The sequence below is a fragment of the Rhincodon typus genome, chromosome 14 (assembly GCF_021869965.1).
Source record: "Rhincodon typus isolate 14 chromosome 14, sRhiTyp1.1, whole genome shotgun sequence".
Lineage (NCBI taxonomy): Eukaryota > Metazoa > Chordata > Chondrichthyes > Orectolobiformes > Rhincodontidae > Rhincodon > Rhincodon typus.
Genome location: NC_063345.1, coordinates 30,157,251 through 30,419,968, shown reverse-complemented (window position 1 = coordinate 30,419,968; position 262,718 = coordinate 30,157,251). Strand labels below are relative to the sequence as shown.

The following is a 262,718-nucleotide window of genomic DNA, read 5'->3' as shown; positions in this document are numbered from 1 at the left end:
AGGCCCGAAACGTCAGCCTTCCTGCTCCTCTGATGCTGCTTGGCCTGCTGTGTTCATCCAGCTCTACACCTTGTTATCTCAGATTCTCCAGCATCTGCAGTTCCTACCATCTCTGAAAGAATAACTTGGCAAGTATGTTTATGGCGCATCTTCCAGGTTTCAATTAGCCTCATCAAATGTTATAGAATAACTGAGAGATAGGATTTACATGCATTTGGAGAGGCATGGCTTTGTGTCTGGGAAATCATGTCAAACAAACTTGATTGAGTATCTTGAGGACATAACTGAAAAGATTGATGAGGGTAGAGTGGTAAATGTTGTCTAGCTGGACTTTATTAAAGTCTTTGACAAGGTTCTGCATGGTAGATAGATTAGTAAGGTTAGATCACAAGGGATTCAGGATGAGCTTGCTAATTGGATACAAAATTGGCTTTGAAGTAAGAAGTAGATGGTGTTGCGGGTTGTTTTTTGGACTGGAAACCTGTGACCAACATTCTTCCGCAGGGATCGGTGCTGGGTCTACTTTTGTTTGTCATTTATATAAATGATTTGGATGACAATTTAGGAGGCATGGTTAGTAAGTTTGCAGATGACACCAAGACTGCTGGTATAGTCAACAGGGAAGAAGGTTATCTAAGATGACAAAGAAGTCTTGATCAATTGAGCCAATGAGCTGAGGAATAGCAGATGCCATTTAATTTAAATAGATGTGAGGTATTGCATTTTGGTAAAACAAGCAAGAGCAGGACTTATGCAGTTAATGGTAGGGCTTGGGTTGTATTGCCAAACAGAGAGACCTAGGGGCTCAGGTACATAGTTCTTTGAAATTTGCATCTCAGGTAGACAGGGTGGTTAAGAAGGCATTTAGCAAGTTTATCTTCGTTTCTCAGATCATTGAGTAGAGAAGTTGGTACATCATGTTGAGTTTGTACAGGATGTTGGTGACACCACTTTTGGAGTACTGTGTACAGTTCTGGTTGCTCTGCTATCGGAAGGGCATTATTAAATTGAAGAGGGTTCAGATAATATTTACCAGGAAGGCTGCCAGGACTAAAGGGTTTGAGTTAGAAAGAGAGGCTGGATAGGCTGGCACTTTTTTCACTGGAGTGTAGGAGGTTGAGAGGTAATCTTACAGAGATTTATAAAATCATGAGGGGCATGGGTAAGGTGAATAGCAAAGGTCTTTTCCTTAGGGTGAGATATTTCAAACTAGGGGGCATTTTTTTAAGGTAAGAGAGAAAGATTTCAAAGGCACCTGAGGGGTAACTTTGTCACACAGAGGGTGGTTCATATGTGGAATGAAATGCCAGAGGAAGTGCAGATGCAGGTACAGCTACGATATTTAAAAGACATTTGGATAGGTACTTGTATAGGAATGGTATAGAGGGATATGGACCAAATGCAGGCAAGTGGAACTAGTGTAGTCTGGGAGACTTGGTCAGCATGGCTGAGGTGGACTAAAGGGTCTGTTTCTGTGCTATGTGACTCTATGAGTCTATGAGTCTACAGATGGATAGTGACCAATTAAATCCACCAAAAAAGGAGAATGCAAGATAGCAAATTTACTTTGGAAAAATTAGAAATATCAACCATTTGATTGTCCATTAAACATTAACTGAGCTGATGAACTAGCCTGGCCATCAGTACCCTTAAAAAAAGTTATTTTTGTTGTGTTAGCGTTGAAATTGCTGGATTTACTTCAAAATAATTTTTAGAACATTTTGCATAAGCAGTAAGTGTTGATGAGTAATGAGCTTGACTGTATGAGGAATCCAAATTACCACATCGTGTTGAAACGACAAGATATGTTGAAGCATCATGAGTAAATGACAGCCTCTATTGATGTTGACTGGACTCTTTTACTGTGTGTAAGCTCATTGCCAGCCCTAAATAATTTAATTTCATGTACATACATCAAATATTGGATATTTTAGATCTGCATTTTTTTTTGTCATTTGGCAGACAATACTTTTTGTAATACAATACTGTTAACTATAATCTTACCGTTAATTTTAAATGTCATAGAAATGTCTATAATATATCATGTTTAACAGTACCCAAGGAGTCATGTTCCTTTTGCATGATAATTAGGAGGATGCCTGTCTTCAATAATAACAACAGAAAATACTGGAAATGTTGAGCAGATCTGAAGTATCTCTGGAAAGAGAAAGCGAGTTTCAGGTCTGTGACCTTTCATCAGCACTCAGTAGAAGATTGTGTGCTCCTGAAATTAACAATGACTAAATTAAATGATATCTTTTCAACCAACACATCCCAATGATTTTGCTAATGAGCTATTAATTGCCCAGAAAAAAATAACAATTTCCTTTCATTACACAGAAGTTCAGACCATAATTTTTAATTGTATTAATTTGTTTAGCTACAAATGACTCGGTGGTAAATGGTGGTAAATTAATGTTTATGAAAAGGCCAGAAATAGGTTAACACATCACAGAATGTCCTGCCCTCTGAAACAAGTGAAATATCCAATTCATATAATATCTAAAATATGTTTACATTTTGAAACCCCTTTCGCAGTCATCTTTGGGATATAAATATATTTAAGTGCAGATTTTTTTTACGTGCCTCCTTTTGCAGATTTTAACATTCCATTCCAAAAATATAGGCAAAACTATTAAAAGACACTTGGGAGTAAACAACTAGGAAAGGCACTTAGCAAAGGCGCATGACTAAGTGTGCCCTGCAAGATATAACATATAAAATGAATTAGGATGAGTGAATCCCCAACATGCACAATTAGATTTTGCTAGAAAGCATATTTTGTACATAGGCACATGTTTACTGATCTTTACATCCCTATTTAGGACATGAGTCTTGGGATGAAGAAGTTTGGCTAAAAAGTGTCTTTTCCCTTTGCCAGTTTCTTTTTTCTCTATTGAAGGTATTGATCATTTTTTATTTCATAGATGTTGGCCATCTTTTGGTAATGAAGTCAAGTTATTACTTTTCATATCTGCACCTGAACAGCAGGTTTTGGAAAGCTATTTGGAATGGAAATGGGGATGGAAAGTAAAACAACTTCAATCCACTTTCAAGCCACACTCACCGGAATGCATTAATGCGGAGAAACCCTGTTTAGTTTTCCAATTTCCAATGAGAGATTCTGTCTTTACAACCAGCTAGTTGAGAACCTTTAGAATTTCAAAGATTCTGCTCTTTATAGATCAGCTAGACTCTGTCCAACTGATGAAGGGAGTCAATACAACTTCTTGACTTGCAGCCTTTATTGTTTCACCATGGAAAATAAGAGAATTAATTACAGCTTGATTTTGTGTCAACAGCCCAAGACATAAGGAGAAGTAAGACCTTCAAACCTTCAAGCCTGCTCCACCATTCATACAATCACCGTTGATCTTTTACGACAATTCCATCTTCCTGAGCAATTCCCATATTCCTTAATACCTTTGGTATCTGACGTACTGTCAAACTTTGTCTCGTACTCAATGACTGAGCATGCACATCTCTCTGGGACTGAAATTCCAAATGATTCACAACCCTCTGACTGAAGATACTCTTTATATCAGTCCTCAAAGTTTGACTGCTAATTCTGAGACTGTATATCCTAGATTCACAGAAAGGGAAAGCATCTTACGAGCATTTATCCATTTTAAGAATTTTATATGACTTATTGAAATTAGTTTTCCTTCTTATAAATTTCAGGGAAGATAGACCCAATATGCATGACCACTCCTCAGAGGACAATCCCTTCATCCCAAGTATCAGTACAGTGAGCTTTTGCTGCATTCATTCCAAGGCCAATATCCCCTTCCTTGGACAAGGTGCCCAAAATTCTACACAGTATTTAGATGCGGTCTCATCATGGGCTTTTACAAATGCAGTAAAACATCCTCACTTTTATATTCCGATCCCTTTGAAATAAAGACTAACACACTATCTGTTCTCTAATTGTCTGCTCCATGTTAAGTGTAATTGACCTACTTGGCTACCGAGGTTCCTTTGAATACAAATGCTTCCCCACTAATGGTCACTTGCCATGTAAAATATATACTGCTTTTCTATTTTTCCTTGCAATGCGGATAACTTTTCATTTCCCCGCATTATATTCTATCAGCTATGTTCGTGCCGTTCACTGCTTTGAATTGATTCATGTGATGTGGGCATTGCTGGCTGAGCCAGCATGTATTAAAGGTCGATAATGAGTGGCCATAATTTTAAGGTGAAGGGCAGGGGGTTAAGAAACTATTCAAAGAAAGGCCAATCACCTCAGTACCACAATATTTCTGCAGGAATGCCTCAGGATAATGTCCAAAGGTCAAAACACCTTCAGTGGCTTCATCTTCCCTCGACCATTAGGTCAGAGGTTGGACTGTTTGCTGATGATGACATAGTGTTCGGTACCAGTTATAATTATTCAATACCAAAGCAGTCATAACTATATTCCCTGCGACTGAGATCTTGGAGGTTACCTTTACCAGAAAATGAACCAGATTAGCCACAAGAATATTGTGGCTACAAGAGAAGGTCATAGGTTAGGAATTCTGCAAAACCTGTTCATATTCTACAAGGTTCAAGTCAAGAGTATGATGGAATGCTCTCCACCTACTTGGATGAATGTGGCTCCTAAAACATTCAAGATGCTTAATATCATCCAGGTCAAAGTATCCCATTCACCATTTCAACATTTACTCCCTCCAACATGCAATGGTAGCAGTGAGCACCATATATTAGATGCATTGTGGTAATTCACCAAGCTTACCTTGGCAAAACTTTTCAAACTGGCAACTTCAACAACCCAGAAAGGCGAGAGTATTATATGCATGGGAACACTATAACCTGCAAGTTTCCCTTCAATTGACACATCATTCTGACTTGGAGCTATATTGCCATTCCTATTGTTCCCAGTTTTCTTGTTGTTTCCATTTTTGAACAGCAGGATTGCACATGGTACCTTCTAATCCATGTGAATGATTCCAGAATCTGAGAATTACAGGAAGATCAAAGTCAATGCATCACTATTGTAGTGATCTCTTTTCATAACCTAACATACTGGCCATCTTCTCCAGGGCATTTGTCAAAATTAAGTTCCATTCATTTCTGTAATGCTATTTCTTTACCAATAATAAAGATCTCGAAGATCCTTATTTCCATTGGATTTCTTGTTCCCCAGTACAGGGGTCCCTGATTTACAAATGTCTGACTTACGAATGCTCTTACTTACAAACACAATCTTGTACAGTGGTGTAATTTTAAAGACCTGACATTTCCTGTACTTACGAATGGCTGCTTTATGTTGTCCTGCATTGTATTTGCCTACAAAATGACTTGCAAATGAACAGAACCCATTTACAACCTGGGGCTGCCTGTATTTCTCCATTAATTTTTGGTGCAGGAACTTGGTTTCTAATTTAAAACTAGTACACTGGATGAAATATTTTAAAATGCATTCATTTTAAAAGTTAGTGTAGATGAAAGTAATGAATCTTTAATTTTGGCAATACTTTAAAAATTCATCTCATTTATATAATTTCTAAGTGGAGAAACAAAATGACTAAAGTCAGTTGGGCAGAGAACCAGCTATATTAAAAGAATGAAAATGATGAGTTAAATCAGGTACTATTCTGTCCACATCCATACTTGCAAAAGGTTTTCTAGTACCTCTCCTGTGCACCTTGTACAAGATACCAAAAGGCTGGCATACAACTGTGTCTGAGCCAACTGCTTCAGGAGACGAGGGAAGAACATATAAAAGAAAAAATAGAGCAATTCACCAAAGCTTTTAATGTTTATAACAAAAGAAAGAGGAGAAAGAATAATTATTTGTTTAGTTTAACCAGCACGTCACAAAGTTTATGTGTCCTTTACTGTAACTTTTCTAAACATCCTGTCTAAGTCACTGTGACTCAGTCCCCAGTGTCCAGTGGACACTCAAATCTTGTCACTATCCAATAGGGGAACATCACATGAAGGCAAGCAATCAGAAAATTTCAAATATGAATGTTTATTGACAGCCAGCAAATGTGAATGCAAATAAGATGAATGGAGGCTGTAGTTCATCTCCACAATGCAAACCAATCATCTCATCATGAAAAATGACGATTTGACAGTCTCTGATGGTGTCCTGAATCAGCTTACCTCTACACAAATCAAGTGTTAATCAATTCCTGTCAGGCTTGTAGCACCCCCCACAACATCTACAGACCCCCTTGCACCCTCCTTAATGATCAATGGACAGACCACCCATGTCTGTATTTTCATCTGACCTTGGGCCAACTTTGGCAAGTAGCCTCTAGCCATGACTGACCACACCCTAACCCCTACTTTTGTAGCTGTTCTGTTGATAATAGATTCCACTGACTGCTGGTGCTTGCTCTAGAGGAATGACCATTGCCCACCACCAGACTTCAGTCAGGCATATAACCTGACTATGAGCATCCCATGCAGACAAGTGACCACAGTCAAGTCCTGGGACTGTCAATGGACTGGGCTCCTGACTGATGGTACAATGACCGACGACCAATTATGCCACACCTCCCTTGACTGAACTGAGGTCTGCTCTCCATTCACTTTCTGACATGATCATTCGGTGGAATTAACGTGCACTGTGTTTTTGTGTAGGCAGCCGATAACTTGGTATGCTGTACAACAAGATGTTCTACCCTTAACTGGAAAAATTTTATTGAGAAGGCATGACACACAAACTGTCTGTCTGTCTGTGCAAAAAGCATGTCAATATGGCAGTACTGATAGCCTGAGGGTCTGGTTGAAACCAGTGTACTTCCAGGCAATGCAGAGCTTGGCAAAGCAAGATGGATGCTGCAAGCATAGAGGTAGGTGCTAAGGGAGTGAGCACTAAGAGAGCAAGTGAAATGCCTTGAGATAATCTGATCCATGGGCTGGGTGCCCGTCCGTGCACACAGACTGTCCCTGCTGCAGCCTTGCAGTGCTCAATGCTGGTGCACCCCACAATGCAGTTGTGTGGTTTCTAAGGGACCTACAAGTGGATTGGAGTTGTGCCACGATGATCATGAGGTGTTGAGAAATGTCTGTTGCCAAATGACCAGTGTCCATGGATGAGTGTTTCATGTGCCTGGTGTAGGATCGTGCCCTGAGTTGTTGCTTTGTGCTGAGCAACATAGAGGCTCCTCATAGCCAGACATGATCTGAAGTCGCCAGGGACTGGTTTGACTTACATGTTGAGCATTCTCGATATCTGATTTGTTCAGCATGTTTGGTAGGATAGGAAGTGGAATATTAATTATTCGAGTTGCAGCATGAATAAGGCATTTAAACAGCTATGATCCCCCTTAACTAGTTACTCACCACTTTCGAGTGAGAAACTCATCTTGCTGCCAGCAAATACACAAAAGATGCAACAGGTTGTTCTTGAAATTGAAGTAGGCTTTACCAGTTAACGCAGTGTCTGATTCTCAGACTCCAGGTCATCAACTCTGACTTGAAGTTGCTCAGGTTGCAGACACTTACTGCAACTCCCAACGACTACATCAATAGCACTTTACATGCCCTGCCATATTTTTTGTATTATGTGTAACTAATTAGGGTTTCAAGGTTAGAAATATTAATTAATAATTAGTAATTACTTAGTAATTATAATAAGTCATTTAACAAATTAAGCTATAAATTTGATACAGTATTAATATCTCTCTAGAACAACTTGGAATCATGAAATTTAATAAATCACTTACTTCTTACCTAATTACTGCATCTTGATTTCAGTGCTCAGATCTCACTGTTTCTCTCAGCCCACACCTTGTTCTGTCCAAGACCAGAGTACCACCTCTTCCCTCACAGTGCTAAATTCCTTCTATTACCAAATTCCCAAATGCAGTACTCTGCGGTTGTTCTAACTGCAATTCCAAATAAAAACCTGAATTAGGCTCTTCTGACTATGGAATTGGTTCTAATGAGCCACCCAACTAATCATGCAGCCATTATTAGATTGTTCACCGCAATGTAAGACTGGGACATACCGCAAATCAATGGTAACGTTAAATCAGATTCTAAATACAACACTTGACCCAATTTCAAAAAGAGATCAACACTTAGAAATCATATAATTCCTTCTTTGCCAAATATCCTAGTGTTCCTGTGGTACTCCATTGAGCTGGGCTCTGTGTTACTTGCTGTAGTGAGCAAACAGCTCCCTTATTTACAAGAACAAAAACAAAAATTGCTGGAAAATCTCAGCGGGTTTGGCAGCATCTGTGAAGAGAAATCAAGGCTAAAGTTTCAGGTCCAAAGACCCTTCCTCAGAACCTTTAGCTCCTTTATTTCTATTAGATGGAAATGCAAAAAGACCTTAGGCTGGACAGACTAGGGAACAAGTTCTAAATTGCTACCAAATTAACTAATAGCTTCCCCTTCCAGGCAGGAAGCCTGGCTAAATTTAATAAAATCTTCTTGAAGTACTAAATGCTGTTGTAACACAAGGGATCTCTTTGATAATATTTGGAGCAATACTTTTCCATAATAGAAGGCTGAACATTAATGTTTTAAATGTAGATGTCTTGGAATACTTCAATAGCACTGAACAATTAAAATATATTAAACTTCAATTGAGAGAACTACAATGTGGGAATTCAGATACAATTATCAAATATATGAAACAGGACACACAGTACAAATTATATGTTTAGATATACTGGGATTAAAGATTGGTATCATTAAAGATGAATTACTGGTGCAGTATTAAAGCAGGACTGTTCTAGAAAAGCATTTCAAAGTTAATTGTTTAGAATACCAATTCAAGAAGTACAGGGCTTCTTTAGGTTGTGAGTGATGCCCAGACAAAATATACATTGAGTACTGCTGAATTTAGGTCTAGGAGTGAAAGATACCTAAAAATGGTTGTCAAATTGAATCACATAAACTAATTTGACTTAAATTAAGATCATATTCCAAATCCTTGTTAAAAACCCACAAACTACGGAGTGAGCAAGTCAACTTTTTCTGCCAACTCAGTAAAGAGGTAATCAGATCACAAGTGCTGACTGCAAAATCACACCTTAAAGTTAAACTTTGAATAAGCAAATAAATAAATCAATTACAATAAGTTGAAGAAGGGTCGACCAATTTTCCTCTTTTCCCACTCCCTTTTTGACCGCAAAAGACTTCTGGATTTTTAAAAGGTTGTGAACTGCCAATTCAATGTGAACTTAACTATGTAGCTCTGTGTAAAGAAATAAGCCAGCTAGGTTCCTTGAAATAAAAAGTAAGGAATTAGTTTTATTGATAAAACTCACTTAGGTAAAGAAATGTAGAACATTATTTAAAGCTAAAAATATATCACAACTTCCAACATACACAAACACGTGCAAAAAATATAAGCTGCAGGGTTGTGGCAGATAAACTGATAAATGTTAAAGTTCAGTGGGGTGACATGGTGGCTCAGTGGTTAGCACCGCTGCCTCCCAGCGCCAGGGACCTGTGTTCAATTCCAACCTTGGGCAACTGTCTGTGTGGAGTTTGCACATTCATGTCCCACTCATGTCTGCATGGGTTTCTGCTGGCTGCTCTCATTTCCTCCCACAGTCCAAAGATGTGTGGGTTAGGTGGATTGGCCATGCTAAATTGCCTGTAGTGTCAAAGGGTGTGTAGTTTAAGTGGATTAGCCATGGGAAATGTAGGAATACGGGGAAAAGGTAGGGGAATGGTTCTGAGTGAGATGCTCTTTGGAGGGGAGGTGTGGACTTGTTGTGCTAAATAGCCTGTTTCCACACTGTAGGGATTCTACAATTCATTACTAAAATAAATACCTGATGTTCCTTTAATGATCTCTTGTACCAGTTTAAAGGTGTGTTTCTTTCAATTGTGTTCTCCTGGAGACAGTGTGCAACCTTTGAGAGAGGAGAAGGAATGATAAGGCTTGCTACCCCTTTTGTGTTATTGTCTCATGATGTTTGATGATAGCTCAAGAACAAAAGTTGTGATGATTCTGCCTCGTAGCAGCCAGTCCTGCTTTTAATTATCATCACTGAATTTCAAATTGTGAAATCACAGTTCTGAAAAGGTATTATAATAATTCCCTCTCCTATTGCTAGAAGGCAATGGTTACACCCTACAAATAATGGTCAATTAATCTCTGGTATCTTGTTAGCCATTCCTAGTCAAGGTGATTGAACATCAATATCTCATCTATTAACTCCTTGAATAGACCATTCTTCCATTTGGTTAGAAGGATATTGGCATCTCCAACAAATGCCATTATCTGACTGAGTTCAGAATTTTGGACTCCAAGGAGTGAAATGTGGCCTTCACAAATTCAAATTAGTAGTGATTTTTCATAGAAAGGTGGTGTCTTTATTTCAAGCAACTCAAATTTCCTTCTGTTAGAAACTGTTACAGTATGTGACAGCTAGCCAATGAAGTTCTGTATCTACTTTCCAGTAGATATAAATAGGTTTTTCCAATAGATTGAACAGCAATGTATAATAGATGGATACAGTTAATTAACAAAATGTGTAGAAGAAGTTAAATAGGCAATTCAGAGTATAGCTGTAGAATAGAATTTATAGATTCTGAATTATAGTTATAGCGTAATCAGAGTCTGTGAACGCTTTAGGGTTAAAGTCCGTAGCCAGTTGACAAGATAGCAGCATTAGAAAGCATGTCTACCAAATATCTCAAAGTCTATATGCAAGTTTAACAACATTCCATAACTTATATAATATTCCCACATGAGAAACATGGTGCATTAATTTTCTTTTTCTAGACATAGCTTTTAACCAACGTAGCAGGTTGATGAGCCCCTTAGTGGAGTAGCTATATGCTCAACTTTGATTTTCAGTTCAGCTGAATTCACCTTGTACATGAGTGACATTTTCTCTGTGAGTTTTTTCTCCCTCTTCTTTATCTGTTGCTATTCTCAATTAATCAATTCATGTATTACTGTTTTTCATTCACTGTCATAGATATATCATTTGCATAAAGTCTCTCTGTCGTTAATGTATTGTATCTTTGTCCAAGACTACGGATCAGATCCCTGACGCACTGTTGATATTTTTAATTTGTAATTCCACAACCTGTTTTTAAAATGGGCTGATACAGTCAACAATGGTTGTTTCTGTGAAATAAGTGGTTTTCTGGAGAGACAGAGATAGAGAGAGAGAGAGGCATGGAATGTCACAGATATGGATACAAAGGGAATTTCAAACAACAGCCCTTCAAAGTGGGGAAGGGGCAAATCAAAACAGACTGGACTATGATCTCTGGTGACTACAAACATCATGAGTTGTTAACACCCCTTTCTCAATAGCAAGCTACCCCCGCAGATTATGTCTCAAACTGCAGATACATTTTATGTTTCTCCCTTTAAGGAATACAGAAGCTAATAAGGACAGGGCTTAAAAAGCCAACTTCAATCTACTGGTGTGTGCTAGTGCAACTGAATGCTCTCAGGTGTACCAGCTGTGTTTGTGCATTAGCGTGCAGTGAAGATCACAGTCAAAGAACTATCCCTAGTCTTCCATGTTTTTCTTTTTATTCGCTATTCACTCATGGGATGTAAATATCTCTAGCTGGGCCAACATTTATTGCCTAGTTTCCCTTCAGAAGGTGAGCTGCATTCTTGAACTACTGCAGTCCATTTGTTGTGGATGTACCCACAATGCCATAAGAGAGGGATAGCCAGGATTTTGACCCAGTGACACTAAAAGAATGGCAATATATTTCCAAGTCAGGATAGTGAGTGGCTTGAAGGGGTATTTGCAAATGGTTATGAGCTCATGTACCTGCTTCCCTTGTCTTTCTAGATGGGAGTGGTTGTGGGTTTGGAAGGTGCTGCCTAAACAGCGTCGGTGTATATCGGCAGTGCATAATGGAGACAATACACAAATGCTGCTATTGACTGTTGATGTTGAAGGAATTAAATGTTTGTGGATGTGGTGGCAATCAGGTGGGGTACTTTGTCACAGAATCAGAGTTATAGAGTCCTACAATATGGAAACAGACTCTTCGGTCCAACTTGTCCACACCGACCAGACATCCCAGTCTGACCTAGTCCCATTTGCCAGCATTTGGCCCATATCCCTCTAAATCTTTCCTACTCATGTACCCATCCAGATGTTTTTGTCCTGAATGATGTCAAAATTGTTGAGTGTAGTTGGAGCTGTACCCATCCAGGCAAGTGGAGTGTATTCCATCATACTCCTCAATTGTTCCTTGTCGATGGTAGACAGCCTTTGTGGAGTCAGGAGATGAGTTACTTGCTGCAATGTTCTTGGCTTCTGACCTGCTCCTGTAGCCACAGTATTTAAATGGCTAGTGCAGTTCAGTTTCTGGTCAGCGGTAATGTTTAAGAATGTTTTAAAATTCCAGATTCATTGATCGTAGTGCTATTGAATGTCAAGGTTGATGGTTAGATTCTCTCTTCTCAGAGAGGGTCATTGCTTGGCATTGGTGTGGCAATAATGTCGCTTACCACTTGTCAGCCCAAACCTCAATATTATCTAGGTTTTTCTGCATTGTAACATGGACTGCTACAATATCTGTAGAGCCATGAATAGTGCTAAACATTGTGCAGTTAAGCATCCCCACTTCTGACCATATGATGATCATTGATGAAATAGCTGAAGATGGTTATGTTACGGACAATACCCTGAGGAACTCCTTCAGATAGGTTCTGGAGCTGAGATTACTGACCTCCAACAACCAGATTTCTTTATGCTACTTATGACTCCAACCAGTGGAGAAGTTACCACTGATTTCCATCGGCTCTTGTTTTAATAGGGCTCCTTGATGCCGCATTCAATCAAATTTGGACTTAATATCAAGGTCATTCACTCTTGCTACACCTCTGCTGGGTCTGACCTTCTGCTGTTGCAATTAAAGACTATCTGTTACTCTGAAAGCAAGTTAACTGCAAGCTAACATTTAGACAAAAGGAAATTGGATAATAAAAAAATTCTCTCTCACCCTGAATGCTGGAATTCAGTCATGGTCAAAAGGAATCAGAACTAAAAAAAATAAGAACATAACAACTAGGAAGTGGAGTAGACCAATCAGTCCATCACAGCTGTAAGGTGGGACAAAAATCCCCAACAGTTTCTGGACATACCCTGGACCTAAAACCCTTGGAAGGTAGAAGTTGTGGAAATTACAATGCATTAAATTCACTGATCTTTTGGGACTCTAGAAACCACGTCTGCAACTGAGCCAGGAAAAGGCTGGTTGGAATAGACTGGGAAATATACAAGCCCAGGGGCAGATGTCTGGAACAGGGTTAGCTTGCAGAAACTAAAGGAAGACCCCCATTCATGCCCCAGCTTAAACAACAGAAGCCAGTCTGCAGGAAACAAACAACTTCAACTACTTCAGACCTTCTGGATCCTACAGAGGTACAAAGCCATACAATTTTCCAGACAGTGCTCAGGCACAGAAATACTGCACATTCCACACCATTGTGCTACATGCAAACCTGTTCCACATATGGATGTAAAGATATTCACAACATTATTCAAACCTGAACAAATACCCATCCAAGGGAAATACTGGACATTCCAAAACCATCAAAACCATTCACCTCAATCGAAAAACCATTCACACCTATTCCAGTGATCAGGAAGCTCATTCAGCCCCGAGAGGAGGAACAATAGCTCAACAGATTTGATGGTGATAAGGGGGCCTGCAGTTGGGTACAACTTGAGACCCCGAGCCCAGCATGGCAGTGAAGGAAGAGAGAGAGAAGGAGAAAGAGAGTGATACCAGCCCTGTGATACCAGCACTGCGATACCAGCAAAGTGCTTCAATTCCCATACGGTGTGTGCTCGGAGGTGGGCTCCCCAAAGAGAGTCCGAGTGAGAAACAGTCCCCACTCGTGAAGGAAAACAGTTCACGCAACCACTGAACACCAGCAACTAACCACAAACCTCTACTCAATGTCCAAAGGCAACCAAAGGCATCCAGAGACACAAGACATCAACGGGGCCATGCCAGCAACATCCACCACCATCCAAGATAACAACCTGCTCGCAAAGGCCACCAGAAAAGAAAGAAAACCCAAGGTACTAATCAGTCTGGTCCCATGTGTCTAACCGCATCAGCGGACACCACTAGACTGACTGTAAGCAGTACTTGCCACCCTTCGCAGAGTCTCAGCTACGGCAAGAGACCACGGACAAGAGCCAGTCAAAATCGTGTTTTCACACCGGGGTGAGCCTAAGATCATCGAGACCCTCCAATCCAGCTTGGCTAGTCTTAGACAGGGGAAGGTGGAGCTTGGGAGGGCTAACGCTGTAGGGCACCCCTCAGGAAGGGAAGTGGAATAGTACTCTGGGTCAGCAGGTATTCTCTCTCTCTCTGTCTTCCCCCTGTTAGCATAAATAACAGCCACCCACTATGTCTATTCACCCACTGTATCAGGTCTGGGGTGCAAGGTTTAACTGGGGTTCAAGCTAACTAGGAGACAGGTCTCAATCAGAGATAGGCCAGTTTTTGATTTTGATATTCACTTCCTTGTTTTCTGTGAATATATTAAATTTTGCTTATTTGTTCAATAAAATTGTTTTCTTTGTCTCTGAAGCATTTGCCTCCTTTGTTTACTACTACACCACATTCCACTACATAAGCCCAGTGTCAGAACTAGGAAGCTGGTGAACAATAAGCCAGGCAGCACTCCCTTCAAGGTGCAGGGCTGGATGAACACAGCAGGCCAAGCAGCATCGTAGGAGCAGGAAGGCTGATGTTTCGGGCCTAGACCCTTCATCAGAAATGGGGGAGGGGAAGGGGGTTCTGAAATAAATAGGGAGAGAGGGGGAGGCGGATAGAAGATGGATAGAGGAGAAGATAGGTGGAGAGGAAACAGACGGGTCAAAGAGGCGGGGATGGACTCCCTTCAAGGCTGCTGTGTCATTTATTATGATATGGCTGATCCCAACTCAGCCTCAATTCCATTTTCCTGCCCAGTTCCATGACCCTGTAACCCATTACTAATTAAAAATTGGACGATCTCCTTAAATGTAATCAGTGTCCCACGTCCAACGCACTCTGGGGTTGTGATTTCCACAACAGAAGTAATTCTTCTTCAACTCTGTTTTAAGTCTTCCACCCCTTAGCCTAAAACGAAGACCTTTAGTTACAGATTGCCTCATAAAGAGAAACATCCACTCCGTGTCTACTTTGTCAATCTCCATTAGTATCTTATATACCTCAATGAGATCTCCTCTTATTCTTTGAAACTCTGGCTAGTAAAACCCTAAACTACTCATTTTCTCCTTATAAAACAAGCCCTTCACCCTGGAATTATACCAGTCGACCTTCTCTGAAGTGCCTCCAATGCAATTGCATCCTTTCTCAAGTAAGGGAACCAAAACTCTAAATGCAATTATGTAAGTTCAACCAACTTGTGAAGCTAAGAAGAGTGAATCAACTGTTGAACTACCAACTTCAGCAATACTGTATACCTTCACTGCAGTGGGCACAATATTCAGCTGTCTCTCTTCATGAATAGTCTAGAGATTGATCAGTATACATTTTTTTAAAACCTTTACCTTATTGGACTCACTTCTTATTTCTCATTTGGTGTATGTGTGCTGTGTTACTAATTGTTCTTGTGGTCAGTAATTAATAAACTCTCTTATTAATTCAGGAAAGGCTAGTTAATTTGACTTCTTTTAAAACATAAGCTCATTTGGATTTGGGAGAAAGGCATCTACAAGGGAATGGATCTATTTTTAAAGTTAATCTTGTTTCAACTACTGAGCAGGCAGGTAAATAATGACAGAGTTCATCCTTCTTTACCCAAAACTTAATGATTTGGAGTATCCTCTCTGGAACCATATAAAAGTAAATATCCTTGTCTGGGATCTGGTCATAACATTTTGTAACAACCGTCTGCATCAGCTACGTGAGAGTTGTTCCAGAATAAGACTAGATGAAACAACCCGGGATAATTGCTGATGAATGGAGAGTTCAAGAAAATAAGAGAAGACAAGAAAAGTTTACTTTAGAACGAAGCTATAATTTGACTTATCAAAAAATATAGATGTTCTTTACTCATCTAAGGAAAAAGTTTCAAAATTTGCAAATGCAAATAATTAAAACTTCAGTCTGATTATTTATCCTCACAGTTCCTTTAATGAAACCTGACATGTTGCTATTTAAAGTTGATACTTTATGTGCTCCCAGCAGCACCAAAACAATTCTACTTCATTGAATGTTTGATCATCCCTGTTGTTTATAATTTCATGTTGATATGATTGTTCTTCTTGGCCTCTATGACTATTTATTATTAAATAAACGCACAGTCGAGAAGTTCTCTGGATGCAATTCAGTTTATTACAATTGGCGTTCTAAGATTTGTATTTGCAAGGCTCACTAGAGAGTTTTTGTGAGTGCAAAGATATAAAAATAAATTAATATGCTTAAGTTACGCCTTTTATCCTTTCATCTCAGATTTGGATTTCATTGATGGAACTGTGCTTTTTGTAAAAATTCTCCTTTTGGCCAGGCTGAATCTAGATATTAGCTGGCATAAATATTAAAGTATTTCTGATTGGCATTAATTTATTGCTAATTTGGCAATCTTTTGCAGATATTCTGCATATTTGATCATATTAATACTTGTTCATTCTGCTTATTTGAAATCGTGGTCAACCACAATGTAGAACATAGAAGGAAAATTTTAACTCTATATTATGCCTGATTTACAAACACCTGATTATCTGCAGTAGAAACTGTTCCATTCTCCAGCACTAGCTTCAGTAACTTTCGTAAGTTGTACAGTTACACAATATTGAAAAAGTCTTACATTTGTGTTAAGTTTGTGTTGACAAAATCGCTTAGTTTCCATTTTCACCATGCTTAAGACAACCTTTTGCTTATTATTTATTCAGTAGTTATAATACCATTTACAGTCTGATGCCTGTGATGGTGCTGTAGTATCTATTTTTTATCTTGACCATCTGGCAGCTCCTCAGCTGGTGTGACAGAAAAAGCTCTTATGTTCAAATTAAATCTCTTTGTCAAATTGCTGTAAATATACCAACAAAAATTGTTAAATAGAAGCATTATAAAAATGAGGGGATGGATTCTAATGTTGATTTGAATACAGCTTCCATGCAGGGCAAGGAAACACTGGATGTCCGAATATGTTAGAATCAGCGTTGAAATTGAAACGATTAATTTTGACTTCTGTGCCTTCAAGCCACACTGTGAGCAGAGCCACATAATGTAATCTCAGCTGTATTAAAAATGGAAATTGCCTATTCAGAATGGATGGTATGCACAAAGGAATAGGAGCACCAGATTCATCAGTTCATCACTGGAGTTATACTGGATGTAGCCAGGAGCCTTCAAATTGTTAAAAGGTGACAAGAAGTTCAGCGTGTTCATCTGGCACTCACTAGAACTAGTTCACAAGAAACAAACTTAAAGAAGAACACCACTTTATGCAGAATGAGAAGTGGGTACTGACTGGTTGGGTCATCATCGGAGTGGAGATTCAGCCAGAACACTTAACAGTCAATCTTAATTCTCAAACCAGACAGGTTGATTCTGATTGGACAAAGCATTACACCATGGGATACGTCAGAGTTTGGCTACTTCCATTACTTCTTGCCTTGAAGTAGGTGCAATATATTTATAAATTCCTTTTGCCTACATAAGATAGAGTCTTGTGTGTTTATATATTGATTCTCGCATAAATTTGCTTCTTTTAAACATTTTTCTTGTGTTCTAGTTCTGATGAGTGCAAGATGAAAAGCCTCAACTTCTTGACCCCTTTTAGCAATGTTTATGTTCTGTACAACCAAGTGTTAATTAATATAAAAGGCACACATTTTCCTGACAATGGGAGGAAACCATCAGTGGTTTGACTAACAATATCTGAGCAGGTCAGCAGTAGGAGTGTTGTGTTCATGTCCTGGATGTAGGAGGTGATATAATGACCTAGCTAGGGCAAGACTAGTGTCATTTGCTGATTCAAATGTTTCCAGTGTTTCAAGCCTCCCCAACACCTCTCCAGCTTCAATATTCTATTTGACTAAATATTCTCCAGCACATCATTCCTCACACCCACTCAACTTTCAGCGGCACACAGCCATCATTTGCTGTGCACTTCATCACGTCCCCATATAACCATACTTCAAATCTTCTGTAATGCAATGTGTGTCTTATAATTGCACTCACAGAATGCACTGCATTTATTGTGTGAATTCCTGACTTCACTCACTCACAGTTCTAAAATTTTGGCTCTTTGAGATGAAAAAATGGGTCAAAATAACGTAGAAAATATAATACAGAAACAGGCTGTTAGGCTAAACCACTCTGTGCTAACATTCGTACTCCATTAAGCCTCTTAACGCAGAGTACAAATGTTCTCTCTGACTCAAATTACACTCCCAACTCAGGAACACAGAACCAGGAAAATTTCTGATTCCCAAACTCCTTAATCAGGAAAGGGGAGTACGAGTGCTAACTGGAGTTGGACTGCCTGCAGACACAATTCAGATGTAGTCACAGGGCTTCCAAGTCCTGAGACAGGCAGTTTAAAAAGCCAGCCACTGTGCTATAGGACTGAGGACAACAGAAATCAATAAAACCAGAAACAACACACTGGGTCTCACGCATAACATCTTACCCCCACACACACCCCAAACCAACCTAAGCCACTTTCCCACTCACTGGATCCTTAGACACTCCATGCCAACATATATCCTCCTCCATACTCTCATGACCCCTCGTAACCCACATGCCAACCCATGGCACACCGCAAATCTCGAAGGTCCTTGTAGCTCCTATATCAAATTCATTCCAAAGCATAAAGTTTTTAATGCTCTATAAAAACAATCATTTCCTTCAAGTACTTAATTCCAAAAAAAGAAACAAACATTTGAATTTTTTTCTCCATTTCAAAGGCAACTGATCCATTTATAACTTCTCTGAGACATCAAACAGTCAATGTACAGGACCCTAGTATGATAATTCTAGGTTGTAGATGCAGTAAAGCAGCACTAACCTTATAATAATAGAGGCTTATGTCAACAAATAGCTATTCAAACTGAGCGTTGAAAATTGTTGTTAAGCATCAGTGAGAACTGTGAGGTAGGCAAGGCCTTTGAGTGCAGTTGCTTATCTGCTAGAGCAGATGGAATAGCCTGGTTGGAACTTGACAGTGACCATTGGTTGCTCAGACTTTGCAACGCTAAAATTTCAGTACATGACCTCATGTGGGGTCCCAGTTCCCCTCTGGGAATTTTTGGTGTAGACTATTTTTTCAAATATCTGAAGCTTACAAGTCAGCATTCAGAAATCTGAGTGATGAAAATTGCTTCCATTTGAAGGCAACTGCACTTTCAAATGTGCTGCTCCCTCTGTGAACCCCAATTGTGTGAAATATCTCCTGTCCTTACTCCCTCTGGGCAGAAGTAGGAGATGTCAAGATCAGGTTTGCTATTTCTGGAATCTGAGCTCCAGTGCCCTTTTAGCTAAGGCTCATATTATTGCTAACTTTATGAAAACTCAGGCCTCTTTGAATATTTTAACAAAATCTTTCATTATTTAAAAGTTCTTAAAAGATCACCTGTAGGCCTTCTCTTTTCAGGAGGCTCAAGATCTAACCTGTTCAGTTTTCCCTGAACTAATCCTGTATTTCTGATACCAACCTTCCAATTATTTTTGTACACTCTCTTTAAAGAGTCTACCTCTTCAAATATAACAATCCAAACTGCACACAAATATTCCAAATGTGGTCTAACAGAATTCAAAGTAAGTTTCAAGTAATTTCACTTCTATCCTTCTAGAAAGAAGTATTGATGTTTGATTTGCATTACGGTCCTGAGTAATTTGAGTTGCTCCTTTCAGTGATTTGTGCATTTGGATTCCTAAATCCATTTACTCCTCTACCTCATTTAAATTAGTATTTTCCAAGTAAAATGCAATCTCCTTATTTTCTTGCCACCTTGTACACCTCAAATTGTGAGCATTTTGGGCCCCATGCCTCAGGAAGGATGTACTGGTCCTGGAGCGGGTCCAGGGCAGGTTCATGAGAACGATCCCAGGAATGAAAGGCTTAACATATGAGGAACGTTTGAGGACTCTGGGTCAATACTTGCTGGAGTTTAGAAGGATGAGAGGGATCTAATTGAAACTTGCAGAATACTGAATGCTGCAATAGATAAATTAAATATACTGCATGACCCTTATCTACTGTCTGCCTAAAATGGGCTGATAAGTGGCAAGTAACAATCATGCCACACAAATGCCAGGTAATGATCATCTTGAACATCATCTCCCTTGACAGTCAGTAGCAATACCATTTCTGAATGTCCCATTATTAGCATCCTTAGCATTACCATTGACCAGAAACTGAAATGGACTGGTCAGATAGATACTGTAAGAGCATTTCAGAGATTGGGAATCCAATAGGGAGTTTCTCACCACTTGAGTCTCCACACACCTGACTAGGAACTATATTTCTGTTCATTCGCTGTCACGACATTCCCTTCTCAGCAGTGCTGTGGGTCTATCTGAAACTAGATTCACTCAAAAGGCTCACCACTGCAAAGAAAATAAAGATAGGCAAGAAATGCTGGCATTACTACTGACAACCATATCACATGAAAGAATCAAAAAAGTGAGAGGATGGGAGGTGAACTATCACAAAAAAATTTAGCAGATATATGCCCCGGAGACAAGTCAGTGATGACAAGACAGGGCACTCACAGATAGCTTGTGACAACGTTGCTAATATCTCTGATAAGCATGTTAGAGATGGGAGAGAGGAAGTGGAATTCTTCATGACATCAGTGAACTACAGAAGTTTCTTATCCAATATTTGGACATAACGTGCAGCAATGTAAGTGGTTGGTTTGGTGATGGGTACACCTTCTTACTGCTTCTCCATGTCTCCTCGTTCAAAGATGAGTGATGAGCCCCTGCACCTCCCTCCACCTGCAATCATCTCTACAGCACTGTGTTGTACAGTCACAGTGTGCCATTAGCATACTCGAGATCTTCACTGGAGAAGGCTGGAGGACATTTCTAGGGCACTATTAGATACCTGAAGTGCATTGCCACATCTAATGCTTCGCTCAATGGAGTTCAGGTGAATCTTCATCCAGTGCTCCTTCTCCTCATTGCTGGGAGCATCTGTCTTGTGGCATAGAGGTAGTGTCCCTACCTCTGGACCAGGAGGCTTGGGTTCAAGTCCCAACTGTTGCAGAGGTGTGTAATAACATCTCTGAACAGGTTGATCAGAAAATGTCCTCATTGGTGGAACTCCTCACAGGTGTCATGAGCTATGTTTGAAATGGAAATCCTTTGTCTTTTACAAACCAACCATTAAATCTGCTTTATCTGGATTATTGGACTCCTGTGGTATGAAGGCATCATGGAAGCTCCTAGGGAAAATCTGCTTGAATTTCTTCTTGAGATTGTATACCAGCTGTCCTATACAATCCTGCAAACATTTCTTGCAGTTTATAAGATTTCTTATTGCTGTGGCAGCGCTTAAGTTGCTGCATGTGTGTGAAGTCGATAGCATCTTGTATCTAAGGGAGTGCTGGCTTAGCCAGTGACACCGAGATCCCGTGATGAATAAAAAAGAAATCCAACAAGGAAGACAACTCAAAGTGTTAGCTCATGCTAGTTAACATTGCCACAGGAAATTTACATAATTGTCAACCTTGGCTAACAATCTGTCAGCTTTATCTACTAATGTGCAGTATTTGATATCTCTCAGGGAGTACCCTGGGAGAAGCCAGAGGTAAAACATTGAGGGGGGTCAAAGCTGGTGTACTGCCTGTTCGCCACCTGATAGCACAACCTCAGCTCCTTGAGAGATTGAGGGGTCTGCGCTTCAGTTTGTAAAGCCTGTGATGCAGGCAGTGCCGCCTGGTCTCTTTCCTGTATACCTCTGTCCAGCGCACTTGCTGATCCCAACACAGCATGTCATCACTGCTGTGACTAGCCATAGGGTCTCCTCCTGATGTGCTGTCAACATAGCACCTCTTATATTGAGGTAGTCATTGTGAGCGTCTCCAAGTCTTAAAAGAACTGTCCGCACACAAGAATTCAAGCCAAGTCTGTGCCAGACATCAGATGCAATAAGTATTTTTTAATTCTGATAGGGTAATCAGAAATCTAAAGACTCAGTTGAAATGTTATACAAACTTGCCTCTGTTTCCCTGGTCAAATGCTGCACAAGATACATTTTAAGTATACAATTTGCAAATGCTTCATTAGCAGGTCTTAATCACGTTCGCTGCATTAAGTACATGATCAATTGCAATAAAGTAAAGCTTTGACTTCGCCAAGTGAGTTCTACACAGGCTTCCAAGTAAGCTTTCGCTAAAACCAGAAGTAAGTCAGTGCATTAGACCTGTGTTGCACTCAGATAGTTTCTCTCTTCTTTTAAATATACCTCAGTCACTCTTGATTATCAAAACTGTCTCATTATATTGTACCAGAGATAGTAGGAACTGCAGATGCTGGAGAATCCGAGACAACAAGGTGCAGGGCTGGATGAACACAGCCGGCCAAGCAGCATCATAGGAGCAGAGAGGCTGACGTTTCGGGCCTAGACACTTTTCTGATGATCCAGCCCTGCACCTTGTTGTCTCTCATTATATTGCACGCCTTGTTTCAAATACTTTCAAAGTTCTGAAGAAGGGTCACTGGCACAAAATGTTAACGCTGATTTCTCTATTCACAGATGCTGCCAGACCTGCTGAGCTTTTCCAGCAACTTCTATTTTTGTTGTTGGTTCAAATACCTCCTGCTGTGAAAGACTACAGCTGGTCTTGACTGCAATGGCCTGTGCAACATCACAGAAGATTGATTACTAATTCTATAATAACTTTACTTATGTGTGGACTTCTGTTTGCTGCAATTTAAGCAGCTATTACGCGTCAAACACAACACATATAGCTCCACACTGTGTTATCTCTAATCCAAATTATTGTGTTACCATTAAAAAAACTGTGTAAAATGAGCACTTGACTGACCATTGCAATGTATAAAAACCATGTAGGCACACCCAATACTGAGGTCATTTATTTAATCCCAATGGATTTGTAACAGGGCAATCTCTGCAGATACAGATTTGTCCCAATCCTAAAAGTAAAGACAATTCAAGTGGTGGCCAAGTTTATTTTAAAAGGTGCAAACTGAAAGTGGGAAAATGAAAAACAGTGGCTGACTCATCTCTGAGTTTCTTTGTGAGGAAAAGATATATATAGTTCCCTCATTAAAGGATTAACATGATTCCTAAAACAAAAGAATGCTGAAGTCCTTAGGTCATCAGGCAAACTCTGTGGAGAGAAACAGAATCAATGGGCTGAATTTTCCCATTTTTAGTGGTGTTTGTTCAAGGTAGATTCATGGTGGCTGGTCAGCTATGACCCATGCTGACTTTTCTCATGCAATCTTCCACTCTTCAGCTCATTAATTATGCAACTGGCCTCTTTGGTACCGATATTGGGGAATGGGATAGATCTAATTCTGAGTGTAAAGTTAGCTGATAATAATTACAGAAGTGCTATGACTGTTAAACTGGCCCTGCTTCTCTGATTTACAACAGGAAAAATGTCAATCAGATACTTTTTTCTTAATGTAGTGAGTGAGCTGTTATGATCTGACACATGAAAACTTGCAAAAGAGAAGCAGATAAACTTGAAAATGAGTTATTTGCTAGGTACGATGCCATGACCGCATCTGGCTGCATGTCCACAGGCAAGGTGGCTATTGCAATGGAAGTCCAGACCCAACAAACTCACCATCTGCTACATATGTGCGTGACCTGCACTCCATCACTCTGACAATGGATGCTCAGCATCAGTGCAAGACAAGGACCTCATTCCATGAGATAGTTAGAATTGCCAATGCTGGAGTCAGAGATAACACAGTGTGGAGCTGGAGGAACACAGCAGGCCAGGCAGCATCAGAGAAGCAGGAAAGTTGACATTTCGGGTCGGGACCCTTCTTCAGAAGAAGGGTCCTGACCCAAAATGTCAACTTTCTGACCTCATTCCATGTGCCATTTCTTCTCAGGGAGACAGAATGGTGCCTGCAGACACCCAGAGGGAGGAGAAGTCACACACATAACCCTAGAAGCTTCCTCTCCAGAGTGCCCATTCTCTCTACCTCCCCTTGTCTGTGAGCACAAAGCTGCAAATGTTCATGTCAAGGGGTGTGATCCTGGGCAGACCATTCTGAGCAGACTTGGGCCCTCTAGGCTTAAGCATTGCTGAGATGACAAGACATGTCTTTCAGGCAAATTACTGAGCGGGCTTCCTGTATTCCAGCTGCAGATGTCAGGACTATTTTTAGACATAGTGGAAGGGAAAGGAAAAGAAATGTGTACTGAGGCATGGCTGATACATCATTACAAATAAACTTGCTATTTTGTAAACAAGTACTCGGCTACTGTCACAAAATCTCTGTTCTGCTGTCTTTATTGCTGTTGGATCTGATGAAGGCTTCATCCATTTGAGAGATGATCAGCCTCTTCAGACATTTCAAGGATGAAAGAAGTTGTAAAGACCAATCATTGCTCGCTTCGATCAGCAAATGACTCATTGGCTGCACAAAGTATTTGAGAATATGGATTCTTGTATCATGATGTTGGTGACTGTAGCCAAGATGTTGCACTTTAATGTTGACAACACTGAAGCAGCAGGCAATGTGCAGGGATGCTGACAGAGCCTGCACTGCACAAATCATCCACCCTGTGAGTGAGAGCACAGAATCAATGATTCCACACATCTCTGGAGGCAAGGTCTCATTCTACCTATCAGCTTTTCAAGGGAGTTCCTTGCCGTTCAAGGCTGAGTCATGTAGAATGGATACTTCATATGTCCACTCTTCCTCATAGCTCAGTGGCAGGCTGAGAAAAAACTGCACAAAACATTGCTTCTCTCAGGTCGAACAATGTCCTATAGGATGCAAAAGGATTTCAAATCAATTTAGTTGTCAACATGAACTGTGAAACATTGATGTGCTAACTGATGGTGGGAGGATGAAAAGGAACTGCCTCAGGATTGTTCCAAATCCACTGTCTATCATGAGTGTCTGGTCTGCACAACATTCAGATATCATATACTGACTGAAGATTTAAAAAGTAACTAAACTTAAATGCCGTGCAATGTCAGTTCTGTTTCACTGATTTTTGCTTTCTTCTCAACAGGCAATAGGACCTGTCCTGTGTAAGTACTTGAAAGTGGAGTTATTCCACCTGGGAAGGTAGTGGAATAGTGATCTAGTAATACTAGTCCCTGGACCATTAATATAAAGATTCAGGCTAATGTTCTGGGGATATTGGTTCAAGTCCTACCATGGCAAATGTAGAATTTGAATCATGAAATGCTAGCCTAATGGTGACAATGCAATCATGGTTGGTTATTGTCAAATATCTATCTGGTTCGTGAAATGTACTTTAGGGAAGGAAATCTGCTGCATTTGCATGGTCTGGTCTAAATGTGATTCTTGATCCACATTCATAAATTACCTTAGCAAACTGTTTAGTTCAAGCAGCAATTGTGGTGGGCACCAGCAACATCTACATCTGATGATTTTTAAAAAAAAATATTCAGTGACCAAGCATAAAATCATTTAGATTTAAATACATTTATTAAGCAACCGAGAGGTTCAAGGACTGAATGTGTATTTTGGACTGACCAGATGCTGCTTAACATATAACTAAGAGAAAGTTAGATAATAAAAGCAAGTCCAAATCCAGTTCATTATTCCTGGAAATGGGTTTCAATTAAATCCTCTTTGACTTCACACTCTCGACGGTGCCTAACTCTACAATGCTTTATTTGATGTGCCTCTCAGTCAATGTCCTGATGCTCATCCTCATCTTAAGAAAGTTGGTGTCAATCTTCTATTTCCTCTGCATCTATGACTTCCAACCATTATTGGCCATTTGTGAAGGGCACAATATGCCTCAGTGATATGGCACATCATTCTGGGCTTTCCTGCAATGCCCAACCAGAATAGTCCAGGCATCAAAACTCATCCTAGGAGGTCCTAGGTGTCTATTCCACTATGGCCCTTGTGGAAACATGGACAGTATTGTATCTCTGTTGTGCATTAGTCTAACAATTTCATGAAGGTATCATGGGCCTTTCCTGTATGACCCGAATACCTTGGAAGGAGGCAGAGACCTGTCTGCTCTCCAGTAGGTACACATCATGGCCGATTCTAGGATAGCTTCTGGCACTCATCGCCAAGATCTGTCATCTGCATTCACAGTTAAACTGAATTTTGATGGAGTGGAAGCCTTGTTTTTGACAGGCTGTGCAGGTTGGTTACTCTCAAAGCAACATAGGTGCAGTCTATTGTGACCTGTACCTGGAGGAAGCCTGAGATGTTAGAGAATCCTATTGTCCAGCCTGCTTAACTCTCCAAATGATGGAAAAGAATATAAACTGCTGTAATCTGAAGAAAATGGTGTCAATGATATCCTGGACACTTTTGTAGGTTGCAGATTGGGAGATCCCACACAGATACCCAATACACCTTGGAATGAGCTTCTAGTTTAAAAATTCAGGGCAGATGTAACTTTGATTGCCATTGGAATGGGATAGTCACCAAGTCCTTCTGAGTACATCCAATTCTAGCAAATTATGCAGTTTGGTGATGATGGCCTATGATATCCTTAGTCTTTGCCTGCATCGGTCTTCTAAAAGCTGTAGAAAATGACAGTGAGGTCTGAATACTCTCCATCAATACTCTCCATCTCCTTGGAGGTTCTTCACCTACTGCTTCTCCTTCTGTGCAGAGGGAGACTGTTCTGGAGATCGTTGGTCATGCTGGGCTTGCTGTTTGCTTCTGCACCAAGGCCTTAAGGAAAGTACCAGCTGTGAGGTCCATCTCAGTATGAACTGTTACTGTGCAGAAAATGTTGAAAATAGAACAGCATATTGGTAACAGCTCTTCTGAGTCCTCAGATCAATCACTGTGAAATGTCATGCTATGTCCTGACTGGCATGAAAATTTTGCAAGGTGGTCAATGTCATGCCTCAATAAGTATGTAAACTTATCCAAATGAATGCTGCAGAACTAAAGTGCTAATGCTACGCTGGCGAGTGAAATACAGGTATTTATCCTCCCAAAAAAGGCACCTTTGATCATCACAAACCATGTCCTTGCATACTTATAGTTCAGTATGCAAATATGGCAGCTCCAAAGCATTGTGTTCTCATGTGAGGTATGAAATGGCATAACCAGGTGAGACCTTTTGGTTGGCATCTGCTTTTCTGACATGACAAGGAGGCAATTTATGCAAATTATGTAATGGTTATGTCTGATTAAGGCAATTTGATACCAGATGGTTGGCATCATTGAATCAGGGGATGCATGATTAATGCAATTGCCCCAAAAGGGCTTCAATTTCAAAGAATTATATTCTGCCGCTGAAGAGAAACACAGTAACTTTCTCCACCCACTCTGCATGCAGAGGCAGCATTTTGTCTTGTTATTGCCAGTTGAGCTTGGATTGAAGATGGCAATGTTTCAGCTTTATGTGCTTGTGAGTGATTTGCAAGCTCCACCTGAGAGGCACAATGAACCCTCCAGCCTTCATGTTCCATTTTGTGTTGCTGTTCCTGTGTTCTTAATGACCTTTCATTCTCCCATCCTACCCCCATTTCAATTCATTTTCCTTCTATAAATGTTAATATCCCGAATTTACCACCTGAGACAATGGTTTTATGAATTGCCTTCCCTTGGTGGCCATCCATTCTTTCTATTTGAAGCCAGAGAAATATGACTTGTGATATCCCTTCCAGAGCTCCCTATCTCACTTTTGCTGAAAGAAATCCCATTTCTACTCATTCTCTCAGCAACCCCATCCAATTAACTCATTCCAAGATTTAAAGTTCCCACCTTCCCCATGACTCCTCAGAAAATCTTTGATAAGCACCTGACCATCAATGCCCAGACTCCTAGGACTGACCATAACCTACTCCCCGCCAAGAGTGACTTGGCAGACCAGTCCTGTTTGAGCATTGCCCAGTCCCCAGACTGATGTCCCACAATACCCCAACTGACATACCTCTACTCCACTTGACCTGTGGCATAGACTACGGTCCAATCCCAAGAAGGACACGGATCCCTGGACTCTGGTAAGACAAAGTGATTGATTGATTGTGGCCAACATCCTGGACTGGAGTCAGACAGACAAATACTCTTGACTTAATGTGGCAATAACCCCTGACTGACTGTGGTTCCCTTGACTCCACTAAAGATTCGTCCCCATTGAGCTTTGAAGCATTTGGTTGAAGCATGTACAATGTATTTATTGCATATGTTGCTGGCACATGCTTTAAGTGTGACATTGATGTAGCAAGGTGCCGTACAGCAACATGCCCATTCCCTTGATAAAAAGGTGTAGAGCTGGATGAACACAACCAGCCAGGCAGCATCAGAGGAGCAGGAAAGCTGATGTTTCAGGTCTGTGGGCCCATTTTCTGAAGAAGGGTCCAGACCCGAAATGTCAGCTTTCCTGCTCCTCTGATGCTGCCTGGCCTGCTGTGCTCATCCAGCTCTACACCTTGTTATCTCAGACTCCAGCATCGGCAGTTCCTACTATCTCTGATGCCCATTCCCTTGACTGTTCAGTGCTCTAAACTATGATAAGCTGTCTGTGTCTCCCTCTGTGCTGAACAGTAATCCACGCCAGAGAAACTGGTAGCCTCAAAGTAAATGCACAGTGATTGAGCACTCAGAATGTAAATTAAGATATAAGATGTATCTTTTCTGTAGATCCATGAGATGCATTCATGTCCCTGTGGCCAAACAACCTGGCAGAAAGATGCAAGCCCTATGTATCCCTGAGCTCCAAAACAAAGTCCTGAAGGTTTGAAATAGTGCATGAGTTGGTCTGAGTCTTTATTCCTTTTTTTTCTTTTTCTCATTCACGGGATGAGGGCGTCGCTGACCAGGCAGTATTTATTGCCCATCCCTAATTGCCCAGAGGGCAGTTAAGAGTCACCCACATTGCTGTGGGTCTGGAGTCACATGTAGGCCACACCAGGTAAGGATGACAGTTTCCTTCCTTAAAGGACATTAATGAACCAGATGGGTTTTTACGACAATCGACAATGGATTAATGGTCATCATTAGATTCTTAATTCCAGATATTTATTGAATTCAAATTCCACCATCTGCCATGGCGGGATTTGAACCCTGATCCTCGGAACATTATCTGGGTCTCTGGATAAACAGTCCAGTGATAATACCCTAGGCCATGATGATATAATGAGACTGGTGGGTTTGGACAAAGGCTGGAAGATAACAATGACCATGGAGCATGCAGAAAAATGGTGATGAAGGAGAAGTTGTCTAAGGCCTGGAGAAGCAATTTGCAAGTGACTGCTGCCAAGTTACTGCTCCACACCTCAACATCGAATATTCTGATTTTTCCATTCTTGTTGATTCCCAATTTTCTCACCATTGTGGACACCTCTCAAAGCAATGAAAAGTTCTGACCAAAATTCTAGTTTGAGATAATCTTTAATCAGAACATATTTCACCAATTCTGATCATCCAGATTTGAATTATTAACTCTGTTTATCTCCATAGATGCTGTCTTACCTGCTGGGTTTTCCTTTATTGACAAAATACAATATTGTTGTTTGGCCTTACAGTGACATACTCAGTGTTCACAGATGAGCCCACCTCTGGAGCTTCTAATTGCTTTGAATTACATGCCTGTCTGCTCATACATCAGATGCCAATCTGTGGTTATCCTAACATCTTCATTGGGTAATTTAGCCAAGGTTTATAGAACTGAGCAGATGACATATTCAGTATTTACACAAGCTAAATAGCTGTTTAATTGCATGAGGAGTGTGAATAGAGTTTAGTGGCACAGTGATAGGCAGGTATTCTTTTCATTTTTTTTTCTGAATGAATTTGGTTTGGAAGGAAACCTCAGCAACAAAACCACATGAAGGAAGTGACTTCATTTGGATTTTTTTTGCTATAACAAGATAATAAAACATTTTGTGGAGTAAATGTCTATACTTTGTAAATAGTCACTTTATTTTGAGAGGGCATTGCAACTTTGCTTCATCACTTTTATTTGCTTGGAAATTACAGCAATTTTTATTTAAACTGATACGCTTTCCCAATATGTATTCCAAGCATGGGAGATCTCAGTGCTGCATATTAAGCTTTTTGAATGCACATAGGAGTATACATTACTCGAATTGCAGAAGATAACAGCAAATAGGCGACAATTATTTTGGACTTGAGACGAGTAGCTGCAGAATGGAAAGTGTAATCTGCTACATGTAACTTGCATTTTCCCATTGCAATTTGCACGCTGGCCACCAGGAGAGAGCTCCTGCATATGTCTTTAAATGATGAGCTAATAAATTTTTAATATTTTCAATACTTTCAAATACTTTTAATACTTAATGCTCAGAACATTAGAAAGGGACATCTTAAACTTTGTCAATGCCCAGGAGGTTCTGAACACGAGTATTTTGTAAGCTTGGTTTCACACAGGAGTTGTGCTGTAGAATATGTCACTCTCAGGCAAAGCTTCTTGGAGGAAATTTAACACTGCTGCACTCTTAAAATCAGAGGAAGGCTTTACTCCTGAGTTGTATAATATTGCTGCGATGCAGAAACTACCATGACAGAAAATGGCATACTGCATCCTCAAATAGCTGTACATGTATTTTGCAAAAGGATCATAGTTAAGTTGAATGCTTAAAAAATGCATGTGGAGAAAATATTTTACCATTTCATATTTCTATTTTTTTTTAACTTGGCCCTTAAAATCTGCATATTCTATGTTCAGAATACCACCTAAAGTACATCTTCGCTGGGTGGTGTCACATGTACTGCATTGTCTAGCAGTGAAAATTAAATCTGTAGGAGTTACCACTTGTGCTGCAGAGTACGTCTGTAAAGATGACTCATTACCATACAGATAATGCATATAAAGACTGATCTCACCAATGAACAATTTTCCCAACCCACTCGCTTCAATTTTTGTTGCTTTCATTAAGTGGATCTATTTCTTTAGGATTTTTTTTCTGAAAATAATAAAACAATTGGATTGTTTTGCAAGACAATGCTGCCTATTGTTTTGTGAGATTTTTTAATGAAACCTAGAGGATGACATGAATCACATGATCTATCTTGGATTATGTTTACAACACTGAAGTAGTGCTCAATTCTTCAGTAATATTCTATACAGCTTTTCTTTTCCCAACCCATTTATTTTCTCCAAGTTCCCGTCTTTATTTTCTCATAACTTAGCGACTCACAACCTCCTTCTGTTATAATGGATGAAAAATGTTGAAGCCTCCTTTTTATGATATTTGACCTGCTCATCTCTACCACACTTAATAGTAGAATTGGAAAGACATGAGAACCAAGAGTCAGGCACAGTCCTGTTCAATGAGCTTTTTTTGATGTTCAATGACATATTTCAGAAGGAAAACCATCCTTACTGATAAATTCTCCATTTTCTGTGCAAATTGTGTGTAACACTTGTACTTTCCACCTACTACATGTTGTCTAAGGATGTAACGGTCTGAAAGAGTTAATGCTGAGGAGTGCATTAGGCACCCATCCAATATGATGATGTTATATGAACTTGGGCGAGGGAACAGCTTTGGATTTTAAATGTCAAAAACCTAACATCTAGGTGTTCCTTATAATCTCCATAACAATTTCTATTATATCAATTTAGTTTGTAGCGAATTGCCACCATGCAACTTCATCTTGTTTCAGCCAAGCACTTCCTCTAGAAAGGCAGATAGCTGCTTTTCCTCGACCTCACTAGACCTAGCAGGCTCTGTAAATTCCGACTAGGAAAGAGGATGGTGATAGCAGACCTACCAGATGGAGCCGTGAGCTGTGGTAAAGATTTATCTCACAACTCCAACCCTTTTTAAAATCCCTTACTTGAAATTTCCTTTGCAGTTTTCCTGATTTGCCCACTGTACCTTTGGAAGAAACTTTACATATGTTATCATGTTTCTGACTAATTTCTGGCTACAGTGACTGCTAGGAAAACCTTTGTGGAAATTCCAATTTTATTCTTTTTCCCTTATTCCCTTTCAAATAAAGATTCAGAAATAGATTTTCTGTTGTAAATTTGAGAAGCATAATTCAGGAAACTAGGTGGAGATCTGCTGCACTGAGGGTTGCTTTTTCACTAAGGAGGTGGGAAACAGTCTAACTGGGATTTTAATTGGAGTGCCATTTGATTGGCATGGAGACAGGCTCCCTATCTATTTAAAGGCAGTGGCTGACTCTCAAGCTGGTGGGCTAATCAGAATTTTTTCAGTTCAGAGTAGAACCTGGCTATAATGAGTTGTGAGTAATTAAGGTAGCATGTCAACATTGAATATTCACCTCCAGACAACTGAATCACACCTATCAGGTTAGGAAACTGTAGGATGACTGGAGAATCCAGTTGGCGTTCTTTCCCTGTGTTAACAACTCCCTGTGTTGCCTTGTGGAGACAGGTAGCCCTGCAGGCTCCAAATCTGCCTCAGCAAAAGTGGGCAGTGCTAGGAGTGAGGTCAGGAAACTGCCACACTAATGGCACTAGTATTTTTGGGCCTCAGGCGTCTCTGTTCTCTCTCTTAGTGAAGCTTGAAAATTCAGCCCTGAAAGTCTGCCTACATTGTGTAATGTATATATTTTTGTAAGTGAGGAAAACTGGGGACTGGGAGCATCTGCCTGAAATTGGATCAATTCTCCTCCCTTTAATAATCATAAGATACATTCAACAGATGCTTCCTGCTAATTCTGTCATGGATCCTTCCTGTTACCAATTATCACAGCATACCTTTTCCAGCCCCCACAATAAGTCATAGTGCACAACATTTTTACAACCTTACCTTTTTTACTAATGTGCTGAGCTCCCTCACCATTGAGAGTGGGGATATTTGTTGATCCTCCTCTTTTAGTGAGTAGCTTAATTCTCCATCACCATTCTCCACTGGATTTGACAGGACTAAGACCTGATCTGTTGGATGTGGAATTTTTAAATTCTGGTTATCACTTGCAACTTACGCTGTTTGGTATGCAAGTAGCTGTGCTGTAGCCTCACCATGTTGATAACTTATTCTCAGGTATGCCTAGTGCTACTCCCAGCATATCCTCTCGTACTCTTATGGGAACCGGGGTAGATCCACTTGTTTGTTGATAATGGTAGAGTAAGAGATAAGCCAGACCATGAGCTTACAGATTGTGGTTATATATAACTCTGCTACTGATGGCCCACAACAAATCATGGATATATAGTCTTGAGTTGTTAGATCTACTTGAAATCATCCCACAAAGCATAGTGCAATGCCATATGAAAAGATGACCCAAAAGTGAAAACAGAACTTCATTTCCTCAGGGGCTGTGCAATGCTTGTTCCTATTGATAATGACATGGGCACATGCATCTGCTACAGATAGATTGGTGAGGACAAAGTCAAGTATGTTTTACTCTGTTGTTTATTCCTGCAGCATTTGCCGCAGACCTTGTCCTTTAGGACAAGACCAGTTGTTCAGTAGTGGTGCTGCCAAATTATCCTTGGGCATGGTCATTGAAGTCCTCCACTTCAAGAACAGTCTATGTCTTTACCACCCATAGTTTGAATTCCAACTCATGTTCAACGTGGAGAACCAATTCATCAGATGAGCTTGGCTTTGTGGTGGGGTAAGGAATAAATTAGGTGGAAATCAGCAGGAATTTTCTGTATCGTTATTTGATCCACTAATGCAATGAATTCATGGAGTCTGGTGTCAATGTGGAGGACTCCCAAGATAACCAAGTTTCAAATGTATATAACTATGCAAGTGGGAAAAGAAATACCCAGAGATGGTGCTGTTAGCATCTGTGACATTGACCGTAAGACCTGATTCTGTGCGAATGATTTTGGCAGGCTGTTTCTTGGCTAGTCTGTGGGAAAGCTCTCCAATTTTGACACGAGCCCTCAGACATTAGTAAGCAGGACCGTGTGTGCCATGTCCACCTGCCATTCTTTAGTCAGATTTTGTGGCAGTTAAATATAACTGAATGTCTCGCTGAGCTATTTCAGAGGACATTGAAGTGTGAATCATATTGCTGTGGATCTGAAGATATGTGTAGACTAGATCAGATGAGAGTTTCACATTTTCCTTCATTAGCAAACCAGATCGGCTTTTGTGACAAGCATTTATGGTGTAATTGCCATTATTAGACTAAGCTTTAACTTTATATTTATTCATTTAATTTCACAACCTGCTATTATTCAAACCCATTCCCCAGAACATTACCCTCAGTCTCTAGATTACTAGTCCAACGACAATACCACTGTGCCACTGTTTCCCCTAATTATTATAATGATTGCAGATAACCTACATAATGCTATAATTTATCCGAACAAATCAAAAGCTTGGTATCAGTTCTCCCCATCAGAGAACAAAGTTACAGAGTTAATGGCAGATATAAGGGGTTGCACGGTGGCTCAGTGGCTAGCACTGCCCCTCACAGTGCCAGGAACCCAGAGTTGATTCCACCCTCAGGCGACTGTCTGTGTGGAATTTGCACATTCTCCTCGTGTCTGTGTGGGTTTCCTTCAGGTGTTCTGGTTTCCTCTTACAGTCCAAAGATGTGCAGGCTAAGGGGATTGGCCATGCTAAAGTGCCCGTGGTGTTCAGGGATGTGTAGATTAGGTGCGTTATAGGGGGATAGGTTTGGGTGGGATGCTCTGATGGTCGATGTGGAGTTGTTGGGCCGAAGGGCCTGTTTCCACAGTGTAGGGGTTCTATGATATAAGATGGATGGATCCAGCTCCAACAGCAGTGAAGCAGCTTGACACTATTCAGGCAAAGTTGATTGCTGGATTAGCACCATATGTACAAACATCCACTCACTCCACCACCAATGTTCAGTATCAGCAGTCTGTACTATCTGCAAGATGCACTGCAGAAATTCACCAAGATCTTTAGACAGCACCTTCGAAATCCTCGACCATTGTCATCTGGAAGGACAAGGGCAGTAGTTACATGAGAACATCAACCACTTGCAAGTTCCCCTTTGAGCCACTCACCATCCTGACTTGGAAACGTATCACTATTCCTTCATTGTTGTTCGGTCAAAATCCTGGAATTCTCTCCCAAAAGCCAATGTGGGTCAACCTTCAGCAAGTGGACTTGCAGTTCAAGAAGGCAGCTCACCACCACCTTCTCAAGGGCAGCTAGGGATGTGCAATAAATGCTGGCCATTCAGCCGTTTTCCATGCTAGAGAAACTCTATGACTCTATGATATCTGGAAAAAACACATTAGGCAAGATGTTCTTGGACTCAGAGATCAGGAATATTTACAAGGTCTGATCCCATTCCTGGGTTGAGGTGGTGGGGGGTAACTAGTGCCAATTTCCATTCAGGCAATCCTTTAATTGATTGAGATGAGTTTACCATCTAATTAAGTACATCACCGGCAGACTCTCGAACAGGACAGTGAATCAGAGACCTTCCAGCTTGAAAAGACCTCTTTGTTACTATTTGGATTAAAACAATTAGGGAAGAAGGCAATTTGAAATGGAGACATGCTCTCTTCAACATTTTTTATAGTGAGATTGAAAAAACTGGATCTTGCAGCCAACTATTGTTGGAAAGGGAATTCTGAACTCTGCAGGCAGGCCAGTAGATAAGGTCACTAGTGGGTTTGGTTCCCTGGTCTGGCACTGTGAGACCACTTCCAGGCAATTACGTTGGCTTCTGCTGCCTAAAGGAACCTGGGGACTGACCGTGAATACCCAGTCAGCTTATTTTAGTTGGCCTCAGCAGGCTGTTAATGCCACTTCCAAACAGGTAGCCTTGCTGTACCTCCAATCCATCTCCACAAAAAGACTGACGGACAGTTTGGAGCCAAAGAATTGGCATGTAGGCCGGCAAAGCTATTTTCAATATGTGCTTACCTCCAATAAGAGTCCCCAGGATGGTTGAAACTCTAGCCATTGTGAAGAAGAGAACAATGGCTGAAATTCACCTTTAAGGTATTTGTAATGTTGAAAATATGCACTTACTTGATACTCCATAATTCATGTCAGTACTAGTTATTTTAATATCTCACATCTTGTATAGAATATATGTTTAAGAGACATGCTCCTTTATCATTGCTATATCATGGCATGCAATCCGCTGAACAATGATCTCAACCTCCATCTTACAAGGATCACTTGGAGCATGACATGCTGAAGGGAAAAAGCAATAGTTAGGTGAATTATTCAGCCCTAGCCTTGACATGGTGATGTCTGTGTTTGTAATATATTTAGATAACAGGAGCTGTTGAAAAAGTTCATTGAATTGTTCAAATTGGATATGGGCTGACATCTATAATCAGGTGTAAATGTGTTTTGATTAAGTGGAATGTCCACTATTTCTGCAGATGAATATTAATTGAAGTTGAATGCCTTGGTACCTCTGAAGAGTCCAAGATGTCTGGAGTTGTCGTCTTAGGTTTGGTTCATTGTTCCTTTAGGGCTGAGGCATGAATAGGATTTCTAACTGAACCATGATTCCAGACAGCTATCACCGTGATCGTGTATTCCAGAGCATAGCCCAGCTGCCTTTTATTTTGTTTTAAAAGTTCTGTTAAAAATCTGGGGATTTTGGTCCAGTATTCTAAATGACAGGGATTTTTGCTCTCTCCTACACCATCCACAACTCCTTAGATAATGAAGCAGTCCATGTCCAAAAGCAGCAAGATCTGGACAACATTTGGGCTTGGGTGCAAAAGTGGCAAGCCACATTCATGCCACAAAGAGTGCCAGGCAATGATCAGTTCCAACAAAGGAGAATCCAGTCATCACCTCATGACATTCAGTAGCATTACCATCTCTGAATCACCCACTATCAATATCTTGTGATTACTATTGATCAGAACAGACAGGATGCAGAGCTGGGCAAAGAAATGGCACATGGAATTCAACCCAGAAAAGTGTGAAGTGATTCATTTTGAAAGGTCAAATTTGAATGCAGAATACAGGGTTAATGGCAGGATTCTCGGTAGTGTGGAAGAACAGAGGGATCTTGGGGTCCACGTCCATAGATCCCTCAAAGTTGCTACCCAAGTTGATCAGGTTGTAAAGAAGGCGTATGGTGTGTTGGCTTTCATTGGCAGGGGGATTGAGTTTAAGAGCTGTAAGGTTATGCTGCAGATCTATAAAACACTGGTTAGACCACTCTTGGAATATTGTGTTCAGTTCTGGTCACCTCATTATAGGAAGGATGTGGAAGCTTTAGAGAAGGTGCAGAGGAGATTTACCAGGATGCTGCCTGGACTGGAGGGCAGGTCTTATGAGGAAAGGTTGAGGGAGCTAGGGCTTTTTTCATTGGAGTGAAGAAGGATGAGAGGTAGCTTGACAGAGGTGTACAAGATGATGAGAGGCATAGATAGAGTGGATAGTCAGAGACTTTTTCCCAGGGCAGAAATGACTATTACAAGGGGGCATAATTTTAAGGTGATTAGAGGAAGGTATAGGGGAGATGTCAGAGGTAGGTTCTTCACACAGAGAATGGTGGGTGTGTGGAATGTGCTGCCGGCAGTGGTAGTGGAGTCAGACACATTAGAGACTTTTAAGTGACTCTTGGATAGGCACATGGAGGATAGTAAAATGTAGGGTATGCAGGGTAGATTGATCTAAGTAGGATAATAGGTCGGCACAACATCTAAGCAGAACTGGATTAGCCATATAAATACCGAGGCTCAAGAGCAGGTCAGAGGTTGTGTAACGTACAGCAAGTAATTCACCTCCTGATTCATTGAGTCAGAGTCAAACAGCGCAGAAGAGGCTGTTTGGCCCACAGGTCTGCACTAACCTATGTACACTAATCCTACTTTTCAGCACTTGACCAATAGCCTTGAATGTTATGACAATTTTAAACCTCCTCAAAACCTGTTCATCAGCTGCAAGGTGCCAGTCGGGAGTGGGATGGAATATTCTTCACTTGCCTCAATGACTGCAGCTGTAACAACACACAACAAGCTCAACACCATTCAGGACAAAGCAGACTACTTGGATGGAATCCCATCTAACACCTTCATCATTTATTCCCTCCACCAACAACATACAGTGACAGCAGAGAATACCATCTACAAAATACACCGCAACAATTGCCAAGTCTCTTTTAGTAGCACCCTCCAACATATGACCTCCAACACTTCAAAGGACAAAGGCAGCAGATGCATCGGAACAGTACCACCCTCAAGCACCACTCCAAGCCAGTTACCAGCCTTAGAAATATATCACTGCTCCGTCACTGTCACTTAATTAAAATTCTGGAACTCTCTTGCTAACAGCATAGTGGGTGCATCTATTGCATACGGACTGCAATGGTTCAAGAAGTCAATTCACTACCACCTTCTCGAGGACATCAAATAATGGACAAAAAATGGTGGCCTAACCAGCAACATCTACGTCCTATGAATGGGTTTTTGGCAAAAAAAAAACAATGTTGACATTTATGTGCTGACTGGTGCAGTGGCACCTCTTGGATTCTGACTGCCCTAAGAAACAATAAACTGCATCACATCTTTTGCTGTCTAAAACCCCTTATAAAGTGTTCAGCATAATTAGTCTTTTAATGCTATCGGTTCTGTGAAGCAGAATGGTAGCTTAAACAGAATGGCAAATCCTTTTGGGTTGTTTATGTTGGTGCTTCTAAGTATAAAATCCATAACAAGTACTCTAAATCTTACAATGCTGGTCTCCAATCTTTAACTCGCTGTAAACTCTAAGTTGTTCAGACATTTATTATTTAGTTGCTGTCCATCATTGCATTTCAGTCTTCAAATTTTAAAATCCTATAATTGTTTTCACATTGCTCCATAATCTTTACACTCATTTTTTTCTTCACTTTCCTGCATATTTTACTCCTCTAACACTTGCTTTCCCCTCTCATCAGACTAACCAATTCATATGTTCATGGTAGAGCCTAGAACCACATCAGCCCAACTGCATGGAAACCCATTCCAGAAAACTTCAGCCTCCTTTAAAAGTCTTCTCCAAAATTAGATTTTATGTCAAAATTTCAGTTGCTGCCACAAACTCTTCCATCTTGGTATGACTTGTTTTCTTGTCTCATTTTTATCAATTTTGGTTGCTGCTGGTCAAAGAAATTGTGCTGCCAACAAGCTTCAATTAACTGTCACAACATCATTCACCTACACTTGCTCCTTGACACTCAATGGCATTACCATTGCTTGATCCCCCACTGTCAACATTCACTAGAAACTGAACTGGACCAGCCATATAAATACTATGGTTACAAGAGAAAGTCAGAGTCTAGGAATCCTGCAGTGAATAACTCCCCTCCTGACTCCCCAAAGCCTGTCTACCATCTACAAAACACGTGTCAGGAGTGTGAAGAAATCCTTTCCACTTGCCTGGATGGATGCAGTTCGAACAGCACTCCAGAAACCTGACCCCATCCAAGACAAAGAAGCCTCTTGATTGGCATCACATCCACAAACATTCACTCCTTTAGCCACCAAAGGTCAGTAGCAGCTTTGTGTACCAAGTACAGGATGTACTGCAGAAATTCACCAAGGATCCTCAGACAGAATGTCCCAAGCCTATTACCGCTAACATTTAGAAGGATAAGGTTGCGGATTTATGGGAAAACCCCACTTTCAAGATTCCCTCCAGTCACTCATCATCCTGATTCGGAAATATATTGCTGTTCCTTCAATGTTACTAGGTCAGTATCTTGGAACTCCCTTCCTAATGGCGTTATGGGCCTATCTATAGCAAATGGATGGCAATGGTTTAAGAATGTAGTTTGCCACCTCGTTCTCAAGATCAACTAAAAATGGGCAATAAGTGCCGGTTGGTCAAGTGTCACTAAGTCACACAAGTGATAGAAAAAAAAAGTACTATCAATTTGAGGGGACGCGATGGCCTAGTGATATTATCGCTAGACTATTTATTCAGAGACCCAGATAATGTTCTGGGGACCAGGGTTCGAATCCTGTCATAGCAGATGGTGGAATTTGAATTCAATAAAATATCTGGAATTCAGAATCTAATGATAAGCATGAATCCATTGCCAATTGTCGGAAAAACACATCTGGTTCACTAATGTCCTTTAGGGAAGGAAACTGCCATCCTTACCTGGTTTGGCCTACATGTGACTCCAGACCCACAGCAATGTGATTGACTCTTAACTGCCCTCTGGGCCATTGGGGTAATAAATGCTGCCTAGCCAGCGATGCCCTCATCCCATGGTTAAAGTAGCATGCATGCCTGATAGCATCATTGTTTGAGTGTGGCTGTGAGTATTAGCAGTCCCTTAGAACCTTATCAAAATACCAACTTTTCAGATATTAACTTAAACAGGGAGTATCATCTTCAGAAAACAATTAATCATGGGATGGGGAGGAGCGCAGGTGGGAGGTGATGCAGCAAACAATTGTGCTTTTTTACCCAACATCTTGGAACTACATTTTCAGTGAATACCAATTGAAAACAATCATGAATCCCGGCTATCGTGTTTTCTTGTCTGACATCAATTACAGTAACTATTGCCCAAGATAGATCAAAATAACTTTCAAATTGAACGTGAAATCTTTTTGTTTGATCGCAGTAGCATTATGGGAATCAGTGCCTTCATACACTATCTTACTATTTAGAAATGAAATATGAAATTTGTATGACCCACTTTAAGCATTAGATGTAGATGAGACATGTATCAATGTTTAGCATCAGCAGTATTTACAAAATAAATGTCATCCTTTAACCTCAGATATTCAAACCACATTGCGAATAGACAAGGTTTGTTTTAGATTTTTGCCTCAAAAGGCAATCTGAATAGAAATGAAAAAAAAGTGTTTCTGTTGATCTAAAAATAGACAGCTACTAAAACTCAACAGGGGTCTTCCTTGTGCAGCCTGTGCTGCGACACTCATTTCTATTGATGTGCACATTTGTGACGCAGCCTTGTTGCCGAATCCAATAAGAACTGTTAGGTATTTTTGAAGAATGGTATGTCTTACAATAAAACTCGATGTGTTTAACATGAACAGTTCTTATATCAGCTGCAAGAATCAAATCACAAATTCATTTTCTTTCATTTCTAACATTTGTACAACAGAATGGTGGCCACATCAATTTGTGAAAAAGCAATTAAAATTGGAAAACATTTTCCCTTTCTGAATCTGTGGATTCAGATGGAATGTGCTAACCTAATTGCTGTGACGTTTTCATGGGTGTTTTAAGTTTCCCTCTACATAATATGACTTAAATGCCAATAACTTGGATTGGTAATAATGTCGTAAAATTACAACAGTTAGATTTTCTTTTCCTGCTATATGTGCTGCAGAGAGTTTCTGCACAAATGGCTGGCTTGTACTCTCCCTTTCAACATTTTCCTTTAGAACGGAGCATTTAAAAACCAGCTGAATGTTGTAATGGGGAAGCTATGGGTTCTTTCTGGATGAATGAATTGCTACTAGCCACATAGTCTGTCATTCTTATTTATGCATTGATTTTGTTTTAAAATATTGAATATTGTTGAACAGAGAGACAGGCTGCTGAAACTTCAGTGCCATCACAATATACACCCCAATGACTGGTTTAACAAATAAATCAGCAAGTTCTTTAGTTGTTCAAATTAGGCAGAGTTCAGACCATACTCAAGCAGCCTACAGGTGCAAAACCCAAAATAAAATGTCTGCTGTCATATGTGCTACTGTGAGTGGGCAGCAATTGCTGAACAATTATCATAGCTACACAGACAACCACTTTAAGATAAACAATCAAGCTCATAAAATGGTTCATTTCCACTTACTGGATGTGACATATACTCATATTCAGGAGTCCATTCTCTGCAAACAAACTAATATTTTTGAAGCCTTGAATATTTTTGAATCATCCCAGAGCTTGGAGAGCCTATGGTTCTCGAACGCTTTCTCTGTGGCAATGCCTGGCCCAACTATTTTAGAATAAAATAGAACAGAATAGAATAGAGTAGAATAGAATAGACTAAAATAGAATTGAACAGAATAGAAATTTATTATCAAATGTACTTTTACATGAAAAATACAGTGAAAAACTTTATAAGATACCCTTTCACAGTGACTACATCAATCTCAGAAGTCGCTCATAGTAATAAAAGGAAAGTAAAATGAAGACAAAGTTCGTCACAGTTCAGTTAATGGCTCCTAGGCTAAGGGAAAACTGATTAAGATGCGAGTACCATTTTGTGTTGAGAATGCCATACCGGAACACACTGGGACGAGACTGCCATGCCAGGCTGCTGGAATACTGGGCCTGGAGCCTCCCCTGGAGAAGACTGCCACACCAGGCTGCTGGAATACTGGGCCTGGAGCATCCCTTGACAAAGACTGCCATGCCGGGCTGCTGGAATACTAGGCCTGGAACCTCCCCTGGAGAAGACCGCCACACCGGGCTGCTGGAATTCTGGGCATGAAGCCTCCCCTGGAGAAGATCGCCACACCAGATTGAGACCTCCATACAAGGCTGCTAGAAGCCATTCCATTTGCTGGGCTGGGAGAGGCCTCCTGTTCCCCATCTGACACTCCTCCAAACACTAACACTGATCCGCCCTCTGTCCCTCTTTTCTGATGCTTCTGCTCCTTCCGTTGCCCGGGCCTAGCTGTGGACTTGGAGCCTCGGCCCAGCCTGCGAGTCCAGGCTGGGAGTCACAGCCCAAGAACTGCTCCTCGTGCAATAGGAGGCCCCGGGCTGGGGTGGGGCTGTGTCTTGATTGTCCTGGCTGTGCTGGAGGCCTCCTCTTTCCCCCACCACTCTCCAGGCTTTAAAGAAAAGAAAATGTAGAAAAAAAAATAAAAAGGAAAAGAACAAAAGTAAAAAAAAGAAGAAAGAGAAAGAAAGCCGACGGGATTGGATGAGCCCTGGCCTCAGTTCCCCCACTTTGCTGCCATCTTGGAAGGTCTATAAAGTTGGCTTACTAAGTCAGAACTCTTTCCTCCTAAGTATAAATATAGTAGTGATTGTTTCAAGCTTAGTGTTCCTGTATTTCTCCTGAGCACAAGGTGAAAGATTTTAGCAATATATCTTTCTTTTCATGCATATTCGAAAGTTCTGTACTATAGAGCAACTGTATGTTAAGCAACTCTGTATGTCCAAATTTGAATTTATGCTGAAAGGTAAAACATCAGTGAATCACTAATTTGTTTTGTGCCTATTTTCACCAATTGGAATATTGTGATCTTCATTTCATTAATTCAGATGTATTTTTTATTAACACATTTTCTTTCTCCCCTCAGCCCTCTACCAACACCATTTATTTTATTTTGGCTTCACCTGTTTTCTTCAATGTCATTCAATGCAACTACTTTTCCAATCATAGTCCCACCAACTCCATGTCAATCCATTCTAAATTATGGACTACCCATTTGCCCATGCTGACTCCCATGTTAGCTGATATTGGTAATAGTTCTCCATCTCTAAGTATCACATTTTTCTTCTTTAAATTTTCTGTCACCACTTCTCTCCTTTACAAAAAATATTCTACTCTCCCTAAATTTGAGGCTGTTCAAACTTTGCTGCCTCTGTCTCAAGATTGCACTGGATACAGGCTGGAAAAGCAAGAAGTTAAAGAAATGCTTACAGCTTATATTAAGTATCAATACATTGCAAGCAGGCAGCATGAGGCATGGCTTTAAAAAGTAAGGGGTCACAGAAGAAATATTAATCTAGGTTACAGACCGTGGGACATCACAAAACATTAACTAACGTGGTAATGTGGAGAAAATTAAAAACCGAAACAGACCTGGTGTAATAGGGACAGAAAGTTCCAGAAACTTTATTCCAAGACAGGAATAATTTACTAAAACTGTGAGGAATGCAAATCATTCAGTATAATGGTGATTAAAGTGGGAATGATTCTTTAAAGCTGCAGATTTTGGGAGTCATTTGGGAGTCATTTGATTAAATTAGGAATCATTTATTAAAATTGCAACAGTACAATTCATACAGTAAAGCTCTGAAAAAGGCAGAAGGAACTCACCTGACTCCTGACTACCTAAAGTATTTCCAACATCTGTAAGACACCAATCAGGAGTGCGATGAGTGCAGCTCCAAGACCAATTATGAATCTCGACACCATCCAGGACAAATCAGCTCTCTTGATTACCCCATCCATAGACATTCATTCCCTCAGCCATCATTGTTGAGTAGCAGCAGTATGTGCTTTTAAAGGCTGGACTGCAGAAATTCTCCAAGGCTCCTTTTATAGCACCTTCTGAACAAATGACCACTTCCATCTAGAAGGTCAAGGGCAGCAAATCTATGGGAACACCACCACCTACAAGTTCTCCTCCAAGTCACTCACCATCCTGACTTGGAAATATATCACCATTTCTTCAGAGTCATTGGGTCAACATCCTGGAACACCCTCCCTAACAGTATCACACATGTGCCTAAACAAAATGAATTGCGATAGTTCAAGAAAGCAGGTCACCATTAACTTTTCAAGAGCAACTAGGGATGGTCAATAAATATTGGGCCAGCCTACATCTCCTGAATTAATAAAAAAAAAATCAATTTTGATGGTGAAGAATGAGAATCTTCAAGTTTAACTCAGGAAATCCTTCCAAAATGTCCTCAGAGAGCAACTGAACTGCACCGCTGCAAAATAAAATTATTTTAAGCAACCAAAATATATAATTACACTTTGAAGACATGGAATCAGAAATAATATTGCCAGGAAGAAACAATTTCAGAGATGGTCCATATAGGACAGAGGATTTAACATTTTGGAGAAACTAATTTCTGAGATACAGACTAGCTTCTAAATTTGATACTAAATCAAAAGATGAAAAGTACATACAATTCTATTTTGAATTGCAAATATGGCTGATGACATTATAGCTTGCCAAGGTATAATTGAAGCAACAGATGCTTTTGAGGTGCTACTGAAAACCTTTGACAATTATTTAAAACTCAAAACTAATAACATTCTTGCAAGACTAAAGTTTAGTTGAATAGTTCAGGATTCAGGGGAACCACAGATGAATTCATAAAAGACAGAAATGGGGCAAGAACTACTAATGGATTTGGTGAGCTTTATTACAGGCCAAAGAAGATCTGACTCTAGAGAAAATAATTTTGATAGCTAGTGAAGCAGAAGTCAGGAAGAAGCACAGATCAATCCTAAAAGATGTGGATCAGCCTTGGCACAGGTGATCAGCAGGGCCCATTCAATTCTTTTATTAAAAAATCTTAAGCATCAAACATGAGAAATACAGAGAGTAGGTCAGGCATGAGACACTGAAAGTCCTTATTAGCATTATGGAGCAAATAAATATCATAAGCAGTGTCTAGCAATACAAGTGAAAATTTTGTCTGTTAAAAAACAGCTTACTTTCAGAAAATATGCAGAGGTGGACTAAGTTTCAGAAAAGCAAGAAATGAAAATGTTACCCACACAAAGATGTTAATGAGATAAAACAGTTGTAATGGGTTACAACAAAAGAGAAATCTAAATTGTTCTTAGGGTAAGAAGTATAGAAAATAAAACTAGGAGTAATCCATTCGGCCCTTTAAGCCTGCTCTGCCATTCAATACGATCACGGCTAATCATCTAACTCCATGCCTTGTCCCCGTTTTCTCCTCATACCTTTTGATCCCATCAGCCCTAAGAAATATTCAATATTCAACTGCTTTCTATGGCAGAGAATTTCATAGGCTCACCATTCTAAGAAATTTCTCCTCATCTCAATCCTGAATGGCCTACCCATATCCTTAAATCATGACCCCTGGTTCTGCACTCCCCATTCATTGGGAAAATCCTTCCTACATTTACCCTGTCTAGTGCTGTTTGAATTTCATAGGTTTCTTTGGGATTCCCCCACTTTCTTCTAAACTCCAGTGAGTACAGTCCTAGCCAATCCAATGTCTCCTCATGCATCAGTACTGGCATCCTAGGAATCAGTCTGGTAAACATTTGTTGCACCCCCTCTATTGCAGGAACATCCTTCCTCTGACAAAGAGACCAAAACTGCACACAATACTCTAAGTGTGGTCTCAGCAAGGCCCTATACAATAGCAGCAAGACATCCCTGATGTACCCTTCCTTCCTCCAGCCTGGCCTATAACTATACTGGATTGGCACAAGTGGTTTCCACAGCTGTCCACATTGAAAAGTTTTCAGACTGCAAGAGCCACCAAGATTTGTGAAGAAATTCCAGCAATATGACAGCAAATTAAAAATGGACCCCTCTTGAGACAATTGACAGATCTCTAACTGGCACAACTTTGCATGATGGTTTTTTGAACAAGTAGCTATGACAGATTCAAGTTGCTAGATGCTGAGGTGACTCAACAGAGACAAGATCAAGCAAAGTATTTGACATCTTTATCTTCCAAGGAAGAATCCCCAGTAACTGTGACAGAAATCACAGAAGCAATTTTGCCAAGTCAGAAGCAATCTCAAATAACACAACTGGGGAAGACCTGTACATCTATCAACTTGGTCTACTGTGTCCGTTGCTCCTGATATGGCCTCCTCTACATTGGTGAGACCAAGTATAGACTCGGAGACAGTTTTGTAGAGCATCTGAGCTCTGCACGCAACAAATGACAACACCTTCCAGTCACCAACCATTTTAACTCTCCCTCCCACTACCTGGGTGACATGACATGTCCATCCTGGGCCTCCTCCAGTGTCACAATAACACCACCCGCAATCTGGAGGAGCAACACCTCATATTCCACCTCAGGAGCCTACAGCCCAATAGCCTAAACTTGGAATTCACCAGTTTTAAAATCTCCCCACCCCTGACCTCATCCCATGTCAACCCTCTCTCTCATCCCCGCCGCCTTGACCTGACACAACCTGTCCATCTTCTCTCCCACCTATCCACCCCACCCAACCCACTGACCAATCCCCACCACTCCCTACCTGCATTCACCTATCATCATCCCACCTACCTACCCCAGCCCCACCCCTCCTCTCTCTATTTATTTTGGAGCTCCCTTCACCCTCCCCATTTCTGAAGAAGGGTCCCAACCCAAAATGTCAACTTTCCTGCTCCTCTGATGCTGCCTGGCCTGTTGTGGGCCTCCAGCTCCAAACTGTGTTGCCTCTAACTCCACCATCTGCAGTTCTTGCTATCTCTGAGGAAGCGAATGTGTTGTTTTCACCAATACTGCAAACACTGAGGGCAACTGAAACAGTCCAAGCCATTCAACATACTGAAGTAAAAAATTCACATGCTTCAGCATAAATCTACAGAGTGATTAAAAATACAAATCTGCTAACACAGATTGAAGATGTTGTGTATAAAACTCCATGAAAGCCAACACTGAAAAAGAATGGCCAATGCTCAATGATACAAGTTACTGCAAAGAGCATTTTCCTGTTTCAGCAGGATCCAAGTCCTCTGTAAATGAAATCCAAAGGATTACATGTCCCCCAGATAATCTAAAGAAGGAACTTCCTGTTTCAGCAGGGAAGATATCCTCAGTAAAGTCCAAACCATTAAGGACTTTCCAGTTTAAAAAGGCCCACAGACCTCAAACTGTCAAAAACAGAATCGAAGTCAAGATCTCCTATCCAGCAAACTATCATTCTTCAGAGTCCAAAGTAAACACATTTTGGAAGAAGAGTGAAACCTCTAGAATTCATGAATTTCCTAAATTCAGAGACTTAGATAAGAGTGGAACTGGTAAATGTAATTATCTACATAATTGCATTATATTAATAAATAAAGAAACATGGGTGGAGGGGAGATGTTGTGTATGGGGTCCGAAAGCATTAACACTGTAGAGTGACATAAGCACCACTTATTATGATGATTTCATATGAACTTGTGGATGGAAGAGTTTGAGTTTTTGAAGGTATGAGACAGAATAAAATCTCTGAAACAATGTCTATCCTTTAACAATTTGCTAGATCTTGTTCACCGCAACTAACTCTTCTAGTTTGACCCAGAAGTGGGTTTCTGCTAACAAGCTAGTTTCTTGCAACCGAAGGTGTATGACAATGTTAATATAATGTTATCATTACCTATTCAATTACGATCTGTCCTTCCTTTAATCAAAGAATACTATTTAAAATATAACCATGTTATTAAGGTTGACATTTGCAATACAGCACTATCTAAAATTAAAAATAGCTACTTCAGGAACACATTGGAGGGTGCTCGTGCCTGTCAAATTGTAATCTCAGTAAGATTCAATGATTTTATCAATAAAAGTAAAGAAAATTGCAGTCAATTGGCAAAATAAAATGTCCATAAATGTTTTTTACAACTATGGTATTGCATTTTCATACTAACTACGTACTGTCCAAGGAAATACTTCGATGTTACAATACAGAAAACTATACATTCCGGGTGCATTTTTCAGAAGGTACCTGCAGCATACTAGTGATGTCAGCATTAGTAATCTGATAGTCTGCACCTCTTATAAAGTATATTTCCCCTAAGAATTAAAAGCTGTTGCTTTTCCGACACAAATCTACCCTTTGCAATTCTGATGGAGGGAATTTTCTACAGTCTGAACGCCCAAAATAACTGTTGAGGTCACTTTAAATGCATACAGAAAGCTCAAAGAAAGAAACATCTCTATTAGCTAATGTTTTTAAAAGTTGACTCCTTGAGGTGCCATTATTACTGTTATGAAAGCAAACATCTCAGCCTGCTTTATATGTTCACAATTCTGGCTTGTGTCTTGAACTTTAAGGCATAATTCTTATCAACAAAGGTAGCAATTATCTTATGTATCTTACGTCGATACACGCGTTAACCTTAGTATCTATAATATACTAACAAGTCTTATGCTGCTTTTAATTTGTGTCAGCAGCACATCCTATTGTTATTTTACTGGAATATTTTAATCTCTTTCAATCAGAAATGCCTAAATTCATACTTACTATGCACTTTCCTATTAAAATTTATCTGATTGTGTAATTTTATTACAGAGTTCCTGCAATTTTTGCAAAGAAAATTCTGAATGTTCTCATTGCCATCTTTCCCCAAGTAGCTGAAATTTCTAGGCATTGAAATTAGTGATAGTGAAAAATGTGTGAAAGATAAATCCATAGTTCATGATATACCCTGTTTAAAATTCAAAATAAGAACCCAAGCCACCATTTGTGATGACCCGCTCCTGTGTAAGATTTCCCAATTTGCTGTGGTTCCAGACAGGATACCCAAAATTTTTCAAGTCCCTGGTGAGAATAGATGATCTGACTCAACTTCTTTATTTATCCACCCCCTTAGTTGGTTCCATGGTGCTTGTCTTTGTCACAAACCAAATTAATGTTCTAAAAGGAACCAATGTAACCAGGCTTTCATGAATTAACAGTTGAGTGAATTTATTAGTTACGAATTGCAAGATGAAATAATGGTAGGTAAAGGTAGATAAATCCCCGGGACGAGCCTTATGTCAATGATGGGTAAGTTGTTGGAGGGGATTTCTGAGGGACAGGATTTACATGCATTTGGAAAGGCAAGGAATAATCAGAGATTGACAGCATGGCTTTGTGATTGGGAAATTGTGTCTCTCAAACTTGATTGAGTTTTTTGGTGAGGTGGCAAAGACTATTGATGAAGGCAGAGAAGTAAACATGGTCCATATGGGCTTCAGTAAAACATTCAACAAGGTTCCTCATGGGAGACTGTTCAATATGGTTAGATTATATGGGATCCAGGGGAGCTAGCCAATTTGATAAATTAACTTGAAGGTAGGAAACAGAGGATGGTAGTGGAGGGATGTTTTTGGGACTGAAGGCCTGTGACCATTGATGTGCCCCAAGGATTAGTATTAGATTCACTGTTTTTCATCATTTATGTAAATGATTTGGATGTGAATATAGGAGGTATCGTTAGTAAGTTTGCAGATGACACCAAAATATATGGTGTAGTTGACAGTGAAGAAGATAACCTTAGAGTACAATGGGACCTTGATCAGATGGACTAATGGGCTGAGGAGTGACAAGTGGAGTTTAACTTAGATAGATGTGAGGTGTTGCATTTTGGTAAGGCAAACCAAGGGGGACTTATACAGTAAATGGTAGGGTCCTGAGGAGTGTTGCTGAACAAAGAGACCTAGGGATGCAGGTGCAAAGTTCCTTGAAAGTGGAGTCACAGGTAGGCAGATTGGTGAAGAAAGCATTTGACACACTTGCCTTCATATATAGGAGTTGCGAGATCGTGTTGCAGCTGTACAGGATATTGGTGAGGCCACTTTTAGAATACTGTGTACAATTCTGGTCACCCTTCTAAAGGAAGGATGTTGTTAAACTTGAGAGGGTGCAGAAAAGATTTACCAGGATGTTAACAGGGTTGGAGGGTTTCAGCTATAGGGAGAGGCTGAATAGGACTAATTTTCCTAGCACATCGGAGGCACAGGGGTGACCTTATAAAGGTTAATATAATCACGAGGGGCCTGGATAGAGTAAATAGCCAAGGTCTTTTTTCCAAAATGGGGAGTCCAAAACTGGAGGGCATAGGTCTAAGGTAAGAGGGGAAAGATTTCAAAAGGATCTGAGGAGTAACTTTTACATGTAGAGCGTGGTATACATTTGGCACGAGCTGCCAGAGGAAGTGGTTGAGGCGGGTACAAGTACAACATTAAAAGGCATCTGGATGGGTATATGAACAGGAAGGGTTTAGAGCGAGGTGGGCCAAATGCTGGCAAATGGGATTAGGTCAGGTTGGGATGTCTGGTTGGTGTGGATAAGTTGAACTGAAGCTGTTTCCATACTATATGACTCTGTGACTCTATAATGAAGAAGTAACACACATGCACACAGTTTAGAGATAACACAGTGTGGAGCTGGAGGAACACAGCAGACCAGGTAGCATCAGAGCAGGAAAGCTGACGTTTTGGGTTAGGACCCTTCCACACTGTGTTATCTCCGACCCCAGTATCGGCAGCATCTGACTATCTTTGCACACAGTTTATAAATGAGTGGTGAGTTCAAAAATGATAAAAGTTGAAAATGAAAATGATCAGTCCCTGAGTTCTGTGCAAAGTGGACAATGGGACTTTGTGGCTGATACTTTGGGTAATGCTGGTAGCAGTGAAGTTGATGGATGGGTGGTTGATTTCTAGATGCTTGCCTTGGCAGAGCAGCTGAAAGGCTTTTGTCCTGTTGACTGTGATTTCACTTGCTTCCTGGCATCCAGAAAAGAAAGAGACTTCCTTCATCTTTACCAACAGCACAAGGATGACTAAGGCTTTTCTGCCCTGACCCTCATAGCATACACCTTTGCCAACTAGCATATACAGACTAGAGTTGGAATGGCTTTAAAACCCTGTTCTTATATATTCTTAAAAGGGAAAATCATAAACATGTCTCTCGTGCAGCCTGCTTTTTTTGTTCTTCCATCATGTATACAGTCTTGGGGAGATTACAGTTTAATTTACAGTGCTTTATTCCATTTTCAAGTCCTTCTCTTTGAAGGTTCCTTTAGACATTGCAGGGTCCCCCTTGAGACTGAAGATAACCCCATTAAGGCCTTACAGATAACCACTGAATCACATTTATCAGAATTTATATTCTCAGTTGTTTTTCAGCTCTATATCACTAAAAATACACATGCATTGCAATTAATAGGTGATCCAGTATTATGATCCATCAACATGCCACATTTATAGAAAATATGAGTTCTTCCTGCATTCCACAATCAACTTATTAAAAAGAAAACAGGTTATCTGAATCTTAAATCTAATTTTAATTTGTGCATAAAATGCTTGCTGTATGTCAACAGTAGACACTTGACTTTAAGATATAATGATGATATGTGTCAATTTGAATTCAAGCTAATTGGTATGACAGAAACCAAGGCACCTTTCCTTGTGGATACGATATCTTATCTTCACAGATCTTTTCACAGATCCCAATTGTTCCCACTTCATATCTACCCAGTCAATAAAATAACCAATTAACCCTAATCACTTGTTTAATTACTTGCTATATAAATAATATGAAAACAAACTTATGATCGTAAGTCATTTGTGATTATCACATATGCCTGATCAACAATATGCTTCTACAAATTGAGATTGTGTTCTGAAGGTAGAATTTATCTGCACCAGCAGAAAAGCTATCTCAAGTGGTTGGAAATTGAAGGAATGTGTGCGTAGGGATCACTTAGATCTTACCTTGGTATGAGCAAATGATGGTGCAGCACGCACTTAGTTTTTTTTAAAAAGAGGCTTTTGTACTAGATTAGTTACTATCATGGAGGTCCTTGACAAGCTATCACAAAAGGTGTCAGGTATTTGTTTTAAAAAATTAAAGCTGCTTCACTGTTGCCTTCAGGATAATGAACCCTGCTACTCCTAAACAGCCTGATTTATAAATATTTTCTACCCAACCTGTTCAGAGATATTGTCACACATCTGAACATGTAGACTTGAACCCATGTCTCTTGATCCAGAAGCAGGAATGTTACCACTGTGCCACAACAGCCCTCAGCCTGATTTATATGCCTATACATAGTCCTATACAGTTGCCTTTCGATGCTACTTAAAAAGTTGGGATGGCTAACTGTAGCTGCCATTGTGACGTAAGGTATGTGAGTTATATATATTAACATCATTTATTTTAAAGATTTGTTTTGAACTCGTGGCCTTCAGGTGTTTGTCTCTATGCATGAGAGATTTAATAACTAACTTGTCAGTCTTTCTCGATATGTGATTTTTTAAAAAAACTATGATGAGAAAGAGACTGTTCCTGGACTGATAATGGAAATTTGTTTACATTGTTAGAGTCCTATGATTGAAGAAAGCAAATATTGAAAAGCATTAGCTTACTTTCAGTTCAGACGATTCAGAAATTAATGTTCCTTTTCATAGGGGAAATTCCCATATGAAAGCATTTGGGGGCAGTGAGCAGAAGTCCTGGTTGAAATTAGATATAAGAACAGTTTCTCCTGGAGAAAAGAGTTAGTTCAGAGCAGTTCAGAAATATACTACCTCAAAATAAGGATTTCAAACATTAAGTATTTGGTTAGAAGTCTGAAGGGCTAAGTTGAAGCTAAGAAAGTTTGAATGAAAGTGCAGAGAGAATGTGTTTCCTTAGAATGTGTTATGAAGGGAAGGATGGCTTAGAACAATAATAAAAAATATTTTAAAAATATTGATCAGGTGAATCAGGCCGCTGGAAGTCCTGAGTATTTTATCTGAAAAAGGGAGGTATTTCCTTATGCTTCAAATCAAGGAGAAAATGAATGTATGTATTAAGAGACACTGGAGCAAGGCAATCACTGATTCTGTCTTTATCATTCAGAGGGGTTAATGAAAGAGAAAATGTTAATTTTAGGTATACATGGAGGTAACAAACCATTCCCATTGTACAGAATTGGATTAAAAAGTGACCTAAAATTAAGAAGTTGAACTGGCATATAATGGGACAAATTCCTTGAGAAGGGTCTGACAAAGCGTCACTGGATTCAAAGCACTGATTCTGCTTCTCTCAATACAGATGCTGCCAGATCTACTGAGTTTCTCCAACACTTACTGATTGTGTTCCTAAAAAAGGAATTTACTACTATTTCAGTAAATGACCTGTCAGGTTCAAGAATATTAATCTCACGAACTTGTGGATAATTAGTGGAAATAAAATGAACTGGAACGTTACAGTAGAAATATCCTGGATTGTTTGCTGACTGTGTTGTCACTGGATCTCAGGCTCATAGATATAGTCTGGAAGGAAAGGAATATATGAAACAGAGAGATGATTGGGAAATTCTGGACTATACTATACTATAAAAAACTGAATATAATTCTCAAAATTTAACAATAAAGGTTGAAGACAAAGAAAATGAGGTTGATATATTTATCTCATCTTCTTTAATAGAAATATAATAAATTAATTTGGAATTAAAATTTATTCTAGAAATTGAGTCAGAAACAATATTTGAATGTTATTACTTGAAAAATAAAGTAAACAAATCAATAAAATGTTAATATTACCACCTCAGTTACCAGTTGGTTAATTCTTTCTCTTAATGGGCAGCATGGTGGCTCAGTGGTTAGCACTGCTGCCTCAGAGCACCAGGAGCCCAGGTTTGATTCCATCCTTGATTGACTGTGTGGAGTTTGCAGATTCTCCCTGCGTCTGCATGGTCTTCCAGCAGGTGCTCCAATTTCCTCCCACACTCCAAAGATGTGTAGGTTAGGTGGAGTGGCCATGCTAAATTGCCCATAGTGTTCAGGGTTGTGTAAGTTGGTGGATTAGCCGTGGGAAAAGCAGGGCTACAGGGAAAGGGTTGGGTCTGAGTGGGATGATTTTCAGAGGGTCAATGTGGACTTGTTGAGCTGAATGGCCTGTTCCCACAGTGTAGGAATTCTATGACTAAGTTCATAATGGACAATGACGTTATTCAATCAAGATTGTAACTGAGCTGACCTATCATGATAGAGCCAAAACTGGATGGGTCACGAAGATTCTGTATGAATTATTGCAAAACCAACATGGTACTAAAAGTTGACTTATATCCCATTCACCACCAAAATTGATTTGCTAGAAGGGTATTGGCAGACAGAAATAAGAAATGTCAGCAATTGGTATAATTTAAACTAAGGGTTGCACAATAAAGACAGAGCTGAGTAAGAATGTCTTCTTTCAGACGATTGTGAATTTGTGGAATTCTTTACCACAGGAGTGTTGTCAAGGCTGGGTCATTACGTACATTCAAGACTGAGATGAACAAATGTCAAATTAGTAACGGAATCAGAGGTAATGGGGAAAAGGTAGGAAAATGGAGTCAAGCATTGTCAGATCAGCCATAATTATACTGAATGGCAGTACACACTTGATTTTGGGCTGATTGGCCTGTTCCTGCTCCTCTGTCATATCATCATCCCTACAGTGTGGAAACAGGCCCTTTGGCCCAACAAGTCCACACTGACACTCACAACATCTCACCCAGACCCATCCCCTATAACCCACCTTATCTACACATCCCTGAACACTACAGGCAATTTAGCATGGCCAATCCACCTAACTTGCACATCTTTGGACTGCGGGAGGAAACCCACACAGACACAGGGAGAATGTGCACACTCCACACAGACAGTCATCCAAGGGTGGAATTGAACATGGATCCCTAGCACTGTGAGGTCGTAGTGCTAACCACTGAGCCACCATGGCGTCCCTACTTTATTTATGCAAAATTATGCCATTTGGAATTAAAAATGCACCAGCAGCATTCCTACAATTAACAGACAAAACAACTGAAACTATGTAGAGATAGTGGGGACTGCCGATGCTGGAGAATCTGAGATAAGAAGGTGTAGAGCTGAATGAACACAGCAGGCCAAGCAGCATCAGACGAGCAGGAAAGCTGACATTTCGGGTCTAGATCCTTCTTCAGAAAAGGGTCTAGACCCGAAACATCAGCTTTCCTGCTCCTCTGATGCTGCTTGGCCTGCTGTGTTCATCCAGATCTACACCTTGTTATCTCTGAAACTATGCAGAAATGTGCTTTGCATTGATAATTTGGTTGTTTCGCATTACTTGACTGAACCGTTTGATCAGCTACAAAAAGCAAATCTCGTTACAAATTTGCCAAAACAGAAGTGACTTATTTGGGGGAAACACTACGGATGAGATCAAGTGGCACCTAGAGAATTGAAAGTAAGGGCTATTTTGGATTTTCCCATGCCTAGGATAAAATGTGAAACTTTGCATTAAGTTGGTATGAATGGATTTTATCACAACTGCCTTCAAACTTGCGCAATGTCATTGCACCTTTGAGAAATCTGTTGAAGAAAGACAGAAATTTAACTGGACACAGGAGTGTCAAAGTGCTTTGAAAAATGTAAAAGCTGTGTTGACAACCAGGCCAGCTTTAGCTGTGCTGAACTATGAGAAACAGTCAAACTGGCGACTGATGCCAGCAACATTGGCGTGGGGGCTGATGATGAGATGGGGATCCATTGGCCCATCAATTGTTTTTCAATGAAACTGATTACATGTCAGCAAAAATTTTCAATGATTGAGGTGAAGACATTGACTCTTGTGTTTTGAAATGTACATAGCCAACATGTGGATAATACTGTTATTTATATGAATCACAATTCTTTGATTTTCTCAGGAAAGTTTTAGGACAGGAATTTATAATTGTTTCAGTAAGCATCATTCTCCAACGTATAATTCTAAATCGTTTGTGTACCTGGAAAAGAAGTTTTTATATTGGCCACTTTATTGAAAGTTCTTTAGAAGAACACTGAATGCTGTGGTGCCCATGGACTTACATAGATTATCATTGTCATGTAACTCATTGCATGTTTAATTCAATATGTTACTACCATTTATGTAACATGGAAGTAATGGTCAGATAATTTCCAATGGGGAATTAAAGGAGACATTTTAATTCTTTAATGGGAAGTTTGATGCGATGTTTGTCATTCATTTATATAGAATCCTTACAGCAGAAAAGAAAGCCATTTGGCCCATCGAGTCCACACTGACTCTCTGAAGAGTATCCCACCCAGGCCCCTCCCATGCCTTATCCTTATAATCCTGCATTTCCCATAGCTAAGGCACCTAACCTACACATCCCTGGGCACTATGGAGCAATTTAGTTTGGCCAATCCACCTGACTAGCACATCTTTGGACTGTGGGAGGAAACCGGAGCACCCAGAGGAGACCCATGGAGATACAGGGAGAATGTGCAAACTCCACACAGTTGCTCAAGGGTGGAATCGAACCCTAGCACTGTGCAGCAGCAGTGCCAACCACTGAGCCACCATGCCACCCCAATATATATATTATTTATATATATATATATATAAAGTATAATTTACTTCATTGTTTGAACTAGAATGTATGCTTTGATCTGTGTATATGAAGATATTTAATAATTAACTTGGCAGTGTTTCTGTAACTATGATTTTTTTATTAAACTATCATGAGAGACAAAGTCTCTGGAATGACAATAGGAATTATTTTGCACTGTTGAGTCTTACGATCAGGGAAGGCAAATATTGAAAAGTATTGGCTTACTTTTGCTGCAGAAGAATTTCTTAGGAAAAAAGTCTATAGGTGGAAAATATTTTGAAGCAGTTCACAGATGTTTTGGTTGGAGTTAAATGTAACAGTTTCACCAGGGGAAAAGAGTTAGTTCGGAACAGTCAGGAAATCTGTCGTCTTTGTGCAGGGTTTTAGTTTGAAAGTTCCGTGGCAGAACAGTTTAATTAAAACCCTGAAGTTGTTGTTTGAAGCTAAGAAAATTTGAGCTCAGTTATATAACTGATTAGGAAAAGGCAATCAAATTCTCAAGACTGGGAATTGAAAGAAATTATTAAGTCAAACCTATATATATGAAAGAACTGGGAACTCTATCTGGTATTGCAGTACTGTAAAGTGATGGTATGCGATAATGCAATTGTTTTTAACCATGTCCTTGAAAGCTTTCAAATTGTATAACATGTAAATTGCTTGGTTCATTTATATTTTATCTATTTTATCTTAATTTCTTTTGCTTGTTTTAGTAAAACTCGTTTTAGCATTGGTATCCCTCAGTCATTATCTTCAAAACAGTTTATATGAGCATATAATGTTTCTGGGTAACTAATCTCATTCCCAGTCTGATTTGAGAGATGCTGCATGGTTTATGGAACCTAACTGTTTGCAAGATAGCTGATTCTTACATAACAACAATCTCTACACTCCATAATACGTTATTGGGAATTTCTGAGGTTGGAAAAGTTACTACATCTTGTTTTGCTTTCTCATGCTAGTGTCACTCATATATTGAGAACAATTCTTTCTAAATATTAACTCATACAGCATTGAAATGAGGAGCTTTATTCTTCTACTTTGTGTCTTAACAGTCTGTTCTCTTGAAGTATGGATATTGGTAAGATGCAAAGAATGCAGTCTAAGTTTGGGTGTGGACTTGGCCTTTGTGTGCAATATATGAGAAAAGAGACAACTCAGCTTAAACAAACTTTGGGCTGCCAGTTAGATAGATTGCACTGTTGGTAATATTTAGATTCTTTAAATGCACCATTTGAAGTATCCATTTCCCAGACCTGTCTGTAGGGTTTGCAGCATTGATTCTGCTTACGAACTGTTGCCAGGAATGATGAACTGACGTGAACTGGAGAGCATGAATAAGATGTGACAAATATCTGAAATTGATTTTGGCTCATGATAAAGGCAGATATAAATATTCGTCTCCATAAGGCAGGCACTTATCTTTAAATGTCCAGAACTCTTTAATTTAGATCAACCAGCCAGCATTTCTCCTAAAAGGATTATTCCCAGCAGCAGGGTAAGGTGTATTGGCACTTATGAATAATTATTTAAATCAACAGAAACAGAAAACTTGGCATAGCCACCTCCCTACTCCTCTGGTAGATAGTGGCATAGTAATTTGGCACATAAGCTGTAAATACATTAAAGTAGAATTTTGGTCTCTTGGTTCTTCAAAATGCATATAGGTGTTTGGACACTTTTAGATGAGGTGATTTGTGACGGGAGTGAAAAGAGCTTTGCATTTAGCTGGAAGGAAAAATCATTAATCTTTAAGAGGAGGGGATTTGACAAGTTCGGTCTTACCCATTAAGAGTTTGTTCTCACAATTCAGTTAGTAAAGGCAGCTGATAGCCAAGTGACACACATTAAGTGATCAGGATCAGTTAAGGCGTGTAGTGAATAAGCTGCTGTCGGCTAGACTAGCAGTCAGTGCATTACAGTTGTCCTCCCCACCTTTCAGCAGGGAAGGGAAAAGCTTGGTATTGAATATTGCATGATGACCTGTTGCTGGAATTCTCAAGGATTTTCAGGGTAAGTGTGGAAAGGAGAGGAGAGAACTCTGTTGCAGTGTTTTTTGAATAAATTGATGACATTTTCTGTTGACTACTGTGACCATGACTATTTGAGGAGGATACTGGAGAATGTCTGGTAGTTGAAGAAATTACTTAAGGTCAGAACCATCAGTGAAGAAAAAGGGAGGAAAATGAAGGAGGGACATCATGCTTTTTTAAAAAATGCCTGAAAAATGAAATAGAATTTCCTATGTTCACCAGGGAATTGGATTCATTGTACCTTCTAAGCCTCTAAGGAACTTAAGTATATATACACTATTTAAGGGCATGGATAATTGGTGGTATCTCATCTACAAATCACTGCACAATAAGATAATATAACATCCATAAAATCACAGAAGTGTGTGCTTTTGCAAATTCTGGAGCAATTTAGATACATTGAGCCACCAGGAAACAATTGGTTGGTGGCATTTGATATCATCTCTGGTCTAATGAATGATGTATTTGCAGTCTTGACTGAAGAGCTTTACAAGATGGGGGTAACCTAGGCAACTAAAAGGACAGCTTAGCAAATCATTGTGCTAAATTTTAATTTACAAAGACACTGTCCAGGTACTTAATTTCATACCAGTGCTATGAACATCGAAAGATTCATTTCTTGAGCCTGATTTTACCACATCATTAAGGTAGAATATGCATTAGCTCTTTGGGGAATAGGAACCAGCAACACTATAAACATTCACCTCAAACAGGTAAAGATCTATTTTAATATTCATTTGGAAGTAGAAAATCTACAATATTGTCTAGCATTCAGTTGAGGTAGGAAATTGGGGATGATTTTCTTTGGGAACTCAACCTCTCCTCATCACTATAACACTGGATGATCAGTGACAGAAATCCATGATAAATAGGGTATTCGCACCTTTTTAAAAATAATTTCCACAGTTTTCAGGAGGAGCTAAAGGAGATGCAAAAGGATGTAGATCAGTTGTCATTGGACAAGACTTTGGCTGATGGAGTATAATGTAGGGAATGTGTCATTATCCATTTTGGTAGGACGCTTAGAAAAAACATGTTTTACACAGTGACAGATTCATAAATGTTGGTATTCAAGGGTGTTGGGAATCCTTGACATGTAGCACAAAAAGCTAACATGTAGGTCCAACAAACAATCAGAAAGAAATTATGTCTTTGTCTTTATTGTTGTAATATTGGAATTGAACGGGTGAGGAATTTTTTCTGCAATTATTTAAAGCTTTGATGAGACCACATCTGGAGTACTGTTTTCAGTTTTGATCTCCTTACCTGTAAAAGGATTAACTTGCCTTAGATGTGGTGCTACAATGGTTGATTAGATTCATTCATGGGATTAGAGATTTCTGAAGTGAGGTTAATTTGAATGGGAGATAACAAGGCGTAGAGCTGGATGAAGACAATAGGCCAAGCAGCATCAGAGGAGCAGGAAAGCTGACGTTTCGGGCCTAGACCCTTCATCAGAAAAGGGGGAGGGGAAGGGGGTTCTGAAATAAATAGGGAGAGAGGGGAAGGCGGATAGAAGATGGATTGAGGAGAAGATAGGTGGAGAGGAGACAGACAGGTCAAAGAGGCGGGGATGGAGCCAGTAAAGGTGAGTGTAGGTGGGGAGTTAGGGAAGGGATAGGTCAGTCCAGGGAGGACGGACAGGTCAAGGGGGCGGGATGAGGCTAGTAGGTAGGAGATGGGAGTGGGGCTTGAGGTGGGAGGAGGGGATAGGTGGGAGGAAGGACAGGTTAGGGAGGCGGGGACAAGCTGGGCTGGTTTTGGGATGCGGTAGGGGGAGGGGAGATTTTGAAGCTCGTGAAGCCCACATTGATACCATTGGGCTGCAGGGTTCCCAAGCGAAATATGAAGTGCTGTTCGTGCAACCTTCGGGTGGCATCATTGTGGCACTGCAGGAGGCCCAGGATGGACATGTCGTCTGAGGAATGGGAGGGGGAGTCTGCAGTTCCCACTATCTTTGAATTAATTTGAATGGGACTGTGTTTTCTGGAGTTGAGGAGAATAAAAGATTTCACTGAACATATAGTCTTCTTAGGAGGCTTCATGGGGTAAACGGTGAGAGATTAATTCTCCTGGCTGAAGCAACTATCTCAGGATAAGTAATTGACTGTTTAAGACTGAAATGAGGAGAAATGCTGTGAATTTATGGAATTCTGTACCACAGCCTGTTGTAGTTGCTCAACTGATGAATATGCTTGAGATTGAATTCAATAGATTTTTGGGCCCTAAGGAGATTAGCCAAGATATCATTGAAGGAGGTGAAGGAGACTCGATGGGCCACACAGCTTATTCTTGCTCCTATTTCCAAGGTTCTTATGCTTTCTTAATTACACCTTTACACATTTATGAGCAGGAAAGCCTATGTGGAATCCTTCTATTCAAGTGTAAGTTTAAAGGATTTTGAAGTAACCCACTTAGTTCATGCTCTAAGGTTGGAATCATATAGGGGCCTGAGCGACATGGGCTATGGTGAGATGTGGGGTGCAAAATGTCTGATGAGGTCTGTTTCTGTGTCAAAACCATCTTGCTGCATCTTTTATGCATGTGCTGAATGAGTTGGTGAGTTTCTTCCTAGCAGTTGCAAATTGTCAATTAAAGGGGACGGCAGCTTGTTATAAATACCACAACTCATCTTAATTTTAAGTTTCCTATATTATAAAAGTGTTGAAAAAGGTAGATGTTGGGAATTCTTGGCATAGTAGTCAGAGTGTGTACATGCCAATTTCAGCTCACTGGTGGCTGTGTCCTGCATCTGTGTTACTCAGCACCAAATAGAATCTCAGGGAGCTGATGGCCACTAGTCACATAAAACCCTTAGCCATGGACTCTACCATCCGAGATTTGCCAACACCTCATGACCATCAAGATAATTCTCTGACCTATTTGCTTAGTGCAGAGTTGCATTTCAGAGCACATCAGCAATGAGCATCGAAAGGCTGCAGCAAGGACACTTTACACTCAGAGACTCATCTCACTAAATGGATCAGGCTGTATCTTACTTCCTTAGTGCTCGCTCAACTAGAAGCTCACAGCATCTCTGCCTTGTCTTGCTGTGCCACTTAGCATAGTCACACCACCAGGCAGCTTGCCTTGTTGGCAGCAGTCAACAGTCAAGGGGCAGAGACAGTAGGAACTGCAGATGCTGGAGAATCCGAGACAACAAGGTGCGGGGCTGGATGAACACAGCAGGCCAAGCAGCATCATAGGAGCAGAGAGGCTGACGTTTCGGGCCTAGACCCTTCATCAGAAAAGGGGGAGGGGAAGGGGGTTCCGAAATAAATAGGGAGAGAGTGGGAGGCGGATAGAAGAGGGATAGAGGAGAGGATAGGTGGAGGGGAAACAAACAGAGACAGCCTCTCTGCTCCTATGATGCTGCTTGGCCTGCTGTGTTCATCCAGCCCTGCACCTTGTAGTCAAGGGGCAGAACATTTTGCTGTATGGCAGTACATTTTGCTGTTTGGCAGTATGCTGCATCAATCTCACACCTGCATCAGGTACCAGCAGCTTACACAGTAAATACACTACACATGCAACAAGCAGGCAGCTAGATCTCAATGTCTTAAGAGAAAAGTCTTCATTGAAGTTCATGTAGGCAACAGTGGGATAACCATGTAAGTTCCTGCAACAGTAAATCAAGGGTAGTTTCTTGTACCGGAACAGGGGATTGGTCCTGACCTGGTGTCTGATTGAGATGATCTTGGCTGGGGCGTCCATGCTTCTGCAGTCCAGGGAATGGGACAGGGTCAGTCATTGTGCCTCCGTAAAAACCAAGCAGTCAGGGATATGCACAAGCTTTAATCACTTCTCAGATGTCCAGTTAGGTCACTGAAGGGGATGGTCCATGGTCAGTCCGGTAAAAGAAACTAAGGAGGAAAGGGATTGGAGGGTGACAAGGGGCCACTGCCGTGGGAAGGAGACTTGGACATCTATCTTTTGGGATTGGGGATACAGGCCAGGGTTATGGGGTTGACAATTATGAAGGGGGAGGAACAATATTTATATGGAGGAGATATGGATGGGGAGTGGGTCATGTAGGAGGAGGATTTGCTCATGGTCGGGAGTACCATGGCTTCAAAAGTGGACAGTGTTTGACCACACTTGGTGTGGTCACCTCAAATGCCAGGGTTTGGGGACAAAGGAGGGCATCTAAAGATGGATTTGGTGGATATCTGGAGAGGTGAAAGGACTATGGAGTTCATGTGAAGGACTACTAGGAAAGAGATCTGGTTGTTTGGAGTCTCACTGCTACGTGATGGTTGAGGCTGGAAGCTAATGGCCAAAGGGTGGCACGGTGGCTCAGTGGTTAGCACTGCTGCCTCACAGCACCAGGAACCTGGGTTTGATTCCATCCATGGTGACTGTCTGTGTGGAGTTTGCATGTTCTCCTCATGTCTGCGTGGGTTTCCTTCGGGTGCTCCAGGTTCCTCCCACAGTCCAAAGATGTGCAGGCTAGGTGGATTGGCCATGCTAAATTGCCCATGGTGTTCAGGGATGTGTAGATTAGGGGGATGGGTCTGGATGGGATGTTCTGAGGGTCGGTGTGGACTTGTTGGGTGGAGGTGCCTGTTTCCACACTGCAGGGATTCTATGAAAGAGCGCTTGCTGTTGCTTTCCATTGTACTGGAATTCAAAAGTACGCAATGAGAAGGGAAGTTGCTGTGACAACATCTGGAGCAGACAGAGTGAGTGTCTCAAACTGTGTAAGGAGGGTATTGTAGAATTCACTGACTTGAGGTCCTTCAAAGAGAAACAACGTGTTAAACAGACCCCTACACTGTATTGGACATTGACTGTGGGGTTCCTAATTCCTGGTAAGCCAAGTGCATTGGCTCCCTGTGTCCTGTACATCTCCATGACCCTGACATCAGCTGACCACTCATTCACATCAACGTTTTTGGACACAGAGGCCAGGGAAAGACTAGGGACATTTTACGATGAGGAGCAAAGGTGTCAGTGGAATATATTGCCATGTACATGTCTTGTCCACCTTGTTTCTAAATGCTGCAGCAGAAGAATTTCATATTGGGTCAGATGCTAGATTATTGAATCAATGGCGTGCAATCTTGTCACTGTAGTTTTGGTTTTGCTTATCCATCAACCTTCTCTGTTAATTTTAGCTCCTTTCCTGTACACATTGGTAATGGATTAGGTTGCCTTCTGTGCTCTGTAGAGGTATGGAATTCATGTACTTCCGTAACTTTTCCCATTTGATCAATATCAAGCTGCACTGCGCAGAGTGTATCACCAACGTCATAAGAAATTCAATCATCTTGCTTGGAGGATGAAGCCGTGAATCATTTAGTCATTTAGTGACCCATTTAGATTGGTGGCAAAACTAAAAAACTGGGCTTGTTCTCCTTTGAGCACAAAGAACAAAACAAAGAACAATGCAGCACAGGAACAAGCCCTTTGGCCCTCCGAGCCTGTGCTGACACATTTTGGCCTTCCATACTAAAACTGTCTTCACTTACAGGATCTGAATCCCTCTATTCCCTTCCTATTCATGTATTCATCCAAGTGCTTCTTGAATGCTGCTATTGTGTTTGTTTCTATCACCTCCTCTGGCAGCGTGGTCCAGGCACTCACCACCCTTTGTGAAAAACTTGCCTCACACATATCTTTTAAACATCCCCGCTTGCACCTTAAACCCATCCTTTCATAATTGACTCCTCCACCTGGGAAAAAGCAGAGAAGGTTTAAGAAGAAACAGAAAGTGCTGGAGAAACTCTGTAGGTCTGGCAGCATATGTGGGGAGCGAAAAACAGAATTAATGTTTTGAGTCCAGTATGAATCTTTTTCAGAAACTCTGATCTTTGACAGATTCATTGGAAGAGGGACTGAAAGAAACGGAACCAGTTTGCACTCCACTAGTTACAGGTTGCTGTCCTGAAAATACCTTCTAACTCTCTGTCTTAGCAAATCATCTATCTACGTTCATATACTCTCACAATACCATGGGCTCTTATCTTATTAAGTAGTCAAATGTGTAGCACCTTAACAAATGCCTTTTGGAAATTCCAGTACATTACTGGTTCCCCTTTATCTATCCTTCCTTTGGTCTTTGCATTTCTTTTAATGGTTTTGCTTGTTTTTCTTTCTACGTTTCCTTTTTAACCTTATTTTTCCCTTTATTTACGTTTATTGCTTCCCATTTACTTAACTTTGTCTCTAAACCTGTTGTTTTTAGAACTGCAGGGCTGTTGTTTCAGGTTTCTGCCTGTAGGTGGCATTGATGCCAATGAGGTCGTCACGCTGTCATGTGGGCTTCCCTCTACTTTTTCACTAGTTGAAAACAAATGAACTGATTGAGGTCTGGTCACAGATAAAGCTTTTTAATGTAGAAAATGGCCTTTAAAAATAATTTCTTTTAGGAGCACTTGGAGCTGTGCTGTCGGGAAAATTTACCTGCCATTTTAAAAAAAGACCTGCTCGTGCTCAGGACTTTCTCTTTTCTTTTAAAGAGAGCAAGAAAGAGGGCTCTTGTGGTGCAGTGGTAGTATCCCTACCCCTGGACTGAGAGGCCTGGGTTCAAGTTCCACCTGCTTCCAGAGATGTAAAATGATATCTCTGAATGGTTGATGATGAAAAATAGGTTAAAATATAGAGGGGATAGATTGCAGTTTTTCTTCCATCTGTAACTTCAGCCTTTTTATTAGTAAGTAAAGGGACACTTAGAAATTTGTTGTATCTTGAAAAAATGTAGATTTTAATCAAAAAAGAAATAAGCTCTGTCTTCTGGCTATCTACAGATCTGTATGGTTGTTTGTACTCATAGAGACTGATGCTGCAGGTTGTCTGAATTCAGTTACGTCCCGAGATTTTATCCAGTTATTCTTCAATTAGATTTCCAAATTTCTACCACCAAGAAAATGGTTGCTTCTTTATAGATGGTCACTGCTGCTAACCATGATGTGGTTTATTCCTCCAGCAGTGTACGTTGATATGACAATGCTTGATATCCCTTGTAACATAAGAAACTAGGTGTGGATAATGTGATATTGCAGAATCCAGCAGACATTTGCTATAGTTGGCTACTGTATACAATTATTACATTTATAGGCACGAGTATCTAGGCCAACATTAAGATATTACATTGTGCAGATGAGCATGCTTATTGTACTGTGCCATGCCTCAAGTGATCCCTGGGGTTAGATGGAGTAATAGATATTTACACCCTCAGGTCTCACGCTATGGTATTGTGATGATATTGTGAACATGTCTCTTAAGGTTATACTGACAAGTAAAATTGTGCATGGGCAAAAAAAAGATACATGCCTTTTTAGTTTCTTTGTACATGTTTGTACTTCTCTAACCCTGATCTTTTATGTATTCCCAATTTGACTTCCTCCACCATTGGTGGCCATGACTTTAGTCGCCCAGATCTTAGACTCTGGAATTTGCTCTCTACAAGGATGCTCCAAGGGTCGGTGTGGGCTTGTTGGGCCGAAGGGCCTGTTTCCACACTGTAGGGATTCTATGATTCTATGATTCTATGAACTCTCTAATTTTCTACCTCACTTTCCTACTTTAAGACATTCCTTAAAACCCACCTATTTGACTGAGCATTTGGTCACTTTGCCACCATATTTCTTTTTTTGGCTAGGTGTCATACTTCATCGTAGAATGTTCCTATTAATTGCTTTGGAACATTTTACATGAAAGGCACTGTTTCAAATATGCTGTTGTACAATTCAGTAGCCAGATGATAGCATGCTGCAGTTTTAAGTTTACACTTTATCGCTAGACAGAGAACACTTTATAAAATCTCCAAAAATATAAATGGCTTGGTTGGACCTATCAGATTTTAGATATAGGCTGTATCTCTTGATCCAATAATAAATGTGTACTGTGACTAACACATGAATGGTCCCACAGCTGTGCAAGTATAAATCTTATTAGTTTCATAAAACTTACTACAAAAATAACTTTATAAATGAACAGAATGAGAAAACAATACTTTTGCTGGTTTTGTGATTAGATTCACTAGAGAGCAATTCCTGCAGCTTCAGTATTCCGCCCATGCTGATGGAGATGATTTGTTCCAAAGCATAATTTGACATGTGGACTTTAATAGTACTATCCTAGGGATAGGAAGTATCTGCCATGGTTTCTGATCATTGCCCAATAAACTTCCAGAAAATGCAACTGTGTAGATGTCAGGGAACATGTTGACTTGTTGTAATGCTTCACAAGCTGATATAGTTTGTTCCTGTAAATGAGAGGTTAAACAATGTATGTTTGTTCCCTGTCTTTGTATATTTTCTTTTGTGTGTCTGAATGAACGTGCAATATTACTTTTAAAAATAGAATGGTAGTTAAGAAAAATCCTTTTTCTATGCTTAAGTTAGAGTTCAGTCTGAGGGTAATTAGAGCAGTATTGAAACAAAAGTTATATGAGTCCATAATTAATTTTCTTCATTTGATTTTTTTTGCCATGTTTTCTTCTTCTCTGAAAGCACTATCATTGAGCCATATTTGTTTGGGTGCCAGTTGTACCATTACCACTTCAGGCCTCAGTGAGAACACAGAGTCAGGGTTTGAAATTAGTGCAAAGAGGCATCAGCATCAATCCCATTCCTATCCCCACCAGGTGTTCACACATAGAACACAGGTACAACCTCATACACACACAGACAGACAAGCAGACACAGACACACACAGACCAGACACACACGTTCCTGGAGGAGTTATGGATAGGAATCAGGTGTATGAAGTCTGTATGAATTTTCACAGCCTGAGGGGCTGAAACCAATTATATTTTTATGACTGCTGTCCCAGCTGAGTTCAGAAGAATTAGTTCAGCGCCTGTCTCAAACTTGGGACTTTCTGGACTCAGAAACCTTAACTAATTAAGTTATCACAGGAGCTTTTTCAAGCTTGTATAGCAAGCAAAAACAGCTATGCTGATGGTTTGTCAAACATATTTCGGCTAGCAGAGGAGTAATGTTACGACAGTACACTTCTACACAAGCTCACAGCATTCAAACTGTTAACATGGTGATGATTGTTGGCATCCAGAAAACAAGCAAGCATACTGAAATTTCCAGCGACATTTATCTGTACCTTTCAGAAGACACTTTGCATTTTTCCAATTGCTCACGCTATAAAATATTGTCATCATCCCCTTCCTATATCCCCTCCCCTTTATGTTATTTGATAGATGACGACTAAATGTTCATGATATTAGCATTTCATGTATGATTGGCAGCTGCAACCCAGCTTGCTTGATCACTTGAGTGATTAACATGCGACGCCCGCTTCAGCTGTTGCCTCACACTGTGAGATCCTGCTCACGGGGCTGTTATTCAGAAACTGGCACTCTCTTTCTTATCTACATACAGAGTGACGTGTCATCTCTGCCGAATGGGTTTCTGCAAGGAATTTAGTGCAAGTGAAGCACTTGAGACTGATGCTGCAATCAGCTGGAATGGAATGAATTAGAAGGGGAAGAAGAAATCTCATCTGGCATGGTGGATTTGCTGGACAATTTTAGTTCAGAGCCCAGGTTGACTTCACAGAGCCTGCCAGATCCGCATCTTGAGTACTACAGTCTCCTGCATTGCACCATGACCTTGGATATACAGACCATTGTTGTATTTGCCATTATCGTAGTGTTGGTACTGGTGAATGTAATTTTAATGTTCCTGCTCGGCACACGTTAATGGATGACTCTTGAAGTATTGAGTGACACAGCGCTTCAGAGGGACAGCTACAGTATGGCCCTGCAGTGATATGAATGACGTTGGTATATTATCTACCTAATCTTTTGTCGTGTCTTGTCTTTAATATGCCTGTAAGTCTAGTTATTTGTTGGCTAGATCTTGTTTAATTTAACATACGAAAAACAGAAAAAAGCTCTTTTGTGGCATATTTTCTAGCATTGGAAGCTGTCCTCTGTAGAAATTTCTAGCAAGCAATTATTGTTGCTTTGTGTATTACTGAAAGCTTGTGCGAATGTGTGCAGTTCCTGAGCAGTTGTGGCTGGAGGAGTATTAATTTTGGTAATTACGTATTAAATAAACAAACTATAGGTCATTCCCAAAACAGATCTTTCTTAAAACTGACTGCTGTTTACAGCAATGAATTTTCTGCTGGATTGTTGGCCTTTTAAAAAGAGTGTGTTAAAACTGTGGGGTTTAGTATGTTTTTGCTTAGATTTTTAAAACATTGTTATCTGCGACAGAAATAATCCTTTAGACTTTGTTTGAACAACATGGCAGATTTGTTTCTGCTGTGAGTCAGGGTATACTCTGAAATTAAAAATGCTGGCCTTGTCTCTTTTGCTGAATGGGTGTAGAGCTAATGGTTCAGACCTGAGAGAGTTAATAATAAACCTATTGCAGACTAAGTCAAACCCTCAGGCAAACCTCTTATCGCAGTGTTAATCAAAATGTTTTTGATTGTTGCTATTTCTGTGAAACAGCATGACACAGCTTTGTTAATCTTGTGTTAGTGATTTTTGAAGATAAAAGAAACCCCTTCCCCCCAAAAAAATCAGACCATGTTTGTGCCAATTCCTGTGTATTTTGACATTTTTTTCCAGTAGAATGCATAATGATCTGCTTTTTCTTCAGCCATTTTTAATGTTGGGGCTACAAATTTGTTAAGATTGTACCCATACAAAATTACAGTGCCATTGGCCATCTCATAATCTGCCACCCCTCTAACTATTTAAACATTATGTGCAGGCTGTTTGTAACCCAGCTGGATGCACCTGAATTTCCGTCAAAATTAGTGAATATCACAAAACACAATCAATCTTCAGGGCTATTACTGGGGTCTCGAGTGAAGGGATCTGAGAAGTGTTTAAAAATACCAGCTAGTCAGAGCAAAGAGGATCAATTGTGATTCATGGGAGCTGTAAAAGAAACTACAAGAAGCGAAAGGCAGGCCCTTTGCCCTACTATCATCCAACTAAGATGAAAGATAACAGCTTTGAGTTTGGACACATGAATAGGATGAGCCATGTAGTGTTGCCAATAGAAGGATATTTTAGTCGACAAAATCTCACCCAATCTTGATGTAGTTGCCTGCAGAGTTTTCTCTTGTATTATAATGGGAATTTTTATCACTCTGAATTATGGATCAATATCAATAGAATTGCTGTCCATCCTGAACTTGTTGTAATGCAATGCCTGTTAATACAAAAGCTGATTTATTTCTTAAGGAAGCAGTAGAAGATATTTCTTCATTTTTATTCCTTTTCCATTACCACTTTTCTCCCATTGGACAGAAGCATTTCGCCCCCACTCATCCTTTTACCGATCCTACCAATCGTTAACCGAGCTGCAAATTTCCCCACAGGCGTTTTTAAATGAATTTTTGTCAGCCGATCCTAAGGCTGACTTGAACAGAATAGTGCCCATTTAGTCCTCTTCCTTAGATAGGACCTATTTTATTTCCTTGAATTGTTCTTTCCAGCAAATATGTAATTGACAGAATTCACCTTAAAAAGGTAACCAACTTTAGAACACAAACTCATAGCTTTCCTGTTATTCAAGGTTTAACCTTTGCTGGACTTAAAAAAAAGTTAAAAATACATGGAAGTAGAGACTTCTCCTGGTGGTGTGATTATATAAATACTTAATTCACTGATACCAAATTTCTCTGTTTACTGTTTTAGTGCAATTATTAGCCATTTATTTTGAATGATCTAGGAATTCCAATTCAATAGATAGAAGAATCTGATGGAGAAATGCAGTATTTGCATTAATAATGAATGCAAAATTGTAAATGGGAAATAAAATGTTTTCAATTTTTTTTCTGACAATTTCCTAGCCAACGCTCTTTCCATTCCTAATGGTGCTATCTGTTGCTAGGCTACAGCTCAACGATCTTAATCATCTGCAAGATTCTCATGCTACTATCTTTTCTGTATATACTCATCTACATATGAGGGTAGGCTCCTTTTTTTATGTGGTGGTGCTAATCGGCTTTCCCTTATAGAAAGTATCTAATTTATTTTCCATTGATTTCAATGGACATGAAAATCAGGCCTTTGTGCAATAGCTTTCCGATCTGTAATGCCGGCTTTATGTCCAAACACTGTTGAAAACCTACTCCGTTGATCCTTTGGCAGACACTTGGACCACAAAGATGCTATTTGCATGTATTTATTTTAGTTGGATGACTGAAAAGTGATTGAGGACCCAGGCTTACTCTTTTAACATAAGTGTGCTGATGACATTTGTAGCACTCCATTACGGCTTCAGCTGATACTCTGTGTTAAGATCTCTGTGCTCCTCTCATTATGGCCTTTTGTGCATTCCTGATTTTAATTGCCCTCCCATTGGTGGCCATGCCTTCAGGTGCCAAAATCCCAAGCTCTGGCATTTTCTTCCTAAACATCTCTGTCCCTCCCTCTTCCTTTAAATCACTTCTTAAAACCTGCCTTTGGTCACTTGCCCTAATATCTCTTCATATGGGTTGGTGTCAAATAGTGTTTGATAATATGCCAATTAAACATCTTGGGAAGTTTTACTACATCAAAGGTGCTATATAACTACAAGAGATTATTAGTATTTAATGAGGACAGGGGGGAAGAACTTACTGACCTGGAGAGCTTTGCTATTCATGGTCTTAACAAACTGAATATTTGAAGAATTCATTTTTAATGTTTTATCGTAATAGAATTGGTCAACGTTATCTAAAACCATAAACTATCAGCAAGAATTTATTGTTAAAGTGACGTCATTTTCGAGAAAATCTATAGATTCGTAAGCTATCATTTAAGGTTTGATTTGTGCCTCAACATCTTCTCATTGAATACTACAATCATTACATTTCCTAAAGCCAGGGGAGGCGATGGCCTAGTGATGTTATTGCTAGACCCTTCATCGAGACAACCAGGTAATATTATGGGAATCTGGTTTCAAATCCTGCCATGGTGATTGGTGGAATTTGAATTCAGCAAAAAAAATCTGAAATTAAGAGTCTAATGATGATCATAAAACTATTGCCATTTGTTAGGGAAAGTCCCATCTGGTTTACTCATGTTCTTTACGGAAGGAAACTGCTCTCTTTATCTGGTCTGGATGACATGTGACTCTAGACCCACAGCAAGCTGGTTGGCTCTTAACTCCCTCTGGGCAATAAATGCTGGCCTAGCCAGTGATGCACACATCTTGTGAATGAATAAAAAAAACGTTGCTTTGTAATTGTAGCCAATTAGGTATATGTGATAACCTTTGAGGTTATTTGATCTTTGGACCCCTGTATTGAAGACAAATCATCTCAGAAAAATGTAAATGATTGTGACAACGCTATTCAGCTGTAATGTCCCCTTTTTAGTTTTCCAGCTAAGTTTCCAGAATTTTAAAGATCTACAACCTGAGGAAAAGTCCATGTAAAAACAGTCCAATTTATTTAATGTTACTTTATATAATTTACATAATGTTTGTAGGCCCTATTGGCTTCAGACTTGGCCCAAACATACATAAGAAAGCCAAATTCCACAGGTAACTTGAGTGACTATACTTGACATCATGGCATATTTGACAGAATATGTTGTCAAAGACCTTGAGTAAATTTGAAACCAATATGAATTAGTTGGAAATCTTTTGATTGAATTCTTCATCATGTCCTTCCTTCTATCATAAGATCAAAAGTAGAGATATCTGCTAATAATTGCAACTTTCAGTTGCATATCGCATCTTGGGTAAACATTTTAGGTTGATGACCTTTCATTAGAATGGACTTGGAAATATATTAGCATTTCTCCACTGCTGCTGGGTCAAAATGCAGGAACTCATTGTCTAATAGCACAAAGGGAGTACCTTCAGTATACAGATTGTACTAGTTCAAAAAGGTGGCTCACCTTTGTTTTCACGAGGACATTCAGCTATGGGCAATAAATACTGGCCTTACCAGTGATGCTTTTACAACATTCCTTGTCTTCATTTTGTATGGACCTGTCTAGCCATTCATGGTAGAGGATACATCATGTAGATTATTTACAGAGTAGGCACTTAGAAAACAAGATTTAGTGCATGATACCAACAGGAACAACTGCTGGTCGAGCATAATTACTGGCATTTTAAGGAGCTAATGTAGACACATCTTACAATGACCAGACCCTGGGTGAGTTTTCCCAAGTTATTACAGCTTCAGAAGGATACCCCAAATAACTAAGCCCACCCCTTTCTTTATTCACAACCATCTCTGTTGGTTTTAACAAAGCTAACATAAAAAAGGAATTCTTTGGTATGCATGTCTTTCTCACAGACCAAATTAATTTGTTTTAAAAAGGAAACAATTTAACCAAGCTTTCTTCAATTAACAAAAGAATGAGTTTGTTCATTACTAAATCAGAAAGTCAATAATAACATATTTGACATCAATTAGAAATATAAAGTGAATCTGAAAAAGATGTTAAAAGATCACTCTCTTGGTGGTTTGTGAAAAGTAGATGGTGAAATGTTGATAACTGAACTGTGAATTTAAGGATTCTTGGCCTCTTGTAGTTAATTGAAAATCTTTTGTCTTATTTTCTTTGGTGGTTAGCTGCCAGAACTCAGAGTAAGATTTCCCTTTACCTGCAGCGCAGGGGTAACCAGTAGATGGTTCTTCGACTGTGGCCTTTACAACATCCTAGTGCTTGAACCCGGCATAGTACATGTAAGCCTAAGTTCATTCGAATATCTTCTTCCATTAGCACACACAAACCAGAGTTGTGATTGGCTTTTTAACCTTTCTGTATATCACTGGAGGGTAAAGCATACATGTCTGCAAAAGGTAGATAGCCAGGTCATTATTTCATCCTCTATGTCTCGATCTGTTTAAAATTTCCTAGAAATTCTAAAGATGCGACATTCTATTGGCAAGTGCTAACCAAGTCAGAGTATGAGGATTGGCATCTAACGTTGTTACATTATTCCCCTGTTGGGCCCTCAGTCTTCAGTTTGGAGGGAGCACATGCCAGCTGATCACATGCCTGGCTACAACCATCGACACCTGCTTGTTTGGAGGTCTCCTTCTCATTTTCCTGACCTTGGAAGAGCTCACCTCATGTAGTCCCTAAGCTGACTCTTCAGATAGAAGTGAGACAGCCAAAGGTCTGCCTGTCTTTCTGGTCTACTCACTTTTTTTACATATTGTAACCAGGAAAATCCAAATGTTGATGAGATTTTCAAACATGCCTTGGTCACTTAGCAAGGTTGAGCCTAGGATTTTAATGTAATGATGGATGAACCGTCATTATCTTGCCATTAAATCAAACCTGTCATTCATGAAGAAATTGAACCGTTGTAGCATGATCCTGGTGACCTCACTTCAGCCTTGTGCTACATGTCACATCACCTATGATTTAATGTCCTCAGCTGAAATGGTCATGTCTGGACTGCGGATGATGCAGAGTTCATGCCTCACTTGATACTATTTGTAACCATAAAACCGTCAATATGTGAATAATGAGCAAGACCTCATAGGGCCACCAGTACCTTCTCTATCAATAGTCATTATTTTAAAGATCAAAGTGGAGAGAATTTGAAAAAGATAGCAGGTACAACTTAAGGAAGAACAAGGAGTAGCATTCAAATTAACAGATTTATGCTACATATACTGGTACATACTGTATAATGGAATGCCAAGTTTAGCCCTTTCAAACAACAGTTATAAGATTAGCATTTGTCATGGTTAGAATCTGACCATCAATCTTACATTTCTATGTGTGAAGTATGTAAATATCTACTTCAATGGACATTATACATTGATTGCTAATGTGGAGTACTACCAAAGTTGTCAACCCATGGCAATTTAAGAGGTGAGGTGAACAATGAAAAGCAATCAGGCAGCTCACAAACCCTTTTAAAAACACAGTTTTAAAGACTGTCAGCATCTACTCATCACCCTATCTGAACAGCCTATGCTCACCTTCAGCTATTGCTTTCTTGAATCCCTCACAGTTACCCTCTATAAATGATGTCCTTCCCTACTTTGAAAAGTAGCTGTTACCATCACTCAAAGCTCCCTACTTCCTTGCAGAAGAGATCAAGTCAACTGGGGAGAGGTGGGTTGTGGGTGAGGATCTAGTGACGGAGTCTTGCATGCCCACATAGCCCACTAGGAAGGAAGTCTTGTTCTGTACGTTTGCAGGTGTCAGCAGTGCCCGCTGTGAGAACTTCAGCCTCCTGGGGCACTGAATGCTCATACGTATGTAAAGAAATCTGGGAGAAAAATTTGTTCATATAACACTGCTGAACAAATGTCTTTCCTTTAAATGTTTGAACAAAAATGAATGTATCTCATTCTAACCATAAGTGACTTGACAGGCCTTGCAGCAGCACTTTAAAACAGATGTATAAGTGAGAAAGATAAGTATGATTTCTTAAAAATCATTTTTGTGCAATAACTTCAAAAAATCATGCATTAGAACCATTTGCTCCTGAAGCATTACAGCATTGGTCCAAAAATGGAGAAGAGCCTGAAATTGAGAGGTGAGACAAGAGTAACTGCCTTTGATGTCAAGGTCACACCAAGTATGATATCTTTAAAGCTTGAGAGAAACTGGATTCAATAGGAATCATGTGGAAAATCAACCACTGGTTGGATTCAAACCTGACACAGAGAAAGATGTTTGTGATTGTTGGAGGTCAACCACCTTAGCACCCATGACATGATTGCAGAAGTGCCTCAGGATAGATATTTTCAAATCAGCTTGCTTAGAGATGTTATTATACATCTCCGGAGCAGATGGGGCTTGAATCCAGGCCTCCTAGCTCAGAGGTAGTGCACCAGGGTCCTAGGCCCAATCATCTACAGCTGCTTCATCAACCTTCCCTCCATCATTAGGTCATAAATGGGAATGTTTGCTGATGATTGCACAAGGTTCAGCACCATCTGCAACCCCTCAGATAATGAAGCAGTCTATGCCCATATGCAGCAAGACCTGACAACATCCAGGTTTGAGCTGATAAGTAGCAAGTAGCAACATTCATACCCCACAAATGCCATACAGTGACAATCTTCAACAAAAAGTAATCTGTCTCTCTTTGACATTCAACGACTTGGCATCACTGAACTCCCCTCTATCTCTTGGGGGTTACCACTGACCAGAAACTGAACTGGACTGGTCATTATAAACACTGTAGCTACAAGACTAAGTCAGAGAGTAGAAATACTGCAGTGAATAACTCACTTCTTCTCTCCAAAATGCTTGTCCATCATCTACAAGGACACATCAGGCATATGATGGAATAGCCCCTATAGCTCAAACTCACTTCCTAATGGTACGGTGGGTGTCACTCCTCTCCAAGGACTGTAGCAGCTAAAGAAGACACCTCACCAATGCGTTCTCTAGGGTGGTTAGAGCCACTTAAAGTTCATAATTCCTAAATCCTCCAGGATTTAGTAGTAGCTCCTTAATTTTCTGGAAATTGGCCAGGGTTTCCCGTGCTGCCTGAGGTTTGCCCAGCAAATTCTGTTAGAATGGTCAGCAGCCTCTCATGGAGGTCCCTTCTTCAAAGATACTTTGTGCCTTCTTCAAAGATACTGCTTTAAAAAGAGGTTGGGTGGACGGTGTCCATGGAAAGTCAACCCCAGTCCTCTAAGTGAACCCTTTTGCACAATTCCCAACCGGTCCCACTCATTTCCCACCATCCAATGACATCTAGTGAGTGCCTCACTGTGACACCAAGATCAGCCACTGGGTTGGTGTCAGTTCGAGACTGGAATGCTGCTCGCCTCCGATTGGCTGGTAGCTCTCAGTGGGTGGAATTCTGCTGCCAGAGTCCTAAATCCCTGGGAAGTACCTACACTGGCCACTGACCAACCTGACAGATGTGTAATTTGGTCCCGCCTTCCCCACTGAAATGATACAGATGCACTGCTTCTCCAACCAGTGGCTGGATCCACATCAGGAACATAAAATCCAACTCAGTTTCAACTAATCAATAAATAAATATCCACACTTATGCACTGAAATAGTAGTATTGTGAAGATATTTCTGCATGTTATTTAAAGATAGCCTGGACATTTGACCACAAATCTGTTTTCTTTGGACACTAACCAATCATCTCAGCCTCCAGTATGGCAGTCAAAAATACATGGTTACTATTGGTGCATCACCCTTGATATTATTATAAGCCAAAATAAAGCAATGTTCAGGGCCCAAACTTGAAATAATGGCTAGGTTCATTGCATATTTGAATGATGCACTTAACACCAATTTGAATTTATCTCAACCATACTGGATTCAGTGTCTGGAGCCCACACCAAGTCTACAAGCAACCTCACATCCTGCTCCTTTTCTGGAGTATTCACTTTTAATCTACACTAGCATTTATGGTCTATCCTTAGTTGCCCTTCAGTAGGTGGTGATGAGATGTCTTCTTGAGCTGCAAGAGACCGTTTGGTGTAGGTAGGGAGGGAGATGTAGGATTTTCACCCAGCAATAGTGAATGAATGGCACTATATTTCTGAGACAGGATGATGAGGAAAACCTGCAGGCTTCTACTCTTCCCTGTAACAACTACCCATTTGCCTAAGGCCTAATAACATATGTGCCCTGGGCTTTCCATTTAGAGGTAGGATTGTTCCAAGTATTTTGAATTTTTTTCAGAAGACATTCAATTGCACCAGACATTTTCAACTTTTTGATGTTTCGTCAATTGATGTGAGAGATGTGAGCATCAATGGCTAAGCCAGCGTTTATTAACCATCCCTAACTGTGCTTGAAAAGGTGTTTCTAGAACCACTGCAGTCTTTGTGGGATTGGGGGTGAGTGGTGTAATTGCACCCACAGTGCTGTAAGGAAGGGATTCTCAGATTTTGAGCCAACTTATTCAACTTTTTATCATTCATTCATGGGATGAGGGCATCACTGGCTAGGCCAGCATTATTGCCCAACCCTAATTACCCAGAGGGCAGTTCAGAGTCAACCACATTGCTGTGGGTCTGGAGTCACATGTAGACTAACCAGGTAAGGATGGCAGTTTCCTTCCCTAAAGGACATTAGTGAACCAGAGATAGTAGGAACTGCAGATGCTGGAGAATCCGAGACAACAAGGTACAGAGCTGGATGAACACAGCAGGCCAAGCAGCATCGTAGGAGCAGACCAGGTTGGTTTTTCCAACAAACAACAATGGATCATCATTAGACTCTTAATTCCAGATATTTTATTGAATTCAAATTCCACCATCTACCATGGCAGGAGTCAAACCCAGGTCCCCAGAATGTTACCTGGGTCTCTGGATTAACAGTCCAGTGATAATACCGCTAGGCCATTGCCTCCCCACGAGAGATAAGATCTGAAATCTTATCTTTCTCCAGAAACACATCCATCAAACATAGCAAACTATTTTACAGCTCCAAAATTCAGCATCACTGTGAACTAGTTGAACTTTGCAATCACAGATGTCCCACTTCAAATTAATATCTATCTTGTTCACTATTTCATTTTATTAATTCACTCACTACATTTTACTGATAGAATATCTGATTAACACCCATTAGACAGAATCGATGTTTCATTTGCGTTTTGTGTATTACTTGTTTTTGAATTATAATTGTGTAACGATTGTGAAGATGGCCTGTTGGATCTCATTTACTATGCGATCCTTGATTGGGACTGTTAACCTGGGCCAATCAGGGAGCTCTGTCTGACAGAAATAAACAGGAGATTCAGAGAGTCTCCTCATTCGAGGGACTGGCTCTCAGCTTGCTGGTCAGAGCCCATGTACTATGCACACGTAAATAAAGGGTGACTTGGTGACAGGATACTGGCTTCTGTGTCATTATTTCAAAGTGCACTTAAAAATGTCCATTAACTTTTCACCATATGGATTCAATGTTCTAAATTCAACACCATTTCTATATTGAAGTATTCTGGCAAGAATAAGACACTTACGGATAAGCTCCAGCATAGTTCACCCATCCATTTAGATTCCTATCACAGCATCTAACTGCTTCTTAAGTAATGCCGAGATGGTGATTACTCAACTATTTTCATGAAAAATTCTCTCCATGTTTTCATCATTTATTGTTTAAATAACTTTATGATATTGGTCCCTGAGTTTATTATTTACTACTTTCAATCCATATCATTTTTGATTCATAATCATTTAAGTTAAAGCAGTAGTCCATTTGTACCTTTTACTTTCAAGTAAATGACAATTAAGAACTAGGAACAAAAGTAAGCAATTTACGCCCTCGAGCTTACTTAGCCCTTCGAGTCTAGTTGTACTGCTCACTTCTTAGTCACTGTTTTGAAGGTGGGTTTCCTCAGTCTTTCAGTCATCTGGGATCAGGCTTCAGGTTTCAAGGTTTGGCAATGTGAATTTATCGTCTGGTTCTGGTTGTAAATTCCTTGTGGAGACAAAGAAAGCTATAAGGTTTTAATGTGAGAACTGCTGCACTTTGGCCTGGTACTCATGGTGCAGGCTGTTATTAGAAATTATGATAAAAACTCATATTGAAAAAAAGTCTGTGTTTGTATCAGGAGGGGCTAACTCATTGAAAGACACCATCAGACCTTTTTTCTGACTCTCCGCTCTCAACAGATAGTACCCCTCTCCCTGTGACCCATCCCTCCCTCACCTGAGATTTTGACTTTGGACTCTGAATTCTTGCTGAAAGCATGGGAGAGCTGCATCATCTTCGACAACTTGTCACATGTCTCACTTCAAGTGGGAATGCTGACCTCTTGATACCGCACCTACCTTGGTGTCTGCTTCCTTCTACCATCTGAAAACTCTTCAGATCAAAATTTGATGACAGCTTGTCACTTCTTCCTGATTTCTCTCATCTTTTAAAGCCTGAAATTACCTCTAGAGATGTTATTGTACGAATATTCAATGTGCTTGAATCAAATGTTTTACTTACATTTTAATGGAGACATTAATATATTTATTTTAAATAGGTTAACAGGTCTGATAAAATAACAGAAAAGAAACAATCTGGGAAAAATATCACTAAATGCTCACTTAAATTGTTGCCAGCAAAAGTCCCATTCTTTAGTCTTTATAATGGCTTTGGCCTTTCACCTTGGTTTCTCAAGTAACATTTTTTAAAATCGTGAAAAATGAAACTTAAATTCACGTTTCAAAATAAATTAAAAGTTGATATCATCAATCTAGACTATTCGTCTTCAAATAAAACAGACAACAGGCATTTCCAAAGAATACAAAAGAAATGGTAATCACAACCAGAATGTGAGATACATTCTTTGCATTGTGGTTAAACTGTCAGCATATTATTCTAAACCTTATTGTTATCTAATGACACATTACCTAGAACAGGTGCAAATGTGGAACAATAGCACTTGCACAACAGAAAAAATACAACATGTAGCATTGTTTTCGTAAAACCAGAATGTTTGAGACCAGGAAGTCTACCAGAATACTTAGTTTTACAAGTTTGTCTCCTGTTCACAGTCCATCTGCATTTTGTTTTCCTTTTTCATTATAATTGTCAATCACCTTTTTTCAGAAGAACATATTTCAGGATTTATTTTACATCTTTGAAGCTTGGAAAGCTTATTGCAATAAGGGTAAAATCAAAGGACACTTAATGAAACAGTTGAATGCCTGTTTCAATAGTGATATTGAAATGATCTTTCAAAAATTCTGAATCCTTTATTTCTGTATTTTTATTGAATCTCCAATAAAATCTCCAATAGTTTGCACCCTTCTGAAAATTGGTGATCTTGTCACCTGCTATGTAGACCCTATATGACGGAATTCCTCCCTTAAACATTTCTGCCTCTGTCCTTCCTAAGATGTTCCTTAAAGCTTACTGCTTTGAAATTTGTGGCCCTTCCTAATGACTTCTCTGACTTGGAGTCTATTTCTCTCTGATTATATACCTTTTGAAGTGCCTTGTGTTGTTTAAAAATTGCAATCTAAATTTTGCAGTTGTTACATCAACCACTGTAAACACTTTCCCGATTTGACAATAATGTTTATGGTCCAATTCCTTTGTGGCCTGATGATCTACACAGATAACAACTGTTAAATATAAAGAGAATTCCAAAGTACAGGACCTGGCAACAAAAGGCAATGCTGCCAATGCTGAATTAAAGTTGCGGAAATGTGCAAAATGCTGGGGACAGAGAAACTGAGTCTGCAGGGATAGTAATTACAGGGATGAAGGAGAAAGCAGAGATAAGGAAGAATAAGGCCATGAAGTAAATGAAGCATATGGCTGGGAATTTTATGTTTAAAGCCTTGGGGGATTGGGAGCTATTATAGATCAGCAAAAGTAAGATTGAATGCTGAACAGAAGCTGGTGTTGAATGGCTGTGGGCTTTAGTGATTTAGATTATTTGAAGCTTATGACAAGTGAATATTGGGATGTGATCTGATGAACATTGGACCAGTTATACATGGAGATGACAAAGGCAAGGATGAGTGTTTAAATAAGATACGGTCTAAGGCAAAGGTGCAAATGGGCAATATTGACGATTTGGAAGTGACAACAGCAGTTTTTGTGATGCAGATTGTATGAAATTGAAAGCTGACGCCAAGATAGCTGATTCAACCTTAGACAGTGAACAGGGTGAGGGATGGGATGGTGCCAAGGGTTTGGAGTTTGTAGCAGGGGCTGAAAATTATTGCTTCTTCTTCTGAAGGAAATTGTGGCCATAAAAGGTCCAATTTCAAGAGGGTTTGATAGAGCTGGGTCTAGTCAGCTTACAGGTAGAAGGTAACGTTAGGTTTGGCGATTAATGTCTTCCAGGTGGAGCATGTAAATGTGGAAAGGAGTGTTGGTGTATCGGGGACAACACAGATCCTTTTGGGTATCCCCAGGTAATGGTTTGTGAGATTGAAAAGAAGGTATTGCTTAAGATGCTTTACCAATGTCAGCATAAGCAAAATTGAATAAAGCAAGATCAATCCAACTGTGCAAGACATGTGGGAGAAAGGTTAGAGAAGGATGGGAGAGTTGAATATGGCAAAGGCTGCACAGAAAGCAATGAGGAGGGATAAGGCACTATGGCCACAGGGCCATACAAATTTAATTATTAGTAATGGTTATATATGCTCTAAAGTTATGTGTTTCTTTGGGTCACTAGCATTGCTAGCAGACTGTTCTCTAGATCACCAAAATGAGAAGAAAGGCAGATTTCATGACTCTGGTTGCAGGAAACACCTTTAGGTGATATTTCCATTATGTTGTATGGTGGCTTTGTGGTTGAGTCCATATCAGATTGTATAAGTGACTAGATGGACAAGATACATTACATGATAAATAGATGAGAGTTTCAGATGACCTCTACAACCTCTTTCAGCCTCTTCGAAGGAGAAGTAATGACTGAACAGTTTTGAAATAGCAACAATAAGTGCTGGAGAAATTCAGTAGGTCTGGCAGCATCAGTGGAGGGAAAAAGAGAAATTAAAAGGTCCTTAGAAGAGTCATCGTAGACATTAAACGTTAACTTTCTTTCTCTTCACAGATGCTGCTAGATCTTCAGAGTTTCTCCAGCACTTTGTTTTCGTTGTAGATTTCTGTCATTGATGGTGTTTTGCTTTTGCTTAATTGTTCACTTGCTGCATGTTCCTTTTTGTGATGCGGAAGTTTGAAGAGGACGTGCAATTATCCAATTTCTGCTGGTGGTGGGGAGCATTTGTCAGCTAGTTGTAGCCCAATAACTAGCTCATATTCCTCTAGAGAACAGCTTCCCTACAGTGTGCACAGGAATGTGGAATTAATCCTGCAGAATTACATAACTATTGTGGCCCATCAGTGTGACAATAAAGGAGTCTCCAGCTAAGTTGTATTGGCAAGAAGGTTCTAACATTTCACTGCAAGAACAATTTATTTTGTAAGTTACATTTTGTATTTGTGACCTGCTGCTGTATAAAAGGCTGTAAGTTATCTTAATGCCTTAAATTAAGGTACAAAAACAGATCATGAAGCATGCACGTTTGAGACCATTAGTTGACAAAGATTCGTCATTTCATCTTAGCCAAACAATTTTGTTTAGCTCTCATTTTCTATTACAAACAATCTTCTGTGTTTTCACTATATCAATTATCTGCTCCCAAACTTGTTATACCATTCTTTATTGTTGATCCAGCCTTTAATATCCAAGTGGACAGCCTCCTCTTTGTATAGTGTGAGTTAATGTGCACTCGTAGTGACTTTAGTGATGCATAGACAACATGCCATTTGTGCAGGGATTTGCTGCTTGAACCTTATGCTGCAGGCAGAAGCATGGTGATATAAATTATTTTCAGCTGTGATCTTAGTGCAAACCTTCTTTTACTGTGCTGATGGGAATCAGCAGAGAACAAATAACATGAACGAATGGTCATGTTAATGTGGCCAACGGAAGATTTGTTTTGCATTATTTGCCTTGTTTGAGCATAATCTGGATTTTCCATTATCTAATTACCTTTCAACTCCACTGTCACTGCTCTCTTCAATGGTGTAACTTTTTAACTTGCGACCTGCCTGGATTCGTTGGTATTCAGTTTGAGGAGTTGAAAAAATGGGTCCAAGACTGGAATTTTAAATTGAAATAAGGGCAGTTATGATGAAATGAAAACAAAGGTGAACTGGCAAATTAAGTTATGGTATAGGTCAACAGAGATAGAATAGCAGACACTTAAGGGGATGTTTCAAAAAGCAGAATAAACACATTTCAACGCGCAAAATGATTTCCAAGGGGAGGACACATCATTTGTGATTAATTAAAAACATTAAGTATTGTATTTAAACTTAAAGAAAAGCATATAATTACACAAATATGGACAGCAGGCAGAAGACTGAACAGAATATATTTTTTTAAAATGGCAAAGAATTATTAAAATATTGATAAGGAGAGGAAAAATTGAGTACGAGAGATAGCTAGCTCGAATAAAAAAAGATAGCAACAGGAGATATTTTAAGCAAGAAAACAGAGTTAACAAAGTGACGACTGATGTTATAGAAAGTGAACTCGGAATTAAGAATAGAAAATAAGGAGATGGCAGATGAATTTAACAAGTATTTTGCATTGGTCTTTGCCATAGAGGATACAAGTAACATCCTAGAAATAACTGTAAATCAGAAAATGGAAGGGAGGGAGGAATGTAAGAAGATTACAATCACCAGAGAAGTGGTACTTGGCAGATTGTTGGAGCTGCAGACTAACATGTTCCTGAGACCTGATGGACTTCTTACTAGGGTCATAAACAAAGTGGTTAGTGAGCTAGTTATCATTGGTTTCAATTTTCTAAATTTCCCAAGATTCTCATTAGATTGGACAATAGCAAATATATCTCCCTTATTCAAAAAATGAAGCACTCAGAAAGCAGGTAAAGATAGGCCAGTCAACTTCGCATTTATCATAGGGAAGATATTACGTGCTATTGTTAAAGATATCATAGCTGGACACTTAAAAAGTTCCAGGGTAATCAGACAAAATCAACAAGGTTTTGTGAAAGGGAAGTCATGTTTAACCAATTTATTGGAGTACTTTGTGGAAGGGGAAGTGATTGCTGGGCCCCCAGTGTATCATTGATAGCCACAGATGAGGTGCAAGAAGACTGGAGGTTGGCTAACGTGGTGCCACTATTTAAGAAAGGTGGTAAGGAAAAGCCAGGGAACTATAGACCAGTAAGCCTGACATTGGTGGTGGGCATGCTATTGGAAGGAATCCTGAGGGAAAGGATTTACATGTATTTGGAAAGGGAAGGACTGTTTAGGGATAGTCAACAGGACTTTGTGCGTGGGAAATGGTGTGTTACTAACTTGATTGAGTTTTTTGAAGAATTAATGAAGAGGATTAATGAGGGTAGAACAGTGGGCATGATCTATATGGATTTCAGCAAGGCATTTGACAAGGTCCTTCATGGTAGACTGATTAGCAAGGTTAGATTACATGGAATACAGGGAAAACTTGCCATTTGGATACAGAACTGGCTTGAAGATAGAAGACAGAGGGTAGCAGTAGAGGGTTGCTTTTCAGACTGGAGGCCTGTGACCAGTGGTGTGCCACAAGGATCGGCACTGAGTTCACTGCTTCTCATCATGTATATAAATGACTTGGAGATGAACATAGGAGGTATGGTTTGTAAGTTTGCAGATGACACCAAAATTAGAAGTGTAGTGGACATTGAAGAAGATCACCTCAGAGTAGAGTGAGTCCTTGATCAGATGGGCCAATGGGCTGAGGAGTGACAGATGGAGTTTAATTTATATAAATGTGAGGTGCATTTTGGATAGGCAAATCAGGGCAGGACTTTTACACTTAATGGTAAGGTCCTGGGGAGTGTTGCTGAACAAAGAGGCCTCAGAGTGCAGGTTCGTAGTTCTTTGAAAGTGGAGTCGCAGGTAGACAGGATAGTGAAGAAGGCATTTGGTATGCTCACCTTTATTGGTCAGTGCATTGAGTATTGAAATTGGGAGGTAATGTTACGGCTATACAGGACATTGGTTAGGCCACTTTTGGAATACTGTGTGCAGTTCTGGTCTCCCTGCTATAGGAAAGATTTTGTGAAATTTGAAAGGGTTCAGAAAAGAATAACAAGGATGTTGCCAGGGTTGGAGTATTTGAGCTATAGGGAGAGGCTGAATAGGCTGGGGTAATTTTCCTGGAGCGTCGGAGGCTGAGCAGTGACCTTGTAGAGGTTAATAAAATCATGAAAAGCATGGATAGGGTGAATAGCCAAAGTCTTTTCCTCAGGGTGAGGGAGTCCAAAACTAGAGGGCATAGGGATAAGGTGAGAAGAGAAATATTTAAAAGGGACCTAAGGGGCAACTTTTTCATGCAGAGGGTGGTGCGTGTATGGAATGAGCTGCCAGAGGAAGTGGCTGAGGTTCATACAATAACAACATTTAAAAGGCATTTGCATGGGTATATGCCACAGACTGAGGATTCGGGGTAGACCATTTAGGACAGAGATGAGGAGACATCTCTTCACCCAAAGAGTGGTGAGCCTGTGGAATTCATTACCACCGGAAGTAGCTGATGCCAAAACATTGAATGTATTCAAGACGCGGCTAGATATAGCATTCAGGGTGAATGGGATCAAAGGTTATGGGGAGAAAGCAGGATTAGGCTATTGAGTTGGATGATCAGCCATGATTGTGAAAAATGGCGGAGCAGGCTCAAAGAGCCAAATAGCCTCCTCCTGCTCCTATCTTCTATGTTTCTGTGAATAGGTAGGGTTCAGACGGATATGGGCCAAATGTTGGCAAATGGTACCAGATTAATTTGGGATACCTAGTTGGCATGGATGAATTGGATAGAGTCTGTTTCTGTGCTGTTCAACTCTATGCCTCTATGATAAGTAACACTTGTGGCAGAGATGTTGTGTTATTACAGAAAAGAAAAACTCATGGTTTAAAGAGTGACATATTGGCATGGATATACAATTGGCTAGCTAATAGGAAACAGAACAGCAACAAGTTTGTCATTTTCTTGTTGGCAAGTTGTAACAACTGGTGTGCTAAATGGCCTCAACATGTTTCAATTTATAGAAATGACTTGGATGAAGGGACAGAAGGTATTGCTGATGATACAAAAAGAAGTGGGAAAATTAGTTATGAAGAGGAAAGACGGAGGCCATAAAGGGATATAGATATGTTAAATAAGGAGGCAAATGTCTGGCAAGTGGAGTGTAATGTGGGAAAATTTGAAATATCCATTTTGCAAGAAGAATTAATAAAAGCTAATATCTAAATTGTGAGATGTCGCAGAGCTCTGAGGTGCAAAGGGATCTGGGTGCCCTCATGCATGAATCTCAAAAGATGAGCGTACAAATACAGGAAGTAATTCAGAAAGTTACAGAATGCTGGTGAAGTTATGCTCAATTATTTAGTGCATTGGTGAGATCACATCTCGAATTTCCATAAGGTATTTGTCTTCTTGTTTAAGGACCAATACAAATGCATTGGAAGCAGTTTAAAGAAAGTTTACTAATCTCATATGTGAAATAGGTAGGTTTTCATAAGAAGAATGGGTGGGCAGGTTAAACACGTATCCATCCACTAGACTTTAGAAGAGTAAGAGATGAATTGATTGAAACACGCAGGATCCTGAGCAGTCTTTTCAGTGAATGTGGAAGGAATATTTCTTCTTGTAAGAGAATTAGAACTATGGTCACCCATTTAAGAGAGAGATGAGGATAATTTTTTCTCACACGGTATCATTATTTTTTGGTGGCCTCAAATGGTGACAAAAGAGGTATTTAAATCAAAAGTAAATAACTTGTTGATAAGCAAGGGAGGAAAGGTTATTTGGGGATTTGGGATCAGTGCAAATGTGAAGAAATGAGATCATCCATAGTCTTATTGATTGGTGGAGCATTCTCAAGGGGTTGAATGGCCTTGTGCTCTTATTTCATATGTTCATATGTACATTCACATTAGTGAGTACCATTCACTTGAATTCTATTCTTATTCAAGTTTCCTCATGAGCAGCTTTTAACACCAATAATAACATAATATTTGTCTGTATCTTTTGTTATTATTTCTCATTAAAAATTCATCAGTAAGGGGACTCTTGTAGCACAGTATTAGTGTCTGTATATCTGAATGAGAAGGCCTGGGCTCAAGTCTGCCTGCTCCAGAAAGTTACGTAACACGTTTGAACAGGTTCATTGAAAATATCTAAGCTCCAGCAGCTTTAATGAATTATCCTCATCTCTTTTGTTCTGATAATAAATTCAGGTCAGCTCCCATAATCTTTCCTCTGAACTTCAGTATTTGAGACTGGAGTTTTTGATAAAGGTGGAGGGCAGAATCCCAGACTGAATTATTTTTAGGTTCAACATGTTGAAGAACTTTGTTATTTGTAATGGCTTGCCTTGTTAATATTTAAGTATCAAATTGAACTCATCCAAATTATAAAGCTCCAGGCACTAAAAGAATCTCATCCAACTAAAGTTGGCTGTTCTTTTCCAGTTTTTCTCCTTGAGCTGGGATTGATGATGCTCAGGAATTGTTCTTTAGCCCCAATTGCTATGTCCAACTCCTTCCTGAAATTATATAATGTTTTGGCCTCGACTGTTTTCTAAGGCAGTGAATCCATAGGGTCACCACTCTAGGTGAAGAAATTTCTCCTCAACTCAGTCTTAAATGTTCTTTGCTGTATCCTTTGACTGTGACTCCTGGCTCTGGACCCTCCCTGTCATCAGGAACATCCTGCCTGCGTTTACCCTGTGTAGAACTTTTGGAACTTTACAGGTTTTTCATTCTTCTGAACTCCAGTGAACATAATCGGAACTAATTCAACCTGTCCTCGTATGTCAGTCCTGCCATCCCAGGAATCAATCTGTTAAACATTGACTGCAGTCCCTTTAGAACAAGAGCATCCTTCCTACAGATAAAGAGATCAAAACCACACATAATATCGCAGGTGTGGTCGCACCAAGGCCCTAATATAATTGCAGCAAGACATCCTTCGTGAGATAGTAGGAACTGCCGATGCTGGAAAATCTGAGATAACAAGGTGTAGAGCTGGAGGAACACAGCAGGCCAAGCAGCATCAGAGGAGCAGGAAAGCTGACGTTTCGGGTCGAGACCCTTCTTCAGAAAAAAATCCTTCCTCATGTACTCAAATCCTCTAGCAATGAAGGCCAACATATCATTTGCCTTGACCAGCTGCTGCACCTACATGCTTAACTTCAGTGACTGGTGTATAAGGGCATCCAGGCCTTGTTACACATTCCCTTCTCTCAATTTACAGTCATTCATGTAATAATCCACCTTCCTATTTTTGCTCCCAAAATGGATAACCTCACATTCAGTCACATTGTAATGCATCTGCTGTGCATTTGCCCACTTACTCAGCTAGTCCAAGTCATAATGAAGGATCTCTGCATCCTCCTCACTGCCCACACTCCCTCCCAGCCTTGTGTCATCTGCAAATTTGGAAATATCATATTTAATTCCCTTATTAGTATCATTAATATGTATTGTGAATAGCTGGGGTCTTGTTTATCCCTACCCTTTGCTCCCTGTCTGTCAACCAATTTTCTATCCATTTCAATACTCTACTTCCAATCCCATGCACTTTATTTTATGCGCAACTCTTTTATGTGGAACTTGTTGAAATAAAGTCCAAATAAATCACATCCAGTTGCGGTCTTTCATGAGCTCTGTGAGTAACATCCTCAAAGGATTCCAGTAGGTGTATCAAACATGATTTCCATTTCATAAAACCAATCTGACCCTGTCCAATCTTCCCACTGTTTTCCAATTGTCATCGAGAAATAGCATCGAAACAGGCCCTTCAGGACACCATGACTATGTCAACCAGCAAGCACAAACTTCATTCATCTCAACTGAACTCATGCTCAGCTACTAAATAATTAATAATGCACACAAGCATTTTCCCCACTGCCAACGTTAGGCTGATGTTTATCACAATTTGGTTGATCACAATAACTTTAATTTTAAAAGAATCTCTTTCCTTAAAGGAGCCAATGCAACCAGGTTTTCTTAAATTAACACAAAAGGTGAGTTTATTAAACACTAAACTCAAGAACAAATACTAATGCAACACACTCAAATAGGTGAGAAGTTAGAGGTGAGTCCATCAGGTAAAAGTTTTTTAAAAAAAATCAGGCTCTGAATTATTCATGAGGAACAAATAGTTGAATGTTGCACTCATTTTAGTGAAGGTTACCAGTAGTCTTATCAGGGTTGGTTAGCTCAGTTGGCTGGATGGCTGGTTTGTAGTGCAAAGGGATGCAAACGGTGTGGTTTCAATTTCCACACTGATTGAGGTAACCATGAAAGACTCTCCTCCCAACCTCTTCCCTTGCCTGAGCATGGTGACCCTCAGGTTAGCCACCACCAGTTGTCTCTCCCTAATGAGAGAGTAGCCTTACGGTCTGGTAAAACAATGGTGACTTTACCTCTTCTTTACCAGTAGTCTTGATGCTATAGTTGAATGATTAATTTCAACATTTTGGCTTCTTCGGTTGATTAAAATTCTTATGTCCTGATTGCTTTTGGCAGTGGCTGATTGGCATCACTCAGGGACAGAATGAGTCTTTCTGTTTTCTTCAGTTGCAGCATGGGTGTGTATAAATTGTTCTGAAGAAGGGTCACTGGACCTAAAACGTTAACTTGGCTTTCTCTCCATAGACGCTACCTCACCTGCTGAGATTTTCCTGCAATTTTTGATTTTGTTTCTGATTTTCAGCATCCGCAGTTCTTTTTTTTGTATAAATGGACTGTCCTCAGAGCTGTGATCCTTACAGTGCTCCAATCAACACACTAAAATGTAAGGATGACTAAAATACAGATAGGATCAAAGTTCAATTTTAACTTTTGTCCCTTTGTACTGTTGAATGGGAGAAAGTGCAAATATGCTTCTTGCCCAGACTACTGTCTTTGTTTTTAAACATCCTGTTCACAATGATGCTACTAAGAGATTACAAGTTTAGTTTGCAGTGTAATTTTTCGCTTTGAAGCTTCTTTGACAGTTTGTTGGGTGGGACATTCCAGTGTCCCTCACTTCAGGCAGTTGTTAAATTTATATCTGCAGTCAGCATTTGACTGTGTTCTTTTCTTAAAAATAAAAGCAGTAAAGTGCAGTATTTCCGCAGGTGTTATGATTTGTGGTTATGGCGATATTTGGATTCATGAACACATTTCTCATTTTCATCGAACAAGGTTGTGCCAGTGAATGTAATTCCAGTAGACTGGGTTTGAATGCATGTTCATGGAAAGCTAATGAATGCAAAACAGGCTTATCACCACAAATGTCAGGAAAGCTGCCCTTCTGAAATGTTCAAAGGATTGAATATCAAAGCTTTAACCTGTCGTCAGGCAACAAAATCATTGTCTCCCACCCAACTGAATTTACCATTCAGGCAAGCGCAGAAAATTTCACCCAACTGTTCTGAAACATACAAGAAGTATCAGTAAATGAGACAAAGAGCTGGCAAATAGTAAAGGATGAATTAGTAGACAATCTTAGGAAGTCAACTGTTTGGACAAAGTCAAAAATCACACGACACAAGGTTATAGTCCAACAGGTTTATTTGAAGACACAAGCTTTTGGAATCTTACATACCTGAAGAAGGAGCGAGACTCCGAAAACTTACGTCTTCAAATAAACCTGTTGGACTATAATCTGGTGTTGTGTGATTTTTGATCTTGTCCACCCCAGTCCAACACCAGCACCTCCACATCACCTGTTTGGGCTTAAGGACAGAAATTTCATTCTGTATTCATAACCATTAAATGGATGCAAGGTAATTAATACCTGGCTGTACTAAGCATAGAGTATCAGCCTCAGAGGTTTGGATGCATAGGACAACTGAACCAGGTAAGTCTACTGCAGTGCTTTAAGCAAAAGTACATGGCAGTTTAGGCATTACCTTAAATTAATCACTCTTTACTTGAGAGCACTGGAGATTATTTCTGTTTTCTAATTCTCGGAGATTGACGTGGATTGTCTTTCAGAGTAAAGCTTTTTTCCTATACCTGCAAGCTAGCTAAACCTTCATGGGATTTATGCACTGAAATGTGTCTGTAAAATGCTTACTGTTGTTACTAGATAAAGAAGAGACAACACACTGCTATCCACCACTCCCAAGAGTAAAGAGTAGTGTTCGGTGTTAAGTGCCCTTGTAATTATCTGTTTGCAATGGTCAACTCGCAAAGGTTTAGTCTATTCTCATTATGCTGCAATAACCATAGCTTTGTATTCCCACCGGTAAAGGGATTCAATCAAACTTTCTTCGAAATGTGTTTTTGGGTCGATGCTTTCCTTGACTTTTATATGGTACTGTTTAATGAAGGGTGATGAAACTAGAGGGTCAATTTTAACCCAGCCTGTCTGATGAAAATCAAGCAGACAAGCACTTAAAATCAACTAGAACGTTTATCCATCAGCTTCTTACTCCTCTTCTGTAGTATTCAATTGTAATTCACTTCAGTGCATTTATGGGATGTGGGAATTTCTTTGTAGAGCGGTATTTATTCCTCATCCTTAATTGCCCTGGAGAATTTCTGCAGTGTGTCTTGTAAATGGTACACACTGCTACTATTGAGCATTGATGGTGGAGGGAGTGAATATTTGTTGATGTGGTGCCAATGAAAGTGGGTTGCCTTTTCCTGAATGGTGTCAAGCTTCTTGAGTGTTGCTGGGGCTGCACCCATCCAGGTAAGTGGGGAATATTCCAACACACTCCTGACTCGTGCCTTGTAGATGGTAGACAGGTTCTGGGGAGTCTTGTGTTGAGTTACTCACTGCTGGATTCAAGCCTTAGATCTACTCTTGTAGCTATTGTATTTATATGGCTAGTCAAGTTCAGTTTCTGATCAACCCCCAGGATGTAGGCAGTGGAGGGTTCATGATGATAATGCCATGGAAATTAAGGAGTGAAGGTTAGGTTCACTTGCTGGAGGTGGTCATTGCCTGGCATTTGTGTGGAGCACATGTTACTTAGGTTTAGTCTTATTGTTAATTGTTGTTTCTACTCAGATATTTTTCCTCATTTTCACTTCTGTGATCGTCACTGCTTGATTAAAAACAAACTTCTATTAAACTCTCTGTGCTTGCTAATGACGAACCCCCTCCACAAAATCCATGAATGTATTGTTATCGCCCTCAGCCATGTCTGACCTTTCTGGAACTCCACGTTTGAGTCCTACTAATTAGATTCCAAAAGGCTCTTATGAGAGTCAGAAATGACATCCGATGTAACTATGACAAACGTAAGGGCAATGACTTAACCTGTTTACAGGTTTAATATAGTTGACCGCACTAACCTCTTCTAATAACTAATCCTCCACTCAATGCCACTTGGGTGGGACCACACTCACTTGGTTCTGCTCTAATCTAAAAGTTGCAGCCAAAAAATCATATCCAATAGTTTCTCTTTGTGCACATGTAACACCATACCTGGTGTCACTAAAGGATCTAACATTGATCCTTTCTGATTTCTTTGAGACATGGTGTCCCTCTGCAATGCCATATGAAGAATTCTTAGTTTCTACATGTACATTGTCAACAAGCAGGCTTTTTAGCTTAGGTAGGAGTAAATTACGACAGATGCTGGAATCTGTACTGAAAGTAAAAAATATTGGAAATCACAGCGGGTCAGGCAGCATCCATGGAGAGAGAGCAATCTAATGTTTCAAGTCTAGATGACTCTTCAACAGATCTTTGTAGCTTGCCCACTGTCCTCATCATTTCTCCCCACCCTCCGTCGGAATGCTTATTCAACTTCTAGTACCAGTTGAGCAAACATTTCCTCTCAACGAATCACTCTAGGAGTTCCTCAGGATAGTGTGCTAGTCCTAACCATCTTCAGATACTTCATTTATGATCTTTCCTCATTAGAAGGTCGGAAGTGGGAATTATCATTGATGATTGCTCAATGTTCGGTATTAATCATGGCTGCTGTGACACTCCAGCAGTCTGTGTCCACATACATAAAGACTTGGACAGCATACAGATTTGATTAGGCTCCTCCTGAACCTGGAGCAGCGATTCTGAATGTAACCAATAGTGATATTGTCTAACGGGAAAGGGCTTTTCCACATTCACACCATGTAGAGCAAGGGTGAACAAGCCTGCTTGAAATACATACAACTTTAAAAGTAGTGAAAAGCCTCATTAACTCTGGTCACTGCTCTGCACTAGATGAGTAAGGGGTTTAAATTTGCCAGTATTTCAGTTAGTTGGGAAGTAGGAGATTTAATATAGGCCTCAGCCACGTCTTCTAATTCAACCCCATCGTTACACTTAACCACCAGGGAAGGTGGTAACAGGACAGGCCATTAACTATATGTCAATTTCTCAGCAGGGTATTGTTTTATCATGTGACATGACACAGCCTTTCCTTATTGATCTGGAAGCTCAATCAGATAATTTGCTTCTCTGAGCTTTGTGGTTATTCTATATGGGCCACTAAACTGGGTCTTTGAGGGCTCATCTGATGTTAATGTAGGAGCACTAACATTGTCTTCTGGTTGGAAGGTTCAAGTCCTGGCATTTGTGTGGCATTTTTAGGGATTTAAGCTTTTCCAAACCACCACATAGAACTGCTGTAGGGTCTCTGCTACGTAGTCTAACATGGAGAGTTCCTCCTTCTGTTCTGTAAATATTTCCTTGATTAGCGTCAGAGGATCATGCACTTGGTGCTCATAAATTAATTCATGATGTGGAGATGCCAGTGTTGGACTGGGATGATAAGGTCAGAAGTCACATGACACCAGGTTATAGTCCAACAGGTTTATTTGAAATTACAAGCTTTCGGAGCGCTGCTCTATTGTCAGGTGAAGTGAAGAGAAGCACACAGGCACAGAATTTATAGGCAGAGAAATGAAAAGATCGTACAAATGGTGTGAGTGGAGTGTTGACTGACTGAATAACAAGTCTTTGCAGGTGATCAAAAGTGTCAGATGTGTGAGTAAAGTGTCAACAGCTGACTAGCAAGTGAAGGGATGACCTATGACCCGATTTAATTGAGGCAGAGAGTTAATTACAAAAAAATTAAAATATAAGGTGGTGCTGGAGACAAACCAAATGGCTGGAATAACATGATAGGTAAAAGAGTCACATGCCGAGGGTCTAACCAAAGTAATACGTAATCTAAAACTGTACAAACTAATTAAGGTCGAGAGTTCACAACAAATTATCCAGGTGATGGTATCAAAACAGGACAGTTAGGAAGATTTTACAGATACAGAATAGTATAGTGGGGTTACATGTAGTGCAACATGAACCCAAAATCACGGGACCATACAGACACTATGACAACAGATGAATGGACACTGTGCAACAATCACCAGATGGGAATGTTCCCTCTTTGCTGGGGTACACTTCAGCAGTTAGGGACATTCAGCCTCTGATCTTTGGGTGAGCAACCTCAAAAGTGGCCTTCGAGATACACAACAATGCAGAATCACCAAGCAGAAATTGATAGCCAAGTTCCATACCCATGAAGATAACCTCAACCGCTATCCATTCTCCTCCTCATTGTGACTGTTCCGTCCAACCTTCATGATGTATCCTGCTGCAAACACCGTTATTCTTCCTTCCCGGGATGCTCATTCAGTGTCCACAGTTCACTGGCTCAAAGCTAACGAGCTCAGTCTCCAGAGCTCAAAATTACACACACCAATCCATTCAGGACCAGGGATCAATCCCCACTATCTTAATATGTCTACTTTGGGTATGAATGAATTCAACGTTTTTTTTTAACTAAAGCTTTCTGAGTTTAAAATCTTTAAAATCACTAACTCCTTGAGCTGCTCGAAGAATGAAAACATGTTTTATACTTAAAGGTTAGGGATGGATGTGATCCAAAATATTAAGTAAATTGGGAATGTAGTTTTATGTGCAAAAATGGGTAGTCTAGATCAATGTACTGAAAGGTGTGAAGCCCCAAACAGTAGGAAAGAACATGTTGGTGGATTAAGTCTTTGACTTGTGGATTAAAAATAAAAACCCAATTTAAACATACACGGAGAAAAAAGATCAATTCTTGGCTCAGTTAGTATTTGAACAATATGTTATATAATTGAGTTTGATGAAGCAAATGACTGTACTTCATGACTTTTTTTTTAGTTTTCATCTTTTTTACCTATACTTTATTCATCTTGCAATCCCTTCTCCTTTTTTTTCAGCCAAGGTATTGGGAAATCAGTCATTGCTCACATTGAACCTTGACAGGTATATGACAACTCATCACTGACATACATGCTTTTTCAATAACATTGCTCAATAATAATCAGGAGCAGTAAACTTTTTCATCTTTCCCCTTTCTAATTCAGTGATCCCAATTTGAAATGCCCTCATTATTGAATTAATTATTCACATTGAGTTATTGAGTATTATGTATTGTCATCCCTGCAAATCATTACATTCTTGAGGATCACCTCATCCCAGATTCCTTTCTAAAGAAACGGATTAAACAAATTTTTGTTGAGTGTCTCATCCATATTTAGTCGGTTGTTTGTTTCACAAAAGAAGACTCTTTCTTTGCAGTAATTTTCTTCTCGTCTGTTGGGTTCTATTCACATTTTGTCAACTTTAACCAATCATACATCATATAATTATCTAGTCAATCAACCTCCAAATAAAGTGTGATCATATACCAGAGATTGTGTGTGAGATGGTTTCTATTCTTTGTGATGATAATAACCTTAATCTCGCATGTTTTTTTCTTTCTCTCCTTTTCTGTGTTTATTTTTAGCTGATCAGTGGCGGTTACATTGTCAGTGCTGAGGCAGTATGGGATCACGTCACAATGGCCGACCGTGAGTTGGCATTCAAAGCTGGGGACGTTATTAAAGTCCTCGATGCCTCTAACAAGGATTGGTGGTGGGGACAGATCGACGATGAAGAAGGCTGGTTTCCGGCCAGTTTTGTGAGGGTAAGTGAAGGAGAAACCAATATTTTCCATTTATGGTTGATTGCTGTTTTCATGGGAAATTAAGCTGAACAGTAGCACAAACTGACATTTGTGAACAGGACTAAAAATGTAAATGATTTAAAAAAGCTGTAATATTGAAATTGTGAAATGCGAACAAAAAGTACTGGAAATACACTGCAGGTCTGTTAACAGCTATAAAAAGTGAAACAAAATTAATTATTTTCAAAAGATATTTCAATTGGAAATATTTTGTGAATTCTGATAAAGGGATTAAATGATAACTTTGGTCTTACTTTGAGTTTATAAATGCTATAATTTCACTTTACATATCTGAAGTCTAAGATTTAGAAAAAGCATACCTATATTTTCATGACACAAAGGACTGAATACGTTATAAAACTGTACAAATGATTAGTCTCACCAATTGCTTTCCAGTGAACAGTTCTTTTAATTTATGCCTTCCCCTGAACTCGTGCACCTGAACAAAATTTATGTTTTGTGACAGATGACAAGGTTTATTTCATTGACCAAATGCCAGATTTATTTTCTGTTTAACATACTGCCAAGTGATTAAAATAGTCAGGTCAGTCAATATAAATTCTCCACTGATTGGAAGAGTGGAAACAAATTAAGTTGTTGACTACTGCTAAACCTTACTGTCAATGCCGATGTAGAAGCTGTTTGCATCCGGATGAACTGACCCCTTCTGTCTGGAACACGGTCCAATATACCAGAACCTCATTCGAAATACAAGGAGTCTCAGGGGATTTACTTTTGTGCCCTTTAAAACCTCATGCAAATGTTTTCTATGAGCTGTGGCTACACACTCTCCACTTTCTCTCCTTTGGCCGCCACTCGGATACATATTGGTGTGACATCCTACTTTCTGGAAGCAAAGATCCCAAGTCAAGACTATCTATAAGGGGGTCCTTCCTCTTTTCATTAGGGATCTGAAATGGAGAGTGTTGCACACAGTGTCCCATTGCAACAGAAGATCAGGTAGGTTCACAAGGTGCCAGCAGTTTCTGTGGCCTTGAGGAAAGTGTATCACATGTTTATGTTGAATGTTTTCATTTGCAGCCACTCTTTAGTTTCTTCAAAGGGCTGCCTTCAAATTTCTCGTTGCATTCAGCCCACAAATCTAGCCCAAGGGTAGTCTGTGCAGAGTCAGGTGGGCAGAAAGGAAGGCCTCCTCATAGACCTGATCCTGGGCTTGAGTACAGTGACCATTAATAGTGACCAGGCAGCTGGCAGTAGATGGGGTTGTAATGCCTAACTGTCTGCCCTGTTCCACAGTTACGTTCAAGCTCAGGTGCTCATTGAGATGGAGAATGTAGTGACTGCTGGCATGGAAGAGGTCTTTAGAGATTGGTGGGCACTGCAAGGTCTCAGTTACGTCATCACTCCGGGATCATGATATATTGATTTGGTTTGGATAAGTTTCCATTCAGGTTCTGTAAGGTTCCATTGACTGTTTAGCTCTCTTTTTTTGCAGTGCCCCACCAGGGACCATCTCGTCTCATTAATGTTTTGTTTAAAAGAGCAGAAAGAAAGTTTGGTGCCTCACCAGGGCCTGTCTGACTTATGTAAGGTTTATTTTAAGAGACCACAAGCTGGTTACAGGAGCTTTTGTAGTCCAGTGATAGTGTCCCTACCTCTGGGCAAAAGGTCTTTGTGCAAGCCCCACCTATCCCAGAGGTGTGTCACAGCATGTCTGAACAGGTTTATTAAAAATACATTTTTTTAAAAGTTGGTCACAGGTGAAGGACTGTCACTATCTGCACTGGACAAACTGGCTGTGTGATGTTTTGACTGGAACTGGCTATAGCTAGTAGTGCAACACGGCACTGAAAATGCATTAAATGTAATTCAATAGGCTGTCACTCAGATATTCCTGAAACTGTCCAACAGAGCCATTTGGACCTGAATATTTGGGGCTAGATAGTGCAAATTGAGTTAACTACATGATGTGATATTTCCTTCCATGTCTTCCAACAGCCAGCTATAATGCATACATCCTGCAAGTGGAAGCAAAGGCCAAACTATTTCAACCTTGTTGGTGTCTTGCAGGTCAAAAGATGCAGAACAATGATCCCTAAGAAGAAAACTTCAGTACTGTACAGAAGTGTACTAACCTGAAGGGTTACCCTCACCAGGGTTTTGTGTGGTTGCTACCGTAGATACTGGGCTGAATGACTTAATCACCAGGCTGTAGTCTCTCGAGTCTAGAATCAAGCCCAGCCCAAACTGATAGAAAAATGTGTTTCTAAGCTATGGGTGCACACTACATAACTGCTTGTAATAAGTTGCTAAATTGGCAACCTTGTTGACAAAACAGTTGGCTGCTATAGAAATAGAAATCAGAATGCGGTGCTTTCTTGGTTTTGAACAATTGATTGGACAGTTTTATTCTGTAACTAAACATGCTGTGTTAATTAGGGAGTGATACAGCTATTGCATCAGAAGTAGCAATAGCATTGTAACAAATTAAATGTTACAGTAGGATGTTTTATCTACTAATGTGATATAGAAGCAATAGCTTCAGAAAATTTCCTATGTCACTGAGTATTCGGGGGTTTCAAGGTACCTAAAAACACGTAAGTGATATGTGGTTCATTGTCACGATGTCTTCAATCCTATTTAATTTGATTGGACTGACTGAATGTGACCATTAATGAACAAAATCAGAGGTGTAACAGTTGGTACTAGCAAATGTATTTTATTTTACAGGAGCATAGCACTTCATATGAGAGAAGAAATTATGTCTTCTTTGAATTTAACTTTTTTTTAATAATGCGCAGCTCAACGAATTAAATCCCCATGTTTTAACATGGTTGTTAAGCCGAAATGTGAGTGGTTAAATGATAAGTTACAGAAGAAATTGAATTTGAATTCCATGCACTGAAAAGAAAAAAATGTTTTAGACAATTCTGTTTTTCTTAAAGATGAACATTTTCATTTGTAGATGTGAATGAGTTGACTTTCAGAATATTTCATAAGATAACTTTTTTTAAAAATTCAAAAATAAACCATAAATTAGGAAGTTGAATTTAGATGCCAAGATTGAACAGGAAAACTTTGAATATTTTAAAAACAGCTATGAAAATATTCTCTTTGCAGATGCTAACTCCTTGAAAAATTACAGGTTCAATCTGGTAGACTGAGTGAGAAAAGTGAAGGCCAGCTTCCTGCAAGTCTGGTTACAAGGAACAGACTGTAGGTATAAATGTGTCATGTCCTGAAAATCAAGATGTAAAGTCTGCTGTGCCATATGGATCAATGCTGCGGCCTCCCTCCTTACAATTTATATAAATGACTTGGATAAAGGCACTGAAAATGTGGTTGCGAAACCTGCTGATGACACAAGTAAAGTACGCAGTTGTAAATAGTACATCAAGAGGCTACAAAGGAATACAAATAGGTCAAATGAGTAAGCAAAGATCTGGCAAATGGATTATAGCAGTGAATTGAGTATTTTGGCAGAAAGAATAAAAAAAAGGGTTATTAGCGAAATTGCAAGAGGGGTAGATGGACCTGGGTAATCTCATGCATGGGTCACAAAAGGTTAGTAAGCAGGTACAGCAAGCAATTTGGAAAGCTCATACATTATTCTGTTTATTACAGGGGTAACAGAGTAAATTTAGGGAGGTTATACTACTTCATTTATACATGACATTGGTGAGACCACATCTGCTTTCGTCCAGTATTGATCTCCTTATTTACAATGTAAATGTGTTGGAAACAGTTCAGAGAAGCTTTACTAGACTAATATTGGAATAGGCGAGTTGTCTTATGAGGAAATATTGAACAGATTAGGCTTGTATTTGTTGGAGACTAAAAGTGTAAGAGATGACTTTACTGAAACATGCAAGATCCTGAGGGGTCTTGCAAGGATGTGGGAGAAGGTGGAAATGGAGTTGCCCATTTAAGACAGTTATAAGGAGAAATGCATTGGTGGGGGAAACAAAATATTTAAATATTTTTAAGGCAGATTTTTGATAAGCAAGAGTGAAAGTTTATTGGATTAAGTGGGAATGTGGAGTACCCATATCAGCTATGATCTTATTGAAAGGCAGATTAGGTTCAAGGTGGTGCCACGTGGCAAATCTAGTAGCTAATACAAATGTTTGTATATATGTTGTAGAATTAGAATGTTACATATGTATGTTTCAAGCTGTTGCCTAGTCTGTATTGAGTCAACAGATCTTGGTAAATCTGCCTGGACTACAATTTCTCCATTTTCTTTTGTTTAATTTTTTAGTAGTGAGAAATAAAATTTACTTTGTTATCTAGAGCCTCAAGTTACATGTGCAAATTGGAAAAAGAAAATGCTGTAAAGACTCAGCAAGTCAAGCAGCCTGTATGGAAAGCAGAACAGTATTAATGTTTCAGGTTGATGACCTTTGATTGGAACTTCTGATGATAGATTATCAACCCAAAAAGTTAACTCTGTTTCTATTCCCTTAGGTGCTGCTTGACTTGCTGATTATTTCCAGAGGTTTCATTTACATTTCCTATTTCCAACCTCCACAGTGCTTTGTGATAGGAGTATACATATCTGGCGAGCTTAAGTTTCGTCACAGTGACTAGTTCTATCACTTTGTACTGAAGGAAGCAAAAAAAGGACATTACCTCCCAATGGTTCTTTGCTGATGAATGGAATCCACCAGAGAAAGGAATTGCAATCTTTAGAAGAACAGGCAGCAAAGGGAAAAATATTAGCAGGAAAAGGAGGAGAATAAAAATAATTACATCAATATTTTAATATTAAAAGGCCATTACAAGTTGACAGATAAAGTAACAGCATCTGTGATGGTTGCAAAACTATTCTGAAAATAAAAGCTACCAACCGTTAACATGTGATTTACTTTACGAAAGCATTCAAAGCTGCTAAAAATTGCTTAAGACTGCCTTATGGTCATCCCTTGCTAACAAGCTGCCAGTTGTGTGGACACACACATCCATTACGGGCTAAAAATAACTCCTGATTTCACCATCTGTAACACAACCCTGTGCATGTTGCTTCAGATCATGAATCTGACTATTCTGGTGATATATAAAGCTTTTAGAAATTAAATCATTAAAAATCAGACAGACCTCTGATTGATGTTGGACAAGAAAAGTGAGCACAAATGCAGACTAATGTAATGACTCAATGATACAAGACAGTTTAGTGAGATTAGAAGACTCCAGTATACATACACCTGCATTTTGCTGAAGGTATATATTTTAAGGAAAGGATGCAGTGTGGAATCACATGACAATATATCTATTCGTTTTTGTAAATTCCCTTATAATTGCTATGCTCATAAAGAACAGACATATAAATTGTTGTTGGTTGTCCCTTGATTTGAGGTTGACATCTGCTCAGGTCATGAGTTTCTGCAGTGGGCTTTCATATAAAACAGCCAAAGAAAGCTCATTACAAACTTGTTACCTTTAGTGCTTTTCCCAACAGAAAGTCAATTGAAAGAGGACGCGATTGTCTGTTCAGACCTGACGTTAATTTACTCCCAGATGTGAAACTGCTCAAGGGGATAATAATTTTTCTTTACTCAATCGTTCTTCTACATATAAAATTAAACTGTCATAATAAACCAATAGTGATGCTCTTAATTCATATCCACAGCCACAGCTCTAGACTCTACATCAAGTCAGTGATTGTCTGCATACTTACCCCAAATTGGTAAATGTATTTGCAGCTTGACATGAAGTACAGGTGTTGCTGGTGTAATTTCTGTGCTGAATGATGCCACACTTTTAGCTTTTCAGAGCATTTACACAGTGAATTTATACCAGGGCAAAAATTTATTGATACTGTCAGCCACCTAAACTGTCAGGATTCTCAAAGCCATGCACTTTCACAAATAATGTAATCACTCTGCCTTACCTGTGTGTTTGTCTTAATTTTGCACACTCTGTCTGGGGTGTAACGACTGCAGTTAATGTTAGAGGACACCGCGTTTTATTCTGCAGATAAACAATCCAATCCATACACAAGAGATTTTTATCTTCATTTATGTGAATATGTATATTGATCCAGCCACCTAGTGGAGTGGCTAATTTCATTAATGTTAACGCATTTAGTTTGCACTGCCACTAATTGTGGCTCTCTCATTCATTCTACATCTCTGCAAACGTGAATTTGAACTATTGTTTCTGTGGTTTCAGACCCAAAATCTGAACATGTATGGATAGTTATCTTACTCAAAACATATTCAGAAGGCTGAATCTTGCCATTTATTGGATAAGTGTCAATTCATTTGAGTATTATGGAAGGTTTCTCTCCATAAAGCCTAGAGAGTTTGCTTGTGCTGGCTTTCTGGCCGACATGACCTCACATAGTTTGGTAGGTGAGATGGCACATATGGGGAAATTTGCACCCCCACTTTGTGGGCAGGGTCCTTGGGTCTTGATGGATGGGGTGGTGCAAATATCCTGTTCTTCTAGAATTACCAGAGGAGACTATTCCACTTGTCCCTGCAAGCCTGGTTGCTCTGCATATCAATGAAGGCTCCACAGGCCGAAGGTTCCAGCAATGGAGGAGAAAGACCAGTGACCTTCTCCACTCTGCAAGTAAGTGCCACTATCCTCTCTGTAATGCTTCATTCATACTCTATCTCTCCTACTGCACTAAGTCTCATGCTGTGCCATGCTCACTTTTGCCTGTAACATCTTTCCTTGTTTGCTGTTGACCACCACAACCCCTGACAGCATTAACCCTACATGCCCCCTGCGTTGTCTACTCACTTGCTTGGTGTACGTCTGTACCTGCACCAAAAGTAGCAGCTGTGCCACCCACTGTTATCGCCACTAATACCTGCCTTTCTTTCGTTCCAGGTGGGAAACAGCCCGCAACAGGGCAGAAAGGGTCAAAACAGATGGTATTCTGCCCAATGTTCAGCTTTTCATCCCTTATGACGAGAGGATCCTGATGCTGACTGCCCTGAGCAGCTAATAAACTGTGCACAAGCCTCTGGATGGGAGTTAGACGTTCCTCACGACTTGCTGAGACCCCACTGACCCGACTGAAGATTTCTGACAGTCATGAAAAGCTTCCTAGCATTGTACCTACACTAAACAGCACAGCATCTGGTATTCCTAGTTGAGAGGTAAAGCATAAAAAGACATGGCCCATATGCTTTGAGCATCCAGATAGGGTCAGGGTGAATGAGCACTAAGGGACCAAGTGAACTGGCTTGAGAAGTAGCCTAGTTCATGTACATGAACTGGGTGAGTGTCCCTGAACACCAGTTGTCCTTGCAGCAATATTACAATACTGGTTAGCAGCGCAACATTGAATTGTGGAAGTATATTATAATTGGATCAGAGATATCCTATGAGTGCATTTCAATGCTAGCACATTGGATGCTGGTGCCCTGGACGTAGGTCAGTGTGGCCGCTGCCCGTGGAGTGTGCCTTGAGATGTTGATGGATGGTGTCCAACCTTGAGGTCCTTGGGAGGAAGTGACACACTGTGGTCTCCAGGTACATGCTCTGACTTCCACAATGAGAATTGTCAACATCAAGCTTGTTCAATATGTTTGTTAAGATAGGAAGCTGAATATTATTGAGGTGGTTATGACATTAGTCAGGCTTTCAACAAGTTGTCCTCCTTAATTGACAAGTTGTTATTGCCCAGTGAGAAATTCAGTTTGCTGCTCAGGAGCTACATAAAAGCTGTAGCAAGTTGCTCCCACTGGTGAACTAGACCAAGTCAGACTTTTGCACAATTCATTACATTCCACCACCCATGTCGTCCAGGCCCCTATAAGTTTCTGCCCAGTCTATCTCAGACACTGTATACACCTCCTGCCAAGGCTCATGCACTACCACAATCTCTGCCGCATGCAGCATCTTCCTTCATTTCCTGTCATCAGCGTCCCCCCACCTTGGATACTAGCCCTCAGACCCTCAGTGCTGTGTACTCACTCACTCGGGTCAACTCACCACGTTTCCCCTTCCCTCACCAGCACTAACAGCTGTGATACCAATGTCACGAATTGCTCCCTCCCGAGAGGACCCAAATAGATAGTGGTGTACGCAACATTTGGCTCACTGCCACATCTCCACTGCTGGTCAAGGGAGAAGCTCTGCAGAGCCCTGGCACTGGGAGAAGTGGTGGAGACAAGGCACCTGCTCAGCACCAGGCAGGTGATGTCCCCATTGTGCCAGCAATCAGGGACTTCATATAATTGCATAAGGTGACACAGGAGCAGCAGGAACGTTTGCAGGACAATAATAGCATAATGGCTGTAGAACTGCAGTGATGCAATGGAGACCCTGCTGTATCAAGCATGTGATCATCCAGTAGTCTCCTTGGGGAGGTTGGCAGTTGCCATGGAGATGCAGGCCCAGCAGTCTCAATAGGCTGGTTATGTGGATTGTCCTACAGCCCCGCCATTCTAACCATTTGTCCCCAGCACCAAAAGCAAGGCAGCAAGGGGACAAGGAGTCTTGATCTCACTCCAGGTGCCCCTTCCTCACAAGATGACAGGGTGGTGCCAGTAAACACCCAGCTGGAGGAGGAACCATATACAATATGCCCCCAAAGATCTCCAGAGATGGCTGGACCTTTCATCTTCACCTTGCAGCCACCCTTAGTCCTGTGGGAGTCCAAACTGAGAGGTTACACCTGCCTCACAAGGAGACACTCAGCATGCCTTTCACCTCCAGACACAAGCGCCCCTGGGGATTGGCCAAACAAAGCTCCAAAGTCAACAGGCCCCACTGTACACTGGACTCCTTCCATCTCGGGTATACAGCCAAGGACTGTACTGAGATGTAGTGGGAGGGAAAGAAAGAAGAAGAGCTTCTGCGCAGACATTGGTGGCACAAATAACTCTTCATTGTAAATAGGTTCTCATATTTGTAAAATCTCTGTTCAGTTCAGAGTATCATCTGCTTGTGGAAGTATGTGTAGCTACAAATGCAAACTTGAAGATGCTAAAGCCGCTGATCTTTACCCCTAGATAATGTTCCATGGAGCGAGGTGCGAAATGAGCAGCTGCTGCCCCATGAGCATGCAGTGGGTGACTCGCAAGTGACTGCAACATGGACAACCAGGCTCCATCACTGCAGGTGCATAGATAGTGCTATTGCCTCACAGGCATCAGTGGGGTTCAGCTGTTAGTCTACATGAAATATTCAGGAGTGATTGGTTCATGGGGTTGGACTTTACAGAGACACAAGGAATGCTGAGTGCTTCAGCTTTACTGTAGGGGGATGTGTCTGCTAGTGTTGCTTTTTGAAGGGCCTAACATAGCCATCAATTGTAGACCAGCCCTCTCACATGGCACTCATCCTGCCCACTCAGTGTGGTCACAGCCACTTTCATTTCCATTGTGCATTTGTAATTCATGGAAGGCAACAACAGCCATTCCTCAGACTTTGAATTCTAGGCTCCACCCCAAACATCAGCACTCTCTTCTTGTACCTATTGACAGAGCAATGTGTCATATAGCAACATATCCACTCCATTGTATATGGCTGATAACAATCGTGACAACTTGCCTGACTTTGTGCTGATACTAAACATAAACAGAGCATTGCCACGAGTTTTCAATAAAAACAAAGTGCTGCAGATGCTGGAATACTGAAACAAACACAGAGAATGCTGGAGAAATGAAGCAGATCCGGCAGCGTCTGTGTAGAGAGAAACAAAGGTAAAGTTTCAAGTTTGATATGACTCTTCGAACGGTTATTCAGAAGATAAAATTTCTTGCCATAGCCCACATTATTCAAATCTTGGTAGGATTCTGCTCATTGTTTCTGATAATTTAACCTTTTGCCAGTGCCAAAAGTAACCATTTCCCAAGGATCTGGTTTTCTGGTATGGACTCTCAACAAATATGCCTTTCCACTGGAGAAGGGGCAAAGCAGCATCATTCTTTTCGTGGACAAACCAAAATAGTGGATAAGCAAGTTGAGTAGAAAATAAGCTGATGAAGAATTATGATATTTGAGCTTTGAGTGAAAGTGTTTGATTGATCTAATTGTTTTTTTTTTGCTGCTCTAGACTTTTTTCTTCTAATGAGCTACTATGACATAGTTAGTAAAGTTACTTATGCAGCAGTGAAGTGTGGAAACGAGAAGATGATAATCGATGGAGAGTTATGTGATAATACCTAAAATAATTAAAGAGATGCCACCATTAGCATCAATGCCTCTAAGTTGAGAAAGGATAAATTAGAAATTAAAGCTTGCTATGGAGTGATTTCCACTGAAAGATGTTAACGACTGAATGCCAGATGGGGAGTTGATCACTTTCAGATATGAAGTTGTCAGTGATTCAGCAGACATCTAGCAATGTCTAGTCTCTTATTTAACTCTTGGCCATCTTAGCAAGGTATAGGCATCTGTGCGTGTATTTGGCTAGTTAACTGCAATGGTATTTTAAGTATGAAGTAATACATAATACATTTTGATAGGCAGAATAAGGAGAACATGTACTTTTTGGAAAAGAGCGATTTTGTTTCCCATTGGGTGTTAATCAGGTTGTAAAACACTCAGTATTGTTTTTCTAACAAAACAAACTTGCCCTCTGTCTTCTTGACCATGCACCATTTTCATGTGGATTTTCATGAGTCTGGAGGAAAATGCACACAGCACTCCTCTGAGATTAGAGACTCCATTGTGAGGACCACCAAAAACCTGCACTTCCTACTGTGCATAGTATTTGTGTGCTGATGTGGGTTTTGGAAGCCAAAAAAGCACCACTTGGGAGAGTTTGTGGGAAAAGCCTCCTGGGAGTCAGGATATTCTGACAGGTAAGTGTAAAATTCAAATGACACTTTTAGATGCTATATTGTAACATGGATCTAATGCAGTGATTGAGCATAGGGCTTTGAACTGCAAAGATAAATGAAACATTATATTGACCAGCATTATGTAAGCCTTGCCATGGAAATGGCAAGGGAAAGGAGCATGCAGATGCCATCTTAAGGAGGAACACTGATGGGTGTGGGGATCTGAGAGGGCATGTGAGGGAAGGAATATGTGATGGATGCTGCTTTTTGGAGAAGTCTTCTTTGAAGGCTTCTGGCTGGTCCTTTTATCAGACTAACGACCCAAAGAAAAAGAGACAGCATTTAGGATGCTGCACAATTGATGGAGCAATACATCATAATGTAATTTGACATAGTTGAATAGGCTGCATATTTTTCAGTACTCTATGAAGTGTGTTTAGTAACTGTCAGAGACCCTTGTAAGTGAAGCCTTCAGCCTCAGAATTGCTGACATGCATAGGTTTGGAAGTGCCACAATTTTTTGTGGTTTCTATGGCTTTTTTCTCCAGATGACCTCATGAATTTGAGCAATATGTTCATTCTTCAGCTGTGTTCCTTTCATGATTATCGTACTCCATTTTGAGAAGGTGAGAGTTAGCAAGTGGCTACTGAAAAGAATGTGTAGGCAGGAGTATAGATAAGAAAGACAGATAAGATAGCAAGCCACAGAGAATTTTGGATTATACAATATGAAAGTAATTACAGGCCCTGTAGTCAAGAGATTTATCCCTGAGAGAAATATTGAGTATAATTTCAATCTTATTCCCAGCTGAGTCATAAATAGTTTAAATTGCTATGAAGTCTAACTGTGAATTCATTTAATTTTGAGTTGTCCTGGTTAATGGATTAATTCAATCAGGTTTATCCTGAATTAACTGATTTATTTGGCACCGTGATACCTAGCTGGTGGAATACTTTGGCTGAATAGTCAATAGAATACTCATCATTTAATCAAGAGGCTGTGTTCAGTCCATCTTTACTGTAGGCAATTTAAGGTGATCAAGCAAGTTAAGGTTGAAATATTCTAGCTCCCACTTCATATTACAGATGCACCAACATTTTTGTGCCAGACTTTACAGATTGAGAAGAAAGTTATGTTGCAGGTATGTGCAAGCTCCATCTGTGGCTTGAAGAGGTGCATTTTGTCCTTTTTTTGTGAAGAAAGGTTGAATCAGAGGCGGCGAGCAGTATGCTCAAAGCCAGTAGAGTAAACAGCTTGTGATGCCTTGGGGCTTTTTTAAAAGTTGGAACAATAGAAGCAGCCTGAATGGTGGGATCAAGCCCCCCAAAAAACCAGGAATTTTAGTTTTACCTTTCTGCAGTTGCTGGGGTTTTGAAGCTGGGTGGGGAACCTCTTATTCGTCTATATGTTACAGGTAAAAGCTGCTACAATTACATGTGAGACAATCTATTTTACTAAATTTGCCTTTGCCAAGGGTGTGTTTGTGGGATGTCACTTTATTAGAACAGTTAATTAGTAGTAGTTAATATATCTATTATTTTGTTAAGCATTTTGATAGAGTTACAATTAAGCCAATTGTTTTATTTTTATTTTGTCTGTATTTTAACTGTTATGTAAAACTAAAATATGTTTTGCTTAACATCGAGTAGTTTGACAAATTGAATTGCAACTGGAATGCAATGCCTTACACTTACTTTTAAAATAGGAAAAGGTTAGGGTCTAGGTTATCTCCTTGACATGTTTTGAGGGGGCTAGGTCTGTTCCATAACATATCTAAGTGAATAATTATGGAAATCCATCCTGTGTTGAACTTTATAACTTGGTCAGGGTTCTGCTGCCATGATACTACCATTGCAAGCTGGGAACATAAAGATTTACAAGCTTTATCAAGTGTGTTATACTGCAGTTACAAGTGGATCATTAAAACTTGATGATTTTCTTTTGACAGATTTCTCTTCTTGTGCATTGAATATCTTGTGACATTTTTATTTCACTTTGTGTTTTTGCCTATTTTGTTAAAGTCTTCAGTTCCTAGAAACAGGTTTTTCTGGAGTCTGGGTAATTATTGTTGTTGTGCTATTTACAATTAATGTCAGAAGAGTAAGAATTCTTTGTTTATTGTTGATTCATTTCTATGAATGAGTTCCAGATTAGCCCTCAAATGACTATACCCGGCATCACTTCTCTGTTGAACATAGACTTGACCTGACATAGTCATACTCGTGGATTCATAACCTGCAGAGCATCTAAAACACCACTATCACCATTTTTGGGTATATTTTGTACCAGTGGCATAGTAGACTCAACAGAGTGCAGCACAGGGATATGCAGTCAGGTAGGAGTTGTCCTGAGAGTCCTGAACATTTACTCCATGAACTCCATGAAGTCTCATGGCATCAGCTCAAACACAAGCAAGCAAATCACCAGCTCATTACCACCTACCACACCCCCTACTTCTTTGGCTGATGAATCCGTACTCCTCCATGTTAACTGCTACTTGAAAGAAGCAATGAGTGTGGCAAAGGTGCAGAGTGAACTCTGGGTGGGGACCTCCGTGTCCTGAGGTGGCTCGGTCTTAAAGTGCATAACTGCCATACTTGGACCACACCAGGGAAAAAAGAACACGCAAAAGGGAGAAGCATACTTGACCTTATCCTCCCCAATCTTCCTGTCATGATACATCCATCCATGATAGAATCAGTAGGAGTGATCAGCACACAATACTTGTGAAGATAAAATTCTATCACGGTATTGAAGATGCGCTCCATCGTATTGTGTAGCTCTATCACTGAGCTAAATGACATACATTGAACAGATCTAGCAACTCAAAACTGGCCAACCACGAGGCCCTATTGGCAATCAGCACAAACAGAATTGTATTCATCCGTAATGTGTAACTTTGTGGCCCATTATAACCCCTACTCAACCATTGCAATTAAGTTGGAAGGTCAACCCTTGCCCAAGTAAGACTGTAAGAGGCAATGTCAGGATTAACACAAGGCATTCCTAAAAATGAGTTGTCAATGAAACTACAAAACAGGATATATGCATGTGAAGCAGCAAAACCAGCATGGAATAGACAGGGCTAAGTGATCCTACAGCCAATGCACCAGATCTATACTCTGCAGTCCTGCTACATGTAGTCTTGATTAGTGATGGAGAATTAAACAATTAACAGGAGGTGGAGGGTCCATGAATGTCCCATCCTGAATGATGTGGGAATGCAGCACATCAATGCAGAAGACAAGAGTGAAGTATTTGCACCCATCTTCTTCTAGAAATGCTGAATGAGTGATCCATCTTGGCCTCCCCCTGAAGTTCCCAGAATCACAATTTTCTATTTGCAAATCCACGCTGACTATGCCCAATCAGGTCATTTTTACTCAAGTGTCTATTTATCACAACATTTGTGATAGACTCTCACTTTTTCTGTGCTACTGATGTAAGGCTGACAGGTCTGTGGTTCCATGTATATTTCCCTTGCTCCTTTCTCAAATAGTGGGTGACATTTGCAAACTTCTAGTCTGCAGGAATTATTCCACGATGCGCAGAGTTTTGAATGTGATTAGCAATGCATAGATTACATCTATAATCACCTCCTCACACACTCTGGGATCTTAACTATTAGTTCCTACGGACTTACCAACAGTCAGCACCATTAATTTCTCGGGTAGAACTTCCTTACTAGTGCTAATTTCCTTCAATGCCTCATTCTCCTTAGTCACTTGGACCTTTTAATCTGGGCGATTTCTTGTTTCTTCCTCAGTGAAAACAGATACAAAGTAATCATTTAGTTTCTGCACCATTTCTCTGTTCCATTATAAATTCTCCTGACTCTGGTTTTAGTGGACCCACATTTTTCAGAGCCAGATGGTTCCTTTTATCATTTCTGTAGAAGTTTTTACAATCCTTTTTTTATGCTAGCTTGCACTCATGTTCTATTCTTCCTTTTCTTTGGTCCTCCACCTCCATAATGATCATCTGGAAGATGTGATCACCCCTATTTTAACCATCTTATGAAGTTCACAGAAGAAACCTCCTATATTGGCAGTGTCCACTTTTCCCAGATTGTTTGTCAACATGCACAGAGTCAGTGCTCTGATTGGCCCTCTGACCTAACATTCCTAACTGGACAGGATTCTTGGAGACAATCTGTTAACTTGTTGCCACCATTAAATCCAAGTAGGCAGTCAGGACAAGACGACCATGACAATTACAATATACATATGGTCTTGACACCCCAGAATCTTTTAAATTCATATATGATTCTACCCACTGAGTCATCTAATGATGGGAATTAAATGCATTTGTCCAAATGGAGTTTTGGATTAATCATCCTGTAGATAACAGTGCTTCTCAATCATTTAAGGAGTTTAGCTGAAGGGCCAAAGCCCATAGTACGGTACATTACCAAAGTTGAAAGTATCAGAAAGAGAACTTGAGATAAATCTGAATGTAGAGATTAAAATACATGTTTGGATTTTCAAGTCTGAAGTTTGTAAGAGGAGGGCAACTGTGAAGAAATGAATGTTCTACAGTTTGTGAATGCTATAAAAAGAATGAGTTGGAATGTGCAAATGCAAAACTGTGCACTTTAAAATCCTCAGTACCAATGAAGGTAACTCTAGTGTTATTAGGCAATTTTTCATAGGTGCCAAAATCATAGACACAGTTTTGTGAATAAGTTATATAAAATCATGATGAATATCAAACCATTCAGTAAGATCAGGGAATGCGCATTTATTTGTAGCTATTTTTTGACTCTTAATAATGGTAATTGATGTTTATTGACAAGAGTATGGAACACCTTCAATCAACAACCCAGACATGATATCACAACATATGGTTGTGGCACAGCCATACGGTTAAATATCTTATCTGAAAGTTGGCACCTGTGACAGTGTAGCATTCCCTCATTACTGAGATAAAATGTCTGCCTAGATTTCACACCCAAATGTGTGAAATGGGGTTTACAGATCCAAAGCCTTCTGAATCAGAGATGACGAAGCCACCGTTATGTTATATAGAATAATAACTTATGTTTAACTGGTCTCAGCCGGTCGTCATAATCACTCAATAAGTGAACTCTTACCGAATTAAAAGAATCTAGGATATCAGGGCCATATATACATTGCAATCCTGATGATCATAGAATCCCTACAGTGTGGAAACAGGCCCTTCAGCCCAACAAGTCCACACTGACACTCAGAGCATCCACCCAGACCCATCCCCCTAATCTACACATCCCTGAACACTACGGGCAATTTAGCATGGCTACTCCACCTAGCCTGCACACCGTTGGACTGTAGGAGGAAACCCACACAGACATGGGGGAGAAAGTGCAAACTCCACACAGACAGTTGCCCGAGAGTGGAATTGAACCCAGGTCCCTGGCGCTGTGATGCAGCAGTGCTAACCACTGAGCCACTGTGTTGATCTTGTCTGCTTACATGACCTTAATTTACAATAAATTTATAGAACCAAACGAAAAAGGATAAAGCAGCCAGGGTTCTTTCAATAAATTATGAAGCAGTGACCTCTGCTAGCAAATGCATATCTGCATGTTGGTCGAGGACAGGATCAGGTCTAATTGTACAGCCCTCACTGTTCAATAGTGCTGAAATTGCTTGTCTTGCTCTGCACATGAATAATGGCCATTGAGGAAGTTACCAAAGAGTTGTGACAATTAAACTGTAAAGCAGCAAAACCAATGACTTCAATGAAGTGAGAAAATTGAAAACACTCAGCAAGATTAATAATGTTGATTTGTGATGCAGGAAAACTGAATTATAAGGAAGAAGGGGCAGGGAAGCTAGGAATTATCAACCCTAAAAAGAAGCAGGCAACATATTTTATGGAAATATTTAAGACACTGGTGAAATAGAAAAGACTAATCTGGAACATCATTTTTGTTTCCACCACAGCTGCAGGACAAAGGTATATAAATACACCATAATAAAAGTCAAGAGGCAGCTCGTCATAAAAAGTATGATAACAGTCTCATATCGTGATTTTCCAACTAAGGTCGTGGAAGCAAAAAACTGATATGATGTATTGCAACAAAAATCATTTTTGCATATCAAATAGTAGAAATGGGAAGGGAGTGCGTAGTTTATTTAGCTCATCATTCACATTACTGCTTTTGTTACATCTCCACTAATACAGTTGGTTAACAAAAATATTAATTTCAGATTTTAAAAATATCAGAATCAATCAGTTGTGGAGAACCCTAGATTTCTACCACACTTCATGGGTACAAATTGTTTCCAAATTTCATTCCTGAAATATTGAATATTTAGACTATTTCAACCAAGCCTAAGCAACAGCAATGATAGGAACTATCTGTTACTTTTGTTATGACCAGTCCTTGGTAAGGTTCCTTCATTTATTGCACTTCTAGGCAGGATACCTCAAATTGTTAAGCTCCCAGGTGAGGAGGGATGAGCTGACTCATTTTTATTGACTTGCTCCTCAATTGGTCGCACAAGCTAAATTTACAAAGGATCCCCGCCCTTTATGGTACTCTTCTCCCAGATCAAATTTATTTTTAAAAAGAACCAATCCATTGAAGCTTTATTGCATTTGCAAAGAAGTGAGTTTATTAGTTACTAAATGAGAGAAGAAATAATAATGAAACACACATACATACAGTTTGTGAAGATGAAATTAGTCCAAAAAAAGTGGAAAAAACATACAGATCAGTCACTGAATCAATTGTGAAGAGTAGATGGTAGAATGTTGTAACCACTGGAATAGATGGTCCCGGTAGCATTGATGTTAGTAGTTGAACAGTCAGTTTTGAAATTCTTGGCTTTTCAGGTTGATTGAAGTTCTTTTGTTCTGCTTTATTTCGATCATCTAGCTGGCAGTACTCAGAGTAAGAGGGAATTTCCCCTTTCTTTACCTGCACTTCAGAGGTGTTTAGTGGCTTTTCTAAAGCTATGACCTTCACGAAAAACTAGGTGACACACTAGGACATCCGGTCACTAACACCCCTAGACCAGGGTTGAAACTCACTATTAAGATCTGTCCCTGAGTATTCTTGAAATGGGAAAATACAAACACGTCTCTCACCCAGAATCCTGTTTCTCCTCTCATCATGTTCACATGTTTGAGATACTCACATGAAATGACAAAGGTCCTGCACAGAAAGTTGCTTAGCAAAATTACAGTACATGAGGTAGGTGGTAATGTATTGGCATGCATTTGGCATTGGCTAACAGACAGTAGAAATAAATGGGTTATTCTCACATAGGCAGTCGGTGACAATGAGTACTGCAAAGATCAGTACTTGGGTCCCAGTTGTTCACAATATCTATCAATTATTTGGGCATGTGATTCCAAGTTCACAAATGATACAGTGCTAAGCAGGAATGTGTATTCTTGGGAAGATGTAAAATGTCTTCAGGAGGATTTGGAAAGTCTTCGCAATACTGCAAGAACATGGCAGATGGAATATAATGTGGATAATTTTAAGGTTATCTACTTTAGTAGGAGAACAAATATGCATAGTAGTTCTTAAATGGTGAGAGGTTGGAAAATGTAGATGTACACAGGGACTTGGATATCCTTGAAATTAAGTGACTGAAGGCTAACATGCAGGTACAGCAAGCTATTAGGAAGGCTAATGGAATGTTACCTTTTATTGCATAAGGATGTAAGTACAGAAATAGTGAAGTCTCACTTCAGTTGTATTGGAGATTGGTTGGACTGAATCTGGAGTAATGTGTGCAGTTTTGTTCTCTGTAACTCCGGAAAGAGATTATTGCCAACAAAAGTACACTAGTGTTGTACTATGAATAGAGATTGGACAAAATGGCCCTGTGCTCATTCAAGTTTCATAGAATGAGGGATAATCTCATTCAAACTTAAAAAAAAATCTTAAATGAAGAGACAAAATGATGCAAGGAAGATGTTTCCCCTGGTGGGGGAGTCTAGAACCAGGAGACACAATTTAAAATTAAAAGAGATACCAGTTAAGATTGTGATAAGGGGAAATTATTTTCCTCAGCACACAGTGAATCTTTAGTATTCTACCTCCAGAAGACTGCAGAAGTTCATTCTTTAGTAGGTAGAGAATGATAGATTTCTGATTACTATTGGCATACAGGTGATGGGGATATGGTGAGTAAAAAGCATTTAAGTGTTTGATCAGCAATAATTGTATTAAATGGTAGAGCAGGCTGAATGGTCTACCCTAGTCCCTGTGTTCAATTTGTACTGCACTTATACCTTTGAAGCTTCTTTAATGCCTTCAGTTTGATATACCAGGATTGCTTTCCACCTGGCCACTGAATTTACATCTGTAGCGTTAAATTGATGGGTTTGAATCCTGAACTACTGGACATTTTTAACTTTAGTTCCAGAATTCCAAAATGTGTTTTTTTTAAAGCGCAGCTACAACCAAAACTGTCTGTTTATATAAATTGATTGGCTGCCTCGGAGAGATTGATGGAATTTTTTTTATTCTCTTGTAGAATGTGGATGTTGCTGGCTGGCCAGCATTTGTTGCCCATCCTTAGTTGACCTTGAGAAGGTGGTCGTAAACTGATTTCTTGAACCGGTGCAGCCCATGTGCTCTAGGTAGACCTACAATACCACTGGGTAGGGAACTCCAGGATTTTGGAAAGTAGCCATACAGTATCAAAATACCTTTAAATAGAGTGAACTGTAACTTCCTTTCGACTACAAAGATAATGAGAGACAGATGAACCTTTACTCAGCCTTAAGCCATCCACCTTCAAATTATGCCCCAAACTGCAAACACATTTTATGTTTTTCTCTTGGAAGAATACACAGGGAGCGAAAAGGCAGTTCAAAGATGTGGGGGTTAGGTGGACTGTCCATGCTAAATTGCCCATAGTGTCCAGGAATGTGCAGGCTAGGTGGATTAGCCACAGGAAATGCAGGGTTGCGGGGATAGGGTGGGATTCTCTTTGGAGGGTCGGTGTGGATTTGAGGGGCTGATTGGCCTGCTTTCACATTGTATGGATTCTATGAATGTAGGAGTTAAACAGCCAATTTTAAATCAATTGGAATGGTCTTCTGGGACTGAATGCTGTCTTGTGTACCACCCTGGATTTAAGTGTTGATGTGCTGTAACTATCCTCTAGTTACCCCTTATGTCACAGTTATTCCTCCCTCTCATTCCAAGTACTGCAAAGCAGGTAAAGGAAATAAGATAGCAAAGGGCCCTCTCCACCATGTATGCTCGAATTTGATAATGTTTGAAAGGCAGCAAGACTGCAAATTCTCAACTAATCTGTAAAACCATGGATTGTGGAGTCAACTGTTCATTGATATCATCATTGTTACCAGTAATCTCCACTTCAGCAGCCACCACATTCAACTTTCTGCTCCTCATAAACAATTGTACGTTTTTTTGAAAATCTTTTTGGACTTAGATTAGAAGTAAGAGGTATGGGGAGGTGATGGCCTAGTGGTATTATCGTTTGGCTGTTAATCCAGAGACCAAGATAACATCCTGGGGACCCGGTTTGAATCCTGCCACAGGTAGAATTTGAATTCAATAAAATATCTGGAATTAAGAACCTAATGATGACCGTGAATCTATTGCCGATTGTCGGGAAAAGCTCATCTGGTTCAATAATGTCCTTTAGGGAAGCAAACTGGCATCCTTACCTGGCCTGGACTACATGTGATTCCAGACCCACAGCAATGTGGTTGACTCCGAACTGCCCTCTGGGCAATTAGGGATGGTCAATAAATGCTGCCTAGCCAGTGATGCTCTCATCCTGTTAATGAATAAAAGGGGAAAAAAAAGGTATATGTGTTGAATTAGCAAATCTTCTCATGTTTGGTAATTAGAAACATAATTTTTTGTTAATTCAAGAAAGCTAAGTTAAATTGGCTTCTTTCAAGATCATAAGATATAGGAGCAGAAGTGTACCTTTCAACTCATTGAGTGCACTCCACCCTTCAATGAGATCATGGTTGATTTGATAATCCTCAACTCAATTTTCCTGCCTTTCCCCCATAAATCTTCATTCTTTTACTGATTTAAAATCTGTCTATCACAACCTTGAATATGCTTAACAATTCAACCTTAAAGCTTTCTGCAGTAAAGAACTCCTCAGATTCACTACTGTTTGAAAGAAGAAATTTCTCCTCATCTCTGCCTTAAAAAGGTGACCATTTACATAGAGACATAGAAAATAGGAACAGGAATAGGTCATTTGGCCTTCCAAGCCTGCTTTGCCATTCAAAAGGATTATGGCTGATCATCCTACGCAGTGCCTACTCAGTCTGGGCTAATCTAAAACTACTGGATGACAAACAATAGTACACTTCCATCAGCCTGTCCTGCTTCGAGTAGCCCAATTTAACATGTAGCCTGGAACCCTTGTATCTTCAGGACATAGACTCTGATATAGTGATGATATCATGAGCATGTCTCTTAAAGGCATACTGCATACTAACTGTGAGAGTTAACACAATAGATTTATAGTGTTTTAATGGTCTATCATTTTGGGTTTCAAGTCTCTTCTGACTTCCACTGTTACTGATTTTCAACATTTAGAAATAACCTATCCATTTTTTTTAGTTCCAAAGTATCTCTTTGCAATTTTTCCCTTCTGTCAACTCAGCTTAAAATGCCACCTGTCTTTCTTTGTCAGTTACAAGTTTGGATGTTTCTTAGAATTCTATCATCATAATAAGTATGTTATTTCATTCTTGAGACTCATTTGCAGTCCGAAGACTGATTTGCCTTTAGTCTTTGATCTCTTTTAATCAGGGTAGAAGTATGCAAACATATAATAATTGTGTAGTTTAAAAAAAAGAACAATTTGGGAGTAATAGAGAAGTATTAAACAGAAAATCAAAAGGTAAAATTGAATTAAAATGATAGTAAATCTACAAACCAATACACCATTCCTACATTACAGGTGCTGAAGTGCACAAAAATTTAATCATGTATTAATTTATTAAGAACCCAAACCAAACCATGTGAAGAATAGGACTACATTGGTACATTCCTATCCTGTTCCATACAGGATTGAGTTCAGTCAAACTACTGATTTACCCTCTTTACTCTGGGTTTTGTGGAGCTGGGAATCGCAACCTGCGTCCAAGATTTGTTTGATTTCATGAGGGCTTTTCCTAACTTTATAAAAATATTAACACTTCTTGTTTGCTGAATTTCAAATTTTGTGGTAGAAAAATGGTTTTTCATTAAAGTTATTAAATTACATCGGTAATAAATATGGTGAATTTGCGTGCATTACAATTACATAGAATTTGCAGGCCATTTAGAGCAGATCCTGGACTAAACTTCTCTCACCTTACATATTGTAATCATCTCATCATCGTCCTCTATTCCTTTCTCCATCATGTGTTTCTCTATCGTTGCCTTTGAAAAGGACTAGAATGTTGGTCTCAGCTACTCTGTGGTAGGAAAATCCTCGTTCTCACTAATGTATAGGTAAAGAAGGTTCTCCTCAATCCATTATTAGATTTATTTCTGAATATCTTAAATTTCAAGAATTCTATAAGGTGGGTGTAGATGTGTAGAATGGTTTTTCTCATCTGTTTTATCATAGCGCTATGTGAGTCTAGGGAATGAGTCTGTAAGGAAGGGGAAGCATTGATATTATCACTAAACTATTAATCCAGAGACCTAGGTGATGTTCAGGCTTGAATTCCAGTGTGGCAGACGGTGACATTTGAATTCAATAAAAATCTGGAATTGAGCATCTAATGATGACTGTGAAGCCATTGTTGATTGTCAGGAAAAGCCCGCTGATTGACTAATGTCCTTCAGAGAAGGATATCTGCCATGATTACCAGGTCTGACTTACATGTGACTCCAAATTCACAGCAATATGGTTGACTCTTAACTATCCTCTGGGCAGTTAGGCATGGGCAATAAATGGTAGCCTAGCCTGCAACTCCTTTGAATGAATAAAAAAAAGGGAGTATTTAATCCCAGGCAATGTCCTTGCTCAACCTGATCCTTTCTTCACTTGACTTTCCACTTGCTGTAAATTTTGCTGTAGAGGTTATTGGATAGTGCTTAGAAGTTGAAGCTTTGGGTAAGTTTTCTCATGTAGCTCAAGGCACTGAAGCTTATTTTAGCACTCTCAATGTCACATCATTTGGTAAACTGTTAATTCAGCATAAATTGAGTGAGCAGCAAATCCAGCATCTCCTGGCCTACAGTTTTATGCGTTAAGGTACGGTGCCTTTACCCATTGGGTCACTGGTTAGTTGAAGTCAATTATTAGATTGTAAACAAGTATTTTTTTTTTAATGATTCAGTGCTCAAAACAAACTGGAATTATCTCTAGCACAATTCTGATGATGAACAAAATTATGGATTAGGTCTCTGTATGTAACATGGGAAGTGGAAAATTTTTATTATCTGTATTAATTCCTCTTATTATCCCTTTTGATTAGCAGCCAAACAAAAGGTATCAGGATTTTGCTGCCATCCGAATTAAAGCAGTGTAAAATGTACAATGTTGTTGTTACAGTTGAAGTTTGTGGACATTTTGGTTATATTATCTGTGTAGGGGAATCTGCAAAAATCAGCCTTTGACTGAAATAGCAAAACAATGACAATGAATAAGCGCCTGGTTGATTTGATTTTACATTGCATTATTGTTAGGAATAAATATATTTATTCATTCATATGAAATTTATTTGTTATGCTGATTTAATAAGTTATTAACCCCTAACAAAGGAACTTATCGTGAATGTGTTAATATGTTTGATGCTGTTATCATATTGTGTAATTTTTAACCATTTGTATTTTAAACCACAGTCATTACTTCGGAATGAGCAATAGAAATTGTAAAATAAAAGATGATATTGTAATATTGTAATTGTAAAATGTAATAAGTTGCCAGGAACAGCTATTAAAACAGACACTTAAAATGAATTCAAGAAAGAATTGGAGAGCAGTATTGTTAGTTACAATGAACTCATCATGTTCTAAAATTTCTTGAATGCATTGTCTACGCATCAGTAAAACAGGCCTTTTGCTCCAACAGGTTTATGTTCATGTTCATGCTCCATTCTGGCCCCCTTCCATCCTTCTCTCGTGAATGCATCAACATCTCCTTTTATTCCTCTCAACCTCGTGTACTTTTCTGGATTCTTCTTGATTGCATCTGTTATTCATCTCAAATGTTCCTTCTAAAAAAGCATGGTGCACCTTTGTAAAACATCAGTTTGGCCTCAATTTGAATAATTTTCCCACTACGCATTAAGAAGAATGTGAAGACATTAAAGAAGATGGAGAAAAGACTCCTCCTTGTAATAAACATATATCATAATCTGGTACCATCTGCAAACTTTTAAAATGTACCTTTACTTTCTAAGACCAACTTATTTGTTTAAATAGTGAGCAACATGGTCCCCCACTACAGATCCTTGTGAAACATCACATCTCACCTTTTCCCAATCTGAGCAAACATCTTTACCCCAACTCTGTCTTTTCTGTTTTAGAAAGAGCTTACTATGCATTCTGCTGCTTGTCCCCAGACTCCACATATTCTGAACTTTGTCAAGAGGCTACCATGTGAAACATTTTCAAAGGCTTTTTGAGAATCCAAAAATGTCACCTCTATGCATTTCTTTTATCTAAGCCTTCTGAAAATTGTCCAACTAATTCAATAAAGGGAGCTGAGTGTTGCCTTCTCTTTTGGAATCTTTGCTGACAACTGTATTGCATTTTCACTTTGTAGATATTTTTCTATTTGTGAGTGAGGGTTCCATTTTATTTCTTACTTTTGACGTTATATTAATTGGTGCATAGTGCCTGGAATAGTTCTACCTTTTTTATATTTAGGAATCACATTAACTGTCTGCCAGTCTTCTGGCACTATTCCATTTTCTAATGACTTTTTAAAAATGCAACTAATAATGTTTCTGCTATCTCTTCCCTAACTTCTATTAACATGCAGTCCATCAGATCAGAGGATTTAGTCTCTCTAAATTTGATTAGTTTATCAATTATCTCTCTCTCTTCTGTCTTAAATGACTGCACATTTTTTTGATCTGTTCCATTGTCATATCACTATGTTAATCTTTCTGCTAAATACAGAGGTAAAGTAATTATTTAATATGTCTGTCATTAACTATTTATTATATGTATTTCTTAGTGTATCCCTACTCTGATTTCCCTATTTTTATTTATGTGTTTTAGAACACTTTTATTTTTTATTATTTCAAGATAATTTTGTACTTGGCTTTTACCTTCCTATTTCATTTGACATTTTCCTAATCTTGTTGTATTCCCCTTGGCCATAAATTCCTTTGACCACTGTATATTTAGCAGCCTGATTTTAGAGTTGGGTTGTTTCTATGATGCTCAGATTTGCTATTTGAGAAAATACACTGCAACATCAGATGGGTGCGGGTATGGTGTTGAGGTTATTTGTTTAGATCGGTGGAGGGCGGCTTTCTGATGTGTGACCACAAGATGATTGTAGACACCGGTCAGGCTTGCCACAGTACTCCAGGATAGTTTAAAAACAAAATAACCCTCAGTTCTCACAGCCAGACATGCTCTGCCACCTCAGTTCTCCATCCAACCCCCATGGCCCTTTATAGTGTCCATGCCAACATATGCCCTCTAACCATCTCACGGTTCCACATTCTGTCCAATGCCAACTGACAATCTTCACCCAACCTCATGGTCCTCGAGAACTCCTATGCAAGTTAATGCCAATTCATGCCATACCATGCTGCTCATACACTACACGTATACTTTTCTTCCCACTTTCTCTGGTCTGTTGAGTTTACTCTGGATATCAATAAGCCAAGGCAATTCTAACAATGTAATATACCAAATATTCTTTATTAAAGCAAAATACACTGCAAAAAATACTGCAAACAATGCCAGCAATCACAAATGAACTCATTTACGTAGACATGACTGAAGATCAGACCAGAACGGGTGATAAGCCTGCTCTGTCTCAACTTCTCGTTGTCAATTAATTGACATCTTTCCCCAGCTAGTTAAATTTTACTGTGAGGCAAGCTGCTTCACATGAAACAAGAAAACAAAGAACTTCAGATGCTGGAAATCAAAAACAAAAACCAAAATTGCTGTAAAAACTCAACAGACTTGGCAGCATCTATGGAAAGAAAGCTGAATTAACATTTTGGGTCCAGTGATCCTTCTTCAGAACCAAAGCTGCTTTACATGTTTTCCATACAAAGAAGCTATTTATTTTACACTCAACACTATCCAGTCCCCAGAAAATGATCAGTTTGACAATTGGCAAACATCACAAGTATGTAATGTTTTCCACATCAGTTTGGTCAATTAACTCGTTAAGACTTGCGTCTTTTGCCCTTAATAAATGTTGACATAAAACTTCAGCTTGTGGTTGCTGTTCGCTACTTGAATGTTATCTAATCAACTATAATGATATGATATGAAGCAGGCCATTTGACCCATCGAGTCCACACCACCCCTCTGAACAGCATTCCACCTCCTCCCTAACCCTGTAACCCTGCATTTACCATGGCTAATCCACCTAGGTTGCAAATCCCTGGACACTGGGCAACTTAGCATATATTTAATGCCCCAACATTCATTGTTCTTTGTGGATGAGTATTCCACAGACCAGAAACCCCCTGAGAAATCATTTTTTTTCCTCTTCTTATCTCCTCATCTCTATCTTAAATACAAGACCGCTTTTGAAACTGTGCCACTTAGCACTAAATTACACAAAATGAGGACAAACACCTATTCAACATCTACCTTGTCAAGTCCACTCAGATCTTACATATTTTGGTAAGATCACATCTCATTCTTCTAAATGCTAATGAATATAGACTCAACAAGTTTGAATGTTTCTCATAAGACACTTTAATCCCAGGAATCAGCCCAGGTGAACTTTCTCTGACCTGCATCCAATGCAAATATGTCCCTCATTAGGTAAGGTGAACAAAACAAGTTAACTATTTGAAATATTTTCTCCTAAAAATGTTCAAATACCATCAGTAACCTGTTACACAATAATATCAGTCAATTATTCATACTGTGTGTTTCTTTGTTCAATGGTAGCTTTGGGTGAACCAGGAAGACACTGTAGATGAAGCCAGTAGTGAAATTCAAAATGGACATCTGGACCCAAACTCTGACTGCCTGTGCCTTGGCAGGAGTGTTCAGAACAGAGACCAGATGAGAGCAAATGTCATCAATGAAATTATGAGCACAGAACGACACTACATTAAACATCTGAAGGACATCTGTGAGGTAATAATAACATAACAGTTTTGAGTTCCCTCATGCTAATGATGTAAATTTCATGAAAGAGCTCTGAGATACTCTGAGTAATTGTTAGACATTTGTTCTTGGAAAAATTCAGACCTACACTGCAAAATATCACAAAGGGCTACAGACTACTTAAATATTAATAAATTATGTGTCTGCAGCTAAAACCTCGAGATGCAATACAGTAAAGCATCAGGTTACTCATTAAAAGGTAATACATTCTCATCTAAGTAATCTTCCAATGAAGAGCATTCCAGGTATAACGATTTAATGATATTAATGTGAAGGTAGGTGAAAGTCTCATGGTTTAAGTCAATATTACATTATGCATGAAGTGATTGTTTTTTACCTCTGAGAGTTAAAAGACAGAGGATATGTGTTTACCTGTAACTGCCTCAGTCCATCCCTTAGAAAATAAACCATTTAATTAGGTGATTCTTTGGATTCCTCAATTTGTATGGACTAGAATTACTTGGATTTAAAGTTGCAGTGTGAATAAGTATTGTAATAGTAACATTTGTATTGTTAAAGTTGGCTTTAGAACCAGTGGGCTTTTTGATTTCTATTCAGTGATAATTTAACTCGTGCGCATATATGCTTTTGTTAATTATAGTATTCCAAAATATCTGCCTGATTGTCAATATGGTCAAGGTGGTGACTTTTAAATCATGCTTATTTTTATTGTAATGAGGAATGGAATATTGAGTGAGGAATATGCTCCATTTTATAAATAAAACTCAAATTGGGTCAATTATCAAATTAACATGCAAAAGCTCAAAAATAAATTTAGGTTTGATTTTCAAGGTGATAGGAAGACACTGTGGACCTTTAAAAATAATGGGTGGGACCTGGATGTGGAAGTCCCACCACCATTGCAAGAAATCACATTTTGACAGCAGGGGAAGAGGGTTGGACATCATGCACAAAGGAGGGAAATCCAAACTCAGTAGGGCCACTTGAACTTGCTGCTGAGTTCAAACAGACCAGATTTTGGCTCCTGCAAGGGTCTGAACTTGTACAATTTGATAGAGTGGACGTAAACACTTGTGAAGGCTGAATAAGACCCTAATATTTCACAGTGTGTGTGAAATGCTAAATTTCCCTGAAATGCTTGAGCATCCTATAGGATAGCATTGAACCTGCGAGAGATGATACTTTATGCCGTTTTCCTCAGCATACCAATGCGATGTGAGGGAGAGTGGATACATGAGCTGCACATTGTACATCTCCCAGCCTTAAATTTTAAGATGCTCCCTTGGAAAGCTGAAAGATAGAAGGAAATCTTCCCTTCAAAGATGTGTGGAATCATCAGTGATTCCGTACTCTTGCTCACAAGGTGGGTGTAAGTGTGGAGTGATGTGTGCTGGCCAGGCACTAGCATTTTCCCTGTGCATTTCATTTAGCTCCAGTGTTATCCACATTAACATGTAATGTCTTTGCAATGACCATCAGCATCATGGTTCAAGGACCCTTGACATCTCAGCTTCTTTGCAGCTTATGAGAGATGAGTAATGCTTGGTCATTACAACTTCTTTCATCCTTAGCATATCTGAAGAGACTGCTCATCCCTTACCTGCGTGTGACTTAACCAGGTCTGATGGTAAAAATGATACAAAGGACTCTTTTCAAGAGTGCAAGCGAGCATGTATTTATAATGATGTTCCATCTCTCCCAAATTTGTACCCTTAGGAAGTTTTTCCTGCTTCCTTTATGTTGCTTCGATGTCTACATGCAGTCCTGAATTTTGCAAACTGGGGTGGAGAGAGCCTGCTCTGTGATTGACCCAGTTGCCTTGAAAGACTAGTGCAGTCATCCCTGGTGTTTTTGGGCTCGAGATATCTGCTGGGAATGCCCTGCCCGGGTGTAGGCTCACCCTCATCGATTTGAAATTCTGTAGACTTCAGCATTGTAGGCAGCCAGAGGTGGAGGGGCTTGACACCTCTGGAGTGTCCGTAGAAGAGGATTCTGTGGGTCCTGAGCATGGCTCCTCTTCCCTCTGTGTGCCTGCTGGCACTATGCTGCCTTCCTGGGAGGAAGGGGCACCTGGAGTGAGGTCAAGGTCCCTCATTCTTCTCTCAGCTTTATCCCATTGATAGTGAACACCTATGACTAGAGCAATTCAGAGCAAGTCCATGTGCATATCCATCAGACCCTGAGTGTGCTGGACCTGGATCTCCATAGTGAAGTAAACGGCCAATTGCAAGCCTACAGAGGTGCTACTGATAACATTGGTGGACTCCTCCAACCTTCAGTCCAGTTTACCAGTTATCTCTGACAAACCTGCCTGCTATCCCTGCACCTATTCATGTATTTTTACAAAGTCATTAATCACCAAAATCATGGGATCATCTTCTGTCCAGGTGACAGAGTTACCTGTTTTTCAGAAATCTTCTGAGTGCCAGAGATCTGGAGTGTTTTTTTCCACTGCAAAGATGTCTCAGTGATGTGCTCACCAGATTGTGTTCCTGGATGTGACCTAGAAAGCGAAACCCCAAGGTGTGAGCTTGTGAGCTGCAGGTGACAGTCTTGCCAGTGCATCCTCAGAGGATTCAGAGATGTCAGAGGTGAATGTGGAGAAGAGAGTCTCTGTCACTGGCCTCTTCTTGCCATGAGTGTCTATCTAAGAGATGAGAGGACATGAGTTGTCTAAGAAGAAAAAATAAGTTACCTAGATTAAGAATACATGTTGGTGATAATAGGAGATGAGCACACAACTGCACAATGATGCTTAGTGGACTGGTTGGCCTTTGACCTCTCCCTGTAGTCACAGTGTTCTCCAGCTAGATTAGGTACTTTTTCCTCATAAGGACCGATAACCCTGATGCTCATCGACATCGCAAGCTTAGTTTTGCGGTGATTGAACTACAGTGAGACAAAAGAAGGGATTGGGTATTATGAAAGTGGATGGAAGAGTAGTTAGTGATGATGCTGGAGCAGGTGAGGTAGTGAGGTGTCTCCAGCGATTGAGTAGGAAGTGCAGAGGGCAGCAATAGTTAGTAGTTTGGAATGATGGGTTGGATGAGAGCCATTAAATGGATATGATGCAACAGTGAGAGTTGTTGCCCATGAGCCTTGGTGAGATGTGTGTGCAGGAGAAAAGTTTGTGTAAGTGGTGCCCTGTGAATGTGAGGTTGCAGAAAGAAGATGGTAACACTTACCCTTGCACTGCACAGGAGATCATTGACTTTCTTCCTGTCCTGCTGAGCTTTATGCTTCACTTGGATCACCTCACTGACCCAGGCCACTATCTGAGTCCATTTCTGGGTTCACTTAGTATGATGATGTGGCGTCCTTTGGTGATCTGCAGAAGAAAAGACTGCCTTTCTCTCCACCACTGCAGTCACCAACATTTACAGGTCCTTATCCATATCTGAGGAATGAACTTTGCTTTTCTGTGGCCCATGTATTTGTAAGAATGCTGGAACACCACAGTGTGAGGGGCAGTTCCTTGCTTGTATCTGAAATCATTTGCAGCTGGGCTGTTCGTATCATGTCAGCAGCGTGAAGTTGGAAGACCCCAGTAGTGCTGGGTGTTTCTGCCTGTCCTACAACAGGATGCTCCAACAAAACACTTTAACTGAAAATGGGGACATTTAGTGTCAACCATGTCCAGATCAGACATATCATAGACTATATGCAGATTAATGCATTTGGATTTCTGTTTGACTGATGAGAGTAAGAATTCCTCTGCAAGTAGCCCAAACATCTTTGTTAAGATTTCATTTATATGGTATAGTGTATGTTCAGTCCATTATAACAGATGTTTACTGAGAAAAGAGAACAATTTGGAGCCTCTTAGACTGTATTAAATCACAGTGACAAAAAATGCATCAGCATTAAAGTACATTCCAAATTTCCTTTATCCATGACTTGAATGAAATTGCAGAATTTGTTTGGCCCACAACCAAATACGTTACAAGGAGCATGTAGTACCTGTAAATTTACCATTATACCACCTTTCAAGTTATTGCATATCAGATTCAACTTATTAACATTTCCCCAAATTATTCATTCAAGGTAAAACTACTTGGATGAGGAGAAAACAGGTCAATAGAAATTAAATATCAAACTTGCTACTAATTATTAAATGTTATTGTTATATTTGCTGCTGTAAATGAAGTTTACCACAGGCAGCTAAACTATTTTTTTGTTTATTTAGGGTTACCTTAGGCAATGCAAGAAACGCAGGGACATGTTCAGTGATGAGCAATTGAAAGTCATATTCGGAAATATTGAAGACATTTATAGATTTCAAATGAGTTTTGTCAGAGACCTGGAGAAGCAGTACAACAAAGAGGATCCTCATCTGAGTGAAATTGGACCCTGCTTCCTGGAGCATGTAAATTATAATCCTGTTAGATTAGATTATTATTTTCATAATTTTCATTTCTGCGTGTGATTCATGTGTTCCTCTGTGCTGACCTGCTATGCTGCTCCTGTAAAAAAAAAGGTTCACAGGGGTGTTGAAGTTGTGGTGCGCTTTATTAGCAGCTAATACATATGAAATTTCTCTGTCTACTATTTTAATGAAAGCATTAACTCCCTTAATGGGCCTTCATTAAAATAGTGGATAGAGGAATTTCAAATGAATGGGTTCATTAGCAATATTGCACATCACAATTTCGACCCCAAGCATATTTTAACTTTGTTGCCCTTACTTGTGCATTAGTGGTGTTATCGTATGAACATCTTTCCTTTAAATTATTCTGCCATTTTAAAAAAAACAATATTACTGAAGCATAAAAATATAACGCAAAAGACAATCATTACACAAAAAGAATCAAAATTGATTCTGATTTTTTAATTGGACCTATTCATTCTATGCCTGTTTTTCTGCACCGTTTTTGTATCGATTTATATTCTTTCTTTTCAAATACTTAACTTTCCATCATGTTATAGACTGAATTTCTGCATGCATTAAAACAATCTATTTAAAACTCTGTGTATGACAAATATTTTCTATTTGTTCTAATAGCAATCCTGAACCTATGTCTAATCCTCTTGGTATTGATTTTGTTTTATAAATGGAAACTAAGATAAACTTAAAAATATATTTTAACAAGGGAAAACAAGCCCAAAGGATTGTACATCTCTAAGAAAGACTGTATAATTTGTTGCCCAGTAATTGACATGGTTAGAAAATTGGATGACTCTGCTACAAATATATGAGCTCTCCACTTGAAGTTCCTTTATGTGCTCTGTCAAGTGATAAATTACACCTAAGTGCAAAACGTGAATATTTGGCCCATAATATTATATAGCTGAATAATCTAAACTGAAAACAATTCGCAACTCAAAGAATGAAAAGAAACAGTTCAGGGACTTTGGCTAAAGTTGTTGGAATGTCTGCTGGGCATCTATATTTTGAATACAAATAAAGAAAGAACTTTTCCCTTTCATGGATTCACAATGTCATAAAATACTCAACAGTCAATGAAGTTGTTCTGAAGTGTAGTCACTTATAGTGCAACACTGCACCTGTTGGTTCATAGTAAAACAGGACCAGGTTATCTGTCTTAGTGATATTGGCTGGGGGTCAAATATTGACCAGAGCACCATGGTAACTCCATCTGCTCCAATTCTACCGTAGAATCTTTTGTATCCACTTTAGAGGACAGATGGTTCCGGGTTTAACATCACATCCATTAGACAACATCTGCAAAAATGCAGCATATTCTCAGCACTGCAATGAAATGTCAGTCCCTGCAGAATTGAATGTGCTGAGTAAAGGGTAAGAGAGCTTCAACCAAACCATGGCAACGTGGAAGCAATTCTCTTAAAGATTTGCCTAAATATAAAAGATTAGATGCAAATAATTACAATCTACTGTTAAAGATTTTATGAATGTAGTGCCCATCCACCCCCCAACCATTATCTTTGTTGCCCACTCTGATTTATTAGTTAGTCAGTTCAGAAAGTTGAATAGTTGACTTTTCCTAAACATCTGATATTGACATGTATTTGTTGTATTCTTTTACAGCAAGATGGATTTTGGATTTATTCTGAGTACTGTAATAATCACCTGGATGCTTGCATGGAACTTTCCAAGCTGATGAAAGATGGCAGGTATCAGCATTTTTTTGAGGCTTGTCGACTCCTTCAGCAAATGATTGACATTGCCATCGATGGCTTTCTCCTCACGCCTGTGCAGAAGATCTGCAAATATCCACTACAACTTGCAGAATTACTCAAGTATACGGCATTGGAACATAGGTAAGCATTGAAAGCAGTTTTTCATTTTGAAGCCAAATGCCATTAATTTTATAATTTTATGTTCTAACTGCACTTTTGTGTTTAGTGTACTTAGCAAGACCCAATGGCCTCAAAAGAGGTTAGATGTGGAGGGACCATGGTAAATTTACCTCAGAGTATCGGGAGGGATTGTAAAGAGTATGAACTCATTTAATGGAAGTATAATGAAGCGTATGTAAGTCTAGTGCCAAATATCACGCAATGGCAGGACGTATCTAATCTGGTCAAGTACTCCCCATCAGTTTGCTCTTCATCAACAGTAAAGTAATGGAAGGTGTCATCAACAGTGGTATCCAACTGCACATTGTGTGCTTGTTCATTGATGATCAGCTTGGGTTCTGCCAGGACTACTCAGTTCCTGAACTCCATTACAATTTTCATCCAAGACTGGATGAATGAGCTCCATTCCAGAGATGAGGTGACTGCCCTTAACATCAAGGCCACATTTGACCAAGTGGAAATCAAGGGGGAAACTGTGCTTGTTGAAGTCATTGCTAGCACAACAGAAGATGGTTGTGGTTGTTGGAGGTCAGTTATCTCAGCTTGAGGGCATCACTGCAGGTGTATCTCAGGGTTGTGTCTTAGGCCATTTCCACCATCACATGGTCAGAAATGGGGATGTTCAGTGATAATTGCACTATGTTCAGCACAATTCTACAGATATTGAAGCAGTCCCTGTTCAAATGAAGCAAGACCTAGACAGTGTCTGGGCCTGAGCTGATGGGTGGCAAGTATCATTCATGCTCCAGTAGTACCAGGCAATAACAATCTGCAATAGGAAGGAATCTAACCATCGTCCATTGAAATTCAATGGTGTTACAATTGCCGAATCTCCCACTATCAAATCCTCATTGTTACCATTGACGAGAAAGTGAACTTCACTAGTCACATGAATACAGAGGCAACACAAGCAAATCAGAGACTGATTTCTCTACTTTCCTGGATGAGTGCAGCTCCAGCAAAGCTCAAGAAGCTTGACACCATCCAGAAAAATAGCAGGCCACTTGATTGATATGACAGCAATAAAAATTCATTCCTTCTCCTAGCAATACACTGTGGCTGCATTTGCACCGCAGAAATTCACCAAGGATCCCTAGGCAGCATCTTTCAAATACATTTACTACCACCTAGAAAGAAACAAGCAGTCGATAAATGGGACTACCACAACTTGCCATTCCCCTCTAAGTCATTTACCATCCTGACTTGGAAATATATTGCCACTCATAAGAACATGAGAACTAGGAGCAGGAGTAGGCCGTTCGGCCCTTCGAGCCTGCTCCGCCATTCAATAAGATCATGGCTGATCTTTTCATGGACTCAGATCCACTTACCCACGTTCTCACCATATCCCTTAATTCCTTTATTGTTAAAAAAAAATCTACCTTATCTTTAAAAACGTTTACTGAAGTAGCGTCAACTACTCCACTGGGCAAGGAATTCCATAGATTAACAACCCTCTGGGTGAAGAAGTTCCTTCTCAATTCAGTCCTAAATCTGCTCCCTCTAATCTTGAGGCTATGCCCTCTTGTCCTAGCTTCACCTGCCAGTGGAAACATCCTCTCTACTTCTATCTTATCTATTCCCTTCATAATTTTATATGTTTCTATAAGATCCCCGCTCAATCTTCTGAATTCCAATGAATATAATCCCAAACTACTCAGTCTCTCCTCATAAGACAACCCCCTCAACTCTGGAATCAACCTATGAACCTCCTTTGCACCCCCTCCAGTGCCAGTACATCCTTTCTCAAGTAAGGAGACCAAAACTGCACACAGTACTCCAGGTGTGGCCTCACCAGCACCTTGTACAGCTGCAACACAACCTCTCTGCTTTTAATCTCAATCCCTTTAGAAATGAAGGACAAAAGTCCATTTGCCTTCCTAATTACTTGTTGTACCTGCAAACCTACCTTCTGTGATTTATCCACAAGGACACCCAGGTCCCTCTGCATAGCAGCATGCTGAAACTTTTTACCATTCAAGTAATAATCCTTTTTACTATTACTCCTACCAAAATGTATGACTTCACATTTATTTACATTGTATTCCATCTGCCAGACCTTTGCCCACTCACTCAATGTATCTATGTTCCTCTGCAAAGTTTCACAGTCCTCTGCACACTTTGCTCTGCCACTCCTCTTAGTGTCATCTGCAAACTTTGACACCCTACATGTGGTCCCCAACTCCAAATCATCTATATAAATTGTAAGTAATTGCGGTCCCAACACCGATCCCTGAGGCACACCACTAGTCACTGACTGCCAGCTAGAATAGCACTCACTTATCCCCACTCTTTGCTTCCTGTTAGTCAACCAATCCTCTATCCATGCTAATACTTTACCCTTAACGCCATGCATCCTTATCTTATGCCGTAGCCTCTTGTGCAGCACCTTGTCGAAGGCCTTTTGGGAATCTAGGTACACCACATCCACTCGGTCCCCATTGTCCACCTTGCTCGTAATGTCTTCATAGAATTCCAAAAGATTTGTCAAGCATGACCTGCCCTTCATGAACCCATGCTGCATCTGCCCAACGGGACAATTTCTATCAAGATGCCTTGCTATTTCTTCCTTGATAATAGACTCAAGCATCTTCCCCACCACAGAGGTTAAGCTAACCGATCTATAATTCCCCATCTTTTGTCTACTTCCCTTTTTAAACAGTGGCGTCACATTTGCTGTTTTCCAATCTGCTGGGACTGCCCCAGAATCCAGCAAATTTTGGAAAATTACCGCCATTGCACCTGCTATTTCTCCCTTTGTTGATTCCAGAGTTGAGAGGGTTGGATTATGAGGAGAGACTGAGTAGACTGGGATTATACTCATTGAAATTCAGAAGATTGAGGGGAGATCTTATCGAAACATATAAGATTATGAAGGGAATAGATAAAGTGGAGGCAAGGAGGTTGTTTCCGCTAGCAGGTGAAACTAGGACTAGGGGGCATCGCCTCAAAATAAAGGGAAGCAGATGTAGGACTGAGGTCAGGAGGAAGTTCTTCACCAAAGGATTGTGAATCTGTGGAATTCCCTGCCCAGTGAAGCGGTTGAAGCTACCTCACTGAATGTTTTTAAGGCAAGGCTAGATAAATTTTTGAACAGTAAAGGAATTAAGGGCTATGGTGAGTGGGCGGGTAAGTGGAGCTGAGTCTCGAAAAGATCAGCCATGATCTTATTAAATGGCGGGGCAGGCTTCAAGGGCCAGATGGCCTACTCCTGCTCCTAGTTCTTATGTTCTTATGTTCAATGTCACTCGGTCAAATTCATGGAATTCTTACTCTAGCAGCCGAGAGTATGTACCTACACGAAATGAGCTACAGCAGTTCAAGAACCCAGTGCATCACTCCCTTCTCAGGGGCAACTAGGAATGGATAATAAAGGCTGGCCCAACCAGTGACTTCCACATTCCATGAGTGAATGAAAAGAAGTACGGTCTATGATTTTGCCTATTAAACAAGCTAGATAAATTTAGGCTTCCCTCTAATTGGCCGAAAGCTAGCCTCCAGAAATGCTGGAGGTTTTTGCATCCAAATGAATAATCAAGGGTACTGTGCATGCTGTTTTTAATTCTGCCAGTTTCTGACGCATATTGTGTAGGGAAACTAATAATCACATGAGGCTATGCTCATAATTCTGAGATTTTTGGGATCACTGAAATGATGTTTATATACATTAATGGTTGGCTATTAATTGCTGAATTAATGATTGCAATTGTATTGGATTCAAAATATTGTAGAATATAGTCAATTTAAAATCCACTGATTTGCATATATCAGTAATCTGGCTAGATTGGTAGCTTCTCAAAGCAAACAGGAAGCAAAGAGCTGTTGCCATTTTCGGCAGTGTTCTTTGCAAAAGTTCTTTATCATTTATAGATTATTATATACTTTAAACAAAATCTATCAGCTTTGTGTTTGTGAACATTTGTTTATCTTGCTTTTCATACTTTAAACCCTTAACTTTGAACTTCTGGTTATAAAATGCACTTAGAACCTGACAATGAACAGTAGTCTACTGATCTGGGTCAGTGTGTTTTGCTTCAGGCATATAGTATTCAGATAATGGCTCATTCTGCTAACTGACAGACTGATTTTTATTGTCTCGTGTACTGAAATACAGTGAAAAGCTTTGTTTGTGAGTGGTGTAGGCAGATCATAGCAAGCAAAGGATGTACAGATCAAAAAGACTTAGAGGCATACAGATTATATTGCAGGTTGCATTATTTGAGGCTCAAGTCCATTCAACAGTCTGAGAGCGGGAAAGAAGCTGTTTCTGAACCTGCTTGTGCATGTGTTCAGGCTTCTGTATCTTCTGCCTGACGGAAGAGGTTGTAGGAGGTCACTACCAGGGTGCAATGTGTCTTTGATGATGTTTGCCACCTTTCCACAGCAGCTAGCCTTGTAAATAGTGTCCATGGATGGGAGGTTGGCTTCTGTGATGGTGTGGGCTGCGCGCACCACCTTATGCAGTTTCTTATGGTCCTGGGCAGAGCAGTTGCCATACCAGGCCAATATGCACCCGGACAGTATACTTTCAATGGTGCACCTGTAGAAGTTGGTGAGGGACCTTATGGACATGCCAAATTTCCTGAGCCGCCTGAGGAAGAAGAGGCGTTGTTGTGCCTTCTCGACTGTCTTATTTACATGGGAAGTCCAGGACAGGTGGTCGGTTATCGTCACTCCGAGGACCTTGATGCTGTTCACTCTCTCAACCTCAGTTCCTTTAATGTAGATGGGAGCGTGTGCTCCTCCTTTCTTTCTGAAGTCAACGATCAGTTCTTTAGTTTTGCCGATGTTGAGAGACAGATTGTTTTCATTGCATCACGTCACCAAGCCCTCTATCTCCCTTCTGTATTTTGACTCATCATTGTTAGATATCTGTCCCACTACGGTGGTGTCATCAGTGAACTTGCAGATGCAACCTCAGTCATGTATTTAATGTGGACTTTGTCATATTGGTTTAAAATATAAGTATTTACTTAACATTATTAAACTAGTCCTTCAGTATCCAATTGTGAACAATGCATTTTAACTCCACATTATATTTGGAATTTGTTGGTAGTATATGCTGCACTTTAAATAACACTTAAAGGTGTTATGTGCTGGAGGAGGATAGGAAGCAAGTTTGGGAGCTCACTGCAACTGCTAGCCGAGGGCAAGCAACTGGGCTGGAGAGGCTGGTGAAAGGGGAGAAAATGGAGGCAGGAAATAAAGGAGATCTGAGGAGTGGTAATGCTGGTAAGACATTTGGATAGGACCAATGTCCAAAGTTATGTCCAAATGTTATGTGTTATAACACATAACACTTTACTGATCGTTATTTAATTCCTGGCCCTGGAAGGAGAAGATTGGATAAGTACCAGAAGCAGACAAGCAAACTGGAGTCTTGCCTGCAAAGTGTGCCTGTTAGAATGCTAAATGTAGCTTTCTCTCTCACCTTCTCTATTCATGAAATCTGCTTATTCTATAATGCGTATTGCTCTTCACTTCTTTTGGGCTGATTTTTCTATTTTTCATGAACAAAAACAGAAGTTGCTGGAAAAGCTCAGCAGGTCTGGCAGCATCTGTGAAGAAAAAAATCAGTTAACGTCTCGGGTCCAGAGACTCTTCCTCATATTCGGAATCCAGAATGAAGGGCTATTCTTAGTAATGTGAGACATCATTAAGACAGGAGGGAGTGAAAGAGGAGTTAAAATAAATTAGGGAATACACATTAAGCAACATCAAGCTACAATTTAAAAAATCTGAAGATAATAAATAAAAGATAAAACTCAGGATGGCATGGAACTCTAGGGGTGGACTTTATAACGTTACCTTCTGAACAAGGATTTCTGGAGGTCCTATCCAAATGTCTTACCAGCATTATTTCCTGCCTCCATTTTCTCCCCTTTCACCAGCCTCTCTATCCCAGTTGCTTGCCCTCCTCACTGGAGGCTGGCAGTTGCTGTGAGGCCCCAAACTTGCTTCCTATCCTCCTCCAGCGCATAACACCTTCTATAGGCCCAACAATCACCAGCATTCTTGTAAATACTGCTGATATTGCTTTTAAAGTGCAGCATATACCACCAACAAATTCCAGATATAATTTGGAGTTACAATCCATTGTTCACATTGAATACTGATGGCCTAGTTTAGTAATGTTAAGTAAATACTTACATTTTAAACCAATATGACAAAGTCCACATTAAATACATGACTGAGGTTTCATCTGCAAGTTCACTGATGACACCACTGTAGTGGGACAGATATCTAACAACGATGAGTCAAAATATAGAAGGGAGATAGAGGGCTTGGTGACGTGATTCAATGAAAACAATCAGATTCTAAATGTAAAGTTAAAGTTTCTATAGTCCTACCAGCCCATACGGCTCCTCTCTGATCAGAGAGAGACAACTGGTAGTGGTTTAACATGAAGGGCACCATGCGTCAAGTGAGGGGAGGGTTTGAGAAGGAGTGTCCATCATAGTAAACTCGGCCAGTGCAGGATTTGAACCCATGCATTGCAAACCAGTCATTCAGCCAACTGAGCTAACTGATACTAGAGAGCTGATGATCTCTGATTGGCTGGTAGCTGTCTAAGGCAAGATTTCTTGTTGCTGAGTGGTAGATGTCTCAGCCTAAACTGTTTAATGGTTATAGTCAACCCCCACATTTTACATTGTGGGGATGGAACGACTGCCTTGAGCAGAAAATGCAGCCCTTATTGTTTTTTAGATGCTGGGAAAGAATGAACCTAGAACGAAATATTTGCACTTTAGGAATTTGGGAAAAAGAAAAGAAAATTCAAAGCACTACATTTCATAGTATAGAGATAAGAAGTGGAGGTTAGAGGCTGGAGGTGAGAGACGAACTGTACATCAAGTACTATCTTGCTGTTTTCCTTTTGTTCTGGTTCCCTTTTCTTCTCAATGTTCAGTATGTGTATTTGCCCTTCTTTCTATTTTTATGCTTTTACTATATTTCTGTTCCTATTTTTATATCTTTTCTTAATCTACCAATGCTGTTTAAGTTTAGTGGAGGAGATGAAGAAGGTATTTATTTGGTTGCTGTGCATGGCAAACAAGAGAGATGTTTTCATTGTTTTTCTTTGTTACAGTTATATCATTTGTTTTTTTTTCCATTTCTCTAAATCATCACATGCTGTTCTTGTTATATTTTTTATTTGTTCTTGATCTCTTGATCTTCAGTTCTGTGCATTCCAACCTCCCTGTTTACTCTCTTTCTAGAAACCTTACAATGAAGATTTAGTGGCTAATCTAATTAGATTAAAAATAAAGTTGTCAGTTTGCATTCCATAAATATAACTACACTGTACACAACAAGGTTTAAGAGAAAATCTGTGGAACTGGGCCTAGTTTTTTTTTCAAGTTATTACTGTTGACAATCCTGAAAGATTTCTAGAAAATGGTAATTTTATTAAGAACATTAGTAGTCTACTTAGCTCAATGAATTTATGCCAATGAGTAGCTGAACTGCATTATCCAGATTTGATTCCTTGTCTAAGCTTAAGAGTGGCAGAAATTATACAGTTTCTCTCAAAACATCCTGGTTCAAAAGAGTAATTTGTGTCCTTACTTGATATTCACATACAGCTACTTTCCAACTATTCATTGTGCAGTGATTAAGAGGATATACTGTATCACGATAATTTCAACATTCTCAAAGCAGTTGGTACAGCACAAGCAACGGAATTTGGAACCTTCCTGATCTATTGCAGGATTACATCTACACAGGGAAGTGCACTTGCTGAATTATCTATTGATGGAACTCATGTCCCCTCTTTGGCAGGATAGGTGAAATCAGGAATTTTATTATATGGAATAAGGGTAAACTTTCATTCTTCCCCAATATATTATATATACCTATGTATCCTCTATACGTGTATTCTCAAAGTAAATTGTGGCCCTGAGCACCATTCTATAAATTAGATACTAAAATAAATAGATGTGAGTTTTAGAAAAATAAATATAGCCACCTGCAGTTGAAAGAAAGTAATGAGCTTCAAAGATATCCCTTCGCAAGATGTTTGCAGATAATTTTCCAAGAAGTTGACACTTTCCGAAGGATATTTGCCTGGCTCTGAGACTTTGTTTATTAACTTTTTCGTAAGATGCTTTATTTTCTTCCAAGATTGCACTTCAATTAGCAAAATGTGAAAAATCTTCACATAATGTTCGTCAAATAATGTGGCTCTATTTTGATAATGTGGGTTATTTCGAAGTATCTCTGTCTCCAGTCTTCACTCTCACATTATTTTTAAAATTAAATTTGTTTTCCAAATTTTCATTAATCCAGTTGTTCTTTAAAGATATTTTAAACCATGAAAAGTCTTTTTTTTAAAAAAACATTTGATTATGTTTTGTCATTCAACAAGAGGGACACTAAACACTTGAAATAAAATGCTCTTTATTTTCAGGTTTTGAGGTCCCAATTCAGGGCAGTTATTGTAGTAAAGATAAATGGTAAGGTTTTCTTTGCTTTGTTCAGCCTTAGGATAGCATAAGAATTACATAGAATAACAAAGCAAGGTTTTCTTTTTCCTGAACTGACCTCTCAGAATGAGATTGTCAGTTTAGTGCCTACTTAGAAATAGATTTGTGCTGTGTGCTCTTGCGTATCATGAATTTCATCGAAGCTGTTAAAACTCTTTCATACAAGACTACCCATGTAGTGTGGATCCCAATTAAATAACTCAGTAATGAAGTTTTGTGAGTTTAAGAATAAAGGAGGTTGCGTGTTGTCACCCTGAGCTCAGTACAATATCTCACTTGTTTTCACTCATGCACTCACAAAGACTGGATACAGTTAAAAGTAATATATTTTAACTGATGGCTGTTTCTCTTGTTTCAAAGGTGGCGAGTATGTGTTCTTTGAATAGTTTCAATTCGTTAAAGTAGAATTGAGAGTCATACAAATTGAAGGGTCAGAGCTGACCATGGGTTTATCATCGTCAAACAACCAAGGTGGGGTGTTCTTCGGTGAACTATTAACTGAAGCATGGTACATACTCCTCTGCTTGGAGTCTCACAGCTTGTTTTTGAGTCTGGTTCATGGACTGGGTGAACTGATAGCTCAGTGGTTTTGTTGGAACTGTTTGGAAACAAGTCTTTTTTTTTCACTACTGTTGTCTAACGTTTTCACACAAGGGGCCACAAATTGATTTCTTTCTCAGTCTAGTGGCCATTGAGCAAATTTCAGAAAGATACCATGCAGGGCAACATTAAAGACAAGTTTCAAAATGAGTTGAAGTATGAAGCAAATATTTGAGTAAAAATGTTAGAGCAACAAACTGATAATTTAAAAATATCAGTAATTAATAAAAACAATTGTAAAGTGCCACATAGCAAAACTAACTGATGAAACTCTTCTTGCCTTTTCATTTAAGAAGCAGAACTGGAGCAAGGGAAACTATGCACCAAGTCCTGATCACCACAGAAGAGTGTGAGGACTGGAGCCATGTTAAGGCATTGGATTTAACCAAAACCAGATTTGTGTTTGTCTCTGGTAGCGCACGCTCTGAGCTGGCCTCAGCAGGGTTCATGTGAGAGTGTGGGTCAGAAATGGGCCGCCTTTCAGTTTGGGAGTTCCTCCTCGCTCCTGTACAGATGGTTTTGGGACAAAACAAGAAATGGGGAAAATATGCATGTCTGCAATTCTCAGACTAACTCACATACAACTCCACTCTTTTCCTCTCTCTCTCACAAACTTAGAGACTCCGTCATAAACACAGACAGGCACAGATTCATTCACTTGCAAACTGGGAGTTATGGGAACTGGGGCATAGTTTCAAAAGTAACGTTCACTGTAGTCTCAATATGGGGAGAATATATTGGCAACAAGGGCATGGCGATTGCAAAGCTATAGGCTCAGGGGTAAATTGGGGACATTAAGGAGATGAATGGAAACATGAGGATACTAAAAAATCAGTGGGGATACAGGAACATCAACACAACTTAGAACATGAAGGGTGAGTGGATCATTCTGCATCTCAGATGGAACCTCCTCAGGTGGAGGGTCTTACGAAGACAAGTTTAAACATTGCCAGAAAAGGTGGCTGACTGCACACAGAGTAAATACTAATCTTCTGTTTGCTGACGGTGGGGTGAGGCGGTGTAGAGTAAAATTCATTGAATTTGAGGCCCTGATAGGGATAATTGGATTAAGCATGCATCCAATGACCCAGTTTTTCCATCCATCAGCCATCAAATTGCAATTCATTGACAGGTCACTCTTTGTGCAAGAATGAGCATTAAAAAAATTATAGCATCAAACAATCATGACCATTATGAAGTTTCACTAATTGCCCTCCTTGTCATGTCAGACAAGGAAATCTGTTCAGATACTACCAGGTCTCACCTGGAATTACAATTTCACACCTGATAATAGAAGACAATGCTTCACAACTGCTACATTCGCACACTGCATCATCCTTGATGCCCTACATGTCTGAGATAAAACACTTGGGCATTAGACAAGTCACTGTTTCCAATATTGCCCACTAGATCAAATGATTTTACTTTCTGGAAGAAAGCTTTGAGTTGCTCTAAGTGAATTCCCAGGTCTCACTTTACACTTGGAGGGCGTCTCAGTACTTTTTGGATTTAAAAGTAAAAGTGTGTAAGCATATTTCAGGATTCTGATCCGTCATTGTAAGAATATAAATGACTTCCTCAGGTAGGTCCTATAACAAACCTGGGCATTGCTGTAGTCTCAGCATTATCCAAATTAAGATGAATGATATGGTTGCAGTCATCAATGTTGGGGGTCAAGGATCAATCAAATGGTGCGACATTAACAGGTACGGCTGTGAAATTATACAGACCGAGCACTTTAAATGTGCAAGTGAACATTTCCTTAGAAAAATACAAGAAACTTTATATTGATGTTCACCATTCCACAGTGTGCACTAAAATTTTTTCTTTAGTTCTTTTCCATCCTGCTACATTGAGGTGGACGGCTGACTTCTGCAGCAGGGATGGAGAGAGCCTGCTCTTTGGTTGGTCCTGTTGGCCTGAAAGATCAGGGTAGTCAACCTTGGGAGCATTTAGGCCTAGAGAGCTCCTCCATCCTCGGGTGCCTGCTTGCACTACTCTGTTTCCCTGAGTGGAAGGGGCACCTGGAATGAGGTCTAGGTCTCTCATTCCCCCTTTTCCTTTGCCGTTTGTGTTGAACACCTATGGCTGGAGTGATGGAGTGTGGGTCAGTTTGCATATGGAGCAGATACTGACTGTGCTGGACTTGGGTTTCCATGGATGCAACTAAATGCACACATGCCTGAGCCAGCATCAAACTGATAACACCGATGGACTCCTTTATCCTTTGTAAAAACCAAAAGAAGGCAGATGCTGTAAATCAGGAACAAAAACAAAGTTGCTGGAAAAGCTCAGCAGGTCTGGCAGCATCTGTGAAGGAAAAAAAAGGTTAACATTTCAGATCCGGTGACCCTTCCTCAGAACTGATGGTGGCTGGGAAAACACCAGTTTATATGCAGAAAGTAGGGAGGTGGGTCGGGTAGGGAGTAAATGATAGGTTAGAGCCTTAAGAAAGAGAAGGACAGTTGGACAGACAAAAGGAGTTGATAACAATCAGACTGGGAGGGTGAATGGTTGTTAATGGGGTCTATTAGTGACTAACAACAGATAGTGTGTAATGGCAAGCTATGTGATAACAAAGCCTGGTGTATGGGGGAGGGGGCTGGGACAAGGGAGAGTTTAGGCCCTAAAATTCTTGAACTCGATATTGAGTCCAGAGGGCCGCAAGGTCCCCAAGCAGAAAATGAGGTGTTGTTCTTTCAGCTTGCATTGAGCTTAGATGGAACACTGCAGCAAGCCAGAGACTGAGATGTTGGCCAGGGAACAGGGTGATGTGTTAAAGTGGCAGGCAACAGGTAGTTCAGGGTCTTTTTTGTGAACAAAGCGTAGACGTTCTGCGAAGCTGTCACCCAGTCTATGCTTTATTTCCCCAATGTAGAGGAGACCACATTGTGAGCAGTGAATGCAGTAGACTAGATTCTGGGAAGTGCAGGTGAAGTGTCGCTTCACCTGGAAGGTATGTTTGGGCCCTTGGATACTGGAGAGGGAGGAGGTAAATGGGCAGGTGTTGCACCTTTGTTGGTTACAGGGGAAGGTGCCATAGGGCTGTGAGGGGGTGTTGGGGGTGAAGGAGATGTGGACCAGGGTGTCCCAGAGGGAATGGTCCCTGCGGAAGGCGGACAAGGGAGGGGAGGGGAATATGTGTCTGGTGGAGGCATCTCGCTAGAGGTGGCAGAAGTGGTGTCTGATGATCTTCTGGATGTGGATGCTGGTGGGATGGTAGGTGAGGATAAGGGGAACCCTATCGCTGTTGCAGGAGGGAAGAGAAGGGGTGAGGGCAGAAGTGTGGGAGATGGGTCAGACCTGATTGAGGATCCTGTCGACAACGGTGCTGGGGAATCCTCAGCTGGGGAAGAAAGTAGACATTTCGGAGGCTCCCTTCTCAAAGTTGGTCTCATCTGAACATATACAACGGAGACAGAGGAACTGAGAGAGTGGGGTGGAGTGAAGTGGGGGTGTGAGGATGTATAATCCTTTATCCTTTTTGTTCCTTTATCCTTTGATCCAGTTTAATGACTGCCTTGACTTCTCACAAAACTATCTTCTGTTCCTGTGTCTGTCTGTGTCAAAGTCATTACTGTCTAAGACCATGTAAGCATCTTCTGCTTGGAGACTTTGTCTGGCCTCCAGCAAGTTCTGAATGAGGAGAACTGATTGTTTTTCTTCAACCAGCTATGGAAGCCTGTCAGTTATGAACTTACCAAAATATATTCCCAAAACCAATCTAGAAGGAGAGCCCATTGAGGTGAAAATTTCTGAGCTGGTGCAAAGTGTAGCTGAAAGTTTTTTTCCAATACATCCATTGAGTGGCATCCTTCACAGAGATGGAGGTGGAACTGACATCTCCTATAGTGACCTTTTTCTGGTGAGGTTTGCCAGTGCTTGCATAAGAGAGGAAATGGATTTTTTTGTGTGATAGGGATAAAATTTTGTGTAGGTTAAGAATGAGTTAGTGTTGTTGGTAACAGGAGAGCAGTGCACTGAAGATCACTGAGTTCGTTACCCATGAAGATGTCTGCAGTCCCACACGAGCAATTACCAAGTTTTAGAATCTTCTCACTGTGGGTGTGAAACCTTACATCTTATGTCAGCCTGCCTGCTTGTCTTTACAGTCTCAGCCTGATGATGAGACAAATTTTCCTGCAATGGGACAACAGGAGAGTTGAGTGTGATGAAATGGATGGGAGAGACGCTGGTGATGATGCCTGAGGTGGTGAGGAGTCCCGAGTGAGTGAGTAGCAAATTCAGAGGGCAGGAAGGGTTAGTGGATGGAAGAGTTGGTTGAGAGCCTTTGACTGGTCATACTTCATGCAAATGTGAGAATTGTAGTCCGTGAGACTTGGTGAGAGGTGTGTATACTGACAGGCTTGGAGTGAATAGTGGTGACCATGTAAATGTGAGCTAGCAGAAATTTACCCTTGCAGATTGCAGAAAGTCATTGGCATTCTTCCTGCACTGTAAGGAATTTCTTTTGACCCAGGACACTGTGCTGACCCAGAGCACTATCTCAGTCCTGATTGGCTCAGGGTGGTGGTATGGACTTCTTTGCCAGTCAGCATGAAGCAGGATTGCCGTCTTCTTCACCACTGTGTTCACCATCACCTTGAGGTCCCACTCCACAAAGTGAGGAGCTCACTTGCGTTTTTGGGCCACTTCCTCCAGGATAATATTGGAGCACCACAGGGTGAAAGCCAGTTCTTGGAATGCTGTGCAGCTGGGGTTTAAATGTTGTGCCAATGATGTGAACATTACAAAATCCTGTCAACAGCGGGCACCTCATTATCTCCTGCCACATAAATGTATGAGGCTGGTGCCTAGGAGGTGTGTATTGAGATGAAGAGTGAAAGATTGCATAAGTAAAATCAGCATGGGCAGTAATGGACGGTCTGCCATGAATTTCAATCAAGAAGCTTTCCCAAAAACTGGAAAAATTCACACATGCACACACATGCGAAGTTTTAAAAATAAAATTTAAGGCATAAAAATTCCCTCCTGCTCTCATCCCCTCATTCCATTCACTCTCTATGTCCTCTTGATGCTAATCCATGCAACCTCCCAGAATCCAAAGGATTCTGCACTTCTCCCTTCTCCCTTCACTATGATCCCAATCATTCCCATGACCCGAATAGCCCCAAACTCATATTTGCATCCACCATCTTTTTCCTTCCCCCAGGCTATCAACCCATTTATCATATATGTGATTAACTGAGAGGCATCCTGAGAGAAAATAAAGTTAGCTGCCTATTGATGATGATGTCACTACTAAAAAAAAAACTCTTAGGTACAAAACAACCAATGCTTTGAAATCACTTTGTCTACTTCCTTATGAAAACAAGCATCCACCTAAGTGCTCAATGCCTGATATAAATAAACATTTTCAAAGCAGTGAAATCTTTTATATCGGCAAACATTTTCATTCAATAAGCCTTTGGAGCTGTTCATATATAGGCACCCCAGTGTGAAAATGACAATTTGGAAAATAAATCATGCAGCACAAGTCCAATAATTTTTTTGATGTGATCAGGCACCTGAAATAGCTAGCACATTTTTTTTTTATCAGGCTGTACATATCTGGACAGTTTCTTGACAGCTTTGCTAGTCCCAATGGGTTTATGTATTTTTTGTACACAAGTGTGCCTTTTCACTACCTCCACTAAAGAGTGCCTTATTTCTCCAAAGGATACTTTACCTCCACCAAAGGTGTGGTTGGACCAGATCCAAAAGGATACTGTATCTTCCCAAACAGGGAAGAACAAAACTCCAGCACTCAGACCCCCAACTCCTCCAATACTCCCGTTGTCAAACCCTGCTATTCCTCATGGACCAAGATATCCATATGTTAACTTAGTGCCTGTTTAACACCATCATCATTTACCTATTTACTCACCATAGCAACTCAATGATTATCCATATGTACCCATTCATGTAGGAACAAAAAATATGCTTCTGTTTCTTGAATTTCTATATTTCATTCTACATTTTATAGGGCAGCATGGTGGTTCAGCAGTTAGCACTGCTGCCTCACAGCACCAGGGACCTGGGTTCAATTCCATCCTTATTCAACTGTCCATGTGGAGTTTGCACGCACTCCCCATATCTGTGTGGGTCCCCTCTGGATGCTCTGGTTTCCTCCCACAGTCCAAAGACGTGCAAGTTAGGTGGATTAGCCATGGGGAATGCAGGGTTACCTGGACTGGGCAGGATGATGTTCGGAGAGCCAGTGTGAACTCGATGGGCTGAATGGCCTTCTTCCCCACTGATTCTATTTAGGAAAACACTTATCCATAAATGCACTTGCACAAACCTCTTGAAAGGTGTTGACAGCTTCTTGACAGGTCAATACATGTTGACAGGTTGCACAATTCCAAGAAGTTTATGCACCATTTACACAAAATCTTTTTCACAGATAACAGCTTTACTGGATACCTGACCCCTCCAAAAAAATCCCTGAGTTACACCATCAAAGCATTGTGGGACCACATCTGTAGGGGTACCTCAACTTTCCAAATGGGCAGCCAGATTATCCAAAAGAAAAGCGCTGAGAATAGATCTACTCTTACCTGATAAAAACTCCATACTCTGGGACTCCAATAACAGCCCCGTTTGGAGGCACCTGTTCATTTATATGGCCCCAGGTACACTCTCTCTCTCACACACACGCACACACAGTTAGACTGTTTTCTCCTGACCTCAACCATCACAAAGGCCAGAGTGCCTTGTCTGTGCCCCACACCTGCATTGCTCATGCACTAACAGACCTCTTTCCAACCCATGGAAGAATTCTGAGGTGAAGAGGGATCTATGTGCTCTAGAACTGATCCTCTGGCTTCATGATAATGGTAGATTGGGGGAAAAGCCAGGCCATGTGGCTACAGGTTATACTTAAATACAACTTTGTTGCTGCTGATAGCCCACAGCACATTGTTGGTGCCCAGCTTTTGATTACTAGATATGTTCAAAATCTATCCCATCTCACATAGTGTTAATGCCACACAATATGTTGGTTACTATCTACAGTGTGAAGATGGGACTTAGTCTCCACAACGAGTATTAGTCACTCTTACCATCCTGTGATAGATGCATCTACAACAAATTGATTGGTGAGGAAGAGATCAGATAGATTTTTCCCTCTTGTTGGCTTCCTCATCACCTGCTACAGACCCAGTCCAGCAGCTATGTCCTTTAGGATTCTGCCGGTTCAGTCACAAATGATGTTACCAAGTCACTGTTTATGATGGAAACTGAAATCCCTGAACTGAAGTAAATTCTGTGCCATTGCCATCATCAATACTGCCTCCAGTTGGAGTCCAACCTGCAGGAACACTGATAAATTAGATCAGAGGCTGTATCTAGGTTGTAGTCAGCAGGGGATATTCTTACCCAAGATTGTTGAGGACTCTCAGGGCAAACTCCTCCTGACTGTACACTGTGCTCCACTACTGGTCAGTCTGTCCTACTGGTGGGACAAATCATACGCAAGAGTACGATATTGTTAATAATTCCATGAATATGACTATGTCACGCTGTTGCTCAACTAGTCTGGGAGGACAGCTCTCCCAATTTTGGTACAAGCTCCCATATTTTTAGTAGAGTCCTTTGGAGAATTGGCAGGGCTGAGTTTGTCATTATTGTTTCTGTTCCCTGGTTCGATCATGAGTGATCTGTTTGGTTTCATTCCTTTGTGACTTTTAATATAATTGAGTGGCTTGCTCGGCCATTTCAGAGGACACTTTAAGAGTCAATGACTGTGGGTCTGCAGTCAAATTCAGTCCAGGCAAGATGAGATGGCACTTTTTCCTTCCCAAAAACGTGAGTGAACCATATGGTTTTATGGTTACCAACAAAATAGCTGTTGATTCCAGATTTTTTTTTGTCCATTAGTTGACTTTAAATGCCGCCAATTGCCCTGAATCCATGTCCCAAGATAAAAAGCTCAGATTTCTGAATTACTAGTTCAGTCAGATTATCACGACGCCGCTGCCTTCCTGGCAGTTAAATGTAACTATAATAATATATCAGATGCTCTGCTGCACGTTGTGCTGGTCCTAGCTCTTTCAAAGAACTCTCCATTTGGTCTCATCCCACTTCTCTATTTTGCCATAACTGTACATTTTTTTTTTTAAGGACTTAGCGAATTGCGTTTTGAAAGTTTCTCTTCAATCTTCTTCCATCATCCTTTCAAGTTGTGAAATCCAGATCACACCTTGTTCCATAGAAAACTTCCACTCAACTCCTCATTGATTGTTTTGCTAAATAACTTCAGAAAGAGATATCAAAACTTTTTTTTAAAAATTCTCTTCCAGTGACTATAGATACGTTGCTGCTGCTTTGGCAGTCATGAGGAACGTGACACAACAAATCAATGAACGCAAAAGGAGATTGGAAAATATTGACAAGATGGCTCAATGGCAAGCTTCAGTCCTTGACTGGGAGGTAGGCTTTTCACTACAGGCTGCAATATGGTTCAATACTAATGCTGAGTGTCACATCTTAACTTGTAAAGTGTTTTGTTGTACCCATGTTAAAAAGTTCAATTTAAGTGATTCTAGTCACTCAGCATGATTGATAGTGTTTTAAATGATCTTTTATATGAAAATACTGGTGTGGAACCAACCTGTAAAATCATCACATGGTCGTAATATTACTATAATATTTTTAAGCATTTGTTTTTACTTTTTTCATTTTCTTTCCATATATCATGGCTAATATCTCAATCAATCAAATGAGTTTTAATCTCCTTTTTGAATCTTCCAATATTTTTATGGTTTCAATTATTCCCTATCTCCAATCTTCAGTTTCCTTTTATCCTTCATTGACATTGATTACCGGCTGGATTTTTTTGGCCTTGATAGATACGAATGTAGGCAGAGTTTAACGTGTCAGTCAGTTTCCACCTCCCTGGTTCCATCTGCACCTGGACCATTTTGCCAAAGGTGGAATGGGAGTGTCAGTGGAGCCATTTGCCCATAAACAGCGATAGCCAATTCAAAGGTCTGTTAAGACTTATTGTCAGCGGCGGACTTTTGAAATTCAGGCCCTCAGACGCATGAGGGAGCATAACTGTCTGAAACTGTCTCCACTCCAAGTAGTAGACCAGGGGATCAGCCATCCAGGTGCCCTTCCCTATCTGAGATAACAAGGTGTAGAGCTGGATGAACACAGCAGGCCAAGCAGCATCAGAGGAGCAGGAAGGCTGATGTTTCGGGCCTAGACCCTTCTTCAGAAGATTCCCTATCTGCCTGGTTTCACCTACAGCAATGGGCCTGCCCTGGGCTTCCTTCCACAATTGTAGCCTCTTTTCTTTAATTTAAATTTATGAAAAACTGGAGAGACTGTGTCTCTATTTACTTATCTGTAAAGGCAACCTCCTGCTTCTTCCGAGCTAGTGAAGCTCATAACGACCCTTTGGCTTCAAGAGCCCATCCCTCATCCTTAATTGAATTTCAAACCTACCCATAATTATTAATTTGCCAGTTCAGGGATATTTGCAGGCAGGTGATTGTTCCTTACACAGAGTGGACTTCTTCCAATCTTTGGCCATACCAACAGGATTCCAAAACCTGCAGGTTGTATCTTTCCCCACCTTTCTGATGTTCTCACAAGTAAGTAAGCTCTTTTCTCCCGAGATATTTCAATATGTCTTGTGAACTACAACATGATTCATGTGCTTGGATTTAGCAAACATCTTAAAAATGCTAAGTTGACTCAAAACCTTTATCAATAGCTACAACTACTCCTGTACATTCCATTTTTAAAGACTTCAGTCATCCATCCCTGCTTTTCTGTTCTTTTCTTCTACTTTCCTAGCCTTGGAGACACCCTGTACTAACAGTGAAATTACATATCTACAGCACTCTCATAATTTCACAAAGGTTTCTGGAATTTATAAAAAAGAATTGTCTGAATTCTCTCTAAATGTCACCTACATTTCTAATACCAAATCAATAAGAACTGCCAAAATTGATAATGACTGAAATAGAAAATTTACTCAGCAGTCACACCAAAATAAAAACTTAAAGGCTGGTTCAAAAATCTAAATGTTCAATGTTCACTTGCTTCGGAGATAAGGAATGAGGAGTCATTAGAATAAAACGGGTCTACTTTGCTAGTTTATTGTAGATGTTCATCCTTGGAGTCAAACCTTTTTTTCCCATTGTTGAGCTATTAAATAACTAAATGGCACCATTAACTACCAAGAGAAAGGTTGCCATTATTACTTTAAATCAACATCATGATTGAGTCAGTAAGTTAATGGACAGATAGAACTGGTATTGTGGTATTAACGATAATGCAAATAATTTTTAATCAGATATCAATACAATAACTACGTTTTCCGCTGTTGTTGCCAGTTCTCCTATTTCAAGCTTTAATGAACAGAAGAAGAGAATGATTCTATATTTATGAAAGTCACTGGCCATAAAGTTTCCAGTTCGTTCACCGTTGAATTTGAACAGCAGTTATTTTACAGCAAGTAGAAAACACAAATTTCTCAATGATACCAGAGACTCAGATATTGGTAAACATATTCTAACAGTCTTCTGCATTGATTTTACATTTCTATTTGGTGGAAAATTTGCTGCCATTGAGAAAATAATATTTAAAAATGCAAATCAGCTTTTAATAAGCACATCATTCAGAGGAATTGTATCTTGATATGCAGAATTGTGGAAATTGTCTCATCCATGCTCATTATTGGAGAGATATGTTTCTCATCAATTATTTCTACTCCCCTCCTAAAGATATTAACTAGTAACTAGAGGACAGTTTCACAGGTGATGATTATCTTCTAGTCTCTCTTGCATTTATATCTGAACCACGAGACTTGAAAAGCTCTTCGACTATAGATTTGGGTATTCCAGCTGTCCTCATCTAACGTTCTCATGTTGTTATGATCTCTGATAAAAGTACCAAATTTATGTTACAGTCTGGCTAAGGACCGGTAACTTTTTTGTTTGAAGTGACAAAGTGTGAGATCCAATGTACTCGGGAAAAGATTAAAGCCACAAAATTCTAAGGTTTTGAACAAACAAAATAAAGTTTACAATACAAAGTTAGAACTTCAAAACAATCTACAACACAATTTATACTTAACATCCGGAATTAACATGATGTAAAAATGAGTAGCAGTATAATCAAACATTCTTCAGGACACATCAAATTGCAAGTGTGGTCAAGTTGATCACATGGATTTTTCAGAAGCACCTCAGATCACTAATGCTGTCAACCACTAACTCTCATTGAAACTTTCTTTCCCTTACAAGGGATCCAATTCTTCATTTCTAGAGATCTGGCTTTGAAATTCCCTCAGAAACCATTCCATCATGACTGCCTCAATGACTGCTCACATCCCAGTAATGTAATCTCTTTCCCGGGATAGCGTTCCACTGGATTCTTAAGGTTGCACTCTAGCACCTTCAAATGGGCACAATTCCAGCTCTTTTGCAGGTAGCTACTTTCGCTAAGCTGGCACTGCCCTTCTGTATTTGCAACTCCAATATTTATCAGCTACACAAAACAAACACTGTTTGTAAGCTTCCTTCTGCCCCACGCTCAGCTGCACTGAATTATTAATGCTTCCCAGGATATTTTCCAAGCCCCACTTCTCTCGGTGGTTTCCAGGACTTTTCCAGAGCCCTAACCCCAGCTTTTGGCTACGCACATTGTCTCCCAGCACTCTTTTGGCCTGAACAGCACAGTGCCTGTTATTGGGACAGAGCCTCTTTTCCCTGCTACCAGACATCTAACTCCCAAACATGTCATGTGACTTAACTTTTATTGTCGACTGAGGTCCTGTGATCTCTTTCTTGCACCAGTCCTAGTCCCACGGTCTCTCCCTTCGCAATCTCTATAACCCTACAACTGTACTGATGACAAAGCTGGCTGGTCCCTTTCATTTAATAAAAAAGAAGCGAGCATGCATCGTCTGTCATGTTGCCGCTCTGAACATGCCAGGCGACAGAGGTCTTGACATCAGCCTGGAAAGCTCTCCAGAGAGATGGGTAAACCAGTGCTCTATAACAATGTTGCAGATCCAACAAACCAGAGGACAAAGAATGTGCCAATTGTGCTGCTGCTTCAATCAGTCTTCAGAAACCAGTTGATAAAGGATAGAATTGGAGCCAATCTTTACACACTTCTATCAGCATTTATTTACATAGTTACACAATACAAGCATGTACTGCCTAACCTAACACATTTTCAGTCTGTTAAAACAAAATATTAATCAGACTTTTCCTTCGAATGTTGAATATCATTAGATCAGTGTTGTTTCTTCTCAAGTTACATCACTCAAAGCAAACAAATCATCAAAGCCAATAGAATGCTGCATTGTACCATCCGTCAGTATAATATAAATTTAGGGTGTCAGAATGAAACCATACAGTGTTTTCGTGTCTGGTGCTCTATTTTGGTCAGATAACTTCTTAAGCACATATCCACTTTTGTTAAACAAGGTTTCAAATCACGTACGCAGGACCTGGAGACAACAAGAATAATATATAAGATTAATTCCTATGGAGGATCAAACTATGGATATAAAAATATTTGGTTTGTTAGCTTGAATTAAATATGGTATTGCATAATGTTTTAACTGGTGAAAGACTGATGGCAGGCAATTCCACACACAACTAGTGATTAACATCCAAATTTGACTATCCAATCAATTAATAAATCTGGTGTAGGAAACAGATTTTGTGATTAGGCAGAGCTTTTCCTGAATAAACTCAAAGATGGACAAAGCATCTTATACTCAAAATCACTTTAATTCTAGATGTATCAACTATGCCATCATACAAACAGTGTAGCCATCTTTTCGAAGCTGCTTATCTTGTCTATAAATCTGCATTCAAGTTATTCAACATACTTCCTATGCTGCATTATTCAAACTTTAGTGGAAGATTTAAGAGATATGATGGCTTGAACTACTTGGTTTGAATTATTTCTTTCGAAATAACAAATTACCTTGAATAAACAGTGCTATATTAAAACAGATTTTGCACACAGAAACAAACATCAAAATTTCTAACTGTGCAAATATAACACTACCCACACTACCTCATTGGGAAGCTTTCCTATATTTTGATTTTACAGAGCACAAGGCTCACATCAGTGACAAGAAGATATTGGAGAAAATTCTGAAGGAGAGAATTAATCTCCACTTGAGAAGCAAGGTTTGATCAGGGACAGTCTGCATGGCTTCATCATGCCTAACAAACTTGATTGAATTTTTCAAGGATGTGACCATGTGTAAATGAGGATAGTGAAGTTGATGTAGTTTACATGGATTTGGAAAAAAGATCAAGAAGGCAAAAGCTAATGATGTCAGCTAACTCTTTCAGGTACTAACTCCCTTATAGAATATAGCCAAGTGGAGGCAAGCTTATCCCAACTTTTTATCTGCGGATGGGGTCCACTGCCACCTTTATAGAGACAAACAGCACAGAAGAGGCCCTTGTCTAGAAACATGAGATCCAGAGTAACTTGGAAAGATGCATCCAAAATTTGCTAAGTGATAGAAGTCAGAGGATTGTGGTAGAAGGCTGTTTGTGTCCAGGTACATGACCAGTACCATATCACAGGAATTGGTGCTGGGTTTCTTATTGTTTGTGATTTATATAAACCTTAAAGATGAAAATGTGGGTCAATGATAAGCAAGTTTGTGGATGACACGAAGATAGATTGGGTGGTTAATAATGAGGAAGAAGGACTCCGGTTACAGGAAGAAAATGACAAGTTAGTCAGATGGGGAGATAGAAATTAATCCTGAAAAGTATTAGGTGATGCACTTTGGAAGAAGTAACAAGACAGTGGAGTACTCAATGAATGATACAACACTAGGAAGTTCAGAGGAACAGTGGGATCTTGCCCACAGAACCCTGAAGGTGGCAGGACAGGTTCAGACCATGGTTGAGGAAGGTATATGAGATACTTGCCTTTATCAGTCAAGGCATAGATTATAAGAGCAGAGAGGTTATGTTGGAGCAGTACCAAGATTTTGTTTAGGCAACATCTGGAGTACTGTGTGTAGTTCTGCTTGTCTCACTATAGGAAAGATGTGATTGCATTGGAGGGGGTGCAGAGGAGATTCACCAGGATGTTGCCTGGGTTGGAGCATATTAGCTATGAAGAGAGGATAGATAAGCTTGGGTTGTTTTCCTTGGAGCACAGAAGGCTAAGACGGGACCTGATTGAAGTGTATAGATTTATGAAGGCATGTACAGAGCAGCAGTTCTCCTTAGTTGAAGGGTCTGTAATGAAGGGACACAATTTTAAAGTGAAGAGCAGGAGATTGAAAGAAAAAAATCTTTTCATCCAGAGTGTGAAGGGAATCTAGAACGCACTGCCTGAGACAGTAGTAGAGGACGGAAACCTCACAACCTTTAAAAAAGTATGTGGATGAGCACTTGAAGTATCATAACATTCAAGGCTATGGGCCAAGTGCTGGATAGTGGGTTTAATGTAGATATGTCGATACAGATTTGATGGATTGAAGGGCCTCTTCTGTGCTGCATGGAGGCAGCGGATCCCCTTCCTCAGGTCAAAAATTGGGAAAGCCTGACTCTGCTTGGCTGGTTCTGTAATGGAGTTAGTACCTGACATGGGTTGGCTGACATCATGAGATAAGCTCTACCCATCAAGAAATAAAGTACTGTTCCTGGAAGGAGCTAACCAGTTTTGTGTTCTAGTTCAGCTCCACATTACTACAAATTCTACATAGATAAACAATAATGGATACTTACTCTTAAGTATAACCTGATGTCTTGTAAAGGACTGTCATAAAACTCAGAAGGAATGACACAACTTCTTCCAGGCTATGTAATAAACCTATTATGTTTATTAAGACTGAGTCTTAATTTTACTGAAGACTTCTGTGGCCATTCTTTCCCAGTTGGCATCAATCACTCAGACTAATTGAGTACCAATGAGAAGGATTGATGTCAGTGAATCTACCAAGGCATTTCTGATCAAAAAATACCATTCTGTCAGAAGTGTGAAATTCATAATATATACCTAACCTGGTAACCTCTAACCTGGAGTTGATTTTGTTGTCACTAGGCTGTTCAGTGGTTCAGTGTGAGACTTTTACCCTTATGTTGAAAGGCATTCCTCCACAGAGAGCTGTGAGAAAATAAGATGGCCAGCAGCTCTCTCATCCCACTAGCGCCACTGGGAATGGTGGTCAGTACTGGGACTACATGTAGCCCAACACCCTGAGGAGCTGTGTAAATGACTGAAGGCACTTGGGGGGCTTTTGCTAGGGTCAGTCTAGCATGTCCCCGTAAAAAGATTGGGTGGCCAGATTCATGAGGGTGATGGAGCCAACCACACAGATGTGATCTGGGGGTAATTCCCAAACAAGACATACCCCCATTAACATGGTCAGTAGGGTTCAACTGGAGCCTTGCCATGTGACATGGGCATTCCTGACACTGATGAATAATCAACAGGCAGTGTGCAGAGGCCCTTAAGTGGATATTAACTGGCAAAATCCCAACCAGAGGTGGGTAGGTGATGAGTATGATGCCACCGCTGTTCATTCTAATTTAGTGCTCCCACCCACTGCCTATCCCAGACAGCCCCCTACCCTGTGATAGTTTACTCTCGAGAAGAGGGTGACAAAACTGTGAAATCTACCCAGAGGTTTTTCTTAGGAGTTGAACTGGAGACGACATCCTAAAGTGTTACATCAAGATAGTTAAGAAAGACTCTGCCTTTGGAAGTGGAGTTGTATAGTATTCAAATAGAGCTAGATGAGGAATATTGGAGATTTGAATTGAAGCTGCAGGAGGTTGCAAAGGAAGGCTGAAGCTGTGGAGAGATTTATAAATGCAAAGAAGCATTTTGAAATTAGTTTTTGATTTTGTCTTTGTCAGTTGTGGAATGATATGCTGTCTGTGCGGAATCAGAAAAACTGAACATTGAATTGCACATTATTTGAAGAATTTACAGAAGTCATTACCAGGTTCAAATTCATTCATGACAACCTGAGCATTTTGGTATTTTGACATGAATTTAGCACAACAGTAATCTTTTTATTTTGGATGCTTGTTTTTTTTACAGCTTCAAAGAGCAGCCTGTAGATGACTTATACAATAGGGATTAAAAGATGGTCCTACGTCTGTTGCTTCAGATCTTGCAGACCTGACAATGATTGCCATGGGAACAGTTAAGACTGTTACTATGATCACATAGTTTTTTCAGCCTTCCTGAGAGAAAGCAGATGACCTTTATGATGTAAATGCTGCAGTCTCCTGATAAACAGAAATCCTTCATATCTAACAACAAGTGGTTTCAATTTTTTTCCCAAGTACTATTTGTGCACCTTGGTTCACATATTCGCATTAATTCCTATCTGTATTATTTTACCAGTCATTATCTGTTAAAAATAAACACATTAACAACTGCGCAGACAGTGATAACACAAACACCTTAAGGCACTAAAAATAGTGGAGAAAAGTAATTATACCACAAGGTGTGCCTACAGATTTATTGTTGAAGCTTGCAAAACATCCCTACTTTAAGCTTATTGTATACTTATAGTGCATTTCAATTGCACCGTTTATATTTATTTAATATTTGTGCTTACTGAGATATGGGATGTTAGTCTCTCACCCATGCTGTTCTTGCATGGCTTAGAGCATACCACTGTTTTTAAATAAAACTCCTACAAGCTTCCTTCAAGACCCCAGGATAGTCTAAAGAAGTATTTCTGATGAAGGGTCTAGGCCTGAAACGTCAGCCTTCCTGCTCCTATGATGCTGTTTGGCCTGCTGTGTTCATCCAGCTCTACACCTTGTTATCTCTTTGTGAATTGTAGTCACTTTTGTAACATGGTTTTCATTTGGAGACCAATTCTTTGGCCATTTTTATGCCCACAGCTAAGAGTTTCAAAGCACATCTAACTGTCCGATTTTCATATAGTTGACTGATATAATATTCAGTGGTTTTGTAGTTATTAAAATTTATTCTTTTGAAGCATGTGGGTGTCACTGGCTTGGCCAGTGCTTGCTGCTTGCTTCTCATTGCCTTTGAGAAGGCAGTGGTGAGTCGCTCGCTTGAACTACTGCTGTCCACATGGTATAGGTACATGCATTGTGATGTTAGAAGGTTTGGTTTCATAATCAGCATCTGATAGTTGGTAAATGACAGATAAGGCTGGTGTGGATCTTATGCACCACTGGGAAGGTGTAATCAGCCAAGTTATAAAGAAAATGGGAGTTTAGTCACCTCAGTTTGATGGACAGCTGGTTTGCACAACAGGGTGTTTCAGACAGACTGGGTTCAATTCCCACACCAGCTGAGGTTATGATGAAGGACTCCCTTCCTCAACCTCTCCCCTCACCCAGTGGGCAGTGACTTGCAGATGAGAGAGCAGCAACCAGATGGTCCTTTGAGACTACAGTGACTTTACCTTCTTTTCAAAGAAAACAGCGCCTTTGTTGCATATTAAGCATCCTTTGAGATACTTAGGGAGATGGCTACACTGTACACTTACTCCCAAATTGACATAAAGAGTATTTTTATAACTTCCAAGGATGAGGGATTAGAACGGAAAAATGCCATGAATAACCTAAAGATAAGAGGGTTGCTTTTCTTGAAGTGTTTAAAATTCTAAGTATAGGTTAGCTAAATGTCAATGGGTTTAACATTTCAAACTTAGAAGAAGGGTAATGAAAAGGTAGTTTAGATTTGACTGTGGAGCGAATGAAAAAGGTATGGGTCCGGGTAAGCACGCAAATAACTACTAATTGTATGAGCATATGCAAGCAGTAATTTAATTAATGCTTGACAAAAAATTTGATGGTAAATGTAATGTCAAGATATCGTGACCAGCTAAATAGCCTGCAAAAGCTTTTTTGAAATCTGTCCTATGTTCCTTTGTAAGCTGCCTTAAACTAAATATGTTATGTAGTACATCAAATGTGTCACACTTTTCCCAAATAAACTCAAAGATGGACAATGCACCTTATACTCAAAATCATTTTAAATCTAGATGTATCAACTATGCCATCATACAAACAGTGTAGCCATCTTTTCGAAGCTGCTTATCATGTCTATAAATTTGCATTCAAGTTATTCAACATACCTCCTATGCTGCATTATTCAACCGTTAATGGAAGATTTAAGAGATATGATGGCTTGAACTACTTGGTTTGAATTATTTCTTTCGAAGTAACAAATTATCTTGAATTAACAGCGGTACATTAAAACAGATTTTGTACACAGAAACAAACATCAAAATTTCTAACTGTGCAAATATAACACTACCCACACTACCTCATTGGGAAGCTTTCCTATATTTTGAATAAAAGGTAATTTCATGCCAAATCTTGTAACTACTTGTATGGAAATAACCAGATAATTAGCTTTTTGGTTTCTCATTTTAGGCATTTATTTTTGGCCATATTTTGGGATTTTCATTCCTTTGAAAAGCTTAAAAAATATTGCACTCAATACAAAATCAAAAATTAGTACTAATAACAGGGTTTGAAATTACATGGAGTCAAAATCTCTGGCTGTTTTTATGTCTAAATTGTTAAAGTATGCTAACATTAACTGTTGTAACAACAAAACTGTTATTTACATTTTGCAAGTCATTTGAATTATTACTTAACCAAAGAAAATATTCAAATATATGAATCTCCCAAAGGTGTGAAAGCTTTGTTTAAAAGCAATTGTTGTTTTCAGTCAGCATTTTCACATAATTGTAATGTTGGGGGGTTACATAAAGAAACAAGACAGAACCTTCTTCTCCTGAGAAGTGGCAGGGAAACTGGTGGGAGGGGAAGATATTCAGGCAGTTTGGCATCGGGAAGATACCTGCTGCGTTGGCACACTACAGGAATTAGGTTCTGTACAGAAGGGCCTAGGCTTCACCTTCTCACCCCACTGCCAATTGAGATTTGTAAGTGATCAATTAACAACCATTTAAGGGCCTCTTCATGCGTAAGAAGGCTGGCAAGTCTTCTTGACTGGTGAAATGGTCTGCCAGCTGGGCTGGGTTGTGTGATGGTGGTGTGTCTCAATCAACCCCAATAAGGAGGTAACTGGGGGCAGTGATGGTAAGCAGGAAGTAGCCAATAAAATCCAACCCAATTGCCTGTAACTACAACCCCATGACTGCCTATCCCTGACAGCCCCCTACCCTGTGGTATCCCTGAAAAATAACCTGTCTTGAGCATTGTTCCTGGACTTTGCTATTACTGAGCTGTGAGCAGCCCCTGGTCACTGCGACTCACAGAGTCTACCAATCTCTGACTGGTCAGCAACCTCCAACAGAGTTGGACATTGCTGTTGCAGAAGGTGCCCCCCGAAAAGCCCACCCGGTGACCAGTTAGTGCCTGATAGATACAAGAGCCTTTCCCACTTAGAACGGTGGGTAGGGTCCTGTACTTTCTGGGGCTCGTCATCACACTTGGGTAAAAAAACAGGTCAGATGATGCTATCCACAGTTTCAAAGGTTGCCTTAATCGACAGATTGCACTTTAAATTGTGTAGCTCACTCTCCAAAAATAAGTATAAAGTTATTCAATACAATATCAATTCTCAGAGCATGGGGTAACTCGAAATTGTGACATGTGGGATGTGACATGTCCAATTTTTGAAAAAAAAAAGATGGTTTAAGTGGATGATCAGAAGGATTAGTGTAAAGGAGAGAAGGCTTTCAATCTGTCTAGCTTATCATTCCTATAGAAATCTATGGTCTCCCAGTCATTTGGTTGGACTTTTGCGGATTTGGGGCTGTGAATGTTTAAAATGGTGAGTGGGCCCTGATTCCAGGATTCCTGACTCCATCAGTTTTCATCAGTATGAGATAAGAGTGCAGATCTGCACCCTGTGTTCCCTTCCTCGCTGGCTTCATTGTGGGGATAGACTCAGCTCCCTACAATTTTTAGGAAGTCAGGCCAGCTTTTCAAGAACTCATGATTCATAGCCACATAGAAGTTTCATGAACCATACCCTGGAAGAGAGGACCTTCCGAACGCAATTTCAAAATGTCTTCCCATGTCGCCTTGTCAACCTATGGCCGTCCACCCATCCCAATTGCTCCATTTATCCTCCATGCCAACCTAGATACCTCTCTCACCCCAATGGCCTTTCATACATTTCATACCAATTTATGGTACTTTTGTCTTTATTCACCCAGTATACACTCTGTACATAGCCAATTAGTAACAATGGCATGTGTGGAAAAGAAAAACAACGAAGCCTTCATATTTTCTTTTAAATAAAAACTTCCTTTACTACAGCCCTGTAAAAGAGACAACAATCTAGGCCTTTAAACTATTAATAGCAGAGACTACAAGCACATTATGCCACTTTATCTCATGTAAATAAATGTCGATCTATTTTCTCAATTAGTCAAAGAGAAAAAGCTCTCAATCAAGGAGTGGCTTCCCTTGGTTACAGCAGTTTCAACAGACTAATGGATGCCTGGGCTCTCAGCAAGAAGGCATTATGAGGGGAGAGGTTGAAGGGCCACATGTTGGCATAGAGAACATGAGGGGCCATCAAGGCATGGATGGGGCATGGTTTCCCATGAATAGGACATGTGGAGTGTGTGAAGGAATTTGAGGAATGATGGCTAGATGGCCTAACATCTGTAATTACACCAAGAAGGAAGTCCCAGAACATCGAGACAAGCCTTTTATACAGCCTGTCAGCACTCAGCAACCCGTGGTTGCCTCTAAACTGCTTATGAGGTTACTGAGCTGATTCTGGTTAGCATCCGTCATCCTCAAACAAAAATCCTACCTTTGCAGGCACTTTCTCCAGAGGTGGGCACACCAAGCCAGCAAATTTCCAAACTTCCACTGCACTGTTCTAGGATGAAAATCTAGCCCATCATAACCAACTCCTCCTGGGTTGTTCCAGTCATTTTTTTTTGCTCTGTTAACCAATCTGGAAACTACACTAATCTCACTATGCTCCATGGCATTAATTATGAATATACCTTTTTCCAGTTTGAACTTCAATTCCTACAATTAATTTTGAAATTAGAACTGTGCTCTAGATTGTTCTTGTTTATTCCACTCAGTGGGGAATGAAGTAATTCTGGCCAATAGAGCATCGTCAGCCCTTTCACAGCTTTCTTTTGTATTGAATTTACATCCTGAGTATCTGTTACACTCCGATAAGGACCACTTTCAGTTACCTGTACTGAAGACTAAAAGCCACGATTCTTAATCTTTCTATTTAACACAATCTTTTGACAGTAGGGATCGGCCTGTCACAGCTCTGTTCACATCTTCAGAACTTGTGGTTTCCTTGTGTCTTGGTGATCACAACAAACATTACTGTTGAAGATATTGGATAGGATACTTGCAGCTTCAGCAGAATGACCTTAGATTTATAACACAACTGAATTAACAATAGACAAATTTGTACATTTTTAAAGTAGGCACGAATTGAAGATATGGTGAAAAAGCGCTGGTTTATGAAACAGGCTTGGTATTTTCTGTGCAGTGGCTGCCTCATTGACGAGTCCTTGTCTAAAAAGCGCTTCTATAGAAATTTGTTGCTGTCCAATATGGCACAAAAGAGGCAGTGATGTAGCCTCAATATGTGATCTTACTGGGAAGCCTGAGACCAGCACAAAATTGAGAGCCAGGCCTCACGTAAACAATCTGGGAGATCTGACTTTGTCCCTGTCACATCTCTATGGTCAGCTGCACTTCGTATGAGTAAGTTTCAGGTCACCTGCTTCAGTGGTTTTAAGTGGCTGCTAGGAATGGAGGGGGATAATATTGGAGGCATTGTGGTAGGGGGCATGGTTGGGACAAAACAAAGATGGAGCATGAGGATCACAATTTTTGGCTCCTTGTGTTTTTTTTGCAAATGTTAATTTTGCTGAAAATTTAATTGGAAAGACTTGTATTTATGTAGCACTGCTGTGACTTAAAGGCCTTGCATAACATTTCACAAACACTGAGGTCTTTTTCAAGTGTAATTTCTGCTGTAATGTGGGACAAAAGGCAGTCAATTTGTACACAGCAAGTTTCCATAAATGACAATAATGATCTGATAATATGTTTTTAATGAAGTTGATTGATGGATAAGTATCAGTTAATTATTGAATAAATTTCTGTAAGCTGCCCCTTTTTAGCTGAGCTGATTTCAAGGATGCAATGTAGGCAAGTTGAAGCTCAGCATTGTAGTTTAGATACCTACACTATTCCTTGGGTCACCAACTTCCCAAAAGGACAAAAAATAGCTGGTTGTTTTACCATTTATGGCATAGCTTGATAAATAGTTCAGTCAATTTCCAATCTTTGTTCCCTCATATTAGCTCACATTGTAAGTAAAACTGTTGCAACTAAATCTGATTTCTACTCCTTATGCATTAATGGTCAAAAAAAGGTCAAATTTGATTAGATCAAATAGATTACTGTAATTAAGCTTCCAGGCCCTTCAGAAGACTTCTATTGTGATAAATCCTCAAGGTTCGTAAGATGCAAGTTGTTATATGAGTTTTTTAATATATTTTAAGGGCGATGATGTTCTGGACAGGAGCTCAGAGTTGATCTATTCTGGGGAAATGACATGGATTTACCAGCCTTATGGACGGAACCAGCAGAGGACCTTCTTCCTATTTGACCATCAATTGGTGATGTGTAAAAAGGTAAGACACTTTTTAATGTGGTTGTACGATTATGGTGCGAATGTGAAATAAACTCCAATAAGAACATTTTTGACAATTTATTTTCACCCTTAACAAAACTTCAGACTACCATTTTCCTATTAAAATATCTAATTTGTGGGGCAAAAACTGAAAGACTACAATTAGCCTCAGAGACTTACAAAATATCCAGCATGTCTGTTTTCTGGCCATTGAGCCCTGTTGATGAACAACCTACTATGAGAGGTGACAGTTCTGTGTTGGTGTCTGAGGAGCTGTGCACAAGGAAGTGTCTATGGATGAAGAAATGTATTCATTTACATTCATTCTTTGGAGTTTGAGTGCCCTTAAAGCTCTAAAAATGGCAACAATGGTGCACCACATCCTTTTGAGGTGAAATGTGTTGAACATTATATTGGTGAGCACCCGCAGTAGGTGGATCATATGTCAGTCAGCATGCAATGTTGATTTGATGTCCGTGCTACCATTTGGAGCTCAGTGCTCTAGCTAACACTGCCCCTTAAAGAGTGGAACGTGTATTCAGGAGCAGAAAAACTTCCCAATTAGTGTTATTTAAAAAGATCATTAACTGCTTACAGATTAGGCTCTGGTTGTTTTCTTACATTCTTTCAGTTCTTGCATTTTAGTGTTATCTGTAGTTGTTTTCCATTTTCAAAGCCTAGACAGAGTCAGATGAAAGATTGTGAAAGGGCTTTGACAGACTTTGAGGCTTTTACACGAACATTTGCTTCAGGACATGGGTGCATTAGTAGCTTTTTGCCTTGGATTACAGTATGATTTGGAAAATGAACAGAGACCACAAAGTGCAGGACAAATTGATGGAAAAAGGAGAAGTGGAAGAAAAGCTCAGATGTTCAGGGAGTAATTCTCCAATCTCATCATGTGTGGGCAATACTGTGTAACATATCTATGTGTTTATCAGGATGTGCGTACATTGAAAAGTGTAAACTGCTCCAGTCACAACTAGAGACTCAGAACAGGGCAAAACCACATTAGCACTGATAGTGAATGGAGCTGTGATAGTGAAGTTGTATGAGTCCAGCTTTTAGTGGGCTGAGGCTGAAGATACATGCAACGTCTTAGAGTTCTGCTTTTGTTATAAGGGCTACCAACGCTCTCTCTACAGCGAAAGCTGATTGTAATCCATTCTCTGTTGTCAGAGTTCAGAAGGTGAGGTGAGCAGTGCCTTCATTAGCATTGTGGGCTTGTATTGTAGGTGCCATAAAATATGCGAGCCGTATCATTTTGCAGATGCTGGATGCCAACTGTGCTCTATATCAGAATTGGAAAGAATTCAGTTCCTTCAATGTATGACTATAGGTGATGCATCATGCAGGTCACATGGCATCTGGACTACAGTCGTGATGCCTTTGCTCTTTAGCAATTCGCTATGCCAGCAGCTTTTGAGGCACTACGGCAAACCAAAGAGTGGCTACTAAGCACCAAGAGCTATCCACTGACAGTATGGGTGACTACTCTTGTGCACAAGTCATACTAAAACAGTGCTTTTAATACTGAATCACTCTGGGGGAATCCTGCAGAACTTTTCAACTCTTCAGAGCAGATGTGAAGATTTGAAATGGTATGCAATGTGTTGTACAGCTGTGCCATCAAAAATGAGTAGCTGCTAAGACCAGCCATGTGTCAAACAGCTGAAGAGCAGGAGGCAACTTAGACAGCTCCTTTCAGCCAGAGCTGTCTGTGAATAACTTATTCAAGGGCTACACCAATAACTACAAGCCTATTCATCTTCTATCTACTCTCCCACACCTTCCCTCGTCACTGACCAATACACCATCCACTTGACCATAATAAAACACGTAAAGTCCATTAAAATAGATATTCAACGTAATTGTTAAAAGTAAAATCATGCCATATTGCGAATAAAAGTGAGCCAATCATTCCTATGCCTTCATCCCCAGTACCTCCCTCCGTACGTCATCCGTTATGCTCGTCCTCCTTATAGCTTGGCTGGTGGAGGGCTCCTGACATACAATGGAGAAATTGCATGTCTACTTGGCAGGACTGCCAGGAGAAGCTTTGGGCCGAAAAGACCCATCTTTGTACTGCACCATCTCAGCATGGACAGCATCAGTCTGGGCTTGCTGGCTGACCGACAGGCAACAGCAAGAACGCTGACAGAGTGCCGGGGTCAGGCGATGAATGGTTTATTCTTGAGAGAGGACAGCAAGCTCCCTCAGTGGCCCCTCAGCAGTTCAGGCCATCTGTTGGAAAACAGATTGCTGGACCACAGCACTCAGGTGTTCTGTGGCTTTTGTTTGTGCTGCAGAGCAGGACTGGCCATCAGATGGTGTATCGATGATGGGTTCATTAGTGAATGAATAGAGTTGGCCATCATTTCTAACATGGGAAGGATCAGCTTCAAGCTTTGTGCTAAACAGAGTGCCAAGTTGGTCCAGGATACTTCCCTGCTCATTAACATTGACAGCAGGCTCTCTGGCTGACTTCCCAATGCATCCAGCATTTTGTTTTGCATACCTAATAGTCCATTCCTGTAATCCACAACAATAAATCCCTTTATGGATCCCCTATTGAGGAATCCAGGTGCAACTTCACTCTGCAGTAAAACTACATTTTCCTTGCCTCCTGCCCTAATTGTAACCCATGTGTGCCCAGTGTTTGACCATGTTCAAGACCCTCTCTATTCCAGCCTCAAAATATATCAGTAGCATATAAACAGGATCAGTATCTGAGTTTGAAATTAAGGAACAGTGCTGTGTTATCATCATCACCTTCTTCATGCTCCTCTATTGCCTGGCCAGTATGTACCTCATTGCAATCTGAAAGGAAGAGGCACAAGACAAAGTTTATGGCACATGTTATGGTTATACCGTCTACAGTGTGTAAATTAGATGAGATGGGAAGCATGAAGAAGGATTAGTTATGAGAACATCTTTATGGCTTTAGCAGCTGATATCCCAGTAATGGCCAGATGGCCATCACTTTTTTTTTTCCCTGGAGGTTTAGAACATAGAGGCATGTATGTGCCCTCTGATTAGCAACTTCTGCCTCCAGTTGTGGCCAAGCTGCCCTGCAAGAGAGAAGGAAGTGTGTCAATGCATGTCATACAATCTATTTGAATGATGCACCTGTCAAGCTGGTAATATAGGCCAACTGTCAGCAGTGCTAAGTGTGTAAGGATGTGGTGAAGTATCTGAATGTTAAATGTTAGTATTTAATAGGTTCTGTTGATAGATATTAAATACCTGGTAGTTGAAGTTAACAGAGTAAACAGATATTGGGAGAACTCGGAGAGGGCACTTGCCAGTGTCCACTGGAACACTCAAAGCTTTTTGTAATATATGGGCACGACAGGCACTGAAGTGCATTATTTCCTCCAGCAAAAACATTTTAATTTAATTCCTGAGTTTTCTTTTCAGCTGCAACAGGCTGTTATATTTTTGTTTGTTACGGTTAAATTTATTTCTTAGTTTTGCAAGTGTATTTAAATGAGTATTACGCCAGTGCCTGAATGTTATTGGAAAGGGAGCACGCTGTGCGCACACTTGAAGCTTCATGTGGCCAGTGGGCACCCCAGGCAGTGGAGTGCCATCGTATCCCCTCCAATGACATTTTAATTTAAAGTTCCCTAACTTTTCTTAGAAAATCTGAATCAAGTTACAGTGTCCTTTATTTAAATTTGATTTGGTTTGTTAAAATTAGTCTCATTATTTTCATTTATCAAAAATGAACTTAAATGTGTACATACAAAGGGGACAGCCTGCACGAAGGGATTAATAGAATGGAGATGTAAACTCTGTGGCAAACAATAAACAGTCTTTGCCAAGGCATTCTAGTCTTGGTGTATTCTATACCGAGACACTTGGAGGTTCTCTTATATTGGATATGAATCCTGACTGATAGAAATTGTTGGAAAGTGAGTATTGGTGGTCTGGCATCTAAGGCAGGTGGTGCTCTTTGTTATACTCAATATTTGGAGATGTATTCGATAATCATGGGTACTTTTTCAAGGCCATCAAACTTCTTGAAGTACTATGTTTGGATGCTTGAGTATTCCACTCTGGCATTCATGCCTTGGCTATCAGCTCCCAAAGGCAATACTCCTGAGCTCTTACAGATATAGGACACCTACCCCACTCGCCAGTCCTCTGCTAATTAACTCTTTCACAGGAACTGTCACAGAGTCTATAGTGGTAATTACTAGTGAAAACAGGAATTGCTGGAAAAACTCAGCAAGTTTGACAGCATTTGTGGAGAGAAAGCTGAGTTAATGTTTTGGATCAAGTGACCCTTCTTCAGAAATTATTTTAGTTAGGAAAAGGTCAGTATATATGCTAAAGGTGGGGTGGGAAGAGGTGGAGTAAATGATAGGTGGAGATGGAGCCCAAAGAGTGAGAAGAGTAGTTGAGCTGACAAAGAAATGGGTAAACGTCAGCCTGGGAGAGTGAACAGCAGCTAATGGGGAACATTTGGGTTGGTTGTGGTAGCAACCCATGTAATGACAAGCTGTGTGGGGTTTGGAGAAAAGACATGTGACAAGGTGCTCAGGCCCTAACATTATTGAACTTGATATTATCGAGTCCTGAAGGCTACAGGGACCCCAGCAGAAAATGAGATGCTGTTCTTCCAGCTTGCACTGACCTTCACTGGAGCACTGCAGCAAGCCTGCAACAGAGATGTTGGCCAAGGAACACAGTGGTATGTTGAAGTGGTGGGCAACAGGAAGCTCACGGTCACTTTCGCAGATGGTGCATACATGTTCTGCAAAACATTCAACCAGTGTGTATTTCATCTCACCGATGTAGAGCAGACCACGTTGTAAGCAGCGAGATGATTGCAACAACTTAGAGATACCCACACCTTCGGAATTTCCACCGACTGCATCCCCTCTCTTAAACTCATCTCCCATCATGCATTTGCTATCCTTTCTGACCTTGCGCTCCCTGATGTTGAATATTCTGTACTTAGCAAAGATCTCAATTTTATCCCATCTCAATGAATTTTGGGTATGACATGATGTTGAACCCTTCTTTCATTGCCTTCACCTCTGTGCTTGTTTCTTTGGACTATAGTCCTCTTCCCGTCCCACAGATCCCTTCACCCACTTCCAACAGTCTTCCTTCAGCTGAACCTCTCCCTCTGCCCATTTACCTGCACTTAACCTGTTCATTGAGAACTGTCAACATGACACTGGTCGCCTCCATTTCTCTGCCCCGCCCCTTACCCATTAGTCCTAACTCCATTTGAACTGACTGCAATCTGTGCTCTCAGATCCAACGCTGACAAGGGTAATGCTGTTTTTGTCCGATGTGCTAACCCCTACATTGCAGAGACTGAGCACCAGTTCACACATACCTCCTCCTATCTCCCCGTGGACCGTGATCCCATCCTCATAGAACACCAGGCTATTGTGTTCACAATGGCCACTCATCTCACTTTATCTGGTGATCTCCCCTCGACTACCTCCCAGCTCATTGTTCGCCAACTCACCACAGCTTGCTTCTACCTCCTTCCCAAAATCCACACAAAGGACTGGCCAGGCAGACTCATTGATTCTGCCTGCTCCTGCCCCACAGAACTCATCGCTTCCTACCTTAACTCAATTTTTTCTGTCCTTGTCCAGTCATCCGTGATTCCTCTGACACTTTACTTAGATCTCAGAATTTCCAATTTGTGGGCTCGAGCTGCCTCCTGTTTACCATGGACATGCAATCCCTTTACATGTCCATCCTCCATCAGGATGATCTCAGGGCTCTCTGCTCCTTTCTGCAAAAATGGCCTGAACCTGTCCCCATTGATCATTGCCACCCTCTGCTTGGCTGAGCTCATCTCCACTTTGAGCAACTTTTCCTTTAGCTCCTTTCACTTACTTCAGGTCAAAGGTGTGGCCGTGGATACTGACATGGGCCACAGTTATGCCTGTCTCTTTACTGGGTACATGAAACATTCCTCCTTCCAGTTCTACTTTCCCCATCCACAAATCTTTCCTGGCATATTGGTGACATTATCGGTGCTGCTTCCCTTTCTCATCCACAACTGGAAAAATTTATCAATTTCACTTCCAATTTCCACCCTGCTCTCATCTTCACCTGGCCCATCTCTGATTCTTCCCTTCCCTTCCTCGGCATCTGTTTCCATTTCTAGGAATAGGCTGACCACCAAAGTCCACTGCAAACATACTGACTCCTAACAGTTAGCTTGACTATACATCCTTACACCCTGCTTCCTGTAAAGATCCCATTCCATTCTCCCAGTTTCTCAGTATCCATTGCATCTGCTCTGATGATGCCAGCTTCAACAAGGGGCCGGGTTAACTGTGTATCACATTCAATATGTGTTTCCTGAGGCTATTCAATTTTGAACCACCACCCTCCTCCCCAATCTTCATTAGTAAAGGGAAAGTAATTCAGGAAGGTCAAACAACATTAACTACAAACAATAGAGCTCACCATTAAAAAGTCTTCAAAATAGAGAGTCTTAAAAATATTAAGAAATATTTATCACCCAGATAAGTCTTCACCTGTCCTGTAATTTATTGTTTGAATCTTTCCAAATTTCTGCTCTTGATATGGCAGAATGGTCCAATCCAAAATCACAAGTAACATCACCTGTAATTGTGACAGCATCTGCCTGGACTTCTGCAGCTCTTGTTATGTTCACTACTGATCTCCTATTGCTCCTGTAATCATGGTCAGGATGCTCATAGACATAAAAATAGCTTGGAGGTCATAAATTCTACTTCAGTACTGCTCTCCCAGTGACCCAGAAACAGTGCCAAAAAGTTTTACGAATTGATTTTTTTTCCAACTATCCTCCCCTTAATGCTAATTCCTTCTGAAGTATGGTTGCACAAGCATCAGTTAGTTTCCAGCCAGTTCTCCAAGGGGCTGCTCTTTTTTACAGTGTTAATCCAGACATGAACAAAAGAACTGAATTCCAGAGGTGAGCTGAGAGCAACTGCCTGTAATATAGAAGGCAGCATTTGTCAGATTGTGGTTTAGAGAAGCCTTAATAAAATTAAAGTCGATAAGAACAAGGAAGGAACTCTTTGCTGGATAAGGGGAGATGGATGTTTTTAGTGGTAATAACAATGAACTGGCAATCCAGAGACCCAACCAAATGCTGTTGGGATATTTGTACAAATCCCACCTTGGCCATTGGTGGAATTTGAATTCAATTATTAAATCTGAAATTAAGTGCTAAAATTAAAATGGTGACCATAACAACTGTTATCAATTGTCACAAAAACTGATTCAGTTCACTAACATCTTTGAGGGAGACTGATCTACCACCAGTAAGTGGTCTGGCCTACGTGTGACTCCATAACCATATCAGGATCTTGGTCTTCTGAAATGGCCAAGCAAACCACTCAGATCAACAAATGTTGGCTTTGCCAGTGACATCCACTTACCATGAAAGAATGATCTTTCCTCTTACTGCTTTCTGATTTGCAAATAGAACATCCTCCATACATTTGTCTGCTTTTGTTCCTCATTCTTAAAATCAAGATTCTTCACCATTTCCTGCTCCAGTGTGTCAGTCTGGAAGCTGCAGCTCCAACGACAGTGGAACTGTTATTATTGTGTAAAACTGGCAGCAACTTCTCCTATCTGCACATGTATCCAGAAGTTGATATTGCTCCACAGATGCAGGATATAGATACAATCTACACAAATTGACAAGAAGCTCAACCTTTTACATAACATAATCCCTGTTAAAATGTAAAGTCTTGTTCAATTAGTAGTAACTGAGTTTTTCAAATTGTGCACTGATCAACATCAGTTTCCTTTTGGGGTATTAAAAATGGCTATTTCCCGTAAGTGCATCTTGGGGCCAGAAAGTTCAGGTTCAAGTCCTAACTGCCTTGGAGATATGCCATAACATATCCAAACAGACTGATTAATTTTTTTTATAAATATCTTCATTAATTCATGGTAGGAGGCCTACACAAGTTTTGCTTGCCAGAAAGGTGTGTCAGAACATGTCTGAACGGGTTGATTAACAATATTTCTTTTGAGCCAGTTCTTGTATATTCTGGTGTGGTTTTGGGAGCAAATTATGGACCTGCATGACTTTCTACAGTGCTGGCAAAGAGAAATTGTCTGATTTGTCTGTTGGGACTGCTATTCTTTCTAGCTGGGTTTTTGTCTCTAGGTGCTTGTATTCTTTGTTCTTTGAAAATAATAAGGCTGCTACTTGAGACTGATTCTAGTCTGTGGTGAATGTGCCACATTTTTTGAGTTTTAAATTCAGAGTCCTTGGACCATAATCTGAGCCCACCTTGCAGGTGCTATCCAAATTTAAATTATGACTGGGATCTTCTCATCAGTCATATACTCTATGGGCTGAATTTTACCAAAAAAAAAGGTGAAATGTCAATTTTGGGGAGTTTCACGGAAGGTTTCTATCCATGTGCTCAAGTAAGCTATCTCCAGCAAGTCTCTGCTGTTCGCCTCATTATGTATGCTCCACATTTCTATGACACATTTCCATCACTTTTGAGCACAAGTGTAGCTTGTCGTTGCTAGGATGGGATTTCTGCTGTTGGCACCACATTTGAAGCCGAGCTTTATACCCAGGTTAAATGCTGCCAGCCAGGACTAGCTCTTCACTATACACAAATTTAGAGGGAAATGAGAAAGGAAAGCATCAGAGGACACATAGGTCACATAGTGACATTGCATTGAAAATGGGATCTCATATTCATATATGTATAGCCTCTTTGCATCATCCCCTGCCTCATAGACAGTAATTGTAACATTGATGTTCATTCAGAATTGGGTGTAGATTCCATCACCATTTCTGTCAAATGCTCCAGAAAGTATGCTAGCAAAAAAATGTACTGAAAAGCATGTACCTGGTTGTTATTCTGTTCCCCTTTACAAATGGTCCTTGGATTTCAGAATTTTGTGGAGAATAAAATTGCATGAACACATGCAATCACAAATTTGTAGTTTATTAAAATAAAACGTTGCTCACATAGAATTCATACAGCATGAGAAGACACCATGTGACCCATTGCGTCTGCACCAACCATCTGAATAGCATCCCACTCAGACCAACACCATCCCATAACTCCACATTTCCCATGGCTAACCCACCTGACCTGCACATCCCAGGCACTACTGTGTAATTTAGCATGGCTAATATACCTAACCTGCACATCTTTGGAGTGTGGGAGGAAACTGGAGCATCTGGTGGAAAGCCACGCAGACACGGGTCAATGTGCAAACTCCACACAGCCAGTCACTTGAAGGTGGAATTGAACCAGGTCCCTGGTGCTGTGCGACAGCAGTGCTAACCACTGACCACTAATCACGATGCAAAACCTCTAACCTGATTTAAATGATACAAAACATCAGTGTTTTTCCCTCCATGATTTAACTTCAGCACTTCCCAAAAAAATACCCAGTCACCATGACTTATGAGGTTAAAACTAAAGTCTTCACTAAAAAAAAGGCTAAACCCCACATATCTACACCAAACCTTATTTAATTCAGAGCCAAACCACCTGGCTGAGTTTGTGACCCTTAAATTACCTTAGCTTTTCAGCCTCAGTCCTCTTGGATTGGGTTAATGGCTTACAATCTTCTACACAGTTGGTCCCTCTAGCGAGAACTGTGGGTCCACATGCCAGGTGGGCCATCCCTGATCTACCTCCTTGACTACAGTGCCAAATGCTCTGCCCTTCCCCATTCTATGATGATCCTTATCAAAATGTCATAAGCACTTTCCTTGAGGCCATCCTGCTAGATGGTCAGTGCTTGGCATCCTCTTTGATCCTTCGAGTGTGTTCCAGACAAGCCTGCTCAGGCCTGATGTTGCTTCCACAATCCATCTCACTAGGGGGAGGCATAGAGTCAGAGTCATACAGCACAGAAACAAACCCTTCGGCCCAACTCCAAACTAAACCAGTCCCATTTGCCTGCTCCCTGGCTCCAAGCCTAAACTTTGTGGAAAAGCTTTCTCTGCCTCCATGACTGGAGTGAATGGTTGTTTGGAACCTGGCCCTGCCATCTGAGTCAATGGTTTTCTCCATTTCTTAATGATATGATTGCGGTTATCTTGTTTCATTGTTGTGGAGTCTCAAATTCCAGTCCTTTTAGAATCATCATAGAATCATAGAACTTTGCAATAGGGAAGGAGGCCATTTGGCCCATTGTGTCTGTACCAGCTCCCGAAAGAGCTACCTGCTAATCCCATTCTCCAGCCTTATCTCAATAGCCCTCTAACTTCATCACTTTCAAATATATATCTCTTTTGATACCTCCTCTGGAATCACCTCCACCACTCTCCCAAGTAGCACATTCCAAATCCTAACAACTTTCTGAGTAAAGAAGTTTCTCCTTATCTCACTCCTAGCTCTCCTGTTGACAAACTTGAAATTATGAACCCAAGTTACTGACATACTGAACAGTGGAAACAGATTATCTTTCTTTACCTTCTCAAAGTTTGTCATCATTTTGAACACATCAAAATGTCACTTCTTAATCTTATCAGCTCCAAGGAAAATAAGCCCAATTTCTCTAAACTTTACTTCTTTCTAAAAACCCTCATTCTTGGCGTCATTCTAGTAAATCTCCTCTGAACTTTCTGTAGCACTTTAACATCCTTTCTTAAATAAGGTGCCCAGAACTGAACACAGTACTCCAAATGTGGCCTAATCAATGATTTGTAGAGGTATTACATCACTTCCTTGCTTTTATGCTCTATGCATGTATTTCACAGCCCAAGGATCATATAGGCCTTCTTAATAACTGTTTTAACTTCCCTAGTCACTTTCAGAGAATCATTCACTTGAACCCCAAGGTCCTTCTAATTCTGTGCTCCCCTCAAATTGAAGCATTAAGCTGTTATAGTCTCTCCATATTTCTTCTACCAAAATACATTACCTCACATTTCTCTGCATTGAAATTCATTTGCCCATTTGGCAAACCTGTCAATATCCCTCTGAAGTTACTCAGCATCATTCTCATAATTCAGTATTCTCGTCAGCTTACTATTATCTGATCTAGATGAAGGAACTGAGGGTATTCTGGCTAAGTTTGCAGACGATACAAAGATCGGTAGAAGAACAGGTTGTATCGACGATGCGGGGAGGCTGCAGAAGGATTTGGACAGGTTAGGAGAGTGGGCAAAATAATGGCAGATGGAATACAAAATGGGAAAGTGTGAGGTTGTGCACTTTGGTAGGAAGAATAGAGGTATGGACTCTTTTCTTCCTTATCTTCTTATCAGTCATTCAGGGTACTGTAGCTTTGGATACCCTGTATTTATTTCTGATGTGTATCTGCCTAGCTTGCACCCTGTTTTGACATTCTCCCATTTCTTATCCCTTGTTTTATCTACCAAAATACATTTCCAATCAATTTGCTCAATTTCAACTTATAGACTTCTAAAATCTGCCCTTTTCCAGTCTGGGATTTTAATCCTTCATTGGATGATATCCTTTTCTAACTTAATATTGAACCTTATTATGTTATGATCACTACTTCCTAAGTGCTCCCCATCTCTGATGTTCTCCACTTGGTCTGCTTTGTTTCCTCGGACCAGATCCAGCATAGCTCATTCTCTGATAGGACTGGAAATGTACTTTTCCAGAGAATTGTCCTGCACACTTTGCAGGAATTTCTCCCCTTCATACCCCACGCTCTATCTGTTTCCATTGTCTAGCCTAGGATAATTGAAATCACCAACCTCTATTTCCTCCCCACTATTTGGAGGTCTACAATAAATATCCAGCAAAGTTACTGCCACCTTCTGGTTCTCACCTCCAGCCATATAGATTTTAATTCAGGAACTGCATTTTGGTCAAGGGCAATGATACTATCTTTGACCAAGACTGCTACACCTCCTCCTTTTCTTTACCTATCGTATTTCCACCAAAATCCGTATAACCCGGGATAGAGTCACAGAGTCATACAACGTGGAAAGAGGCCCTTTGGTCCAACAAGTCCATGCCAAACATAATCCCTAACTAAACTAGTCCCACCTGCCTGCTCTTGGCCCATATCCCTCCAAACCTTTCCGATTCATGTATCTTTCCGAATGTGTGTTAAACGTTGTAATTGTACCCGCATCCCCCACTTCCTCAGGAAGTTCATTCCACACACAAACCACCCCCGTCTAAAAAAATTGCCTCATATGTCTTATTAAATCTCTCTCCTGTCACCTTAAAAATGTGCCCCTAGTCTTGAAATTCCCCCATCCTAGGGAAAAGACAAATACCATTTTCTCTGTCTCTACATCTGATTATTTTATAAACATCTATCAGGTCGCCTCTTAATCTCCTTCGTTCCTGTTAAAAAAATGTCTTAGCCTATCCAGCCTTTCTTTATAACTTAAACCTTCCACACCGGGCAACATTCTGGTAAATCACTTCTGAATCCTCTCCAGCTTGATAATATCCTTCCTTAACTGGACGACCAGAGCTGGACACGGTATTCCGGAAGAAGCCTCACCAATGTCCTGTACAACCACAACATTGACTTCACAACTCCTATACGCAAAGGACTGAGCAATGAAGGCAAGCATGCCAAACACCTTTTTAACCACCCTGTCTATATGTGACACAAACTTCAAAGAATTATGTACCTGTACCCCTAGGTCCCTCTTTTCTACAACACCACCCAGAGCCCTACCATTGATTGTATAAGCCCTACCCTTGTTTGTTGTACCAAAATGCAATACCTCACATTTACCCAGATTGAGGTCCATCTGCTATTTTTCAGCCTATTGACCCATTTGATCAAGATCCCTTTGTAATCTTAGAAAACTTTCTTCACGGTCTACTATGCCATCAGTGCCATGCAAACTTACTAACCATGCCTTCTATATTTTCATCCCAATCATTTATATGGATGTTAAGTATCAAGTCCTATTCTGATTTCAGCCATGTTTCAGTTAATGTTACTATGTCATATACCCCTAGAGCAAGTTTTGCTTCTGGTTCCCCAATACTGTTTCAATCTACTCTGTGTGTTTACATACATCCAATTTAACATTGCCCTTATCTCTTTCTTGCCCATTAGAAGGTGACCATTTCTTTGCTACCAGTCAACACTCAAGCCTTGCCTCACTTCCTTTTCCCTGTTTCTCAACTTGTCTATTTTACCCACTCTGGTATTTCCAAAACTAGGCAAATTAGTCAAACCATGCCCTTGCCTTACAAGTTTAAATCCATACCCACTACACTATTTACCGTCTCAGCCCAGAGGTTTGGTCCTTTTCTGCTGAGGTGAAGCCCATCTCTTCCAAAAGCTTTCTTATTTCCCAAAAGTGATCCCAATGTCCCAGAAATCCAAATCTCTCCTCTACACCAGACCTCAAACCACTCATTTCCCACCCTGATCTATCTATGCCTAAATGGTGAAGCTTGTGGCCCAGGTAGTATTTCAGAGATTACAACCCTGGAGATCCTACGTTTCAACCTACACTCTAACTCCTGAAACTAATCCTGCAAATCCTTCAAGTTGCCCTGCCTATGTCATTGGTTCCCACGTGACCTACAACCACTGGTTGTTCACCCTCCCTTTCCAGAAGTTTATCCAGCCATTCCATTATGTCCCAAACCCTTGCACCTGGGAATAAACAGATCATACAGGCCTCACAACCTCAGCTGCAAACTAGACTGTTTGTCCCTCGGAGTATTGATACAACCCCCCCACCACTATCTTTCTAATCTGCCTTTTAATAATATCAGTTCAACTATCATGTTCAAACTTCTCAGATTAGCCCTCCCCCCATCTGTTCTCTCTTTCTCACTCTCACTCACAAATACAAAATGTAGCCTTCCAATGTGTGTTTTGTGATGAAAATTATCTTTTATTTACTGTAGTTGTGCCAACAGAGTTTAGGATTTTTGCATTGTACTTCATAAAGTCCAGATCGAGGTGATTCTGATCCTAAAATTACAGTGTCCGTAACACACCCCTGCTTCGCACAACTTGTTGGGTTAAAGGAATCAGTATATTCACCACAGTCAGTGAAACTGGTTGTTCCTCCATTGTGAGGCTGCTGTACTAGATTTGCAGCTCTAGCAGGAAATCCACGCTTTTAGAATTTCTATAGCATTTCTGTATTCACTGTGTGGAAGGCCTTCGTCAGGTCAACAAAGGCACAGTGAAGTCTCATCCATTGTTCACAGATTTTCTCTGATATTTGCTGATGATAAGTTTGCAAATGTCTGCTTTTTCTGAACACACTTTACTTTCTGGTAATTCATGTTGTGTAATGTTGCTCACGGTTCTGTTGAATGGAATTTTTGCTAGAACCTTACCAGCTATCACAAGTAGTGTGATTTCTCTGTAGTTGTCACACCGATTTTTGTCCTTTTCTTCTGCACACGTAAACAATCATGGAATTCTTGAACTCCTGGGCAATGATTTGTTGATCCTGTATTCCGTGTTATATTTTGTTTTGCGTTTGATGGTTAGTTAGGATCTGTGGAAAGTAAATTTGTAAAGTTTCTCCTGGGCTCCGATCTAAATCTGGAGCTTTCCATAAATGTAGCTATCTGGTGGCTTTATCACCTCCACAACAGAGGGTTTGCTGTCCAGACTTAGGACAAGTCTGGAAGCTCATCTATTTCTACCCCATTTACAGTGATGCACAGTTAAACACAGCTTTGAAGTGTTCAGGCCAGTGCTGTCTGATAACTGACATGTCTATCAGGAGAGATTCGCCATCATTGCTGAGTATAGGTGAGTACCACATGAGGGAGGACCATACATACTCTTCAGAGCTTTCTAGAAATTCCTCACATCATGCTGATTAACAGAAATGTGAAACTCTCAGATCTGCTTGGCCCACTATGCATCTTGCATCCTACACAGCTTCTGTTGCAGCTTCCTTTTGTTCCCCTGGAATAATTTCTTAGCAGCATATATACGTGTTTCTCAGCCATGCTACATTTGCTACATTTTCCTCCTGTAACAGATCCTTAATTGCATCATCATTTTCATCAAACTAATTTTGATGGTTTATCTTGTATGTTCCCAAGACATCATTAGCAGCTTCCAAGACTGTTGATTTGAAGATTATTAATGCCATTTTAACATCATCGCATAGGTTTTATTTGGAGGAAGGCTGTTCAAGTCTGAGCCTGACTTGTTCATAGCACTTTGTAGATGCCAGTTTTTCCACATCTGGCTTTCTTGGCATTCTTGTACATCTTGTAATCTGTAGAACACTCGGTACCCTTCTCAAAACCCTGGGCATCATGACATATATTATTTTATGAGTCAGATAATGATAAAATTAATCCAATACTAATGTTTAAATCTTGGATGTATCTATTTATCTTCTGTCTAAAAATAATATTGATGATTGACATATTCCAGCAGCTCAAAGATGCAAGTGTAGTATGTTATTGCTTTTTTTTTGTTTTTCTCACGCCTTGAATCCTGATGACACTATGCCAAGCCTCATAGTCAGTTCCTACTGTTGCATTGAAGTCCTTCTTAATCACTGGAGTTCGGGAGGGTCCCAGAGGACTGGAAAATTTCTAATGCAACCCCCCTGTTTAAGAAGGGAGTGAGGCAAAAGATAGGAAATTACAGGCTGATTAGCCTAACCTCAGTCGTTGGTAAGATTTTGGAGTCCTTTGTGAAGAATGAGATTTCTGAATATTTGAAAGTCCATGGTAAAGTAAGGCAAAGTCAGCATGGTTTTATCAAGGGGAGGTCATGCCTGACAAATCTGTCAGAATTCTTTGGGGAGGTAATGAGCAGGTTAGACCAAGGAGAGCCAATGGATGTTATCTACTTGAACTTCCAAAAGGCCTTTGACAAGGTGCCGCACAGGAGGCTGCTGAGTAACATTATGGCCCATGGCATTAGAGGCAAAGGTACCAGCACGGATAGAAGATTGGCAGAAAGCAGAAGGTGGGGATAAAAGGATCCTTCTCAGGATGGCAGCTAGTGACTTGTGGAGTTCCGCAAGTGTCAGTATTGGATCCTCAACGTTTTGTACATTAATGATCTAGATGAAGGAACTGAGGGCTACGTTTGCAGATGATACGAAGATAGGTGGAGGGACAGGTAGTACTGAGAAGGCGGGAGGCTGCAGAATGATTTTGCCAGTTTAGGAGAGTGGGCAAAGAAGTGGCAGATGGAGTACAATGTGGGAAAGTGTGAGGTCACGCACTTCTTTAGGAAGAATAGGAGCATAGACTATTCTGTAAATGGGGAAGAAAATGAAGAAATCTGAAGTGCAAAGGGACTTGAGAGACCAAGTCCAGGATTCTCTCAAGGTCAACTTGCAGGTTGAGTTGGTAGTTAGGAAGGCAAATGCACTGTTGGCATTTATTTTGAGAGGTCTAGAATATAAATGCAGGGATGTACTTCTGAGGCTTTATAAGGCTGTGGTCAGACCACTTTTAGAATATTGTGAGCAATTTTGGGCCCCATATGTCAGGAAGGATATACTGGAAGTTCATGAGAATGGTCCCAGGAATGAAAGGCTTAACATATGAGGAATGTTTGAGTACTCTGGGTCTATATTCAATTGAGTTTAGAAGGATGAGGGAGATCTAATTGAAACTTACAGAATATTGAAAGGCCTAGATAGAATGGACATTGGGAAGATGTTTCCATTAGCAACAGTGACTGGGACTCGAGGTCACAGCCTTAGAATAAAGGGAAGACCCTTTAGAATGGAGATCAGGAGAAACTTCTTCAGCCAGAGAGTGGTGAATCTATGGAATTCGCTGCCACAGAAGTCTATGGAGGCCAGGTCATTGAGTATTTTTAAGACAGAGATAGTTAGGTTCTTGATTGTTAAGGGGATCAAAGGTTATGGGGAGCAGGGGGGAGAATGGGGTTGAGAAACTTATCAACCATGATTGAATGGCAGAACAGATTAAATAGGCCAAATGGCCTAATTTTTGCTCCTATGTCTTATGATCTTATACTCTAACAATGTCCTCCATTGGAGCATTTGCAATAGCCTTTTCCAGGTCCTCATAGAGTTTGCCCTTGATATTGTCTTGCCTAAACAAGTTAGCATGGATGGATGAAAGAAATGAACATTTTATTTTCTTTTGAAACAACCTGGACAATGAATAATCTGACTTGTAGCAATATGAAGTCAAAGGTGGCCAGCTGACCTCTTTCCTTCCCTGCTCATAAGCAAGAAACTATCCAAGGGTGGAAATAGCCTGCTTGTCTCAACAGGAAATTAAAATGTAAATAGCCCTTTGGAACACTCCTGAGGAGACATTAAAAATTCAACAGGGCTCTCCTATGGAGTTAACAGCTATTGTTGCCTAAATGCCTACAGAAGCTGATGTACAGTGGCCAGCCAAACTCAATGGCTGCAGAATGAAATTCCCACAGAATGGGTGTAAAGGAAAACCATTCCACAAGAAAATGCAAGTGGCTGAGATTCGAGCTCCATTGTATGTCGGTGCTAATGTTGCCAGGGACTATTCGTCTGGACAGTGAAAGCACCAATATCATGGCCACTGGGTATTTATAACCAGCCTCGTGTCAGTCCATCTGGGAAACTCAAAGAGAAAAGATCCCAATGAGTAAAGGAAGTACTTTTTCTCGACATTCACTAACAGTAGAGAAGTGGGGCTATCCTTTTTAACTGCAAATTTGCAGAGCCAATTCATATCCTTGCTACAGGGGCTCAAATACAGCCAAAGGAAAGTCAAAACTTACCATTGCAAGGAGTAAGCTACAATGAATTAATTGCAAGAAACTTCAAATCTCCATTTCTTCACCAAACCAAAAAGGAAACATCAGATCTGCAATGTTCTCTGTAGCTTTGATCACAAAAAAATCTTAGCGACTTTTTTGATTTTGTAAACACCAAGTGCATGCAGTTGTTTTTGTATTTACATTTTCTTATATGTGCAGCTTGTGCGAATGTGAGTGGGTGTTGTTGCAATTACAGTCGGGTGTTGAGAAATAAATGAGTATTCCTTCTATTTTTAAACTTGTGAAAAAATTCTGTTCTTTGTCTGTTCTTGAGGCTGAAAGCATTGAAAGGGTTAAAAACAAAACTACTTTAAAGTCTATCTTGATGTGGCACAATATCTCTCCTGTCTGTAACAATATTGTTAGGATTTGTTGCTGCTAGACCGTATGTATTTGCGCTGATGCTTGCAGCATTGTTGTTCACAAGTCTTTGGTCTGGAGTTATCAGGTGATCATTTAGAAAGAAGTATCCATATTTTTGCAATATCAGACTTGATAGCAAAGCCAACACCTATCTCTCAACCCTCATTGTTTGACTTTGCCTCTCCAGAAGAATACTTAGTAGCCTACTGATAGCTCTGATTTTGTTTTAGCTGGCCTTCCCTGTTAGTTGGGTTTTGTTTAAAGCAGCAATGTCAATGCTGGTCATACATTATGAAAGCTAAGTAGAGTTTATTTTTCTTCTTTTTGGTCTCACCTGAAATATATTGTACTGTATGGGTAGATTCTGAAATGATAAATTTCAGAATTTGATAGGAAGTTAGTGAAGGAGTCCCACAGGAAACGCTTGTGCATGAGTTGGTGAATTGAATGGAAATGGATTAAGTGTGACCAACCTCATTCTCTTGGCCTTGCACAGCAGTTCCCAGGAGTTTGATATGCCAAGACAAATGAAAGTGTGGTCAACTGCAGAGGATGCCCTGATATACCCATGCTGATGATGTTTGTGCTGCTGTGCTGTGAAGCTTTCTGTGCTCATAAGGGAATACCATTTCCTCTCTATATCTGTCAGTGCAGCTACCTTGTGAGCTTGGAAAGGGTGGTTGGAGATAGGTGTCGCCCCTCAAATGAGGGGCAAAGTCCTGTGTTGATCAGGGAAGCAGGAAGAAAGGCTTGTGGGGGAACATGTAAAACCAACTTCTTGATGTGAACTAAATGATGTTCAGGGAGGTTTGAAGACAGTTTGAGCAGCATGGGGCAGTCCGTTCACATGCATTTATATGTGTCTCCAGAATTAACTTTCTCTTCACAATTACATTATTGTGAGTGAGCAATACATGTCTTTAGATTTATGCTTGCACATCAGTTAAATACAACAGGCAGGGTAGTCAACTTCCTGGTGTTAGAGCAAGTTGCTTTTCCTGCTTTGGAAATTCAAGGATATGATGGTAGATATCAAGTGAGGGGACAGTTTGGGGGGCACTGGGCAGGGAGTCTGGACAAGGCATGGAGGAAATGAGACATTATAGAGTAAAAGTACTATTCTAGAAGATGTGCAAGAGCTGAGAGACCTGGGTGAATGCACGTAAATAATTTAAAATAGCATTAAAATTATTGAGTGTTGTTTAAAAGAAGTATTAAGTATTCTGGGTTTCATAAATAGGAGCATACACTACAAAACAGACAAGTTATGATGAACTTTTTATAAGACACTGATTAGACCTCAGCTGAAGTATCTTGCACAGGAGTGTGTTGGAAGACTCCCCACCTGCCTGGATGAGTGCAGCTCCAACAACACTCAAAAAACTTGACACCATCCAGGTCAAAACAGCTGTTTGATTGGCACCACATACACAAACATCCACTCCCTCCACCCCCAATGCTCAGTAGCAACAGTGTGCTATCTACATTTTGCCAAACATCTTTAGAAAATACCTTCCAAACCCAGGACCAATTCCATCTAGAAGGGCAAAGGCAGCAGCTACCAGCCATAATGAGGGCTCACGATCAATCTGATCAATGTGCATGCTACACAACCACACTTAGCAAAGGGGAGATGATTTTGAAGGAGGAAGGCAATGAGCCAAATGTCTTCTCTGACAAGGAGGAAGAAGAGAACAATGTTGCAGATGAGGGAGGGAATCATTTGGATGCAGTGGCAAAAGCCAAAGCAATGGCAGACTGGTCCATGTCACTCTCATTGTCACCACATTCTAGGCTGTGTGAGACACCAATACGTCTCTACTCCACAATGAGTTATAATCTTCTGTTGGTTGGAAGACTGTAAGACCACAAGATGTATGAGCAGAAGTAGGCCATTCAAATGGTTGAGTCTGCATTGGCATGTACTGAGATCATGGCCAATCTGATAATCCTCAATTCCACTTTACTGCCTTTTCCCCATAACCCCCGATTCGCTTACTGATTAAACATTTAACTTAGGCTTGAATGACCCAGCTTTGATAACCCTCTGAAGTAAAGAATTCCACAGATCACTACCCTCCAAGAGAAGAAACTTGTCCTCCTCTCTGTCTTAAATATGTGACTTCTTAGATTGAAATTGTGCCGTCTGGTCCTTGTCTCTCCCACAAGAGGAAACAACCTTTCTGCAAGTGCCCTATCAAGTCCTGGAAGAATCTTGCATATTTCATTAAGGTCACTTATAGTTCTTCTATGTTCCAATGAGTACAGGCTCAACTTACTTAAATTCTTCTCATCAGCCAGTCCCCCCTCTTACCCAGTATCAACTTTGCAAACATTCTCTGGTCTGTCTCCAGTGCCAGTGTATCTTTCCTCAGATAAGAGGTCCAAAACTCTTCATAGTATTCCAGCTGTGGTCTGACTAGTGACTTGTATAGTTTTATCAAAACTTCCTTACTTTTATACTCTATTCCCTTTAAAATAAAAGCTAACATTTTGTTTGCCTTCCATAGTACCCACTGCATTTTGATGCTAGCTTCTCGTGATTCATGGATGAAGACCCTCAAATAGAGTATTACAGTCATAAAGTCATTGAGTTGTACAGCATGGAACAGACCCTTTGGTCTAACTCATCCATGCCGACCAGATATCCTAAATTAATCTGGTCTCATTTGCCAGCATTTGGCCCATATCCCTCTGAACCCTTCCTATTCATATATCCATCCAGATGTCTTTTAAATGTTGCCATTATATCAGCCTCCATCACTTCTTCTGACAGCTTATTCCATACACGCACCACCCTCTGTGTGAAAAAGTTGCCCCTTAGGTCCCTATTAAATCTTTCACCTCTCACCTTCAAGCTATGCCCTCTAGTTTTTGACTCCACTATCCTGGAGAAAAGACTTTGGCTGTTCACCCCACCTATGCCCTTCATGATTTTATAAACTTCTATAACATCACCCTTCAGCCTCCAGCACTCCAGGGAGCATAGCCCCAGCCTATTCAGCCTCTCCCTATAGCTGAAACCCTACAAACCTGGAAACATCCTTGTAGATCTTCCCTGAACCCTTTCAAGTTTTTCAATATCCTTCCTATAGCAGTGTGACCAGAATTGAATGCAATATGCCAAAAGTGGCCTTCTATTCTCTAGCTTTCTGCAGTGTTTCTCCATTTAATAATATTCAGCTCCTCTATTCTTTCTGCCAAAGTGCATAACCTCACATTTCTCCACATTATATTCCATCTGTCAAGTTTTTCCTCACCATTTGCCTTCCCAGCTATTTAGGTTTGTATAGTGGACACTTTTGTTTCAATTCATTATTCTTGTCTTCTGATGATCACATTAATTTTTACATTTTCACATTAAAACTGCTGCTATTGTGATCCTTTAGATGAACAGTCTGAAGCTTGTGTAAAATGTCCTTCTCAGACAATGTTGAGGTATCAGAGCCAACTGTCACACAACAGTATTTGTGTACTGCTGCATGTTCCTGTGACGTATGGCAGAGCATGAAGTAACTCTCACATTCAGTCCATTTTCCTCAAGTGCAACCAGGCTGTTATCGGCTCTCTGCTGTCCCACATCTTTGCTGCTTGCTGTCCTTATGAGCACCAGCTTGCAGTGAAAACTGTCACTCTTCTTCCTCTTCCTATGTTGCACCAGAACATGTTGTGGGCCCCATAGCCACTGATCTGCACTGCCACCTCCATCCAGGCTACCAGGATCAGATGGTAGGGTCTCCTGATGCCATACCAGTGAAATAGACCCTCCCATTTTCCCTGAACAGTCTGAAAAGGAACCTGTGGCAAGACATTCCTGAACCATTGGGCTATTTTCTATCATTGGCCGACCCTCCAAATGGGGGACAAAGAGAACTGACAAGAGATGAGTGCATCCGTATAGTAAGTTGGTGAAGTAAGGATATATGCAGATGAAAATAAGTAAGGACTGGGGTATGGTGAAGTGAGGGTATACGCAGGTGAAAATAAGCAAACAGGGAGGGGAGGGGATCCTGGTGAAAAGAGGGAATAAGCAGCCGCAGAACCAAATATGGCAAACATCTGACAAGACTTGAAAGGAGTGAATGCCTCTGGGTTCTCTTTCAATCAAGGCCAAACCTTTCGCCTCATATGGCAACAGCAAGGACATTGACTACATGCCTGTCCCTCTACAAGACCTGCCTCCCTCATCACGCAAAAGTATTATTTAACTGATCTCAGTCTTATCACAGAAAAGCTGTCCCACGCATAAGTAGAAATGAAGTTCCCTTCTGGTCCCGCCACCAGAATTCCTACTCCAGAACAAAAGTTTCTGCCTGTGGATGTCCAACTGTGCAGTACCCCCTCACATGATTTGCCCTGCAAACTAATGCAGTTCCTAATGCAACAAAGGTGTCCTCAGTTGTCATTAATTATGATCAACTGCTCTGTCCCTGATCAAATACTTCTACAAATGTGGAGTAGCTTTCTCTCAGAAAAAACTGTAAAAATCAGATGATGTTTGAAATCATAAAAATTAGGTTGTTTCCAAGTTTGGTTCTATTTCAGTTTCTATGCTAATCCCCTGTACATGCCTGGATCTTTGTTTTTGAGTACAATGTGTTTTAATCCTTCCTTTTTTATTTCATGCTTTGCTGTCTGTGTGAATTTTCCAGTACCTCTGGTTGATCAGTCTGCTTTCTTTTGTCAGGCATTACAGATGATGCCAAGTTTAAACGCACATTCAAATCAAGGAAGGAAATATGCTATGTCCTTATGGGCTATTTTCCGAATAGGGCAAGCATCTTCCCCTCTGACATTGAACCCAAGAACAGATTCTTTCCCAAAGACTTTGTCTTTAAACACTTCTTCCGCTTTCAGTCTGTCCTCCAATTATACTCAGGCTTCTAAAATCCAAATATAATATTAATGAAACATTAATTCCTGTTACAAATCATTTTGTGTCTTTTTAAATCTCAGTAACATATGCACTAAGAAATATGTTTTTCACCTTGATTTCCAAATACATATCAATATATTTTAAATGAAAAAGTCTTGAGGATTGGCATATAACATATTTACTTTGCGTTGACACTAGCATATTAACTTAAAGACAAATTCAAGTTCAGTTCAGCTCTGGAGCAACAGTAGTATGTTAGGCCCTGATTCTGGACTTGTGTTTTAATTTGCTATCTTTTACTCAAACTTCTTAATATTTGTCTGAAGAGAAATACTTGCTGCTAATGCACAGTTGTAACATAAATCCAGCTTGAGTAAGCAAAAGAGTGATCTGACCCCAGGCATCTGCCGTTGCTGTCTGCAATCGAGATGGATGAGAATGCCCCAAGGTGACTCATTCTCTGCTTCTCTCTACTTGCCCTGTTGCTATGTTACTGTTACCTAGTGTAGTTTCTCATGGTAACCCAAACATGGCAGCAGATTCTGTGTAAACTCATTGGCTACGGATTTATACCAATCATTTTGAGGTGCACACCATAACAACAGCGGAGTAACTGCACCAATATCCTGTCACAAATCTTTTCAAAGGATATTTGCTTTGAAGCAGACATCTGTCAGATTGAAAAAAGTAAAAAGGACCAAATACTTCTATTTAAAATTATGAGAATTGAGCAGAACAGTAACATTGATTTAATTTATGCTTATTTGTTCTTAGATTAGTAGTTCAATCTGTGCACTTACATTATTCCGAAGTGGCAAAGGATCAGTTAATAAAATCCTTGATTAAGGTCATTAGCAGACTCCTGTAAAGGTTAATGCAGTATTGATCAGTGCAATAGTATCTGCGTTTTAAGTGACACTCCATAAAGTCAGATAGTCCTTAGTAGGAGCATTCTATCTCTGTTTAATAAAGTGATCAGAGTCTGTGGCAAGTTCATGCATTAAAATAAAAGGCCAGAGAATTGATTGAATCCGATCTTGTTCTCCAATTAGCATGAGATCTCTTTGTCCAGGGTGGGATCTGCTAGAAACTGTCACTGCCATTACCAGTTTGATTTCATTTAGTAATACTTTCAGAACAGCATCAAGTTATACAAAAGTAGGGCCTGACTGAGAATTAGTGCATACAAACCAGCTAAGTCAAATATATAACACATGGAGCCTAATCTGCAGTAATAAGTAGGGAAAAGTAAGTAAACATATCAAATGAAAACTTTAGAAAAAGCTTGACAGGAAAAGATACTGCACAAAAAATAGTACTTAGTGTTCACCTTAAAATTTGTAGAGTTTCCTTACTGTCCAAACCTGCCGTCTCTGACTAGGGTAGCCACTCTGACTGTTTGGCAATGGGGAGATTATAATAGCCTGGTCCAACCATGTGATCACTCAACAGGGATCTTTTTTTGCTGGGATCAGGAATTTCTGCTTAAGTCAATGGAAAAGAAAACTGTGCAAGCTGTACTTTTCTAATGTCATGACCAAGGAGCAGAACCCAGAAGTGTTGTGGACATTTTTAACTTGTAGTTATAGAATGTGGCTTTGAAAAAAGGATGACACAGCTAACAGTGGCTGTGAATGTAAGTTACTTGGTTGTCTGGAGTGAGAGAGAAATCCATGGAAAGCCCAACCTAAAGATGCAAATGGAATTTCAAACCACAACCTTTCAAAAAGGGGAGGACTCAAATCAAAACACACTGCGCAGTGATCTCTTGTGGAGACAAAGATAATGAGGGACTCTGCTAAATAGCAGACCACTGTCTGTGAATTATGCCCCAAACTGCAGACACGTTTTGTGTTCTTCCCTTTCAAGAATACACAAGGACAGGGATTAAAAAACCAGCATAAAGTCCATGGACCATGCTAATGAGATTGAACATTCTGATGTGTGCCAGTGAGCTAAGGTACCTCTGTGTATTAGCCTGGGTCAACGTTCCTAAGGTTCTGCATATGGTGATTGGCATCAGCACACCAATCATGAGATTGACGTCTGGTTCTGGAAGTTGTTGCCATGCATGAACCTCAGATGCCCGTGCACATGTAAAGAAAATTAAAGGGAGCACTGGCCTGGGCTTCAAGCATCAGCGTGTTGTAAAGATCACAGTTGAAGATCTATCCCTTAGTCATAAAAAAGCAAAGAACTCCAGATGTTGGAAATCAGAAACAAAAACAGAAATTGCTGGAAAAACTCAGCAGGTCTAGCAGGATCTGTGGAGAGAAAGCAGAGTTAATCAGTGCAGTGCCCCTTCTTCAGACCAGGCAGTTCTGAAGAAGGGTTATTGGACTTGAAATATTAACTCTGCTTTCTAGTAATTCTTTCATTCATTAATTAATGAACTTACTCTTTGTTAACTCAAGATAGACTGGTTAAATTGGTTAAAAACTGAAAGAACTGCGGATGCTGTGAATCAGGAACAAAAACAGAAGTTGCTGGAAAAGCTCAGCAGGTCTGGCAGCATCTGTGAAGAAAAAAATGTTTCGGGTCCGGTGACCCTTCCTCCGAACTGTTAAAATTGGTTCCCTTTTAAAACATAATTTAGGTCTGGGAGAAAGGTATCCATGAGGGGAAAGATTTATTATTAATTAACCAACCAATGCAACCAACTGAGAAAACACGTGAATAAAGAAGTAGAGCACATTCATCCCTCCTCACCTGGTAGCTTAAGGATTTGGGTATTCCATTTTGAAACATAACAAATTATGGAACCTTACGCAGGGTCAGCGTGGAGGCCTAGCAAACATTTTTCACCATTCAATGAAAATTCAAATTAACCCCACCATGCACCTTCTCCCCACATGTGCGTGGGTTTCCTCCCACAGTCCAAAGAAGGGCAGGTTAGGTGAATTGGCCATGCTAAATTGCCCCTTATTGTCCAGGGATGTGCAGGTTAGATGGATTAGATATGGGAAATGCAGGGTTAAAAGGGTAGGGGGTGTCTGGGTGGGATGGGCCAAATGGCCTGCTTCTATACTGTAGGGGTTCTAAAAATTCTAAAAAAAGTTCTCACACATGTATTTCCCAGCCAGAGTCATGGAAAAACATTCAATGGTTCTGAATTCTGGTTCATTTTTGCTTCCATGGTTTCTTCAAAACTCAAGAGATAACTGCTTTATTGTTGTACAATGGCTCACCAGAAAGATTCATGAATTGATTCCTCCAAGTTGTGGAATTGAATTTTTTAATCCTACCAGGGATATGGGTATTTGGGCAAGGCCAGCATTTATTGCCCATTCCTAATTTCCTTTGTGAAGGTGATGGTAAGCTGCTGTGAACATAACCGAAGGGCTTGGTAGACCATCCTAGAGGGCAGTTATTCATCAGTCTCACTGTCCTGGGTATGAATTTACCTATGGTCCAAATCAGTAACCTCTCCCGAATGAAAGCCTGGTAGTGTCTTGGCCATTGTTACTGACACGAGCTTTTTATTCCAAATTTAATTAATTCGCTGAATTTAAATTCCCCAGCCGTTGTGTTCAGATTTGAATTTTTATCTTTCGATCATTTTCCAGGCCTCTTACTTGTTGAATTACATAACACATGATGCTACTCTTCACTCAAAATCTTGTAATTCCTGAGCCAGAGTCAATAATTCACCATGGGACCAATTGGACTTTCAGTAAACCCAGTTTGACCCACTGATGCCTTCTAAGGAAGAAAATCTGTCACCTACACCTCCCTTGGTTTACAAATGATCCCAGTTCCACGCTATGGTTTTATGTTTATCTCTTAATCACTCAGAAAAATATGAATGAACAGTAAGTGTTACCATACCCTAAAAACAAATTCTTCAAATTATACCAGTGATTTTTTTTGAGTTAAAGAGTTTAACTGGTAGGTAGTTTTATTTTTAAAAACTTACTCAAATTATGTCAAAATGCATAACTATACTGTAAATGTTTGTGTTTCCAAAGGCATTTAGCATCTCTTATGTTGCTAATTTCTTTTAATGTATTTCTTGAGGATGAAATCAAAATCTATTTACTAGATCTGTTATTTCAATTAAGAGATGGTTAATCAATTCCTAAGGTATGCTGATTTAACTCATTTCAGCTGTAGAAACAGAACAAGCATTGTCATTTGTCCCAGCATTGTTGGAGAAACATGATCCAGGATTCTCACTTCTCATTGATACCTAATGGTGTCTGATGAAGTTACGTGGTGGTCATATAGCGAAAGATTTGGAGCTTCTTGTCATACATTGTACAGTTGAGTAAGATGCAGAATTTGTCTGAGTGTACACAAAAAATTTCTCACAGGTGTGAGATGTAATTTGGCTGTGGGAACAAGTGCAACAACAATTGTCTGCATCTTCAGGAGAGGTTGGGAGAGAGAGGGACAGAAAATATGAAAAAGAAAGAACTTTTGTTTTTAGACAATGTTCTAACCATAAAAAAAATCATGTTTCTTGGCATTTGGATTGTCTGAGTTGAGAACTACATTGAAGTGTCTCTCATTATTACCAGTTAAGCAAGCAAATTAATATCATGTCTAGATGCTCCAAAGAAAACAAGATCTTAGCAGCAGTGCTACTTGATCAAAACAAATAAAAAGCTTTTTTTCCTTTATTCATTAACGGGATGAGGATGTTGCTGGCTAGGCAGTATTTATTGTCCATCCCTAATTGCCCAGAGGACAGTTCAGAGTCAACCACATTGCTGTGGGTCTGGAGTCACATGTAGGCCACACCGGGTAAGGATGGCAGTTTCCTTCCCTAAAGGACATTAGTGAATCAGATGTTTTTTTTTTTAATGACAATTGGCGATTGATTCACGGTCATCATTAGATTCATAGTTCCAGATATTTTATTGAATTCAAATTCCACCATCTGCCATGGTGATTCGAACCCAGATCCCCAGAATGTTATCTGGGTCTCTGGATTAACAATCCAGTGATTATACCATTAGGCCATTGCCTCCCCTGCAAGAGCAATCATTAGATAACAATTTCATTTTTACTATAATCCTTGTTTACATAGATGTAAATCTGCACCCTCTCTCTCTCTCTCTTCCTCTCCTCTACACCCCCTCTCTCTCTCTTCCTCTCAGCAAGCACATTCTGCACAGCTAAAATTGCACGGATTACTTGCTCACACCCGAAACCCACCATCCAGGTGTACATTTGATCTTCTGGACCAAAAGCTTGTCAACTTTCTCAAAGCCAGCTAGGTATGCTAAATGGGAGTTAATAATGATAATTTCATCTTGGCAGCATTTTTACCGGTACCCAAGTAGGGAACCACCTGCAGCTTTTTAACCAGTTTAGTCAGGACTTGCCAAGAGGAGTATCTTTAAAACTTTTCGTTGTGAGGACAATGGGAGCCAGATGTACTCCTTTAAGTCCCATGAAAAATATCACGATCCTCCCAACCCTAGAATCCAGAACAATCCCAAGTCTTTTCCCTATTGCAAAATCCCCTAAAAACCACTTCCTATAGTTAACTGAAGGTCAGCATTTTCCAAAGGTTTGCAGGGAATTCCTGCCCACTTCTATCTGATTCCACAAACATTTGTTTTCTCCACCACCCATACACAGCAGCACAGTGTGTACCAGCTATAATATGAATTGCATGTGGACATCCAATCAGGTTGATCTGTCCTGGATGGTATCAAGCTTCTTGAGTGTTAGAGCTGCACTCATCCAGGCAACTGGCCGGAGGGTGGGGGCGGTTGCGGGGGGTTTTGGTGTTTGCTGGGGGTAACGGATGGGGTAGGCAGAAAATTGTTGGTAGTGAACAAAGGAAGAAGATAATCTTGACAGGTGACGATGGGGACTATGTATAGTTGAAAGTGAATTGTCTGTGTTGATAACAATCCAATACCTGACAGGACCTGTGGTTGTGCAGATAATTAGTAAACCTGGAAGGGGCGTTTATGCTCTGAAATTGTTAAATTTGATGTTGAGTCCTGAACGTTGTAAGGTATTTAAATGGAAGATGAGGTACTCTTTCTGCAGCTTATATTGAGTCTCACTGGAGCACTGCAAGAGGCCTGAGACAGAAATGTTGGCACGGGAGCATAGTGGTGTGTTGAAGTGGCAGACAACTAGAAGCTCAGGATCATTTTTATAGACAGAATGTAGGTATTCCGCAAAGCACTGTAAATGCTGGACAGACTTTGGGGAGTCTGGAAGTGAGTTACCTGCTGCAGGATTTCTAACCTCAAATCTGTTCCTGTAGCCACAGTACATAGATGAATAGTTTAGTTTAGTTTCTGGCAAATGGTAACCCCCAGGATGTTGGTAGTGGGAATTCAGATGCCATAGAATGTCAGGATGTGATGCTTACATTCTCTCTGGAGATGGTCATATTCTGGCACCTGCGTGGCACAAATATTATCAATGGTGCTGAACGTTGAGCAATCATCTGTTAATATCCCATCTCTGCTCTTATAATGAAGGGAAATTGATTGACGAAACAGCTGAAGATGGTTTGGCCTAGGACAATACCCTGAGAAACTCTTGCAGAGATGTCCTGGAGCTGAGATGACTGACTTCCACAGCCACCTTCCTATGTACCAAATATGATTCTAACCAGCAGAGAGCTTCCCCTCTGATTTCCATTGACTTCAGTTTTGCTAGAGCTCCTTGATGCCACACTTCGTAAAATGCAGTCTTCCTGTCAAGGGCAATCACTCTCACTTCACCTCTGGACTTCTGCTGTTTAGTCCATGTTTGAACTAAGATTGTCACAAAGTCAGGAGCTGATTGATTCTGGTGGATCATAAACTGAGTGTAAGTGAGCAGGTTATTGCTAAATAAGTGCTGCTTGACAGCACTGTTGATGATACCTTCCATTAATTAACTAATAATTGAGAGTAGATTGATGAGGGACTAATTGGGCAGGTTGGATTTGGCCTGCTTTGTGTGTATATTTCCTACCTTAGAATTAAAACTTGAATTAGGTTTATTGTCACTCCAGAGAAAGGTTTACAGCATCACTGCAAAGTACCTAGGTACAAGTTAACTTACATTTATTCATAGCATAATTTCAAAAAAAATTAGAACTGAAGTTTAAAAAAAAAAAATTCTATATTGTCAGGTAGATGTGGGCGTTATAATTGTACTGGAACAGCTTGGCTAGGACCTTCTTGACCTTCCTTCTTCCGATGCTTTCATTAATTTTCAGGAGGCACAGGGTGACTAGGTTACACTTATAAAAGGCCTTTGGCTTATTTATTAAAAGTCACAGCTTACAGCAAGTGTTGAAGGAAGAATAGGTTGGTTTTCTTCAGGCTTAAAATGGTTTTCCTGCAGAGAACAAACTCAGCTCCTGAGCTGGTGGAGATCTGAAGACTTCTCACAATCTTGTTCACAGCTCCCAGATGTTCATTTGCCTTGTTGTTGGTGGGCAGAAGGCCTTTATTATGTATAACTGGTGGCTAGTCCACAGACCAATCAGCTACCTGTTGCCAGCTTGTTTCTAGCTTGTCTGCACACTCTCCCACTTCTGCTTGAATGAGCAGCTGTGTAAGCTGTGTAAAGGTTACTTGCTTTCCAAATGTGCAGGAAGGCATCAACAGTCCATAGCTATAAAACAGTTTCCTTCCCTCTTCATTCCACAATAAAAAATACAGGAAGTAAAAGACACCTTTACACCATCATCAAATTAAACTAAGTAGCTTACCAGTAATTTAAAAAAAACTTTATTGAAAGAAAATACTGGCATAGATTCACATTTCTGTTGTATACATCATGATAAATGTTAATGTGGAGAATTGTGAGATATCACTCAGCATGAGAAAGAACAAGTAGAAAAAGTCATGGCATTCAACAGCAGGTGACAGATAAAATAACTGAAATGGCAGATTGAGAGGGAAAAGTGCGTGATTTATTATGTACTTCGTCCACTTCCATCCAGAAGGACAAGGGCAGCAGATATATGGGAAGACCACCACCTTCAAGTACCCCTCCAAGCCACTCACCATCCTGACTTGAAAATATATCGGCGTTCCTTCACTGTCGCTGGGTCAAAATCCTGACATTCCCTCCCTAAGGGCATTGTGGGTCAACCTACAGCAGATGGACTGCAGCGGTTCAAGAAGGCAGCTCACCACCACATTCTCAAGGGCAACTAGGGATAGGCAAGAAATGCTGGCCTGCCAGTGACGCCCACATCTCACAAATGGATAATTTGACACCATTTATGTCCTTAGGACGTTCTACGTAGTTTCACAATCCATAAGTTCCTTTTTACATGTAGTTACTATTGTAATGTAGTAAACACAATAGATAATTTATACACAGCAAGATCCCACAAAAATCAATGAGTTAAATGAGCAATGTTGCTATTTCTGATGCCATTGGTAAATAAGGCATGCGCACTGGAAGAACTTTTGCTATTCTTTGAATCACCCTATGGGATCTTTTAGATCTACCCTCGATGATTGGATTGTGAAGATAGATTCTTATCTACATTAATATAAGGTGCAGGGAAACAACCACTTTATTATGTGTTCTTAAATTTATTCACCAGGATTTTTGCAAAACCAAACTTTGTGACCACATTATTCCCACTGAAAAATTATTTGGTTATAGTACACTCCGTCAATCAGTCTTAGGGTTTGAAATGCAAAAAGGCAAAGCTTGTACTTCTGCTTTCATGTCTAGGGAAGAGACTCCCTGAACCTCAAGTTTCCCTGACTCCACATCGGTTTGGAAGTAGTATGCCTGGAGGAAACGGATAAAACAAACCTAGAATAAATAATGCTTGAAGGATCAGCATTATCTTGAAGAGGTATATATTGACCCCATTGTAAAGGTAGAAGTTCTCTGTTCTTTTAGTCGGGACGTAATTCATTTCCCCTCCAAACCTCAGAGCTGGCAAGTTGCATCAAAAGTTTCAGCATTTTAGATCTGGAAGGTGCCATTGGTTTGTTCCAACTTTATGCATTTTATGGAATCCATGTTTTATTCATTGCAGCAGATGCAGAAAAAATGACAAAGGAATACATGGTCACTTTTACAAGAGACAGCACAGGTAGTGGGCAGTTTATGTTGTGAATTTAGGTGTATGATTCACCTGTACCTCTTCCCTTTTTGAGGGTAAGTGTGAAGTTGGATGTGTTAGGTGTTCAACTAACTTTCTGCCACCACTGCAAAGAAAAATCAATAAGCTGATTAGCACACAATTGGCTCAGAGCTGACTGGTTAGCTTTGCTGAGTATTTCAGTCTAATGCAGGAGTGTGTCCAGGCTTCCCAGAATCTGACACCATTCTGAGACGAGCAATTTCTCAGTCATAAAGATAGTTGGTCAATGCCTTCACCTCAGTGGATACAATAGTGAAGAGGTAGATCATGTTAGTTTGTGTTTCTCAGGAAGAGAGGAATTAAAGATCGCAGGCAAGGCAATTGGAACCACTTTCTCCAATCTTGCAGAGAGGTCGTTCTGGTTACCCAGTCAGGATCCAGTGTCTTTTCTTCCCTCTGTTCAGGGAGGTGGTGAGTGGAGGCCATTTAATGGCTGTTAACTGATCACTTTCAGGTCCTAATTGGTATTCGTCAAGGAATTCCCAGCTGGACATTCTTGCCCCAAATTTAATTGGTGAGGTAGTGAGAAGTGGGGCGAGTATCTTTCTGGGACAACTCACCCAAATATTTGGCTCACTCACCACAATATTGCCACCTCTAGGGCAGGGAAAATCCCCTCTGCAAAAGATTTTGTTCACACTTGCTCAGTTTAATGGTAGAGAAATGAATGGGAAATATACACTGTATTCGTATTATGCCAAATAAAAGTGCATTTACCTCTCTTTGAAGAAATTCACTGCAAATTGATTTGTGTACTTGGCATTTCGCTTAACTGACAAAAATTAAGTACCAGTCTTCCCTGACTTTCCAGGATAATGTATTCAACAGAATTACAACAAAAGTACGTTCTTATGTGTTTTTGGTTTTTAATTTACATGACATCTGCTTCAGGAGTTTTAAAATGCCTCCTCAAAGGAAATGACATAGATTCACCAATGAAACTTGCAAAGATGTATGTATAAAAATGTACCATGGTGCTACTTTGCCAGTTTTCTCTCCTTTCCTCTCTGGATTCTTTGATTGACGTTTTATCCAGTATCTGAACCAATTGTCTTAGTCATGTGTGTCATAAGGTATTCAATCATGTTTGATAATGTAACTAAACTGAATTCTGACATTATCTAATATCTTCATACGCTTCCAGCAGGGCCCATAGATAGCTATTAGCGGCAGAGAACGTGTTTGCAATTCTCCTTCTAGAATGTGACACTGAGGCTAACTATAATGAATTGCCAATTGGTCATCAAACACTAGCCAAGTTTTTCTCAGTGGACACAAAAGATTCAACCCAGAACATTTTTGGTTTGTGTATTTTAGCTGTAGGTAGCTAACATGCTTAGCTACCTGGGGAGCCAAATAATTTCTGATGCTAAATGCTGTTCTTAGTCCAATAACTTGATTTTTCTCAACTAAATCTTGGCTTCTGCTCTAGAGGAGCAGATGCAGAGTACAGATTGCAATAAATGTAATTAATCCTCTGTCAAATTCACTCATTTAGAAAAGAGCTGGATAAACATGCAGTGAAGGTCACCAGGATAGATAGTTTATCAGATACTCTACAGAAAATGTCACCTGCACTTTTGGGGCCATCAGATTCACCTTGAAAATGGAATTGGTCGAGATGGACAGTACATTTTTGAATGTATAATAGATGTTTTAAAAAAAATCGAGATCAAGGAGAAATTTCTCAAGGTTTTGCCTTCTCTCAAAGCTCAAAATACATTTGTGCGTTGACAATTATATAAGAAGCAATGCCTTTGGAAGATGTAAGATGGATATGTGTGCTCTCATTCTATAATGAGAAAGGAATAATTAGCAATCTAGCTGTGTGAGACTACTTGGGAAGAGTGAGCATAATACGATAGAATTCTTCATTAAGATGAAGAGTGACATAGTTGATTCTGCAACTAGAATCCTGGAAATGTATAAAGGAAATTTTGATGGTATGAGGTGTGAACTGCTATGATAAATTAGGGAATATAAGGAACTTTAAGAGATGGATCGGCAATGGTAAACATTTAAGAGCTCATGGAGGAACTGCAGCAATATTTTGTTCCAGTCTGGCACAAAGCTAAAAGGGGAAAATGGCCAGACCACGAGTATTAGATCCAAGGTAGGTGATACAAATTGGGGGGGAAAAGACACCAGACCTAATGATTGGGAGCAGTTTAAATTTCAGCAAAGGAGGACAAAGGGATTTACTAAGAGGGGAAAACAGAGTACAAGAGTAAGCTTCTGGGGAGCATAAAAATGATTGCAAAAGCATTTACAGATATGTGAAGAGAGAAGAATTAGTAAAGACAAATGTAGAACCTTTACTGTAAGAAACATACTAGGTTATAATGAGGAACAAAGAGGTGGCAGACCAATTAAATGCATACCTTGGTTCTGTCTTCAGAAAGGAGGACACAAATAATCTCTCAAAAATGTTGGGAACACCAGATCAAGTGAGAGGAAGAAACTGAAGAAAATTAGTCTTAGTAAGGAAATGGTGTTGGGAAAATTGATAGGAGTAAAGGTCAATAAATGCCCAAGGGCCAATAATCTACTCCCAGACTATTTAACGAATTGGCCCTAGAAATACTGGATGAATTAATGGGCATCTTTCAAGATTCTATAGACTTTGGAACAGATACTATGGATTGGAAGGTTGCTAGTGTAACCCCATTGTTTAAAAAAGGTGGCATTTAGAAAACAGGGAATTGTAGACCAGTTAGCCTGACATTGGTAATAGTGAAACTACTAGTGTCCATTATAAAAGATTTAAGAGCAAAGCATTTGGAAAACAGTGACAAGATTATACAGAGTCAGCATGGATTTACAAAAAGGAAAATATTCATGACTTTAATGTTTTAACAAAGATCTGTAGCTCGGGTTGCAGTTGGAGTTTTAGGTTGGTTTGCCGAGCCGACTGGTTTTCATGCAAATGTTTTGTCTCCCTTCTAGGTGACATCGTCAGTGCTGTGTAGCTTCCATTGAAGCACTGTTGTTCTGTTTTGCTCTGAATTTATATGGTCCGGTCTGTCATGGTGAGCAGTCTTGTTTCTGGTTTTGTACCGTTGTGGTATGTAGATGGGGTTTATTTCAACATGTTTGTTAATTGCATCGGTGATTGAAAACCAGGCCTCCAGGAATTCTCATGCTTGTCTTTGACTCGCTTGTCCTAGTACCGTAACTTTGTCCCGGTCAAATTGATGTCCCTCTATGTCAGAGTGTATTGAAACGAGGGAGAGTTGGTCGCGCTGTTTTGCTGCGATTTGGTGTTCATGTATCCTGGTGGCAAGTTTCCTACCCATTTCTCCTATGTAGTGTTTCTCGCAGTTGCTGTATGGTATTTTATATATCACATTTGTCCTGCTCAGTGTCCACAAACAGAGCTGTGTCAAGACTCTGTCAACACCCCAGAGCTGCGCAAAAACAAAGAAGAACACTTATACAGAGTCTTTGCAAACAATGGTTATCCTAACAGCTTTGTCCGCCGATGTCTGTCAAACAAACAACGTCAAGAAGACACTGTACGCCCTACCACTCTGGGCACCCTCCCTATGGTAGAAACACATCAGAACTGACTACAAGAGTCCTACGACCTCTTTGAATAAGGATAGCACACAAACCAACAGCCACATTTTGCCAGTTACTCTCAAAGAGAAAAGACCCCATACCCACAATGAACAGGACAATACACTCCAACATAAAGGGACATCAATTTGACTGGGACAAAGTTACAGTACTAGGACAAGTGAGACAAAGACAAGCATGAGAGTTCCTGGAGTCCTGGTTTTCAATCACCGATGCAATTAGCAAACATGTTGAAATGGACCCCATCTACATAGTATTATGGTACAAAACCGGAAATAAGGCTGGTCACCATGACAGACTGGATTATATAAATTCAGAGCAAGATTGAGCAGCAGTGCTTCAACGGAGGCTACACAGCTCTGACAATGTCATCCAGAAGAGAGACAAAATGTTTGCATGAAAACCAGTCAGCTTGGCGAACCAACCAACAACTCCAACGATGTAATGAGTAGAATTGACAAGGGAGTACCAGTGGATGTTGTATATATTAATGATTTTGATGGAGGAACTGAATGCAATATCTCCAAGTTTGCAGATGACACAAAGCTGGGTGGGAGGGTGAACTGTGACAAGGATACAGAGATGCTTCAGTGTGCTTTGGACAAGTTAAGTGATTCAGCAAATGCATGTCAAATGAAGTATAATGTGTGTAAATGTAAGGCTATCCACTTAAAGAAGAAGGCAGATTATTACCTGAGTGGTGATGGATTAGGAAAGAGGGATGTGCAACGAGACCTGGGTATCCTTGTACACCAGTCACTGAAGGTAAACATGCAGGCACAGCAGGTGGTGAAAAAGGCACATGGTATGCTGGCCTGCATAGCAATAGGATTTGAGGACAGGAGCAGAGATATCTCACTGCAGTTGTACAGGGTCTTGGTGAGACCACACCTCAAGCATTATGTTCAATTCTCCTCTTCTTATCCGAGGAAGGATGTTTTGGCTATGGAGAAAGTGCATTGAAAGTTTATCAGACTGATTCCTGGATTGGCAAGGCCGATGCTTGGATCAATTAGGACTATATTCACTGGAGTTTAGAAGAATGATGGCAGATATCACAGAAATGTATAAAATTCTAACAGGACTAGACAGGAAAAGGCACAGGAAAAAGAACGAAGTCCAGAACCAGGGGTCACAGTTTAAGGATACGGGATAAACTACTTAGGACTGAGATGAGGAAAAATTTCTTCACCTAGAGAGTGATGAACCTGTAGAAGTCTCTGCCAGTTGAGACAAAAACATTGAATGTTTTCAACAAGGAGACAGTTCCCAGGTTTAAAGGATGAAAGCATATGAGGAGAAAGCAAGAACAGGGTACTGACATGGATGATCAACCATGATTATCTTGAATAGTGGAGCAGGCTTGAAGGATTGATTGACCTACTCCTGCAACTGTTTTCTATCTATCAATGTATGAAAGCCTCATCTTGTACTCCATTTTCTTGGTTCAGGTGTATAGCCTTCTTGTATTGTCTTCATCGATGGACCTCTATTTCAAAGGTAATTTTGAAAGATAGATTTTGAAATTTTGATGGATAATGTTTAAAGGTAAATTTGATTCCCAGCTGACCTGAAAATTTATTTTATACATGAATAACCTTTGAGGAAAAACATTTCAGCTCATTTTTAAGGCTTCTGAATCTTGCACTAAAGACCTGTCTGTTATGAACAAAATGGTCATCAAGAAAAATAAATAATGCCTATATCTCCCTTATCTTCTATTATTTTGAATGATTTTATTAAATTGCTTTTGGTGAAGTTACTTGAGGCAGAAACATAGACAAGGACATCAAGAAAATGCATTGATCTTCCTTAAATTGTTCCCAGCAATTTTCACATCAAGTTCAAGCATAGAAATAGGCTGATAAGTCCTCAGCTTAATATTCATCCATAAAGATGTATCTTTGACTATGCTACAGTAGCTGGCATGCCAGCCTACATTAGGTACTCATGCTGTGGTGTGGAGGTTGAACCTACGGTCCTCTGACTCAGAGGAAAATGTTATCTCAACTGAACTGAGCCGACATATTAATGCAAAATAGATTTAGACACTAAAATATGCTATTTTTCTGTACTCAGCCATTGCCACTTCTTGCCATTTCCAGAAGTAATCCATATCTCACTGCTTGACATTCAAAATCCATTGTCAGATTTCCTTTTGATGTAATCAAAGCAGGTTGAAAAGAAAATCATTTGTCAGTGATTGTAGGGAGATCCATGTACAGATAGGTATTAAGACCTTATGATTAATAAATTAACTACAGCAAACAAAACCAATAAATTTGTAAGAAGAAATGAAGTATTTGTAGAAGTTTGGACTGATAGTTTGTACTACTCTAAATTGTAAATGTAGCTAGTATACTACACCAACATGTGAAGATGTAGAAAAACATCCCACACATAATTTTTCTTCTCCAAAGGCAATGACTGTTGCTCCTGGTTTATTCTCATATGGGTGACTAAAATCCTTGGTTATCTCACACAAATAGTTAATCTTTGTGTGTGACTTTTGATGGAGTTTGTTACTGGGCTATTCAATCTGTCGCACATCATGGTAAACACAGGAACAAATGAAGAACATTTCACACCTCCCCCTCAGCTGTTTCACCATTCAATTAGATCAAGGTTGATATCCTCACACCATCTACTCTTCATGTTTCTGTAACCTGTAATACCCATGCCTAACAAAAATCTATCAATTTCAGTTTAAAAATATTCAATTGACCTAGATTCAGTAGTTTTTAGGGGGAAAGAGTTGCAGATTTCCACTATCCTGTTTAGAATTGCTTTCTGAAATTACCGCTGAATGTTTTGCTCAGAGTTTAAGGCTAGGCATCCTTGTTTTGGACCTTCCCAACTAAGGAAATAAATTCTGTCATATCTTAATAACCTCAATTAGATCATCACTTAATAATCTATATTTAACAAATACATGTCCATGTAACCCATCTTTATAATTTAAGTATTTTAACCCCAGTATCATTCTGTTTTAAACAGCATCTCATTTCTCTAAATGTTTGGATTGTTTCATTCAATCAGATTATCTGGTCATTGTCACTTTGTTGTTTGTAGTTTGCTGTGTATAAATTAGCAGCTGTGTTTCTGCCATTACAATGGTGAATGCAGTTCAAAAACACTTCATGGATGTAAAGCACTTTGTAAGTCTCTTGGTTGTGAAAGGACCTTTATACATGCTAGTCCACCTTTCCCCAAGTCAGATTCCTCTCAACCCTGACTTCCAGCAGCAGCCACAAAGCATATCCACTTTCAAGTTGTGTGCAGTAGCTTTAAGCACTGGCTTGAAGTAATGCCAATGGTTATATTGGAACCCCTGTTGATAATTTTCTGTTTATTTGTTCATGGAACGTGGGAGTCATTGCTGGGTCAGCACCTCTAATCTCCCTTGAGAAAGTGGTGGTAAACTCTCTTATCATAGAATCCCCACAGTGTGGAAACAGGCCCTTTGGCCCAACAAGTCCACACCGAACCTCAGTGTATCCCATCCAGACCTATCCTCTTCTTGAACTGCTGCACTCCATGAGGTCTGTACACACATCGAGCTTGTATAAAAATGATTCTACGATTTTGCCTGAGCAACAGTGGAGGACTGCTGACAGAATTCTAAATTGGCATAGAATGTAGTTTGGAAGGAAACTTTCAGGTAGTCATGTTCCCATGCATCTGCCAACTTTGTCCTTCCAAGTTTTAGAGTTTGTCAGTTTGGAAAATGCTGTTCAAAAAGCCTTGCAGAGTTGCTGCAGTATATCTTGCAGATGATACACATGGCTGCCCTTTGTCTCAATGGTGATGGAGGGAATGAATGTCAAAGATAGCAGATGAGGTGCCAGTCAAGCAGGCTGCTTTGTTCTGGATGGTGTCAAGTTTCTTGAGTATTATTGAAGCTGAACTCATCTAGGCAAATGGAGAGTATTCAATCACCCAAAAACAGAAATTGCTGGAGCAACTCAGCAGGTCTGGCAGCTTCTGTGGAGAGAAAGCAGAGTTAATGCTCGGAGTCCAATAAGCCTTCTTCAGAAGCAGAATGCTGGAGTCAAAACATTAAACCTGTTTTCTTTCACAAATGCTGCCAGACCTGCTGAATTTCTCCAACAATTCCTGTTTGTTTTCCAAATCTTCACTATTTGCAGTTGTTTCATTTTAGTATTCCATCACACTTCTGACTTGTGTCTTGTAAATTATAGACATGTTAGGGAGTCAGGGTGTGAGCTATTCACTGCAGAATTCCTCGTCTCCGACCTGCTGTTGTAGTCACAGTATGCATTTATTTGGTGTGGATCAGTTTTAGATCAATGGTAACTCACAGAATGTTGATAGTGCGGGATTCTGTGAGAGAAATGCCATAGAAATCAAAGATCAATGGTTATATTTTTCTTTATTGGTGATGGTCATTGCCTGGCACTTGTGTAGCACGAATGCAACTTACAATTCATCAGCACAAACCTAAATGTTGACCTGATCTTGCTGTATATAGACACCAGCTGCATCAGTGTTTGAAGAGTCTTGAATCCTCCCTGGATATGATACAGTCACCAGTGAACATTCCTATATCCTACATGTTTGGGTTAAGGAGGATGTTCTGGGACTGAAGCGATTGACCTCCAACAATAACAACCATCTTCCTTAGTGTTCAGTATGAATGAAATCTTGTGATACATTGGTAGTATCTCTACCTTGGGGTCAGCAGCTCAGGTCCAGGTCCCATTTCAGGACTTGATAGCCATGAAAGGTGTATCATAATACAGCCAAATACGTTACTTATCATCTATAAACTCTTCTGATGTAATTCGGGCAGATGGTAAGAACAGGATTTCACATTCAGCTAGATATGTATGGCAGCTGCTGACCAATACCCTCCTTATGTTAAAAGACTTCAAGTGCAGGTGCTTGGCACGAGCATGTGTCATTTTTGCTTCAAACGACTACCACACAGACATACACACAGACGCGCGCTCACACACACACACACACACACACACACACACACACACACACACATTATATCTCTTACTAAGCAAAGGTTTTTTTTCTTTCAATTTTACTGACTCCGGTTTTATTCGGGCTTTTTAATGCCATAGCTGGTCAAACACTGCCTTAATATTAATGGCAGTTCTGCCCAACTCATCGCTGAATGTCAACTTTTTGTCCATGTTTCGACTAAGGCTGAAATGAGTTCAGGAGCTGTGAGAACATGGCAGAACCCAAACTGAGCATCAGTAAGCAGGCTATTTCTGTGTGAGTGCAGTTTAACTGCATTGCCAATGAAACCTTTCATCATTTGCTGATGATTGAGAGAAGGCTGATAGGATGGTCATTGGAGCTCTTGTGGAGCAGTGGTAGGCCTCTACCTCTGGGTCAGGAGAGCCAGGTTCAAGTCCTATCTGCTTGAGGTGTGTAGTAACATTTCTGAATAGGTTGGTTAGAAAATGCCTAGGGTGGTAATTGGCTGAGCTGGATTTGGCCTGCTCTTTGTTGCCAGTATGTACCTGGGCAGTTTTCTATCTTGCTGATTTGGTGCCAACGTTGCAGCTGTACTAGATCATTTAGGCTAGGTGCGTGGCTAATTCTGGAGCACAAGTCTTCAGTACTTTTGCTGGAATGTTTTCAGGGGCCAAAGCCTTTGTAGTATTCAAAGCTTTCAGCTGTTGTTTTGGATATCATGTGGGATGAATTGAAGGAGGTGAAGACTGGCACATGTGATGCTGGGGATCTCTGTTGGAGGCTGCAATGGGTCATCCAGCTAATAAAAAGCAGGATTATGAAAAAGCACTATCATGATCCCTGTGCCCGTGTTCGGAGGTGATCTAATTTGGTCCCCATCAAATCCCTCCCATTATTGTAGTATTTTCATTGGCTTCTTTTTTATTTGCCATTCCAGGTAGTTCAATAAAGATGACATCTCTAATTTTCTGTGTCTGGTTTCCCAATCCTCCCATAAGATTTTTATTCGAACCATAACATTTTTTTGACCAATGTTTTTAGTTACCACTCATATTACTCATTTGGTTTTGTGCTATTTCCCATGTGAATCTTGTTTTCAACTGTATTAGATCCAATCATTATTCATGTACAGCCACTTAAGTAAAGTTGCAGTTAATTACAGCCAGCCAACGATTGTATCCAATATCTCCTGTTGTGAAGTACACAAATGTGCTTATTGGATAAAGAGAGAATCAAGCTTGTCCTTGCTATCATACATAATGCAATATTCTGCCAAAATTATCACAAAGATAATTACAGATGAGGGAGGCCAAATTGGCTCATCAAGCTTTCATAGAAATCCACAGTCTTCATACATATTCACTCATGAGAATAGGCACTTGAGTGAAGTAATGAGAGAGCTGCTGCCTATGGAATTGTATGTCTGAGCATTAGCGGAGGAGGGAAAGTGATTGGTAAAATACAAAATACAATAATGAAAGATCCCGTCTAAGTATCGTGCATTTTGTGTTTTCAGTGCTACATTCAGAGTAGAACAAATTTTGAAAACTCACTGTCAAATTTTCCATATTTATTAGGTGCATCAATGTTAGGTTTTTGTGAAGTCATGTACTCAACAGTCTTATTATTTGTGGCAAATTGGCGGTACATGTCCTCTGCTAAGCTCACTGTTATTCTTAATATTCTTATTCTTAATTCTCCTGGAACTACCAAGAATGGTGTGATTGCCTCTGGTCTGATTTCAATTTTGACAAATTGGCCTGAATTAAGTTACTTCACTGGAAATTTGCAACTCATTTATACTGTATCATTGCAGAGGTTATAAATCGAATCAGATTCAAGGGTAATATATGCATAACGGCACCAGAACATGTTTTGCAACTCCCAAAAGTATTTTATTGATTTGAAAGGAAATGTATTACTGTTCCATGCCAGCTGAACCATGTTTCATTTCAATCCAGCAATTTTAAAATGAAGTTCTAAAATGGCTAAAGAACTGAAAACCTGATTTAACTTGTGTCACTATGAGTTACATAATGTTTCTTTGGTGTGACTCAATGCTGCATATAAATCTGTGTGAATAGTATATATAAAATGTACATATACACACATAATGCATGCATCAATAATTGTTGAAACAAGCAGATTTAATATCGTATGTCTAGCCATAAAGTGTTAGTACAACGCAAAATAAAATAATGTAGGGAAATGTTCAGAGAAATAAAATGTTAGCTACTTGTTAAAAATGAAAATCCTGGAAATACAAAACTCATTCAGCATCTTGTTTCATCCAAGACCTTTCTGTTAAGAAGGGGGAGAATTGAAGATCGTAATGACTTTAATAATAGTGTTCTAGAGTGATAAATTACCTTTCAACCACCATATTCTGCTTTCTGTACTAAGCCATTTGTGAAAATTGCAAAAATCCCTTGGGCTCGTAGCTTCTGAACCAGTCTGCTGTGTGAAACCTTGTCAAGTAAAGACTAAATCAACTGGTCTACCTTCATCTATACACCTAGACGCCTCCTCAAAAAATTCAATCAAATTTGTTAAACCTGATCTCCCCCATACAAAGCCATGCTATCCTTGGTAATCCTTGCCTCTCCAAGTGGAAATTAAATCTGTCTCTCAGATAGTTTTCCAATAGTTTCCCTGTCACAAATGTTAGACTCATTGGCCTGTGGTTTACCACCCTTCCTGAGTAAAACATCAGCTGCCCACCAGTCCTTTGGGACCCCATCTGTGGCCATGGGGGATTTGAAAATTATTGCCAGTCTCCTCCCTTGCCTCCTGCAATGGCCTGGAGACATTTCATCTGGGCCTGGGGATCATCCACCTTTTAACCTGCTGAAACTAGTAACACCTTCTCCCTCTCAATGCTAATTTGTTCCAAGTATATCACATTGCCCCTCCCTGATTTCTGTACCTACATCTTCCTTCTCTATTGTGAATACAGATGCAGAGCACTCATTTAAAAACCCAGCTGTGTCTTCAGGCTCCACACACAGATTAAAGTTTTGGTTCCTAATGAACCCTACTCTTTTCCCAGGTATTCGCTTGCCCCAAATATACTTAGGGAATTCCTTTGGCTTTTTCTTACTGTTACCTGCTAGTATTTTCTGGTAAAAACCGAAAGAACTGCAGACGCTGTAAATCAGGAACAAAAACAAAGTTGCTGGAAAAGCTCAGCAGGTCTGACAGCATCTGTGAAGTTAAAAACAGAGTCAACGTTTCGGGTCCGGTGACCCTTCCCGAGAGCCTATGCCCCTCCTATGTCCTCCAGACCCTATGTCCTCTCCGTGCTCTCCTAACTTATTTTTAAGCAATCCCATGCACTTGCTGTATTATTCTAGGGCATCTGCTGTTTTGAGCCAGTAGTTGAATATTTTTTGGAGAGGCCTAGAGATCGTTTTGTAGGCTGCTAATTATTATGAGAGAAAATGAGTAAGTAGCTAGTAAAAATAAGCAGTTCCAAGTCAGTGCGGCAAAAAAACGCAGGTGTATCACAGGTGGTGTGTAGTATATGAAAGCAAATGAATCGTTTTTAGTTTTAATCCAATATTATCTGTTTTACACTGTTGTCAAATGACAGGTTATCCACATTGTGTGTTCCATTCAGGATAGACAGGGCTATATAAGGGCCTAAAATTGTGGTGCTTGAGTCTGGAACATAGCTCGGGCCAGAGGCAACACAGAGGAGCAGGAATGTCGATGTTTTGGATTTACACCCTTCATCGGTCCCAAAACATCAACTTTCCTGCTCCCCTGATGCTGCCTGATCTGCTGTGTTAAGATTTTTGAAGTTGGCTGCTATGACCTCTTCATTAGTAGATACTAGCAATTTTTCAATGACAGTTATGAGGCTAGCCAGCCTATAGTTTCTTACTTCCTGCCTCCTTTCTTTCTTGAACAGTGAAATCAGATTTACTGTGTTCCAATTTGATGGCAATAATTCCAGAATATAGGGAGTTTAGAAAATTTAAAACCAACGCACTTATTCTCTCAGCAGTCACTTCCTTAAATACCCTAGGATGAAGTCAATCAGTGACAGTGGACTTGCCAGAATTTAGTTCTAACAATTTACCCAGCACTCTTTCCTTGGTGATTGTAATTGTTTTAAATTCCTCACTCCCTTTCACATTTTGATTAAGAGTTATTTCTGGTACTTTGCTTGTGTCCTCTACAGTCAGGACAGATGCAAAAATATCTGTTTGGTTTATCTGCCATTTCAATATTTTCCGTTATTAATTCTGAAGACTGACTCTCAAAAGATCAACACTGACCTTGCTTACTGTCTTCCTTTTTTTTAATTACCTACGAATGAATGTACACATGAACGTACACATTAGGAGCAAGAGTAGGCCATTTGACTGCATGAACCTGCTCTGCCTTTCAATAAGATCATGAGTGATCGGATTACTTAACATTCCTGCCTATCTCCATAATCGTTCACTGACTTGTTCATCGAAAATTAATTTACCTCTGCCTTAAAAATATTCAAATAATCTACTTCCAATTTTTTTGAGGAAGAGAATTCCAAAGATTCATGACCGTCTCTGAAAAAAAATTCTCCTAATCTTGCTCTTAAATAGGTGAACCCTCATTTTGAAACAGTGGCAACTAGTTCCAGACTATCCTAAAGATGAAACATCTTTCCACATCCACCCTATTAAGATCCCCAGGATCTGATGAACTGAATCTTATATTTATTTTTAGCAAAGTCCAAGTCATAGAATAGAATCCCCACAGTGTGGAAACAAGTCAGTCGACCCAACAAGTCCACACCGACTCTCTGAAGAACATCCCTCCCAGACTCACCCACCTACCCTATCCCCGTAACCCTGCATTTCCCATTGCTAATCCACCTAAACTACACATCCCTAGACAATATGGGCAATTTAGCATGGCTAGTCCACCTAACCTGCATATCTTTGGGCTATGGGAAGAAACCAGAGAACCCAATGGGAACTCACGCAGACACAGGGCAAATGTGCAAACTCCACACAGTCAGTCACCCAAGGCTGGAATTGAACCAGGCCCCTGGTGCTGTGAGGTAGCAGTGCTAACTACTAAGCCACCGAGTCACCTTGGTTTTTTTAGAGGATTTTTCACTGCAAGGTTCCAGCAAGTACTGTAACTGTATCTTGCCAAACTCGCCTCATTAATTACCTATCACACCCCTATGTTTTCCCTCATGTCTGATTTCCACCCCGTTCACAGAGCAACTCAGCAGACAGACTGGATTCACCAGCATCCCTTATGCCCATGTAATCATTAAAGCCCATGAAGTACCTAGGCAAGCACTGTCTTTCTGGAGATGCCCTACATGGTTGCTGACATTTGCATCGGACATGACAGAGAAGGAAATGGGCTACCTACATTTTAGGGCTGGCCCTGGCGGTACTACTGGATGTAATGTTGCACAGGTAGGACTTCCTCATCCCCCAGGACCAGCAATAGAGGCTATGATACCAGACCCTCCTGCCTGATCCCAAGTGTCCATCCAGATTAAAGCAGTCTCAGCCATCTGGAGGAAGGGTCATCTCTGTAGGAAGAAGGTCACAGTGCTGTTCTACTCTGCCAGTGTAAGGTGCACCATCTACTCTCCGATACCTCACACTCACACTTATCTCTGCTACTGCACCTGCCTATCACCAAGGCTTATGCTCGTCCATTCTCACTGTTGTCTGCAATATCCCACCTCACTCACCTCAGTGTGAGAAACCGATAAACCTGCAAGCTCTCTGCACTGCATACTCACTTACTCAAGGCACCCTTACACCTATACCGACAGTACTGGCTGAGCCAGCCACTTTAATCTTTCTAATACCTGTCTCTCTTTTATTCCCTGGGGAAAACAGCCCACAATAGGGCAGAAGGAGTCCAGATGAGTGGTGTGCTGCCCCTCACCACCCCCATTCATAAGGAAAGGATCATGGTTCTGACCATCCCAAGCAGAACTTGAACTGGTATTGAAGGCTGTTCTTAACTCACTGTATTGGAAATCACTGAGCAAACACTATCCTCTTTGACTTAGCTAAAGCCTTCTGACAACCATGACAACTAAGTCTGCACCATAATGTGAGAAGTCTTCAGTGATTTCCATGCTGAATATAATCAATAGAATGTTTGGAAATCCTTGCGACAATTAATTCTTTGCCTTTTGGGAGTGTGAGTGAGGACAGAATGAGGTGTGGGAGTGATTTTTTTGCTTCCTGCTTGTGTGCAGAGAGGGGAAAAAAGGAGTAGCAGCAGCCAGAGCAACATGTAGACCACAGGGTCTGCCTTCAGCTCATGTTTATAGTGCCGACCAACAGCTGATGGCTAAGGAAACTCAAATTATCTCTGCAGACCGTGCCAGAACTGTGCAAGAACATCTGTAAGTCTGCCAACTGGTCACTCACTTCATCAGACTACAGGCAGGTTGCAATGCTGAAATGGCTCATTTACTAGTTATTCAACTGCATTTACCTTCATAAAACAAGAAATGCATTTTATAGGGCTAGTCAAAGCATCAAGTTCCCCTTCAATGCCATCAGTCAACATATCAGAGCAGTGGGATATGCAACATTTGCTGGGTCAGCATATGTTTCAAGCTGCTTTTCACTTCCCTCATGTGATGAGTCAGGCACTACTACATGATTCAGTAACCGTTATGACCAGGAAGGAGCACAACTCTTTTGGTGTGCAGCTGGTGTGTGACCATCCTTGATGTAAATGTATGCATGGTACCCTGAATTCATGCTGCAGCAGACTAACATTGCAGCATCTTTTGAGTAAGAAGTGTAGACCAAGGCTGACTATTATAAGACAAGGGCTATGTGTTATTCCTATGTTGATGAAAACCCATTGGACAGCAATGAACTTTCACTGAAAGACAGTACAATAATAGTCTTGGGAGTACTAGCGCAGCAATGGAACAAATGATCAATGTGCTGAAATAGTGATTCAGGTTCCTGGAGAAATCAGCAGAATTTCTTCAATAATGGTTTCATGATATCTCACAAGATTGTGGTTGTCTTCTACACTGTAGTTTGCTTAACCCAGTCCAGCAATAGGACCAAGAGCTCAAACCAGTTGCAGAGGACTCATCATCTGATTGACCTCAGGGAGGTATCTTTTCCTCCAATTCTTCTTTCTGTAGAATGAGGAAAATGTGAAATAGAGCTTATTGTTATTATGGCTGTAACAGCTAATGAAACAGTAAATTTCTGCCGGCAATACCACAACAATTCTCAACCTAAAGAGTTCCCTTTGATGCTCCTTCTTTCCAGTATTTGTGATCATTCTGTCACCAACTTCTGAAACAGGAAATTATGTTTGCTTTTGTATTCAACCAAGACTTTTCATAAGTTAAAAATCCTTCCCATTTCTCCCTTTTTAATTTCTGTCTGATAAAGGATTTTGACAGGGTTGGTAACAAGAAACCGATTCCTTTGGTGCACAACAAAACAAGGTGGCTCAACCATAAATAGAGCTTCACCGTGTACCACCAAAGTACATAGCAATTTTTAACAAAAAAGTAGTGAAGATCTAGACGTTGTTCTCTCCATTGACTGTGTATACTGGATAATTTATATTTTTAAGATCGAGAAACATAATTCTTTTTGGTGAGGTTATTAGGGAATATGGAGCAAAGACAATTAAATAGAGTGAAGATATAAGTATAAATCTAAATATAACCATGGTCTAATAGAATAATACCACAGGCATGATGGGTTGAAAAGCCACTGTTATCGCTACGTTCCTACCTTATGTATTGTCATATAATGCAGCATATTCTCGTCCCAGAGAAGACAAGATAGGAGGCAGGAAACTAGACCAGTTCTCTAGATGGGAAGGAACTGTATCCAATTCCAACATCTTCTGATCTCCACCAGAATTAAATTCTGACCGGGAAAGGCCATGACCAACATTCCCAACCCATGGCTATTTGAGGCCCTTTTAGGTGGCCAATTGAGTGCTTCAGCCCACCACTGATTGGATTAAGCCAGCTGCAAGTGGGCCTGCAAACAAGTGTTCTTCCCAGAGGGAAAGACAGTACAAGCTGTTGGTCAGCTTGAGGAGACTCAAGCAAGTATCAAATCGAGGGACTGGCCATCAGACAGAGTGACTGCCACTGGGAGACACCCCCTGTCGTTACCTCTGACACCCAGTCCCTTTCGCCTGTGAACTCCCGATCCTGAGAGAAAGCCCCAAAAGGGAATGTTCTTCCTGCAATAGCCACCGCCTCCGTTTGTGGCACTGCTGAGCACAGGATCAACTAGCCACTGATTGGCTAGTAGCTCACACAAAGTGGGAAATCTGTCCCTGGAATGTTAGTTCCAGGGGAAGACCCACAAGTGGTCTAACCATTTTGTTATTTATATGTGGTTTGGTAGACCTTCTCTGGAAGAGATAGCACTGGTGTCTCCCAAGCTGTCCAGTTGGAAAGCCCCCAGTGACCCAAGATTATTCCACCAATAGTTTCTGATTGATAACAAATCACTCTCATAACTAACATCAGTAATTTTCAGGAATGAATCTTTACAAAGCCTTTTGTTATAACACTTGTTTCTTAATTTTTTTCCTCAAGGATTTAATACGACGGGACATACTTTACTACAAATGCAGAATTGATATGGACAAATATGAAATAAATGACGTTATTGATGGAAGAGATGAGGAGTTTAATGTTAATGCCAAGAATGCCTTCAAACTTAAGAACAAGGAAACAGAGGAAGTGCACTTATTCTGTGTAAAGAAACCAGAGGAAAAGCAAAGATGGTTGCGAGCACTTCACGAAGAGAGGAGAATGGTTCAAGAAGATGAAAAGATAGGCAAGATTATTTATTACTTCTCTTCCACTACATAATGTAAAATTTTTAGTCAGAACCATATCAGATCATTTATATTGTACATAGCTGTCTTCTTCATCGCAAAACAATTTATATCAGTGAAATAAAAGAATGAGTGAAAGCAGAATGTAAAAATTAGCTCTGTTGAAGTAGTTCATAGGTACATTTGGGTCAATAATGGGATGCTGATAGAATAGTCAAGGAAAGATCTTCAACTTTGAACTAGCCCTTAGCCTAAAGTTAAACTTTTTTTTTTACCCAAATGCTGCAGCGTTCATTGGTAAGAAAGGACACTATTTTCAACTAATTCCAGCAATGGCTCCACCAACCCAAAAGAAGTTGGTTCAGATGCTGGCACAAGCTATTTGTCAGATGTGAGCATTGACAGAAAACTTCTGCTACTGATGGCAGATTGTTAATGTAAAGTTACCTTTGTAATTCACCCCCAACTTTGTTGATGTATGGATATCCTGGAGTGGAACACACTGCTACAGGAACTTCATATTCTGATTACTAAAAGTTAGACTGAGGTATGTGAGTGTCAGGGCCCAGCCTTATGTTAGGAACTAGGCAGGTTTTACTTGCCAAAGTCATAAGAGTTTCCAATCCCATGACTTCCTATTTTCCTGTGCACTGAAGTACCAGAGTAGCATACCTACCACCAAGGGTACTAGAGTTCTAGTCGTAGTCTACGTTGAGATTCTGGTTATAGATTCATAAAGATGTACAGCACAGAAACAGACCTTTGGTCCAATTCATCCATGCCAACCAGATATCCTACATAAATCTAGTCCCATTTGCCAGCATTTGGCCCACATCCCACTAAACCCTTCCTATCCATGTACCCATCCAGACGTCTTTTTAATGTTGTAATTGTACCAGAACCCACCAGTTCCTCTGGCAGTTCGTTCCATACACGCACCACTCTCTGTGTGAAAAATTTGCCCCTTAGATCCCTTTTAAGTCTTTTCCCTCTCACCTTAAATCTATGCCCTCTAGTTTTTGACTCTCTCATCCTGGGGAAAAGACCTTGTCTATTTACCCTATCCATGCTCCTCATGATTTTATAAACCTCTATAAGATCACCCCTCAGCCTCCGATAAGCCAGGGAAAATAGCCCCAGCTTATTCAGCGTCTCCCTATAGCTCAAACCCTCCAGCCCTGGAAACATCCTTGTAAATCTTTTCTGAACCATTCCTAGTTTCACAGCATCCTTCCTATAGCAAGGAGATCAGAATTGCACACAATATTCCAAAAATGGCCTGACCAATATCCTGTACAGCCTCAACATAAACTCCTAGCTCCTATGCTCAATGCACTGACCAATAAAGGCAAGCATACCAAATGCCTTCTTCACTATCCTATCCACCTGTGACTCCACTTTCAAGGAACTATGAACCTACACTCCAAGGTCTCTTTGTTCAGTAGCACTCCCCAGAGACCTTACCAATAAGTGTATAAGCTCTGCCCTGATTTGCCATTCCAAAATGCCGCACCTCCCATTTATCTAAATTAGACTCCAACTAATGTGACTCTAGACCAGTGGCATGATTATTGAAGGACCCTCATAATCCTGCAAAGCAAATGGGTATCTCTTGGCATTTTATCAGTATAAATATCCTGGACTGATTTTCAGCTCCATTTGTCCCGTTATGCTTCTCAACAATGTAGAAAAAGTAGCTTTAGAAATAAATCTTATTCAACAATAATCAATGAAAATGTTGCAGTTGAAACTTTGGAAGACAGAACTTGTGATTAAATTAAACCTTTTCACAGAATCCGCAATTCCCAATAATGATTTGATGGCCTTGTCAGATCTCTTCACTGGGTGCAGGTATAGTGAAAGGAATGAATGCTGCTGACGAGTTGACAGTATGGTACGCAAAAATGGTGTAATAAATTAGATAACATCTCCAGTGCAACAGCAAACTAACTAACAATGGAATTGATTTAAATACCAGACTTCAACTAGTGCAGTTTCAAGACTGTTGTTTATTGATGTTTCACATGTGTTAATTTCTTGTTGGTGATCCACTTTGTACAACATCAATCCTGTCTGACTCAATGACTGCATTCCTGGAGAGTTTTGCTTTTTATTATATGTTGATGAGCACATTACCTTGGATCATTGAGAGCATTCTGAAGCCAAATTGAGAAACAAAATGAAAGCAGAAAAGTTGTGGATTTCTGTTAATGCTTGAGGATGTGGATTCTGAAGTGAATTTAACACATACATGATTTTGAGTGAAGCATAAGTTATTTTGGTGCAGTACATTCCAAACTTGTACATATCCATGATGAGAGTGAGACAGTGTCACAATTGGACATGTATATAGACAAGGATCACAGGAAAGCAATCATGATCACAGAATTATCGTGGTTTCTCTCTACCTAATCTGTCCAGACCTCCTAACATTTTGAAAACTTCTGTCAAATCTCCCATACTTTTTTCTCGCCGAGGAAAACAGTCCCAACTTCTCAATCTATCTTTATAACAGAGGTTTCTCATCCCTCATGCCATTCTTATAAACTTCTTCTGCACTGTCTTTAATGCATTCACATTTTCAAAATTTAGAACTGTACATGATACTCCAGCTGAGATCCAAGTAGTTTTTTTTAATCAAGCTCAGCATAAGATCCTTACTCTTGAACACTGTGCCCCCAATAATAAAGCCTGGGATGCTGTAGGTTTCATTAACTGCTCCCTTCACCTGTTTTGTTACCTTTCACAACCCATAATACACCTGGGTTTCTGTACTCCCGAACACACTTTTGAGTAGTATCCTTTAATTTAGACTGCATTTCTATATTGTTTCTACCAAGTTGAATTGCCTCATACTTCTCCAAATTGAGCCTCAGCTGCCACCTATCTGCTCACTCCACCCGCTTGTCTTTTTGAAGTCCAAAACACTCATTTTCTTTTCCTTTACAGTCTGAGGGAGTTATAATGCTGTAACCCTTTGACTAAGATCAAGAAATTCATCACAGACCTAGCATTATATATATAAGCATCAGTTAGTTCATAAACCTGTTACAATTAAATCAGAAGATTTACACCTGAGCACCACAGCGGGAAGTAAGTCATTAACCTGACAGTTCAATACAGTACTTTGGGACTTCTGTGTTGCTGCAGTTGTGTGTTTTGGTGACTTAGGTAGACATTGAAGATCTTATGACTGTTCAAAGAAAAACAGGAACTTTCCCAGGCTCAAAACCAAAGGTACCGAAAATATTTTCAATAGTTGTTCTTCTATTTTGTTTTTGGGAAATTGATAGCTCCAAGAGGCTGTCGCATTTGCTCAGGTAAAAAGGTGCAATATAAATTCAAGCATGATTGCAATAGGTTTAATCTCAACAGGCTGAGAAGTGTGGAAAAAAAACTCCTTTGTTCCATGATATTTTTGTTTTATGATTGAGAAGAATGCCCTGTGTAATAGCTTTGTGAGTATTTCGTGATTAAATATTGCTGTGGCAGCTCCTGATTCCTTTAATTGACAGAAATTCATCCGCTAGGAATATGTGATTTTCTGATATACTTTTCCAGTGTGTGTCAGGAAGAGGGGACATTGCAGTGGAATTTTTACCTTAGTTGTTAACTCACCACAGATTATTCATAGAGGCAGTTTACAGATTTAAAAAAACGGTAAGATACTGGAATGCCACTGTATAGTAATGAAATACCTTGTTAGATATTTCTAAGCTATGCTTTGCCTGACAAATAAAATCTAGTCCAGTTTTTTTTAAAGATGCCTTTCTCATGTGACTGACAAATAGTTGTTGCAAATACAGGCTGGTGTATATTGCCTGCTACCCAGCAGATACTCTGAAATCAATTTTATTTACATAGCAAACTCCTGGCCTGGTTTGGAGCTCTTGCTGGGTTTGCACAATAATGCCAAGAAGAGTAGGATGAATTTCTAGAAAATCACTATATTTATGTTAAAGGGTTGAACAGTTTTTGACAAATGAAAAATTCATTTCAGCCTGAAACTCGGCTGGAATACAGAACCACAAAGTTCCTGCTTGGTGGTTGCAGCTGTAGAGTTTCAGCTTCAGGAAGTGGTGAAAGGAGGCTTGTTCTGTTTGGCTTCCTCCTCACAAGACCAGTTTTGGTCTGTGTTTGAGGAGGTTGAGGAAAGAATTAATGCAGTACCCAACAACCAGAAGACCTTGAAATAAATGAGAAAGAGGCGTCTCAGGAGAAAATTTATCTCTCTACCTAGCAAATTCCTATACTATGTGGTAATATATACATGCCTTAAATGTTTTCTCCCAACACATATACTCTAACTACAATGCATTCATAGCACTGAATCAACCCTGTAGCTCTTTCAACGTTTACCAGCATGTCCAAGCTGCAGCAAGCAGATTATTCACATAATTGGACTGGATTTTCTGAGGAATGGCAACCATTCACAGATTGCAACTTCTCTTTTTTTATATATAAATAAAGAGTTATTTTTATTTCTGACATTGGATTCTTAACAGGCTTCCTCAGAAATGCGGGCCGTAATTTAAATCTGACAGGTCCCTCATAGTGCAGTATAGTCAGGGGGAGGCAAATCATACCCACATTTTTACAACAGTTAGTTGCCTTGTTTTGTGATCTTGTGTTCCAGGTCACTGACTATTTTTACATTTATGAACCGAAACTCCTTGCAAGTTTCTTAACATCTATATATGGCCACAAATCTTTATGTCAGTATCAATAATAATGCCCTAATAAAAGCCCTGAAAATTTGTAGCTCTTCCAACATACACCTATTGTAATATTAACAGAAGATTGCTTCATTAGACTGGAATCTATGTTGAAACCCAATGTATAGGGTCTCAGCTTTTCACAGTGTTTTGCTGTGTAGGTGGCTCACAGCAGAACTGCCAAATATTCAAGAATGGTATTCAGCATGGACAGGGACTGTTGTATGTGTATCTTGTCTTGAAGAGAGTTTATCATTAAGAACTCTGTGTGCTGTAGTGTATACGATGTTGTGATTCTACTTGCTGGTTAGTTTACACTATAACGTAAAGTCAGCATAGTCCTACCAGATCATAGGGCTGCTCTCTCTTTATGGAAAGATGTGGTTTAACCTGAGGGTCACCATGCCTCAAGCGAGGGGAAAAGTTGAGAAGGAGAGCCACTCATGATAATCTCAAACAGTGCGGGAATTGAACCCATGATGTTGGCAGCAATCTGCATCATAAACCAGCCATCCAACCAATGGAGCAACCAACCCCCAGTTATGTATTTGCAGCTGCAGATATAGAAATCAATTGGTAATCTGCTTCATAACTAATAATGTATAATACTGTCTTAAATAAATGAACTCGGAGTTAATCCCTGACAAGCAGTCAACTATTAGACCATTATCATGAGGGATGGGACACTGAACTTAATGTTCCCATGAGTTATTATGCCCCAATGGAGATATCCCTGATCATTGACTAACAAGGAGCTGAACTGGACCCTAGTTTGGGTTCAGATTGAAATTTTAGCCTGCACTCTCAAGGACAGGTAATGAAAGATTCTAGAAATCACCCCACCCTCAACCAGATAGTCACTAGTCCTTAAGTGATTCCATTTCCTTCAGAAGCAGAGTCCTGATAAGCCTGCCTTGGCAGTCAAATTAGGGATTGTCTTCAGAGTTTTCTGACAAGTGGATCTCAACACTTGTAATGAAGTCTGCCCCATTGTGAATTTTCCGAGTGGACATATTAAACATTGTAAAAAGAGAATGGCTGCTGACACCCTAAAATGGCTACGGTACATGTTGAAAACGTACATGTGTAGTATCCCTGCCAGTGATGTCATTCCATCCTGTTAGCTTATATTTATTGTGCTCACTTGGGGAGTGTCGTGATTTTCACTAGCAGAGCAATTCACAATTTTCACGCACACAATATGAACTTTTCAAGGATATCAGAAGACACAGTCTTGTAAAAAGGACAGAATCTATCTGCTTGACTCATCCATTCACTATTGTTACAACTCGTCACTGGACAAAGGTCCCAATTCATTATGATTCCAGATGGAATACCCCCAAATCTCTGTACTCCTAGGTGAGAGGGCAGGAACTGGCTCCTGTTCTTTACTCAACACCCGTGTCTTGCCTCAGTTGATTGTAACTTTTAACACAAGGGATTCCTTCCCTGTAGGACACGTTTCCCAGTTCTGATGTATTGATGTTTTGAAAGGAGCCAATTTTATCAGACTTTATCAAGTTAAAAGAGTGAGTTTATTAGTTACTATAATTTACCAAGAAGTAAGAAAAAAAACACAACATATATGTATATACTGAACAGAAATAAAAAGTGAGGAAACATGTAACAGTTAGAAAAACAGTATATAAATCAGTCTATGGCTTGTCCATAAGGAGTAAATGGTGAAACATTGTGGTGGCTAAGCTGCGTGATTCCAATAATACACACCTTGGCAGTTGAGCAGTCAGTCTGGAGACTGTTGATTCTATGAGTTGTTTGAAGCGAGTTGTCCTGTTTCCTTTTATTCTTGCTGACGTGCAGCTTGCTTTTAGCATTCATTGAGAGCAAAGACTCTTTCTGCTACTTGCAAATACAGGGGTGCCAAGTGGATTTTTTTAGTTATTTCTGTCAAAGCACCAGCCCCATGGAAATAGAAAACTAGAGTAGCACAAACAGGCCTGGTTGCAGTCTTTTTTTTCTAAATTCTTCTCTTCTGTATTCCTGGAAGAGGAAAGAAAGCATAAACATTTTTTCCACTTTGAATTGCTTTCTTGTACCTCACCTCATGCCCAATTTCAGATAGAACTCGCAGGAGGTGGTTTAGACTGAGGTGTTGATTGATGTCCTTTATCTTTGAGCGACAGGAGATTACAGTTCAGTTTTGGCACTGCATCTTTTCCTTTGAAGTGTTGCTGTCTGAAGTTCCTTGACATTCTTGAAGTGCAATACTCCATGGTCTCTCTCAGAATTGGAATTTTGGTAGACAGTCACTGAATCACATTCTCAGAATTTACTTTCCCAAGTCATCTTTGGTTTTTTATCCTTTTTTATTGTTTCTTCTTAAATAAAATATTTGAATTTCTTATATATTAAATGCATCTGTTAGTAGTTTGGGGCTATGATCCATTGTCATGATATTTTACTAAGTATGGAAGGATTTAGTAAAGATGCTGTTATGCAAGTAAACATAACAATGTGTGTCAACTTCCTTAGAAGTAAGATATTCTAAACAGAGAAAGGCACAATTAATGCTGCAGAATTCAAGGTAGTGTCTACTGCAAACCCAAATTGGTAATAGCAGCCAAAAGTGAAATATAACTAAAGGTATGTCGAATTATTTTCGTAGAATGAGAATATGTATTTGTATGGTTCAGTTTTAGAGAGTAATATCTGAAATACTTCATAGGCAGAAAGAAATGAAGGCAAAATGGAGGAAAGATGATCTGAGAAGTAATTTACGATTTAGGTTTTAAAGATGAAGAGAAATATCACAAGGAGACAGGACTTACAACAGGATTTTAGGTTGGAAATTTGTGATGAACAAATGCTTCGCCACTGTGTTCATAAAAGGGTTTTTACACAAGATAGAGGATTTTGAGACCCTTTCTCTATGAGATGAAATTCCATTTGGTTTGATGCGAGCAAGAGTGAGGTAAATGGGGGGGTGCAGAATACCATACAAATATCTTGGCAAGGTGACGACTGCAGGAGGTGCAAGAGATGTGAGATGTGAACTGGAGAAATTTGGGCCTGGACTTGACATAGGCATAGATGAAAGTTCTTTTCGTGATTTTTTATGAAGTGAGTTTTGGAAGATATTGCTACCAAAGCAATTTTGTGCCATCATTTAAAGATTCTCAGTTTCATCAGCTGCAGAGTAGTAACCCTGATTTAGAAGTAATCCTTTTCATTATCGATAAAATACTACATTTAAACCTGTTTATTGACCTTTGTGAAATGTGAAGCACATTAGTGACCAGATTATGCTGCTGATTTAAAAACTTAGAGAACAAAGTTGCTTCACTGCTTATGAATACATCAAGCAGATTTATAATTTAAAGGATTTTTAAAACTTGAAATTATTTAATTCCTTGCGTATTGCCAAAAAATGAAAAGAACTTTTGGAATTCTAGAACTGCAATACAAATAAGATACAAATATAATATTGATGAAAGCTTGTTTTTCCACTTGGTTTGCAAGTGCAAAATTAGAAAAGATAAAGATATTATCAGGCTTCAATTGAGACTTGATTTTAGAAGTAGTTTTTGTACTGTTGAAAAGTTATGAATAAGCAGTCCAGATTCCCAACTGGGAAGCTGATCCAGTGAGAATTAATAATTTTCAAAAAGGACTGGAGAGACATTTGTTTGGGAGTGGGATTAAGGATTCCAACAGGAATTGGAGAGACAAATAAAAATTGTGAAATATGATGGAACCAATTTTTTCATTGTTCTGATCCCACGTTTCCCATTTAATCAAAACCAAAACACTCAAGATATGATCTGACTAGGCCACTGTCGAGTTATAACATGATGTTTCTGGCTTACCTTTACTGATGCAGCAGTACATTTCAGCATTTATTTGCTTCCCACAGTGCTACTGCCCTGCTATTTAACACATCAGTTAGATTTTTATGCTCAGTTAAGTATAAATTTATAAATTCTAGATCTTTCACCTTTTCCAGCAACAATTTTCACACCATCCATAAAACACTCGGAGCATCTATTATTCCCCCTATTTTACTGCACCCTACATTTAGTTGTAACTGTTGCACCGTACAGATTTTATTTCACTAATTTTGCAATTTTTTTTGCCACTACCACCTGCCCACTGCTCCATCTCCTACTTTTGCATCATTTACAAATCTGTCTATCCATTTTTTTTCTAGGTTCATTTTCTAAAGATAAATTAGGAAATGTAGTTGTGTGGCTTCACTGTCTTGGATGTTTTGCCTATGTTTCTGTATGTCCTTATGGAATAAAGAAGATGATTAGGATAACTGCATGCAATTTATTGCAAGAAGTTAACATTGTGAAATTGAACGCTTTATCTCATTTCATAACAGCATATGTAGTAAGTGCTGAACAGATTCACGTGGTTGTCTTAATTTAACATTACTGGAAGTACTGCCATTTATATTTTGGTGCTCCTCTTTCATGATTTAGTTTTCATCACATGGTAGTTTTAATATTCCTGTTTTGGGTCTTATCCTGATAGGAATTCTGGCATGATGACGGTGAGTGAGAAGGAATGCCTGCCAAGAAAGGCAGTAATTGGATGAGGAGAAAGCTACGCAGTGACTCATGTTTTTAATCAAATCTGCACTGAGATACAGAAATAACTTCACGTCTGATTTTTCAGAGTATGGAAATATTGTTTCTTCAGATGAGATTCTGGAATATTCACTGACAGATGTAAAAAAAATGTCAAATGAGAAAAAGCAGTGATGATTTATTTCACACATTGATGTCAGGCAGTAGACAAACCTTAATCTTCATTCCTGTGTGTATTCATTCTCAGCAAAACAGATGCTTCATAGGAAAACCCACTGAGGTGAAATTAACATGCTTGTACAAGTTTTTGTTTTCTTAACCTTTCTCCTTTCTCTGTCCTTCACTGCTGAAGGCATTGAGGCTTGCTAAGGCTTGCTTCCAAATGTACTAGTGCCAAACTAACATGCACCCACATATAATGATTATAGATTTCTGCTTAAAGCAAAAGTACTTCAGTGTAAAACTGTAAAGGTAAGGTTCAACTGGACTATAGGGCTGGTCTCTCATTAGAGAGAGATAACTGGTGATGGTGGTGGTTTAACTTGAGGATCACCATGCCTCAGGTGAGGGGAGAGTCCTTCAAGGTAAGCTCAGCCAGTGTGGGAATTAGACCCATACTGTTAGTGTTACTCTACATTGCAAACCAGTTGTCCAGCCAACTGAGCTAATCAACCCCTTAACCTGTAATAGATCACTATGCTAAAAGATGATCCTTCAAAAGTTCTAGAATCGTAGAGTGATGTAGCACAGAAGAAGGTTATTTGGATCATGTCACTGCTGGCTCTTGAAGGAGGTTTAAAATTAGTCTCACTCCACTGCGTTTTCATTAAATCCCTCCAACTTATTTCATTTCAAGTCTTCATACTTTTTATTTTTGAAGGATATTATTGTATATATTTTCACCATTCTTTCTGGCACTGCATTCCAGATCATTGTAACAGTTCCTCTGCCACCCTCAACATCCTCCCAACCAAGTTTCTTCTTATTAACTATGTCAAGTACCTTCATGACTTCAAATAGCTGTAATAAATTTATCCTTAACTTTTCCTTCTGTAAGGACAATAACCCAGTTTTGGGATTTTCCATCTCATAGCCCAAGTATGAGGGTGTCAATGTTCAGCGGTAATTGGCACTGCTCCTCCCAATGAGAAAATCCACTGGCTTCAATTCCAATCAACTTGTTAAGAGCTGACCGACAAGCTTCTCAGTGAATGACAGGCCTCAGTGTTCAAACCCCTTCTCCCTAGAAGCTGTCACCCAATCAAAAGCCAGTAGATTCTAGGTCCAGAGATCCTCACTGAAGGCCTAGTCTTCAGAAAATCCAAGAGAAACATTTTTCTTTCAGAACTCTCAGGGTCAAATCAGAATCTGCCTTTTCTTTGCAACAGCTGACTGACGATTCTGGAATTGATTCATTGTTCTGGGGATAAAGTGTGGTCAAAGGCAGACAGATGGCTTTCATCCCCGAGCTCCTTGCACCCAACCATGGCCTTTGTTGACTCCAAAATAGGAAAAATGGAGCCAACAGCAGCCCCCTCTCTCCAACCCCAGAGAGATTAGCTTTGTTTCCTAATCAAGAAACCAGCCACTTTTCTTATCTGCTGTGAAGGCAGTGATCAGGTAAGTGCTGAATTGAGGCCCATCAGTGGCCATGAGTTGACTATCTGAGGATCTTAACTGCAGGAGAGTTGGGAAAGTTCCCAATGGTCCTTCTATACCAGCAAAACACTAAAGCGACTAGAAGAGGCCAACTACCCCATCAGGGCTAACCAACCCAATTATTTGCTCCACCTCACCATTTCCGGGGAGGGTAAAATTGCACCCCAGTTTCTTACCGTATAACAAAATTAAGATACTTCATTAACATGACCTAATTTCAGTTCTGGTGAAGGTTGCAAATCTGAAAATCTGAATCTGTCTTTCCTTTGCAACAGCTGACTGACAATTCTGGAATTGATTCATTGTAGGTTTGTGTTTCAAATATCATTCCCTTCTTCTGGGAAAATAAGAAGGATTCAGTTTGAATCCCACTGTAGTGATTGGAATGAGATCAGTCAGATGGACCTCACAGAATATGAGTTCCCTTTTTGGGACTGTTAACCTGGTCGAATCAGGGAGTCCTGCCTGACAGGTATAAACAGGAGTGTCAGGGGTTCTGCTCACTGTAGGAGCTGGCTTTGAGCGAGCTGGATCAGTATCATGTACTATGCACATTGTGAATAAAGGGTGGCTGAGTGATAGGATACCGGTCTACATGGAGTTATAGAGTCTTAGAGTCATACAGCATGGAAACAGATCCTTTGGTCCAACCAGTCCATGCCGAACCTAATCCCAAATTAAACTAGTCCCACTTGCATACTCCTGGCCCATATCCTTCCAAACCTTTCCTATTCATGTACTTATCCAAATGTCTTCTAAATGTTGTAATTGTACCCTATCCACCACTTCCTCAGGAAGTTCATTCCACAGGTGAACCACCCTTTCAGTGAAAATTTGCCTCTTATGTCTTTTTTAAATCTCTCTCCTGTCACCTTAAAAATGTGTCCCCTAGTGTTGATATCCCCCATCCTAGGGAAAAGACAACTACCATTAACTCTATCTATGCCTCTCATTATTTTATAAACTTCTATCAGGCCTCCTCTCAACCTCCTGTGCTCGAGTGAAAAAATGTCCCATCCTATCCAGCCTTTCTTTATAACTCAACCCTTCCATACCTAGCAACATTCTGGTAAAACTCTTCTGAACCCTCTGCAGCTTGATAATATCCTTCCTATAACTGGGCGACCAGAACTGGACACAGCATTCCAGAAGAGGCCTCACCAATATCCTCTACAACCTCAACATGACTTTCCATATCCTATACTCAAAGGACTGAGCAATGAAGGCAAGCATGCCAAGCGCCTTTTTAACCATCCTGTCTATACGTGATGCAAACTTCAAAGAATTATGTACCTGCACCCCTAGGTCCCTCTGTTCTACCCAAGGCACTACCCTTAATTGTATAAGCCCTACCCTTGTTGTACCAAAATGCAACAGCTCACATTTATCCAGATTGAATTCCATCTACTATTTTTCAGCCCATTGACCCATTTGATCAATTGAGTGGGCTTTACGTGATTTATAAGGAGTAGCTTGTCTGCCAAGAACCACAAGTGTTGGAAAGTGGAGCAGGAGATGACTGCCAGGTTGAATAAGTAAAGCTACCTGAAGGCATTGTTATGTGAAAGGGATTACAGTATAAATTGCAATAAGAGCTGTCCAGAGTACTGGAGGAGTTCGCCCACAGATATCAAATGTTGTCTAGCAGTCACTAGGAAAATAAAAATTAACCTACTAGAGTTAGTCAAGGAAAAAACCAGGCGCACTGATACTGGTACAAAACCAGAATACTATGATACTTGGAGAGCATTATATCAGAATAATTCACAAATATCACCAGTTGTGATGCCAATAATAAGGATCATGAGCCCTGTATTAATGATCACAGCAGCAGTGTGACTGGTTATAGTGGCTAGGTTACTGGTTATGGTGCCCATAAAATAAATATTACAGGTATTGGTTCCCAAACAGGTTATTTTAGGTTTTTATGTATGGATCAAATGTGAAGAATTGAAACCACAAGTGTGCTGAGAATGGGTAGAGCCCTTTCCATTGCTTATGTGGATGAAGGTGCTGAGATTGAAGTGATTCTTATGACATTAAGTATGTATCCCGTATGTTACAAAGACTCCCTGGGCAAGGTTCCACAACTTGGTACACTTCCAGCCTGATACCCCAATAGTTTAACTCCTCGGTGAAGAGGGGTTAACTAGCGCCCCTGGAGACACTAAGGACTGTAGATGCTGGAAGCCAGAATCTATAGGTGTGAGGCTAGAAAAGCACAGCAGGTCAGACAGCATCAGAGGAGCAGGAAAGTCAACGTTTGGGTTTCAGCCTGCTCCTCTGATGCTGTCTGACCTGCTGTGCTTAACGAGCTCCCCTTCCTTATTCATTTCCCAAAGCCCACCACTACCCCACCTTCCCTCGGTTGGCTGCATCAAGGTTAAGTTTTAAAAGATCCCTCCATTGTGGGTGTCTTTCACCTAGAACAAATGAATTTATGTTTAAAAAAAGAAGCTGATTTAACCAGGCTTTCTTGAGTTAACAAAAAATTGAGTCTATTAGTTACTAAACAAAAACAGGAAATAATGCAACACACATACATGAAAATAGGAATAGGCAGGGAGTCTGAAATAAAGATAACAGTTATAATATATATAGATCAGTCTCTCTGGATGGTTTAGGAAGAGTAGATTGTGAACTATTGATAATTGAACAGTTGATTTCAGGATTCTTGGGCTTTACAGTTTGTTGAAATCCTTTTTTGTCCTATTTCCTTTTTAAATGTGGTTTGGTAGCAACATTCACAATGAACGAGCTCTCAAAGTGCTGTTTCCTTTTGGCTGACTTGCTAACTAGTTGGCTTCTCACACTCGGAGTGTGAGAACAATTTTACCTTGCAATGTAGGGGTAACTGGTGACTGGGTCTTCAACTCTAACCTTCACAGAACACTGGTGCTTGAACCCTGATTAGTAAACATAGGTGCCTCAGTTCACTTCAGCTGCTTCAGTAGTATAGTTTCTTCCACAGGCCAGGGTTACAGCCAGTTTTTCACTGCTGTTTTTGTATATTTCTGAAACAGCAAAACACAAAAACATGCCTTCAATAGGTGGCTTTCTACTGAGAGGAAAACAATAGTCAGCCCCATGATTATCTTTTCCTGTTACGTTTCTCTCTCTGTTCTTGAAATTTCCCTGATACCCTACAGGTATCCACAGAGAAAGACTTTGCCAGCAGTGAGTTTACATCCACTATCTTTTCTGGTTGTAGTAGTACTCTTTTAAAATATATATATATTTTGGTATTAAAAGTTACAAGTATATAGGGATTCTGATCCGTTCTCATGACACAAAGTACTATTACAGTAAATCATCCACAAAAAATACTTTGGCCCTAAAAATAGGCACAGCCCATGTTTTCTCCTTTAATTAAAGTATATTACTGTAGACTGGGTCTAATTACTGAGCAGGACTGAATGACCTTTAACTATATGTGAGGATATGTCAAAGCAAGTAGCATTAAAAAGTTTGCTTGGCTGCCATTGTATGCCAATTGTTGAGGAAGACTGCTGCATAGTTTGGAATGTCTATGATGAAATTAACACCATTTAATATACTGCAAAATGTCTAAAGCCACTTTATTTAGTAGACAGTGTCAAGTTAACGACCATCTTTTGTTCTAACAGAAGCAAGTCACAGACTCGTTATTACACTTATAATTCTCTATTCATATACAATGGCAGAAATTAGTTCATGCTTCATATGAGTTATAGAGTCATAGAGATATATAGCATGGAAACAGACCCTTCAGTCCAACACGTCCATGCTGACCAGATATCCTACATTAATCTAGACCCATTTGACAGCATTTGGCCCATATCCCTCTAAACTCTTTCTATTCATATATCCATCCAGATGCCTTTGAAATGTTGTAATCATACCAGCCTTCAGCATTTCCTTTGGCAGCTCATTCCATATACGCACCAGCCTCAGCATGAAAGACTTGTCCCTTAGGTCGTTTTTATATCTTTCCCCTATCACCTTAAACCTCTGCCCTCTCGTTTTGGACTCTCCCAACATGGGGAAAAGAGCTTGAATATTTACCCTGTCCATGCCCCTCATGATTTTATAAACCTCTATAAGGTCACCCCAAAACTTCCGACGCTCCAGGGAAAATAGCCCCAGCCTATCACTGTCTCCCTTTCTCTCAAACCCTCCAAACACAGCAACATCGTTGTAAATCACTTTTCAAAATTTTCTCGTTTGACAACATCCTTCCTATTGGAGGGAGACCAGAATTGCACGCAGTACTCCAAACATGGCCAAACCAATGTTCGTGAACTATTATTTTAGGTTGTTTAATATTTGAATCCCAATATATGTACTGTGGTCCACCCTGACCAGTTTCCTAGAAGCCGGAGGAAATAAAAAACAAGTTTAACTTCAGTGCAATTTATTTCAAAAATTCAGGGCCAGATTTGAACCACTGTACAGAATATTCTCATGAAGCCTCCTAATCATACAGCTGAACTTCGTAGGTTGAGTATCCAATGAGGTGGGTTTCCTGTAATTTTGGCAATGTGCCATCTCACTGCAGCTGGGCACCACAAAACATAAGGAAAATGCCAAAAAGCAGACAGCAGCTATTCTGTTATCAGACATGATTATAACTGTTTCAGAGATATTTCATGAGCTTACACCCAGGGGCTTAAAGTCCCAAAGGTTATGCTGCATTGCCAAACCTCAGATCATGGAATAAATCTCTCAATTCATTCTGATAGATTTAGAGTTAAAACTAATCTTGTCCTTCTCTGGCATTCACGTATTTTTCAGCAGAAGTCTTTGAATGGTGATAAGGAACAGGAATCCTAATTTAATTTTTCATATTTGTGAGATGATGAGGCCACTTTTTTCGTGCATTCATGGGAGTAAGGAGTTGCTGGATAGGTTTACATTTATTGTCCCTCCCTAATTGCTGTTGATGAGGAAACAACTCACCACAGCCTTCTCAAGGGCAATGAGGAAGGGTCAATAAATCCTGACCTAACCAGCAACACCTACATCCCATGAATAAACATTTAAAAAATCCATCACTTTCACTGAGATCAGCTAACAAGGACAGGCTGAATTGAATTTGTAATTTTCCCAGAATATATCATTCAATTCTACACATAGCAGTGCACGTACAGAAGACAGAAGAGTGTAAAAACTACTTTCTAAACTTTAAAATGTTTAGGCCAGAAGTCACATGACACCAGGTTATAGTCCAACGGGTTTATTTGAAATCAAAAGCTTTTGGAGTGCTGCCCCTTCGTCAGGTGAAGTGAGGTGCCTGCACCTGACAAAAGGGCAGCGCTATGAAAGCTTGTGATTCCAAATAAACCTGTTGGATTATAACCTGACATCATGTGACTTTTGAATATGTCCACCCCAGTCCAACACCAGCACCTCCACATCTTAAATATTTTAGAAAGAGCTAAGACACTATGCTAAGGTATATTTATGCTTCTAGTGATAGAAAAGAAAATCTCTCCGTTAGATCTCTGAGAATATTAGACATTTTCCTTGCAGTTAGAGGGAGGAAAACAAAGTTCTACACAGCTTCATCAATACAATTGCACTATGTTTTCACTATGAATGTTAGAATGGCAGTGATCATCAGATATCATAAACACCTGTGAGAGCTTAAGATGTACGAACAGAAGTAAGCCATTTGACCTTTGAGTCTGATCCTCCATTCAATGAGATCATGGCTAATCTGAAAATCTTCCACTCCTGCTTTCTGTTGTATCCCCCAATAACTCTTGATTCCCTAACTGATTAAATATCTGTCTATCTCAGTTTTGAATACATTTAAAAGTGCCCTCTGCAGTAAAGCATTCCACAGATTCACTACCCTCTGAGAGAATAAATTCCTCTTTATCTCTGTATTAAATGGGAGATCCCTTACTCTGGAATTATGTCCTTTGATCTTAATCTCTCCCACAAGAAGAAACAACCTCTCCATATCCAAGTTGGAAAGCCCTGTAAGAAACTTATATGTTTCAAAAAGGTTGACTCTAGTTCTTCTAAATTTCAACGAGTACAAGCCCAACCTACTTTAATTCTCCTGTTTAAAAAAAACCCTCCATACCGGGATAGAACCTAGTGAAGCTTCTTAGGACTGCCTCCGATATCAGCATATCTTTGCTTAGACAAGGGAAGAAAAATTGTTTACAGTATTCCTGGTTTGATTTGACTAGAATTGAAGAAACATCACCAGACTTGAAACATAAACTGTCTTTTCTCTCCACAGACGCTGCTAGACCTGCTGAGTTTCTCCAACAATTTCTGTTCTTGTTTGATTTTGGTCTGAGTAGAGCTTTATATAGCTTCAGCAAGACTTCCCTGTGCTTTTGCAATGTTTCTCATTTAAATAATATTCATTCTATTGTCACTGCTGAAGTGCCTCAAATTTTCCTACATTACATTCCAACTGCCAAGCTTTCAACCATGCACTCAACTTTCTATGTCTCTCTACACACTCTTTGTGTCGTTCTCGCTACTTGCTTTCTCAACTATTTTTCTGTCACCTGAAAACTCAGTGACTGTACATTCACTTCTGTCATCCAAGTAATTAATATTGATAATAATTATGGCCTTAGCACTTATCCTTGTGGCACTCCACTAGTTACAGGTTCTTATCCTGAAAATACCTCCATTGTCCCAACACCACTACTCCAACACCACAAGCTCTTAGTAAGTAGCCTTATGTGTGGTACATTTTTGAAGACCTTTTGGAAATCCAAATATATTACATCCATTGGTTCCCCTTTATTTATTGTGCTTGTTGCCTCCTCAAGGAACTCTAATAAATTTGGATTGCCCTTCACAAAGCTATACTGACCATGCTTGTGTTTTCTCCTCCCTGATACAGATGAATATCTACAGCTCAAACTCCGTCACTTCAATTTGTATCTGAAGTTGCTTGAGTTGCAAACACTTACTAAAATGTGTTCACTGTGGATCACCTTAGGGTCCAGCAGAGTTTACATGCTGCAGCTATAACACATGAACCAACCCACCATCTCTATCATATTTTATATTAGTTATTCATCAAATCATTCAAGTATCTTCACTCTTTACAATTTATTTTATTTTTGTTGCATTTTTATGCACTAGTCTCAATCTTGTAGCTAATGAGCTATTTTTAAGAAATAGGGGAATAAATGACTAGACAGCTAAGCAGGAATTAAATATCATATTTTTAGTTTAAAACTAGGAAAAGCCACCAGTTCTACTCTCCAATCAGCTATTTTGTTGAGGAAAAAGCAGCTAAACGCCTTTCTCCATCCTCCTTGAGATGCTCAACTCTGGTGCCCTGTAGTAAGTCACACTCAGGTGCTAACTCACACCAAGTTGAGTACTTATATATGCTCCCAATTCAAAGGACCTAGCTCACTCAGTTAAAGAGGATCCAGAGTCAGCCAGTTTTTTGTTAAGTTGCTCTCTCACTCCATTTATTAAAAATAAACCTGTTCAAAGCTTACAACTTTAGAACTTTAAACTGCAAATTTTATTAATTGCAAATTAGGTGCAAATTAAAGACGTTTTCTCACCCAACAAATGCATGCACTGAGTCAAGCCCATCTGGATGACAAATGCTCTCTATGGAAGAAAATTGGCCATCCTTGCTCGGTTTGGCTGAAATTTGATTCCAGAGCCATAGCAATAAAATTACTTCCTAACTGTTCACTGAAACGGATGTGTAAGACACTTGGGAATGAGCAACAAAAGCTGGTATTGTCAGCAACACTCAGATTCTGTGAAATATAACAAAGAAGTATAGATCTATACTATCTGTTCACATTATTTTAAAAATAGTTACTAACGTATCTACAATACACCTGCAGCACGTAGATTTCAGAGGTTATAGAAGAGTTTACAGAATCGCAATATTTGCTTGGATGCAGGATATCAACACTACTGTCCTCCCATTGCTATACAAAGCTGATTGTTTTAAATGAGTCTGGGAACCAGGTCTTAATTGGTCTTCACACCAGTTCACTCTAATTGTCACGTTACCCACTGTGCTTGTGTTTTTTTTATGTGTCCTCAGGATGGATGACTGTTGATGTTATGCTTATTGCAAATCTTCTTACCTCAGAGAATTTTGGGCAGTTTCAACATTCCATGCAAGTTTGGCAATCTCTTTTAGAAGGGTTATATGACTTGCTGATCTAACAGGAAAAGAATATACCATGTTCAAGCAATAAGAGTTCCCATTCTGAGGTTAGAGATTAGATTATTGCAGTTTTATCCTGCATCAATCATTCCTTACCTGAGAATGGTTGTAACTGGCACTTAAGTACAAACTAATTATTCCACCAGCATTGAGATGAGTCACTTAGATGAAAACACATTTTTTTAAAAATGCTTTGAAGTGGAATATATTTCATTTATTGAACTGCTTTTTAGGATTTGAAATCTCGGAGTATCAGAAGAGACAAGCTGCAATGACTGTAAGAAAAGTCAGCAAACAGAAAGGTGAGTGTATGTATTTGCATTTGTCCTTCATTGTACAGGCAATGTTAGGGAAGCCGAGTTAACTATTAGGGTGAGATTCGGTCAGGAGTCTGGTCCCTCCTCTTTCTGTCTGTCTATTTAAGTAACTTGAGAAGTCACAGGCAATCCTTGGGGTGTATTCACAATAAGTTGGGAGGACATGGTGGTATAATCATAGACCACTACTGTGGGAGGAATGCTAGGAAACTGAGTTATGCACTTTGGGGCGGCATGTTAGGATGCAGAGAGGATTACAATTGTGAAGTCAGACAACTCAATATAAAAGTGGGAGGAACAATAAAACATGTAAAGGAAAGGGGTAATATGAGGTGGGAGAGTGTGGTGGAGTTGGTCATTGACAGTTATTAACATGGGGGAACTACAATATCTGGCATGTTTACTCAATGTGCCTGGGGCTGGACAGGTGCAGCTGGGATACAAAATTTAGAGAGACGGTTTGGATGGGAACGTGGAAAAGTTCAAAGCCTGTGAGGTTGATGGGGACAGAAATCAAAATGGAATGTCTACGTTTGAGGATTCACTGTGAATAAGATTTTGAGTGGCAGATTCACAGTGTGAGAGTGACAGCTGTTCCCCCCCCCCCCCCCCCATTGTGCTGATAGTCCGATGAAGCTAAAAATGGCTGTCACCGCACCCAAAATGGGAGGGGTTGATGTTTCTTTCCTTGAAGGAGAGGCTTCAATGTTGAGTGACGTGAGCCCATCCAAAGCACAATAACAGTACACATGTACGCCCATACTGTAAAACTGAAATGGACTTGCAAGCACTACATAATGTGTAAAACTTGGGCATTAACCTATTGTGTCCAGACCACATCCCTGCCATGAATACTTTTGAACACATCACACAAATCAAGAATCAATGCCCATAATGGCTGAGACCCCTAAGCAATGATCTGTGGCTTGGAAAAGCTGCCAAAGTAGTCATCATCTTCTAAGTACCCATATCCTGCACATTGTAAAAGAGTTGCTCACGTCACAACTTGGATCATAAAACATCATGTAGCACCAAGGATGGCTTGGCTCTGAACTTTCAGTATTGTAGTAGACTTCTACTCACCCATTTTAAAAAAAATGTTAACATATTTATAAGGATGTGACTCCTACATGCCCTCAGAAGGTCTTCTTCTTTCTTTTCCTCCCATTACATCTTGATGCATTCCCAGAGTCCAAAGCAGGGGTAGAGTGGGCCTGTCCTACTGACCCACTGGCATTGGAGCTTTGGTTGGGTGACCCCAGGGCCTTTGCATCTTGGGGGCCAAGACTTCTGAGTGTGTCCTGCTCAGAGGCTGGTGTTCCTCTTCGGCTTGAAAACCTCAGGGCTGAGGGTGGAGACAAGGTGCAACTGGATGCTTGGCTTCCTCTAGAGTGTCCTGAAAGGAGACTTTTGGGTGACTTGTATGTGGTTCCTCCTCTTACTGGCATCCTTCTGTCTCCTTGTTGGGAAGGGGCACCGTAGAGTGAAATCAAGGTTCCTCATTTCCCTGTCACCTTGCTATTGATGCTAAGCACAATGGTTAGAACGATGAAGTGTAAGTCTGTGTGCATATTCAGCAGATACATAGAGTGCTGGACCTGGCTGTCTATGGCAGTTACCAACCTGTCCATGTTGGCAGCCAGATATTTATGTGGCTGAGGCAGTAGGCATTACTGCAGTCATGCCACCTTTGTGTCAGGTTGCTCAGTGACCACAGTAAATGTGCCCACTGTTCCTGTGTCTACTTGTGCATTTTATGATGTCACAAATTGCCAGAAGCATTGGTTTCTTTCTTGCCTGGGACTGAGCAGGTGCCTGGTACCTGACAGTTCTCTGAGTGCCTGCAACCGCAGCATTTCTCCCTTGACAAACTGAAAATCCATGGCAGTGATGTGCTCACCAGCAGGTGCTCCCATCTCTAATCTAGCTAAAATGCCCACAGGAGTATGAGTGTCTAAGCTGGCTGAGGGTGCAGAAGGCAACATTGTCAGCACTGTCCCTGAGACATCTGTGCTCCCTTACTCACAGCTGGGGCAGGAGATATATTGCAGGAATGCCTTCTTAAATGCAGAGGCTATGCTAACACTGCTTGTACCTGCAGGAAATAAAAGAGAGAATATGTCGTAAACAAGGAGGGGATATTCTGGCAAGTTAAGATTTTCATTATATATGTAAATGATTTGGATGTGAATATGGGAATTATAGTTGGTACATTTGCTGATGACGCCAAAATAAGTGGTGCAGTGGAGAGTAAAGAAGGCTATCTCAAAGTACAACTGAACCTTGATCAGATGGGCCAATGGGCCCAGGAGTAGCAGATAGAGTTTTATTCAGATAAATGTGAGGTGTTGCATTTTGGTAAGGGAAACCAGTGCAGGACTTATGCAGTTAATTGTAAGGCCCTGGGGAATGTTGCGAAACAAAGAGACCGAAGGATGCAAGTGCATAGTTCCTTGACAGTGTGGTCACAAGTAGACAGGGTGGTGAAGAAGACATTTGGCACACTTGCCTTCATTGGTCAGAACATTGAGTATAGGAGTTGGGGCATCATGTTGCAGCTGGACAGGATATTGGTGAGGCCACTTTTAGAATACTGCGTACAATTCCTGGGGCCCTTCTATAGAACGGATGTTGTTAAACTTGAGAGTGTGCAGAAAAGATTTACAAGGATGTTGCCAGGACTGGAGGGTTTAAGCTACAGGGAGAGACTCTGAGTAAGCTGGGGCTTTCTTCTCTGGATTGTTGGAGACTGAGGAATGACCTTATAGAGGTATATAAAATCATGAGAGTCATGGATAGGGTGACTAGCCAAGGTCTTTTCCTAGGGTGGGGGAGTCCAAAACTAGAGGACACATGTTTAAGTTGAGAGGGGAAAAATTTTAAAAAGGACCTGAGGGGTAACTTCCTCACACAGAGGGTGGTGCATGTATGGAACAAGTTGCCAGAGCAAGTGGTGGAGGCGGGTACAGTTTAAAAGGCACCTGGTATATGAATAGGAAGGGTTTAGAGGGATATGGGCCAAATGCTGGTGAATGGGACTAGGTTAGATTGGGATGTCTGGTCAGGGTGGATGAGTTGGACTGAAGGGTCTGTTTCCATGCTGCATGACTGTATGACTATAACACATTCACAGTGGGGGTAATGAGAGATCAGCACAACAAGGGACAATGCTTCTTACTTGGTTGCTGGCACATGATATTTCAATGTCTCCACGAGGCAATCCCAGTCCTTGCCAGCAACAGCCAAGATCCTCTCTTTATACGAAGTGAGAAGCTGAATATCTGGAGCCCTTTCTCCCATTGTGGTTCTTTTGTCCCTATTATGGGCAGTTTCACCTGCAATGAGAACAAAGTTGAGATGAAAGTTGGTGCCATTGCTGTCAGTAGTGGTGGGGGTAAGTTGGTGAGGTGACCCAACTGAATAAAGAGGCAGCATAGAGGCCAAGAAGAGTTAATACATGGGGGCTCGGAGGCATGAAAGTGAGTGAAAGACCATGTGCATGAGAGAGTGAGAGTGGGAGTACATGAGCCTTGGTGGCAGGTGGGTGCAGTAGCGATAGTGAGTGTAAGGTAGCACACACTAGATGGTATCACTGAGCCTAGTGGAGTAGAGGAGGTCATTGATAGTCTACCTGGGTATTCCTCTGTAAGATTGAGACGACAATAATGCTTGGCCGATTTTGGTAAGTTTTGGAAAGCTATATTAGTGACACACTGCTTCTTTTGAGCTTTACTATAACACTTGGGTATCTACTGACTCCTAGAACCTTTTCCGGAGATCTGATTGCACAGCTTTCTAACTGAGTCCTAACTACACAGAGCAAGTGTGTTTAACACTAAATAAGAAACAAAGAAATGCAGATCTGGAAATCTGAAACAAGTTCAGAAACTGCTTGAGAAACTCAACCGGTCTGACAGCTCTGTGAAGAGAGAAACGGAGCTAATGTTTCAAGTCTAGAATGACTCTTCTTCAAAATTTCTTCACAGCTACTGTGCCTGCAATTCACCAGCCTTATTTACTGCACAGTATGTTTTCACATACATGTACCATGAAATCAATTTAGGTCGTATTGTGTTTTTTATTGCATTTCTTCACCTGATACATTAGTTTGCTGGGACTGTGGTGAAGGTAGTCATGACTTTCAACTGAGAATCAGAAAAGCACACAACAAGAAAAAAAAATTTCAGGACTACAGGGAAAGTGTGGGGGCGTGGGGTGTAGATAAATTGCACTTAGAGATACAGCACAGATTCAATGGGTCTGTAGTCTCTTTCTATGGTGTAATTATTACATGTAAAGCCATAACACTTGATCCAAGTTACATTCACGTCATAAGTAACTTTGGTGTGAAGTAAAAACACTTTTCAATGGTCTTACAGTTGTCATTCTAAATACATGTTTGGCTAGGTTTTTGATATTGTACTCTTAAGAGAATTCAGTATAATTTGTAATATAGCCTAATGCTTTTTTCTCTCATTTCAGGAGTGAACTACACAAGGTCATTACCTCCCTCATACCCAGCACCCCCGGATCCTGTCCACCAGAGAAACTTCATGCTCACTGATGGTATCCCTCAGGGGTCAATGTATGAACTAACGGAGCCCAAACGCAGCCAGTCTCCATTCTGGCAGAACTTCAGTAGGTTAGCACCATTTAAAAAGTAATAGGCCATGTTATTATGGGAGGACCTAGCCCTTGTCGATTTCTCCTGGCAGTTAAAAACAAAATGTGGACCAACAAACAATGTTTGGATCATGGATATAGGTGATTAAACCATCCGCTGACATCTTCCCTGCTGAGCCTTGGTTCAAAGCAACATTTTAGCTAATTATTTCTTAATGTGGGTTCAACTGTTCAAAAAACATACAGTGTGACAACAGAAGGTCAGAAAGGAATACTGAAATTCAGACTCAAACTTCATTGCATTATTTCGTTTGTGATTATGTGAACTTAGGTGTGCTCTTCAGTGCACTGTAATGCAGGTGTACACAAACACACATGCGCACACACACACACAAACACATATATCTATGTGTATATATTCATGTAATATATATGTGAGTGAGCGTGTGTGTGTGTGTGTGTGTGTATGTACATATATCTTGCTTCTGTTATTCTAAAAGCTTATTACATATGTACTGAAGTGTGAATGTTTTATTGCTTGATTAGTTCTACATAAGCTACTACAGATGTTTTAATAACAAACAATGTAGCCACACTTTTGATGATTTATTATATATCCATGTAGATGACATGTTATACCAAGTGAACAATCCCAAACTCCATTTGAAGACATAAGAGTTTGAGAACATTGGACTACTAGTCATTATGTTAAGACAACATTTCTAATGCTACTCATGGGGTTTGTAGTTATTCACAAGATAAGATTTAACTGACAGGACCACTTCTTCACTATCTCTGTACTTAACTGGTTAAAAGCCAATTTTATTCCTTAATACAAAAAATTGTTCAACACGATGGATATATAATTATTATGTTTTGACCATAAAATTAATTGTTTAATATGATTAACAATATTTGCTATGTTTTAATACACATTTGTTACAGCGTTATACTTAATAGTTAATAAGGCTCAACAACTGATCCAATTGCATTTTATATTGTGTTGGAAGATGTGGTGTAACATCAACAAGTCATTTCAGTAGTCAGTTTATCCTTTCTTACTATTTTTGGACATTTGCCAGCACTTCCACAGGAACAGCATCTGATTGAACCATCAGATTGATATGATGTGGTAACTTTACAATATCTCTGGACTATTTTAACTGAAATGTTTGCAATTCAGTGGAGCTCTGTGGATTAAACAGTGCACTACACAGTAGATCACAAACTATGTTATTGAAGGAGTCATTACAGATTAAGGAGTTAAGTTATCTTTAAATATTGTCCTACAAAAATGTTTTGTGCCACAAGTGATGTAAGCATTTGTTTTGTGATGTGCTAAAATTTCATTATTTTGCATTTCCAATGCACTTGATGATATAATACGTAGTATAAAAATGGTGAAATAGCCAATCTTTTGAAATAATAATGAACATTTTTATAGAATTACAGAGCTACTTTTCCAATAATCATAGCTAGATATTATTTTCTAACAATCTAAATAATTAAATATTTATTAAAATAGTGCCAAAAATATAGAAATAAATTCAACAAAGAAAACCTAGTTAGTATATGATTCAATACACAGGCACTTAGCTAAATGAGGGTCAATCACCATCAACTGACAGATTGCTCATTCTGTGCTAGCGCTACATAAAGGTTGTTGGTGCCCTGTAACTAAAGTAATTAGCTAAAAACCTGTTTAATCAAGAAGGTATTTTCTCAAACTGAAGATAGGTCCTTCAGGTATATGTTATTGTGATCCATTTAGGAAATTTAGTGGCTTGCTTTTATTTTGTTTTTAATTATTGAATTATTAAATCCCAAGTTACTTAGTTTCATTGTAATTGCTGTGATATTTGGCCAACCATATTCAAGCTCTTTGCTCAGGTAAATTTCAGAATGACGTGCCATATAAACTAGTGATGGACTGGTACATAGTTCCACTAATCCAGCTTTTTTTCTGATGATTTTCAGTATATGACTGCATTGGTAAGGATATCAGATACTGTTCAAATATAGTTGGAACAAATGTGAAACTACCGATCGAAATTGGAGATTGACATTGTAACACAAACTAGGAGAGCTTTAAACAATATGAAGAATAAGGCCAAGGCTTCTGTGCTGCTGTATTCTGAGGGCAAGCAAACACAGTCTTTGCTTTTTTATTTAGCATATGGTCAAATGGTGACGTAGAATGGCTCAAATCATGCCTGTGCATTTGCATTTAAGGCCCTCCATTTTTGTCACTTGACTAGGGCACTGGACAGGAGGTTTCTCAGGGGAATATTGGCCAGAACACTGATCTTGCTAGTTCATGCTCTTTGCAATAAGTAACCAATTGATCTGCATTGCCCAGAAAGCCAAATGAGATCTAAATTCAAAACCATGAGCAAAGTAAGCACCCCTTATGTACCACAAGTCAGTGGTCTCAGTGTTGGATTGGAATGCAGCATGAACAGATAGGAGTGCAATATGGTCCAGTAAAGAAAAGGAGAGCTAGTGCTGGGCCAACCAGAACTATTATGATAAATAGCATAATGAAGTTATCACTTATCATGTTTACAGGGATGGAGACTGGTTGCCACTGATGATTTGATAGATATTGATAAGCTATCATTGCACTTTTTGCTGAACTTATCCACCACTCTTAAAAAAGAAAAATAAAAATTATCTGTCACCCTCACGCAGAAGATAGGTTTAGTTATAGCTATAGGTTTCCCTCCATGGTCTAATAGGTAAAATTTCAACCAGTGAAATACTATGCCATACACAGTTTTGATTGTTGGTCTGTACTGACTGACATTATTTAGGTCATCAATTAGAATGTGAAAACTGATCTCATCAACTTTGGGCTCCCACCATTGAACTCTACCCTGTAATATTTGTGAGAAGGTGCACATATGCAGAGATCAGATAAGAGCAGATTAATCTGCTGACACTCATTGACCAGGTTCTTCTGTGAAGAATAACCTTTTACCAATGAAGTTGAAGACCGCTAAACCCTCAAGTACATGGTCCATCAATAATACTTGCAATGTTCTGAGAATAAAAAAAAATTGTTGAAGGTATTTTAAACTGAATTAAGTGCTTGCTCTTTGTTTGAATATGAAATGAGATGTCCAGAAAGTTAAGGTGGAGGTGTGGTGGAGTCAGAGACTGCTCACCCCACCTGCAAGAAAAGTCTGCTGCGAGCCAATGGACGAAAAAAAAAGGCCATCCTGCATCCCTAACATGCTGCAGAAACCTGTAGTGCTGGGGAGTCGGATTTTGGTCTCTCACTGGAGAAGAAGTTCCACCCTCTGGGAATTTGGTTCTGCAGCAACTCCATCAGATTTGGCAAAGCTCAGTGGTGGGCACCACCAAAACTCCAGGAAAGTCTGCGAAAGAGAACTATGTACCAAAGTGAGGCAAATCCAGAGATATTGAAAAGAGAAGTGTTTGTGACCTTATGGAGTGACACCATGAGAGTATAGGTTGGGTTTGAAGTATAGCAGGTAGGAACAAAGTGGGGAAGTTATTCTCGAATCAGGGGGTGGTGGCAGCCTTGATGAACAAAAAGCACCCTCCAAAGATTTTATATGCCTTCCTGTCATTTTAAAACTTCAAAATGAAAGGGCTACCACTACTCACCTGCCTGCCCATTTCCAAACTTATTACTGCACGTGCAGGGTCATATTGGAGGTTGATTGAGCTTTTCACTAACACAAATGATCTTGTATTTATTGTTATATGGTGAACAAACTTTTGACTTCAGCAGCCTCTCAATGATGGGGTTGAGCTGGGGTGGGTGGAACATTGTTGGGATGGCCATCCAAACTATTTCACGTACCCCTCAGGCTGAAAACACACCCAGTAGGGGCACATAATATCCAGCCCAAGTTTATAATTTCTACACCCAGCTAACTTTGCCTCACTTCAAGTGTAGTCATCCATGCTTATGAGGTCAACTAAAAGAAGTCAGAAGCATTTTTTTTGATCAAACTGTCTCAGGGCAAAGTATTCCATGCTTGTAAGCATATAAGTGATGCCATTACAAACCATTATTGTACCAAATTGTCACAAAGAAAATCCTTCAATTTTGCTTCATTGTGTTAACATAATGGATCAAAGTTGCATCTTCCAAACAGGTGATAGCAGCTTCCCGTATCATACTGTATTGTACAGTTGCTCTTGGGTCATCTAGAACTATGTACATCATAATACTCTGTCCAATCTTGACACTAGAAAAATGCCATACATGGCATTTACACAAACATGCAGACATAAATCAATATAAAATGTTTCCATGATTTTATGCAAATCATTGACACACATTCTGTGTAGCAGCAGAGTTACTGTTATGAAAAAAAAACTTCAAATTAACTTGCATGGGAGTGTCTCCACCTTCCAGTTCCTGTGGAACTAAAGGTAAAACTGCCAAATTTTCTTTCTTGGTTTATAGTCTCATACAAGAAATGTCTGATGTTTGAAAACATGATACCATTATCTCAATATTGTCAGTGCAGCACTATCGAGAATCAATTCTGAACGCTGCCAATTCACATAAACAGAAGACTGAACATGTGAACAAATTAAATAACAAGTTCGGGGGGTGGTAGGGGTGGGTGGAGGTGGCAGTCAGTAGACAGAGAGATGTGAAATTTGGAAAGCAGCATCCCCTAATAATTCACAAATTCAGGCAGAAGAATTATCATTAAACAGATCTTTTATTTCTGAAAACAGTTATAAAGTAATTAGGGTTACAAGGTGCAGGAACAATTCTTTAAAAGGCCAAGTCAGTTAGAATTATTGTATTGAACAAGACTAATGGTTAAGTTATAAACTCTTACCTTTTTACTACATGTTGTGTAGTTAAAGACACTGGATTTGTAAATTATCCATTCACGTGTATTGTTGCGAAATGGTCTGAGCAAAGCCATCTCCTTGAACTGGCAACCTAAAGTGACACTAACTGCAATGTCAAATTACTGTTATAATAATACAACCTAAGCAGCCTCTACTGTCTTAAAATAAATAGGACTTTCTTGTGATTGATGTGCATGTCCAAATGAACCATGTTCAATATAGAAATATGATTCTCACTACCATATTGTAATACTCCATGAAATGGGTGATAAATTGAGTAACAAGACAGTCCTATTGGAGCTAATAGTGTAACATGAATTAGTTGGAATGAAGGCTGTAAGCAAAATTCATAATTTAGCTTGGGCCTGTAAAATATCAGCATTTTGCTCAGAATTTTATTTCTACATGTGTACAAATTAGTTGTAATGGGATTATATCATGGGTTTGCACAATTTTTTTTGTATAAGTGTTGTTCAAATTTGAGAAACAATGCATGCATGATGCCATTGGATGCTATGCACGGTCTCACTGCTGTTTTTTGGAACGCACATGACATTGATTGATAACTTTTAGAGAGTGATGCAATACCAGTAAATAAAATGTAAGTGCAAATCCTGACTTCTTGTTGCAAGAGAAACCATAGCATGGTAAAATCACCAGTAAAACATGATGTTAGATATTAATTGCTACCAATTTAAACAGGTCTGAGATTCCTATGTGAATCATACTATGAAGTGTAGGATAATATTGGCAGATTGAGATCTAACGAATAAGCTCCAGCAGACTAGAGCTTACTTTCTGATGTAGAAATGGCCAATGTTATAAATGAAAGGGTCATAAATGGACTTTCTTAGTACGTGGATGTAGATAGGTATGTAAAATTAAACACTATCTTTCTTGAAAATAACTTTCTCCTGAATATAGATTCACTTTAGTTTTACTCACTCATGTAGAATACAACTGAGATAGTCCCCTAATGTATAAATATATCTCCAGCTCACTGTCATTTATCCTAAATTTACTGTAACTGTGGTTAGTCTTATCAGTTTATGTACACTTGTATTATTGATTCTCTCATATGAAGACTTATTATTAAAAACAGACATCTAATTATTATCATTTACCTATTAATTATTAAAAAAACTTACAATGTGTTGAAGGATAATTTTTAGGTATCCACTGGTAGAGGAGCAGGATTTTATGGAGTACTGGCAAATTGTTGATTGTCAAATTGGAAGCTTATTTGCTGCAACTGCTTTTCTTGGTGGTACCATACAAAGTTGGAACATCATAAGTGAAACAGGGTGGCTGAAGGATCTCGCTGTAGCTGATTCACATATGGCCACATCACATCTGGAAGTTAGAAAAGTTTCTTACTAAAACAATATACTTGCTGCTTTTAAAAAATAATATAGATTTTCTGCAACGGTTATATAAAATTAATACTTATAGTTGCTCCATGTAATCTTTTAGATAGGTATCATTTATTTAAATTCAAACTTTTTGATTGAGGTATTAAAAATGTTCATAAAAGATTCCTTCCCCTGCCATTTAATCAACAATTTTGGCCCTAGTTAATGCTCTTGTTAAAACAGCAATCAGAAATCCAGTATAAATATCTTAATAAAATATTTACTATCACACAGTATTTCAGCCTAGATATTTTAATTGCCCCAGTTAACAAGCACATCATCAGTTAGAAAGTTTTAATGGTAAAGTATTCATAATATATACTCTCTGTAACAGCCTAAATGGTAATACCCTCATTCTCTATACTACAGGAGAAGGTTCTACAAAAGCTTATTTTCTCTATATTAGAGCTGTAAATTGCCATAAGAGAAGTTTAGGAATTGAAATAATTAGTTCTAATAATTAATGTATGCAACATATTGTTTTTGTGATTCATGAATGAATTTATGGATAAATTCTAATAATGTCAATTGGACTGATTGGCTATAATACTGGAAAGAATTTCTCCAATGGGATAGTAGATAAAAGTAATGACTTACATTGTCCCAAGGTCCCAAAATTGATGGGTGATCTTAAACAGACCAGCAAATGGAGTGCTACAATTTGTCTCAGCACCCCGTACCTCTTAAATGATTTAAATGCGAATGACAGCAAAATTAGGATTGGGCCAGACAGCTGATGGGGATGATCTGCATATGAAATTAATCTGCTGACATCCACACCACTTCACATTACAGAATGCCTACTTGGACCAGATAGTGGTGGCATGGTATTCTATGCTAAAGGTTGGTACCTTTTATTAGGGAGAAAGGTTTGCATCTTTAAGAGCACATAAGAAGAATTCCAACAGAGGTTTGAATGCCAGTATTTGGTCCACATTAATTTTGTTGAAGATGTCATTCATGTAGCCCTTAAATAACATTTCATTTATTAATAGCTAAATTGTTGTTTCCCACAACATTAGAGAATGACAGTTATTTCCTTTGATATAACTCTCAATTTCATTGTAAGGTATTTATGAATTTTTAAGCATGTTAGGCAGATTCTGACAAAAAGAAACTTACAATTAGCTGGATGAAGTAAAGTAATCTATTCACCTGCAAACAAACAAATATTAACTGAACAGAGCATCTTGTAGTACAGTAGCAATGTTCAGGTTGAAGTCTCACCTAAGAATGGGACAGACGCAGAGGTGGGTGATTACATGTCTAAACAGGTTAATTAAAAATAAAACGAGCACTAACTTGCATATTAGAAAGTACTTTCATAGTTTTCAGTTCCTTGGCAGATTACCAGCATAATCAGAAAGCAGACAGTGATGGTGTTAACCAGACACTAACAGCTATTGATGGACTTGATTAGACACTTGTCTCCTACCTCTGTAGGCTAGGTTTAAAATCAACCTAGCCTGATGACTAGCAGGATATTGTTCTCCTTTGTCTTTTGCCTGTAAAGGTCCGATATAAAATTAAGTTGAGTACTTTCAATTCATTTACTGTATTCACAACATAAAACTGTCCCAAGTTAGCAATAACTAACAGAAATGTGTGTGTGGGGAATGGTAGCAGTACAGTAAAGGCTGTTGTTCTGAGGTTTGAACTGAGGCATATTATTAGGCAGATTGGAGCAAGCTTTGCTTGGCATATATACTTATGAATAGATTGTGAAATGTATGGTGGAAATTACTGATTCTGATCATTTATTTAGCAATCCCAGAGTTAAATTTAACTTGTCTCAAGTTTCTAGTGTGAAAACACAGGAGTTCATTAATTTCTTACCAGCTGGTGGCAAAATAAGACAATGGCAATTTCAACTATTGGGCTTCACTAATATGCAATCGGTTAGCTGGAGTCCTGTGAAAAATCCTTATCTGCTCATTTATAACAGTGATGAGGAGAAATTATTTCTCTCAAGAGGATTGTGAAGCTGTGGAATTCACAACCCCAGAGTGTGGTGAATATGGGGACATTGAGTGATTTTAAGGAGGAGACAGACAGATTTTTAATTATTAATGGATTAAAGGGTATTGGAGAGTGGCCAGGAAAGTGGAGTTGAAGACAAGATGAGATCAGCCAGGATCATATTCAAGGGCGTAGCAGGCTCAATAGGCTGACTTGCTCGATAGGCTGACTCCTGCTCCTAGTTCTAACGTTTTTATATGTGTGGAAATAGGAGCTGGTCAGAGAGCATCACATGATAGGGAACAAATGGAGTCTGAGGCAGGTTAAGTCTCACCTTGCCTTCTAGGTGCTGCTCCTCCTGGACTCAAATTGAAGTAAATTACTTATGTTAAAGGGTCTACTTTGCTTTTGATCTTCTCACAAGTTTGCAAAGCCCAAAGGCTTCACCACTTAAGTTAAAGTTCAAACTATATTTGTGGTTTGCAATTCTGGTCTGACCCCAATCTGTTTATTTATAAAAGGGTTTAGTCAGTATAGCCATGCCAGCAAAAATCATCAGCAGTAGGATCAGGATTGGACATATTTGCTCGAACACGAGCAGGAAGTTCGAAATAAGAAGCTTCCTATCATATTTTCTACATAATCAATATTAAAAATAATGATTTGAAAATATCTTTAAAATTGATATTTTTTCATCAAACTATCAAATTTGGTTGCAATGTTCCCTTCATCAAAGGCCATCATTGGAAACAACTATCGATTGATTGACTAAATTAATTTAGACACTAGAAAGAAAACATGAATTGGATTTATTGCATTGCTGGTGAATGGCAGATGCTGGGCTTAAAATATTTCTGCTGTAGTTTAACCCTGTGGCCTTTCTGCTTGACATGAAACCTAATTGTGATGAATATTGACTCTCAGGCTTCCCAGTAGGATCTGTTTCAGTGATTGCAATCAATTGCAAATCTGGCTGAATTAGTCACACACTTGATTCAACCTTCTTAAATTCTCTTTCTTTATGTTATTTTAATTAAAATCAGGATACAAAGTCAAAACAAAAGAAAGTATTGATAGGAAGATTTATTGTGTTCATTCATACCCAATTGGACACATTTAAAGTGTTATTCGCGAACATGTCCATATGGTGATATGTCCTTCAGGAGGTAACATGGATTAACAAGACAAAACTAACAAATGTAATCTGATCATTCTTTGTTAACTGACAATAATGGTAAATTTTGCTGGGTTTTACGTAGATTGGGTTTCCTTGCCTGTAATGGTGTAAGTCATGACAAAAATAATGATTTGCATGTCACAATGTAATTTCTCCTCCATTTTATTGAGAAAATAACATCCGCAAGTTCATTTAACACCCGTGTACTTTCTGTGGTGATTCTGGTACAGTACGGGCTGCAGGATACCACTCTTAAGAGTATTGGTTTTGATGTGCAGTGATTTCTCTGTTAATTTCAAGCCTCTTTTAAAAAACAAAGGTACATAGGTTCATGAGGAAAGGGAAACACGTCAGTTTTGAAGAGCAGTTCCCAATAAGTAACATTAAGAATGGGTGCCAAATTGCAGTGCTTACCAGACCTGCAATATGAAAGATCAGAAGCTGCATACAATTTTCTGAATTTTGCAACAGCCATGCCACTATCTTCCCCTAAACACTGCTGGCAGAATGAGTTTTTCAGACAAACCCCTCCCCCACCACATTCCCCTCACTATGTAAAGTTATAAAAGTATATATGTAAGCTTGGTGCTGTAATGTTGGAAAAGAAACAAAAATGTTCTTTCTATTTTGTTTATTAAATTTAGACATAAGAATTTTGTAACTTTTGTGAATGTTTGTCAATGTTGTTCTACATGCATTAAAAACTGTCTTGCAATTAAAAAAGGTAACAGCTGATTTCCAAAGGTTTGTTTTTAAAGCTTTGTTGCTTTTCATAAAATAGAACATTTGTCATTTGTGTAGAGATTGTGCAGAACACAACCTGTTCTATTCCCCAAAAAAAAATTAATTTGGTTGTTTATAATTGTGTCCATGATAGGGCCAATGGTTATCTGTGATTGTGAACTCAAAATGAAATTATACAGTTGCAATAGATCTTGAAAATATCAATGCACATTTCTTGTGAAATTGTAATAGCTCTTAAATTTTGATGCCCTTTCGTAGAGACCCCTTCAGAACCTTCTGGAAGTTGATATAGAGAATTTCCCATTTTCCCATGGGTTCAGAACAAACAATTCTATTATTGGTTTAAATTTTATGAGAGGAAATTCCGTCAACTGACCCATTGATTAGTTACAAGTTGGTCATAAAAAGCAGAAGATCCAAGCTCTATGGTGAGGTAATTTGCGAAATACGTTTTGGATTGTAATACTGTAAAGTATGATGAGTGAATGTTGAGTGAGGGCAGTACTGACTGGGCTTTAATGATTCGTGCAGTTGAATACCTTGCTGTGAGATTATCTTGTCTCATATCTGATGAATTAATACTGGAAAGTTGCCTATGTCCATCAACTGTACCCTGACAGGAGTCAGTATCACTAGGACTCGAGAGTAGAGAAGAGGAGGAGAAGAAATGAAAGAAAACCAAGTTGCTGAGCTTCATGTTGGCACTTAAAGATAGTAAGTAAGGTATTGATAAGTGTAGACATAAAGTGATACAATTCAAAACACAATTATACACTGAAGATTAAAGATCATAGTCACTTACTATCAAAGATTATTGGGAGTAGACAGTAAAGTGGAGTTGAGGCCACAATCAGATCAGCTATGATTTTGTTGAATGGCTGAGTGGGCTTGAGGTCCCAATGACCTACTCCTGTATCTAATTCATATGCTCCTATGTATGTATGTATGACCCATGTAATTATTTGGCCATTTCAAGATTGTACAATATAGACGAAGCAGATCACGTATGAGGTGTGCATTTAACAGTCATAGAATGCAAAGTACATATCAAGTAATGGAGGGAAGATTAAAATTCAAAATTCCTTTAAAATCAGATAATGCCTTTAAAAACATTTATTGACCTTGTTTCTTGCTGGATATTTGATTGCATTTTGTGAAATAATGATCATTAAAATATGAACAACTTTCCATCTGATAAAACTTGGTTTATGTTTTGCAATATTGCTGCTTACTGCTTTTCAGTACTTTTATGAATGCCTTTGGGTGTTTTTTTCCACAGCATTTAATTTTCTGTGTAAATAAGGAATGATTTTTTCTTTCACTGTTTACTTGGTTCTAGAGATTTTATTTTCCTTTTGTCTTATGGCCCTGTGTACGTATACTATAATGTTTGTGGCTGAACAATATTTTGTTATAGTTTTGTACCTGTATTGAAATCACACAATGTACACAATAAATGCTTTCAGCTACATAATGCATTGTATGTGCCTTTGCCACAAATAGTGGCTTAAGATCAGGTTTGTATTTGGCTTGTGCCTTTTCTTTCCTGAAAATGATGGTGTATTCTGTAGTAAAATTGTAGTAATTATTGTCACCTTTTGCTGCCTCAGCCAGAAATCATTCTTCATGTGTGACTCTGACCTAAGTGAAATAGAATGTTAGACCTTCAGGCATGTACATGATTCTTGTCTTAACTGATATCCGTAAGACATGCAAATTTCAGTAAATGTCACCAAACTGTAGGAAGCTGGTTTTGCATTCCCTCCTCCCAACGTTAGAATTTGTGGCGCTATGCTGCTTTTTAGCACCCCAAAATTAACCAAAATTAACTAATTCACCTAAGTTTAAGCTGGATCTCTTTGGATCTGCAGGGTTAATTCACAAATTGTCTCTTATTCTACCAAAGGTAATAGCTGCTTTGGAGAGATTTACATAAAATGTGGCGCAGTCAACATACCCTCATGGTGTTAATAATTACAAGTCCAATTCTTATAAAACAGTATTTTATTCTACAAAAGTTGTCAATATTACAGTCACAAACTACATGTTATGTGCAAAACATAAATCAATTGGACTTCCTGTTAGATCTTTTGGGAACTATGGAACTGAAGAATGAAAACAATCAGTCTACATTCAATTCTTTGTTTATGCTAGCTGGGGTAATACTTAGGGTGCTTTGATTGCTTAATGGCTGCTGGGTTAAGGAAGGGTGGGGAATGTGACAGAATTCCTGTTCTGGATCACCATGCAATAACACTTGGATTTCAAGCAAGAGTGAAATCAGGCTGCAGTTGAACAATCTGCTGTCACTCATTGTTAGTATCCACATAAGAAAAGTGGTCACTTGGACAAGATTGGAGAATTGGTGGGCTAGGAGATCCATCTCATCACAAAATCTGGGCATTTTTAGAAGATGTGAAGAAAAATATTCAAGAGAAAAATCAAATTAGTTGTAAGCATGATTATTGATTTGGATTGACTTCATGATTGTGGGGAAATGATACTTGAAATTAGTCAACTAATGGCTTTAGAAATACATTTAAAAGCCAATACTGGGGTCCATACACTTATACAGCTTATTAATGAACAACTGAAAACGTGCAAATGTGATAATTTAATGGAGGATTGAAAAAACGTAAAGTGAAACTAGATTAGTTTTTTATGTTCTCTGAAGGCTAATGTTAAATGATGGTCTGGTACTCTGCTAACCTTATTTAAAAATTTATACTAAATCTGAATTTCTCTCCTTAAAAACAGTCAATTAACATTATGGTGTGATGTGAAAATTCAAGATTAAGAAGTGCAATAATAGCTACAAAAAATTGTTGCATAGAGGAATTTGATCATTTTCTTGTATTAATGACAACAGCTTTGAAAGAATTAATTTTTATTGCACATTTTATTAGTATCTCAAGCTTTCTTGACAGGATGCAAGAAAGAAGTCCGTTGCCTGATAGGATCCCTTTTAGCTACAATCTTCTCATTTATATTTGGTCAATACAAATATGATCAGTGCACCTCTGAATATTATTTTTCTCATAAGTTGCAAACGTGTCATTGCCCTATCCCAGGACTTTTATTTTGCCAATTTTTCCATGGAATGCATTTGGAAATAGTTACATTCATTTGTTGTGGTTTAAAACATGGTGTATTCATATAAGATTGAAATAAGCACTGAAGCAGCTATTGGTTAATATAGAAAAGGTAGTTCTTTTCCTCAAAGGCTGTAATCAATAAGCAATTAGTTGGCTTGTCTCTGTAACTGAGAGACATCAAATCCATTTATTGGGAAGTTATTGGTACTGGTTATTCACAAGGAGGTCTTTCCAGTTCTGAACTGAGGAGAAAAAGCTGAGGCTGAGCCACAGGCCTTAAAGTCCAGAAAAGGCTACAAGAAGGTTAGAATGCTGCACTAGTTGCAAATTATTTTAATTAAGGTCAAGCCACCCATTAGCATGGAGAGACATAGTGTTTTCATTATTAAGTAAAGACAAGTTATAATGTTCTGAGTGAAGTTGACCCTCACTCTGTATGTTTAACTTCTGTGAAATAAAACAATTTAACCACTTGTATCTGGCTTTATCTCACCAATAACTTTAAATGCAGACCAAGCAACCACATGAAAAAGCACCTGTATAGTTCCGAAAAGAAGGGATACTATTATTGCACCCATGTGTAGTTCGGGTGAATATGAGACACTGCAAATGCACCCCAAATATAAGATTTGTGATTACAGAAATGGTGTCTCCTAATGTACCTGTAGAATATCTAAGGTAAGAGCCTAAAATGGTCCTGACCGGGGCAGCTGAAATACATTGGTGTCATTAGTGATATATACCAATTTAAAAATTCAGGAGTACACTGTAGTGATGTATCAGTATTGACTGGCCAGAAGAGCAGAAAGGTATACCCTACAACACTGTGGGAAGCTAGGGAGGTGATTGCTGGGATCCTTGCTGAGATATTTATATCATTGATAGCCACAGGTGAGGTGCTGGAAGATTGGAGGTTGGCTAATGTGGTGCCACTATTTAAGAAAGGTGCTAAGGAAAAGCCAGGGAACTACAGAATTGTGAGCCTGATATCAGTGGTGGGCAAGTTGTTGGAGGGAATCCTGAGGGATAAGATTTACATGTATTTGGAAAGGCAAGGACTGATTATGAATAATCAACATGGCTTTGTGTGTGGGAAATAGTGTCTCACTAACTTGATTGAGTTATTTGAAGAACTAATGAAGAGCATTGATGAGGGCAAAGCAGTGAATGTGAACTATATGAACTTCAGTAAGGCGTTCGACATGGAGACTGGTTAGCAAGGTCAGATCACATAGAATGAGGGAACTGAGAATGAGATAGATAGGTTCTTGATTATCAAGGGAATCAAGGGTTATGGGGAGAAAGCGGGAGAATGGGGTTAAGGAACTTATCAGCCATGATCGAATGGCAGAAAAGACTCGGGCCGAATGACCTAATTTCTGCTCCTATGTCTTATGGTCTTATAGAATATAGGAGTAACTAGCTATTTGGATACAGAGCTGGCTTAAAAATAGAAGACAGAAGATGGTGATAGAGGGTTGCTTTTCAAACTGGAGGCATGACCAGCAGTGTGCCACAAGAACTGGTACTGAGTCCACTGCTTTTCATCATTTATATAAATGATTTGGATGTGAATATAGGAGGTGTGGTTAGTAAGTTGGAGATGTAGTGGACAGTGAAGAAGGTTACCTCAGAGTACAACAGGATCTTGATCAGATGGGCCAATAGGCTGAGGAGTGGCAGATGGAGTTTAATTTATATAAATGTGAAGTGCTTCATTTTGGAAAAGCAAATCAGGGCAGGTCTTATATGCTTAGTGGGAAGGTCCTGTGGAGTGTTACTGATCAAAGAGACCTCGGACTGTGGGTTCAAAGTTCCTTGAAAGTAGAGTCGCACATAAACTGGATAGTGAAGAAGGCGTTTGGTATGCTTGCCTTTATTGGTCAGTACATTGAGCATAGGAGTAGGGAGGTCATGTTACAGCTTTACAGGACATTGGTTAGGCCATTATTGGAATACTACATGCAGATCTGGTCTCCCTGTGAGAGGAAGGATGGTTGAAACTTGAAAGGGTTCAGAAAAGGTTATGAGGTTCTTGCCAGGGTTGGAGGTTTTGAGATATAGGGAGAGGCTGAATAGTTTGGGGCTATTTTCCCTGGAGCATCAGAGGCAGAGGGGTGACCGAATAGAGGTTTATAAAATCATGAGGGGCATGGATAAGCTGAATAATCAAGGTCTGTTCCGCAGGGTGGGGGAGTCTAAAAGTAGAGGGCATAGGTTTAAGGTTAGAGGGGAAAGATTTAAAAGGTGACTAAGAGGCAAGCTTTTCATGCAGAGAGTGGTGTGTGTATGGAATGAGCTGACAAAGGAACTGATGGATTCTTTATAGAATCCCTACAGTGTGGAAACAGGCCCTTTGGCCCAACAAGTCCACATTGACCCTCAGAGCATCCCACCCAGACCCATCCCCCATAACCCACCTAATCTACACATCCCTGAACTCTACAGGCAATTTAGCATGGCCAATTCACCTAGCCTGCATATCTTTGGACTGTGGGAGGCAACTGGAGCACCCAGAGGAAATCCATGCAGACACAAGGAGAATGTGCAAACTCCACACAGGCAGTCGCCCAAGGGTGGAATCAAACCCTGGTCCCTGGTGCTGTGAGGCAGCAGTGCTAACCACTGAGCCACCGCGCTGCCCTATTATGATACAGTTGCAACATTTAAAAGGCATCTTGATGAGTATACGAATAGGAAGGGTTTAGAGGGATATAGGCCAAATGCTGGCAAATGGGACTCAATTTATATAGGATGTCTGATCGGTGTGGACGGGTTGTGCTGAAGGGTCTGTTTCTGTGCTGTATATCTCTATTAATGTAGGACTCTATGAACTGAATGAAATGATTGTCAATACAGGAGAAAGACAGGGAACAGGCATCCAGTTAGAACTAATGAAATAGGAGGCTGTCAAAGAGTAAGAATGTCAGAAACAGTAGGTGGAAAATTGCCACCTTTAGGATGAGTGTGAACAACATGAAACTCGTGGCCAACCAGAAGGAGATGATATGGAGGTACCGGTGTTGGGCTGGGGTGGACAAAGTCAGAAGTCACACAATGCCAGGTTATAGTCCAACAGGTGTCTTTGAAATCACAAACTTTTGGATCCTAGCCACTTCGTCAGGTGAAGGGGAGACAGTGCCATTTCGCTACCTCTGTTAACCAGTTCTTGAACTGGTAGAGAAATTACCTGCATTAAGATGAAATCCAATTAGAGGAGTTATAGAATCCGATACCTATCCACCATTTTATTAAAGTCAAATCTTACACCAGCTTTTATACAGGTAATGATATTGATAGTTTTATCTGAGAATTTGAATTGTTAATCAGCCAATGGCCTCATGACTCCATGGCAAGAAATAGCAATTTCAGCAGTTTCCCGCATTGCTTTTCCAAGTAATGATAGTGTAATTGGAATTATTATTTTAACACCAGAATCATATTAGGAAACATTGTAAATATCCACACAGTACAAACTGAAAAATGACTATAGTACCATCTTGAAGACTCATGGGAAATATGACTGAAAAGCAAATCTATGATGAACTATCAGGTTTCTTTCCCTTTAACATCAAGAGAAAGTTTTCTGTGTATATATTTCCAGATGATTTAAAAATCTGATCGCTTGAGAGTCAACCCCTCAAGCAAACCGCCACAGATTACTAAAAATGTAATACCTTGACGATAGCCACTGGATTAATGCCGAGATGAAGATCAGTTGTCAGCTGCTCAGCCCACCTCAAGGGAAGGAAAGTCAGCCAACAGAAACTTGGTAGTAATTCTACACTCACCTCCAGCCAACAGCACTCCCCATTGCTTGGGGAAGAGGTTGGGTGGGAAGGACATGAGGGTACTTACAAATTGAAGTGCTGAAATGCAACCCATACTTACTATTCCCATGCCTGTTTCTATTTTTATGCTGGCAGAGGGCATCTGAGTGTCCTGCCTGGGATAATTAGGATGCTTGTGAACATTCTTAAATCAGACTGTTTATAGTATGAATGTGGGCTTGATTAACAATAGCTACACATGTTTCCCAGGGTCAGGCAATTTGAACAATTCCCAGGACTAATGGACCAGGAGGAACAGTACTTCCTCCAAGCCCTCTCAAGGGAAACCATTTACTTCTTTGCTCTCTATCCTTTCCTGAGCCCTCCAGACTGATTGCTAATGTTGCCACTATCCCTAGATCCACAATGGACTTTGTTACAGCAAACTGCTAGCTATCCATTTTGTTATCTGCCAGGCAGGAACTGGAGCTACAAGATGTTACTCTGTACTGCACAGTTCATCAAGACTTCTGAAGTCTCAGCCTTGCTGAATTCTTCACCTATTCTCAAGTGCTCCCATGCCCTTATCACTTTCCTGTGAATTTTGCAGCCAGTTGGGAGAAGGTGTGAAATTATATAGTACGAGCCTTCCATACGACTGGACACACCGAAAAATATGCCTCTCTCTCCATTTTTCTCTCCTTCTTGACTATTTCTTTCTATCAGTGATTTTACCATTTTCCTAAATTGGGAGACTGAGCATTATGATTGACATAATCTCACAGTAGAGCAAACATATTTATTGAGAATTTCAAGCAGAACAGTTTCAACAAAATCATGCAGTTGTCCCTTAAGGTGGTCAATCTGAGATGACTGTAAGTGACTCAGGAGTGATCTTTTGATGCTGCACCCACATTGATCATCATTTTGACATTATCGAGTAGCTTGTACAATCTGATAACCCCTTGAGTGATGCCATAGAACAAGTATTAGTGTCTTCTCAAAGCCAGGTCCATGGGCATTCAGCCAAAACATCTGAAAATTCAACTACAAAAGATTGGATTCTGTGTCAAGATGACTGGAAAAATCTTCCTTTCTAAATCTTGTTTTCTCAAATCTCGAATGGCTAGCAGTCCAAAGAGGATAAAGATACTCTAAGGACACTTTAAATGTCTCCTTGAAATGCACATCAATAACACTAATACTGGGAGAAGCTTGCTACCAGTTGTTCTAAAGGACAACCATTGTCCATCATGCTGTATCATGCTTTGGGCCCAAAAGCCTTAAAGATGAAACAGAGTGGTGACAGAAAATAGAAAAAAAGGAAACAAACCTTGCATTCCAGGTCCTATTCCTTCCTGGGACATCATTTCCCACATGCCCAAAGATCCGTGGGTCAGTCACACGAAGGCTAATGGTAGAAACTCATGACATTGGGTAGACATCTGCCTCAAATCAAGAGATAGTCAACCATTGTTGACTGAGACCTTCCTGATTATTTTCACTGGAATGCAACCTAATACTATGTAGATATTTTTAATCCACCTGTTCAGACATGTTATGGCACATCTCCAGAATAGGTGGGACTTGAACCCAGGTCTTCTGGTCCAGAGGTAACATAGGAACATAGAAGATAGGAGCAGTAGGAGGCCATTTGGTCCTTCGAGCCTGCTTCGCCATTCTTCACGATCATGGCTAATCGTCTAACTCAATAGCCTAAACCTGCTTTCTCCCCATAACCTTTGATCCCATTCACCCCAAGTTCTATATCTAGTCGCCTCTTGAATACATTCAAGGTTTGGCATCAACTACTTCCTGTAACAATGAATTCCACAGGCTCACCGCTCTCTGGGTGAAGAAATGTCTCCTCATCTCTGTCCTAAATCGTCTACCCCAAATCCTCATACTGTGACCCCTGGCTCTGTAAACACCCACCATTGGAACGTCCTCCCTGCATCTACCCTGTCCAGTCCTGTTAGAGTTTTATAAGTCTCTATGAGATCCCGTCTCATTCATCTGAACTCCAGCAAAAACAATCCCAAACTAGTCAATCTCTACTCATACATCAGACCCGCCATCCCTGGAATCAGCCTGGTAAATCTTCGCTGCACTCCCTTGAGAGCAAGAGTATTTTTCCTCAGAAAAGGAGACCAAAACTGCACACAATATTCTAGGTGTGGCCTCACCAAGGCCCTGTATAACTGCAACAACACATCCCTGCTCCTGTACTCAAAACCTCTCGCAATGAAGGCCAACGTACCATTTGCCTTCTTTATCACCTGCTGCACCTACATGCCTACCTTCAGCAACCGGTGCACAAGGACACCCAGGTCCCGCTGCATACTCTCCTCTCCCAATTTGCAGCTATTCAGGTAGTAAACTGCCTTCATGTTTTTGCTTCAAAAGTGAATAAACATTTATCCAAATTATACTGCATCTGCCATTGATTTGCCCATTCACCCAACCTGCCGAGATCATGCTGAACAATCTCTGCATCCTCATCACAGTTCACCTTCTCACCCAGCTTGGTATGAGCTGCCAACTTGGAGACATTACATTTTGTTCCCTCATCCAAATCATTAATATACATTGTGAATAGCTGGGGTCCCAGCACCAAGCCCTCTGGCAGCCCACTAGTTACTGCCTGCCAATTTGAAATTGAGCCATTAATTCCTACTCTTTGTTTCCTCTCTGCCAATCAGTTTCCTATCCATCTCAATACACTTACCGCACTCCCATGTGCTTTAATCTTGCCCATTAACCTCTTATGTGGGACTTTTTGAAAAGCTTTCTGAAAGTCCAAACATACGATATAGACTGGCTCCCCCTTGTCAAGTCTACTAATTACATCTTCATAGAATTCCAACAGATTTGTCAAGCACGATTTCCTCTTCATTAATCCATGCTGACTCTGACCCTGCCACTGCTTTCTAAATGGTCTGCTATAGTATCCTTGACAATGGATTCGAGAATTTTCCCTACTACCGATGTTAGGCTCACAGGTCTATGATTCTCTGTTTTCTCTCTACCTCCCTTTTTGAATATTGGAATGATATTAGCCACCCTCTAATCTGCAGGGACTGTTCCAGAGTCTATAGAATCCTGGAAGATGAGCACCAATTCATCCACTATTTCTAGGACAACTTCCTTAAGTAGTCTGGGATGTAGTATATCAGGCTCTGGGGATTTACTGGCCTTTAGTCCCAACAATTTTCCCAGCACCATTTCTCTACTAATATTGATCTCCCTCAGTTCTTCCCTCTCACTAAATCTTGCATCCTCCAACAATGTCAATGCTGACTGCTCTCTCCGTGACTCCCTCATCCACTCCACACTCCCCACTAGCCCCCCACACCTGGCATTTTTCCCTGAACCACAGGAGGTGCTACACCTGCCCCTATATCTCCCCCCTCACCTCCATCCCAGGCCCCAAGAAAATCTTCCACATTAAACAGATGTTCACCTGCACATCTGCTAATGTGGTATATTGTATCCGCTGTTCCCGATGTGGCCTTCTCTACATCAGGGAAACCAAGCGGAGGCTTGGGGACTGCTTTGTGGAGCACCTACGCTCTGTTCGTGACAAATGACAACACCTCCCAGTCGCAAACCACTTCAACTCCCCCTCCCACTCCTTGGACAAAATGTCCATCCTGGGCCTCCTCCAGTGCCACAACGACGCCATCCGAAGGCTGGAGGAACAGCACCTCATATTCCACTTAGGAACCCTGCAGCCCAATGGTCTCAATGTGGACTTCGCAAGCTTCAAAATCTCCCCACCACCCGACCTCATCCCAAGACCAGCCCGTCTCGTCCCCGCCTCCTTGACCTGTCCATCTTCCCTCCCACCTACCTGCCCCTCCCTCCTCACTGACCAACCCCCATCCCAACTCCCTACCTACTCACCTTTACCGGCTCCATCTCCGCCTCCTTGACATGTCCATCTTCTCTCCACCTATTTTTTCTTCTATCCACCTTCTATCATCGCCTCCCCCTCTCTCTAATTATTTCAGAGCCCTCTTCCCCTTCCCCATTTCTGAAGAAGGGTCCAGACCCGAAATGTCAACTTTCCTGCTCCTCTGATGCTGCTTGGCCTGCTGTGTTCATCCAGCTCTACACCTTGTTATCTCAGACTCCAGCATCAGCAGTTCCTACTATCTCTGAACCAAAGTATGTATTCAGTTCCTCAGCCATTCTTTGTCCTTATTATACATTCCCCCATTTCTGTCTGTAGGGGGCCTACATTTGTCTTTACCAATCTTTTTCTCCTACTGTAGCTATAGAAACTCTTAGCATCAGCCTTTATGTTCCCTGTAAGCTTACTTTTGTACTCTATTTTCCCCTTCTTCTTTGCTCAATTCTCAACTGCTCCAAAACCTCAGATTTATTATGTTTCTTGGCCAATCTTAACGCTTCTTCCCTGGATTGGATACTATCTCTCATTTCCATTATAAGCCATGGATTGACACTCTTACCCATTTTGCTTTTGCAACAGACAGGAATAAATAGTTGTTGCAGTTCCCCCATGTGTTCCTTGAATGTTTGCCATTGCCTATCCACTGTCATCGCTTTAAGTAACTCTCCCCAATTTTTCAAGGCCAACTCACGCCTGATACCCTTGTAGTTTTGTTTATTAAGGTTCAGCACTATAGTCTCAGAATCAACAACCTCACTCTCCATCTTGATAAAAAAATTCTATCATGCTATGGTCGCTCTTCCCCAGTGGGTCTCACACAGCTGGATTGGCAATGATTCCCTTCTCATTACACAGCACCCAGTCTAAGATGGTCTGCTCTCCAGTTGGTTGCTCTACATATTGGTCAAGAAAACCATCCCGTATGCATTCCAAGAATTCCTCCTCTATGGCATTGTGGCTAATTTGATTTGCCTACTATCATCCATGGTCACCGATATTCCCTTATCACATGCATCTCTAATTTCCTGTTTAATGCCATTCTCGACATCACCACTGCAGTTTTGGGGGTCTATATATGATACCTACTAATATTTTTTGCCCCTTGGTATTTCTCAACTGTACCTGTACAGACTCCGCATTGTCAGAGCTAATATCCTTTCTCATTATTGTGTTAATTTCCTCTTTAATCAGAATGCCACTCTGCTACCCTTTTCCTTTTTGCCTGTCCTTCCAAAATATTGAAAATCCTGGGACATTCGGTTTCCATCCATGGTCACCCTGCATCTATGTCTCCATAATCCCACTTATATCGTATCCGTTTACATCTATCTGCACAATTAGTTCATCCACTTTATTGCAGATGCTCTGCGTATTAAGGCACAAAGTCTTTAAGGTTGTCCTTTTAAAAGTGTTTGTCTTCTTATTTTTCTTAATAGCCCTGTTTGAATCTTGTTCTTGGTCTCTCAACTATCAGTTTTCTTATTTCCTTTCCAATCTTTTGTTTTTGTCCTTGCTGCCTTCTTCTCTGACTCTTTACATATTAGTATGGCATATTAGTTTAAACCCTTCCCAACTGCTCGAGCAAACACTCCCCAGTGGACATCAGTTCTGAGGAAGGGTCACCAGACCCGAAGCGTTAACTCTATTTTTTCCTTCACAGATGCTGCCAGAGTTTTTCCAGCAACTTTGTTTTTGTTCCTGATTTACAGCATCCACAGTTCTTTCGGTTTTTACATCAGTCCCAGTCCTGCCCAGGTGTAACCTGTCCAATTTGTAAAGGTCTCACCTCCCCGAGAACCGATCCCAATGCCTCAGGAATCTGAAACCGTCCCCTGACACCATCTATCCAGCCACATATTCATCTGGTATATGTTGACAATTCTCCTGTGACTAGCACGTGGCACCGGTAGTAATCCTGAGATCACTACCTTTGAGGTCTGATTTCTTAACTTTCTTCCTAGCACCCTGTATTCCGCGATTAGACCTCATCCCCTTTTTTACCTATGTCATTTGTACCGATGTGTGCCACAACCACTGGCTGTTCAACTTCCCCCTTCAGAATGTCCTGTGCATGGTAAAATGATGAAGGCACATGGTGACAGGGTCAGGGATGTGTTACATCACTACAAAATGCAACTGTTCCACTAAATCAAGGGGAGACAATGACATTGTGATAATGTCACTAGGCCAGTAATTGCGAAACACAGGCTAATGCTGTATGAACATGATTTCAAATTCCACCATGGCAGCTGGTGAAATTTGAATGCAATGAAATAAATAGCTACCCCAATGTGAACTGTCATAAAAACCCATCTAGTTGACTAATGTCCGTTACGGAAGGAAATCTGACTCCAGACCCACACTAATGTGACTGACTTCCAAATGCCCTATGAAATAGCCTAACAAACAAACCATTGTAAAGTAAAAACTGAAAGAACTGCAGATGCTGTAAATCAGGAACAAAAACAGAAATTGCTGAAAAGCTCAGCAGGTCTGGTGGCAACTGTGAAGAAAAAATCAGAGTTAACGTTTCAGGTCTGGTGACCCTTTCTCAGAACTGCTGGTAGGCTAGGAAAATGTCAGTTTATGTGCAGAAGATAGGATGAATGGAGGGGGTAAGGAGTAAACATTAGGTCGGGATAGAACCCAAAGAGAGAGAAGAACAGCTGAGTTGACAAAGGAGTTGATAATGATATGGCTAGGAAGATGAACAGTTGTTAATGGAGACTGTTAGTGGCTAACAATAGGTAGTGTGTAATGGCAGGCTATGTGATAACAAGGTCTGGTGTGTGGGGTAGGGATCTGGGACATGGGAGAGTTCGGGCTCTAAAATTATTGAACTTGATATTCAGTCTGGAGGGCTGCAGGGTCCCCAAATGAAAAATGAGGAGTTGTTCTTCCAGCTTGCATTGAGCTTAGATGGAACACTGCAGCAAGCCTGAGACAGAGATGTTGGCCAGGGAGCAGGGTGGTACGTTAAAGTGGCAGGCAACTGGAAGCTCAAGGTCTTTTTCGCGAGCAGAACATAGATGTTCTGCGAAATGGTCACCCAGTCTATGCTTCATTTCCCCAATGTAGAGAAGACCACATTGTGAGCAGCAAATGCAGTAGACTAGATTTTGGGAAGTGCAGATAAGTTGTTGCTTCACCTGGAAGGTATGTTTGGGCCCTTGGATAGGGGAGGAAGGAGGTAAATGGGCAGGTGTTGCACCTTTGCTGGTTACATGGGAAGGTGCCGTAGGGCTGTTTGGTGAGGAGGGGGGTTTGTTGGGGGTGAAGATAGACCAGTGTGTCCTGGATAGAATAGTCCCTGCGGAAGGCGGACAAGGGAGGGGAGGGGAAGATGTGTCTGGTCGTCGCATCTCGGGGGTGAGGGCAGAATTGGGGGGAGATAGGTCAGATCTGGTTAAGGGTCCTGTTGACAATGGTGCTGGGGAATCCTCAGTTGAGGAAGAGTGTGGACATTTCAGAGGCTCCCTTGTTGAAGTTGACCTCATCAGAACATATGCAATGGAGAAGGAGGAGCTGAGAGAATGGACAGGAGTCTTTACAGGGTGTGAGGATGTGGGGTCAATGGGTTTATAGTGGATATTAGTTTCCAGCCTATCCCCAGAAATGGAAACAGATGTCGAGGAAGTGAAGGGAGGAGTCAGAGATAGACCAGGTGAAAGTGAGGGCAGGGTGGAAATTGGAGGCGAAATTGATGAAGTTTTCCAATTCCAGACAAGAGAGGGAAGCAGCACCGATGATATCATCGATGTATCGGAGAAAGACTTGTGGGTGGGGGCCAGAACAGGACTGGAACAAGGAATGTTCTATGTACCCCACGAAGAGACGGACATAACTGGGGCCTGTGTGGGGACCCATGGTCACCCCTCCGACCTGAAGAAAATGAGAGGAGTTAAAAGAGAAATTGTTGAGGGTGAGGATGAGCTTGACCAAACGGAGGAGGGTGGTAGTGAGTGGGGACGGTTCAGGCTTTTGCTCCAGGAAAAAGCAGAGAGCCCTGAGACCATCCTGGTGGGAGATGGACGTGTAAAGGGATTGCACATCCATGGTAAAGTGGAGGCGGCTGGAGCCTGCAATTTGGAAATTCTGAAACTGGCTTAAAGTGTCAGAGGAATCGCGGATAAATGTGGGCAGGGACTGGAAGAGGGAGAAAAGACTGAGTCAAGATAGGAAGAGATGAGTTCTGTGGGGCAGGAGCAGGCTGAAACAATGGATCTGCCTGGGCAGTTCTGTTTGTGGATTTTGGAAAAAGGTAGAAGCGAGTTGTGCGGGGCTGAGGTGCTATCAGCTTGGAGGCAGTGGGTGGGCGGGAAGGAGTCTTCTCCCCATCCCACAGATCCCTTCACCCAGTTCCAACACTCTCCCTCCACCTGGTACAAAACAGAGGGAATCGCATGACATCAGCAATGCACAGGAATTGACAGCAAAATAAAAACCCCTCACTCATGTTTGATCCTGAAAAATCGTCCTTACTAAAATTTGGGGTTTTATGCCAAAATTTTGAGGACTGTCCAAGACACTGGTCAAGAATCAGCCAGACAAAGTCAAACTCACAGATTCATAAACTTAGAGAAAATGTCTCAGAAACCAGCATCACCATCCCACCAGGAGGATAGGCACATCAAAGATGGCAGAGGGGATGGAGCTGCCCTGAGAATCAGCAACATTAACTACAAACACATGAAGTCTTATGGCATCAGATCAAACATGGGAAAATAAATCGCCAGCTGATTACCAATTGTCACTTCCTCTTCAATTCATGATACATTATTCCTCAATTTTAAGCACCGATTGAGTATGGCAAGGACACAGAATACAATTAGTGACTTCAATATCCATAATCAAAAAGAGTACAGGAATGCCACTACTGACAGAGTTGGCCAAATTCCAAAGAATGCAGTTACTAGACTGCGTTTACAGTAAGTTGTGAGAAAGCCAACAAAAAGGGAAGTCTTACTTGACTATGTCTCTAAAGATTGGGGCAGAAAATGGCTGAGTTGTATTATCACGACTGTTAATCCACAGACCCAGGTAATGTTCAGCGCACGTGCATTTGAATCCTGTCAAGGCAGATGACGAAATTTGAATTCAATAAACATCTGGAATTAAAAATCTAATGATGACTGTGAATTCGTTGTCAGTTGTCAGAGGGAAAAAAGAACAACTTGGTTCACCAATGTCCTTTAGGGAAGGAATTCTGGAATCCTTACCTGGGTCTGGCCTACAAGTGACTCCAGATCCACAGCAATGTCATTGACTCTTAACTGCCATCTCGTAATTAGGGATGGGCAATAAATGCTGGTCTAGCCAGCAATGCTGTGATCCCAATAAAGAGTAAAAAAAATCTACTTGTTGTAGATGCCTCTGTCCATGATAGTATTAGAGGGAGCGACAACTGCTTTGTCCTTGTGGAAGCAAAATCCCATCATCACACTGAGGTTACCCTGGCTCATGTGCGTGCTACCCTCAAACAATCTGTGCTCTCTGGCTCTTTGTCCTCTGATATCAATGAACTATCATCAGATGTTATTCCAATGACCAATGCTTTACTGATTTACAAATCAGGCTTGAGAGACCTGAGAGACTTATTCCAGCTCCTAACTCAAATGTTCATAACATATTCATAAAAACCTCAAGATGTCATTTTATTGTTACTGGAGTTGAATTCTTGTATTTCTCACCTCTTCTTTGATCGTGCGACTCAGCAGTATTTTATTAGCAGATCTTCTCTTCAACAAAATATATGCAAAAGAGTTAAAACTAATCAATTTCCAGTCTTGATGAGCACCCATGCATTGTGACCCTGATTAGTCAGCCCAATTGCATCTCGCCCTTTCATTACTATGAGCTTTCCAGACTCCATTCCAGGTTAGCCTTCAGGCCATCGTAATCCTATGCTATTCAAGTGACCAGGTGAGGGAAAATTGTGGAATCTAATTGAGTTAAAAAAATACTTCCAGTGAATAATGTTGGAAACTAGAACAGTACATGGCAGGCGGGCGGATGGGGGGCAGTTCTGCAGAGATGTGGAGATAGGGTTCAATGAATATGTAGATGAGCTGTGACACAACTATGACATCAGTAGTTATGTACTCGTACTCTGCTAGAAGATTGGAACCTGTACAGCACGGAGCATTCTGCTCTGTAGCCTTGCTTTCATATAACAAACATTATATAAAAGTAATTCAGAAATCTCGCCTGAGCTAATTTGAAGATCTGAATAACTCATACTGCAACCTTTTCTGCAGGGGAATGAAATTAGATTCAATTAAAGAGCCCCTAAAAGGGACTTGTCTGATTTTTCGTATCTTCCGTTTAATTCTTATTTTTAATTCAAGCTTGTTGTACAAACGCTATGGGCCTTAGGGTTTCTCCTTGCTTTCTTACTAAAAGCAAATGTCCAAAACAACGTTTTCAGACTCCTGGATTTGTGAACTCCATTTTCATCCTGTACAAATGCTTTATCAGTTTAAGTAAAAATTCTGTGTCCTTTTTCAGTTTTATTCTATTATGTTATTCTTCCCCACCTTTCTTAATGATGAAATGCATGCTGAAGTATTTTTGCACTAATGTTATCAGACTTCGAGTTCATTGGCTAAGATCATTTCTCATTTGCCAAAGTACGTAGCAACTCTTGGCAAAATGAGTTTATAAAACACAATGAAAAGACTAAATGTTCCAAGGCAGTTCACAATGGGATATTGACCCAAGAAGAGTTTGAGTGAGCTATGAGAAGTATTTGAAATGAAAAATAAATGTAGCCACCAAATGTGGAGTGGAAAGATGGGTAAAAATACAATAAAGTCAGATGAATGGAGGGTGTCAAAAATCATGCTGATTGGAAGCAAGTTGTAGAGGCAGGTTGAGTGAAGCTGTTGACAAATTTGTAGTGTAAAGTTACACTATGTAAACCAGGAGGTCCCAAGGCTAATCCCTAGCTTGTGTTGAGCCAGCTAATCTCAGTGTGTGTCAGAATGTGGGGTTCTGCTATTCCCCTCTGTAAACCTGGGCCGTGTAGGAGAAAGGACAGCCTTGGCTCTTGCTCTTGATTGCTACCAATTAGCCCGTGTTGGAAAGTGAGCCTGTTCAGACATTGTGCTGCTTTTGCTGATGGAACAATATGATTGCGAAAGGAGAGAATTAGAGGAAAAATGGTGAACATGGATGCTGAAATGAAGCGATAGCATGGCTTCAGGTGCTCATTTACAATGATTCAAGTAATCACAAACAAACATGATGGGCAACAAATAAAACTGATCACAGTCACGTGCTATAAATTATCAACATTGAACTACCCAAAAGTTTAACAAAGAATTTCTGACCTCATAAAGCATCCAGCCAACTTTAGTGAGAGATAGTAGGAACTGCAGATGCTGGAGAATCCGAGACAACAAGGTGCAGGGCTGGATGAACACAGCAGGCCAAGCAGCA

The 262,718-nt window shown here is 40.0% G+C and overlaps 1 protein-coding gene across 1 annotated transcript; it reads left to right on the top strand.

Annotated features, from left to right (window-relative positions):
* The first annotated feature begins 95,808 nt into the window (after positions 1-95,808).
* Positions 95,809-234,683, top strand: arhgef9a (Cdc42 guanine nucleotide exchange factor (GEF) 9a). The gene is made up of 9 exons (XM_048605521.1): positions 95,809-95,982; positions 122,774-122,965; positions 127,143-127,322; positions 128,964-129,196; positions 146,625-146,754; positions 160,811-160,942; positions 210,082-210,325; positions 229,651-229,719; positions 234,217-234,683. The coding sequence occupies exons 1-9, from the start codon at positions 95,857-95,859 to the stop codon at positions 234,396-234,398; spliced, it is 1,488 nt and encodes a 495-aa protein (XP_048461478.1). The 5' UTR covers positions 95,809-95,856; the 3' UTR covers positions 234,399-234,683.
* Positions 234,684-262,718: the final 28,035 nt, after the last annotated feature.

What these genes read in the sequence shown, in the direction of transcription:
- arhgef9a (XM_048605521.1), top strand. Translation starts at nt 95,857, where the DNA reads ATGGCCGACCGTGAGTTGGCATTCAAAGCTGGGGACGTTATTAAAGTC. An exon ending in GACCCTGCTTCCTGGAGCAT is followed by an intron (nt 127,323 to 128,963) that starts GTAAATTATAAT and finishes ATTCTTTTACAG; the next exon opens with CAAGATGGATTTTGGATTTA. An exon ending in TATACGGCATTGGAACATAG is followed by an intron (nt 129,197 to 146,624) that starts GTAAGCATTGAA and finishes ATTCTCTTCCAG; the next exon opens with TGACTATAGATACGTTGCTG.